Source organism: Balaenoptera borealis (assembly GCF_965194805.1).
Source record: "Balaenoptera borealis genome assembly, chromosome: 3".
Classification (NCBI taxonomy): domain Eukaryota; kingdom Metazoa; phylum Chordata; class Mammalia; order Artiodactyla; family Balaenopteridae; genus Balaenoptera; species Balaenoptera borealis.
In genome coordinates, this window is record NC_138866.1 from 5021460 (window position 1) to 5304985 (window position 283526).

Below are 283526 nucleotides of genomic sequence, written 5' to 3' on the forward strand. Positions count from 1 at the left end.
TGCCCTCCCTGTCTCGATGGGCAGCCCAGGTATTGGCTAATCCTTTCTCCCCAGGGCCCAGGCCACCCAGCTGCAGCAGGAGACTATGCTAGGCGTCATCTCATGAGCACTGTGGGGGGAGGGAGAGGTGAGCTGGTCATTGCTCAGCCATCCGGGGCAGCTGGACTGCCTGTGTGATGTGGATCACGGCCGGGCAAAGGGCCTAGGGCCAGAAGAGGCTTTTGTAAACATTTCACACCTACAGGAAATGATACAGCACAGAAGAAAGAACACCCAAGGACACACCACCAGACTTTACCCATGTTAATATTTGACCACAACTGCTGTAGGTGTCTTATGTCTTTTCTCAAAACACGAGGAACGCTGAACCACAGTGTGAGAGGCAATGTGGGTTAGTAATCCAGAGCGTGGCCTCTGCCACTTACTAACTGCGTGACTTTGGACAGGCCGCTTAACCCCTCTGTGCCTCAGTCTACTCATCTGTTAAATGGGCTGGTAGGTGAGCCTGTTAGAAGAGTACCTGGCACGTAGTATGTACTCAACACAGACCTAGTCGGCTCCCGCCCCCTGTGCCTCACATCAGCCTCATGGCCTTTTCCTCTGCTCCTGAGGGAAGGTTCTCCTGAAGGTGGGTGCATACAGGCACCACAAAGAATATAGAACATCGTCTAACATCTTCTTAAGCTTGGTACAACTGAGCTCGTGCTGTGTACTTTTCCTCCTGTGACTTGCTTCTTTCCCCTCACCCCGGCGTTGGAGATATATCCGCGGGAATCAGGGTGCTTGCTCATCGAGCTGCCGCCTAGGACCACAGCGGACTGTCAGGGCTCCCTTCTGCCTATCTCACAGGTCACCAAAAGGCAGCTCAGGCCGTCCCCGAAGACCTGCTCGCCTGCCAGTCCGCTGGTCTCTTTTCAAAAGATCTATTTTTAATTTTAAACTTGGAAGAAGAAAAAACCAGAAGACAGAAATAGCATTTATTGAAGACCTGCAGGGGTGGGTGATGGGGCTTTGTCCGTGCCACCTCGTGCAGGCCTCACACCAGCACGACTGCACACATGAGCTGTGTGCCACCAGGTCTCAGGTGCCAGCGGGGGCCACACGGACCCGCATGCCGCCTCCACCCCACCCCTGCGCCTGCAGGATCCCCGGGTCTCCCCAGTTGCTCCGAGTCTCTGGGGGTGTGGCATGAACTCAGGGGCAAGTTTGTTGATGTCTTGCAGCCCTCGGAGACCTCCCTCCCCTCCTGCCTGCACCAGCCCGTGTTGCCACTGAGGTCCCTGTCACATGCAGATGGAGACACTGAGGCACGGGGTGCTGATGACAAGGAATCACGATGGGGTCAGGAAACGGCGGGGCCGGGATTTGAACCCAGGGCTCAGTGTCAGGATGCTTCCCGGAGGCCCGGAGGGTGAAGGCAGCGGACTCTGTCACCTCAGCCTGCTTCCTCCCTCTGACTGGCTACCAGCTATGTGGCCTCATCGCTCCAGCCCTGTCTTGTTATCCTGCTGATAAATCAGGCGGAGAGGCAGCAACTGCTTGCTTATCACCCCTGTGGCTTTGGTGAAGCCGCCAGTTTAATGAACTGGCCCCAGCCACACTCCAGCCCTCTCCTAGGAAAGGGTGCTCTTGGCTGATTCTCAGGGCCCTGGCCCCCTCGGGCAGCACCTCCAGCCTGTGGCCTGGGTGCAGAGAGGCCGGCGGCTGGGGCGGGATATTAACTCCAGGCTGAACTCGGAGCCCCGACGCAGAGGTGGCCCCAGGAGCCGGTGCCAGAAAGGGGATGTGGAGAGGGTGGCCGTGCCGACAGGATCGGGCTCAGCCCTTGGATAGTGGGCTCCCTGCATCAAGGAATAAATAACCCTTTCTTTAATCGGAGGGGCCCAAGGACCAACCTGAAGGCCGAGGGGTGGGAGGCCGAGAGGAAAGTCACCTGGACACCATACAGTCCTGGGCTCAAATCTGCATTCTGTTTCTAAGTTGACCTTGGAGAAATCCCTCCCTGAGCCTCAATTTTCTCATTTGCACCACAGGAAGATGGCCCAGCTGTTCTGGGGGATTCAGATTTTAAATGTTCTCTTCTGACATTTCCCATGCTCTGTTCTGTAGAGTAAGGGTCCTGGGCGCTCTTATCAGGGGCTGGGCTGTGTAGGGTGCCACGGTCAGGTGAGTTTGGGAAACACCACATTCCAAGCCTCTCCTAGAGATTCAGGATGCACCTCTGCATGCTAAAGGCTCTGAGAAGTCCTGCAGCCAAAGCCTGGTTTATTCATTTGCTCAAATAAGACTTCAGGGCTTCCCTGGTGGCGCAGTGGTTGAGAATCTGCCTGCCAAAGCAGGGGACACGGGTTCAAGCCCTGGTCTGGGAAGATCCCACATGCCACGGAGCAACTAGGCCCGTGCGCCACAACTACTGAGCCTGCGCGTCTGGAGCCTGTGCTCCACAACAAGAGAGGCCGCGATAGTGAGAGGCCCGCGCACCGCGATGAAGAGTGGCCCCCGCTCACCACAACTAGAGAAAGCCCTCGCACAGAAACGAAGACCCAACACAGCCAAAAATAAATATAAAAATAAATAAATTAAAAAAAAAAAAAAGACTTCATAGGGATTTCCCCAGTGGTCCAGTGGTTAGGACACTACGCTTCCACTGCAGGGGGCATAGGTTCTATCCCTGGGTGGGGAACTAAGATTCCACATGCCGTGCAACTCAGCCCACACAAAAAAAGAAGAAAAAAAAAGTAAGGTTTTTTTTTTGGCCACACTCTGCAGCACGTGGGATCTTAGTTCCCCGAGCAGGGATCGAACCCATGCCCCCTGCACTGGGATTGCCAGTCTTAACCACTGGACTGCCAGGGAGGCTAAAACCAGGACCCAGAAGTAAGGCTTCTTATTTTTCCCAGCACACATGTTAACACTCTTCTAGTCTGTTGCCTTGATACATCTCTAAGTCAGAACCCTCACATCTCCACTTCCTCATCTGTAAAAACAAATCGCATTCTCGCCCTAGCCGGAGTGGAGAAGACTTAGATGGGAAATGCAATGGAAGGGCCCCCAGAGGGGGGCTGACAGATGCTGCCCCTGCCCCCCAGCATCTCTAGCGCACGGGCACCTCCTCTCCCAGTCCTAGATAGAGGCTCACCCACGCTCCTGCTCAGACGCCCTGGGGAAGATGTTCCCACATGCTGAGCGCACTTCCCCTAGGGGTCTGGGGCTGGGAGATTTTTCTGGAGCAGACTGTGAGAGCTTCTGCCTCCTGGTAAGCCTCCTTTCCTCACCCCGAGGTTCCATGAGGAATAAATGCCAGCTTTGCTCCTGTCCTGCCAGGCTCCCAGCAGTGGGAGCTGCAGCCTTGCTCTAGGACAGACCTTAACTCCTCTGGCCCACTGTGGGCTGTTCAATCCTGTCCTGGAAGTGCAAGGAAGGAAGGAACGGCAACCAAAAGACATCAGAGCACTTGTTTCAAAATCAAAGGTCTGGGGAAAATCCTAGCATGCGGATGTCAGCTGGAAACCGGGCTGTCGTTTTATAGACAGGAAGGCTGAGGCTACCTGCTCTCCTCTGCCTTCCCTCTGCTTCCTGGAAGGACAGTGGCCCCTAGAAAGAGTCCGTGAAGACAGCCTCCCTCACCTGATGACCCTGGACTTGGTAAGTGGGACAGTTAAAGCTGTCTTAGAACTTTTGCCAGGTGTCTCTTCTAAATCTGCCCCTCCTCTGCCCAGAACCCATCCACAGCGCCCGTATGGCACCCCCAGAACAGTCTGCACCCTAATGCTGGCCTCAGGGAGCCCCTGGCTGGACCCAGATCTGACTCATCCCTCCCAATCCTGCAGGTCTCAAGCCACAGGGGCCCACACTCCATTGGTTGTGACATGGCTCTGGGGTCCCCCGGGGTGGGATGCGTTGCAAATAGTTCTGCTTAGTTACTTTGGGGGGTCTGCCTGACAGCATAGATTCTCCCTGAGGTGTCCCCACAATGCCTGGCAGCTGATGCTCCCCTGAGGCTTCAGCTGAAGCAACAGAGGGCTTGATAGGTGCAGGTGTGCTGGGCTTGGGGCACCCACCCTCCCCCTCCAGGGTCGTGGGCTGCAGCATCTTATAGGGCTTCCCTGGAGCGGCTGCCTCCCCCAGTGTGCTCCTAGCCCCTCATGTGTGGCCCTCCTGCCCCTAGAAGGCTCCTCATCCATCCGGTCAGGCCCACCCATCACTTGGCTGGACACGGCCAGACTTGCCCAGGTGGGTCCAAGTCCCAGCCATGGATAGAGCTGAGACCCCAGATGGAAACCTCTCTCCACCCCTCTCCCCCTCATCAGTAGGTACATTCAAATATGTGTATATGTATATATATTCATATATATATATATATATATTCATAGTGTGGATTTGGAATAATGTAAATCCCGTGGCTCCATCCTATCCACTCACTGGCAGCAGCCTGGGTGGGGCAGACCCATCTCCTCCATCACCACCTCTGGCTCCTCTCACCCCACAGTGTGCATCAACCATCATCTTACTTGATACAGCACCCTTCTAGGGCGAGCATTATTATTAACCCATTTTACAGATGAGGAAACTGAGGCTCCGGGATGTTGATACTGAAGACCGATCAGAGGCACCGGCTCAGAACGTGGCAATGCAAGGGCATTTCTGTAGACACTGGACAGGAGGAAGTGGGGCAAGAGGATGCAACAAGAGGAATTTATGGGTACCGTGCGTGGATGGGGGAGCTGGGCAGCAGGGCCTTCTCCCCGTTGTTACAAACAGCTGCCTGCCCTGTGTGTGGTGGGCGAGTCCTGTGTTGGCTGGGGGCTTGTACCCAATGGCCTCAGAACCCCACCTGTTGCTGGGATTCCAGAAACTGGACTCTGAGTTTGTTGGAGGCTAAAACCAGGACCCATGGCTCCAGGGGGTACTCAGCCAGTACTAAACATCCTACTGATACCCAAAAAGTCATCCCAGGAGAGGGAGTTTAAACCAGGGAGTTATGTTTCTGTCCATAGAGAGAGGGTCTTTCCAGACTGGGAGTTGACCCATTAAGGAGTAAGCTTCCCATTGCTGGAGGCATGCAAGTCAGTGCTACTATAACAGGGGGAAAATCTGGTCACTTCCAAGTTCCTTTCTGTCCCTGAATCTGTGAGTCTATGAATGTTTAGATCTTTCATGTACTTTATATATTTATTTGTTTATTTATTTATTTTTTGGCTGGGTTGGGTTTTCGTTGCTGTGCACAGGCTTTCTCTAGTTGCGGTGAGCGGTGGCTACTCTTCGTTGTGGTGCGAGGGCTTCCTATTGTGGTGACTTCTCTTGTTGCAGAGCACGGGCTCTAGGTGCGCAGGCTTCAGTAGTTGTGGCACGCGGGCTTCAGTAGTTGTGGCTCGCGGGCTCTAGAGCACAGGCTCAGTAGTTGTGGCGCATGGGCTTAGTTGCTCCGTGGCATGTGGGATCTTCCCGGACCAGGGCTCAAACCCATGTCCCCCTGCATTGGCAGGCGGATTCTTAACCACTGCGCCACCAGGGAAGCCCCTTTTCATGTACTTTAAGTATAGGCAATATTTCTATAGAGTTCAAAAACCAGAAAGCACAAAACTAAACCGGTGAAAAGGGCTCCTTCCCACCTACGCCCAAGCCTCAGGTCCCCTTCTGGAAGCCATGGGCGATACCAGGTTCTGTGCCATCCTCCGGAGTCTGTGTGTGCCAGCACACTCGCTCTTAATTTTTCAAATAAATACATATTCATGTTATTTTTATTTGTGTTCTGTCTCTTGCTTGTTTCTCTGACAATGGATTTTTGGCGGCAGCCTAATGATTCAGGACAGTCCCCTCTAGGTGTCCACATGTATAAAGTCGGGGAAACCCCCACCTCATGGGGCTGTTGGGAGATGACCTTTCCCTGGTGACACCCAGCAAAGCACCTGGCACGCGTTCAGCTTCCTGAGAAAGGTCCTATGTCAGGGGGTGTCCGGGAGTGAGCCAGCCCTGGCCTGCGTGGCTGCAGGAATTCCTCAGGCCACCAGGGGGCCCCATGGAGCGGCCCGGTCCTGCTGGTGGCCACACCATGTCCCGAGGTGACCAACACAACACCGGAGGCTCCTTGGCAGGAGGGAGGCACCTGGGCTGGGACTCAGCATCTTGAATTTCCAAGAGCACTGCCTCTCCCTCCATCCTGCCACTGTCCTCCTTGTCCAGGAACGCAAGGGCAAGAAGCAGAGGTCACCTGTGACCCCACTTACCTCTCCTGAAAAGAGCAACAGTTTTTAAGCCATCTTTTTGGGTTTTTTCATTCAAAGACAGAGAGGAAGAGGTTGTCCCATGGACAGCCACAGCCCACCTGCCCCGTCCCGTCCTAACCCCTTAGCACCTGGGCCCTTGGCTGCTCCTGGACGCTGGGACCGCAGTCTGCCTTAGCAACACTCCCTGGGGACCTTGGCCCCTGTGGGAACTCATCACCTTCAAGCTGTCCATTTGCTGAAGGAAACTTGCAAATCCACCCTCTCCTCCTCTTTGCTCGTGCTGGTGCCTCCCCTCTGGGCGCCCCAGGGTTTCTCAACCCTGTGTCTGTGAGCTAGCCTCTGGGCAGCCTGCAGACCAGGCACCCGTCCTGCTGGGAGCCTGCAGGCCAGCTCTGGGCTGACATGGGCGCTGGCGCTGGGTTCCCCATTCGGAGGCCGCAGACTTGGTCTCTAAGCCCAGAGCTGGGGCAGCTGGGCGGGCTGTGTCCCAGAGACTGGAAATGGGTCTTCAGCAGTTTCTACCCCTTTCTCTTGGTCCCAGATGCAGGACGGACCAGAACAAGATGGAACTGGAATCCTGGCTGGAGCCGGGAAGCAGGGAACCTGTTAGGCAGGATCCACCGGGGCCTCTCAGCTCCATGGGAACCAGGGGGCCTGAGGGGCTCAAACACACGGGCCCGGACCCCCAGGGGCAGCAAGCCCTCTGGCTTCATCAGCCCAGAGCTGATTCCCCCTGGGGCCACAGGGCTGTCCCAGCCACACATGGAGACCACCACGCCACAGGGTCTATCACCATCAAGTCCCGTCTCGGTGAGCCCACCTCTTCTCCAGCATCAGGGCAGACAGCCCCTTCTTCAGCTGAGCCCACCTGGAGGGATAATGGTGCAAACGTTTATTGGACACCAGCACGGGCCAAGCACACTTCCAGCCCGTGGTCCTCACAGTGACCTTGAGCCTTGCCCTGTTGTGCAGATGGGGAAACAGAGCAGTAGCTGAAGTCACTTGTCCAGGGTCACACAGGGAACAAGCGGAAGCGCCAGGATTTGAGCCCAGGGACCATGTGCTTACCCAGCAGGACGCACTGCCTTTTGGAGCAGGGATACTTAGCTTGCCCGGGGGGTAGGTCTGGGGGGGACTCTGCTTTATCAAAACAGTGAGTGCCTCTGGTTGAATTTTCAGTGTTCCCATCCATGAATCTCTGCTGTATCCATCATCAAATGCTTCCAGGAGCAGATGGGCACTGAGTGGCTGCCTGAGTCCAGGATCTGCCAGAGGATGGGAGAGACCCTGTTTTGTTGACCCAGCCTGCAGACTCAGGCCGCATGATGGGGCCTCACATCTTCAGTGTAGTCCTGGGGCCAGATGGGACAGGACTCTGCCGAGCCCTGGACACCAAGCAGGCACCTGGTCCCAATGATGCAGCCACCCAGACCTGCCTGCCGAGGGCACTGCCCTCAATAATAATAATTACAACTATTATGAGTGTTCTATTGTGATGATGGTAATAACGTTGAAAGCAGTTTTGGCGCGGTGGCCAGGAGACCAGACTCTGTGTCAGGCAGACTGGCACACCTTGGCCGCAAGACTTTCTGCCAGTGACGTGACCTCCCTGGCTTCAGTTTCCTCCTCTGCAAAGTGGGATGAGGTTGTAGAGAGGCGTCAGTTCCCACGGGCTGCCCGGGGGTGGGGCTGCCCAGGGCAGAGTCCCGGCCAGCCTGGTGGGGACCGAGTTGCAGCCACAGGAAAGGAGGCCCCGAGATGCTGCCACGTGGTGGAGCCTGAGCCCACCAGCAGCCCAGGGAACCTACAATTCCAAGTTCCGTGGGCTGCAGCACCTGCCTGTCAGCAGACGCCCTCGACTGGTGGCTTCTGTACTTCACCCTCGAGGCAGTTTTCACTAGGTCAGGGACTAGTTTTTTCTCCAGACTCCTCTCTGTTAAGCAAATTTGAAATGGATGGGCTGCCCATTTTATTTATTTATTTTTATTTTTATTTTTTTGGCTGTGCCGCGAGGCGTGGGGGATCTTACTTCCCCGACCAGGCATTGAACCTGTGCCCCCTGCAGTGGAAGCGTGGAGTCTTAACCACTGGACAGCCAGGGAAGTCCCTGGGCTGCCCATTTTAGAGATACAGTGACTGAGGCACACGGGAGGCCGAGGGCTTGCTTCGGATCTTAGAGAGGGGCCCAAGGCCAGTAGTTCAAGCAGGGATTCCGAACTTGTCCTCCTCTGTGTAGTGAACTAGGCTCCTGGGGGAAAGAAAAAGGGACACAGATCACAGTTGCATGAACACGGGGGCGAAAAGGGAGTCGGGTGGCTTACAGAGGCCACCAGTGCCGTGAAAAAACTCACACTTACAGGCCAGCTGTTCCAGCTGCCACCAGCCTTCTCTCCTCAGATCCCAGGATGGGGACACGGGGGAGGAGAAGCCAGGTCCCACTTCTGCCACTACCAGGGTCAGAGAAGGGCCAGGGTGTCCCCATGTTGGGAGCTGGGGCTATAAATGCCTCATCCTGTGTAAGTTGATAAGGAGACCAGACTTGTCCTTTACTGAGCCCTTTTGCCCAGACACTGTGTCACCGGCTTTGCATGTCTCTGGTCGCCACCACAGCCCCTTGGCGTAGGCACTGTTGCTACCCTATCCACAGGTGAGGTGAAATCCAAGAGGTGAAGCGACTGTTTAGGCCACACAGCTGGTGGAGGGCAGGGCTGCCCTGGAACCCGGGTCGGGGAGCCCCCAGGACCCTTGCACTGTCTCATCTTACGCTCCAGGGAGCCCCCCTGCCAAGAAGAAAGAGGAACAGCTGGGTGTTGAGAACAGAGGGAGGTGGAGAGTTAGCTCTGGGCTCGAATTCCGGCTCTGCTAAGCCCTTGTCCTTCCGAGATCCCATCCCCTTGCGTGCAGGCATGGGTAACTCCCCCGCCTCGCCAGGCTGCCTCGTAGACTTGAAGGCAGTGCAGGGGTGCCCAGCTCGCGTAGTGGATGCTTGTTAACAGTAAGTTTCCATCTTCCTTTCCCTTGATAATAAAGCACTTAGTAGGTGCTCAATAAAAGTTAGTTTCCAACCTCCTCTCCCTCGGTAACAAAGCAAAGTGTTCCCTCCCCCAGACAAAATATTTACATTTTAGTAGAAGCCCTTGTCTTAAGAAGGAACGTGAGGGATGGTGGAATTCGAGGCGGCGGCATGCTGTGTCAGGCCAGGAGGCGGCTAGGAAAGGCTCTTCGTGAGTGGCCCCAGGGAGGCTGGTGCTGCCAGGGTCCTGCCCTCCTCCCCTGCCAGGCGGGGTTATCATCATCTCAAAAGCACCACTTCTAAAAATCCCCCAAATTCTCCTGAGCTGAGCTCATTTCACAATCTTGAGATAATAGAGAAGGATTTCCCTGGGCTCATACATACCTTTGGGAATCATGGTTCTCAGAGCCAGCCTCAAAGGGAAACAGACATTCAAAGAAATACAGAATAAGGCTGCTGCAACACCATTCATCCCTATTAAATCACACACACACACACACACACACACACACACACACACACACACACACACAGCCGTACATCATTAAAATGACAAAAGCCAGTGCTGGCAGCTCTGTAGGAAACAGCACACCCAGGAAGGCTAGAATGTTCTTCCCCAACTCTGCTGCCTACAGAAATGGGGAGCCCCCTTTCAGGCCCAGCACATGCATCTCCTCTACCGTGAAGCCTTCCTAGCTTCTCAGTGGAATCACTGCTCCTCCCAGCAGTTCCCATAGCACATTAGTCTCATTTAAGGCGTGACTCTCTGTCCCCTTCTCTAGCCCCAGCCAGACTGTGAACTTGATGACAGGGACGTGGCACCTGGCTCATTCAGCCGGTGAACACAGAGAGCCCGCCCCACGCTGAGCATTTTGCCCACATGATCTGTGACCCTCACTAGCCCTTGACCTGGAGAGCATCCTCATTGGACAAACGAGGAAACTGAGGCTCAGAGAGGTTCAACCATTTGCCTAAGCCCAGCTGGCCCCGAGCCTGGGCTCTTTCAACAGTACAGAGCTTCCTCTTCAGGGGCTGGGTCCTGCCTGGGCTTTGGGAACCCCGGGAACCCCAGGGTATAAGAGGGGGGCTGGGCAGACAGGGCCAGCACTGTGCATGGGGGCCATGACCAGGGAAGCCAGGGGCCTGTGGGAGCCTGATGGGTTGGGAGGGGGTTGTGGAGACGGACTTTACAAACCTGTGTCCTGGCGTGGGAGTCAGCCAGGTGAGGAAGAGGGACAGGGCATCAAAGGGAACACTGTGGCCCAAGGCACGGAGGTGTGACAGATAAGAGTGTGTCTAGGGGACAAGCTCTTTATGCTGTCCTTTTGGTGGAATGGAAAATGTAGGCTGGAGAGCAGAGCAGTTAGGGGGGAAGTCATAACTCCCTGGACAGAGTGACCCAGGGACAAAGTTCACCTTGTAAATCAGTGCAATCTAATATAAGAGGGTCTCTAAAGATGGGCCATAGGTCTCTGCCTTCAGCTCTGTTCACTTCCATCCAGCATCTGCATGGAGCCACGTGAGGCTTGCTTATCAGATGTGCAAATGACAACGCCCCATGAGAACACAGCATTTCCAGGAACCTCAGCAGGTGAAACAGGGGACTGAAACGAACAGAATGGCATTGAACGAGGAGAGCCAGAATAACCTGCCTTGAAGCACAAAAGGTTGAATGCACAGACTGACAAGGTATTGGTGAGGCTTCTTTCCCCCCAGATTGTCTTTAAAATGGGCACCTCCTGTGGCTAAGATGGGGAGACCTGTTTCCTGGGCCTGCCCACAGAAGGTTCTTTATAAACTTTCTGTGGTCTGTGGGCCCTGGAAGGATGTCCTGTACCATCAGGTGTCCTGGCCCTGGGAGAGTCCTTCAGAGGAGGCAGCCAGAGGTCTGGCTCCAGGAAAGGCATCCCCAGCGATGTCTGTAAGGCTCCCCTACCCCCTCACAACAGCTGGGGTTGGCCTAACCCACATAAGCCCCCAGTGCCACCCAGGAACAGCCATCCCCGCTGCCCTGAGACCAAAGAGGGCCACGGCCGGGTGAATGGAAGCTCTGGGGCAAGGCGACAGGAGTAACTCCCTTCCTGTGGGAGTGGATGGACGGTGGCTACCTGTGCCTGTGATGAAATACGGACAATGGCTGGGAAAACTGGTCAAGGGGAGACTCAGGAAGCAAGGTAGCCTGGCGCACAGCAGGTGCTCAGTAAACAGTGATGAGTCGTGAATGAGTCAGCCATCTTCAGATCACCAGGCAAGCCAATTTAGTCCCTGTGCCTCAGTTTGTGCAGCTGTAAAGTGGGTATAACATCCAGAGCAGAGTAAGTATTGGGCAAGCAGTGGCATAGGCTGGGCACTCAGCCCAGGAAGACCCTTCTGCCCAGCCAGTACAACCTCTAAGCCTCTGAGAGATGGTCATGCTGCCTTAGCTTGTCCACCTCCAGGGACAGAGAGCTCACTTCCTGGAGTCTGAGACAGAACAGGCACCAGCCTACCTTCAAAGAATTCATAGTGGGGGGGGTGGTAGAAGAGAGCACAGTAGTGCCAGGCTCTGTAGGACCATGGACACTGAGAGGCTGGCCTCATAGGGCCGACTCCCCCTGCTCCTATTAGAGGCGTTCCCAGTAGGGGTGGGCCAGAGTGTCCCATAGATGGGCCCTGGAGGCGTGGCCCCCACCTCAGGCAGGTCAGAAGGTCCAGGGGCCAGAAGCCCTTCGTTGTCTGAAAAGACAAGGAATGAGCAGCCCACTGGGTTTCCAGGCCTTTTTTCTGGCCTCTCCCAAAGCTGCTGACAGATCTGCCTCCCCAGGGAGGTGAGGGATGGTTTTCTCGCTTCCTGTGACCTCCACGGAGAAAATCCATCACCTGCTGGCGGAGAAATCCGGGCGGGCCCCAGAAAGATGGCATTGAGTCACCTGGGCCCTCGTTGCTCTGACAGCCGTGAACGCGTCAAGGCGGTAATTAGCTCTTACAGGAAAGGGCCAGATCTGTCATTTTCCTCCGGAAGTGCCAAGGGGGACTTGCCGGCTGCCCCTCCCTGAAGCCAGAGAAAGGCCGGATCCCCATCCCGGCGCTAGACTAGATTAGGGGTGTGGACTAGAGTGGGAAAACGTCCATCCTTCCGCTCAGGAACCCCACTTCTGGGAACTCACCCCAAGGAAACAATCCGACAGGAAAACCAAGCTGTGCACAAACACGCCCCCACGGGAGTTATTTGTAATAGTTCAGCCCCGGAAGTAAACCTCATGTCCAGCAGTGGGGGAGCAGCTGAGCACCTCTGCTGCTTAAATACCACACCCAACTGTGAAACTGGGTGAATTGGGGGGTGGTGCTTGGAGGTCCTGGATCAGTCACCCTGCGATTCCTGATGGCCCCATCCCCAGCCTGGCCCCATCAAACAGACCAACTCCAGGCTTTACCTGGAGGTGGTGGGTCAGAATCTCCAGGGAAGGGGTCTGGGTGGCAAGTGTCCCACGTGATTCTTATCACCAGGCAGGTGTGGGAAACCCTGCTCACAGCTAAAATTGCAACTTCAGCAGTGCATTTATTTAAACCTTGCTAAGTCCTAGTTTTTGCATCTGTGAAATGGGCCTAGCACCGGGCCTGCCCATGGGATGCTGGGAGGGTCAGTGAGATTATGGACACGATGGCCCCATTGGGATACGGGGCTCTGTGAGCTGCTGTCACCACTTATACAGGCTATGTGTCCCTCTTCCTCTCCCCAACCCCGTCCTATCACCATCAGGGGAATTTACAGCTGTGCATTGCACCCAGGCCACGCAGGCTGGTTTGAGGACATCCAGTGCCAAGAGGTGTGGGAAGGCTGGTGTGATGTTTCTGCGGGGGTCTTCTCCCTGCTCCCCACTGCCCGGCTGGGCTCAGTTCCAGTCAGCGGAGGGGAGGAGGGAGGCTCTCGTGAGAGCACAGCCAGCCCTGCGCACCAGGGTGTGTCAGGCTCCAGAAGGCGGAATGCTGCCACCTTTCCCGTTCCTTTCCTACCTGGGTCCCCAAGAGCCAGGGGAGTTCCTGGGGGTTTCTGAGCCCCTGCTCTGTACCCACGCTGGTCCAAGCATTGGGAGGGTCCCCGTGGAGAGGAGGCTCCTGAGGGAAGCAGCTGGGCTGAGTTCCCAAGAATCTTCCAGAGAGAAGGAAAGGCCAGGCAAAGGCCTGGGGCTGTTAGCTTTTCAGCTGAGGGAACAAGGCTAAGGGGACATTAGGGAGGTGGTTGTACATGCAGGTCTGGAGCTTCGGGTCCTAGTAGGTTTATTTTATATTTTTTTTAATTAAAAAAATTTTTGGCCACACTGTGCAGCATGCAGGATATTAGTTCCCCAACCAGGGATCGAACCAGCGCCCCCTGCATGGAAGATGGAGTCTTAACCACTGGGCCGCCAGGGAAGTCCCCCGAGTGGGTTTAAAAGGCATGAGGCTATAGAAGCAATTATAAAGCCGGCTGGGTGTGCCTCTCCAGGCAACCAGGAAGATCTAGGTGCAAAGTCCAGGGAGGTTGAGGGTGTCCCACTCCTTGGATGGATGAGTCTCTTTCTTCCGAATAACTCTCGGTATCTCTGTGTGTTCACTGGAGGGACTGGACCAGGTCGGTGGTCCTGAGCCACTGCGTATGCTCAAGGGGCATTTTTGTTTTGTTTTGGTTTTTGGTTTTTCTTTTTGGCCGTGCCATGCGCCATGCGGGATCTTAGTTCCCCGACCAGGGATGGAACCCATGCCCCCTGCAATGGAAGCGTGGAGTCTTAACCACTGGACCACCGGGGAAGTCCCCCCAGGGGCCTTTTTGAATCTTAAGAGTTTGGGGCTGCAAACCTAGATAGATTGGACAACAGCAAACTCGTCAGCAATAAGCATGACTCGGAGCCCATCTCAGGAGCACGGAGACCCCTGGAGCCACCCCTGCCCCCGTCGGCTGCACCTTCCGCGTGGAGGTGCCTGTCCACTGCCCTGCCCGGCTCTCTCACAGCCCCCAGGATGCCGCATCTAAGTGCAGTCCCAGCTGATGCCAGCCCTTCCTCTTTGGCAGCTGGTGGTACCCCCTCGACAGGACACCCCCCACCTGCTGGGCGAACACTGGGGGTGTTCGTGTGTGACTACATATTAGGGAAGATAAACTGTACAGTCCAGTGAAGGGTTTGCAGTCTCCCTGCTGAGCACCTCCAGGCCAGGAGGGGTGACTCCGGCCCTGAAATTCCAGCGAGGCTGCCTCTCCCTGGCTCTTCAATATGGGTCTTCCGCCGGCCTTTGTAGCAGGTGCACCTGCCATGGCAGGGACCTGTTACGGACCCCCAGATACACACCGAACCTCAGCTTCTGTGGGCACGAACGGGCGTAATAATTCCTGCTCACCTCGCAGGCTTGCTGGGAGGATGGGAGGAGGAAGCTGCCCAGAGAATGCTTTGTAAACTGGAAATGGCCGTGAAGAATGTCGGGGCGGATTAGGCTGGGCGGGCCGCCAAGGGGCGAGGCTGCGGGGCCTAGGCTGCAGCTGATGAGGGTCAGGTCTGGGGGCTTCTGTCAGGGAGCATCGCTGGTCCTCCTCTCGTTTTTTTCCTTTCTTTAACTTTTCACTTTATACTGGAGTATAGCTGATTAACAATGTTGTGTTAGTTTCAGGTGTACAGCAAAGTGATTCAGTTATACGTATACATGTATCTATTCTTTTTCAAATTCTTTTCCCATTTAGGTTGTTGCATAATATTGAGCAGAGTTCCCTGTGCGCTAGACAGTAGGTCCTTGCTGGTCCTCCTCTCTTGTTTAACACGCCCCGGCCCGGATGTAGGTTTTATTATTATTAGATTAATTATATTTATATTGCAAACAAAATAATGTATGAACTTAGGTTAAAAAAAATCAAATAACATGAAAAGGTTCAGAAGGAAATGAAATATTTCCCTGGCCCTTCCTCCCCCTTCCCCACTCCCCAGAACAACCTGTTTCCACATTTAGTTGTTCCTTCTGGTTTTGGTCTCCACGTTTCTCAGTAAGATGCTCCCGTGGCTATTTCTTGATTTTTCAATTCTAGACTTTTCTAGAATTCATTCCGGTCGTGACAGATGAGGCTTCAGCTCCCACTCCCTCAGCATCCCCTCAAAGGCTCTACCCAATTCTTAGTTGACCAGTGGTCCAGGGTTTTATTATTAGTCTGTAAATGTTACCTATGAAAGTACCTAGTAGGGTTTCCCTGGTGGCATAGTGGTTAAGAATCCTCCTGCCAATGCAGGGGACACGGGTTCGAGCCCTGGTCCGGGAAGATCCCACATGCCGCAGAGCAACTAAGCCAGGGCGCCACGACTACTGAGCCTGCGCTCTAGAGCCCGTGAGCCACAACTACTGAGCCCGTGAGCCACAACTACTGAAGCCCGTGCACCTAGAGCCCGTGCTCCGCAACAAGAGAAGCCACTGCAACGAGAAGCTCGCGCACTGCAATGAAGAGTAGCCCCCGCTCACCACAATTAGAGAAAGCCCACGCGCAGCAACGAAGACCCAACACAGCCAAAAATAAATAAATTTATTAAAAAAAAAAAAAAAAAAGAAAGTACCTAGTGGTTCCTTTTATGGTGAAGCTTTGTTTGTTTATGTCCTGGCGTTAATGCACTTTAAAAAAAAAAACAAACTTGGGAATTCCCTGGCAGTCCAGTGTTTAGGACTCCTCGCTTCCACAGCAGGGGGGCAGGGGTTCAATCCCTGGTTGGGGAACTAAGATCCCACAAGCCGTGTGGTGCAGCCAAAACAAACAACAAAAAAACTTGTAAGGTCTTTATGTGTCTCTTCTTACTTTTTCTATCTGCTCCACTCTAACCTAGTGGTAGGATGGTCAAATGCCCAGGCATTTGGTTATCTTATCTAGCCCCTCCGGGCCTGGGCTCTTCCAGGCTGAGCCGTCCCCCCCCCCTGCTCTGGGGCCTGGGCCTGCCCCTCCCCCTGCTCCCCCCAGGGAAGGACCTGCCCTCCTGGGGAGCCCTCCTGTGCCCTGGTCTACTCTCAGCATCTAGAGGAGCATGTGCTTCAAAAGCTTCCTGAGAGGTGCACAGCAGTTCATTTTTTTCCTTTTTTTGGCGACCTTGCATTTCTGAAAATGTTTATATTCCAGTCTCATTCTTGGCTGATGCTCTCTGTGGGCATAGAATCCAGGCAGGAAATCCTTTTCCCTCAGACTTTTAAGGCAACTGATTGCTCTGTGATCTTCTAGCTTCCAGGGTTTCTAATAAGAAGTCCAATGCCAAGCTTTTTAAAAATGTATTAATTTAAAAACACGTGCACAGGGGCTTCCCTGGTGGCACAGTGGTTAAGAATCCGCCTGCCAATGCAGGGGACACGGGTTCAAGCCCTGGTCCGGGAAGATCCCACATGACGTGGAGCAGCTGAGCCCGTGTGCCACAACTACTGAGCCCATGTGCCACAACTACTGAAGCCCACGTGCCTAGAGCCCATGCTCCACAATGAGAGAAGCCACCACAATCAGCAGCTCACGCATCGCAACAAAGAGTAGCCCCCGTTCGCCGCAACTAAAGAAAGCCCACGCGCAGCAACGAAGACCCAACACAGCCAAAAATAAAAACAAAAAAAACAAAACACATGCACAGAGTTTCAAAAATCAAATACAGTTATAAAACTTAAAAGAAAAAAAAAACAAAAAACAAAAAACAATCCCTTGCCTCATGGCTCTGCCCCTGATTCCTGCTTCCCAGAGGCAACTACTTTCGATTCTTCTGTGACTTTTCTCCACATTTGAAAACAACACACTTAGACTGCTCTTGACTCTCCAGTTTAGGTAGTACCACTGCCTTTCTCTTAGGGACCAGGAAGGTTAGTCTACTCATGCGCCCACACTCACACATGCCACCCCTTCCCCCACCCTCCTAGTACAACTGTATCGCAATTTTTTGGTTAAATCAACGTTGTTTACATATTATACTATTTAAACACTATGGTCAACAGAGCCACGATATGTCCTATGACTGTATTTCCTTCCTTGTAGGACTTCTGGGTTTCCCTGGCGATTATTAGTTGCCTCCTTGTTTTGACTTGCTTGGTTTTCTTTGTGCTTGTCACTAATTCACCACCAGACTCTCTGACAGAGCTCTAATATTCCTCTCAAGACAGCCAAGGCCCCAGCGACTCCATGAGTTGTGTTCTCTTTCTTGGCCAGCTCCTCCTGGTGCCCTCCTTCCCTGTTCCAATCTGCACTGACTGCTTCTGGCCCTGAAGCCCTCCCTGTCCCACTTCCCTATACCATCACTTTGGGATTCCCCATTTCCTGAATTTTGGGTCATCTTGTTTCTTTGTTTAATTCCTAAGTTTAGAGAAAGAATGTCTGAGAGATAATTTTTTTTTTTTGATCTGAACATGTCATACTCTACCCTCATACTTAATTGACCGGATACTGAAATAATTTTCCTTCAGAATCTCGAATGCATTGTTCCATAGTCTTCTAGTTTTTGGAGATACTGTAGAGAATGTCAGTGTTTTTCTGATTCTTGATCCTTTGTATGTGATCTCTCCCTTTCTCTCTGATTCTCTCTCCTTCTGGATGCTTTTCGGATCGCCTCAACCCTGGTGTTCTCAAATTTTACAATGATGTGCCCAGTATGATCATTTCTCCACTTCTATGCTGGCCCTTTGTGTCCATCAGCCCCAGATAATTTTTTTGTATTATATCGCTGATACTTTCCTTCCCTTCATTTTGTCCCATTAGACATGGGGCAAAAAACAGGGGCATTACGTGAACAGTACAGTGAACTCCAGAACCCCTAGCCCCCTTCCTTAACCTAGGCAGCCCATCTGAGGATCATTTGGGGAATTTGGAAAACCTAGAGAAACATCTCTAAATCCAGACACCTGGGGAGAGGTGTGCCCCCCAGAAAAGGGGGTGGCTCCTAGGGCAGCCTGCTGCCAATGAACAAGAGCTTCATCTAACCCAGTGCTTCTCAGCCCTGCCTGATGGACTCCCATCCTCCAGATATTCTGATGGAATGGATCTGGGGTGGGGTCTGAGCGTCTGCATTTTACCACCTTTTAGGCGATTCTAACCAGTGCCCAGAGCTGAGAACCACTGCGCTGACCCACTGGCCTTGTTCAGAGTCAGCCTGACTAGCTGCCTCCTTAGGACACTCACTTGTCTATGGGGGCTCTGAGCGCTTGGGATGCTAAGATGTGATTCTTTGTTGCAGAGCTGTGTCCTGGTATTGGGTCTTGGGGGTGCTGAGGCTGTTCTGGAAAGAAGGCTCAGCTCTTCTCTGAGGGTCTCAGAGCCTCAGGCTGGGCTCTGGGGCATTCCCAGGCCTTCCCCCAGCAGACCAGCACCCCACCTGCCTCACTGTGTGGCTTGTGGTTCGGGCCTACCTTTTCTTGTGCATTTGAGCATCTTTCTACCCCAGGAGGAGGCTTGGAATGATTCCATTTCCAGGTAAGATCCAGAGGCTCAGAGAGGGGCAGGACTCCCCAGGGCTACCCTGCTGGGAAATATCAAGTCAGAGACACAGATTCCAACTCCAGGGCCTTTCTACTTAACCCAGCTTCCTCCTGTAGCGTTCACTTATTCCACAAGCACTCACCGAGTCCCCAGGCTCTCTGCTGGGAGGGCACCCGGGAGCAGCGATGAACAAAACGGTGAACCTGATGGTCCAGTTGTTAAAGTTACTCATGTCACAGCTTCTCTGCCCAGCTGTGGGCTCAACTGGGGGCTGGGGGGACAACTTGACTTCAGCCCAGCCTCGCCCAGAGCAGCTCACAGGAGGAATTACTGTTACTGCTGTTGCTGTATCAAACAGGAGGGGCAGACAGAGAGGGCGGGGAAGGCTGGCCCTGCGGTTGGTCGGTCGGCAGCAGCCGCATTAACAATTAAGGTCTTCACCGACTTCGCTCCACCATCAGGGCATGAAATATTCAGGCACTGGAGGAGGCTGGTCTCCGGTGTCTGCAGAGGGCAGGGCCGGGAGGGGCAGCGTTGCTGGCTGAAGATACTGGGCCAAGAGCAGCCTCCAAGGCCTGGCGTGCAAGGCATCTGGAGGCTGTAGGGGCCGGATGGGCGTGGCCCGGGGGTGTCTCATGCATATGGCGCAGCTGCAGACACCCATGGAACACCACGGGGACCAGGCCCCTGAGGGCTCCGGAGAAGAGGGGGCTTTGTCCTCAAGGACAGTGCAGCTGCGGGGAGGCAGATGAAAACCACCCATCACAGGTGGGCCCGCCCGCCTGGGCTTCACGCTTCCCAGCACAGTGATGCCGGCAGTCACAGAGATACACAGCTGGCCTCAAAGACCATGTGTCTGGGGTCTGGAACTTATCACCTGGAGTAAACCCTGCATATCTGACAAGCAGCATAAGTCTTGTAGCGTTGTATTTGTGCATGCGTGAAAGCGTCAATTTGATAAAACAAACATTTCAAAGAAGTCATGGTAGGCAAGCCTGCTATACTGTTTCTTCTTCTTTTTCTCCCTTAATATACTGGGTGCCTTGAATATAAAATTTGACCTGGGTTTCTCCTGTGCTCTGAGAGCCATGAGGGTACAGACCCAAGGGAAGCTTGTGCTCGTGAGTATCAGGACCCATGTACAGGGATGTCCATGGCAGCACTGCTGGTTACAGCAAAAAAACTAGAAACAAATGTCCTTCAACAGGAGAAAAGTAAAGGTAATGTATTCATGCAATGGAAATTAGATGGCAGAGTTCTCAGCTGGGGAGATTTTGCCCCCAGGGGCCATTTGGCAAGGTCTGGAGACATTTTTGGTTTTGTTTATTAATTTTTATTTTATATTGGGGTATAGTTGATTTACAATGTTGTGTTAGTTTCAGGTGTACAGCAAAGAGATTCAGTTATACATATACATATATCCTTTCTTTTTCAGATTCTTTTCCCATTTAGGTCATTACAGAATATTGAGTATAGTTCCCTGTGCTATATGGTAGGTCCCTGTTGATTATCTATTTTATATATAGCAGTATGTAATCCCAAATTACATTTGTTAATCCCAAATTCCTAATTTATCCCTCCCCCTACTCCCACCTTTCCTCTTTGGTAACGGTAGATTTGTTTTCTAAGTCTGTGAGTCTGTTTCTATTTTGTAAATAAGTTCATTTGTATCATTTTTTAAGATTGGAGACATTTTTGGTTTTCACAACAATAGGGGCAGGGGTGCCACTTCCATCTAACTGGTGAAGGCTGGAGATGCTGGTAAACATTCCGCAGTGCCGAGGGACGGCCCCCGTCCGCCCCGACAATAAAGACTTCTCCAGTCCAAATTGTCAACATGCTGAGGCTGAGAAACCTCTTTATACAGCCAGCCGCACAAATAAATGAACCACAGTTACATATATCAACGTAATAATACATGACTTAAAAGCTTGTTGCCAAAGAACACATGAAGTATAATACCATTCAAATAAAGTCCAAAAGCATGCAAAATTAAGCAGTATATTAGAAGGGAGAAATACAGTATTGTGAAAGCACAGGAATAAGCAATGCAGCATTCAGAATCGTGCTTACCCTGGGGTCAGGTGGGCTGGCCAGGTGACCAGGAGGGGCTCCAGGGGCCGGCGAAAGTGGTGATTCCTTAAGCCGGGCAGTCGGGTTCCAGGCACCTGCTGCTCTGCAGTTTGTTGTGATAGGAAATTGTTCATAATAAGAACAGTGTTTTTAAGCGCACTGAGGTGGGAGCTGGTCCTGCAAAGAGCTCCCCTGACTCAGTTTCCCCGTGATCGAGCATCCCCCCCTGCCCTGCTCCTCGGGGCAATGGTCTGAGTGGATGTCAGCTGTTGAAAGGGGAGGAGGGTATTTCAGTGGCTCCAGCTGGGAAGGGAGAGACAGGGAGGAGGGATGCAGATGCTGATACCTGCCCCACACCACCCCCCCCCATTGGTCCCTAAAGGCACCTTTCTCCCACCTCTGCCCAGGCCTCTGGCTAGCCTGGCTTTGCAGCCTCCTGCCTGTCTCCTGGCCTCGGCGGACCCTCTCTGATCCATTCTTCCCCTCACACCTCCTGTCACCTGCTATCAAACAAAAGTCTGTCAGTTTTCTCTTTGCTCTATACTCTTCTGTGGTTCCCACTGCCCTCAGGTTAACCTTGAGGCTTTTGCCTGTGACATCAGCGGTTCCAGGCAACCATCTTGTGCGTCACTGACTTCCTGATCCCCAGAACACGGGTTGACCATTGGGTAATGGTGTGAGTGAATGAGCCCACCCTCCCCCAAGACCGCCCAGTGCTGCCCTCCAGGGGGTCGACATCCCCGCAAACTTGCCTACTGGTGGGCCCAGCATCAGTGCAGTTTCCCCACCTAAAAATGTCGGAGTTGAGACACTTCATCACTAAACCCCATATTCCATGCTGCACCCATCCCAAAAGGAAGTTGGTGGCAGCCCAGGGCCATAGCCGGCATCCTTCGTAGCCCCGTTTGCCAGGGGCAAGCACTAGGCTTCCTGGACAGCCCTTGTTTCAATGTACCTCAGGGTTTGCATCTGGAAAATGGGTGCAATTTCAATGTACATTATGGGAAGACTGTCCTGATCCAGAGGGTGGGGAGAACGCACAGGGAAGGGAGGCGCGCGCATCTCTTCAGAGCAGGGCAAGAGCCCTGCTAGTTGCTTGACACTGGCCCCTGTGGAGGAAGGCTCATATGAGAAAACTGTGGCTCAGTGAGGTTAAGAAACTGGCCTAGGGTCACCCAGCAAGTTGGTGAGAGAGGAGCTGTGAGATGGAGCTAACAACATGCAGTGATTGATCTGTCAGCAGGAAGAGCTGGAAAGCTCTTCCCAGTGGTCCATCCAGAGGCTCGGGGAGTCTCTCTGGCTTGGTGACAATGTGGAAGGCTGAAGTAGTTGGAAGCTGGGTGATGGACATGGTCTGGGCACAGTGCAGGCCTCCACATTGTAGAACCAGAGTCACGGTGAAAGGGATGTCACAGAGAAATTGCAGTACAGGAGGCTGTAGTCTATGGGGTAAGGTGCACTCTTGGGCCGAGATGGTCGTGGGTTTGAATCCCAGCTCGTTCGCTTGCTTGCTGTGTGACTTTGGACGAGTGACTTAATCTATGAGCCTCAGTTTGCCCCTTTGTAAAATGGGGATAGAGGCTCCTAAGTCACAGGACTGCAGTGAGGGCTCAGTGAGACAATCCCTGTAAAGCCTTAGCACAGTGCTGGGTAGATACATAAAAAGTGCTCAACTGCGAGTTCCCTGGTGGCCTAGTGGTTAGGATTCTGGGCTTTCACTGCTGTGGCCCTGGGGTTCAATCCCTGGTCGGGGAACTGAGAGCCCGCAAGTCACGTGGCAAAAAAAAAAAAAAAAGTGCTCAACCAACACTATCCTTTATTAATAATAATTACAGTTGCTTTTCCATGAGCCCTGATTTTTCATCATAGCCCCTCAGCTGTGCATGGTGACTTCCCCTGTTCAGGATCCTCCCTGAGGTGGGGTGCAGGGAAGAAGCCCCAGAGCCCAGCCCCAGACCTGGTCAGCTGCCACTGCCTTGCTGACCTGCAGAAACATTCAGCCGCCACACAAACCTCCACTGGCCACACCAGAGTCCTTGAGCATCCACCAGCCTCTGAACACTGCCCGTAAGTTCACACACAGTGATCTGAGCTTCGTGGAGACAAACAACCCAGCCAACAGGAATCCACGTTAAATCCTGAAGCGCTAAGGACACCATCATTCTGATCATCACGTGAGAGCTGGTTTAGAATCCCTGGCATCCACTGGGTGCTGGGTAAGTGGTAGGAGGTAGTAGTTATTATTTTTGCTGTTGTTGCTGCTGTTAACTATCAGAGCCCCAGGGAGGGGGCCACACATCCCCTGTGACTATTCCCCGCTGTTCTCTGCCTCTCCTGTATGTTCCGGCAATAAGGCATGGCTGTGTCCACACACACCCCTCACCATTGCCCACCTCTAGGCCTTGGCTTTGCTGTTCCCTCCACCTGGATGATCCCAACCCTCACCTTCCCCATCTACAATCTGATAAACTCCTACTCACTCTGCAAGATTCACTGGGGGGGTCACCTCCTCCAGGAAGCTGCTCCCAGTGCCTTCGGATGCTCCCACAATGATGTGTTCTGCCCCGCTCTTCTGTGATACTTACGACAACCCGTGTACAATGCATATGTGACTGCACATATACATACGCATATGCATAAATACTTAACCAATTATGCTTGTGTGTTCAGGAAATCAGTGAATGAAAGTGACCTTGGGCAAGTCATTTCCCTTCTGGGGCTCAGTTTCCTCATTTGCAAAATCAGGGGCTCAGACTCAATTGGTCACGTACTGAAGGGTCACACATTCACTCAGCAAACAGCAAATAATGGCTGCTCTGAGGTCTCTGTTCTGGGCCCCAGCCACAGAGGAGATAAGAAAGCGTCTTCCCCTCCCAGTGAGGAGACAGTCTGCTTACCGCCAGTGTGCTCTCACCATTTCCCAGGTTAACAGACACTGTGATTGGGAATTATTTTGTCTACTGTGTATTAGTGTACTGGCTCTCAAAAACATTTGTGTGGCTTTAAATGGACACACACAGCCCTGGAGATTCAGAAGAAAAAAAATTGGGGAGCGGTGGTACATCTTTATTTTTTAAAAGACCCACAGCTACTTTTACTGGGCATCTAGAGAATTACTGTATTAGAGATCCATGATTTGGTTTTACTGATTTCATGACAAAGCAGAGCTAAAAAAGTCAAGACACTTGACATTTCAGATCCTAGCTCGGGGTACAGGGTCTGTTGGATGGTGAGTGTTCTAGGGGGCTTGGCACCTCTTGCTGGAACCTTAGGGAGGGGGCTCTGGCTTGGATGGTTCCCCTTGCTTCAGGACCCTTTTTTAGCTCTGGACCCTCTCAGCCTGCTGCCATCTATCCTGCTCTGTCCCTGCCTGTCCAGCCATGCTGCGGAGAGCAAAGACTGTCCCTGGGACCACCCACCCAGTAGCCTCATCTCTAGCACCTTGTCTTTGCTGCACCAGGGGGATGTTAGGGATGCTCTCCTGATTCTTGGTGAGGGGGACCCATGCCCACAGTCTGTAGATGATGCAAGCAAGCCCCGTCCAGATGGAGGCTTTTTTTTTCTCTTGGAAAGTTCAGCTGAAGCTGCCAGCTCTGCAGGATGAGAGGACAGAGATGCAGGCCACGGGAACCACCTGGGGCCACACACCAAGTTGGGGTGGCGGTTCCCACAAGCAGTGTTAACCATCTCAGCAACTTCCCTAGTGAGCCCACGTGTCCTACGCTCACCCCTCACTCTCCCAGCTCAGGCTTTGTTCTGGGGAGAGCCTCCAGTGAGCTATTTAATCTGGTTGGCCTTTTGGGGGTAAGAAAGACCTGTACCCTTCCCAAGTGGGAGCTGGAACCCCTTCCCTCTTCAAACTCAAACTCAGATGCACAGTGGGCTGGGTCCTCGAAGCACAGTGCCCCAGTGGGGAGGGTGACCCACCGCAGGCTCACCTGCCTGGGGGAACCTCGGCTACCCTGGGGCTTGACCCTCAAAGCTATGCTCTGCCTGGCACATCCTCTCCCTGAACATCTATCTATATGGAGAGAGGGGGAGAAGAGTGGGGAATGAGGTCCTGAATCTGGACCTCTCTGCAACCCCCCCACCCCCATCCCTTCTCCACACATGGGCCAGAGTGAGTCTCTTAAAAGGCAAATCAGGTCATATTGCATCCTGCTAGCCCCCCACTGCTTTCCCAGCTGCCTTAGAATCATGGATGATCTGGTTCCTCTGACCTCATCTCTCACTCTTCTTCCTGAGCCCCCTCCCAGCCCCACTGGCCTTCTTTGAATAGGCCACTAACAGGCCAACCCTAGGGCCTCTGCACTAGCTGTTCCCTTCACCTGGAGTGCCCTTCCCCCTTATCTTTGTCCTTCTTGTCACTCAGATATCAGCTTAGACGCACCTCCTCAGAGGTCCTCCCTGACCACGGGATCTAAAGTAACTGATAATCACTTTCTGTGACAGCAGCTTGTCTTAATCCCCTGCACAGCACTTATTACAGACTCATAGCTATCTAGTTTGTTTATTATCTTCTCTCCCCTCCTCCCCGCAGGGTGCAAAGTCCCCCCAGAGGGCAGTGGCCTCCGCCGTTGTCCCCTACAGAATCCCCCAGTGGTCTAGAAGAGGCCTGGCTTACAGTAGGGGCTGTACACAGTTGCCCAATGAATGGTTGAGCAGCTGTAAATGGGGACATCAGCTGTTGCGCGGGCGCGCGCGCCAGGCCGTGGCGCTCACGGTCGAGTGCTCGGATTTTATCTCGCTGCGGGTCCCGGGGGAGGGACGCCCACCTTTGGCCGGCTGGCAGCAGACGCGCAGTAAATGCACTTCAGGGACGCGAGGATAAACGAGACGGACTCACACAGCCAGTGGGAAGACCCGGGTGCCGGGCCAGGCTGCGGTGGGGAAGGCTTTTCGCCGCCGACTCGGCGCCCCCAGAGTTAAGACCCCAGTGGGAGACCATCCTCCACCTTCCCCAGTGGTCTCCACGTCGTGAATCACAGATTCTCTCCCGAATTCCGGGACGAGCGGTCGGGTTGGCGGGGGAACGGTGCGTGTCCCCGGCGCCCTCGCCCCCTCCTGGCAAGGAAAAGGGTACGGACCGTGCTCCGGGACGGTTGGCGAGACCATGGCCTTCCCGGTGCGCAGCCCGGGGCTGGAGTGGAAACGCCGCAACCTCGGCGCGCTCCGGCAGGGGACGGGGGTGGAAATGGGGGCGGAGGAGCCGGCGGCAGGGAAGGGGACAAAGAGCCGCTCTGCCGCCGGGGAGAGCGACCCCCGTGTCAGAGTCCTATTGTCCGTCGTATCTCAGACTAAGCTGGACTCTGGTGCCCCCGGCAGGGAGAAGGGGAGCTGTCCTTCGGATCTTGGGTATTTGTTTATTTGGGGCGGGGGAGGCCGGGCGGGGCACGCGGGCCCAGGAAGGGGCTGGGCGCCCATTTCCGCGCGTCTCCTTTAAGGGAAGCCCTGCCCTACCTTTCCCACCTTCCCCCTCCTCGCAGCCGTACCTGCATTTTAAAAGCGCCCTGTAGCCCTGGGATTGGCCGAGGCCGCGTCCTCCCGGCGCAGAAACTTGAACCGCCGGTGGACTGTACCATCTCCGCGGCGTCCCCCGCTTGCGCCCCGCCCCTCCCGCACACCCCCGGAGAGGCCCAATCGGACGGGAGTGGGGGCGGGACCACGGCTCGAGCGCGCCTGTGGCAGGGCCCCGGGCGGGCGGGCGCACGGCGCGGGGGGACGTGGGGGCCGGCCGTGCCTCGCCCGCTCCCTTCCCCGGAGGCGGGGCCGGGCCGCGGCGCCCCGCCCCTCCCCGCCCGGAGTGGGCGGGGCGGCTGGGGCTCCGGAGCTGGGCCGGGGGCGGGCCTCCGCCTGCTTCGCTTAAGCCCGGAGAGCGCCCGGCACTGCAGCCGCCGACGCAGCAGCGGTCCCAGCTCGCCGAGCCTCGAGACACGCGGGTTCCCGGGCGGCCCGGGAGGGCGCTGCGTGAGGGCGCGCGAGGCGGCGCGGGGCAGGCCTCACGCGCCCCTGGTCGCCCCCCGCCCGCGGGCGGACCGGCCCAGCGCAGCCCCGGCACGGGGAGCGCCGGCCGGGCGAGGGCGCGGGCGATGCCGCGGTGACGGCCCCGCCATGGCGAAGCCCCCGGCGGCAGCGGCGGCGGCGGCGGCGTCGTCGGAGGAGCTGAGCCAGGTGCCGGACGAGGAGCTGCTGCGCTGGAGCAAGGAGGAGCTGGCGCGGCGGCTGCGGCGCGCAGAGGGCGAGAAGGTGGGCCTCATGCTGGAGCACGGCGGCCTGATGCGCGACGTGAACCGGCGGCTGCAGCAGCACCTGCTGGAGATCCGCGGCCTCAAGGACGTGAACCAGCGGCTGCAGGACGACAACCAGGAGCTGCGCGAGCTCTGCTGCTTCCTCGACGACGACCGGCAGAAGGGGCGCAAGCTAGCGCGCGAGTGGCAGCGCTTCGGGCGCCACGCGGCCGGCGCCGTGTGGCACGAGGTGGCCCGCTCGCAGCAGAAGCTGCGCGAGCTCGAGGCGCGCCAGGAGGCCCTGCTGCGTGAGAACCTGGAGCTCAAGGAGCTGGTGCTGCTGCTGGACGAGGAGCGCGCGGCGCTGGCGGGGGGCGCGGGCGGCGGCGGCGGCGGCGGCGGCGGCGGTGGCGCCGGCTCCCGTAGCTCCATCGACAGCCAGGCCAGCCTGAGCGGGCCGCTGGCGGGTGGCGCGGCCGGAGCGGGGACCCGCGACGTGGGCGACGGCAGCAGCACGTCGAGCGCCGGCAGCGGTGGCAGCCCCGACCACCACCACCACGTCCCGCCCCCGCTGCTGCCCCCCGGGCCGCACAAGGCTCCGGACAGCAAGGCTGTCGCAACGCGCAGGTCCCTGGACGACCTGTCGGCGCCACCGCACCACCGAAGCATCCCCAACGGCCTGCACGGTAAGGACGGCACCTGCCGGGCGGCGCGGGTCTCGGGCCCAGAGTCCCTTCCCCCGCGGGCAGCCGCCACTCTAGACCCCTCCTCCAGCTGGCATCCAGAGTGATCCGGAGCCCACCCGCAGTGGGGCTTTGGGTGGTGATTTTCTGGTTAAGTGGTGGAGGCGTGTCCCTGCCCCTCTGAATACGCAGCGGGCCGGGGACCGCCAGACCCCGGAAAAGTTTCTCTCCTGCGGAGTTTATCAGTATCAGAGTCTGGCGCTGTAGGGCTGGCTGGAGGCACCGCATCCCTGCCTGGAAACCGTTGTCCGGGAGCGGGAAGTTTTTAATGGAAAAGAAAGAAAGAAAAGCCCTTTGAGGGAAAGTGAAATTCCCTCTCTTATCTGGAGCAACAGGCAGCCCCAAACCTAAGCAGTGTTCACCTGTGTACTGGGGCTGGAATTCCACCTGACCTTCTCCCTGCTGCCTGCCCGCTGGGAAGGATCAGAGGCAGGTGGGCCAGAGTACCCGGGGCTAAGAGCCTTCCTCGTTTGCTGTTAGTCCTGCCTTTCTCAGGGCTCAGGGAGCTTTCTCAACCGAGGTTCTAAAACTTTCCAGAGGAATACGGGCTTGGAATGAATCCTGGCTTTTTGTCTCTGCAGGCCTCGGTTTCCTTATCTGTAGAATGGAGCCGATAATCCCTACCTCCTGGATTTGAGGTGGAGATAAAAGCCTCTGAAGGGTTTGTAAACTGTTGGTCACCTTACAGGAAGTGCCACAGTCGTCTGTGTTGGCCAGGGTGTGGGTGGGAGGACCTTTGGCCTCAGGAAAGCTCAGCTACTGTCGTCTTCCACGCCTGTGTGACTGTTGGGCCCAAGGCAGAGGGCTCTGTAGGAGTGGGGCAGCCGGCCCCCATCCCCAGCCCTCTGATCAGTGGTTCTTCCTGCTGCGTGTCTCCTCTCCCACCTCCCTGTCCTTCCACATTTTTAGTGGCTTGGCTGCTACTTCTGGTGGCAGTTGCTGCTGCCTGAACTATTTGCCTGAAGGTGGAGATTAAACAGCCCTTTCTGGTTCTCTTTAAAGGCTTTCCTAGTTCAGAGAAAGTGTATCTAGGCTTTAAGTGATTGTTCTTCCCCAGAGTGACAGCCTGGGGGTGGGGTGGGGACAGGGCGCTCTCTCTTTGGTTTGGTGGCCAAGTGGCCTCTGCAGGTGCCCGGGGTGGGGGGTGGGGCCTGGGGTGGGAACTGGACCCGGGGAGGTGGGGTGATAGCCCAGCACCGTTTTTCCTTCATTTACCTTCCCAGCCTGTGAGTTCAGGGCAGGACTAGGTTTAGAGGGATATTTTGTTACTGATTAGCAATCTAAGGCTACAACTTGGGTTTCTCTCGGTAACTCTGTATCCACTCCACCTCCCACCAGCAGTCTCCTTAAGGCCAGTGGGAGTAGCTCAGCGTTAGGCAGTTTAATATGTTACGGTTGCACTATCTGGGAAGTGAGGAGTCCCAGGCCCAGCCTCTCCAGCCTCGGCTTCTTGGGGGCCTTGGGAGGGTCAGATTTCTGGGCCTCGGTTTCCCCGAGTGCAGTACGAGGCGGGGGATTGCTGCAGTCCTGTCTGTGCCTAGGAAATGAAATGTTTCTGGTTTTCAGCTGCGTCATCAATGACACTTGGCGAGGGCGATTCTCAGCCGGGCACTGAAGCGCCGGAGTGTCAGAGCATATTTGCTGAGAAGTTCTGTCATGTTTTGGACGAGGAGACGCGGACCCTGTCTGGCTCAGGGTTTTGCTGCCTCAGTGAACGGAGCAGGAGTGGAGGACGGGACTCTACCTGAGGTTCCCACCCCACTGGGGGAGGCGGGGACGGGTGGAGCTGTAGGGTTTCCTGCAGAATCCATGCTCCCACCAGCCCCACGCGCACTCGGAACAGGGCTGCCACAGATTTTGTGGTGGCAAAGCTTTGTGTTGGGGTGACGTAAACATTCAGCATTATTATCGTGAATTTCAGTTATAGGTGGGATCGCTGTCGTTTAGTTTTGTCTCATAAAGTCACGCGTGGCCTTGAGATGTTCTCCCAACAGTATGAATAGGATGCCTGGACACAAGGAAAGGCCCATCTCTTAGAAACCACTTTTCTGTACTTGGACCTGTAGTTTTGAGCGGAGAGCGAGCCAGAGATGAGGCAGGTAACAGGCCTCAGTCTGGGTGATGGCGAAAGGCGTCAGATACCAGGCTTGTGCCTCGGGCCCTTATCCCCATTTTACAGCCAAGCAAGTGGAGGCTCAGAGAGGTTCTGAGCGTTTCCTGGGAAAGCAACTGAGATTCAAATGTCTCAGTCTCAGTTGCCTGGGTGGTGCCCTGGGGGTCCTCTACTGCCCAGGCTGTGGGCTGGCTTGCGTCTCCGGCAGCCCGCTGTCATTGTGGCCGATAATATTCATCAGCAGACACTGCTGACTCCCTATTCTTGGTTCCTGACCCACGTTTGCCCTCCATCTCCCATCCTGGGAAGTGTCACTTCCTTATCGGTGACCACTGAGCAGATGTCTGATAACCCCATTACCCAGAGGGCTCAGACTGTCTCGTGTTCAAATCTCCACTCTTCCCTCTTCTCTTTGGCCACTTACTTAACTGCCTGGAGCCCCTTTCTGCTCTTCTTCTGTAGAGTGGGGCAAAACCCAAAGTGCCCCCTTTAGCCCTACACACAGTGGGCCTCGACAGTTGTCAGAATCCTTGCCGTGCATACTTCTTCCAAGGCTCCTCATGAAAAAGAGGGACCTGTTGGGGGTTTGCCAGATAGACATCGGTGTTCTCTTTGAAACTCTGTTTGCTGTTTAGACAGACAGCTCGCTTGAATGTTTGCGACTGAGCTGGTGTCTGGTGGCACCTGCGGATGTGCTGGGGAGCAGTGGTCCTGTAGTCCTCTCTCGGAAGCTGCAGGGTACCTGCAGCCCTTCCGGATGCCATAAGGGCCCTAAGCAGCTGTGGTGGGTGGTGGCCCATCGGTATTCCAGGCCGTCCCTGGCTGGGGCTGGGCCTGGTGGGCCTGTGAATGGGGATGCAAATAGGCCTTTCTCTTGGTTGTTTTGTTTTGTTTTGTTTTGATAGAGGTCTGGGCTGGGCTGACTGAAGTCTGGACTGGGGCGCTCTTTACTCTAATCCGGTGGGGCAAACTGAGGCAGGCGAACCCCAAACATCAGAAGGTCAGGTTTGCCACTTTGAACTGATGCAATTTTCAAACAAAAGTATTTTCAACAATCCTCCCCTCCCCCTCCCCATCCTGGGTGTCCCACCTTCTTTCTCCCTTCCCCCCACGTCCCCATTCACAGCCGTCCCAGTCCCCCCAGCACACCACGGGGTCCACTCCCCTTTAGCTAACCCACAGAACCCGGGGCCTCCAGCAGCCTTTGTGTGGGCCCTGTTTACTTTTAAAAGTTTGGATGAAAAATTTGAGCTTCTCAAAATAAGATGGGTTTGTCCTCCTGCTTGTGTTTTCGTTGGTTTAAAGGGAGGATGGAGCAAGGGTGGTCTGGGCCTTTAAAAAAAGACAGAGCTTCTGGCCCTGAATAGGTCTTTTATGAGGGGCCTCCCAGCTCAGCAGCTCCTGGGCAGGATGCTAATAAGGCAGCTTTTCCTAAACCCAGCCAGGCCTGGGGGCAAAGGTCAGTGAAGACAATGGGGCAGGTTGAATAAGCTTTTCCCCCTTCCTCCGCATCCTGACCCTGACCATCCATCACTGGCCTTGGGGTACCGAGCCCCCAGGGCCACATACCAAAGGGGGGCTGGTGGTGAGGAGCTCACTGGCCTGTAACCCAGGGCAGGACCAGGGTGTGCCCAGCACTTCACAGTTTACCACAGAGGGTGTCCCAGTCCCAGCTCCATTCTGTTCAGAGCTCCCAAATGGTCCCATATCGCAGGTGGGGAAACTGAGGCATGGAGCGGTATGGTGACTTTCTCCCAGTCCCGTGGGCTGGCTGGGGGGCCTGGGATCATTCTGGGGAATCAGTCTTGGCCTCCGGTGTCAGTCTGGGCCTGCCGCCCTGTGCCTGCTGCCCTTCTGGACCGGGACAGCCTGAGACTCCCATGGGAGACCCCCACCAACAGTGGAAAGCTGCCCGGAGCTTGGTCCTGGGCCGGGCCCCCTGTAGATGGACCCAGGCAGGATGGGGCGGGAGCTCCAGGGGCTGGACCTGTGTAGCAAAGGTGTGGCACCTGTTCTCAGTCCAGACCCAGAGGCTCAGTCGTGCTGTCCTGCTTCCTTGCATGACGTTCACGGCTCCGGAGATCAGTGGGATGGGGAAAGCACAGGCTTCCCCGCACGGAGTCCCTCCTCACTTATATTTTTCATTCCCTCGCTTCCCTGCCAGGCTGGTTTCCCTCTGCTCTTGTGGCCCCAGCAGACCCCTTACCCATGGCCTGGCCTCTGAGTTCTTAGGACACAAACTTGGTTTCGTATCGTTCCTGGAGCAGCGCGATTAGCAAGGAAATCCTCTGCTGCTCATAATCTGTGTTTTGCACCCATGGGGATTTTCCGTGCCGTGTTTGTCCTTGTCATCAGCACAAGGAATTGGAAGCCTATGATCCTGCTCGAGTGCCAGGACCCCTGTGGACCTCTGTTTTCTCATCTGCAGAGTGGGAAGCTGTTGCCCGCCTTTGGGTTGAGGGAGAAGGGAGTGTGGTGATGTGTGTAAACTGTGCAGCGTGTGTGAGGTGGCAGCTTACTGCACCTCGAAGCCTCATCTGTGTCTCGAGGATGATACTACGCTGGTCCTAGAACTGAGCCTTAAAGGATGGGTTCAGTGACCCTCCACTGTCACCTGGACCCTGCAGACTTGCCTCCTCGGGGTGGGGATGGGGGACCCCCTGGCACATGCTCGTGAGAGGGGCCCTTGTGCCCACTCCGTGTCAGAGCCAAATGAGTCCTTGTCTAGTTGAACGGTGAGACACCAAATGGTGGCATTCCAGCAGCAGCAGCAGGTCTGCAGGTGGATCTGGACCGTGGGTGCCGAGAGCCCAGGGCCTGCGAGGTGTTCTCATGATGTGTGGGGGAGGCCCGGGGCCTGGAAGCCTCCTCATGGGAACAGAAAGAACCAGAACATTGAGCCGGGGGAAGAAAAGCTTTGGGGCTGGAGAGCTGCTGCTGGGCGGGGAGAGCTGTCAGCCCAGCGGGGTCAGTGCTGTGTGCAGCCCCCCAGGGTGGACCCCCAAAGTTCCAGCGATTCGGATTTCAGCCCTCACAGACAAGAGCGGTCCAGGGGGAGTAGGTTGCATCTGGAGGAGGGGAGCTCCCTGTCAGGAGAGGCATGCAAGCACAGGGCATTCCTGAACCCACTGTGATGGGACACCCAGAGAGCTGGGCATCTGGCTGTGTGAGTACAGAACAGCGAGTAGAGTATAGTCGGGGAGGTGGGCGGGCAGGGCTGGGTGGCTGAGAGAATTCACCCTTCAAGCAGGAAGGAAGATAAGAGCAGGCGTTTATTGAGTGGTTACTCAGTGTGAGTTCTGAGTGCCACTCGCGGTGATTCATGTAGCCGGGCTTGGGGAGCGGCGGTTCCGGAGCATTAACCTGGGGTCCGTCGTGGTGGCGGCCGGGCTGGGGACAGAGGGGAAGGAAGCTTGGGGCCTCCAGGGTGGCGATAGCTGTGACCGTGGTCATGGGAGAGAACCTTCTCTGAGGTTCTCAGATCAGGCGGGTCTGCCCCGAAGCCCTGCCCCCAGCCCCCGTCTGCCTCCTTGTGACTCCTGACCTGTGGGGTCAGGGGTCAGTCCTGAGCTGCTGGGGGGCTCGGGTAGAGCGGCACCTGTGGGCGACAAACTCTCTCTCTCTGCAGCCTCACTGTACCTGCCCACAGAAGAGTTACACCCACGGTTGCTCTGCCCACACCTGCAACCTGGGTGCCCGGGATCCAGGCAGGGAGTGCTCTGGGATTTCATCAGAGCTGGGGAGGAGGTGGCTCCCATCTCTCTGGAGCGAGACGACGAGGGGACCCCAGTGGCTCCCCCAAAGCCTGGCGACAGAGGAACAAACTTGTCTGCTAAAGGGACTTGATGCTCCTTTGATCATGACCAGGGAGGAATGGTGCCCCTCTTCCCGGGCACCCAGAGCTGGGCGTTGTCACACGTTACCCTCTTGCTGTCCTCTACTGCCACAGGCCAGCGGGGGCAGGTGGCTGGAGTGTTATAGGGCAGGTCTGGAGCTGGGTCAGTCCCCTGGCGATGAGTGCCTGCCTGCCCTTGAACGGGTCATTGTTGGTCTCTGCTCTCTGGGGAGCAGGGCAGAAAGATCAGGAGTTTTATCGATTTGTTTGTAAGTGTTCTTGGGATCACCCTGTGTATGATGTTTAAACAGAGGTGCGGAGCATCCTTTAACCAAAGCAGAAGCCGGGAGCCCTGGGACGTAGGTGAGGGTCTGTTTCCCTTTCCTCCTTCCTGCTTCCCCATTGGCCAGAGGCCTTCGTCATTTGTTATTTCCTGCATTCAAAGATGGGCTTTCCCCTCCTCTGTGGCAGTGCAGGGTGCATCTTAGAATCAGTGTGTGTGTTTACTGCATGGTCTTCCCCTCCCTTACTCTGGAAAACTGGGCATCTGTGACTGATGGTATCTTAGAGTGGAGGAAATGCCATGCCTGGGAAAGCCGGAAACCCTGGAGCAAACTGCCCGGAGCCCTAAAGGCACTCAGAGGAGACTTGGAAGGGAAGGGGGAACCGCCCCAGGCTTGGCCACAACGGTGCTGAGCTGCACTGGGGTCCCCGTTTCTGCTGAGGAAAAGGCTCAGGGCAGTGAGGCAAGTCACATCAGGTCATGTGGGGTGGGGAGGGGGCCGTCCAGCGTGAGGCTGGAGCCTGTGCCCACATGCGCCCCCCTCCTCCCCGTATGACTATTCATCAAGCCCCTTTCACTCTCAGAAGTGCCCTAGTTTGGCTCTCAACCCCTTCAGGTGTGCCGAGAGCGCAGCCGAGGGGGTGGCTGAAGTTGGGAGCTGAGATGGACCTGGGAGGTGGAGCAGGTCAGTACAAGCAGAGGAGAGCGGGGGAGAGGCCAGGTGTGGCAGGAGGAACAGCTGGGCAGCAGGCACATCTGGCTCTGAGGGCTGACGGGTGACTGGGCGATGCTGGGCAGGTGGGGTCTGTGGCACTCCTCCCACTGTACCTGCATTCCCCCCCGCACCCCCCGAAGTCCCTGGGCTGGGCTTCTCTAGCTGTGAGTGGTTCCAGCTGTGACCTTCTCTGAGAGTTTTTCCATAGTTACGTGTGAGGGGTGCACTCAGAAACCGGTACTTTTACATAGACCATCTCCTCCCTTTCCCCTGTGCCCCACTTACTACATACACGGGTGGCCTCATCAGCTGATATGGTCACCACATCTGGGGCTTTGGGGCCACGGCTGTGCCCTCCAGGGCTGTTCTGTGTGGGTTAGATGACACAGAACCAGCAGCTTGAGCCCGCTCGTGACCTGACCTAATGCAAGCCCCTTGTTTGCCCATCTGTAAAATGGGAAGCTTGGATGGGCCCCGCCCAGGGTCCCAGAGACCCTAGCATCCTCTACAACTGGCAGAGCCACAAGGAAAGGGCCACCTGCCCTGCCCATCCTGCCTCTGTCGTTACGTTTGTGGTTAGGTCTCTTGCCTGGTGGCTGGTCCTGAGCTTGGGGCAGGTCTGGGTGGTGGTGGTGCCGTGGTTGCCATGACACGCAGGCACTGCTCTGTCCAGCACTGGCTTAGACCGAGACCCCTGGCTGGCCAGCCTGTCCTCGTGAGGGGCTGCGGTGAGTGCCCCGGTGGAATTACCTGCCTCTGCCATCCGATCGCCTCCTGCAGGACTGGGTAGCAGGTTTGGTGCTAGAGGAGAATGCCTGGCTGTGGTTCCGTAGTGTGGGGTTGCCGGGACGAGGCCGCCTGTTCTGGACTTTTGCCATTTGCTGTCCTATCTCTCCCCAAGTCCATGACCTTCCCCAGGGCGGGGTCCAGTCTTCCTGGCACATGGTGGGTGCTCAGTAAATGTCGGGGTGAGGAATGGGCAGCCCGGAGGCACTGGACGAGGTCTCCCTCTTGTTTTAAACCCGACAGTGATCAAGCCACTTGGGCCACTTGCCTTTCTTTTTCTCATTTGTTCCATTTGGCACCAAATGGTCTTCAGCTAATTCAAAACAAACAAACAAACCAAGCTGCCCCCCACTCCCAGGATGGTAACTTGTACACCCCGCTGCCCCTCGTCTCCCCAACTTCCCTGTTTCCTTTTAACAGTTGCTAAAAAATACACGTTTGCTTTTGTTTGTTTGTTGTTTTTGGTTTATATTTATTGTTATTTGTTTAATTAGCTATCTATTTTATACATATTAGTGTATATATGTCAATCCCAATCTCCCAATTCATCCCCCCCTCACCCCGGCTTTCCCCCACCCTTGGTGTCCATACGTTTGTTCTCTACGTCTGCATCTCTATTTCTGCTTTGCAAACGGGTTCATCTGTACCATTTTTCTAGATTCCACATAATATGCATTAATATACGATAGTTGTTTTTCTCTTTCTGACTTACTTCACTCTGTATGACAGTCTCTAGGTCCATCCACGCCTCTACAAATGACCCAATTTCATTCCTTTTTATGGCTGAGTAATATTCCATTGTATATATGTACTGCACCTTCTTTATCCGTTCATCTGTCTATGGGCATTTAGGTTGCTTCCATGTCCTGGCTATTGTAAATAGTGCTGCGGTGAACATTGGGGTGCATGTGTTTTTTTGAATTATGGTTTTCTCTGGGTATATGCCCAGTAGTGGGATTGCTGGGTCATATGGTAGCTCTATGTTTAGTTTTTTAAGGAACCTCCATACTGTTCTCCATAGTGGCTGTATCAATTTACATTCCCACCAACAGTGCACGAGGGTTCTCTTTTCTCCACACCCTCTCCAGCATTTGTTGTTTGTAGATTTTCTGATGATGCCCATTCTAACTGGTGTGAGGTGATACCTCATTGTAGTTTTGATTTGCATTTCTCCAACAATTAGTGATGTTGAGCATCTTTTCATGTGCTTCTTGGCCATCTGTATGTCTTCTTTGGAGAAATGTCTATTTAGGTCTTCTGCCCATTTTTGGATTGGGTTGTTTGTTTTTTTTAAGATTGAGCTGCATGAGCTGTTTGTATATTTTGGAGATTAATCCTTTGTCTGTTGATTTGTTTGCAAATATTTTCTCCCATTCCGAGGGTTGTCTTTTCGTCTTGTTTATGGTTTCCTTTGCTATGTACACGGTTGCTTTTATCAGTGGTTCCCAACCTCGGCTGCATATTAGATATCACCTTGGGGAACTTTAAAAAATGCCAGTGCCTGGACCAGCCCCCAGAGATGGGCCCCAGTTGGTCCTGGAGGCTCCCGTGGTTGTAGAAGCTCCCGGAGGTTCTGCTGACTGCAGAGCCACTGTGGGGGAAGCTCTGGGAGAGAAGCTGCTGGGCCCACAGGGCTGCCCAAGCTGGAGATGGCCCATCAGCAGGTGAGCCGGAGGCAAGGACGCTGCCCCACACTGGGGCATCACGGAGCCTGGCCCGCAGGGCGGGGAGGCTGGTGTCAGCTCACGTTAGCCGTGAGGGTGAAACAGGCCCATTTGTCCTGTGCCTTGCTGACATTTGCCGTGTGGACGCCCCGGGAGCTGGCTTTGGTTCGCCCGGCGGGGCTGCCAGGCAGCAGTGGAAAGCTGGGTTTGAACCTGGCCTTGCATTTCCTGAGCGCCTACCCCAGCTCCGGACACAGCCCGCTTTGCTCCCCCAGCTCCCCGCCCTGGGAGCTAGAATAGACTGCCAGGCATCGGCACGGAGGCGCCGCCTTTTGCCACCCCTGTTGTGGGGTGCTGGGCCGCCCCAGACGGGGTGGGGGCCTTTTAAGGCTGCGGTCAAGGGGGCAGAGGCAGGCTGGGCCAGTGGCACCCAGACGGCAGCTTGGGAGAAGAGCCGACCCATTTCCAAAAATAGCCCATCCACTGTCAGGGGAAGCATCTCTTTGTCTTCCCAAATCTGTCTTTCCGTCGGCTCCCGGGTTGTAAGGCTAGAAGGAGGCACGCTCTTGTCTTGGAATCAGAGGCTCCGGGAGCCGCCCTCCCACCGCCCCCCACAAGGGCCCGATTGTCCGGCGGCCCTGAACGCGCCCGCCTGTCACGGAGCGCGCGGCACCGGCTCTTCTCCCTAATGAGCCCGCGCTGGGAGTGGCCCTTTGTGGCGGGTTCCGGCCACGCTGCCTGTGCCAGGGCTCTCGGAAGGCTCGATTTCCCGGCCGCTTCACATCTCTCGGAGCTGATGGGACAATGGGAGGCTCCCGCCGTGCCCTTTCTCCTTTTTTTCTGTGTTTTCTGGAACGTGCACACACCACTCTTATACGGGACAGAAAATTAAGCAGCAGGTTTCTCCCTCTCTCAGCACCCTCTGCCCTGGCGGGGAGGGCTCCCGGCTCTCCTCGCCTTTCCCAGCCCCTCCCGTGGGACCTCCCCCCACCATGGTCTCCCTCCTCTTGTTCCCGGGTCTCTCCGGGCTCCTTCCCCTGAAAACAGGCTCACGTTTCCTAGTCCAAAGCAATAAACAAAATCTTCTCCTTTCTGTTTTCCTGCCCCCGGCTCCCTTCCTTCCCCACCCAATCCTCCAAGGTGCACCAGAGGCCCAGCCCACCTTCCCGCCCGCAGCTGCTTGGCCGCTGGCAGTCCTGGACCCCCGGGAAAGGCAGCTCCGGCTTGGTCCAGTGGCCTGTTCTCATCCTGACCTCTTGGTGGTGTTTGATGCCCACTCTGGGCTTGTCTTCTAGAGCAGGGCAGTGTGGCTGGTCACCGCCGACCTCCCTGGCAGCAGCTTCTGGCTTTTCTCTAGCTGTCTCTTGCCCGTACTGGGAAGCATCGCTCCCGGGCTAAGCCCCCAGTCCTTCTCTACCTTTCGCTCCTGACCTGGAGACCCCGCGGTCCAGTGTCATCCTGGTCACCATCCTGTTGACTCTGTGCCCTCTGAGTTTGGGCCCCTTCGTCTCACCTACACTCCCGTCCCCTCTGCCTAACGGGTGGCGACCCCACTTCAGGGTCTCCTGGCTCTAGCCCTGAGCTGCCCACTAGTCACATGAGGCTGTTTCAATTCAATTGAATTAGGACTGAGTAACAGGAGCGTTTCAGTTTCTGAGCTGCGCTTAGCCCCCTTGCCAGTGCTTTGCACCTTGTCATTGCAGAAAAGGGACATCTCCGTCCTTCCAGAGAGTTCTGTTGGCAGCGCTGATCTGGACAACTCCTTGCTGCGCCGTGCACTGCACTTGTGCACAGAAGGGAGCTCCGTGTGTGAGCGTGGTGTCAGGGACTCTGTCCCTTCCTGCCACGCTCCACGCACGACCCCAGGGTCTGCTTGCCTTGCCGGTGCACAGCAGGCCCTTAGGGCTTCTGCTGGCAGGAATTGCCCTTTCCTCCCTCCTGCACCCACTGAGATCCCGCCCTTCCCTTGAGGCTTAGGTCTGCCCTTAGAGACGGGCAGTCACAGGATGTGTGACCCTCGTCCGCTCGGCGTCTGCAGGAGCCTCAAGCCAGGCTCTTGCCGTTTGCCCTGCAGCCATGGATGCCACTCCCGCTGGTGGCCTTGTGTGTGGGTTCACATGTATGTGTAGGACACCCAAGCCCAAGAGGCCACAGGGCTCCAGGAGGCTGCAGAGGTCTCCCCCGTAGAGCCCAGCCCCCCGCTCCCAGCCACCAGCTCCTTATCCTTGAAATGAGGCCAAGAGGCCTGCGGGATCCGAAAACAAAGAAATTGGCTTTTCAGACGGTGGGGTGAGGTGGGGTAGGTTGCAGGGGAATGGACACAGGCCCTCCCCTCCCTCTCCTCCCTCCCCTCCGTGTGCAGAGGAGGTTGCAGACCTGCTCCGGCCGGTCACCAGCTCTGAGCATGGTCCCCCTCCGACCCTCCATGCATGGCTGTGATGGGCAGCAGGCATTCTCACCATCTCGGGGTTAAATGAGCTGCCTGGGTCCAGCTGCGGGTCGTTACGCCAGCCGGTCCCTGGCGGGTGAAGCCATTACGCACCACACCTGGTGCTCTGGCCCCGGCCTTGACCCCACTGGTTACTGCCCTTCCTGTGCCCTTGAGCCCACTGTTGGGTGTGTGTGTGTGGCGGGCGGGAGCATCAGGGCAACCGGTGAGATCATAGCAGGATGGCTCCCCCAGGCCCCCTCCCCCCTTTGAAGGCCTGATGAGGCACTGGCTGGGCCCCGGGAAGAGGGGCTAATATTCGGGCTTCCCTGACCTTGGGGGCCAGGAGGGTCTGAGGAGAGCCCCATTCTAAGGCATCTTACTCTGGAAATGCAGTTGACGGTGGTGGGCTGGCGGGAGAGGGCGATCCTTGGTGTCAGCTCCCTGGAGGTCCCCAGCCCCCCGTACAGCCGCTGGGCCCCCGTTCCTCCTACTGTGTCCCCTCCTCTCCTGAGGGCATTTCCTGGCCTGGGGCCGAGGGTTTCCTGTGAGCCCTGCTCCACGCCCCCTTGCAGCCCCTTCAGCTCCCCGCCCCGCCTGTGGGAACTCCTGCTGACCCAGAGCAGCTCCTGAGTGTGGTCAGGAGGCCCCAGGGATGCGAGGTCCCCGCCCTGGAGGGTGGTCCCCAGCACGGTGCTGTTTCCATCTTGCCTCTCTCCCTGCAGAGTCCTTAATCCCTGTCCCCCGAGTTAAGGCCTCGTTCCCATGAGCTGGCCTGGTTGTGGGCAATGTGATCCGCTCCCAAGCGTGTGGGGCTGAAACATTGTGGGTAATGCTGGATGAAAAGACCCCTTGTTTGTGGTGCAACCCAAACTCATGAGCGGGAAAGTGGCAGGGGGGGAGGTTGGGGTGGTGGCCGGCCCCCCGAGTCTGCCCCCTTGCCCTCCAAAAATGCGGCACAGGTGGGAGTCACTGGAACCTCCTGGCCTGGGGCTTTATTTGGGGGGTTGTGACGGGAGGGAGACACCCGGGTCAGCTCAGCCTCCTCTGGTCCCTCCACAGTCCCTGCTGCTTCAAGGTCAGCTGTGTCCTGCTCTGTGCTGACCTTCAGTGGACACACGCTCAGTGGTCTTCTTAATCCAGGCGTGACAGGCTTCGGGGAGCCCTGGGCCCCCAACATGACTGTGCACTTATGCAGGTTCTCAGAGGTGGAGAGTGGTCTGTGGCCCAGGAAAGATCCAGAACCACAGTGGGAGGGGTAGTGAAATCCCTCCCTGAAGCCTTTAAAAAAATTAAAAAAAAAAATTTATCTATATATATACATTTTAACATTTTTGTTCAGTTTCTTTTTTAAAATTTTTACTGAAATATAGTTGATTTAGTTGGTTTGTGTTGTGTTAGTTTCAGGTGTACAGCAAAGTGATTCAGTTGTACGTATATATAACAATATACTTTTTTCTACATTCTCTTCCATCGTAGGTTATTACAAGATACTGAGTATAGTTCCCTGTGCTAAACTGTAGGTCCTTGTTGGTAATCTATTTTATATACAGTAGTGTGTATATTGCAATCCCAAACTCCTAGTTTATCCCTCCTCCCCCTTCCTCTTTGGTAACCGTAAGTTTGTTTTCTAAGTCTGTGAGTCTGTTTCTGTTGTGTAAATAAGTTCATTTGTATCATTTTTTTTTTAGATTCCACATATAAGTGATATTGTATCATAATTTTCTTTCTCCTTCTGGCTTACTTCACTTAGTATGATGATCTCTAGGTCCATCCATGTTGCTGCAAATGGCATTATTTCATTCTTTTTTATGGCCGAGTAATATTCCATTGTGTATATATACTGCATCTTTATCCATTCCTCTGTCAGTGGACATTTAGGTTGCTTCCCCTTGAAGCCTTTAAAAAGTAAAAATGAATGAGCTTAATGCACGCGCCTCCCAGGAGGCTCCGTGCAGGAGTCAGAAAGTGAAGTCTAAAGGCCGTCTTGGTTTGAGCCTGTGGTCTGGCGGGTGTGGATGTTGAGCTCTGGCTCACACCCACCCCATCCTCTGTTCTCAGAAGTCACACCTCTTGTTCCTCTTTCCTGAAGTTGTCTGTATTCACGTGAGGGTTTAGAGTTGGGTAGATGTTTCCACGTACATCTTTGCTTCCTGGACTTTTCTCTGCGTGTTGCTTCCTTTCTGCCTCATTTTCCCTGGGCCTCAGTTTACCCAGCTGGGAGGTGAGATAGTTGGACCAGGTCCATGGGGGCTCAGAGACCCTGGAGGAACTTGAGAAAGCTCTAGATGCAAGGTCCTCCCTGGGTATCAGCCTTGCCCTGGTGGCTGTCCCCTTCTCCCCATGCAGCCGAACCAGTGCCATTGGGCCTTTTTTTCTGTGTGACATTCCTGCCATGCTGGGGCTTTCAGCATCCACGGTGGCCCAGTTTCTAATCTCAGGCCCTCACCTTCCAAGTGCTTGCCCAGGTGGGGGACTGATCTGACCCAAAATCAGAAAGCAGTGGCCAGGAGGGATCGCTTGCTGCCCTCCTCCACCGCACCCACCGAGGCTTTGCTTTCCGAGCTCCGCCCCACCCCCCCAAAAGGCACACATGCCAACTCCCTGCGGCTGTGGGCACAGCAGCCATTGCCAGCAGCAGAATGAAAATGGGAGTCTTCTAATTTCCTTCTTTTGAATTGCAACCTTGATCCTTTCTCTCTCCTTCTACAGACCACGCCTCTGGTGACTTTTGAATAGGTCTGTGGGCTCCCTTTTCTCCGGCTGAAAATATAGGCAGTAGTGCCTCATTTGCCTTAATTAAAATGGCAGGCTTAGGGCCCTGGGGGGAGGGGGAGGCCTGGGGACGAGGAGAAGGTGGTTTGGAGATTGGACTGCTGGGCCAGCGCCCTGCCTATGACTTCGACTCTGAAAGGTGCTCATTCACTCATGTGCAAGGTGGTGTTTTCAGCCTCCTGGATGCCAATGGGGCAGGGCAGCTTTGGGGGGAGGGGGGAGTCCTGCATCCAGCCGAGGGGGCACGTCTCCCGGTGTCATCCCCACTGGCCCTTCCGTGGTTCGCTGATTAGTGCCTGGAAGAAGCGGAAAGGACGGTCACAAGGGGAGAATGGGGTCTAGGAGGCCTCAGGGGGTATGCGGGGGGCTTCAGGTAAGGGGTGGCCAAGGGGAGATGGAAGGGACGCTGGGCTGGGTTCTCCGGGTTCCCCACGAGGATGGGGAGGGCGACGTGGCTTTGATCCTCGCGTGGCAGACGTTTCTGAGACTGTCCGTGGTGTGGGCCTCCAGGCGTGAATGACTGCCTGCCTGCTGCTGTGTCCTATTTCCGCACCCGGGAATGAGCCTGCGGGAGGAGGGGTCAGCCCACCGTGGGGACAGGGAGGTGGGGAGGGGCAGGGAATCCTCAGGTGCACCTGCTCTGCCGTGACCACCTCCCCACGCGCGGTGCACTCGGGTGTCGACCACACCGGGCCCTCTGCTGGTCCAGTTTGGCCGGGGAGCCCCTCAGGCAGGGGAGCAGTGAGTGACAGTCTGACCTTGTTGAGACCCCTCCCCCATCCTCCCCTCCCCCATCCTCCCCTCCCCCATCCTCCCCTCCCCCATCCTCCCCTCCCCCATCCTCCCCTCCCCCATCCTCCCCTCCCCCTCCCAATCCTACAGCTCCACTTTGCCACCAGTGAAGCAGACCCTTGGGTTAGGGATCTCAAAGGGCCCCTTCATAGGGGGTTGGAATAAATCCACATACGCCATTCTCAATTTTTTTTCTTTCTAGCACATCAGAAAACCAACATACACAGCCTCCCTCACGGGTCTTGAACGAGACTTCGTTCTGACCATTACCTTTAGGCACCGAGGCGTTTTTGGTCACAATTCATAGAGGACGCGGAGGGAGAAGGTCTTGGAAGGGAGAGTGACCCGTGGCAGTGGGGCTGTCAGAGTCCAGGGAGTCCTGCTCTGAGCCACTGGGCACTGGGCCTCCCCCGAAGCAGGTGGCCGCCTCGGATAACGTGCCCTCACGTCCTTAATGCCGTCCTTAGGGTTTATCCTTTTAATACTCTGGGTGCGTGAGGTGTCCAGCAGGCCCGGGAGGGGAATTTGTGGGGAAGGGGAGGTCCCAGTGGGAGGCTGCCCTGCTGGGGGGAAGGTGAGGTGGCCTGGCCGGGATCTGGGCCCCTGCTCTGCCTGTACCTGTCCTGCTGGGACCATCCCTCCTACCACCCCCCCTCCCCTCGCCCACAGGAGCAAGCAGAGCCCTGGGTCAGGAAGGCAGGGACCCACCCTCGCCAACTCCGGAGGTTTGCCTGTGGCTGCAGGGCTTAGCTGTGGCACGCTGGCCCTGAGGCCGCCTGGTAGGATTTGGGGACCTGGACCGGCCGGCAGTGGCAGGGGTGGTGGAAGGGCCAGTGGGGCCGGGGCCGGGGGCTGCCTCGCTGGCACAGCACTTTTCCTCTCCACGTCCGAGAGGCTCAGACAAGGAGATGCTTGTGAGCCAGAGAGTTGTGAGTTGGCATGTGGAAATGATGCCTCGTTACAGAGCTTGCTCCCTACAAATGCGTGCATTTATCGTGAAGGGCCTTCAGGAGGAGTCCTCGGGGCTGCTGGGGCCCGGGTGCGGGAGGGGGAGCTGGCACGGCCCCACGGCGCAGATGAGGACACGCGCTCCGCAGGCCTATGGGATTTCACAGGTACCACCGCCCCATCCCTGTGCCTTAGTTTCCTGCCTGTCTCCCGGGGGCAGAGTGGGGCTTTTGGTGGTCTTCTCAGCTCCGTGCTGTGCTGTCTTAAGCAGAGTGCCTCCAGCTGTGAGGGGTGGTAATGGTGGATGGGGCCCGGCCCCTGGTGCCTGCTGACCACTGCGTCCCTCCCCGCAGGCTGCTGGCCCCTGCTCGGGAGACACTTAGGGTGTGGTGTGTCTCTGAGTTGCTTGTGTGTGTGTGTGTGTGTGTGTGTGTGTCTGTGTGTGTGTGTGTCTGTGTGTGTGTGTCTGTGTGTGTGTGTGTGCCTGTGTGTGTGTGTCTGTGTGGTGGGCAGTTTTCTGTAGGAGCCCTGGAGGAGGGTCAGGGGCCGGGTTCTGGCCTCAGCCTGTCCTGGACCCCCTCTGTGGGCCTCATCTGTAAGGGGCCCCTGAGGTCCCCCAGCCCTGCCCGTGTCTGGACCTTAGAGTCACGTTGGGTCATCATTACCGTTTGGTCTGAGCACTGCCCAAGGCAGGCAGGGGCCATCAGGAAAGAAAGACCTGCCCAGAATGGGACGGTCCTCCCTGCAGGGAGGAGGAAGGAGTTCCCCGGGCGGCTGGCCTGGCCCCTGTCCCCGTGCCCTGAGCGTGGCCACCTCTCAGCCTCCCGCCTGAGGTCCAGGGAAGAGGGGCTCTGGCATCTCACATGCCCCACTGCTGTGCTTGGCCAAGGCCAACTCACCCAGCGGGTCCCAGCTGAGGCTGTGATCCTGTTACCTGGCTGGCACCAGGTGCCACCTGATAGGGTCCAGATGGAGGGTCCTGAGCTCTGGTCGTGGGTCCACCTGTGTAAACCCAGGCAAGTCACACAAACCTGTGTGCCTCACCTTTCCGCCTCTGTTAGATGGAGTGACCCCATCCAGTTCATCTTAGGGCTCTTGAGGATGGACCAAGATGCTCGCATAGTAACAGCAATAGTAACAGTAGCAGGAGCAGTAATAACTCATGGGTGCTCAGTGCTGTCTACGTATCCACTCCTTTAACCCTCACAAAGCGCAGGCACCTCTGTTTTCCCTGTTGGACAGGAAGAGGAAGTGGAGGCCCAGAGAGGTTAAGCAGCCCAGGTCCGGGGAGAAAGGGGCAGAGCGGTGCCTGGCTCTGGGGCCCGCATCCCTAACCGCGGCCTTGCGCTGCCTCTCCGTGCACAAGCCGCATCGTTCCCATGGGTGCATTTTCTTCTCCTAAAACAACTGCCTGTTTATTATAGACAATTTAGAAAAATAATCACCTTGGGCCCCAGCACCCAGATGGCCTCTGTGTACCAGTGCAATGTGGCCAGCGGTGGTATTGTCGGTAATCCGTACATTTTCTCACTTCCCGTGGGAGGACTGGCCATTGAAATGGGTGAGTTAAGGAGACAATCAGGAACATTCTAGCTCTGAGTGCAATTTTTCTCCTCTCTGTGGGCAGTGGGGCAGTTAGTGGACTTGAAACTTGCGCATCGGTAGAACGCTTTTTCTGGAACCTCTTGGCTCCAAAGCCCCTTTTGCAGCATGATACACGTTATAGATATCTCCCAGTGCATCACACGCCCCAGTCTGGGGACACACAGCCCCCTCTTGCAAGCCTGAGCTCAGCCTTCCTAATTTATCCTGGGGTCCCCTGACAGGAGTTCCCAGGGGGCTAGAATGTCTGCTGATGCGTGAACCCCACTGGTGATGGGGAGCGAGGCAGCCTCTTCTTTGTCTGGACTCTGTGGGTGGGAGTGTGTGAGGACCTCCGGACTTCGTTCCAGACAAATGTCGTGTCCGGCTGGGGGTGGGGACACCCCTACAGTTGTTGTCTCACCTGGTCCTGTCTCACCTGGTCCTTTCAGGCTGCAGACTCCAACCCCCCGTGGTTTATCCTGGTGGAGATGCAGAGTATTGCCCACCCCTAAATAATCCTTTGCTTATTGTGTGCTCATAATGGGAGGCTTGGGAGGTACTGGAAGGTTCAACATGGAAATTTGAAAATCACTTATAATCCTGCCCTCTGCAGAGAACAGATATTAACATTTTCCTCCTTTCCTAAAGGAGGAAATGCTGGGTGGAAAAGGGAAGTCTGTATACACCTTCTGTTAATTTTTTTTTTTTTTAACAAGATATTGAATATAGTTCCCTGTGCTATACAGTAGGTCCTTGTTGTTTATCTATTTTATATATAGTAGTGTGTATCTGTTAATCCCAAATTCTTAGTTTATCCCCTCCACCCCCTTTCCCCTTTGGTAACCATGAGTTTGTTTTCTATGTCTTTGAGTCTGCAAATAATGCCATTTGCAGCAACATGGATGGACCTAGAGATGATCATACTAAGTGAAGTAAGTCAGACAGAGAAAGACAAATAGCATATGATATCACTTATATGTGAAACCTAAAAAGAATGATACAAATGAACTTATATACAAAACAGAAGTAAACTCACAGACCTAGAAAACAAACTCTGTTAACTTTTTATTTTGAAATAATTATAGACTCATAAGAAGTTGCAGTTGTAGCGTAGAGGGCTCTCGTGTGCCCTTCCCCCTGGCGGTGACATCCTCGTGAGAACGGGGCATTATCACTATTTTTTTTTGAATTTTATTTTATTTATTTTTTATACAGCAGGTTCTTATTAGTTATCCATTTTATACATATTAGTGTACATACGTCAATCCCCATCCCCCAATTCATCACACACACCCCCCACCCCCCGCCCGCAACTTTCCCCCCCTCGGTGTCTGTACGTTTGGAGAACGGGGCATTATTGAAACCAGGACAGTGACGTCGGCACCACAGTGACCACATCTCAGACCCTCCCTCCGACAGCGCCTGTCTTTCTGTGCTCTCACTCCTATGCGTGTGGAGAGTTTTATGAGCTCTTGCCACACGTGTAGAGTTGTTACACACACTTTTTAAAATAAATGTTGCTGTTTAGAACTGTTTTTAGATTTGCAGAATCATTGAGAAGATAGCAGAGTTCCCATAAACCCTGTGCCCGGTTCCCTTCTTGCTCACTTCCTCCACTGGTATTGGTGCATCTGTTACAATTCACGAGCTGATACTGATACACTGAGTGGGGTCCACACGCCACATTTCCTTAGCTTTTCCCTAACGCCCTTCTTCTGTTCAGGATCTAATCTAAGACATGCATTTTAAAAAGCAACTTTTGCCATGTTGTATTACAGTTTGTAATCCCTTTTTTTTCCCCCGGGAGCATCTTGAGAATATCTTTTTTTTTTTTTAATTTTATTGAAGTGTAGTTGATTTACAGGTTGTGTTGAGAGTACATTATCAAAGCATCACTGGCAGTTCTTACATGTCAGTTTGAGTGGCCCTCTGCTCGTCCCATCTTGTGGGCGTCCCCGCTGGGACCTTCAGAAGGGGTCTCGTGCTCCCTCTTGGCTTCTTTGGTCATGTCAGCACCCCGCCCGCCCCTCCCCCCCACGCCAGGGTGGTCCGAGGGGCAGGCCTGGCACCCCTTCCTTGTGAGGTGGGGCAGCTTTGGGGGAACACAGGCCTCTCTCAGGGCCCCACTGGGTCCCCAGACTGGATGAGGTCACGCAGGAGGGCAGAGCGTGGCAGCGGGGTGGATGCGGTGGAGGAGGAGGGTTGGCTCTGCCCGCCACGGTCCCATGATCCTGGGTGAGTCCCACGACCTGCGTACGACCTTGCAGCCCAACGATCGCTTGGCTTAGAGTAGCCACTCACATCCGGGGCCGGTTCCAAAGGGTCTTTGGCCCCCACCCGCTTTGTGGCCTTTCCAGGCAAGGCCAGGAGCGGCAGATCCCGCCGACAGGATGTTTCTCCACAAGCCCATTGAGAGATCCCTCTGGAAATCCTCCTTTGGCTCTGGTGCAGGCAGGCGAGAGAATTGAGGACAATGGGACCTCAAAACAAAAGGCAGTTGTTGGGCAGGGTCAGTGGATGCCCCAGGCCAGGGCAGGCCTACCATCAGGCGGGTCATTGGATTTCTGCCCATGACGGGGCTGGCCCCGAAGGAGGGGAGTCAGGCCCCAGGCCTGAGGCACCACACTGCGTGCTGTAGAGCTTGGAGTTTAACTTTGGGGCCCGTGTGCTTTGCAGGAGGTCCAGACACACAGTGGGTCTGCCCGGCTTGGTGTGGCGCGGTCCGTGGCCTACTCCCGCCTTGCCCAGGTCTTTGCTGCCCCGCCGAGCATGTGGTTTATGGTGAACCGGTGCCACCGTGAGTGTGGATCTGTGATGTCCAGGTGTGGGGCGCTCCTGCCCCGCTCCGTCGCTGCTGGTGCTGGGACTTCACCCCCCAGGCCCACCTCTGCTCCAGTTTCCTGGAGCCAGCCTCCCAGGTGGCCTCCCTGCCTCCAGGGTCTCCACCTCCAGCCCTCACTCTGCCCTTACAGAATGTTCTTCCGGAAATACAGCCCCCACCTTGCGCCTCACCCACAGGGACCCTCAGCCTCAACATCAAGCCCAGGCTCCTGAGAACAAAGTTGGAGGCTCTCTGTGATCTGACCCTGACTCCTTTTCCATGCCCCCTCCCATCTCTTCCAGAAGCTTCTGTGACTCCAGGCCAGTAGCAGTTCCCGAATTCTATCCAGGCATTTCCATACCTCCTTGCCTTTGCCCTGTCTCCTCCACCTCCAACCCCCTTCCTTTCCCCTCCCCTCCCCTCCCCTCCATTTCCATTTGGAAAATCCTGCTGGTCTGCAAGCTGTGGCTGAAATGCCACCCCCTCTTTTCACAGTTCCAGCCACCCTTTCCCCCCAATGCTTAGCGTGGGTCTCTCTGAGTCATGTCTCGCTCTGCCGGGGCTGCATGCGGCTGTTTCCGCATCAGCCTCTGCTGTGAATTCCCACAACGGCCCCACGTCTGAACCGTCGTTCGTCTGGCCCCCACTGCCCGCGTGGGGAGCGCCCTGTGGCCGCCTGGTGCCTCCCCTGCCCGACGCCGAGTGCCACACCGAGCTGCCCGTCCCCTGCTTCATCAGGGGCCCCGGTGGCCAGGCCTCCTGCTTCCCGTCCCAGTGGCTCCATCCACCTCGGTGACCGAGTTCCTGGAAGGCGTCTGCTCTCCAGCAGCGGCCCGGAAATGTGAGGCTTGGGTGAAGCGGCCAGCCTCGCCCTGGTGACTCGCTCCGGGGTGTGTGTGTTTTGCCACAGTGGCCGCTGCTGGGGTTACTCCATGTCCCACCCCCAGGCCGACGCCCAGAGCTGGGGGACGCAGCCAGATGGGGGTGGGCAGGGGTGTCTCAGGGCACCTGCGGGCGGACAGCCTGACACCTTCTGTGCCTTGGTGTCCTTGTTGGTAAGATGAGGACAGTGAGGGTCAGGAGAGGTGGCGGCGGGCAGGAGGTGGTGTGGGAGCCCCTCCCCCAGCGGCCCTGCCCTCGCGGCCTCTCAGCAGGCGGGGGTGGGCAGGGCCCTGAGAGTCACCAGGCAGCCGGCCGCCGTCCCATGTCCTCCTGGGTCACGAGGGCACCCCGCCTGCCCTCAGCAACCCTGAACCTGCTCCTTGCCTTCTGGGCTCTGCCCCGTCCATCTGTGTTTCTTGCCTGGACTCTTTGGGGCTGGGTTTCTGCAAGGCTCGGAGGAGGGTGGGCTGAGTCAGTCACTGGCCCTCCGGCTGCCAGGGGCATCTGGAGTGCCTGGGGCCCATCATGAGTGCCTGGGGGTCCTGAGGGGTCCTGTGGGGCGAGCTGGCAGGAAGCTGGGGTTGGGGGGGCCCCCTGCCTGCCCCTGAGCCCCGAGTCTCCTGACTGTGGAGTCAGCCACCAGCTTCTTGGATTAAACTCAGCTGCAGCGATGACCCAGGAAGCCGAGGAACTGTGGCTTCTCTTAGGGTCCCCTTGACCAGGCTCCCGAGAACAGGGCCCCCCTGAGCTGCCCTGGGCCCAGTGCCTGGCGTCGGGCAGGAGCCAGGAGAGGGGCCCTGGATTTGTAGGGGAGCCGAGGGGATTGGCTTGGGGAAGACGCGGGGCGGCCGGGATGGAAGGGGTGTGAGTGTGTGTGCATGTGAGAGAGTGTGCGTCTCTGTGAGTGTCTGAGTGTGAGTGAGACTGTGTGTGTGTGTCTGTGTGTGTCTACCTGAGTGTGTGTCTGTATGAGTGTGTGTGAGCGTGTGAGCCTCCAGCCTGCCCACACAGCCTGTCCCCGCTCCCCTCGGTCACGTGCAGTAGCCTGAAAGCATCCCTCCCCGCGGCTTCTATTTCTTGCTTTCAGTCTTTATTTAAGTTCTCACGACTGCGGGACCTTCCCTGCGGTGCTGAGCTCACCATGTGTAATCGGGAGAGAGGGCAATTTCATTGCTTTCAGCACCCATGCTGCCCTCCCCCAGCTCCTCCCCAGAATAGAGCTGACTCCTGCAAGCCTTTCCTGGGGTGAGGATTTAATGATCTGCCAGGTGGTATGACTGCACCCACGGAAGGTTCTAGGTGACAGGTGGGTGCTGTCTGTATCCGTGTTGGTGTTTACACCCTCACGGCACCCTCCCTCCATCCACAGCTCCTGTTGAATGCGTGGGAGGGTGGGCGGTGGCTGAGCCGTGCCCCCGTGGGAACACCGGCCCTTCCTCTTCGCTGCATCTGAAGCCTCAGTGCAGGTGAGGAAACCGAGGCCCGGAGCTCAGAGGGAGCTGCCTGCTCATGCAGCAGACACCCGGCAGTCCCAGGTGGCCCTGAGCCCTGAGGTGCCCCTGGGAGATGGTGCCCGAGAGACGCTGGACCAATGGGATGGAGAAGTGGAGGGGCTGGGCGCCCACCATAGGCAGTGTCCTTGCCATGGGGTCCCGGTGGCACACCCCGGAACCTGCAGACCAGTGGAGGAGGAGCCGCCCTGGGGGCGTGCCGGGCTGGGGGGTCCGGTGTGACTTGCCACCCACTCGCTGGGCAAGTTGCCCACCTCACCTGGACTTAGTCTCCTTGGCTGTTAAGTGGGCTCAGGGACACTCAGGTGGTTCTGTGCAGATCGGGGGCCCACACCCAGCACAGAGCAGGCTCTCAGTGGTAGAGATGCCTTTGTTCATCCAATATATGTTTATTAAGCACCCTGAGCACCAGAGACGAGCAAGATGCAGACTGGAAACCAGAGAGGAGACCGGCCAGGGGTATTGTTTCTGGGGTTGGAACCGGTCCAGCTTGGCACAGGTGCAGCCGCATCCCCTGCCGGTGTCTGTCTGCTGCGACGCTGAGGCCTCCGGCCGGCTGCAGAGCTGATCAGGAGTGGGAGCCCCTGGGGCGTATGGTGGCCCCCCTGTGAGCCCAGGCAGCCTGGCCCGGGTGGGACAGCTCGTCCGTGGGCGTGGGCAGGGGCTCTGACAGAGGCATCCAGGGTGCTGGGGTGGGTAGGGGGGTGTGGAAAGAGTTGCTGACTTGCTGTGTTACCTTGGGCATGTGTTCTTACCCTCTCTGAGCCCTGATTTTCTGCTGAGTGACTGAGAGTCTGTCCCTCTCCCCCCCGCCCCCCGAGTCCCCAGGGTGTTGTGGGGTAAGAGGGCTGTAAACCTGAAAGAGGCCTTGCAAATGTTTGCTGCTACCCAAGCGTCCCTCCTCAGGAAGCCTGTTCTCAGCAGGTCTGGTGGGAAAGGGCTCGGGGTGAGCGTGGGCCCTGGGGGAGCTGCAGGCGAGCTTTGTAGCCATGTGCACCCTGCATGCTCCCGGCACCCCTGTGTGGATGTGGGCCTCGGCCCCTTGCTGATTACTCCCTGGATCTCACAGGTTCTTGGGGGTGAGGCTGCCGTGCCGGAGAGGTAGGTGCCGCAGGAGAGGTTCGTGGCGTGTGAGTGGACGGCACCGTTCTGTCCTGGGGACGGTGCGTGACCAGGCGGAGGTGGGGGTGAGCCTCCCGGAGCCCCTTCTCCCAGGCCAGCCGGGTCCCGCGTGTCGGAACCGGACCGGACGCCATGCACTGTGTGGCCGGCTCACCGCATTGCAGGGACCCTCAGGACTGCGCTCGCTGTCTCGAGGCCTCCGGCCCTGGGTTCTAGGTGGGGTCAGCGGGGAAGGTTGGCAGCCACTCTCAAGCTTTTCTTTTACTAAGGCATCTAGAGATCCCCGCCACGTGTCACCGCTTGATTTGGTGATCTGTCGACCCCTTGGATGTGCCAAGGCATCTAGAGATCCCCGCCACGTGTCACTGCTTGATTGGTGATCTGTCGACCCATTGGATGTGCCCTTGGCCCCCTTTGTGGGATTGTGGTTTCTCTTTGGGGATGGGGGGAGATGTGACTGTCAGTCTAGCCATGCCCGTTAGAACTGCGTGGACAGGGGAGATTTGTGGGGTGGGCGGAGCACGCACACCCTGGTTTTCCCTAGGGTTTCCTGTCGCGACTTGAGTTCTGGACGGGAATGGAGGGGATCGCCGGCCCACAGGTATCTGATCTGGCCTGGGAGGTGATTTGGATTCCTGACTTCCACCCCGTGCCTCCGGCCAGCAGCCGTGAAACACAGGCCATCTGTGAGGGTCAGCCTGGGGGGAGCACGCCGACCTTCTGTCCTAGGCGTCCCGGAGTGGGAAGCTGCCTTCCCATTGGTTTTGTTTTCTCTCTGATGGCCTGTGACTGTCGCTGTGACTCAGGGCAGGGCTGGGAAGCCTGGAGTAGGTTAACCTCTGCTGCAAGGCCCGAAGCACGAATGTTCCCTGCACGGAGCACGGCTCGGAGATGGTCTGAAGCACGTAAGGGTGTGGAGGTCTGCCGCTTTGTGTAACGTTTGTGAATGATTTCCTCCAGTGTGGTCAGCGTGGGTTTTTGTAGAGCTTTGAGCTCCAGAGAGTTTCCTCCGTTTCTTGCTGGGTCCTCATGGCGGCCCTGCAAGGCCCATTACCGACAGAAGGGGACCAGCCTCACGGAGCGATTAGTGGGTGCTGGTGTCCTCCGAGCCCTGCAGGGTGAGCGGTGTGCCATGGGCCCAGGTGGCAGAGGGGGCCCAGCACCGCGTGTGTGAGCCGCGGGGCCTCTGCGTCTCCCGAGGTCCTTGCCAGTCCCCTGGTTTGGTCACATTAATGCCTGCTGAGTGTCCTAGTCCCCCGCGCTGGCCCGGGTTAGGAAGCGGGCCCCACCCCATGGCTCCTATGTCAGGGAACTCGGCCGGATCCTGGGGGTGGTGCCAGTAAAACAGGAAGGAGGAAGCACAGGCCGTCCCCGCGGAGGCCGGGACTGAGCCCCATTCCGGATGAGATCCTAAAGGCTGCCCTCTGGCTGCAGTCCCCACCTCCAGGAAGCCTTTCCTCCCTGTCGCTGGTCGAAGCCATTTGCTTGGTGACCTTGGCAGTCACTTGCTTCTCAGGGACTCCGGGCATAAAAGTGGGGTGCCCCGCGGGATGGCCAGCATCCCACTGAGCACTTTCCACAGCCCCTCCCTGGGGGAGGACCTGACCCATGGCCTCGTTAACCTCCAGAATGCCCTGTGGCGGGTCCTTCTTTGGTCCCTCCTTGCACATGTGGCAACACGTTTAGGAATGTGCCCGGGTCACAGAGCTGTGAGTGGCGGGGCTGCAGGCAGACCCCAGCCTGCCCGGCTGGTGTACCACTCAGGGCAAGTGTGAGGACCAACAGAATCATTTCACTTTTTGTTTTTTGGCTGCACTGTGTGGCATGCGGGATCTTAGCTCCCAGGGATCACACTCACACCCCCTGCACTGGAAGTGCGGAGTCTTAACTGCTGGACCGCCGGGGAAGTCCCAGAATCGTTTCACTTTGACGAAGCCCCTGGTCAGGGCTCGAACCCCAGCAGATGTGCCTTTAGCCCTGATTGCCTCTCTTCTTTTCTACCCTTATCTCTCTACATTCCCTAAATTCCAGGCCCTCCAGCCTCCCAGGTCCCCTTCATCTTTATCCCCTCCCCCACCCGCACTCCCCCGGATCTGGATTGAACTTGTTGGGTTCTCTGTGCCTCAGCCTGGGAGGGGCGGGGGGTAGTATGCTAGGCGTGTGCCAGGCCCTGGCTGCGGGGAGAGCCAGCTGCGGCTGGGGTACTGCACAGCCAGCATCTCTGCCTCCCTGATCCAGGAAAGATTTATGCTGAGATCTAACTGCTTCTACTGTGAACACACAGAAAACCCCCAGAGCAATTTTCAGTTCTGCATTGAGCTGCCTGCCCCCCCCCCCCCACCCCGGGTCCTCGGCTGCGAGGTGGTGGGAGGTCAGAGAGGAGAGAGCAGGTGTCGCAGAATTTAACCCCTGCCCAAAGCTGGCAGGTGAGCGTGCCCTCCATGAGCGAAGATGTCCGGCAGGGATCCCGGGTTCCAGGTGGCAGCTCCTGAATGCAGCCGTCCCCGTCTGTCCTTCTCATCCCAGAATAACAAGCAGCAGGATTCCAGCAAGGCAGGATCTGGAGGCTTCCTTGGACAGCCCCTCGCTTGTGTATGGGCTGTGGAGACCAGAGGCTTTCTGCAGGTTGGGGGGCAAGTGTGAACACGCCCAGAAATCTGAGGCTCAGAGATGTGGAGGGACCTGCTCAGGGTCACCCAGCAGCTGCCTGGGCCTGACCCAGGCTCGTCTTGTCTTCGCCACCCCCCACCACCCTTCCATGGGGAAGGTGCAGAGGGCATCGAGGGTCTAGGTGGGGTCGTGGTGAGGGGTGCGTTTGGCGACAGCGATTGTAAAAACCAAGTCCTTCTGGAAGGCTGACACCCCTCCTCCCCCACCAACCCCAGCAGCACACACCTGCCAGCGATTGTGGAGGACAGGGGACCGTGTGTAATGGGGGCATGGTGCTGCCTGGGGCTCTTTGGGGACAGGAGGTTGGAGCCAGGGCCGAATGCTGCTGCCCAGGGCCCCGACCCGGGCGGGAGTACAGCCTCCTGGGTACGCACTGCTGTTCGAGCCAGAGCAGCTGGGCTGCGGGGACCTCATCACTGACCAAGCAAGGCCCTGTTCAGCCCGCTCCTCTAAGGGGACATCAAGGCCCAGAGTGGGGGAGGGTGGTGGTGGTGACTGTGAAGCCTGTGGCCTCAGCCGGTGCCTGCAGTTTGGTGACAGCAGAGGGTCCTGTGCTTCTAAGTGAGAGCAAATGACCTTCAGTGATGTTAAAACAAACCTCCCCTGAGCAGTCAGGCAGTGCAGGGTCGGGGGTGGGGGGCGGCACCCCTTCCTAGTCCGTTCGGGCTGCTGTAACAGAATACCACTGCCTGGGGGGTTATGGAAACAGAAGTTGTTGCTTACACTTCTGGAGGTTGGACGTCCAAGATCGAGGTGCCAGCCTGGTCAGGTTCCTGGTTCACAGCTGGCACCTTCTCGCTGTGCCCTCACAGGGTGGCAGGGGCAAGGGAGCTCTCTGGACTGGAGCCCATGGTAAGGCACTCACCCCATTCATGGGGGGCCACCTTCATGGCTTAAGCCCCGCCCAAAGGCCCCGCCTCCAGCAGCATCACCTTTGGGGGTTAGGGTTTCAGTATGAATTTTGGAGGCGCACAGACATTCAGACCGTAACAACCCCCGCGCCAGGCAGAGCCAGCTCCCCGGGGGCTCCCATTAGAGTCTTGGCCACCCGCGGCTCCTTCCTCTGCCGGGAGCACCCAGGGGGCTGGCGTTCACTCTGGGTGGTCGGCCCAGCTGCGGGCGTGGTGAGTAGTGGCAGCAGCGGGGCCGGCAGGGACGCTGGGGCCTCCAGGAGACATTAAGTGGTGTGTGCGCGGTGGCCATCTCTGCCTGGTTTCTGAGCGCCCCCAGAAACGGTGGCAGCCTTACTTGTCCCCTTCGGCACCAGGCACGTGGCGTCGTCTCCCGTGGTCACCGTGGCGCTCTGAGGTTTTCATCATCCCATCTTGTACACAGGCAAGGTGGAGCTCAGAGGCCCAGGAGCCCGGTCAGAGTGGTCCCGATGCCCGTCACCCTCTGCGGTGCTCAGGGCGTGTGCTGTCGTCTGTTCATCGAGCGCCTGTTTCACGTCGGGGCCCCGTTTCCACGCTCTTGGGATATTCCCAGGAGAAAAATAGTCAGAGGTCTCACTGGGGAGACAAACTAGCAAACAGATCAATGGACAAGAGGGATTTGTGTACTGGTGAGTGCTGGGCATGGACCAGAGACGGTGGCAGGGGTGGCGTCTGGGAGGAGGGCCGCCTGGGCTGGGACTTGGATGAGCAGGGGCTGTCCCTGGAGGTCTTCCAGCCCAGGGAGGACGTGGAGGCGGGTGGGGATGAGCCCGGTGCTGTTCAGGACAGGACGGAGGCCACTGTGGCTGGAGTCTGGTAACCGAGGGGGCAGAGTGGGCGGAACTGTTGGAGTTGGGATTTTATCTAAGTTGGGCAGAGATGACACCATCTCATCCCACTTACACTTCTCGAGGTGTTCTGGTTTCCCGGTGGAGAATGGGCTCGGAGTGGGGGGTGGGTGCCTGCATTGGAGGACCCCTGCGGTGTCCTGGTGACAAAGGCCCCGTGCACAGCTTTCAGACCAGGGGGAGGAGATGGCACCCCAACATTCTGGCGTCGGAAATTATGTGTTATTTCTTAGAGAAAAATAATTCATTTTTTGAAAACAATTCATTTTGGGGGGCTTCCCTGGTGGCGCAGTGGTTTAGAATCCACCTGCCGATGCAGGGGACACGGGTTCGAGCCCTGGTCCAGGAAGGTCCCACGTGCCGCGGAGCAGCTAAGCCCGTGCGCCACAACTACTGAGCCTGCGCTCTAGAGCCCGCGAGCCACAACTACTGAACCCGTGTGCCACAACTACTGAAGCCCATGCGTACCTAGAGCCTGTGCTCTGCAACAAGAGAAGCCACCTCAATGAGAAGCCCGCGCACCGCAACGAACAGTAGCCCCCGCTCGCCGCAACTAGCAAAAGCCCAATGAAGACCCAACGCAGCCAAAAATAAATAAATAAATTTATAAAAACAAATAAATAAAAGAAATACATTTATAAAAATAAATAAATAACAGAAGTAAATCCAACACATGGCACATATTCTTTAAAAAAAAAAACCAAAAAAACCAGTTCATTTTTGAAGGGCGCGTGGCTGTCCCCCGGGGATGGAGGACTTATCAGCGAGGGCCACAGCTTGGCCTTTCACAAACATTGCTCCCCACCCCCTCCGCACCAAGGCTGGCTGTGTGGGCGAGGGTCACAGGAAGCCCACCCTCTTGGTTCCTCCAGGACCTACTGCCCTGTGAAGGTGAGCCCATGGACTTGGGAGAACGTGTAGAGAATCTCACCCCGCCCCTGACTTCCAGAGACTTCCAGAGCCTGGGGTAGGGTTCGGGTTATAGGACTCCGTGTGGGGAGCCTCTGGGCCTCATGAAGACACCCTGGTGGAGGTAGGAGGCCCACACTGAGCAGTTTCTAGCTCCTTTGCCCAAACCCCTCACCCCGTCCCTTCAGCCCCTCTCCCTGTGGCTCAGGGCCAAGATAAAGGGCGAGGAGGCTGGGCAGGTGTGATGGTCCCTGCTTCCCATGGGTCAGGAGGCAGGAGGGAAGGGGTGAGAGGGATTTGTTGTTCTAATCAGCCTGGTGGAGCCTGGCTCATGAAACCAGGGGCCTGGAACCTGGCATCTGCCTGCCCAAAATATGTACATCCGCCAGCCCCCTGGACAGGCCACAAATTACCCTGTGCCTGTGATTCAGGTTCCCACCCACCTTTCTCTCCAAGGAGTTCCTGGCATCCTAAATCTTGCTGCAAACAGAGGGGAAGAAAGGAGTCCGAGGTGGTTCGGAGCACTCTAGCATCCACGGACCGAGTTTGACCTTCCTGGTGGTGGAGGACCTGGCCGGCTCACATCCCTAGCGTCCCACCCAGGGACGCCCTATTACCTTGGCCTTGGGCCCTCCCTTCGCTTTTCGCTTCTCTGAACTGCTGCTCACCTGTCACATGGGGCTGGGGAGCAGCTTAGCACCACGCATGTACCACGGGCACTTGGTCATCATAGCAGTCAGAACTGGGTGTTTTTTTTTTTTTTTTAATAGAAGGGTTTTTGTTTTTATAAATTTATTTATTTATTTATTTATGGCTGTGTTGGGTCTCCGTTTCTGTGCGAGGGGTTTCTCTAGTTGCGGCAAGTGGGGGCCACTCTTCATCGCAGTGCGCGGGCCTCTCATTATCGTGGCCTCTCGTTGCGGAGCACAGGCTCCAGACGCGCAGGCTCAGTAACTGTGGCTCACGGGCCTAGCTGCTCCGCGGCATGTGGGATCTTCCCAGACCAGGGCTCGAACCCGTGTCCCCTCCATTGGCAGGCAGATTCTCAACCACTGCGCCACCAGGGAAGCCCGAGCTGGGTGTTTTTAATAAATTGTTGGCTGTTATTATTGCTGCTGTGGTAGCCCCGGCTGGCAGACCTCGGCGAGGTGAGAAGGCCTGGTGGCCCCGTGGCTGGGCTTCCTCTGACTCAGTCCTCCTTCCTGTGCGTTGCCCTCTCGCTGGGGTGGTTCGTTGGAGAGAGTGAGCCCCTGGCAAAGGTGGGGATGGCGGGGCTGGGGGGACAGTGAGTGGGTGGCGGTGGGGACCCTAAGGGCTGGCCTTGCTGCTTGGAGCTGGGGAGGTGGGAGGGAAGGAGTCCTCTTTCTGTCTCCTGGGACCCCACCCCCCCACCCCCGCCCCCGCCCAGACTGCTGCCAGCCCCAGCCCCAGCATGTGCCACCCTCTCCATTTTTGCTTTTGCCCTTCAATTTGTATCAGGGCCTGAGTCTTTCTGCTTCTCTCCGAAGCCACATATACCCATAAGGTTTGTGTTTTCTGAGGTCAGTGGCCAAGGAGGTCAACACCTGGATAAGGTGTACTTGGCTCCAGGAGGACCCCTCGTTCCCAGGGGCCCGCAGGGCATATCTTGAGGTCCAGGAACGCGTTTTCATTTCTCCTGTCTGGCCTGTCAGGTTGTAGCCCCGTGCTGCCCTCTGACCGTCCCCTGCTGGCCTGTCACCACCTTAGAAGCCTCTGCCTGGGCCACTTCTGGTCCCTGTTGTGGTTCCTCATCTATAGAGTGGGGTTGATAAGGGACCCACATCACAGGGTCTGTGTACAGTAAGGGGCCAGGCGTGCAGGCCACCCCCGCATTCCTGACCATCCTGAGCCCGGTGGGAGGAAGCTCTCTGTCCAGGGCCCCTATGAGGGTTCACAGAAAACCCCAGTGTTGGCTGCTGTGTGGCTTTGGGCTGGCCGGTTAACCTCTCTGTGCCTCTTTCCTCATGGGTCTTGTGGGGGACTGTTAGAACCTTCCTTACTGCAGGATGTGGCGAGCGCTGGATGGGATGAGGTGTGTAAGGTGCTCAGGTGTGTAAGGAGCGAGGCCATGATGTCTGCACGTGGATGTCACTCCCTGCGGAGGGTGGTTAGGTTTCAGGAAAGCATATTTCCAGCCCCACATCAAGGGTTCCTTCTCTGGAGCCATTCTCATTTGCACAGGCCCCGTCCTGCTCTCACTATAAGCTGCCCGGTTGAGGCTGGCCCTTAGCTCAGGATCTTTCCAGCCAGCTCAGCGTCAGCAAATGTCCTACATGAGCCTGCGTCTGGGACAGTAAATTTAATAGTGACGGTCCGCACCTCTGTGCGCAGGCGCCACGCTCAGCACCCCCCGTGTGGTACCTCAGAGGTGTGAGGTCGGAATGCAGGTCTCAGGCTCTAACGAGGACGCCTCGGGTGGTGTGGGATCCCAGTGTGAGGTCAGATGCCCCTGGTTTTCACGTGTTGGTTCTGGAGTGTCCTGGCTTTGTAGCCTCAGGCAGCTGGGTCCCTGTCTCTTGTCTTCTTAGGGCCTCTCTGGATAGGAGACGTTGACTTTTACGGCAGTGGGTTTTGCCTTGGCACCAGGGGCGCCCCTGTAACTGCCAAGAGCCCCGGGCAGTGGCGGTGTACTGCCCCCAGCCTCACGCACTGTTTCGGAATCCCGCCTGGTGCAGCTGAGCAAACACCCCGCTGGCCAGTGGCCTGTTTGCTGGGGGACATCAGCGCTTCAGAAACCGGAGCCCTGTGTCATGTGGTTTCCAGCTTCCTGGTTCCCGAGCTTAGCTTCCTTGCCGTGGGACGGCACTTGGGGGTTAGAATTTGGATCTTCCTTTGTGGATAAGGCGTGAGGTCACACGGGTCTTTTGTCAAAGTTGGCTGTTGTGCGGCCGGGTTTGGGGGCAGGGGCTGGACTGTCGGGCCGAGGCTTGGGATCTGACCTTCCCCCTCTGCCCCCTTTGTCCCTGTAGCAGCCGCCCCCTCGCGATCCCCGGGACCCTCGGTCAGCCCACCGAGGGGGCTGTTTCTGAGGCCCACGTTCCTGCCGCTGTACCAGGCACCGGCCTCCCCAGGAGAGGGCGCCCTGCCTGCCTTTCAGGACCATGTTCAAGGTGGAGCAGGGCAGGGGACCCTGGAGAAGCCGGATGGGAATGCTCCCACCCTCACGTCGTTTCCAGTTCTGTCTCTGACGAGGTAATCCTCTCCTTTGTTGACAGCCTGACTGAAGTCGCGTTTTATCTGCCCTTCTCTCTGAGCCTGTGTCTGGCTTTTGGCCAAACCACTAGTAATCACACAACTCGCAGTAATCCTTACAGTTGAGGGATGTGTGGCCCGGCCCTGCCCCCCAGCCCCAGAAAGGCCCAGCTTTTCCTCCTCTCCGAGGACCCTGCACCCCCGTCGGCTGGTCTGCGTCCCCCTCCGTGTTGGCACGGGGTTCGGCGGCGACTTCTCTCCTTGAGCGGTGTCCTCACGTCTGCTCACCTGCCAGCCCGTCAGGAGGGCGCTGTCTTCTGAGTGTTGGTGTGTGTCCAGGGGTCCACAGAGGAGACCCCTGGGGCTCTCCCGCACCCTGCAAGGCAGCTGGGGAGGTGGGATGTGCCTCGAGAGGCCTGGGACAGAGGTTCCAGGGCGAGGAGGGGCAGAGGAGGTTGGAGAAGGTTGGAGGGGGCCCAGGGGCCCTGGGATTATCCTCCTCCCCAGGCCCTCGGAAATGCACACACCCGGCTAGCAGCCCCCCACCTTGGGTCTGGAGGCCTGGCTTACACAGCAAAGAGGCCTTTCCCACTGCCGCTCTGTTGAACGGCTGTGGATGCCCCCAAATACACGAGGCTGGCCCTCCAGTCCCAGCAGAAAACGGGCACCAGAGTGGCAGGGGCAGGACTAAATGCTGGGACTCTGGGACCCTGGCCTTCCCTAGGCAGAGGCCGGAGGGCACAGAGGCTGGCCCAGTGTCCTGACTCCGGCCGGTCTGGGCCAGTGGCCCCTTGAGGGCTAGCCCTGGGTCAGTGAGGCCAGAGTCAGGGAGCAAATTCATGGGTAGCAGGGAAAGGTCACAGACACTGGCCCCTGAGGCCGCCCACACCATCATGAACAAGGGTGTCCCAGGCCGGGGGTCCCTTCTGCCGTGAGACCAAGGCTCTCATGGAGCTCTTTACAAAAAGTCCAGGGGCAGGAGTTCCCTGGTGGCCCAGTGGCTAGGGCTCCACGCTTTCACTGCTATGGCCTGGGTTCAATCCCTGGTTGGGGAACCGAGATCCCGCAAGCCGTGTGGCATGGCCAAAAAAAAAAAAAAAAAGTCCAGGGGCCCTAACGGGGCCTTAGCACAGGGGGTCGTCTGCCGGTCACCACCTTCCTCCTCCACCTGGAGAATTTCTGTCCCTGCCGTGCCTCCCCGGGGTGAACCGAGGCCCCCTGCTGCATTCCCGTGGGTCCGTGTGCTGTCCTGTCTCATCGGTCAACACGCCATGTGTCCTGGTGCCTGGGTCAGGGCGGCTTTTCCAGGGGCTCCTGGGACCACTCCTGCCATGTCATCCTCGTGTCAACCAGACCGGGGATGGGGGCCTGCCTTCCCTGTTCCTCAGTTGAGGGGCCCCAGTGGAGGCCCAGACACGGGCCGAGCTGGCAGCTCGGGGACTTGGGCAGCTCTCCGCGTGACTTGGGGAGGGCAGAGGGGTTTGGGATCTGCGGGCCTCGCCCTGCCTCGTGGCATCTGGGTGTGGCAGGCGTGGCAGCACAGCAGCACCCTGACCGTGGCTGGCCGTGGCCGTGGCGGGTTGTGCAGAAGTTCCAGCCTCCTCCTCAGCCGCCGCCGTTTTGGGGATCAGAGCCACTGAACCCCTTCCTTTCAGCGGAGGGTGAGGGACAGTGAAGTGGCCGAGAGCCCACTGCCACTTGCAGAAGGCAGGTGCCCAGCCGGGAGGGACACGTGGGGCGGTGGGCCATGCTGGACTCCGGTCTAAGGGGGTCGCTGGGCGTGGGGCGAGCGGCAGACGTGCTTGAGGCCTTTTCAAGGCAGCAGACAACCTGGCAGGAGGCGGGCGCCTGCCCAGACCCTGATACTGAGAATCTCGCCTGCTGTAAACGGGTGCAGGGTCCACAGGGTCAGGCGGGGAGCTGTAGGGCCTGGGCACCTTGCTCACTCTCCAGGAGGGGGTGAACAGGACACCTCCCCTCCCTGGATGGCTGGCGACGGGCGGGGGCGGGCGGGGAGCAGGGAGGCAGGAGACCGTAGGTTAGGGATGATTAGCCCAGCTCTGAGGGGGTCAGCCCTGGACTCAAGGTCTTAGATCCACCAGTTACCATTCTGGGTGATGTGGGCCCTTGACACCACCCCCCCGGAGCCTCAGTTTCCCCGTCTGGAAAATAGGGCGATGATGGCGCGTCCCTCGTAGGCCTGAGTAATTCATGTGATGTGTTTGGCAGAGTGCCTGGCACGTAGCAAGTGCCGAGCAGACTGGCAGGGGCCGTGACGGCTGTGAGTGAGCCTTCCCCGCAGTCGGTGCTCGGGAAAGACTAGCTTCCTTTTGCAGTAGCACCCAGTTTAAGCCGGGAGGATGCGGGGTCCCTTGCTGCGCCCCCTCCGATCTCCCGGGACCCTCTATACAGTTGCCCTGTTCTGGCCCACAGCTGCCTTCCCTTGCCTTGGGGTGGGGGGCTGCCAGCATGCCCCTCGTGCATCATGATGCCTCTTCTTTGGGGTCCCCCTGCCCTGCTGGAGGCCTGTTTGTGTTTGTGGCTGTTCCAGTGTCTGTTCTGCTCGGGTCCGGTTCTGTTAATAGAAGAGCAGACAGTGGTTATGAAGCAGCAGGGGCTGGCGAGTGGAGGGGGGCATGGGGGTGCCGCTGGTGTCCTGCTGGGCTCCCACGTCCGTCACACGGCAGGAGGAGGTGGCAACCTGCCCACTCCCAGCCTGGGCACGTACCGCCCTCTCTCCCAGGGCTACATAAATCATGGGGACACATTGCCCCTGGGTCAGTGCACGTGGAGCTCGTTACCTGTCTGATTTTTAGGCCTCCTTGTGCTGGTCCCAGGTTAGTGCCACTCAGGTTTTGGATCATGTCTGGTAGAGGGTCCTAGGAGGCCCGGCTTCTACGAGGGGGACTGAAGTTCCTCCCTCTCAGCGCAGTGCAGGGCATTGTGTGCCAGAGGGGTGCCCGGCCCGGCGCCCCCCCCCCCGGGGGTCAGCTCTCCTCCCCCCACATGCGTGCTCCACGTCCTGGGAGATCCTCTGAGAGCCTGAGTCCCGGGCTGTGGCCGCAGTGGAGGAGAGGACCACTGCAAGGAAGGGAACAGCGCGTCCAAGTGTCCTGGGCAGGAGCAGAGGCATTGCGCTGTTGGCAGGTGAGGGAGGGACTCATTGCTGCTCATGCCTCTTCCCCGGGGCTCCCGGAGGCCCGTGGCGCCTGGCGTGGCCCTTCCCGGCTGACTTTGCAAAACCATCCACTCACTGCCCGCCTCCCCGCAGGTCTGGGGAACGCCGAGGGAGTCCCGGCCCAGTCGTGTAGTGGGACTCCGCCACCCTGCCTCCTTCAGTTTCCTTCTCCCCTCCAGGCCCCTCTGTCTGCACGTTCAGGGACCTTGGCCCGGTAGCTGGCCTCTGGGGCTGGGGTTTTCTCGTGACCGCCGCTGGGCTTTAACTCCCGGGCTTTCAGTGGGACGGAGCGGTGTGCTGAAGCCGTGCTCTGCTGTGTTGTGCAGGCTTGTGGTGTGGCCCCCTCCCCCTTTTGCAGTCTTGCTTGCCTCGACTGGCAGGCAGGTGTCTGTACCATGTGAGATGCTCTCGGTGGGGCATGGAGCTGTGTCTGGGCCTGCAGGCAGACGATCTGGGCACACATCCTGCGCCCTCATTTGTGGAGTACACTTGGTCAGTGGTGGACTCTCTCTGAACCCCAGTTTCTTTGTTGGTTAGATGGGAGAACTTAATGTAAGCTGGTCCATGAGGCTGTCGTGAGGCTCAAACGAAGTGATGGGGCAAATGAGTTTTGTGTCTGTAAATAAACCTTCACAGGACGGACATCCCAGCTTCACGTAATCAGTGGGCACGTCTGCCGCCTGCCCTGAGATGGTGAGCTGCCAAGGGCAGGAACTACAGGTGCTGCATCCCCGAGTGAGGCCCAGGGTGGGGAGTGGTGCACCTCTGTCTTAGGACCCCCGTCCCCCTCTGCAGCCCCCCTTATCCCTGCCCACCCAGGCCCACCCCCATAGCTTGGGTGCGAGATGCAGGGAGGCCCCCATCAGCTGAGTGTCACGAGTCAGCTCTCCCTTGGTGACCTTGTATCTGACCTGTCAGGTCCTGTGACTACACAGCCTCTCAGCCCAGTAGCTGTGAGAGGACTGTGGACTGGCTGGGAGGAGGGGAGGGGTGGCAGGAGTTAACGCAGTGCATGGGGACCAGGGTCCCCAAGCGGCTGTGCTTTAGCCTGAGCTGGCTGTCACTGGTAAACCCAGCTGGGGGACAGTGCGATCAGTGGCCCGTGACTAAGCTCGGAGAGCAGCCGCTTGGCTGCGTGCTCAGAGGCCCGAGGCCACCTGGGGAGGGTCCGTTTCCCTTCTTCTTTGGGGCTGGTTGTCCGCGGTGGCCGCTGTTCCCGCCCATATTCCTGGCAGTTCCAGAGCATTCCATGGACAAGCACACGTTGCTCACAGACTGTTTTCTCCTGCGTCTGCCCCCACCTACTCCCCGCCCTCCATCCAGTCGCCCTGTAAACCAATGCAGTCTGTCCAGAAGGTCTCAGATTGGCCGGATGCCCATCCTTCTGTAAAGACAGTTTAATTTGGAGTGTCCCCGAGGGGGCTTGACAGGCGAGACATTGTTCCTGGTATCGGGAGATGAGCCTGGATGAGCCATCAGCCAGCTCCCCCTGCCTCAGCTTCCTGACAGCTTTCACCGGACACTTCCCACCATCAGGATCCATGCCAGGCACCGTCCAGGGAGATGCACACACATGACCTGAGAGATGCACACACATGTTGGCCGAGTCCCTGCCCTCAGGGAGCTCACAGTCAGATGGTGGAGGCTGATTCGGGGAAAGGTGATACAATGAGACAAGAATCAGAAAGAGCTTGAAGCTCTGGTGCAGGTAGCTGGAGAGCACGCGGCCCCAGCGGGGCAGTTCTAGAAGGCTCTGTGGAGGAGGGGGGGCCTCAGAAAAGTGGTGACTTGTTCCTGCTGAACTCGACGCTGGGATACACACATCTGCCCAGCTGCAGCGGGGTGTGTCCCGGGGTGAGCCGGGTCCTGCTCCCCCTTTCCAGCCGTGCCAGCCAGGGGTGCGGGGGGGCAGGGGGGGGCCAACACCGGCCAGAGGAGGCACTTCCCTGGTGAGAGGACCAGAAAGCAGCGAGCAGGCGGCATGCGGAGTTTAAAAGGCTTCCAGCCGGCTAACTCCTTCTCTTCAAAGAACAAAGGACAAGACAGAAAACTTTTCTCATATGTGCTAATGGGAGACAGAGGCTGTCATGCACGCTAATGGGAGTGTGAATGGGGCCAGCCCCTATGCAGGGCAGTTTGGGGACTTAGAAAATTGCAGAGGCATGTCCCCTTTGGCCCAGCAATCCCGCTGCCGGGAATTTATCCTACAGCGGACAGCACGCGTGCAGATGGGACACGCCCAGGCCCTCATGGCAGCGGTGCTTGTGATGGTTGAGACTGGAGACAGCCCAGGGGTCCACTGCCTAGGGCTGGCCTGCCATGCCCCCACCCCCTGCCCCGTGCGCCCTGGGAGCCATCCTCAGAGGGAAGGCGGGACGTGGTCAGCCCAGTCTGGCGTGTGCCCAGGAGTTGCACAGCCCACCTGCTCCCTCGTGTGCCATTCACAGGACCCCTTTCCCTTGGAGAAGCACGCCGGGGCTGCTGGCACATGGAGGCCAGGGCAGCCCACGGGAGGGGATGATTTATGCCTGCCTGCTGGGAAGCACTGCTCTGTGCCTTCTGCCAGCGCTGGGGGAGTGTGGTGCCTGGCGTCTCCCTGCCTGCTCTGTCGCCCTCCCCATTTCGTCCCGCTGTCTTGCAGATACAGAGTGACCACTTAATCACCCCGTGGTTCTGCCTACTCCCCTGGCGGCAATACACCTGCCTGAGGTCCTCTTGATGGCCCAGGTGTGCCCTAAGCCGCCTGTGCCTGAGGGCCAGGGACCAGGAGGCGGTTAGGGCAGGGGCGAGCGAGGCGTGGCTTGGGCCAGTTCCCAAGTGTCCTGCCCACAGCCCCTGCTGGGTCCCGACAGGATGAGCGATTGGCTTGAAGGGGCTGCTGGCCACGCCATGCCATCTGGCAGGGCTATTGTGGACCACACAAAGGATGGAGCATGGCAGGGCAGGGGCCAGCCGAGCAGTGGACAGAGGAGCGGGAGGGAGGACGCCAGCCTCCCAGTTCACACCCCGCCAGCGGGAGCCGGCCCGTTTGTTCCTGCCGTGGCCGCGGCTTCAGAGCAGAGACCTGGTTTATCACTTCCTGGGGCGCTGAGGGGTGATTTCTCACCATCCCCCCCCCCCCCCCCCCGCCAGTCTTCGGCTAGAATGCTTTAAACAACTCCGGTTCTGAGCTGATTTATTGCTCTGCTAAGATGCAAAGGCAGTTTTATGTACTAGGTAATTAAGTGGCATTATAGATGGCTCGAGAGTAAGTGGCTGCTGTTTTAATAATTAAAATAAATGACCCCTTGCCTGCTTCCCAGCTCAATACTTTTTCCTCAGTGCCGAGACCCTGGAGAGAGGCGGGGCACGTGTGTGGGTGCATGCCCGTGTGAATGTGGGTGCGTGGGTGTGTGTGCGTACGTGCACACGTGCGAGCTCACGTGTGTGAGTGTGAGGTGTGCAGGGGGAGGAGGAGGAGGCAGCTCCTTCGCAGTGTCTGGTTTCCTGCACAGCCCTCGGGGAGCACGTGTCACTCGGGCCAGGCGGTGCGCTGTCCTGGATAAACCTTTCTTCCGCTTGCGAGGCCAGGCTGACCCGGGCTGGGCGCTGGACCTCCCCCCACCCCTGTGAGGCAGCCCTGATTCAGACCCCAGCTCTGGTGCCCTCTGGCTGTGGTCAGGCTGCCCCCCTTGGAGGCTCAGTGTCAGCTCCTGTACGATGCCGTGACAGTCCCCATCTCTGTACCGGGTGCCGGGCACCCGGGGGCATGTTAGCTCTCCTCTGCGGATTGAGAGGCAGTGAGCTCCAGCTCTGTGGCACTGGGTGGGGGTGGCCACTGCCCTTGAGACCTGAGTGAGTAGTAGGCTTGCCAGAGGGGTGCAAGGTCATGGGCAGCAGAGACAAAATGGGGAGCAGGACTTCCGGCCGGGGAGGGACCTCGGCCCTGGCTGGCTGGATCGTCTGTCCCTCCGAACATCTGCTGCCTGCCGGGGGCTGCACAAGCCAGCCTGCTGGGGGATGTCATTGTCTTCTGCCCCAGACTGTGCTTTTGTTTTGTGGGAGGGTGGCCTTCCCCCAAAGACGTGGGCCATGGCGAAACACATAGGCACCTCCGTGGGGCTGACCCTTGGCTGGCTGCCCGCCGGGCATTTCTGAGGGAGGATGGCATTGAAGGAAGCAAGAGGCCCAGTGGGCAGCTCTGCACCGAGGTCATCACGTGCGTGGCCGGGGAGGGGAAGGAGGGGACGTACACATCGCTGGGGGTCAGGCCCGGTACTAGGCTCCCCACGTACTGTGTCCTGCAGAATTGAGTTTAATTGAATCTTACCAGCTCTGCAGCAAAGGTGCTTCTTTCACGGCTGGGAGAGTGGCAACTCAGGGGCCCAAGTCACAAGGCGGGGCAGGGCGTGAAGTCCCCTTCCTCCTGCCCTCCCTCCTGGCCCCCCATCCTCGGTCCGTCCTCCCACCGAAGTGTCCTAGGCCGCAGTGCGTGCAGGCACGGTGCTGGGAGCTCACGGGTGGAATGTGCCTGGGCCGAGCCGGGCCCCCAGGCAGAGGCGGCCCTGGCGCGGCCTGGCCCTCGGAGGGCGTGTGCTGCCCTGTCTGCGGGTGCCTCACTCTGGCCCCCTCCCCTGTGCTGCTGCGAGCTCCCAGGGCAAACCCTTGTCCTCAGAGTCTGCCTCCAGGGCCTGGCACGGTGGGGGGCACCCACTGAGCGTCATCTGGGCCTGGGTCTGCCCATCGGGGCACAGCTCTGTGGTTCGAAGCCCCTCTTCCTCTGGCCCTCTGACCCTGCCGCTCTGGGAGGCCCCAGCGGCCCCCCGGCACGTCTTCCCCAGGGCGCGAGTGTCTGTTCAAGCCGGGTAAATGGAGTGATGCCAGTGAGGTTTGGTTGCCAGAGGAGCTCGCCCAGGCTCAGGCGGTCCCAGCGCTCACATCCAGACACGTCTAGGCTTAGTGTTGCCTGTCGCAGCAGGGGCAGCCATGGGAAGGCCACCCTCGGGTGCTCTTGCTTCCTGAGGGACCCTGGAGCTGTGGGGGACATCGCTCCGGAGGGGCACAGTCTCCTGAGGCTGCCCCGTGAGCACCCCTCCCCACAGGGCCGCAGGCTGGGGTCCTGCATCTCGTGGGCAGAGGTGAGGCACCTACCTGTAGGCCCGGGAGGGAGAGCGTGGCATGGGGTGGACTCGGGCAGGGCCTGTCTGCGCCTGTCCCCACCCCTCCACCGCCCTGCCGCCTGTGTAATCCCTGAATTTTGGAGCCTGGGGCCTGAAGATGGTCCTGAAGATCCAGGAGCTTGCCCGGCACCAGGCAGGGCGTGTGAAATAAGCCTTGCTTCTTCCCCTCACTCCCCTCGGAGCCTGGGAGAAGGGCCGGTGCCGCCTGAGGCCTCTCTCCTGTGGTGGGATGGGCTCCGGCCCAGGCTGTGTTTGGGCCTCGGGGTAGGAGGAACTCGCGAGAAGCAGAGAACCGCGTCAGAGATGTTCTGGTCCAGCCCACCGTACAGGCTGGGACCAAACAGTGAGGGGTGGCAGGCCAGGGCTCCACCTGGCCCGGCGCAGAGAGGCCACTGATGCCCCCACATGGTGCCCTCCAGGGGCAGTGCCAGCTGATGGTGCCTGCACGTGAGGGAATTATCCTGGCTGGACGGAGGGCGCTGGCCTGTGGCTGCAGCCAGTCCCCCGGTGCCGCTGGAATCCCCCCAACGCTGTGGTGGGCAGTGGGCGGGCCCTAGCTTCTCATCCTGGCTCTGCGACTCCCCGAGAGGCTGGACCCCTGTCTGGATCTTGGTTCCCTGCAGAAGGGATTTCTCAGGCTCCCGTGGGCTCCGGCGTCGGGGCAGAGCTGGGCAGTGGCTGTTAATTAACCAAACTGCGCCCCTGGGGGTGTGTGACCAGCACAGGGGCTCTCTCAGCTGGGAGTTTGCTTGCATGTGTGACCTCTCTCCAGGCCGTGGACCCACCTGGGCGGAGGAGCATACTTTGGATAGCTGACCCCCTCCAGGGCCCTCTGAGAGGGAGTGTCTCCTTTGCACCCTTACTCAGTGGCATGGGAATGTCTGCGGGAAAAGGGCAGGACCCACTGGACATTACCGAGCCCCCTCCCTGCCTCTCCAAAGTGAGCCTGGTGCCGTGGCCTCGTGGGGCTGCTCTGAGAGTCAAGATGGGGCGTGCTGAGGACTTGTCTGGCGCCTGGCCTGCTGCAGTGGAGGGTTCTAGAATTGCTCCATGAGGGCTTTGTCATTCCCCTGCCTGCCCCTGTGCTTTTATTCAAGGCGATTTTGCCAGCACTGCTGCCTTCCGGTGATCGCACCACGTGTGTGATCATCACCGTTTCCCGGATGGGAAACTGAGACTCAGAGGGTTCATCCCAGGGTCTCCCAGTCCAGACCCTCCCGCCTGCCCCTGTGCTGGTCTGAAGACCCCTCTGTTGGCCGGGACAAGTGGGCAGCCTTGGGTGGCAACCACTCAGAGGCAGCTCTGGCCTGAGAGCTCCTGGGTCTCATCCCTTGTGTCCAGGGCACGTCTGCCCCGGGGAGGCGGCTGGTATAAGCCGGCTCTGACAAGGAGAGGAATTCCATGGCTGCGCAGGGCGGGGGATGAGGCCCAGGTGCAGATTGGATCGATTGTATTTCTAGGGGGATACCTACCTATTCATTAGCGAAGCAGGAAGATTTGGAAAGGTAGAAAGAAAATCGAAACATGTTTAGCCCAGTCCCCCCCGGGACCCTGCTCTGAAGCTCTCCCACTGCGATGGCAGTGTTTTATTTTCCCCACCCGGTGCAGGCGTGTGTTGGCTGCTGGTTATCTCACTGTGTATTTAGTGTGGAATCTGGCTTTTTTCACTCAACATTGCATCTGACGCGCTCTTCCTCTTGGTCTTCGTAAACCTTGTTAGTGTCTATACAACACCCCTTCAAGTGAGTTAACCAGAATTTACGTGACTGGCGCTCTGTTGCTGGAAAGCATAGGTTGTTTCCCGACGTGTTGGCAGCTACGTTTCCTGCACGCAGTGCTTTAGGTCAGCGGTCGGCCTCTTGCCTGGGAGGGGGGCTGTCGGTTTGGGGGCTGTGACGGGGACTCCAAGGCCCCTCCGTGGACGACAGTCTGGGGAGCACGGCAGGGTGGCGCCCGGGATGGCTTATGGCTCATGCTGGAGGTGATGTGTGTGGCTGCGATTTGCTTGGCATGTCCCGTTCTTGCCCTTAAACATCCCTCAGAGAGAGTGTGTTAGCTTCCTAGGGCTGTCTCATCCCTTGGTCATTCCTCCTCTGTAGGTGGGGCTGTTCTTCCCCTGAACCATTTGAGAGAAGTTGGGGTTAACACACCCCTTCAGCCTCAACACTCCGGTGTGCGTTTCCTAGGATCAAGGACTTTCACTTAGGTGGTGACAGTACGGTGACAGTGTCGAGAGATTGAAGCTGGCACTCTGCGCGTCCCAGCACGGTGCTTTAGAGCAGTTGCTTTCTGATCGGGGATCCAGCGCAGGATCACACACTCCCTTTAGCCTTCCTTCATTCGGAAAGTCTCCTCCATCCGCCTTTGACATGTCATCTACGTTTTGAAGACCACAGACCAGCCCCGCGTTTGGCTCACGGTTGGATGCAGGCTGTGTGTTTGGGGCAGGGACGGCCCCGAGGGGATGCCGTGCTGTCGGCCTGTCCTGCCAGGAGGCACCTGGTGTGGCCCATCTTGGGAGCAAACTTCCATCTGTTGGGTCAGGAGGTCTCCCCACTGTGAGGTTAGTACATATAACTTTGTAATTAATAAATAACCTGTGGGAGGTGCTTTGAGGTCACACAGGCGTCTTGATCCTCACCGGACGCTCGCAAGGCTTGCGTCCATTGGCACCGCTCTGGCGGTGGTAATGATGACTTTCTAACTTCTCTGTCCGTCTGCACTCAGCAGCTGGAATTCTGCTGTGAGGGGCCTTCCCCTTCTCCCTCATCGGGCTGCGTGTGTGGACGTGTTTTTTATCACTGTGGATTCTTATTTTATCCAACATGATTGTAATCACTGGCTCTCATTGTCATTGTCACCTTGCCCGGGACAAACAACTGGCTAGATGCCGGGGAGGAGAAGGGAGTTGGGATTTGACATGGGTCCCCTGTAGGGCCTGGGGGCCAGGATGGCCTGTGACCTCAGGCAAGTTGGTGAGTACCTCGGGGTCCCTAGTTACCCTGATGTTAGCAAGAGAGGTTGGACTGACCTTGAAGGCCCTTTTGCTCCCTTTGGGGTCCCCTTCCAGGCCTTGTGCTGTCCCCCTGCTGAGACTGGGAGTTGGCTGTGGGGCAGTTCCTGGTGGCCAGCTGTCACCTGTCGCCTGTGGGCGTGATGACGCAGAGGGAGGCTCCTTGGCCCCGCCCACCTCCCTCCCCCATGGCGCTTCTCCAGCAGGGCCCTTCCTCTGCAGGACCAAGGTCTGTTTATTCTCGTTAGTAACCAAACACTGACCTAATCCTGGCACCAGCTCTCCTGACCTTTGGGTCTGTTAGCGTTCATATCTTTCTTAAAGAAACACAGCTGCGTGGGCAGGCGTAGTGCTGCCGTGATGGCCCGTACCCACTGTGCCCACCACACCCACGTGTACCCACTGTGCCCACCACGCCCACCTGTACCCACCTGTGCTCACCAGGCCAGAAGGGCCCTTGGAGGCTTCCAACTCCCTCATTGTGCAGAGAGGTGTTCTGGGGCCCAGAGAAGGGAGGGGACCTGCCCAGGGTCACACAGCAAGTGATGGCGGGGCCCGGCCCCTGGTGCATAGAATCTACTCCCCTCACTGCTGGTGCCCACCCGCCCTTTACAATGCCAAGCCTCACCATCCCCTCTCAGAGCCCGGGCTGGGTGTTTGATGCCAGGGAGAGGGCTGATGGTTCCTGCTCTGTGTAGCGTACAGGAATGTGAGGGTCGCCAGCCTTCTCCGGCTGCTGTCTTGGTGTGTGACACAGCCCTGCAAGAACTTGCGAAGGGGCGTGAGGGGCGGGCACACTCCAGTAAGAAGCACCCTGCAGCCCAGGACCCAGCGCATCCCGGGGGAGAGCCTCACCTGCCAGCTCGGGCAGGGACTGGGGGTCTCCCCCCGCAGCCGAGGCTTGGCCAGAGGCGCCGTGGAAGAGCTGCTGTGTGGGGACAATCACAGTCACCTTCGGCTGAGGGTGAGGGAGTGAGGGCATGGGGGGAGGGGGAGCTCAGGCGGGAAAGCAGGGGGGCAGATCCGTGCGGCGAGCGGAGCAGGATGACTCCAGCAGTCACGGGTGGTGGGGAGGAGGGTCTGTCCACAGGGGCTCTGGGCGCAGTCACAGAGCAGCCCGGCGGGCCACCCTGGGAAGCAGGCCTGCCTCTGCAGGTGGCGAGGCCGAGGCCCCAGGGAAGTCCCTTGCTCAAGTGCCACACGGAGATGGTCACAGAGCAGCCTGGCGGGCCACCCTGGGAAGCAGGCCTGCCTCTGCAGGTGGCGAGGCTGAAGCCCCCGGGAAGTCCCTTGCTCAAGTGCTACACGGAGATGCGAACTCTGAACTTGTGCTTGTGGAGGCTCTGGAAGGGTCTGTGAGAAGATTGCCTCCACCCCCCCCCACACACCCCCCCGCCCCAATTCCAGGCTGCAGGGGCCTGGCCTGCAGAGTCCTCCCCGCAGCCCAGTGGGGAGGAGCATCGTTCCTCCCGTTATGAGGATGCAGAGGCTCAGAGATGTGTAGTCGCTAACGGGAGGTCGCAGGGCAGGCCCCTCTCCCGTGGAGGATCACACCCCCGGCACATCCTGAGCGGCCTGCGGTGACCGAGTGCGCGGCGAGTAGGGTGTTGAGCTCCAGGCTTGCCAGTCCTGTCGTGAGCCACCGACAGGTCACGGTGGGAAGTGGAGGGCTGTCCAAGCCCTGCCCAAGGTGAGCAGGTGACCTTTGAGTCCTGGAAGCTTGTGCACCCTCTCCCTTGTGCAGAAAAGCTGTGGGTCCAAAGGGCAATTTCAACTCCGTTTTCTGGGTGAAAGGCAGCCCGGGCCGGAGGGTCATTCAGAGAGCCGAGCCGATGAGCGCTGGCAGGACGGGAGTGCACCTGGGGTGACGCGTGAACCCCAAACACCCAGAGCCCCCCATCAGCACCAACACCGGCAACGCCGTGGCCCTTCTCTGGAAGGGTGTTGTGCAGGGAGCGGGCCCTTCCTTTTGGGAGGCTCAGGGAACCTGCTCTGACTTCTTGGTTCCCAGGGCACACTGAGGCTTGGGCGGGGGCGCCCCTGTCCAGCAAATGCAGCCGGCCCGGACCTGCCGACCCCACGCCCAGGCCCTCTCTGCTGCGTGGCGGGGATTGGGGCGGTGCCCGCCTCCTCGCCGCCAGCTGGGCCGGTCCACGCCTCCCTGGAGCCAGCCTCGAGAGGCCCCCACGATGACCTGGGGTGGACGCGCAGGTCTGTGAGCTCTCTCAGAGCGGTTGGGTCACACAGCAAGCTCACGGCACCCCCAGGCAGCAGCCCGGGTCCTGCCCACCCGCCCTGGATCCCGGAGGAGACCCCTCCATTCTCCCGGCGTGGGAGCCATCTGGGCACAGGCTTCTCTGGCCTGGGAGAGCTTTGTCCTTCCTCTCCGAGTCTCACACCTGGACCCCCAGCTTCGGGGTTTGCCCCATCATTGCAGTGTTCGAATCAGACCTCCAGGCGACCTGTGACCACAGATGTCCTCCCTGGTCTCCCTCAGCCTGGGCTTCTCATTACCATGTGGGCCTCGGGCCCGGTTAGTGCCGGCTTGGGCCATTTCTCCTCTTGCCACGTTCCTTTCCTCTTTGCTGGACCCACCTTTCTGCCTGGATTTGGCTCGGACTCTCTTGAGACCTGTTTCCCAGGGGGCTTTGAACTGGGGTGGGGGGCAGTTTGCTGGGAGGCAGGAGGCTGAACCTGGACTCACCTGCTCACTCATTCCCGCCCTCCCTCCCGGCCGCCTGCTGTGCCTCCATGAACACAGGGCTGGGCGCTGGCTGTGGGTCTGTCCAGCCCCAGTGGTCCAGGCACACGGGACCCTCACCCGCCCCAGGACTCTGTTTATGGTGGGGAGGTCTTCCCTGCGGTGTATGGAACCAGCCTCGGTTTGTTCCCCCGTCACAGCCAGCTCAGCGGTCCCTGTACTCCATGCTCTACGAAAATCTCAACTTAAAATAGAGAAGGGGGCATTTGCTTTCGAACAAACAATACCACCTTTGCTTCAGATAACCTCCGAGTGTGACATTCCTGAATTGGATTCATACCCCACTTTTAAAAGTTTGTGGTGATGCACCAGCCTTTGCTAGATTTGAAAGGGAGGCAAATGCAGGGGGCTCGGGTGGGCCAGGCCCCAGGTGGGCAGTCATGCAGTGGAGGTGAGTGTGGCCTGATTCCGCCGGCTCCATGGTGACCTGGTGCTGGTGTGCCCTCAGCTGGCAGCGTGGAAGCCTCGGCTCGCCGTTCTTTCCCATCAAGGTCATGCCACTGGCGTGTGGGCAGTGGAGAGGTTGGGGCTGGTTTTTATTGAGCATCTACTAAGGAAGTGCCAGGCACCATGCCAGGGGCTTTTAGAGCTGCTACCTTTCTTAGTCCTCACAGCAGCCTTCCAATGGAACTGAGGTTCAGAGTGGCTAGGCAAGTCACCTAAAGTCACACAGCCACAGCTTTTAGTTCCTCTGTTAGATTCCTATGGCTGCTGTCACAAATTACAACCTTGGTGGCTGGAACAACGCAAATGTATTATCTTGGAGCTCTGGAGGGCAGAAGTGCTAAAATCAAGGTGTCAGCAGGGCTGCGCTCTTTCTGGAGACCTGAGGGGGAATCCTTCTCCTGCCTTTTCCAGCTTCTAGATGCCACCCGCATTCCTTGGCTCGTGGCCCCATTCCTGTCTTCAGAGCCAGCAACAGGACGTTTCTCTGACCCTTCCTCAGTCACCTCTCCCTCTGACCACAGCCAGGAAAAGCTCTCCGTTTTTACACAGTCATGAAGTTAAATTGGGTCCACCTGGATCATCCAGGCTAATCCCCCCTCTTGACTGCCATAACCTTAATCGCATCTGCAAAGTCTCTTTGGCCGCGTGAGGTCACATACTCATAGATTCCAGGGGTTGAGCGTGGGCATCTTTGGGTGGACAGTAGTCTGCCAAGTACAGTTCATAAGTGCAGGTTGATATCTTTATTGCGATGTCATCTGGGGAGACTGAGGCCCGAGGGTGCTGCCGGAGCTGCAACCTTTCACCAGTTTTCTCCTCTTGCGACATGCCCTGGCCACAAAAGGAGTTGGTCCTTCACCGGCTGGAAGGACGTGCCCTCCCCAGGACCTCGGGGGATGCACCCTGAAGCCCGGCCTTGTCCATGATCTTTTGGTCAGCAATCACCTGCTGTGGGTTTTCTGTGAAGTGGGAAGGGCAGTTTGCTGTCCTCATGCCGAGTCTGTGTCATTTTAACGGGCGGGTCCTTGCTGCCCAGCCTATTTGCAGGGATGCTGCCTTGTAGGGGCTCTGAGTCGCATCTCTGTCCTGCCCTCTGACCCTCTGGGTCACCTGGGCCTCCTGCCCGCATCTCTCTGGGCCTGGGTAAGGGAAAGGGCTTGTTCAAGGTCACAGAGCAGTTGGGGCAGAGAGGGAACCTGCTCTTGCCCCCTAACTGTCTGCGGGAGGGTGGTTTCCCACTGCTGTCAGCCTCCCACCCCTGTGGCCCTTCCTCCCCATAGGCTCTTGACCTGCTGCCATTTGACTGCTCCCAAGGGGTGGGGGGCGGCACCAAAGGAGGCTCACTGCCAGGGATGTTGTGAGGTTTTCCAAAGGCAGCCTGGGAATTGGGACCGAGGGAGGGGGTGTTCCAACATCAAAAGCTTCCAGTATCTTTTCTGGAGCATCTGTTGCGCTGCCCCAACTTTCTTCCTTTTACTTAAAAAATGTTATTATTATTATTATTGTTAAGAAATATATAAAAAGAAACAAGCTTGGAGAATAATGAGACTATTTATTCCACTGCCCACCTTTATCAGATTGCCAACAATAAAGCATTTTAGCATCAGATCCTTTTAAGAAATAAAGTGTTACAGGTAGAGTTGAGGCATCTTGTGTGTCACCTCCCCACCCCCGCCTCCCCAGAGAGAGCCTCGCCAGGAATTCGGTGCTTATCATTCTCCTGCGCAGATGTTATTTCTCTTACAGGTTGTACGTCCATAAGCAAGGTACGATGATGCTTTGCAGGTTTTCAGACTTTATAAATGATGTCACATTTATATGTGTCCCTCAGTTCCGCCTCCTCGCCCCTCCCTGTATCGTGCTTTTGAGATGTATCCTTGTTGATGGTACCTGTAATCCCAATTCATTCGTTTCCAGTTCTGCATAGTATTTCATTGTTTGGTTAAACCACAATTTATCTGGTCTCCCAGGGAGGACTTTGAGGTGGTTTCCATTTTTTTCACTACTTTAGCCAGCGCTGGGACACGTTCTTGTACCTGTTTCTGCACACCTGGACCGCCGGGGGTCCTTGAAGGCAGGTGCATCTTCAGTGGTGGGAAGCCGTGCCGGGTGGCTGTCTGATCTGCTGTGCCAGGGCGCCCCATGTCCTGGTTCCTGGTTCTTAGGCTCTTGCCATCACATGAGTGACCGCTATTCACTTTCTGTCGGTCAAATGGCTGAAATTGTCTCATTGTCTTTGTTTGCAGGAGGCTGGTCTTCTGACTGTGCTCACAGATCTGTGGTCTGCTGTTGGGCAGGGTTTTTAATGTTCATACAGTTGAGTATAACAGGCCTTCCCTTTATGGTTTGTTCTTTTTGCTTCTTGATTAAGAAATCCTTTCCTACTTGAAAGCTGGAATTGCTCTTTTTATTTTTTAATTTTTTTTTGTTTTTCTTCTTCTTTTTCTTGTTTTTCCTCCCTCCCTCCCTCCCTTTTTGGAGTTGTTCTTTTTATTGAATTTGTTACAATATTGCTTCTGTTTTATGTTTTGGTTTTTTGGCCGCGAGGCATGTGGGATCTTAGTTCCCTGACCAGGGATTGAACCTGCACCCCCTGCATTGGAAGGCAAAGTCTTAACCACTGGACCGCCAGGGAAGTCCCGGAGTTGTTCTTTTTTAACAACAGCTGTACTGAGACAAAATTCACACAGTTAATATATATATGAAAGTATACAATTCAGTGCTTTTTACTACATTCACAGAGTTACCCAACCATCACTATCTAATTCTAGGTCATTTTTATCACCCCAGAAAGAGAGTCTGTACTCATCCGCAGTTACTCCCTGTTCTTCCTCCCCCTCGGCCCTTGGCAGCCACTAATCTATTTTCTGTCTCTGTGAATTCTCCTACTCTGGACATTTCATATAAATGGAATCATACAATATGTGGTGTTTTATGACTGGCTTCTTGCCTGTAGCGTAAGTTGTCACCCCCTTTGTATCAAACAAGCCCAAGTTTTTAGAGTTGTTTTTTCACATAGAACTCTCTCTCCTTCTTGGAACTGCTTTCTGTGTGTGGTGTGAGGTTGGGATTGAACTTTTACTCTCCGCACCCACCGCAGTCCCTTTCATGAAACACTTCAGCCTTCCCCCACCGGCACAGAATGCTACTGGGGATGTGTGCCAGGCGTGCAGAGCTTCTGCGGGCCCCCACCACCCCAGGAATCCCTCCGCCTTTCTTGTGATGACTTATTCTAGTTTTTACTGAATCAGCAAAACACTGTCCAGACATGGTGCTGCCGCCAGAGCTAACTGCTTGGAGCCCCCTCTTTCTCTTGCCTCCTATGCCTTGAGCCCCAGCTCTCCTGCTCACTCCCAGGGCGGGGTTCCTGCTGAGGTGTCAGATCTCGGGCTGTACTTCCAGCCACTCCCCTGTGTCCGATGACGCAGCCGCACCTAGATTTTCTGTTTCCTGAGCCTGCTCCGCCTGCCACAGCTCCCCTCACCTCACGGCCTCTGCAGGCGGCTGGAGTGTGCCCTGGTGTCCTGCCCCCTCCCTCCTGCCCCCTCTGCTGGACAGTTGGCCCCATTCTGGCGCCACCAGCTTTTCATGCTTGGTAGAGACATGCATGATGTCTAACAATGAAAGCAAACTCCCTTTCCCCCTGAAACCAGCAAGGTCTCCACTTCTGGCTACCAAGGGGGTTGGCACATACATTCAGGGGCTCCGTGAATGTTTACCCGCCTACCCGCTTCCCTCACCACCTTCAGACATCCGTCCCGCATGTCCTGGCCTCCTTGGAGTCCCTGTGGTACAGCTGTGTTTGCAGGGGTTGAGGCCCAGTGAGTAGTCAGGGCCAGGAGGCGTGGGGTCCCTCGGGAAAGGAGCCCAAGAGGGGGACAATTTGAACAGTCACTTCTCAGCATAGAGCAGGGGTCCCCAGCCCTGTGTGCACGTTAGAATCACCTGGAGGACGTTTAAAATGTACATGGACATCCAGGCCCCTTCGCTGGAGTCCAGTTTAGTTGGTTCCAGGGGAGAAGAGATCAAATGTTAAAATGTCCCCAGGGAGACCCAGGCCAGGTGTGACTCGCCTTCTATGTGGCTAGGTGGCCGTGCTGGGGCCTCTAGGTGGTCTGTTCAGCCTCTATCGATAATTCCCAATCATTCAGAATGAAATCAGGTTGGGGGGGGAGGGGACATGAACAGTGCTGACCCCTGAACTGTGTCACCTAAGCACACAGGTTAATTTCTGGGCCTGAAAATTGAAGGCACAGGAAAGGAATTCTTTTTTTCCTGTTTTCCCCTGGTTTTGAAACAATGACACAGTTTCAATTTGGGCTTGTCGGGCTTCCCAAGCGGTGGATGGAGAAATAAGTTTGAGTTTTCAGCTTGAGAGCACCAGCGGCTTGCAGGCGCATCCAGACCGGGGTGTATTCTAAATGAGCCGGCTTGGACTCGGCCTCCTGCTTGGCCGCCCCCTCGAGATTTCAGCGCAGGTTGAATTAAATGCCAGGTGGCCCCGGGTGGACAGAGCACCGATCCGTGGGATCCTGGATCTGTGTGTGTGGCACGCGGAGGGGCAGGTGGCAGCCAGGAGACAGCCATGCGCCTCGTCAGGAGAGGCCGAGCGGCCAGCGTGGGGAGATCCCAGTTCGCATCAATGCAGTTGTTCGTTTCTCTCTGTGCCCATTAATTTGCTTGCCTCTGCAGGCTCGGGATGGAGAGGGGGGGGTCACGGCTGTCCACTTGAGTTGGGGATGTGGGATTTGAGGTTTCCAGGATCCCACGTATCAGGGCATGGAGGGGGGAGCTTGGGAGGGGCTGGGGGCCAGCCTTTCGGACATTCGTGACCCCGTGAGGCCCAGAGTCTTGGGGCTTGCGGATGCCCTGGGGTGGGGGTCCTAGGGGCGGGGGGGGGGGCCAGGAGAACAGCGTCCAGGGTGGAGCTCCCTGGAGCCTGGGCCCAGCCTTAGAGGCTGAGAGTCTCCAGAACTGCCCCACGAAGAGAACTTTTGCTCAGGGAGGGGAGGGGAGCCATGAGTCTTCCCAAGCCCTGCCCTTCTCTGCCTCGGTGGGTGGCCTGGAGGAGCACTGGGTTGGGGATGGGGACACACACAGACACACGCACGCACGCACACATGCACACACACACGCACACACATGCATGGGCACACGCACGTCTTGACTTTCAGCCCTGCTTTTATGACTCTGTGACTGGACCAGTTACTGGGCCCCTCTGAACCTTGGTTTCTTTGTCTGGAGAATGGATGAAAGTTGCTTGTCTCCGTGGCGGAGTCAAGGCTCGGAATGAGCAGCACCAGCCACCATGGTGATGGTGTTCTGCGAGGCCCAGGGTGATCGTATGGGACCCCAGGGCCGCTGGGGAAACTTTGAGGCAGCGTGGAAAGAACCTTGGCTCTGGACAAACCTGGGTTCAAATCCCAGCCCTGCAGTGTTTTCACTGTATGAGTTTGGACTTGCTACTTAACCTCTCTGAGTCTCAGGCTCCTCTGCAGTAAACAGGGATAGCTCGGTGTGAGGATTACGGGGGCGTGCTGGGAGGGCTGGGGTTTTGCTTGGCGTCTGCTGGCACATAATAGGTGCTCAGAAACATTTGCGTGTGCGAATGGGAAAGAAGAGTCCCTTCTCAGTGTCCTGTGTGGACAAGGGAACTCTTATTCATGCCTGAGGCTCTGGTAGTCATCTCAGAGTTTGCAGCCGGCTGCCTTGGCCTGCCCACCGCGCAGACCTACTGGTGGGCAGCTCAGGTGGGCGGGCCCGCCTGGAGGAGGGGGGGGCAGCGGCAGCCCTCCCCGCTCAGCGCTGCCACTCCCAGGAGGTATCCTCGCAGGAACCTGATGTTCCTCTGATACGCCTCCTCAGCCTTTTCGCCTTCATCCATAAATAATATCTGTCTCACATTCAGCCCGCACCTCCTGGGGGCTGTATGCCAGGAGGCAGATGCTACTGGGTGCTGGCTCAGGTGCTCCTGAACCTGCCTGTCATGGCCCCACCTCCTTGCCTTTGCTTGCCCTGCGCCCTCAGCTGGGACTTGCCTTCCATCCTCCCCATCCCCACCCTGGCTTGTCTGCCTGTCAGAGTCCTGCTTGCTCTTAAGTGCTCAGCTCAGATGCCGCCTCCTTCAGGAAGGAGTCCCTGATTTCTCCCCATCAGCGCATCCTTGCTCTCGGCCCCCCTCATCCCTAGGCTGAGCCTCTTCACTCCACCCTTTGCCCTTCAGCAAACGTGGTTATTCTTGCAGCTCCTGCATTAGGCTGAGAGACCCTCGCAGTAGGGGACCATGCCCTTCCACAAGCATGCGTGATTGCTGGTCCTGCCGGTGCCTGGCTCTGCGACGTTGGGCGGACCCATTCACTCGCTGAGCGTGCTTTTTGTCCTCTATAGGATAGGCTTTCTGCCGCCCACCTGGCAGGGTCCCTGGGGGATCTGGAGGGTAGTAGAGTGAGTACATTGGCACTGGGGTCGGTGAACAGCTTCCCATGCCCTCCTCCCAGCTACGTGGGGAAACTTCAGGTTCCAGGGGCTTCCATCCCGCATTCAGCTTCTGCTTGCTTTCCGCTAGTGATGGGGAGCTCACAGCCCCCTGGTAGCCTGGACTGTCGTGAAAGAGGTAACTTGCCTTTCCAGTCCTGGATTTGGGGACCCACTGCTCTGCAAGAATTCAGTCCTTTGGTGACCTTTGGGATTGTCCAGGGTCTGGGGAGTAGGTGGGCCTGGGGTTGGAACATCCTCCAAGTCCTTTAAGAAGACGGGACTGTTCCCAGGCTCTGCTGGATCAGTGTCCCGGGCCTTGATGGAGATGCTCATTCATCAGCGGTGAGGGCAGCAGGAACATCAGCCCAAGACCTGCCGAGCCTGGTCTGTGGGCCGGGTGGGAGGGCAGCGGCCGCCCTGGGACTGAGTACCGGCCTGTTTCCCAGCAGGACTGGGTACTGCAGAAAGTGTGGCCTTTGCCTTGAGCCCAGGGCTGCACTGAGCCCGAGGTAGGGAGAGCAGGTTGCTCCGTCACTGCCTGGTCTGCGGCTGTCACTTCACTTCCCGGAGCCTCAGTTTCTTCACCTGTACACAGGGGTCGGTCACCTGCTCACAGTGAGAGACGATGAGGACGATTGCCTGTAAGTAAGGCACACCGTTGGTGGTCATTAAGTGTGCGTGGTTGCTGCTGCTGCTTGCTGGAATGACCTCGCCTTGCTCTGTGTCTGTCTTACTCTGTTCGAGCTGCTATAACAGAATACCACAGACTGGGTGGCTTATAAACAACAGGAATTTCCCTCTCTGTCTAGAGGCTGGAAGCCCAAGGTCAAGGTGCTGGCAGGCTGAGTGTCTGGAGAGGGCCACTTCCTGGTTCATAGACGGTTGTCTCCCTGCTGTGTCTTCGTTTGGCGGAAGAGGCAAGAGAGCTCTGTGGGGGGTCTCTTTGGTTAGGACACTAATCTCACTCACAAGGGCTCCACCCTCGTGACCTAATCACCTCCCAAAGGCCCTGCCTCCTAACACCATCACATTGGGCGTTAGGTTTCAACATATGGATTTTGGGGGACACCGACATCCAGACCATAGCACTGTCCCTGGTGCCCGGAGGTGGTCAGAGCTCCCTGGGGGTGGTTCTCCTGGTGGCCCTGCCTGTGTGACTTGGTGCATCGCTGCATCCTTGTTTCTGTGCCTGTGGGGGGATGGGGATACCTCCCCATGGGGGTGAAGCGTCTGAGGTTACCTGTGAGAGGCGACAGCTCCGCCACATCCTGGGCAGGTGGGAGGTACGGGTGGAGACTGAGGTGCAGAATGGGCCTGCCCTACTTGGTTTTGCTTTCCACGGCCCGCAGGTATGTGTGGCACTCACCTGCCCCCTTGGGGGCCAGTCCCGGGGCGGGGGAGAAAGGAGAGAAGCCCAGGAACGAGGCCCTTCCACCTCAGTGGAGCCACGGGCCCCGATGCCACAGCCGACCCCTCTTAATGAAGTGGAAGGAGAAGGGAATTGAATCAGCCGGGCTGCGTCGTGGAAATGCCAGCCATCTCACGGCAGAGCTGCTGGGTGTGAGCCCTCACGCAGGGGCCCAAGGTGTGGCGTCGCTCAGTCTCCTGCTGATGACCTGCCGCAAAGCCTGTCTGTCCCCGAGACCTTATAGGGACCCCGCTCAGGGAGAGGGGGCTGCAAGGGAGGCAGGGCTGGTGGGGACCCTGGAAGAGGCAGCAGCTGGAGAATCAGGCCCCGCGTGTGGCTGTGTGTCATGGTGCCACCCCCCAGCCCCCTGCCCCCAGCCTCCATCCACTTCCTCCTTTGCAGAGAGGGAAAGTCGTACTTTTTCCCAAGCTGTGGCAGACACTGTTGGCGCCCTGCCCAGATCCCCGTGGCACTTACCGCTTCTGTGCCCACCGCCCGCTTCACCTGTGGGCACCTGCAGCTCTGCCTGGGAGCTTGCCCTGTCCCCTCTCCAGGTGGGCACTCCTGGGGCATGAACACCACTCTCCTGCCAGGAGCGGCTCCCACCAGGGAGCCCTTGGGCAGGCGAGTAACTGTGAGGCCCCCAGCGGGTTCACACCCTTCTCGTCAGCTCCCATTCCCCGCCTCACCTCTCCACACCCTCACCTGGGCTTCCTGGGGTCACCACCCATGTAACCCGCTTGTATGCGAATCCTTGTCTCACCCAAATTAAGATGAAAGTTCCTGGTGAGGTTGGCACGAGACAACAGTGTAAATGCTGTGGGCTGAGGTCTGAGGGACAGTTGCCCTTGGCCGCTGGCATGCTGTGCCCTTTGTGGCCTTGGGGGTGCCAGGTCACTGTCACAGGCTGAGCGCTTCTTACTGTCATTGCAGCTGCTGCTGGTGGGAGCTCATAGGATTAAGAGTCAACTCCTTTGGGGAAACCTGTTCGACCCAGCCGGTAGGACGGATTCCTGTTAGGTCTTCAGGTTTTTCCAAGGGCCTACTGTGTGCTTAGCGGTGAGCTAGGTGGGGAGGGGGTGACAGGGGTGATTGGACATGGCCTCTGGCCCCCAAATTCTTGCAGTTTGGACCGATGGTGAGGCTGGGGTGACATTGCCTAGGCAGGCAGGGGGCCAGGCTGGGGGGTGGGGGAGATGTGACCTGGCAGCTTCCGGGAGGGCAGAGTGGCCTGATGGTCAACGCCAGCACCTGGCACAGGACCCCTCGGTGGAGCCGATCAGCGCCAGCGGGGAGGGGCTTGCAGACCGTCAGCTCCGTGACTCCCACCCACCCACGGGCTGCACTGGTCCTCCACGCACCTGCGAACAAGGACCTGTGAGGAGGGGCGTAGGGGGGGCTGCTGTTCAGGCTCCTGAGAGCGAGAGTGTTGCGGGGAGCTCTCCCTGTCCCTCCAGATGGAAGGTGGCTCGTGAGTCCCCCAGGATTGGACCAGTGGGCCCTGGGAGGGTCAGGGAATGTCCAGGGGGCACCTTGGCCAGCCTAGCTCGGGGTCCCTTTCGTAGTCACCTCCCTCATTTCCCCCCCCCGCCAGCAGTCAAGCCAGGAAATGGCGCTTCCCTCCCTGCGGGCTCTACTCCTTGTTACTGCAAACCTGGAATTAATTTAATTACACGCTTGTCTCCAAGAGGCCGGGGCTCGGAGGCGCCCCGTGGGATTGTGAGTTGCCCGAGGCTGCTGGGAAGGATCGTCCTCCCAGGGAGCCAGGCCCTTCCTGGCGTCCCCTGCCCTCCTGCTCTCCCCCCTCCCTCCAACCCCGACGGGAGGGTCCACCTAGCTCTCACTCTTCCCCACTGCAGGGCACCTGCTCTGACCCCCAGGTGACCAGATGTCCGGCCCCCTGGCTCCTGGCAGCGTGCAGGGCCTGGCTTGGGGAGCTGAGGGTGGGGGCAGTGGGGACGGGGTCCCGTGTGGCAGGGGAGGCTTATCTGGGACTTTGCGGAGGCGGCCTCATAGCCTGTTAAACTCTGCAGGATTGGGCAGGCTCGGGGCTGAGCCTGGGCCTCGGAAAAGGCCCCCAGAGCAGAGCTGGGGGCAGTGGGCAGAGGGTGGCCGATGGGGCCCACTTTCCACGCCGTCCTCTGGGCCACGCTTCTGTTTCCCTTGACAGAGGACTCTGCGATGTGAAGGTACAATCGTTTAGTCCCTTCTCCTTTTTTATGAAGAAAGATTTCTCCCTATTCTAAAAGGAGTTTATTTGAAAATTAACAAGAAACAGTGTGAATAAATAGTCACCCTTCTCCTCGTGAGCAACACCACGGTTGGTATTTCTGTGTGCTGCCTCGTTCCTGGATTTCTATTTCAATACATGGATATTTTTAAACATAACAGCAATTCTATGTGTAGTTTTGTGTCCAGTTCTTTTCACTGGCGTTTAAGTGTTTTTCTGTATCGTTGAGGAGAGAAACTCTCCTAAACGTCATCTGAGTGACGACAAGGGTATAAACTCTCTGCTGTTGTTGGACAAATAGTTGTTTCCAGTTTTGATCACTGTAACACCGTCTGCATTCTTCACGATTGGAATTAATTCCTTAGGATACGTTCCATTGGGAGCACTGGGTGATTTAAAGATATTTTAAGTTTCTCACATTGTTCTTTTGAAATTCAAAAGAAAAACCCGACAAACCTTGATGTCTGAAGTGTAGCTCGTCCTCTGCAGCCTCTTGGGGTTTGGGGCGAACCCAGACAGATGGGCTGAGCGGAGCGGTTCCTTGGTCTGGGGCCATGGACGCGGCCTGTGGTTTGTGGGATGAGCGATGGCCTGTGTCCCTTCTCGTGGCGCTGGCTCTGTCGCCGCCCCTTCTTCCTGACTGCCATCCTGGGAGGTGGGCGTGGGGCTGTGGCGCAGCGGTGTGCCCGGCCCGCCTGCTGCCCAGGGCGGGCGCTGAGCTGGTCGGCACGTCTGCTGACTCCCACCCAGGCCATGACTCCAGCGGCAGTCTGACAGAGAAGGGAAGGGCTGGGAGCTCCTGGCTCAGCCCATCGGAATGGCAGAGGGACACAAAATCGCCCCCATAGCCAGGAGGCCACGGGCGGGCGGTGTGCCCGCCTTCAGGATGGCTCTGTGACCGTACGGGGCAGCGTGAGAGTTAGTGACCTGACTCAGGTCGTTGGTCACACACAAGTGGCTGGTCCTTCTCCTGACGTCAGGGCTGTGCCTGGCAGCACATCCCCTGGTGGGGCGGCGGTGAGCAGGGGACCTGGCTTGCGGCCGTGCCCGAGGGTTGGGCAGTGGTGGGGCGTCCGGGGGAGATGCTTGACCGAGAGCCACGTCTCACTGGGGACCTCTGCCGGCTTCTCACAGTGGCGCGGTGCTGTCAGCTCCTCTCAGAGCGGCCGGGCGCTTGGGGTCCTGAGCACTGACCTATGGGGGTGGGCCTGGGCGGTGAGGAGAGGGTCTGGAAGTCTGGGCCCTGGGCCCCCCTGCTCACCCGCCAGCAAGTAGGGACACTGTTCCCTGTGGCCTCCTCGTCTGGAAAACGGGGACGATGCCTTTTGGCCCCTGCGAGCCTTCAAGGAGGCGCCAGGTGCAGGGGCTGCCATGCCTCCCACGGGGTGGATGGGGGGGACCTTCCCTCCCCCACCGACCCCACCCAGAGGGGGACCTCATGGGGGTCAGTGGTTGTTTGAACGTAAGGTTGAGGGAGCTGGGGGGGCCTTTGGAATTTCCCTTATCCGCTGTTTCCTGGGTGGTGTTCCCGGGAACCCTCCTGCCGGCAGCAGGTGGAGGGCACAGAGGATTGGGGAGCCCAGGCTGCACCCCATCTCCGTCCCCCTGCGCAGAGGGCCCAGCACCCCTGGAACACTGAGGCCCTTCCCGTCAGGCCTGTTCGTGAGGGTGGGTGCAGGTGCGGTGTGGGAACTGCTGGTCACTTTGGGCTGATTGACGACGGGTAAACCGAGGCCGGGGGCCAGCATGGGGCGTGAACCGTAGTGACTGAGGGACTGAGGGTCCCCTGCCCGGGCCCTGGGCACAGGGAAGCCTCTGGAGTCACCGCCCGGGGCCCAGTCCCCCCACCCTGCCCCGCCACTGCCCCGAGTGTGTATAAAGAAGCCATTGCACCTCTCAAGGTCACACAGCGGGGCTCCGAGCTGCCCTGTGGTTACCAGGGTCTCCCTGGGAGTGAGGGGGAGTGGGCTGGCCAGTGACCTTCTTCCTCTCCAGAAGGCTCCGCATTCCCGAGAGGTGACTGGCAGAGAGCAGCGGGGAGGAGTTGGTTATGTAATTGGGGCGGGATGGGCCGCCCCCCATTCCTGCCCAGGGCGGGGCTGAGGGCTCCTGGGCCTGGTCCAGGGCTGGGGAGACAAGGCTCCTGAGGGTATGCTTGGGGAACAGAGTGACCCACAGCGGGCAGGTCAAGGGGCACACGGGCACCTCCTGTAACTGGGGGCGCGTCAGAGGCAACAGCTGAGCACTGCTGATGGGCGGAAGCTCGTGAAGCTTGGGCCAGGCTCCAGCGCGGGGGGGCCGGGCCCTGGGGAGGGGCCACTGGCCGCCCCATCCTCACAGGGCGCCCGTGGGCTCCTCCTCTGCCAGCAGGCTCTGTAGGGGAGGGGCACGGCGTCCGCGTCATGCACCAGGACCCTGAGGGCCCAGGGCTCGTCCGTGGTCATGCTGGCCGTGCTGGCACGGTTGATGGCGGTTCCAGCTTGTCCTCTGGCTGCGCCTCAGCCCCCTTTGCCCACCTGGGAAGGTTAAAGGTCCCCCCGGGGGGGCAGTGGTGTGGGGCATTAGGGAGCTGGCTTTGGTCAAAGGTCTGGTGCCTTCTGCGATGAAGGGCTGGTGGTGTGATCCGGGAAGACCCTGAGTCCTGTTGGGGGTCGGGGCCGGTGGGTACAGCAGGAGCAGCAGACTGGCCCAGGGGTGGGCAGGGTCCAGGCTGGCGTCCGGGCTGTGTGGCCTCTGGCCGGGCGCTCGTGTGGGTGAGAGGCGCATAGCCGTCCCTTAGCAGGTGGCAGCAGACCTCCTGGGGGAGGTACCCCATGCTGTCACAGAGGTGCTCAGACCCACCTTTCCTCCCTCGGCACGGGCACCTGCTGTGACTCTTTGGTCCCCTTGCCTACCCTACCCTGTGTTAACCTTCCCTGTCCCGTGTTCTGCCTCCCTCCCCTTGCCCTCTCTGCCCCATGTCACCCTTGGCCTCCACCCAGGCAGGCTCCCTTGTCCTGGCCTGGAGTGAGTTAGTCCTTAGTTTTCTCCTCTGAGCTGATTTCCAGCCCAATGGGGAGGTAGGACCAGGGCTGTGGGTAGCTAGGGTGGCGGAATTTCTCCCGCTTCTTTTTTTTTAATAGAGCCAGGAGGCTTTAAGGTTGTTTTTTTTAAATTAAGTAATTAATTAGTTAGCTTATATTTTGGCTGCGTTGGGTCTTCGTTGCTGCGCGTGGGCTTTCTCTAGTTGCAGCGAGCAGAGGCTTCTCTTGTTGCGGAGCATGGGCTCTAGGTGCGTGGGCTTCAGTAGTTGTGGCACTCAGGCTCAGTAGTTGTGGCTCGTGGGCTCTAGAGCGCAGGCTCAGTATTTATGGCACAGGGGCTTAGTTGCTCCGTGGCATGTGGGATCTTCCTGGACCAGGGCTCGAACCCGTGTCCCCTGCCTTGGCAGGCGGATTCTTAACTGCCGCGCCACCGGGGAGGTCCCTCTCCCGCTTCTGATGTGATTGTGCAGCGGGGTCAGCGTGGCGAGGGAAGGTGGATTTCACCCCCTCCGCGTTCAGGAACTGGGGGCGTGTGGTTGGGGGTGTCTCACTGGCCCCTGACTGCAGGAGGGGTGGTGGGTTATCTGCATTATGCGGCCCCCCGAACAAGTCGCTTGTAGAAGTTCTGTGCGTCAGGCAGGATGGAGCGGAGGAAGCCCAGATGCTGACTTGGCATGCTCGGGGCCTCAGTTCCCCCCCCGAGCAGGGGAGGGCCTCCCTGGACCCTGGGCCATGGGGTGGGCTGCCCCTGGGTGAGGGTCCCATCAGGGGAGCGTTTGTGAGAACTCTTTTTGGACCTAAAGCATTGTGGAAGCTGAAGGAATCAGCCCAGGACAAGCTGGTGAGGGAACCCCTCATCCCCTTTCTGCAGGTCAGGGAAACCTGAGCTCAGAGACCCACCGGAGGGGGCCCAGGGGAGGGTGGGCCCTCCTGTTGGATACAGTCTGCTGACGGGTGACGTGCCCCCTTTGTGTCGTTACAGATCCCTCGTCCACCTACATCAGGCAGCTGGAGACCAAGGTGAAGCTGCTGGAGGGTGACAAGCTCCTGGCACAGGTAGGCCGGCTGTGGGCCAACCCCACCCTGAGGGCCAGCGCAGGCCCTGCTGCCACCCACCACTCCAGGGCCTAACCCTCGCCCCAGCACGCCTGGGGTTCCCTTCCCCCTTCCCACCCCTAACCTTCCACCTGCCCCCGACTCCTGCCCGGAGTCACCTCCTGGGACACCTGGCTGAGGACGGCCACCTGCCTTCCCTCCATCACAGCCTTTCCCTGTCTGTCCCCGCAGTGGTCTGCGAGCTCCTTGGGGGCTGGTGCTGGGCCCGTCCCAGAGATGGCGCGGAACACACACATAAGTGCTGAAGAAATGGACTGCTTTGCCCTTTGGTTGGGCGTATCAAGGCCTAAGAGGCGGGCTGGCCCGTCCCTGCTCAGACCCACATGGAAACTTCCCTGCCCCTGCCGTGCCAGTTTCTCTCTGGGCTGGGGTCTGCCCTCCTCCCTCCTGCCTGGCCTGAGTCCACAGACAGATGAGGCCAGGCCTCGTCCTCGGCCCGTCCCTGGCCTGTCCCCAGCACAGGGACGGCGGGTTAGAGATGGGTGATGGGGTCAGTGCGGGGAGGAGGTGGTGCAGGATGAGAGATGGCGGGTAGGCGTCTGGGCCCTTGCCGAGCGCGGCTGGAGCGTGGAGGGGGCGTGGCTGCCGGGACGAGGGGCCTTTCCTGCTGTTGGCAGGGTGGTGATGGGGGGCTGTGATCAGCCCGGTCGGTCGGGGTGTCTGGGGTCAGCTGGCTCGGCTGACCCTCCAGCCTCTTTCTCCCTTGTACTCATCCCTGACTTCATCTCAGTATTCCTCTCCCTTGCCACATCTGCTGGCCCATAAGTGGCCGGCCAGGACGCCCAGAGCGTTTCTCTGGGAACCAGCCCCAGGGAGGGCTCAGCTGCCTGGCCTCGTTGCTAGGCGACCAGTGGGCTTGGCGCCACTGCCCCGCTCAGACACCCTCTCTGCGCACTGGGCGGCGGCTGGGGTGCTCACAGCCCCAAGTGCAGCCTGACGACTGCCATCCCACCTCTCGCCTCGCGTGGGCTGCTGGAAATTCCCCCTAGCTCGGCAGGACTCTGCAGAGTATGTGGTTCACATTTGGGTCTTTGCTCCCCCACATCCCACATCCCATGGCCACCGCACTGTGTCAGGCACATAGCCGGGCACTGAACTGCAAGGCTTGTTTTCAAACAAGATGTGTCATTTGTAAGGTGCTGGAAGGTCCTGGCTACAAGATATGCTGGCTCTTTGGGGCTGGCAAGGGCAGGGAGGGGCTGGGGCCTCGCCTGGCTGTGGGCTAGGGCTCCTTAGACCTGAACACTCCATGTGGGCTTGTCCTGGTTGCTAAGGAGGGTGTGTGGGGCGGGCTGCAGGAGCTGTAGGCAGAGGTGATGGGGGGGGCAGCATCAGGACTTGGGGGCCTTTGCTCTGGAGCTGGTTCCCGTCCAGCAAGTAGGGGAGCAAGTCACTCACTTCAACCACTGTACAGCAGGATGAAGGCCAGGACCTCGCTCTGGCAGTGGGAGCCTCTGACCAGGGGGGTCAGCAGCCTTGTGAGTCTGCCCCAGTCCAGCTGTTCTTTGTGTCACTGCTTCTGGGGAGAAGCAGGTTGAGAGCTTGGACCCCAAATTTGGGATGCCATTTGCAGTGCTGTTCTGAGGTGCAGCCAGGGCATGGCTTGTGGTCCTGTTTCCAAGGACAAGGACAGAAGTGTCCCTGTGGCCCCTGCTCTCCTAGGCCACATTGTCCCACCGTGAACATGCACCCAGTTCCACGTGGTAGACTTGACCATGGACTTGTGCAAAAGCTGCACACGCTCAGGCCGCAGAGTGGCAGTCCTTCCTCTTCCTCCTCCCTCTGGGAGGCCCCTGGGCTCATAAGGGAGCCCCCCATCGCTGTGCCCACTTGCCCCGTGCCCACACGTGCAGAGGTGGAGGTTGACGGGGCCCTGTGTCTGGAGCATCAGGGGTGCGGCCACCACCTGGGCAGGGGGTTTCTCTGCCTGGTCCCTCCCCGCCAAGCCTGCTCTGACCTGCTCCCAGGGGTCGGACTGGGGACCTTGTCCTTGTCCCGGAGGCAGCAGCAGTGGGGTTCTGTCCCCGACCTGTACCCACGCCAGGCTCTCCGGAAACACACATCCATCAGATGGGGGCGCGACCTCTCGCCTGGGCCCAGGCTTGCTGGCTTCAGGCAGATTGGGCTTTAGGGACAAGAGCATGCTTTCGCCCGGCTCCTCGCTAGTACAGGAGAAGTGCTGGGAACTCAGAGACCATCCAGTGTGCCCGTGTTCCAAGTTTCTTGTTTCTTTAGGAGACTTTTCTTTCTCCCCAGATGAAGCCTTGTGAGGCTGAGCTGCTCTGGTGATAGCCGTGGGTGCTTGTGTGTGTCATGGGGGGGGCACCTGGGTCCTGTCCTCGTCTCTTCCTCACGAGGACGCTGCTGGCGAGTGGGGGTCTTGCCCAGGGTCTCCCAGCGAGTGGTGTCAGGGCCATACCCAGCATCCCGAGAAGGGGGCAGCCGTGTGGTGCTGGGGCCTTGGCCCCCCAGGGCACTGCATACCCACCTGCCCTGGTCCCCTTGCTTCAGCCGAGGGCCGACCCTCAACCTACAGTATGCAAAAGCACCCAGGGACCAGGGTGTGGGCAGGGCATCTCCAGGGTCATGGGCGGGGCTCCTGTTGCCCCTGCCACCTGCTGCCACCAGGGCTTGGCCTTGAGGGTGGGTAGGTGCCCTGGAGGAGGGCTTTGCTGAGAGAAGGGCCGCTTCTGGCCTGCTCAGGGCTTCCTGGCAGCAGTTGATACCTTGCCTGCCTTTGGGTTCCTAGGGTGGCTCAGGTGGCATCAGCTTTATGAGGACCCTTGAGCCACTTCCTCTCCCCTGGCCTCTGTTTGCTTACCTGTAAAATGGGCACTCACTCACTCACTCCATGTGTAACTGATCACCTGCTGTGTGCATGGCCCGGGGGGTACAGTGGTGTCCAGGCAGAGGCCTACCCCCAGGGGGCACTCTTGTGCTGCCTCCTTGTCCTGGCCAGCAGGCTCATGTATACAGGAGGGCTGTGGAGGTGGAGAGAACTCCCTGGGCAGGGCTCAGCCCACAAGTAGAGTACTGGTCTTATTTTGATGGGGTCCAGGGCAGATGGGGTTTCCTTAGCCTCCTTCCTCCTGGCCTCCTGCCAATAGCCTTCCCCAGCCACCCCCAGGTGGCCCGGCACTTGCTCTGGGCTCTCTCAGCCCCATAGGCTGCCCTCTCTTGCTGATGGGGTATTGGGGTCCTCCTTGTGAAGCCTGGCCCCGACCCCTGCTGGACTGTCAGGTATTCAGGGACTGGGCTGCTGGGTCTCAGTGGTCACACCTGTGTCTCAGTGCCCAGCTGGACTTGGTGGATGCATCTTGGGGAACGCTGGCTGCACCCACCTGCTCTCCCAGGCCAGGAGGGGAGGCTGGTTCTTGCCCAGAATAAGGAAGGTCTGCTTAACCCAGGGAGAGTGGCTTCATAAGGTAGTGAGTGTACCATCTTTGGAGGTAATCAAGTGTGGATGGATGGATGGGGGGGGATGGATGACCATGTTTGGGCATATTGAAGAAGGAGATTGCTGCCATGGGTGGGATTCTGGCCACGGTCTCATGGGCTCTAGCTTGTGAGATTTTATGATTCTGGCACCTATATCTTTTCAGTGAAATCAAATTGCACAGAAACCTCCAGCTCTGTGCAAAGTGGAAAATCTGCCTTTGGCGAAAAGCAGGGGAGAGCAATGTTATTCTTTTAACTATCTTCGGGTGACGTGGCTTTGGGGTTTGGGTGGGAGGGCAGAGAGCCTCTGTGGATTCCCGTTCCCCACTGCCCACCCTCTCCCTCCACGGCCTCTATTTAACTCCAAAACAGCTTTAATTAAAAATGTGCCAGTGTTCACAGGCTAAATTACTGTATTGCAGTTCATATTTTCTTTCTCATGTCGGCTTTAAAATTTCATCAACACAGCTGCTTCCTCTGCAGTGATTCATCTGGAGCCCAGTATGTGGTATGATTTTTCCCGTGGATTCTGTGCCTAGCCGGGCTGTAATTGACGCGGGGGCCTCCGCTCCGTGGTTCCCTCCATTCACTTCCCTGCTGGGCTGATCAATGAAGGCTCCACATGTGCCCAGAAGCCAGCTTCACAAAAGAGCAAGAAGCAGGTTGGGCAAGAGTGGGCGGCCATCCGGGGAAGAGGAGGCAGTGGTCCAGGCCCGCGGCTGTGACCGGCCCCAGCCGGCCCCCCTCCTCCTGGCCCCTGTGCCCGCTCTTCCCATCCTGCCATGCCACACAGGGTCACGGTACACTCAGGTTGGAAGTGACCCCAGGATTTACACCAAGCATGGATGGGGAAACTGAGGCCTGGGTGGAGGAGGATTTCCTGGGACAGGTGACTGTATTAGTTTGCTAGAGCTGCCGTAACAAAGAACCACGCACTTTGGCGGAGGGGGGTGCGTGGAGAAGGGGCTTAAGCAACTGAAATGTATTGAATGTGTTGTCTCACAGTTCTGGGGAGCATGGGGTCAACAGGTCAGCTTATGAATCTGACTGGGACACAATTCAACCTGTAGCAATGGTGTTGTTGGCCTGATGGTATAAGAAAGTGGGTTTGAGCCCCGGAGGAGTCTGGATTCAGATAATCCCTGCTCCACCACTCACCGGCTGTGTGGCTTTAGGTAAGATACCTTATGTCCCGGTGCCTGGTTTCCTCACCTGTAAGACAGGGATGGTGGTGACGCCTGCTACAGCACTGACTGGAAGCTGGGGGCGCCCGGGCAGTGCTTGCCCTTCTCTCCTTTTCCTGGTCTTGGGAGCCTGGGATTTTTCAAGGTCTGGCGGACCACGCCCATTCAGCCGGGCTTGGTCCCTGATGGACTGCTCCTTTTTGCCTTTTGTCTGAGTTTTGAACCATCCAGGCCTTGGGACTGAGGAACAGTCTGCTACTATCTGAGCCCGTTGCTGACACCTCAGTACTGTTTCCCGCATCCCCAAGGAGGGTTGTTTTGGTTGGTTGATCCCCTTGCCCAAGCCCTGCGGAGATGCTGGCCTCATGGTATGTCTGTGGTGGCAGTTCTGCTCGCTGGCATCTTCTGTGACGTGCTGCCTTTGTTGACAGGCTCTGGGCCATCCCTGCTTCGCCTGTTTGGTGTCCGGGGTTGGCTGTCATGTCCCCGCTCCTTCTGTCATGAGTGATGTGGTCTCCGGAGGGCTTCATCTGCTTCATTAGCAGAACCTTAGAACAGTCCAGCCTCTTCCTCAGCCAGGGAGGGAACCCCCTCTTTCCATCATCCAAGCAGATGGTCAGTCTAGCAACGTGGGCAGGAAGAGAGACTAGGAATTCTGCCTCTGTCCCCTATGCCCGAGGCTTAACCAGTGTCCACCGTGAGCCAGACACTGGGTGGTCAGCATGGTAAGAGGCCAACCCCAGAGCCAGAGGGCCTGGTTCCAATCCCCAAAGTGCCACTTACCAGCTGGGTGGCATTGGGCCAGTGTGTTAACCTCTCTGTGCCTCAGGTTTCCCAACTGTAAAATGGGGACACTAATGGTGTCTGCCCCAGGATTAAAGGGCAAATCACGGAAAGCACTGAGGGCCGGGGCCGGCTGGTGATAAGGGTCATGGGTCAGCCACTGTGACCTCGCCTGTGGGCCATCCAGCAGCTGAGTGTCCTTCTGGACCCCAATTGATATGCAGGCAAGCAGAGACCTGGAAGTTGGTGAGTTGCTCAGATCCACTCAGTTGTGATGGGATTTGGATTTTGCAACACTTGTACCCTCCAGAGTCCCCCACCTGCCTCCACGGAGGTTACATGGCCTGCCCCTCACTCACCTCATTGGAGCAAGTAATGGTCTTGCCAGGGGACCCGTGAGGGGATGACGGTCATTGTGGTTGAGACCTGGTCAGCGTGGTACCCATCAGTTACAGGCCACGTGGTTCTGGGCAGTACACACATCCGAGTTTGAAAAATGGTTTAGGACCTGAAGTTGCATGGGAGTAGGGGGCAGTGCCAGCTGTGGGTGAGAATATCAGCCACGTGTTAACCACACGTGGACGCCACGCTGCCTCGTCTGAACACTAATCGGAAGAACCCACTGGATCCCCGGCCACGCTGCAGCCCCTTTGATTCACAGCCTGCTAATGAGTTCTCGTAAAATTAAAGGGGAAAAAAAGAAGGTAAATCTGGTTGGTAGGACCCGTATGTTCTCGTGAGAGACCTTGCAGGCCACCTTCGCCCCGAGGACAGGCAGATATCTGGCCTTGCCCAGCTGGCTGGGATCTCGGGGTGCCTCTCAGAAGGGCAGCTGTGTTCCGGTGTGAGCCTCGGGGAGGGCTGTGAAGGGGTTGGGGCCCCAGTGCCTGGCGTGTGGCAGGCGCGCTGTCAGTCCTCGTGCAATCTGGAGTTTCTAAAAACATGGGGCTCCTGTGAGGCGCCTTGGGGACCCCGATCTTGGCCCTTGGCCTCCCTGCTCCAGCCCAGCCGAGGTCCTGGCGGCTTTGGGCTAATGGGTGTCCGGGGGGGGAGGGCAGAGGTGAGGGTCGTGGTTGGCATTGCTGGGTGACACTTGCTCTCTTCCCTTCCAGCTGCCCCGCCCCTATGGCCGCCCGAGAAGCTGGCTTCAGGTAGAGCTGCCCGGCAGGGCTTGTTTGCAGTGCTGTGTGGGGTGGGGGCTGCTTGGAGTGCTGTGTGCCCTGTCTGCTCTGGGTGCCCCCCGCAGCGCCCTCCCGTCTCTTCCTGGGAGCTGACCACCACCTGGGTGCCCTGGTCCTGCCTTTAGATTCATCGTGGGATCCGCCCTCTCTCTGAGCTGGCGTTACTGCCCAGCTTTACAAAACAACAGCAAAAGAGTTATGAGACAGTAGCCTCTTGGCGATGCTCCACCCAGGCCCCTCCTTTCCCACCTCTCACCGGATCTGCCCAGCTTGTGAGGTCAGAGGGCAGGTCGAGATCCCCACTTTGCAGGAGAACCTGCAGTGCCTGGTAGGGTGAGGGCTTGCCGAGGCCGCAGAAGTTAGTGCTGGCTCCCAGCTGGCCCAGGTCCCCGGGCGAGGTCTCCAGGGGTGCCTGGAGGTAGGAAGAACCCACCAGCGCCCAGTGCTGGGCTCCCACCCTCTCCGAGCGCTACAGCCTTGCCACCCCTGGGAGGCAGGCGTGACTGCCCTGTGTTAGGGTTTCGGAAAGCAGGGTTGGTGTCACTTGGGATCGGAGCCCTGTCCCCATGATGGAGACACCGACACCTCCCTGTGCCACGAGGGCTGGCAGGCTGAGGGATGGCTCCCACTGATGGGGTCCTGCCCCTGGTCACTGCCCACACATCGGCCCGTGGGCCCTGGGTCTGGGGATCTGAGCGGCCACCTGCGAGCAGATTGCCACGTGGGGACGCCTGGGCGCCCCCGTGTCGGCGCTCACCTTCCATCTCCGCAGTGGCAGGCCTCGCTTCACCTGTCAGGCACTGCCTCCCTGCCTGGGTGCACACAGTAGGACCATGTCCTGTGGTAGCCTGCGGCCCACCCGAGGGGCTGAGAGCCCTTTGGGACCAGGAAGGCAGGGCGAGTAGCTGCCTCTGAGGGAGCCCGGAAAGCGGCCCCCCAGGGAGGAGCCCTGAGTGGAGGGGCGGGGAGGTGGGCGCCTGGCCTTGTTTTCTCTGAGTTCTGCCCTTGGCCCGTTTCTGTTCAGCACCTCCTTTGACAGTGCTCCCCAGGAGGATCTGCAGGTGGCCTCGAGGGAGCCCCCGGCGTTGCAAGCAGGAGTCCCTGGGCAGGCGATCACTAGGTGCTCCTGCTGGGAGCCCCCTTGCAGCCCCACAGAGGCCCGCTCTGAGCTGGGTAGCGTTGCAGTGATGGCCCTGGACGGAGGTCCCGGTGCCCTTGACAGTGGGATGGGAGGCTCTGCAGCCTCCTGGGTCCCTCCCTCCCGGTCCAGAACTCCTGTGCTGCTTTTCCGTGGGGGCCAGGGCGGGGTGGAAGCGGCCGTTGCTGTAGCTGCCGCGCTGGGTCATTTCCTTCCCTTTTAAGGATCCGGGCAACCCTGTTCCAGCTCCTGCTCTGTGTGTCAGATCCGCTTCCCTGTGTCCCGAGGGACCCCGTTAGGGGGCCTGGGGGGGCAGGGCAATCCTCTCCTGGGGAGCAGTGGTGCGCCCGTGTCCTGCCCGCCCCGCCACCCCAGAAGGCCACTTCAGCTTCGCTCCACCTCAGTGGTGAAACCCTAGGGATTTCGTCTTCCAGGGCACCACGAGGAGAATAGCAGGATTTTTAATTTGGATTTAAGTGCAATTATGTTTCTTCATTTCGACGCGTCATTAGCCACGTTGCCCCAACATTCTCCCCGCCAGCTTTGTCGCTTGCTCATAAGTGCTGTGGGCTCGCAAATAGTTACGGACATCACCGGAGGCAGGGGTGGGAATTGCATGCTGCTAATTAAGAACTCCCCACCCTCTTGCACCCACACCTCCTCCCCAGGGAATTATCTGCGGGGGAGGGAGGAGACGCACAAACCTGTGTTTTCAGTAGCGGCACGTGGGCTGCTTCTGAACCCATTTGGTCCGGGATCAGAGGAGCTGTGGAGGAGGGGAGACTCAGCCCAGAGCAGAATCTAGACGGGGTGCGGGTAAGGACAGGGCAGCACCCGCCGTCCTGGTCCCAGGGGCCGACGGGAGAGAGCAGTGGCTCCAACGCCTGGCCCTGTGGTCAAATCCATGCCAGTGTGCGTGTGCGTGTGTTTGTGTGTGTGTGTGTGTGTGTGTGTGTGTGTGTGTGTGTGTGTTGGGCCAGCCGGGCCTTGCACCTGGTCCCTTGGCTTTCTCTCACCAGGCAGGTGGGGATGTGCCTGCAGAATTGTGTCGGGGCCCCAGTGAGAGGCCTGCGGCCCCAGGGGCGGACATTCAGCGTGTTGAGTTTAGAACGCGCTTTCCATTGGAGAAGATTGTGTAACTGTCACAGAGATCTGGCCAGGAAAATAATTGGTTTTGGGATTTTTGCCTATAAATGGAGCTGGGGGTGAGACCCCCAGGGAGGCAGGGGTGCCCTGAAGGGGGGATCCCCATGGGAGGGTGAATGAGTGCTGGGCGAGGGGCGGCGTCTCTTTCTTGTTGGTGCCTGGTGGCAGAGGCTCGGCTCAGATAGACCCCTGGCTGGGCCAGGAAGGGTCAGTATGCCTTGGGCTCTAACGCCTCAGGTTAACCCAGACAGGCCTTGGTCAATGCGTGACAGTCCCATTTTAAGATAGAGGACTGTGACCGAGGTCCCCCTGTAAGACCCTACTGCAACTCAGGGGACCCCACTTCTCTCCCCTCTGGGTCCCTTGGTGACCTTGGCCACACTCCGGTCCTCCCTAGGCCACGGGAACAGTCCTTAGCTAGGCGGCTGGTCTCTGCTTTCCGTGGGTGGGAGCCTGGGGTGGGGATGGGATGGGAGTGGGGTAATGAGGGGAGTGACTGCCTTTCTCACGTTCCCCCTGGCCGCCTCCACTCCTGTCCTGCAGGTACTTACAGGGCATTGCTGTGTGTGCCCAAGCCCTTGAGACCGGGGGGGTCTGACCTGGGTCTGATGGGGGCGGGAAAGCAGAGCCCAGGGCGCTGGTGAGGCTGGAGGTCCCGTGAGAGATGGGGGCCTGGGTCCAGCGGCCGGCGGGGGGAGCTGGGTGTGCGCAGGGGCCTCCGGGCAGAGCAGGGGAGTGCTGAGGAGCAGGAGGAGGGGCCCCCAGGCGCGGCCGCTGCCCCGTCTTGCTCCCCCCAGCCCTGGCCTCTTCCCCTCCAAGGGTTTGTTTGGGCAACTCAACGGCCTGCTGATTTATGGGACGTTCCGCTGCATTTTATCTGCCCAGAAGTGTTTCCGCAGTCCCTTTGAAGTAGAAGAGGGTGTTGGGGTCAGAAGCACCACCCCAGGGTTGTAGTGATGCAGAGGGTCCAGAGGCCAAGGTTTCTGCTCAGCGGGGCCGGGGGACCTCCACTGGATTGAGCGTGACCCCTGGGTCCTCCCCCTCTCTGGGTCCAGCCCCAGCTTCTGGAGGGCTCTGCTTTGCCCCGAGGGGAACCACCTAAGGCCAAATATGTGCTTGTTCATTCATTCAGTCACTCATTCATTCGTTCATTCACTCCTGCTTCCCCCCCTCCTTCTAAGCGTGCCCTGGGCATTCATTGGTCGTGACCCCGGCTGCGCTGGTACCTGTGGATACAGAGGCTGAGGCCCGGGGCTCACACTCACGGCGGAGGTCACGGGCAGCGTGTCAGGGCGCTGTGCACGCTCACCCCTCGGGCAGCCCCAGCCCCGTGGGGGCGGGAGGACTTCCCCGAGGATGTGGGCCCCAGGGGCTGCAGAGGCCGTTCCCCAGGCCATTCGGGACCCGAGTGCTGGATGCTGGAGCAGAGGAACGAGGGGGGCGGGGCGGGGCGAGCCACGCCCTCATTCACTCACCTGTTTATTCAGCCATTCAACAAACGTTTATAAAACACACAGCAGGGAGCGAAATGAAGCCCCTGGCCTCGTGGCTCTGACACCTGAACGGGGAGATGGATGTCAACGGCTACTGATGACAGTGGCCGTGAGGACAGATAAAATGGGGGGGGGGGCAGGGAGGGTGCACAGGCCGGGCCTCCAGGCAGGTGTGAGGAACAGAGCAGCGGGGGCCCGCGGAGGGAGCCCCGCCTGGACCCGGCAGACGTGTCTCGTCCAGCAGTCCAGTCCGAGGGCCTGACGGGAGCATCCTCGGCCCGCTCAGCCCAGCCCCTCGCCTCTGCCGTCTAACCCTCTCCCCTTCTCTCTCACGCAGCAGGCAGGCTCCGGAGAGTTCCGGACGCTGCGGAAAGGCTTCTCCCCGTACCACTCGGAGTCCCAGCTCTCCAGCCTGCCGCCCTCCTACCAGGATGTGCGGCAGAATGTAAGTGCCCCTCCCCCTCGAGCCCCACTGTTCCCACGTGGACCGCCCACCTCCGGAAGTGGAGGGGTGAGCCTCGGGCCGGCTGGTGACCCGCCCAGGGCACGAGGATGGTCCACGGCTGAGCTGGGATTGGGATTCTCAGCTTCTGCCCGAGCTGCTTCCGGGGCAAGGCTTGGGCTCAGGTCCAGAGTGGCCTTCGTCATTCCTCCGCCCTCCCGGGACGGCGCCTGGGCTCCCGACCCTCGACGCTCCACCCTCGACCCTTAGAACCTTGTAAGGGCCCGGCGTGGTGGTGAGAGGTGGAGGCCCAACTTGGGATCCCGTTGCCGGCAGCGCGGGCTGGGGCAGAGGCCACGAGGCCCAGCCGCCGTCTCTCTGTGCAACTCGTCCGCCTGTGTCACTCCTCGGACACAGCAGGGAGTTGCTGCCCTGCTGGCGCTGGAGCTTGGGGTGGGGCTGCCCTGTGTGCACGTGAGGGCGACTACCCCAGACTTTGTAACGGAGGTGGGGGAGGAGCTCAAGTTTATGGCTGTGGGCTTCCGTTGTCACCAGGGCGCCTCCAGGGTGATCCTGGCTTCTCGCCTGGGCTCTGACCTGCCCTGGGTGGGACAGGGAGGGCAGCGTGGGGCCAGCTCCCTGGGATGTGCATGCCCGGCTCAGGACTGCTCCCTGCAGGTGAATGTGCCCGTCATCCCTCTGTAACCGAGGGATGTATTCTTGTATTCAGAATACACAGAGCTACAGAAGCAGAAAGTACACTAGTGGTTGCCAGGGGCTGGCGGGAGGCGGGAGGTGGTGATGAAAATGTTCTGTTGGATGACTGCACAAATCTGTGAATGTGCAAAAACTACCTCCCAAGAAGCACGCGTTCGCGTGAGCTCTGTAGATGTTCATTGAGCATCTGCTACATGCAGGGCCGTGCTGGGTGCTCTCCACACACAGAAGCCCTGCAACAAGGCAGGGACTTGATGAGAAGTCCCCACGGAACAGATGAGAAACCGAGCTGGCCTGAGGTCACTGCAAGGTGGGCCTGGACTCTCCCCCAGGGTCCCAGCCCTGCTGTCTCCCTTCCATCCCGGCCAGTAAGGGCAGCCCCAGGGTTCCTCCCGGGGCCTCTGCGCTGGCAGGAGCAGGCTGATGCTGCCACTGGCTGCTGGCCGAGCGCTCTGCTGTTTCTCTTCTGAGGCCCTCGCACCTTCGCCAGGAATGTAGCTGCTGACGCTGTGCAGGCAGCAAAGCCTGCCGATGACAGATAATCCAAATATTTATCCAGGAGCCCCGTGGCTGAAAGAGGCCCCATGATGAAGGGCTCTGACGAGCCCAGCATTGCCCCCACAGGAGTGGCTCCCCCAGCCCTTCACACCCTCTGCCCTCTGTTCATTCTGATCGACTGTGGGAATCCTAACAGCTGACGGTACTGGGCACTGAAGTCTTCTTGGTGAGCTGCGAACTGTAAAGTGCCGTGCAAACCTGGCTGGCTCCTGGGATGTGCAGATGTGAGCAGAGGGAGCTCACTCCCCCAGGCTGAGCCCCTGAGGCCTTGGCAGTGCTGCTCAGTGCTAGCGGAGGGCATGAGTCTTCCGGAAGGCTTCCTGGAGGAGGCCTTGGGAGGGGCTCCCTGTGCCTTCTTAAGGCTGCCTGCGTGCCATGGGTTGTCACCCCCCCCTTTGGAGGGAAGGAAGCTGAGGCCCACCGGGGTGGGGTGGGATGGGATGGGACGGTTTGCCAGGGTCACATGGCTAGTGCGTGCCAGCACCAGGCCAAGCTGGGCTTGGAGGCCAGGGGCCAGCGTGCAGCACGAGGCTGGGGGCAGGTTCCTGGGGCAGACGGAGAGGGTGATGGTGTCTTGTGGGAGGGGCAACCACAAAGGCTGCTGAGGAGGCAGTAGAGGGGCTGGAGCTGAGGTGGAAGCTCAGAGGCCAGGCCTCTTGTGGTGTTTATAGGCCGCTGAGCCCTTGCTGGGCCCTGGAGGGCGCGTGGGTCCACAGGGAGAGGAGGTTTGTTGTGGGGGGGACCCCCTGTGCTCTGACACTGCCGGGGGCCTCGTCTCTTCCACAGCTAGGTGTGGGCACATCTTCTGTAAGGCTACCTGCTTGTCCACATGTCAGAGAATCCCGAGGTGAAGCAGGTGACCCTGTGGGGTGGGGACACCTCCTCCCTGCCCAGCTGGATGTCCCCACCCTCCTCACTTCTCCCACCCACTGCCTGTCAGTGGAGCGAGCAACGGAGCTTGTACCCATCAGCGTCTGAGAGGACGAGGCTTTCGACAGGTCCCTTGGGGAAACTGGTTTCCCTACTTTTTTTTGGTCAGTTGACTATTTTTAAGTGTCCATTTCAGTGGATTTTAGAATCTTCACAGATCTGTGCAGTCATTACAGCAGAACATTTTCATCACCCTGGAAAGAAACCCCGTGCTCCTTAGCAATCCCTCCCCGCAACCCCCCGCCCCCAGCCCCTTGGCAACCGCTAATCTACTTTCTGCCTCTCCACATTTGCCTTTTCTGGATATTTCATATAAACCGGAATCATAAAATATGTCATTCTCTGTGACTGGCTTCTTTCACTTAGCACCACGTTTCTGAGATTCATCCACATTGTAGCATGTGTCAGACCTTCATTGCTTTTTACTGTCAAATTTTATTGTCCACATAAATTTGGACAAAATTTTATGTCCAAAAATTGTGTGGGTACCCCACATTTTGTGTGTCGTTCATCAGTGGCTGTGAATGGGTTTGTTTCCATTTTTTGCCTATTGTGACTCGTGCTTCTCTGAACACCCCTGCACAGGCACTTGTGTGGACGCCTTGTGTTCAGTGCTCTTGGGTGTACACGCATCTCCCCGCTTTTGGCTCCAGCGCTGGAGTCCCACAGACCCGGGTTGGAGGCTCGGCCCCCTGGTTTACTAGCTCTGTGGCCTTGGCAAGTCGTGCAGCCTCCCCTTCCTCATCTGTAAAGTGGGAGCATAGAAAGACAGCGTCTGCGCCGAGGGTTGCAATCGGCACTCCGTGGGCTGCTCTGCTCCAAGTGGGCTCTTAGGAAGTCGGGGGGAGGCATCACCGGGCTCTCCAGGCTGTGGTCCTCCCGCCATGGCAGGCCTGCAGCGGTGAGCTGGGTTTGGGAAATGCTCTAAAGGTCGCAGTCCTGACCGCTGTCCGGTGGTGGCTTCAGTCGCAGGATGCCGCGGCTACGCTCTCATTAGCACCTGCCGTCCGCTCGGTGGGGTGGCCCAGGAAAGGGCTGGATTGCACGGCCTATCCCCGGGCACTCCTGGCCTTTGCTTCAGAATCGGCCCCCTTGCAGCGCAGGCGGTCAGGGAGCCCCAGGCGCAGACAGGACCTGAGGCCAGAGGAGCCGAGGGCCGGGCGCCTTCCTGGGCTGTACTTGTGTGCTGTCGCCCCCTGCTGGCCTTTAGCGGGGAGGGCAGCCTTCTGCCTCAGGGTGCGCACCTATGTGTGTGTGACCCGCCCCCAACCTGTCTCCCAGAAGCTGCTTTGGTTCCCCCGCATGACGCACCCGGCCGGGAACCAGAGACCGGGCAGCCTGGGCCAGAGTTAGGGAAACAGCATCCCAGGGCTCTCCATACACCCTGGGACACAGGGACCCTAGCTGTCGTCCAGACAAGGAAACCGAGGTGCAGAGTGGGTCGGGCCTGCCTGGAGAACCTTGCCCAAGCCCAGCTCTCCCGGACATCAAGGCTGTGGGGTCTGGCCTCTGCTTGGAGCCAAGAGCAGGGCGAGCCTGCGAGGCCCTGGGAGCAAGTCCGGGCCACGTGGGCAGGTGGGGAGAAGGCAGAGGGTGGCTGCTGGTGGTGGAAGATTCCAGGCCCCAAGGGTCCCCGCACAGCGTCCCAGGACCCCTGGGCAGGGTCCCAGGGTGATGGCCTCATCAGCCGAGCTCACTGAGTTGGCCTGGTCTCTGGAGGGGTCATCGGGGGCCACTGACGGAGAAGGAAACCAAGACTCAGAGACACGAAGGATGCCCAAGGATGCCAGGGTCTCCTCCCCATCACGCACTCCCTGGGGTGTTCTTGGTGTTTAATTTCTGCCTTCCGGCATCTGCCGGTTCCCCTCAGGTCCCCTCCCAGCATCTTCTGACCTCCCGGCTCCTGCCGCCCCGCAGTTCCATCGGTCTCCTTGTGTGTGGGCTCCTTCTGTGCGGCCCTGATCCCTTCTTGACCTTGCTCTGGGGCCGGGGTCCCCACTGCAGCCCCAGCCAAAAGCCCTGTCTTCTGCCCCATGGACACCTGGCCAGAAGGAGCTGGCCAGCCGGGGAGAAGCCGGGCAGACACTCGGCTTCCGACACGGGCGGGCAGAAGGCCAGGGAGTGGATCCCTTCCTCTCCCGGCCTGTGTCCCGGCCCCCCAGGCTGATGTGGGAGGTGGGCACATGGTTGCCAGTTAGGGTGTTGGCAGAATGAGGTGGCACTGTTCCTGGGTGGCCAGACAGAACTGGGAGGGTCAGGGCTGGAAGCCCCGGGAATGCCCTGGGGGGTGGAGGCCGGGGAGGGAGAGGGGCCTTAGGAGGCAGGCCACCTGGGGTTGGAGCCCAGGTCCTTCGCATCTTCCCGGGTGACCTGCAAAACAGACAGCAGGACCTTCCCTGTGGGCTGTTTAGAGGAGCCTGCGGGATGTGTGTGGGGAGTCGCGATGCTGCCCCCCTGCCCTGGCCCAGTCCCCACGCCCAGCCTCCTCTCCCCCGTCACCTCCACCCCCATTTCCTCCAGCCTGGGCCCTGGGCCCGCAGACGCGGTGCCCTCTCCCCGCTGCTGGTCACACCTGCGGCTGCCACCTGGGAGCCAGCCAGGGCGAGCTGAGACGCACTTCCTTCCCACAGGGCCCGGCCTGCACGGTTCCTGAGCTGTCCTCGGGCGGCTACAGCTCTGCGGGACAGAAGCCTGAGGCTGTCGTACACGCCATGAAGGTGAGGACCAGGCCCTGCCGGCTCCCGCTCCCTCGGGGGCCCCCAGATCCCTGCTGCACTTCAGGAGCCTGTGACCTTGGACCCCACGTTTGCCCTCTCTGAGCCTGGGGGCAGCTGAGCCGCAGGGCGGGGACTTTGGTCTCTGGGTGGCCGTGGCTGCCTGGAGCACCGCGGAGGGGGGATTCGGAGGCGCTGGGTAGCGGCCCGGGGAAGCTGAGGCCTGGGGGAGGTGGGGGGAGGGCTGGCACTCCCCAGGGTGGGGGATGGGGGTTGGGGGGCGAGGCTCAGGTCTCCCAGGCCCACTCTCCTCCTGCGCCCTGCTCAGGGCCTCCGGGTGCGCCCCGGGGTGCATCTCCCACCACGGCATCCCCGTCCCTTCACCTGTATGTGCGCTGCGGACGCAGCGCCCGGTCCCCCGGGTGTGAGGCCCGGCACGGCCGCACAGACACGGCACACTGGCGCCCGTGCGGGCGGTGACCAGGACACACCCCTGACGTGCGTGAGCTGGGCTGTCCGTCCTGAGGCCCAAGTGGGGGCCCGGGGTCGGAGTGAGTCAGTCCCCTTGTGTGACAGTGGCCCCCACCCCACCTGTCCTCTCTGCTCCCGCGTGACCGGTCTTCAGCTCTGCCCCCGGTGCTGACACGGGGTGCTGCTTCCCTCGTGCGGCGTCCTCGGTGACGCTGTACTGCGGGGAGAGGACGCGAAGGGGGGAAGGACGACCTGGCCCTTAGGCCTCTCCACGCCCCTGTTCCCTGCACACCACCCCTCCGTCCCGGGACCCCACGGCTCCCGTTTGCAGCCGGGGCTCAGGGCGACCTGCCTGAGGCCTGCCCGGTGGCGTCTGCCCCTGACCCTGGGACCTGTCCCCTGCAGGTGCTAGAGGTACATGAGAACCTGGAGCGACAGCTCCAGGACAGCTGTGAGGAGGACCTGAGTGAGAAGGAGAAGGCCATCGTCCGCGAGATGTGCAACGTGAGCCTCCTGGGCCCGGGCTGGGGGCGACCTGGGGGGCGGTCCCTGTGCCGCCCTTACTCCCCGCAGGAGGGGCCAGTGACCTGGGGGGCGGGGAGCAGGTGCTGGGGCTTCGGGAGCCCCGGCCTCTCTTTGTCCCCTTGACTTCCTCCCCCTTCCCCCCTCCCTTCCCCCTTCCCCTCCCCTCCTCCCCTCCCCCTTTCCTTTTCCTCCCCTCCCTCTCTCTCCTTACCCTTCCTTCTTTCCTGCCCCCTTCCCTCCCCAAGAACAGGGTCCCTGACCTCTGCTCTTGCTCGCCCCATTTATCCTGACCCCTGACCCCTGACCCCTGGCCCCTGTCCCCTGATGTCTGTCTGGCTCCCAGCCCCCCAGCATGCTGGTGCCCCTGCTGGCTGCCAGCGCACAGGTGGTGCTCCCGGGGGTGCGGGCGGGACGCTGCATTCTGCGGGACCCTCCACCCTGGAGCGAGCTGCCTTGGCTTTTGGAAGCTGGGCTTCTCTGGGTCTTTGGGGAGGCAGAGCGTCATCCCCCGACCCGCCTGGCCAATACGCATGGTCTCTTTGGACTCGTGAGGGAGCCAGCAGGGAAGGTGGATCACGGGGCTGCACCTGGGCCTCGCTTGGGGTGGGGTGTCCCGAATCCCCCTCCTCTGCCGCCTCCTGGGTCTGTAGGCCCCACTGGACAGCCGCGAGGCCAAGTCTGCCCCCAGACGTGACCTGCTCGGGGTGGGAGGTATGGTTGTGAGGGTGGACGTGCAAAGATGTACTCTGAGGGTCTCTGGGCCTCACGCGGCCTCCGTGTCCCCTCCCGGCCCCATGGCTCTCGGGACGCAGGTGATTCTGAAGAGCGATGGGGCAGTCTGTGCGCACAGGCCCCTGGGCAGGCTTGGGATGGGCCCTCCACTCACAGCTCGCCCCTCCCCACAGGTGGTCTGGAGAAAACTGGGAGATGCCGCCAGCTCCAAGCCCTCCATCCGGCAGCACCTGTCTGGAAACCAGTTCAAAGGGCCTTTGTAGGGCCGTTCCTCCGTGGACGTGGACTGGCCCTGCCTGGGGTCCCCAGACGTGGGCAGGCCCTCGCGCCGAGCCACCGTCTTCTTTTTCCGTGGTGAATTGTACATAGGACGCTGCCTGCTGTGGCCTGGCTTCCGGGGGTGCGACTCCACTCCCCAGCCCTCACACACCAGCAAAGCGGGAAGACTGCTCCCCGCGGCAGAGCGGCCTGGACAGCCTCGTTCCTGCTCTGGGGCCCGGGCTCTGCGCTCCACTGGCGAGGGGCTGAGGCTGCTCAGAAATGTCCGGCCCAGGAACCGTGCCAGGCTGTGCCCAGCCTTGGTGGAGCGGCGCCTCATCAAGCCCTCCATCCCCGGCTGCCACCTGTGCTGGACAGAGGCCGCTGGCAGCTGGACTGATGCACGGGGCACCGCTTCTGACCCGCCTGCTGTGGCCTGAACACTGGCTCCATAAGCACTGGGTCCCCAGAGTCGTGGACGAGGAAACTCACCCGCGGCCCTTCCTCTGGCCCCGGGGCCCGGCCTCCTTGCTGCTGGCTCTGCTTGTTTTTAGAGTTCACGCCCCCACCCCTGGCCACACACTCTGCAGTGTCCCCTCACCCTGTCCTAGGCTGTGCCCTATCTTTTTGGGTCCCTCCTGCCCAGGGCCCGAGGCGCCTCCATTTCTGTGCTTCGCATCATGGGCTGTGTAGAGTCTCTGGGCTGGGCCTCTCTCTCCGCATGGGTGGCACTGGGCCGTGGCTGGGCCTCTGCTCAGGAACGGTTGCCCCCGGAGCTTGGCCCCCTCTTGGATCACTGTGGACGGAGTCACGTGGCCGCAGGTGAAGGAGTTCTGCCCTCCTTGGGAGGAGCCCTGCTTGGCTCTGGTTTTCATTTTCCTGTGTGACCCTCAGCAAGTCACTCAGCCTCTCTGGGCCCCTGGTCGGGAAAGGAGGGCTCAGAGGTTCGAGGCCATCTGCTCTAGTCAGCCTGTGTCCTCACTCACAGCACGCGAGCCAACGGGGTCCTCCTGCTGGAGAGGCGGCTGGTGGGTGGGCTGGGTGGGGCGGAGGCCCCAGCTGAGTTCCGCTGCCTTGCTGCCTCCTCTCGGTGGGCAGTCACCTCCCTTCCTGAGCTCAGCGTCCTCCCCTGCAGAGTGGGCAGCCTAAGGCCCTCCTTGCAGGGCTCTGGGGATCCAATAAGACCTTCAGTGTAAAAGGATCATGTATAAACTGTAAAGCGAGACATGTAAATTTTAAAGTTTGTGTGCGAGGGCAGTGAGGCCCAGAGGGGGTAAGCGATCAGTGGCGTATCACAAACGAGATCCCAGAGCCTGGAGGGTGGGGACAGGCCACTGTTGTAACCAGCCCCGGTCCACCCACCATCTGCAGTTCCTCCCCCATCGCTGGACTCCAGCAGTAATTAGAGCTCTGCGCGCGGGCGAGCGAAGAGCCCGAGAGGCTGGCTTGGCATCGGGCAGGCCTCGTCCAAGGCTCACGCGAGGGATGGGGACCAGGTGAGGGGACGGACGAGGCTGCCCCGTCCCTCTCCCCGGCGGGGACTCTGAGCCGTCCCCACCGCCTGTCTGCCATCGGCACCCTTGGGTCGACACTCAGGGGAAAGGCCTGCGGCCCTCACTGTGCCCGAGGAGTGCGGAACGGGTGCCGGTGACAGCGTCGGGCATGGTCCTCTTGCCCTGGGTGTTATAGGAAGCTGTGGGCTCTCTGGGAGGAGCTGGTCCCTAGGTCACGTGGTGAGTTCCCTGTCACTAGGGGTGTGCACTTGGAGCTGGGTGAACATCCTTGGTCATGTTCTGGGTGACTCCTGCCTGGGTGGGCAGTCAGCTGGAGGGCAGAGGCCCCCTCCCGGGTCTTGGAGTCCAAAGAACCACGGAGCAGCTCGAGGGGGTCTGGGTCTCTTGGGTGGGAGCCACATCTGAGAACCCGTGTGCCATGTCTGGGTCAGGCTGGCTTGGCCACCACTGAAAATAAGCAATAAGTCAGGTATCCTGGTGACTGCAGGTCTCCTGCAAACTGACCCAGGGAAGAACAGCCTCCAAGGGACCTTTCCCTGCCGGAGGGAGGTGACCCTGTCCCCTAGTGCCGCGGTGGCGTCCAGGGAGTGGGTCAGGCATTCCCTCCAGAAGCAGCCTCCCGCCTGCCATGGAGGCAGCACCAGCTGGTGCCGACGTCCCCTTCCTGCCCCTGCCTGTGTCCCGGAGCCAGCACTGCATGGGAATGGCTTTCTAGGGCAGACCCATACCTGTGACAGCATCTCTTTTAACGTAAGCTGTTGAAAAGCCTGCAGCGCCTCTGCGCGCCCCACGCGGGAGCCCACGGCTGGGAGGAGGTCCTGGGGGCCAGCTCGGGGCGAGTCCCCGCTCTGCCACTAGCAGGGAGTGTGCAGAGGGTGACACCGGCGACCCTCCTCCCATCTGGAGCCTCAGCCCTGAGAGCTCGTGGTGGGGTGTTGCTGAACCTGGTGTCCTTTCATAAACACTCTGATTCTAGTGCCCGAAGCCCCGTGTGACACCTGAGCTGTTGGCTTCCTTTCCCACTGTGATGGACGTCACCCTTCCAGCCTCATCCCAGGTGGCCAAGCCCATCCTGGAATCGGAATCCACTGAGCACATTTTTATCCAAAAGTTATTAGCCACACATCAGTGTTTAAAGAGAAAAAAGTGACCTTTCATTTTTTTTTTTCCTTGAAAACTTGAGAGGAAACAATACATACTACTGACTTTTTTTTTTTTTTTAGAAACAAAGGAAACGCATGACTGCAGAGCGGTAGAGGTGTATATTATTTTTCATAACGTGGGGGAAGTATTTGTGCTGCTCTCTGGGAATGGGCGGACCGCCTGGCCCCTGTCCCCAGGCCGGCAGCCGCGCTCTATGTATCTATCTTCTGTCGGATGTGACCACCTGAGTACTGGGGGCCGCCCCCTCCCCGGCTCTGGGCAGAGCTGGGAGCCCTGGACCCCTGTGCCCGTTTCTACCTTCTATTGAACCACTTTGATTTGGGGAGAGAAAAAACATTAGAACTTTTTGATAGTGTGGTAAAAACATTGATTTGAACTATTTTAGTAAAAGGAGTAACAGAGAAGATTGTGATTGATAGTGTATACTTTGCGCTAGATAAATAAAGGCTCTTTGCAAGCCTCCGTGGTGGGTACGCAGTGCTCATTTGTTTTGGGTGATGGGGCCCCTCAGGGTGGATGGCCCTGCTCCATGGCCTCTATCTAGTCATAGGCCAGAAATGCGAAGCATTTCAAATCCAAACCCTGGTCTAACCCAGGAACCTGTCTACGGAGGGACACTGACAGTTCCAAACCAGCTTGAAACTCAACTGCTTCCTCCCAAGAAAGCCCATTCAGGTGCTGGATGTGGGAGGCTGCCCCATGAGGGTCCTGCCTGGGGAGGGGGTTGGGTCTGGCCAGTGGCCAGGCCTCTCCTGGGCAGCGTTCCTCCACTGCCTGCTCCTTGGCCCCCAGGGTCCAGAAGGAGAAGATCTGCTTCTGGGCTGCAAACCCAGGGGCTGCTAAGGCTTGGAGCCCCACCTCGTGCCCGTAACAAACAAAGGCGTCATTTCAGAACTGATTTTATTTGGGTAACTGACTGAAGGAGTCTCATTGGTAACCAAGATGGAATTCACAGTATGTTGTTACATTCACACTTAAAAAATATATCTCTATGTACAGGAATTTGCAAATTGATGTAAACATACATTACTTCCAAGTACATTTCTCCCCTTCTTCCTGGAGGAAAAAGAATAGAGCCATCCAGCAAGTCAACCCCTTCAAAATAACTTTAACGCAAAGGATGTAAGTATCTCTAAATCAAAAAAGTGGTTCAACTGACCTACAGGTGTCACGGGAGAGAACATCATGGAATGACGGCAATGACAACAGCTTGACTTCAGATGGAACCGGACTATTTAAAATGGAGTTTCCAGGAAAATAGGCACTGATTTCTAGAAGGAAATTCACTCCTTACTGAAGCGATTGAGCCAATATGGCTGGTTAACATTCTCACTAGTGTAAAGTAACCCAGCGCAGGACTCGCGGACGCCGCCGGCTGAAACCAACCGCACGGTCGAGTCACAAGGTCGGGTCACAACCGGCGCTGCCTGGGCTCCGCTGAGAGCTGCTGTCCCCACTCCCCAGGTGTGGAGGGCCACCCACCCCAATTTCATCTTGGGGGCCCGGTCCATTTCTTCCCATATGGCAACTGTCTAGCATTATACAAGGTACCCTGCCGCTTACCCACTTAAACTACTTTTCAAGTTAATTAGAAAAACTTTTCTTTAAAAAACAAAGGAAGAAAGAAGGGCGCCAGGTTACCTCATCCAGGCTGCCCGCCCCAGCCCCCCGACTGGAGGCATGCCAGGTGGCGGGATGGGCGGGGGCACAGGCGGCTGCCCTCCAGGGGGCACAGCTGGAGGCGGGTAGCTAGCCGGCGGCAGGCCCAGGCCTGGAGGAGGGTGAGGGGGGACTGCGTGGGTGGGTGGCAGGCGGGGGGGCGGTGGCGGAAAATTGGGGTTGTAGGTGGGCGGGGGGGGCGGGTAGCCAGGGGCGGGGGGAGGGATGGCGGGCGGCGGGAAGGAGGCCGGTGGCGGCGGCACGGGTGGTGGGGGCGGGTTCGGTGGGTAGACGTGGGGGTGATAGGGCAGGTGGGCCGGCGGGCCGTAGGCGGGGGGCAGCGCCCCGTAGGAGGGGCCCTCGGTCTTCATCATGGACTGGAGGCTCTGGTAGCCCTCTCCGGACATGTAGGAGCTGCTGGTAGACATGCCAGTGATGTAGCTGGAGGGCGGCGGGGGTGGGGGCCGGTGCGGCAGCGGCGGAGGCTGGTGCACGGGGGCCGGGTGGGCCGGAGGCGGGATCTGGACTTTGGGGAGATCGCCGGCTTCCACAGGGCCTGGCGGCTCAGCCTCGCCCAAGGCGGCTGCGAGGGGTGGCTTCCGGTCTGCAGAGGGGAGACAGGTCACTGCCAGCTCTGGGACGGCTCCAGGCAGGGCGCCCCCGGGGCTGCGCGTGTAGGGGGAGATCCACCGCCTCCCTCGGGGCAGGGAAGCACCCCCCCTCCCCCAAAGCTCACGGCCACCCCGGGGGTTCCTGGCCCTGTCACAGCAACGCGGGCCATCTTCCAGAGGAGCGACAAGCAACTGTCACCTCTGCGGCCAGATGGCACGGCCGCGCCCGTGTCCCGAAGCCAGCGGCTCACGTGCTGTCACGCAGGCCCTGCACCTCGCCTCCAGCCACTCTGGGTGTTCCCTCCCTGCTCCCCAGTGCACCAGGCACCGGGGTCCCGGCGGCGCACGGAGCCCCTCCCGCCCAGGCCCCCAGCCCTCTTTCTAGTACAAACGTGTGCGGGGCCCCTTCTTCTGCCCGTCTTGCCTCCCGAGGCTGCGAGCCCAGGGCCAGGGCCAGGACGCAGCACCGTCCGCGGGCGGCACTGGCGTTTGGCAGGACGCCTGAGAGGTGGTCACACGAGTGACGTGGCATTAAAAGCATGCCGGGCCAGCCTCTGACATCCCAAGAGCCCCACGCGAGCGGCATTCTGGCCCGTGCCCTGCGAGGCAGGGGCACCGCTCCCCACCCCGGCTCCCTGGCGGCCAGCAGCTGACCGGAGGAGCTGATGCCCCCAGAGGCTCCGAAGTCGCTGGAGTATCTCCCACCTTCTGGCACACACACCCTAACTCCCGCCTTCTCTAGTTGGACACTTCACCTTCCAAAGTGTTGCCACAGCTGAAGAATGAAAGTTCTTTACAACTTTTCTCCTCTATTTTTAATGACGCTGAGGAAGCGTCCCAGTTCACTGTGTGCCTGTGAAGGCCTTTTCACTCTTTATTCTCCACATGACTCCATGAACAACTGCTTACTCTCCAAAGGGTACTGAGAAGACGCCCTGCCAATGGGAAGCAGATGCGAGAGCCTGGCGTCTAAGGTCGACAGCGATCTGCCCGGATCTCGACGATGTTCCTAAGTTGGCAGGGCTTTGTTTTCCTAAAACTGATTCTAAAGTCATTTATCCTCCACCACTTCTGGATGCGAGAGGCCAGAGAATATTCAGATATACTTAGAATTCACATCCTCAAACTATCTGGTTGTAAAAAAACAATTTTTGGAAAAATCCTAGGTCATTAACGTCTCTCTAAATTTCTGAAATTCTTCTATAAATCCTCCCCAGGATTTCCCAAGTGTGCCCTTCAAAAAGGCAGAGAGAAAAGCTGGCCCTCCCAGCTGCCTGCAGGCAGCACTTACCCGGAGGTGGATGGGCTGGAGGCAATGGAGGGTGAGTGGGCTCAATTTTGGGAATTTTAGGTGGTGGTGGTTCTGAAAAGAAAAAGTAGATTAAAAAGCTACTCTTCATATAGAATAAGTATGTCAGAGAGAGTGAGAGAGGAGAAAAAGAAAAATGTACTGTTAAGGAATCTTCTGGGGGAAAAGGCAGATATGACCAAGGCTTTAAGGGAAGCTGAGGAAGGCACCACCTAAACCATCCTTTTAAAAGAACAAAACAAATGAAACAAATACATCCCCCCTCCAGCTCCCCGCCACCCCGCGCCTCTCGCCTCCTTCTGAAAGTAAAAACCCTCTCGCTTCTTACAGTCTGCCAGCCCATTTTCCACCTCTGCCCAACTTCCTCCTGACCACTTAAGACGAGCCCTCCAATGACACGAGAGCAGCAGAGTGCATCTCAGTTACCAAGTGGTACCCGTCGGGGCCCTCACTAACACACAGAGCACCGAGAAAGGCCCCAAGTGCTCCCAGGAGAAGCCGGCACCTTTTAACTCTTGTCTAGGCACACTTAAGTTTGTTTACTCTCTCACAAATGTTTACTCCTAGTTATAGCGGCACACCTGAACTGGCGTCGGTAGAGACCTGGAGGCTGGCGAATGGACAGAAAAGCAAGGTAGCTGGGACCGCTTGGGGCAGAGGACACAGCCCGCCCTTCAGGGTTGAGCGGCTGCATGTAACCAGCACGCTCAACAACAATCCTAAGTCGCCAAGACAGGCTACGCCACATCCAGCATCTTCCGTTTGTGACGGCAGAGCGTGTGTGCACCCAATCAAAAAAGAACGCCATCTTTCCGCTTGTATGGTTTGGCTCTTTCTTCCTGAAGCTCACTTCATTCTGGCTCGTGCGACGCTCTGCTCTGCTTCTGCTCTGGCACTGCCCAGAGTTCCTGGCTTCCTGTGTCCCAGACACAGGCTGAATTCAAGGTCCAGGGACATCCCTCTCTCTATTCTCTTCCTCAGAGACCAAATCCCCCCTCTCTAGGCAGAGGAGCTGCAGATCTACGCCTCTGCCTTCCACCTCTCCTCCCAAACCGCGGAGCAGGCTCCTGGGCCCCGTCCCGAGACCGAGCAGCCCACGCCTCTCACGCAGGCGCCCCCCCCCAGCCCCTCCCACAGCCGGCTGAGCTGAGGTCGTCTAGGTCAGTGCTGTCCGACAGAAATATAAGGAGAGCCACACAGGCAATTTTACATCTTCTAGTAGCCACGCGGAAAAGTACAAAGAGGTGAAATTAATTTTAATACGGTCTTTGATTCAACCTGGTATTATCAAAAATTCTATCATCTTAATGTGGAATCAATGTAGAATTTTATTAATGAGATTTTTAATGTTCTTTTCTCTAACTCTTAGAGATCGGTGTGTCTTCTGCGCTGAGGGCACGTGGTGTTTTTGGAGTAGGCCACATGTCAAGCGCTCACCAGTCCTCTGCAACCCAGAGCACGGTGGGGTCCTGCTTCCAGGCCCCGAGGCACCCCCGACACCAGGTCTCACCAGGTCTCACCCCCGGGCTCGCAGGCTCCTCCCCATCCCCCGCCCTCCGTGCCATTACTGCTGCCAGGGAACTCTCTCTAAACTGAACTCACACCGGGCCATTCTCCCGCTCAAACGCCTCCAGTGGCTCCCCTGCCCATGCAGAATCCACCCTCCACCAGGGGGGCGCTATCACCTGCTTCTAGCACATTTTCAGTCCTAGCAAAAGCTACTCCTTTTTAACCCTTCACAGTCCAGTAAGACTCCCCTCTCTGTTGTCTCCCGAATTCTCCACCCCACTGTTCACTCGGTTCCTCTGCCTGAAGGCTCCACCCTGTCAGCCCTAGTCGCTCAAGGCAAGTCCCCCTCCAAGGCCACCCGGGCTCGTTTCTGCCTCTTGCAGACACAGCGCCAGCTCAGCTGACCCAACATCCACGCGGCACGGAGTGCAGCCCCCTCTTCTGTGTCTCGCACTTACTGTTTGCCCATCTGGAGCTAAAAAAATCTCCCCTGTAATGAACTCATCATTCCCCCAAAGATCCTGAGAAAAAGGAGCTTTACTGTTAACTTGAAGATCTCACAATAGTTCAATAAATAATTCACTGGGTTCCTACCCTGGAACTAAGTGACAGAGAAACAGAAATGAGTAAACATGGTCTGTGCCAGCACAGGGTTCAGTACTACAGGGCTGGCTGACCTGGAGACAAAACACTTCTGGTTTTCTCCTCTGTGATCTTTCAGGTTTTGCTCACACTTTGTTAGTTTCCAATACAGAAACAAGTTAATCAACTCTGGGCTCCACAAATATGGGGAAAAGTACGTGTTTAAAAGAAGTCTGTCCCCCGTAAGCAGCAGGGCAGCACGCCTCCTGCGGCTCCCATCCTTTCTACCCATCGCTCTGCTGCTTGCTGCTTAGTCTGGGGGTGCCCGGGGCCCCATCCTTTCCACCCATCGCTCTGCTGCTTGCTGCTCAGTCTGGGGGTGCCCGGGGCCCTCCACTCTGTCGACTGTGGTGGGCTTAACTAACCTCCAAAAATAAATGTTGCTGCAGCAGTTCGCCTATTTTCCTAATTATATTTTGATATACAGTCGGCCCTTCGCATCCGCGGACAGGGAGGGCGGACTATGAAACCCAAGCATCTGCGAGTTCTGGCATCCAAGGCGGGTCCTAGAGCCAATCCCCCATGGATACCAAGGGATGACTTATGTTACCAAGCACATTTTCAATGCCACTAATTTTTTTTTTTTTTTTTGTATTGATACTGTTAAAGTACAATCCAAAAACATACAGTCAGGGAATACACAGAGAAGACAACGCAGCCAGCGTAAAGTTTTTGATGGGCTCTAACGTTAAATTTTAAGGCCAATCTAAATCTGAAAGGAAACAATTTTTGACTAAGAATTTAAAGTCTTGATAAACAACATATAAAACTAAAAAACGAAACACGAGAACATAAAATTACCTGCTGCTTTGTTCTCTTCTTTGGGAGAAACAACCTGTTACAAAAGAAAATACACAACTGTTAACCAAGACCCTAGATGCAGTGAGGAAAAACTGATTATTCAGGCACTGAACAGAATCATAGCCAGAACGTGGACTCAGACAAAAATTAATTTTGGCTTGAACTTGCAGAGCAAACCATGGCACCTAACAGATCATTTCTGCCTCCTTCCTCTTCCCCTTTCAAATCAGACAGCAGGCAGAATTACTAACTTTTCTGACTAGTGAGTTCTGAGCACTAAGCTTCACGCCCTCCATCGAGCTGTCTTAACCATGGGGTGAGGGTGCTTGCTGACTGCCCCTATCCCGTGGGGCTTCCTTGGGGTCTGTGTCACAACGTACGGCTTCCTCCACTGGCGGGGCTGCTACCACGGGGAGAAACTTTCACAAATACTCCCGTGTCGTTTAAAGACATGGGAGACACCTATTCCGGCAGTCAGTGTGCAGATGTGGAAACTACACCCGGGCACGTTTGGGGCCCTGACACAGGCGGCAGCGGCTGGAGGAGGACAGAGCTGTCCTGGCTCCAAAAGGTGCCTCTCCTCTGACCTCGCCAGCTGTCAGGCTGCCCGTGGCCATGCAGGCAGACGGGGAGGCGGATCGTGTCACTCCCCGCTTTTGCTGTTCCGTGTGATGCCTCAGAAAGGGGAACACACACAGGTGCAGTATTGCCGCGGGAAGCCGGCCGCACCCAGCGGCAACCTGGCGCACTCACCACGGCGCGCTTCACCTGCCGGGGAGGACTAGGCTGCGGGGATGGTTTCTTGGGCTGCTGGGCCGGTGGCGGCGGCTGCGGCTGGGCTGGCTGCTGCGGGTCCTTCTGCGGGGGCTGGGGCGGTTCGGGGCCTTGAGACGGCTGTGACTGTGGCACCTGCGGCACTTGCGGTGTGGGCTGGAGAGATGGGGGCTGCTGCAGCTGATGGGGCGTGTGATGAGGCATCTGTTGTTTCCCTTGTGAGTAAAGATCCAGGATTTGGTGGCAGATGTCTAAATGATAGGAAACAATTACATTTGCCACAAACTGATATTCTAAATAAAATTCTACCTAGAAAAGAACATACTCCCGTTTCCCTTGCAGGTGCGATTCCCCTACAAGGACCAATATGTGGCCGTCATATTTGTAATTCAACAATCCCTGGTGTGCACAGCACTGGTGTGCATTTTTAGTTCACCAAAACTATGTGTTTGGACAGAATGAACATTATATTAGAGAATTTAATTAAAGAGCAGTTTGCATGTACCTGTTCGGGAGAACCCACTCTCAGGACTCAAGGCTCACAGGGAAGAATGATCTAAATATGGAACACCGTGCAGAAAGCTCAGCACGCCCCGTACCTTCCAAAACATCCACGGGGACGTCTTGCACGAACTGCTCCCACCACCTCCGGTACATGGGTTTGGAGGTCCATTCCTGTATTTCAAATTTGCACAAACGTCCCGCAAGATACATCACTGCCACTGCTATGATCTCTGGTTCCCACTGTAGTGACAAGGTCGTGCAGAGACTAGTTCAACAAGAAAAAGAGGTGACTTGACTTGGATGGGCAAACATTTATGATTAACCCAATGCATGGAGATTAGATGCCATATCTAAATGTCAGTTTGCTTATTTTTCCCTATACATGATCAAATAAAGTATTATAAAGAAGCAAGTTTTTAATCTTCTAAACGTACCGAGATAAGTTACTTTAACTATAGCTACTAATTTGTTCCTTAAAAAATCAGAATTCCAGCACATTCAAAAATTGCTATGTCATGAAATACAGATGAAAATGCTTAAGTTCTTCAAACGGTTGGAACCCTAGCACTGAACCATCTCCTTACATGATGGCAACTCCACTCGTGGGCATTCTGTTCCCCACGCAGCACCTCCTTAGATCTTTAAGCTCCAAGAACATCAAGGCTCTAAACCATTAAAAGGAAGTATAAAGTTGCAAATATATAGTTTGCAATTTTGCAAAACGAAATGGATTTAAGTATATACTTGTCAAAATTCTCTGGTGTATCGTTTTGGACTTATGTTTCAAACCGGTGATAAGATTTCAGCATCCTATACCACCGTGATGTGGCAGGGTATCCCCTCTGCCGGGAAGCAGATGACCTGGACTTTAACCCCAAGTCTGCCGTTAACTGGCTCCTTAAGCTGGGGCAAGTCAGTTTCCTCACTACAAAATAAGGGGTTTGGATTAGATGACACATAAAGTCCCTACCTATTTTAAAACACCATAATTAAACCAACATTTGAACCCATGTACCTGTCATTTACGAATGTCCAAGCCATTTGAACCAACTTTTGAATTTTGTTTTTATCACCTAGAAACGGGGAAGAAAAGGCAAATTAGTAATAGAAAGAAAAAAAAAAAAAGAATGCATGAGAAGCAACAAGTACTTATTTAAAGCCTACTGTGTGCTTAGCACCACCCCCAATACACAGCAAAGAGCTTCTGCCTGGGAAACAAGGACAAATGAGCGGGCCCAAGTCCCACCTCTGTTCTCTTTCTGCATGACCTACACTGAACCACCATTTATGGGAAACCTGGCTCCAAGGCTGATTTTATTAGGCTATTTAAAAAATCCTGACTCATTTTCCTGCCTCATATCACTTGGCAACTAGATGACAGAATCTGTTTATACATAAAAGGAAACAGCGTTAACAGCTATAATATTGAATTGTCTGGCAAGCTATGGCCTAGGTACTTCTCACACTGAACTTTCTGCTGTCCTCTTTTGAGAAGCGTAATCTGAGTGTCATCAAATTATTATAAAGATCTGATTTCAGAATGAAAACGTTCTCTTAACTTTTTCTTCTTACCTTTGAGTTGTTTCGCATACTTGAGTAGGAATTGGTATGGATGTTCCACCTGTAAATCAAACTTTATGGTCTGCAGTAAGATTCTCTCCAGAACCATTACTTCTTCCTAAAAATGAAATAACAAATGTTGAGATAGTAATTTCAATCACAGGTCTGAAACAGCATTAAAAAAGTGAGCTTTCCTTTTATTCTCTCTTCAAGTTATATTTTAGCAACTATTTTTCATTCCTTTTCTCCTCTCTCCCACTCAGGCCTTTAACATGCTCAGAGACAATGATAAATTCTGAAAAGAACTAAAAGTAGGAAGACAAAACAATCAGAGTTAATTTTTAAAACCTACTTGAAACAAAGTAAACATTCTTAGAAATGTTATTACTTTCCATACAGATGAGCCCCCTTTACAAAATAGACCTTTACTTTACAGATACTTTAGTTTCCTTCCAGACCTCCATTAAAAAAATGCAATCTTCCAGGCATTTACATTGAAAATTTTAAGCAAGAAAGATTATGACAGTGGCAGCTTCATGCAAACCTGGACAGTGAAGTGTGTGTGTGTGTGTGAGAGAGAGAGAGAAAGAGAGAATGGGGGAACATCATTTTTGTGTTTTAATCTTTCATCTACCTGAAACAAGGTATCCCAATGTCATTTACTGAGTAAATTATCATTTTCTCTTTTATTACGCCACATCCTGAACTGTCTATACACACACACACACGTGCGCACACACACACAATCTTTTCTATTCACTGCTCTGTTTGTCTACTTTTGTACCAGGATCAGAGATTTAACATTTGGAAGGGACAGTTCAATGATTATTCCTCTTTTAAAAACCTTTCTTGTTTTAGCCATGTTCCCCCCACCGCCTGCATTTTAATATCATTTTATTTAGTATCATTCTAGGAAAAATGAAAGCTACTGATGTTCTGATTGGGAACTCACTGAATTTACAGAATAATTTAGGGAAATGGGCATTTTAAACTACACTGAATCTTCCTATCAAAAATTTATTTATGAAAATCTTCTTTTCAGTAGTTTTAAAGCCTCCCCGCCCCAACATGGTTTCCACAAATTTATTATAAGGTTTATTCCTGGATATATTATTTTATTGCTGCTACTGTAAATGGAATCTCTTCTTTTATTATACTTTCTAACTAATGTCCATAAACAACTTCTTGAATTCAACCTCTGTAGAGCCTGACTGTCTGAGCACTTACAATTTTACTTGATTGTAAAATACAATTAAGATGCTCTGTGTGGCAAGAACAATTACAATCACTTGTTTGAGTCGAAGGAGAAAGGGCCTTGGAGAGACTGACAATCTCATCATTAACAGCTGCATAAACCCATTAACTCTGGGAAGAGAAGCCATGTAGATAACTGGCTTTCAGGTTAAAGTATGGCATCACTTCACAGAATGTAGAGATGATTCTATCATGAGTGTTATTCCAAACGGCAGGGCAAGGTGAATGTCTTTCCACCCTTGTTTCCCAAGTGTTCTCTCAGGAAAGCTCTTTAAAATCTTAAGGCTTTCACACAGTATCAAAAAAAATCCCACTAACACTGTCCCCCCACCCCCCTTTTGTCACCACCTGTTTCCCAGAAGTTTCAACATATCCCTTAAATTTAGAAACAATCTTTTACCAAGTGTCCAGACTGTAGCCCATATAGTATTATGAGACAGCCCAAGGCCTGGCCTCCCTTTGTGTTTCAAATACTCAATTAATGGAATAATTATAGGTCTGTGTGCCAACATGATTCCTCAGGGAACTTTCCCTCAGCCCCATACTTCCTGTCTGGAGCACCTGTCTAGGTTCCCAGATCGAATGCCCTCACCGCACCTTTCAATAACTTTTATAGCATTTATCACAACTCATAATCAGATAGCTGGCTATCTGAATATTTGATTAAAATCTGTCCCACCACTCGACTGTAAAATCCATGAGAGCAAAAGCCAGGCCTGCTTTGCCACCTGTTAATGTCTAATGCCTAATGCAGAGCCTGGAACAAATATCTGTTGAACACACGAGAAATTCACGTAACAGGAAGAAACCACAGAGTTAGGGCAAAGCTAAGTAAGACAAAAAAGTTGCGCATGATTCAGGACCGTATTTTTTCTAATTGCTTATATTGCTGCCTTACCCCAAACTTCCCTCCTCTCCTCTCCGGGAGGAAAATGTCTTCCACAATGTCCTCACCGCTCCCAGATCCAGGGTTCCTTCCTTTGGCCCCGACACCCAGTCATGCCTGGGGAGACTGCACATGAGAGAGAGGAGGGCAGGCTGCAAAGCCCCTCCGCCCACCCGAGTCAGGCTGGCCTGGCTTGAAAGCCTGATGAGCACGGCTGTTGCCCTCTTCCTGACTTCTGGGCCCTGGAGCTGCAGAACTTCTGCCTCACTGTGCCTGGCCGGGATCTCGGTTTCCTGATGTGTTGGTACAGTGGGTAAAGTCTGGAAGTGGAAGGGGACGCCTCCAAAGGCGCCCGGACAGAACACGCAGCTGCTGCCAGGCGCCCTTCCCCGCAGTGCTTCCGGATCTTTGCGACTCCTTCTGGGTAACCGCAGCTCATCAGCCACAGGGTCCCCCTGCCCCTGTGACCAAGACCCGACTAAAGCACAACACATTCCTACACGTGTCTCCCTGCTGTGTGAAAATCAAAAACCTACAGGTGCTGGAAACATTATCTGATGCTATGTTACTTTTATAAAAGTACATTTTTGACCACTGTTAATTCCTCATAGGTTCACATTTTTATAAACAGGTGAATGGATTTATAAATAAGTTCAAGGGACAGAGTTATCCACACTGACAGTACTTACAAATCACAACCACAGTACGTGCAAAAGCATTCTGGGCCTGTTACCTCCTGGAAGGCACACACGCTGCAGACACACACACACAGATCCTGCTGGGCAGGGGGAGGCCGACTATTGCGGGAGGCAATGCCAGCTGACTGGGAGGAACAGGGCCGCGGACCTGATGAACGTCATCGTCTGGCTTAGTTTTGCTTTACCTGTGATTCTGAGTTTCTCCCCACATCCTTAGTTTGTCATTTATTCAACGAGTACCTGTTGAATGCCTACTCTGTCCAGCCACTGCACTAGGTACCAGGCAAAACAGACAGGGTCTTAGCCCTCACAGATCTACAATTGAGAAGAGGAATGTTCTTTGTGTGATTATCTGGTTAAAATCTAGCCAATTATGAGCTGTGACAAACGTTATGAAGGATAATCCGCAAGTGCTATAAGGGTTACAATGGGGGGACCTTGACAAGAACAGGGGAGGAGGAAAGCTGCCACCGACCCCTGAAAGTGGTCTTTTTAGAACATACTAAAATCACGTATACAATTATTTTACCGCCATTTCCTGACATGAGCAGGGGCTGTGGGGAAGGGGCAGGATGGATAGTATATCAATCTGGGTGTCTGCAAATGGTAATACCTTCCACCATTCGTGGGAGGCAAAAGACACACAGCACACGTAGACACACTTGTACGTCCAGCATCTGTACATTCTGTCTTCCCAGAAGCCAGCTGGAGATGAACCGAAGAAACCAGACTGCTTCTGGGCCTAGGACTGCTAAGGGCCATGAGAGGGCTTTGCTCACACATGTTCTATGTGCTACTGCCCCTAACGGGCTCACAACCCAGCACGGCACATTAGCAGATGCTACCTAAGTGTAGGCTACATTATCTTCCCTCCTTTCCCACAGAAGCAAGGAAGAATACCTTCTGCATAAGTCCTCTTAGAGACACAGGGGACTGGCCGATACAGGGCCACAGCCATTGTCAACACAAGGAACTCTGTCATAATGCTGTTGTGAGGACTCAAGGCCTGAAGGCAGGAAGTTATGACTCTTACCTTTGGGTCGTCTCCAAACTGGCCAAATTGTACATCATTTAATAAACTACGAGCTGTTTTGATGATATCTTTACATTTTTTTGGTGTTTCTTCTACTTTCCCAGCCAGAAAGAGACAACAAGCTCCTGTCACCTAAAAGGAAGACAAAAGCTCCTGAGATCCTGTTATCAAAGCGCACACAGAAACAGAAAAAGCATTTTGGGCCTTCACAACAAACTGGGCTCCCTCACTCTCCTACCGGCTTCTTTCTCATTTGCAAACACTCGGACGCTCTAAAATCTTGAAGGAAACGTCACATACAAATACTCCACCCGCCCTGCCATTTGACTTCGTAAATTATTTTAAATTTAGTTTTCTGAATAGAATGTCTGTAAACAAAGTAGCCACCAGAAGGGGAAAAAAGTCACAGAAACAAATTTTCTTTTCACATTGCAATCTTAAAGATACTGACTCCCTCACTGGTACACCCAAATGCATGTCCTCTGGAATTCACCTCTGTACCACTGCCCACGCTTTCTTTTTCCTTCCTCTCGCTGCCTGGCTCCTGGCCCAGTTCCTACGTCACTGCCATCTTCTCACTGCTCTATCTTCAGCTTTTCTTTGTCCGCTTGCTCCAGTCTCTCCTACATGCCCCTCCCTTCACAGAATCCTGACCACGTTAGACATCAGTGAGATCCTGTGCCGGAGTACAAAGCGGATCCTGACACGGTCTCCTTCCCCTAGAACGTCACAAATTAATGAGGAAGATGTGTACAAAACTAAGTAAAATCTTAGCAAAAGGAAGACCCCCCCCAGCAGACTAACTTCCTGTTACATCTAATTCTTCTTCTTCATGAAACCCTTCCATCACTTCAGTTTACCTACTGAAACCACAGTTCCCTAGTCTGGCATTCAAGGCCCACTATGGTCTGGTTCAGTCTACCTTACCACCCAGGGTCCCACCACGCCCTTCCTGCTGACAGGCCTCCTGGCTGCTATGCACGCCTCCGCCAGGCCTTGGCTCACGCTGCTTTCTGTAGGACTGCTGCTCTGTCCCAGCTCAGTACGGATAAGTCCGACTTACAGTCAAGACTTAACCCAGTGCTGGCACCTCCTCCCCAGCATTTTCCTCGATCCCTCTATGATGTAGTTAATCTCTCCCTTGAATGCTACAGCCTTCCTTCTGTACCTCTCCTATGGCCTCACTCTCTACAGTGTGTTTTGTACCTGTCATACCATCTACCCTGGACTGAAAGCTACTTGAGGCAGAATCTCCCACAGAGCTTAAGACAGTGCATGTCTTAAGGAGTAACTGAAGAATAACGGATATGGCATAAAGAACTACTATGCCGTCTTGGCCTTTGTTGGGTCTCAACTGTAAGGCCAATTTTATCTTGGGAAAAGTAACAAGGAAGCAAATTTTCACACTAAGTACAATATGATTATGGTTCATATTGGACTAAATAAAAAACTTAAAAATACTTTAATACAGTTAATTAGGAAAAAACAAAGTTTAAACGTTTTTTGTTTATATATGATTTTGTTTATATATAATATGTACCATACAAAAATAAATACTTTCTGGAAAATAAAATAAAAAGAGAGACTACAATCTGTCCACTAAACTGTGTGGAAATAATAACATGTGATAGAAAATTATAATAAAATTCAAACACTTACATATCTTGGGAATTGCTTGAAGGAATGAAACATATAGAAGCGATGAAAATAAATTATTCCAGTTGCCAGGGTATCATAGTGTCTGTTGTTCTGGTTAAGGGCTTTGGCCAAGAAGTTTTACAGGTTACGTCTTAGTTAAATGTGGAAAAAACAATAAAGGCAAACAATAACAACAACAGCAGTGGGAAAGCAAACACTATCAGTGGCAAAGCAGGTGAATGGGAATCTCCGGGTGTCGGAATTCCGGTACAAGCTGAAGTCTATGCTTTAATAAGGCAGGGCTTCACTATCCTTTAGAAACACTTCAACTGAGGTCACTGGGTGCTATTTTCCATCCTGGTGGTCACCTGCTCAAAGGCTAATTCTACACATTTAAATGATAAAAAGGAAACAGAAAATCCCTGAAGAGCCAAGCAAATCTGAAGTAACATTTACATAAGAAAGCTAATTAAGTAAGAGTTGCTTTAGTCAGGGACGTTACTCGACTTCTGTCCGTAGCATTTAATTTAATTTGTGCTGCTGGTGGGGAGCCTGCCTGTCATAGATCCCAGAATCAGGATACAGTCCCAAACGTGTGCCCACGTCAAAGATGAACCGAGCCCCTTCTCGGCGGTAGCGGGCCTCAGTGGCCGGATCGAGTCCTTCTAGTTGAGAGGGTGTATGAGCCAAGTCTTTTTTATCCCAGTACCAACATGGTTTTGTGTGGTCCAGGTTTGCTGAGGTTACTGAAGGGCTTGAATTTTCTTTATTCTCCTTCATTTATTGAAGTAGACTTGTTCTTTCCAACAGACTTTCTGAAAATGTTAGAATCCTAAAAGAAAGAGAAGAAGCAGTAATGTTGCAAAGGGATACCTCACGTTAAATAATCCCAATCATTATAAACAGTCTACGATCACGGATTTGTACTTGATAAAAATTTTTCAATAGAAGAAGCACTACTGATTGGTAGTTAGAAGCCCAGGCTCACCTCCAAACACAAATTTAACACTTAAGTGACCCACAGTATGATAAATCCCAAATTTCATAGCTTAAAAGGAGGAGCTTTTCTGTCTCATTTCCTTCTGCCTTTTTTCACTAGGCCCAGCTCCCTCATGCGGGTCTAGATTCTGTTCTTCAGTAAAACCCAGGTCGGTCCTAACCCCCCAAAAGATTTATGCTCCAAAATTATCCATTTCTTCCATCCAGCATCCAGTCAGATTTTTCCCTTTTTTAGTTTACTTGATTTCATTTAGGTACTTTCACTTAGAAAAGCAACCAGACTGGATGAATTCATATCTGCACAAGCCACTGAACTGAGCAATGTAGATCGGGTGTGGGTGCAGTGATCTGGGGAGAAAGGGTAGAGGGAGGTGGTCCACAAGGGAAGGAAGGAGTTCCTTTAAATTTTTCTTGCTTCCTCATCCTCTTCTCTTTCATTCAGAATGAAGAGATTCTCTAAAAGCTGTATGCTGAGAAAAGAAAACAAAAAATAAGGACTCTCACCTAGAGGCCGTTATAATATGGAAATTGTTTGTAAACTGGATCAGAGAATAGACATTTTCATACAGGGCAGCAAAAGGGTTCTAAAAGAGGTAGCTAGAACCAGGTTGGTCTGGTTCAGCAAGAAAACAGCAGTTGGGCAGCCAGGCTCTGGGCCAGGGCCACCAGTTAATCTGGAAGCCTAACTTCTCCTGTGTGCTGCCTCATTTCTGGTGGGAAAGGTGACATGGAGGGCTGACTGCTCTCCTCCTTGCACCTGGGAGCTCTAAAGAGAAACGTTCCCTCCAACAGGAAGAATTAAGTACTACCTGGAGAAAAGTAATCTTGAACTAATTTACACTCTGTGTGACTGAACTAGGCAACGGGTGGGGGCTGGGGGAGACCGGTTAACTAAAGCCTCAGTGTGTATGAAGAGTTCCCAATTAGATGCTCAGTAAATATGAAGAGCTGGGAGTTAGATGTCATACTAGATATATTTTCTCACCTATCAGATTGGCAAAAAGTCCAAAAATTTGACAATATACTCTGTTGGCAAGGCCAGGGAGAAGCAGGTAATCTCCTATGTCGCTGGTGGGAGTACAAAGTGGAACCACTCTCACAGAGGAGAATTTGGCAATATCTAACAAAATTACATACACATTTGCTCCTTGATTTAGCAATTCCACTTCTAAGTATTTACTCTGACAATAAGATCACAAATATGAAACAACAGGTGCACAAGATCATTCAAAGTATTGTTTATAACAGCAAAAACTGTGAACAACGTGAAAGTCCATTAGGGTACCGGCTGAATAACACGGTACATTAACACAAATGCGTACCATGTAGCTATTAGAAAAGACTGAGAAAGATCTTTAAGTACTTGTAGAGAGAAATTTCCAGGATCAGCAAGGTGCAGGATAGCATACATAGCTATGTTAGTATCTAAGTAAGGAAAGAGGGAAATACAAAGTAGAAATATCTATTCTTAAAAAACTAATTTAAAAATTGGTTATCAATAGGGAATGGGGAAGGACAGGATGAACTGGGATGGGAACAAGATTTCTCTGAGTACATCTTTTTATATAACTTTTACTTAAAAACAACAACAACAACCTTTCATTTTAAAATGACTTTAGATTTAGAGAAGAGTTGTAAAGATGGTACAGAGAACTTCTGTATACCCTACAGCCAGCTTCCCCTAATGTTAACACCTTATATTACCATGGTACATTTACCAAAACTAAAATATTAATTTCGGTTCATTATTTTTTTTAATAAATTTATTTATTTTATTTATTTTATTTTTGGCTGCGTTGGGTCTTCGTTGCTGCGCGCAGGCTTTCTCTAGTTGCGCTGAGCGGGGGCTACTCTTCGTTGCGGTGCGTGGGCTTCTCATTGCAGTGTCTTCTCTTGTTGTGGAGCACGGGATCTAGGCATGCGAGCTTCAGTAGTTGTGACACATGGGCTCAGCAGTTGTGGCATGTGGGCTCTAGAGCGCAGGCTCAGTAGTTGTGGCACACGGGGCTTAGTTGCTCCGCGGCCTGTGGGGTCTTCCTGGACCAGGGCTTGACCCCGTGTCCCCTGCACTGGCAGGCGGATTCTTAACCGCTGCTCCACCAGGGAAGCCCCAATTTCGGTACATTATTAATTAAACTACCGTCTTGACTCGGATGTTGAGTTTTTCCAAAAGTCATTCAGGGATCTAATCCAGGACGCTACACTGCACTCAGGGGTCACATTTCCTTAGTATCTTCTAATACGTAAGAGTTCCCCAGTTTCTCCTTGTTTATCATGACCTTACCAGTTCTGAAGAGTACTAGGCAGATTAAAACGACTGATTTAGGTGTGCCTGATATTTTCCCATTAACAGACTGGAGTTTTGAGGAAAAATGGCATAGAGGTAAAGTGCCCTTCTCATCACAGCACATTAGGGGGGCAGGTGATATCAGAATGACTTCTTACTGTAACTGTGAACATTTGGTTAAGATGGGGTCTGCCAGTTTCTCACTGTAAGTTACTATTTTTCCCTTTCGATTTTCTATTCCTTAAAAGTGAGTCACAAGGTCCAGTCCACACTCTAGGGTAAGGGAATTAAGCGCCACCTCCTGGAAGGAGATGTATCAAAGAATGTGTGGACCTATGTTAAAACTACCACAATAATTTGTAAACATTTGGGGGGAAATATTTTGTAATGCAAAATACTATGCAAAGTACCTGTTTCTCCTTAAAATTTCACCCATTAATTTTAGCATTCATCTGAGGATCTTGTCTGCAACCATTATTATTGTGGTGTTCTAGTGGTGATTTTCTATTTCCTTCCTTCCTTCAACATTATTTGGAATTCTTTTGTAAGAAAGATTTGTTCCTTCTCCCTCATTTAATTTATTCAATCATCTATTTACACAAGGATGGGCTCATCAATACTTACCTTATTCTTTGAGTTATAATCTCACACTACCATTATTTTGTTGCTCATACTGGTCCAGTTTATAGCCATTGGAAATAGCTCTTTCGGGTTGGCTCCTGAGTCCTTTTGTAACTTTGACTTTTGAATCATGTAAATATTTAACATATTCATGACCTTAACTAAAAAAGCAAACTCTAGAACTCAAAATAAACCCCATGTACAGCAAACAGGCAACATCACCACACAGAAAATCATCATAAGTAATTTCTGATCTAGTTCTGTATTCTAAAGACAAAAAGAACTGCAAAGGAATCTTAAACTTCGCTAATGCATTGCTAGTAGTAGCATTAATATTGTAACTGTCAAACCATTTTTTCTGGTATACTGTAGGATAAATCAAATATATAAAGGGAACAACTGAAATTTTCAGTGCGAAGGAAACATATATATGTGATATATACACATACACATATATATAAATGAGATAGAAGGTTAAGAAAAAACCTGTAATGTTACATTTTAACGGGAAAAAATCAAAATAAGTCATGGTTAAAAAAAAAAAAAAAAAAATATATATATATATATCTCAGTTCTGTTCATTTCCAGTACCTAGAAGCAACGACACTCCCAGAATCAGGAACACATCTAGTGCTCAAATCTTAGTTTTCAACACCATTACCCTCTAAAAGGAACCAGGTTTCCTTTCCAGTCTGGGGTAGGGGCCTGCCTGGGATGTGCTCAGAATAATGGAAGATTATCAGAAGACAGAAGAGCCATCATGGGCTCCCACTGGACAAATTCAAGGAATTTAAATATTATAAAGAAAAATGATTGACTATAAAAGAGTGACTAAACAATGCATGAGTCCATAGTAACATTAAAAAATGAGTGTGTGTGTGTGTGTGTGTGTATAAAATAAATCTGCTTTGCCAGCACTGGTAATAATTATTGTGAAAAAAGTCCTTTACCTTAACGAAAACAATCAAACTTGGCATCACTAACAGGGTGAAAACCTGCTAGTACGTGCCTAACATGACGCAACATGAAAATAAAATAAATATCAACCACCTATAAAGTATTCTTAACCCCCAAAAGCCTAACCTAAATCCAACCAAACCCTTAGAACTAAATTCCAGTTTACAGTAAATACTGGGGGTAGAAGACCACGTTAAATGGCACAATGATGATGCTATTGGTCACATCCAGAAAGTGTGACACTCTATAAGACAACTGACCGTGAAAAAACAAAAAGACGGGAGGAACTGCGCCAGGTTTAAAAAGACTATAGAGGCTTAACAATCAAAGAAATGTGTGACCCTTGACTAGATGAAAATTTGAACAATTAGAGAAATTTTAATACGGACTATATATTAGAGGCTATTAGGGAATTACTGTTAATTTTCTTAGGGGTAATAGTGATATGGTGATTAGAAAGGAGAATGACTTTATTTTTTAGGCTGAAGTATTTCGGGGTGAAGTGTCATGATGTCTGCAATTACTTTCAAATGGTTTTACTAAAACACACATTCAAATAGCAAAGGTGGCAAAAATGATAACATGTGCCCAGTCCAGGCCATAGGTAAACAATCAGCCACTGTACTCTTTTCTCACTTACTAAAAAGCTGGGGGAAAAAAATCAGATGAGACTGCTTAGGAGACCAGGACTCTTATCTCCTCTGATCTGACACAGAGAATCTCTCAGTAGTCAAGGAACAGGTGTTAATGTGTGGGTAGTGGTTTTATATTAAAATAATCTTTAAGTGCACTGTAGCATACAAAAAGAAAGTACACTAATTTTAAGTGTATAGCTTATTAATATTCATGACATGAATACACTTGTGTAGCACCATCCAGTTGATAAGCAGAATACTACCAAAATCCCAGGGGTTCTCATTCCTCTCCTAATCACTATCCCCCTAAAGATAACCAATATCTTGACCTCTATTTCCACCAATTAGTCTTTCCTGTTTCTAAAGGATGTGGAATGAGATAATATCACTCTTTTACAACTGGCTTCTTTTGCTCAGTATTATGTTTGTGGAGTTCATCCTTGTTGCATTCTCATTACTGCACAGCAGGGGTTTGCAAGCCGGGGTGAATCTGCCCCGCCAGGGGACATTTGGCAATGTTTTGGTTGTCATAATTGGTGGTGGTGGGGGGTGTTGCTGCTGGCATCCAGTGGGTAGAGGCCAGGAATGTTGGTGAACATTTTTTAATGCACAGAACAATCCCTCACAGCAAGGAATTAACTTCGTGCTGAAGTTGAGAAGCTCTGCTGCATGGTATTCTACTCTGTGAATATAACAATTTATCCATGCTACTGTGGATGAATAGTTGAGATGTCTCTGGTTTTTGATTATTAATAATAGTAATAAACATTCACGTACATTCTTGTAGAGCAGAAGGCAACTGGCCAGTTGGCTGAGGGAATCAATATCTCAGCATATCTGTAATTTATTCACAGTACACTTGTTGGGAATCTCTAAGATATATTAAACTAATGGTTCTCCATGTACTTATTCATTCAAATATTCTCTGAGCATTTACTATGAGCCAGGCCTCAACGACATAATGGGAAACAAGAGAGGCAAGGTCTCCGTCCCACCAGAAGCTTACATTCTAGTGGCAGAGACAAAGAGAAACAAATATGTCAATATCTGTCAGGGACTGGTAAGTGCTATGAAAAATAATAAAGCATGGTAAGGGGAGAGAGAGTAATGAGTTAGGGCTGTTTAGAGATTTGCAGAAGACGACCAGTTAGAAGACTACAGCAGCTGTTTAAATAATGCCTAATGAGGTCTTGTCCCCACAAATAGCAGTGGGAGAAAGAGGGGCATCACAACTGGCTGTGAGGCAAAGAATGGCAAGAGATGATTTCAAGTTTGCTTTACTGACAGAGAAGGGTGATACTAAAAAGAAAAATGGGGAAGAAAAAGAGGGTTTTTTTAATTGAAGTATAGTTGATTTATTATGTTTCAGGTGTGAAAAAAGAGTTGGTTTTGATGGGGGAGGAAAAGAATTTGGTTCTACAAATACTAGGTTTGAAGAACTTCTAAGATACTTGTGTGGAGATATCCACCAGACACATAAACAGGCCTGCTGAAATCTGGAACGAACACATCTACTTGGGATTCATCTATATAAAACTGACAGCTAAAGTCATGGTGATGGACAGAAGGATGGAGAGTGAAGATGGGGACACAACTCTGAAGAACTCGAGGAAGCAAGAAGGAGAGAATGGGAAGGAATGGTGAAAAGGTAGGGAAATTTGCACCCTTAATTGCATAAGAAACCAAGGGATACCAGCTTTAAGTCAGAGGCGGTAGTCAACAGTGACAAATGCTAAAGAAAAATTAAAGGATGGGAATTAAGGAAAGGTTATTGGATCGGTGATTAGTCATGAAACATTGAAAATTCACTGTAGTGGTGGTTGCACAACTCATTGACTTGTACACTTTAAATGGGTGATTTGTATGATATGTGAATTGTCTCAATAAAGCAGATATATACACATGTGTAAATAGAAGAAACTTTCGGAGGTGCAGTAGGGCAAAAGGAAGACTGCACAGGGTGTTAAAGAATGAACAGGCAATAAAACAGGTTAGTGTTTCTTCAGCATAAAGGAGAATGAAGGATGTCTGAAGCCAGAAGGAAAGGAGTCACTAGAGGAGGCTGAACAAACCACTGAGGGGTTAATGGGCCAAGAGATAATAAAAAGCATAGGGATAATAAAAAAGAGCTTTCTTAGGAAGGAAACTCTTTCTCTGAGACAGAAGGGAAGGGAAAAGTGTGAGGAAGATATTTAAAAAATCATTTAAGGGGGAGGAAATAAATCATAAAAGAGTATCTCCATTTTCTCTGGGGAGTGCCAAGACATCTGCTGAGAGGAGAAGGGCAGAGTGGGAAAAAGGGTTAGGAATAATCCAGTAGGGATGATATAGGGATGGAAAAGTATCCCAGTCCACAAGTGGATAAATCATAAATATATTCAAAGCTGTTTTACCTTGCTGTCACTGCCAAACCGCATGCTAATAATCTACCCTATATGCCATTAGACTCTGGGGCAGAATAAACAATACATGCAACATACCAGGGCAGAATAAACAATACATTCAACACAATGAAAATAAGTTACATAAATAGAACAGAAACAGTCCTCTAAATCATTCATCCCCTGCAAGTTCTTGTCTCAGTTCTAGAACCCTGTTCCCTATTACTCTTTATTTTTTCACAAGACCCTAAAGTTACAAATTTTCTCATTAGCAGCTTATAATTACTGTGAAAATGACTGAGAGATTTATGAGCTCCACAAAGTAAAAATCTCTCCATAAACAAGCAGCATGTCAAGGCATTTTAGCAACATCTTTTGGGAATGTGCTTTAGATATACCACTTTACCTGATGAAAGATTAAATGCATTTTCAACATTTAGAATTATGGATACTTACAAATTGGAAACAATAGTAAAGGTCACTACTCAACTTCCTCATCCAGTACAGAGACTGCCTATAAACAGTAATATTTGCTCATTCGCTTTCAATTGGCCACTTTCATTAACGTGACCTTAGTAGTTGACAAAGCAGCCTATGGCATTGCTGGGTATCAGTAATTGGTGTTCACATTAATTCTTGTATTAGTCTTATATTGATTTTTATCTATTCTATAGATAAAAAATCTCCTTGTATCTGGTACATGGATGGCACAGAATAATGAAGTAATGAAATCTACCTTTCAACAACTCTCTGTAGCTCCCACTTAGCTCCCTAAGCCTTGAAAATACCTTTCCCTTTTCCATTAATTGACTTTCAAACATGTGAAGACAATTTTTCCTTTCCCTTCTCTTCTGGGTAAACAAATATCCCCATTTTCTCAATGTGGCTTTTAGTGTCACAGATCCTCTCTAAACATCAGCAATCAGCATGGAAAATAATACTCTGCATATGATCTACATAGTACGTGGGTGAAGGGAGATTATTAATATTCAACAACATGCCCATTTTTTGTCCACTGAGTTGCAGCATGACTGCAAGTTGTTTTCTTACCCTCACAATTTATCACTGAGAAAATGGAGCCAAAGAGGCATGAAGCAACTTGTCTAATTCACACAGCCAGTAAATGGCAGAAACACAATTTGTCATTAGAGTGAAATACTGCCTTCCCCCAATCTGGGGAAAATGCTATACTTCGCTTCTATAAATAGAACATTACATCCTAGACCCATTTTTTTTTTTTTCCAAGTCAGGTCTTCCTCATCTCAAACACACACAACTGAGTTTTGATAAATTTAATAATTCCTGGTAAATTTATATCTTGTTAGTTTTGGTCTATAATTTCAGCCTTTAAGAACTCTTGAATCCTGAGTGTCGTCTAACATACTGGCTAACTATCACTACAGGTTTTGAGTGCATTTATTAATTTGAGAAGCATACCTCATATATTTAAAGTTGGTAATAAAAAAAAAAAGTGCTAACCAGAGTAAGGGCAAGGCCAGAGCCCTGCAACTTATCTCTAAAGACCTCTCTTCAGGTTGACATCAACCCATTAATCAACATTTGGGGTTTGGTAATTTGAATGGACATATATCCATCTAACCACACCTTACTCAGTGTATTTCTCTCTTGTGTCTTTTAGGATAGGAAGAGGGATTATGTTCAGTGTCCTAAGGAAATCTAAATGGACTCATGTCTAGCAATCCCCCATCCACCACCAGTCTAGTAAACTTATAACAAAAGAAAACATGATTTGTGTCACCTGGTTTTTTTAAATTGAAGCTCTGCTGGTTTGAGGGTATGAGCCTTCTTTCCCAAGTACTTAGAAGCTCTCTTTTTGCTGTCCCAACAAGACTCTAAAACAGATTACTAATAAGCTCTAGCATCCAAAGCCACCTAATTGCTCTCTGCAAAAACTGACACATTTATCAGACTCCAGTCTTCTATCATTAACTGCACTTTTAAGATTCCTCAAAACCTATGAACAATAATTCCACAATCTTATCTGCAAGTATTTTGGTATATCATTTATTTGACCCTGAAAATAGAATTAGATGTAATCCAATTAGATATTCTTTATAATCTCCTCAATTACCTTGAACTTAATCCTTCTTGATTTTGTCTTGACCTAGTTTTAGAGACAACAAAACATTTTTCCTTCTAGATACTTAGCAAACTCTCATTGCTTTCAAATATAATCTCCAGAAATGAACAATTTATTTTGTAGGCCAAAACTATGACCATTGTTTTTCTTTATGACGTTCAATTTTAGAAATGGCATTTAAGATTTAACGATCTCATTAGCAATTAAAATGTTTCTTTATTGCTTGTTGGTGTAAACTACGTTTTCAAAATGGAACAAATGTTTAACATGCTTTATGCAAGTATCAACTAATATTTCTCAACAAAGCATCACAAGATAATCAAAATGAGACAAAAGTAAAAAAAAAACAAACTAAAATTAGACACCAACGGTAGTCATTCTGAAAAAACAAAGCAATCCTGGTTAACTATTACATTCATAGTCAAGATTATTTAACAGGCAGGCATCGAAGAACACTAAGAATCTTAACCAAATGTCTACAACAACGCAACTATTACCATCATCCATCCATTCATTCAGCAATGAAGACAGTTTACTATCTGTCAGGCAGTGCTCTAGGTGCTGAGGATATAAAGCTCCTTCGTGGAGCTTTCATTCTAGCAACATCATTCATACAAACCTTAACCAGCGCCAGAATTGCAAGGCAGTGTGCTAGGTATCTTTAACGATACACAAGAGATACACAAGCATTATCAAGTTTACCTTAAATACATTAAAAAGGCCACCTTCAACTAAATGCTGTGAGAAGCCGTTCCTAACGTCAGAAGATTTAACGAAAGCTCCGTTTGACTGGCAAGCCAAATTTCGGGAGCGCTACCGACCATGCTTCGTGCGGGGAATAGTCTGAGAGCTTTTAGATATCCTCTTGCCTTACGCCTCAACCTTCTAAAGAACAATTCCTCTGGTAACAAACCAAACAACCCAGGAGAGGGTCGGTAAGCGCGATGTGTCGGCAAGAACGAAACTAACCGCGGAAGTGCCTTTTCCTCATTTCTAGTCCCACCCTTGTCACACGGGTCTTCAGATTCCGAAGTCAGAGTACCCCAGATGTGGAACGATACCCAAAGTCTCAGGCGTTACCAAGGTTGGGACCGACACACTGCGAAATAACCGGAAAGACGTGGGTAGTCTTCGGTTGTACCGCTGAGCGTGTGCGCGCATAAGACCCCTGCCCTTTCTCCCCACCTTCTAGAAAGTCCCCGAACCCTAACCGCCCCTCACTTCGAGCGTCACTACCTGCTCTACCGTCCACGCCGGCCTCCCTGACCCGCTCCTGCACCTCAGACCCTCTCCCGGAGCGCGTCTCGCAGTCCCGCCGTCGCCCGCTAACTTCGATCTGCACCCGGGGGGTAGCGCAGGGAGGCGGAATCCGGAGAGACTCCGCCAGCGGATGGAGGCAGGTGGCCATACCCTAATCCGACCTCCAGGTACGCGGGACTTGAGTGGCGCTGCCCGCGGTCCGTCGGTTACTCACCCCTCGCCTCAGGCAAGCCCCTTAGCAACGTCTCTCCTTGTTGACTGCGGCCATCTTTGACGTGGAATGTCGGGGAAGCTACGTCATCGCGCTGCGTCCGGGACTGGAAATAAGCGACCGGAGGGATGCCTGTCAACCAATGAGAAGAAAGTAGAGCTCTCAAACGTGGAACGAGCCGCCAGTCTTCTCCCGGCCCCTCCCCGCGGGTCAGCGGTCGCTGCGTGAGGGAGGAGGAGCCCACCAGAAGGCCCATCCCGTCGGAGAGAGGGAATTCGGAAGCAACCGAACCTGCTAACGGAACTTGGGCGCGAGAGGCGGGGCCCGCGATGCCGGTCCTCCAATTAACGCCCGGGCATGGGCTCAGCCCAGCAATTATGGCCCGGAAGCTGGCGGGGGCCGAGCACGCCGCTCTGGCACCGGAGCCCGCCGGCCCAATGGCTGGGCAGGAACCCGAGCGGAATGGTCGGGGAGCGGTGGGGCGGGGCCGCGCCCATGCGACTGAACCGCGGGCCAATGGGCGGCGGCGGCGGCGGCTCGGGGGCAGGGCCTGGGGCGGGCGGAACCGGGTTGGGCCGCGGCGGCGGGGCCGTCTCAGGCAGCTGTCCCGCCCCCTCCTGTCCGGCCGCCGCCGCCGCCGCCGCCGCCGCCTGGGGCTTGGTTGAGGTGGACTGCGAGTCCCGGCGGAGTGTGGCGCCGCCGCCGCTGCGCGAAGGGGCAAGCGGGCAGGTGAGTGCCGGCGGCGGCCCCTCCGCGCGCGCGCGCGCGCGCGGCCCGCCGGGCAGACTCGTGTCGCACCTCCCCCCCGCCCCGCCCGGAGTGCTGCGAGGCTGCCCCCAATCCCGGCCGGCGCCCCTCGGCCGTGGTCCGGCCCGCGCCCCGCCGGCCGCTCTGGGCCCAGGGTGCAGGGATCGGTGTGCGCCCTGGGGCCCGGCGGGCAGGGCTGGGTGCCGGGAGCCAGGCGAGGTCGGAGGGCGCCGCACGGCCTCTGCCCTCCGGCCCTCCTGGGGCGGGGGCGCGCTCACCGCTGCCCAGCGTCCCTTCCCGGCGGCCGAAGCTCCGTTCCCCGCTCTGCCCGCTCAGAGGTGGCAGCAGGTGCAGGGAGCGCCCGGCCCCTCGGCACCCACCGGGTGGGGCCGGGGTCGATCCCTCTCGCTCTCGTCGGCTCGGCTCTGCGTGGGGCCGGCTCGCGCACCCGTTTCCTTCCTCCCTCCCTCCCTCCCTCCCGTCGTCACTCTGCTGCTTAGGCGAGGACGGTGTGGCTTTCATGTTCCTCTCTCCAAACCTCAGGTGCCCTCGGGGGTGCTCGGGGACTAGCCCCTGCTTCTCTCCCTCACTTTCCAGTTATAAAAACAGTCGTTGAAAATAGGTCATGTTTCTTCCCACGCGCCCTGGCCATCTTCCCCACGCTCCGTGCCCTACTAGGGAGAAGAATTCAGTGCTTCGGAGTTTGTCATTCCAGCATCAAACTCTTCCTCCTCGTGGCTCCAGCCTGGCGATGCAACTGTGTAGCCTCTATCCCCAGTTTCTACTCGGGGTGGGGGTGGGGGTGGGCGGGGGAGGAGCCGATTAGCGTTGGGCGCCACTTGCTGCGGGGGAGGGGGGGCTTACCCCTGCCGTGTGTTGACTGGTGTAGGATCACTTGGGATCCTAAATGAAGGAGGTGATGTTTTGCATTTCCAAACGAAGGAGGTGATGTTTCGAAAGAAAAAATCCTTTTTAAAGTATGTTGACAGGTGAATTTTGCTTTTAAGAGCCTCCGAAGAGTTAACCCTTTAGTGACGGATCTGCACAGAGCTTGGTTGTGGTGTGGTTACAACAGCTGTATGCGTTCGGCAGAACTGGACACTGAAAAGTTTGAATTTTACCATGCGTCGATGATAACCTCTTCCTCCCCGATTTTCTTCTCCAAAATGACCCCACTGCTATTTCAAAACTGAAGGAACCAGAAATAATTTTGGAAAGGTTTTTCTTACCATTTTAAGTGAATGAATTTAACTTAAGAATGTAGCAAAATAAAAGCAGCTTTCCTCTGTACCCTTAAAATTTGGCAAGACTTATTTGAACCACGATATATTGTGTCCATACAGTCTACTATGTATGCAGTCTCATCTTAGCAAATTAGTTGCTGGGGCTGCTGTGATTGATAGTTTGGAAAAGCTCCAGCATTTAAAGGAGTTTTTCTCCGGCCTAGGAAAGTAATTTGAAAAGACGAGTTCTCAGAGAGCCGCAGAACAGCTTGTTATTGGGCCCCAACGGCCTGGGTTTTCCTTCTGCTACCCCCCTTCCTGTCTGCCCTCTTTTATATATATTCAAAATTGTAACTTAATGTCTGAAATGAAACTCTAGTCTGAACGAGTAACATGGTTGCTGCTTCTCATCTCTTCTCCAATGATCCCTGGAATAGGAATGGTGTTGGACTCGCAGATTAAAACATTTATGTCTACGTGTGCTGTAGAAATGAAAGTTTCTGTTTAGTTCTGTCGATAGGAGTGCAGTAAGATTGTCAGGAAGAAAGTAACACTTGCTGAACACTTTGGCCACGTTTTCAGTGACGACTAAACCTTTGCTTTAGAAGCCAGCCACTGGAAACTGAGAGAGCTGTGAAGGTTGTACTGAAATAGTTTTCCATTCTAAAGTTCAACCCCTGGAAAACTGTTTTGTTCTGAGAGCTCTGATAACTGGTCACAACCGTTTCCTTAAAACTTGCCGCTCTCCTGATCCAGAAGAGAATGGCAAAGGAGACGACAGCTGGAGGAGAGTATCTACAGTATGCTGGAGTCTGCTCGCAGTAAATATTTAGCAGATAATCACTGAATTCAATGGAAACCAGGTACCTACTTTGTGGCGTGTGGAATTTTAGTAAAAATATGAGTGAAAACCTTACCTCCTGGCTCAGGGTTTCTCTTTCTTTTTACTAGATGTCAGTTTAGTTTGAAGCTTTCCAAATCTCTCAAAATGTTTGAATTACATAGTCTCCTTTTTTCTTATCACTAATCTGCAGTAGCTTTTAGAAATGTAACTAATAATACTGTATCTTTTTTGGTGTAGTTTGATGAATATCTATCACTGGGAGGTTTTTTTTTATCTTTAGAAACTGGTTTGTCTTCTCTGGCTTCTGTGAGGAGTAGGGAGGAAGAGTTTCCAAGTGTGTTTTCTCTTCGTGTACGTCAGTCCTCGGAGTGGAACCTAGATTTTGTTCCCACACAAAGGAAATGGAGTCATTTATTACTATGGCATTAAACATTTTTAACAGAATACTGAAGAGTGAATATATCTTTATTCTTATGGTACTTTGGAAGTTGCTTGTGGCCAGTTAATTTGTTTTCTCAATGAACAAGAATTATATTTGGGCCCATTAATTTATCAGAAAGAATATTTTGATTTGCTCTGCATCCTTTTTTTCTTGCTACAGTTGAAGAAGTGATTATCTTGGGTATCAGTTCATTCTGAGTCATATTTAAGCACTAAAGGTTGTCAGATTAAGGATTCCTTGCTTTAAAATTTTTCTGGTTTTCACTTTTGTTGCATATACAAGTGTACCTTACTTGGCAAAATTGACTTCTGTACGTTGGATTTCCTTATGTCATCTCATTTTCCTACTCATAAAATTGGAGATTGTTAAATATTTTGATCTGCAAATATAATTTACATCATATTCTCAAAGTAAAAATAAATTTCTAACAAAATATTAATACACATTTTATATTTATTTTATTACAAAGGAGTTGAGACTTGTTTTTTTTTTTTAAGTCATTTTAATAGTCTTATGGGAAAAAAATTGATTAACAGAATCCTTTTTGTTGTTAAGTTCATTCAGTAACTCAAGCCAGAGATTAGCTGTGTAGACTCCATTTCCATTTGGGAGTTTCTTCTAGGTGTAGAAGTAAACAGATTGTAAAACCAGAGGTACAAACACAGCTATTGACAGTTTTCACCTGAAGTATATTTGAATGGAAGAAAAATGATTCCAAATGATTATAAAATTCAAATACCAAAGTTAAGACTTTGAAAATTTTTTTCTTATTCAGGTCCTTTCCAAGTAGAAGTTAATTAATAATCAAGATAAGTCCAAACACTCTTGACTGGCAGTGGAAGACAAGTCCAGCTCTGAAGTTAAGATTTTGAAAGGGAGCTGAGTGATACTGATTACCAAGCCAGAGTAAAATTTTAACCTCTTACATGCGTAGGCTGAATAATAGGGGTACAGAGGGATGGGGGGCCAGAGGGACAGGGCAGGAAAAAGTGCTTTCACTATTTTTTAGAAGGACTAAAAAATTGTCTAGAGAATTAGATAAGCAGGTGTCTACATAGAGCTCTTAATAAGTATGCAGTGTTTTAGCCTTATTACCTATCTACCATCCTGAATTTCACTTTCCACTTTGTTTACGATACAGTTCATTAGAACATAACAAGGTCTAAAAATTCTATGACCAAGTGGTTTAAAGGTTTCAATCTCAGAAAATAGGCCTGACTCTTCAGTATCAATAGTTTTCTGTTAAGCACAGTTAAGAGAAAGTAAGGGTTAGTGTTGAAAAATACTCATGAAAGTTGCCTTTATCATAAAATTTGGAAGTTTTGTTCATGTCCCAAATTTAAGCTGAGGCCACTCCTTTGTTTTTGGACAAGGCCAGCGTAATGACTCTATAGTTTTAAAAGGCCAGAGGGGTAAAAGCTTTACATGGTATGTTTTACAACTGCAAAGGAATACTGTTATTTTGAATTTCAGAGATAATGAACCTTCAGAGCCTCTCTAAGGGGGTTGGTTTTGCACTGAATCCATGAAATACTGTTGGGCATCAGTGACATTTGACATCGAGCTGTGCTGATGAGACTCTGCTACCAACTGTCTGTCATGCTGCATAAATTTATTAACCTCACTAAACTTCGGCTTTTTCATCTGTAAAGTGGGCATAATATCTTTCTTTGTCTAGTGTGTAAAATGCTTACCTCAGTTCCTGATATAGGAAATGCCTGGTGATGCAGTTATGATGAAGACGGTCATGTTGGGGCCCTGCCCCAGGGCACACACAGGTTCAACAGCCCAGAAACAAACAACGTGACAGCATGAATAATTGCATTTAGGTTCCAAAACTCAGTTGTTTAATGTAGCACATGTATCTGGCTGAAGGTCAGTTTACGTAACAAAGGGTGTAGTTGGTTACCACCTTATCCTCAAGACTTTGGGACCACGTCTCACTTATCGCTGCATTTCATATTAGATACTCAAGAAATGTGCACTGAATGCAAGCATGAATTCACTCATTCACTTGGCTGGTAGAAGAGTAAGGCAGTGTTAGCTATACTGATCTTCCTCGAGTTATGATGGGGTTACATCCTGACAGCATGTTGAAAATATCATTGTCGAAAATGCATTTAACATACCTAATGTACCAAACATCACAGCTTAGCCTAGCCGACCTTAAAAGCGCTCAGAACACTTAATTTGCCTACAGTTGCGCAAAATCATCTAACACAAAGCCTGTTTTATAATAAAGTGTTGAATATCTCATGTTATTTTTTGAACACTGTACTGAAAGTGAAAAACAGAATGGCTGTCTGTTCAGAAGGGTTGTAAGTGTGTTCGTTGTTTACCCTCATGCTCCGTGTAACCTGCGGGGAGCTGAGGCTTGTCGCCACTGGCCAGCGTCACCAGAGGGTATCGCACTGCATATCACTAGCCTGGGAAAAGATAAAAATTCAGGGTTTCTACTGAATGTGTATGCGCTTGCACCATCTGTATTTAAGTTGAAATATCCTAACGTGAACCACGGTAAGTTGGGGACTCATCTCCTTGGGTTGAATTTGGCAGTGGAGAGCAAAGCACTTTGATAACCATACCTGCAACATAACATTAGATATCTTTATTTTAAAGATGTTCAGGCTTGAGGATTAACACAGATAGCCCCAGAGGTCTCTTCCAAACCTGACGTTCCACAATTCTAGAATCTAGAATCCTTATGGGAGGAATGTGGGTGGTTTGAAAGTAATTTCTTGACAGATTATAGCTAGCTGTTCCTTCACCCTTAACATTTTTCTTTTAGAAAGCTATAATAGGAAATGGTTATTCATGATACTGAATGATTCTTTGCTTTATGAAGAGTTTTTTTTGCAACTTCCTTTAAATAGGAGCCTCATTTTAAGTGTATTTACAACTTAATTCAATAGCAGTTTAAAACTAAGACTATTACGTATTGAAAAGTCAATCAAAGATGGTTTAAGCATCTCTAAAATTATCATGTGTATTAGTGGAAATATATCAAAAACATTGTAGAAAGCAAGTTTAAATCTCAAGTTTGTGTATATCTATATCTATCTACATATCTATCTATATATGTATATATGACAGCTCAGATTTTCTGTATAAAGATTGAAATTGTAATTACATGCAGCTTATAGGTCTACATTCATCTTGGTATGTATGTAGCTACTGAGTTGAAATTAATTCCACCATCTTGCCTGTCTGCTTGCCCTGACTTCTTGGTACTTTTGAGCTGTGACACATCAGCGTCTCCTTTGATAGAGATTGGAATGATGGGTGCTAGTTAGCCACTTGAACCTGGATAAGTTAGTAAGGCTTGACCCTGTTACTAGATCCTGCTACTGTGCAAAGAGAGGTGTTTCCAGTATTTCAGTTAACATGGTACCAACGCAAGGACCATGTATGCTTCATCAGTTGTGTAGGAGAGAGAACTTAGTTAAATGCTTTTCAATTTGGGAGTGCTTTCATTTTCCTAGGCCATCATCCTGTAGTTTGTGTATTTAATTCAGAATGTAGTAATCTGATCCTAATGGTCTGCGAAGTATTTTAGTGAGATTCTTTTCTTCCTCCAAAAGATTAGGCAGGCTTCACACTCCCTTCAAGTCCATTTACAGCTGGGAGCCTGAGGTGGGAGGAAGCTCTAGGACCATTCTCTCCCTTAGTCAAACCAGCTGTAAGGTTGGGAAGATGCAGCATACATTGAAAAACAGATGCTGGGTTTGAGCTAAGGTTTTCTGGGTAAATTACCAAATAAGTATAATCAAAAATGTTTATTCTAGTTGTATTTAGTTGAAAGCAACTCAAGAATATCGCAAATATACATTCTTTCCGTTTAGAATTTTTGGGGGAAAGAAAAAAAAACCCACACAGCTGAATTCCATCTCGGTCTGTTCGGTAGGTGTGAAGTATACTTTGTAAAAATGGGTTAAGTGTCCCCCTCACCACGCCCACCACCCCATCAACCAAATTCCTTAAATGCACTGTGTTCTTATTTCTCCTCACCTAGGCAGATTATGTGTGAAAGAATCACTTCACTGGTCAGAAGTGGTTGTTGATTACAGATGACACTTGCATATTAGTCAGCAATTTAAATAATAATTGAATATGCTATCTATTTTACTGTTTTCTAAAGTTTGTTGTATCTCTTAGGTGGAGAGATTGTTGATGGACTTGCTAAAAAGTTTATGGTGTTACAAAGAGCCAGATTTTGAGGATTTTGTAGATTTTTAAAATATCTTGGTGAAGCAATGTAGATATGTGTGGAACTCTTAGCTTTGCTGTTTCTTTTTATAGATGCCCCTTCCTTTGAAGGACTGTCACTATAATTGTTTACTGTAGAATCCTTTTGCCTGTCAATCCTATTGCTTTTCTACGTATTATTTTCTTTTGTCTTAAGTATTGTTTAAGTCCTTTTTTTACTGTATATTTGTTTCCCCCAGATAATTCATTAAGAATTTGGAAATTATACCTGCTTTCGATCTAAACTTTGGGGGAAAAAAATCTTTCATTTAGCATTGTACCTTTGGCTAAAATTTGGAATTTAACTTTGTGTGTGCATACACATATCTAATTTAGCACATCTTTGTATTTTTCTAATATACATATTTGAAATAAATATTTAAGATAAATATTTGGTCTTTGTAGGAAGTTGATGAATTAAACTAATAGGTAGTGTTTTTCCACTGAGAGCACTAAGAATGTTCAGGAAACCTATTCGGCTCTTTCATTTGTTGAAACTTGGAATCTAGCCCCGGATTCAGCTGAACTCACAATGAAAATTATTCGTTGTATGTAACAAGTTTTTGAATCATAAGTGAACAGGGTAGGTAGTTATTTTAAATCCATGAAGTTGGGGAAATCTTTGTTAGCTAAAAAAGGCAGAAGGAGGTTGAGTTTAGGAAACCACTCAGCCTGGATTCTAACACTTTCTCAGACTGAATCTTAACATCTAGTCCTTCTTCTTTACCTGTACTTTATTCCTTACCCCTCTCTGTTTGGTTACTTTGCCCGCACATTTTAGGAGTTATCCAGGCTGAGTCCTGGGTCCTCACCTCCTCATCCTTGAGGCCCGCAGGGCTGGCTGTCCCTCATCTGGCTGTGGTCGTCTTCTGCAGCGGCTGGTGTGGTCCTGGCACGTGGATGCAGGAGACCTTGTTTAGTTGCGAATGTGCTGGACGTAACACAGGGTTTCAGGTTGAAGCCGTAGGTCTGCTGCTTGTTGGCTGTGGGCTCTTGGCCAAGTCATAGCCATGCCTGAGCCCCCTGCCATGCCAGTGGTCACCACTGGCCTCTGCAGGCTGTGGCGGAAACGTGTCTGGCCAGCGCAGAGAGCCGTACAGATGCTCGTGCCCCCAGTCACAAGTGCCCCCGGAGCTTGAAGTCGTGCTTGAGTCGCACTCTTCCATTTCTATTGGAAACGGACTTATTCCTGCTTGGTTGTTTTCTAAGAGACCAAAAACAATTTAAAAATTTAGTTTGTGTTTATTGGAGAGATTCTTTTATGAAATTTAATATCTTAAAGCTTTTCTAACAACAAACTACGGTTTCCCAAAGGAAACTATTTTTTAAATGTGAATTTTATATGTATAAATTTATGTTTTGACTTTTAAGAGTCATCCTAGTTCTTAGAAGTAGTAGTTAAGTATTAAGTAAATGTCTCATTTTGGCTACTGTTCTGTCACTGGTGGGAGAATATATCAAAATGGTTCCTTGCTGTATAATCTTACTATCGTGATGGGAAATAAATCTTTACCCGTAGGTAACACTAGTAAATTCAAATAAGATTTTCCTTCATTCAACAAATATTTGGCCCTCAACTGTGTCCGTGGCACCATACTAGACCCTACAGATAATTTAGAAATGGAAGCTTTGGGTTTTTTCTGCCACAAGACAGAAACGCACACCAGTGGGTGAGGTAGGCACGTAAATGATGTCACCTACAGCGCGTGAGGCCGTGGAAGCTCCAGGGCTGAGCTCTGCAGGGTGTGGAGTGGGGAGGGGGCCGTCGGTGAGCTGGGGTTTGAGTCAAGACTCAGACACCTTCACCAAGGGCTGAAGGCACGTAGGCCGCAGAGAAGAGGGAGCGTGGGATCAGGGGATGGCATGGGGCCGAGGGCTGAGGGAGCTGGCAAAGGGTGGCAGGAGGGCCTGATGCTTTGTGGGGTGAAAAGAAGTAAATGCGGGGCTACCGCCTTTGAGGTACTTTTAGGTAGGGTGTCACACAAGTACAAGAAGAATTGGTGCCAAACCATGTTGAATCCAGAGGCAAATGAATCTTATAGACATTGATGGCTGTAAAGTTCAGAAGAACGGCTGCTGGGCCATAGAACTGGGTACAGAGAACCCCTGTCCTCCAGAAGTGTTAGTTCTTCAAGTACACACTTAAGGCTTGAGGACATGCCTCTGATTCAGTGCGCTGGGGGCTGAGTAATTAGGAGCTCTGGGACAGAGTGGGTCCAGGTGACTGGAGGCTTTCCTGGGTGAGGTCACTGTCAACCCGGTTTCTGGTTAGAACAGATTAAGAGCTGGTCTGGACGTAGGATCCTGTACCCCAGGGAGGTACATCCCCTGGGGACAAGGACAGCCATCTCCCTACCCCTCAATTGAGAAGCGAGTTAATGCCTACTGGAAGATTCTTACTGTCTAACCTGGGCAAGCTGCTTTCTCTCTTTAGGGCTTATATCCCTGTGGGAGGGAAACAGTCCAAAGAGAATTCCAAAAGACTGATCTCAAGGTAAGCCAGCCTTTAGCATCTGTTAATCACCTTGAACTTGACCCGTTCTTACTGATTTGCATGGAAGTGAGGGCAGCATGGAGGAGCCCAGAATTTCCTCAAGGCCATGGGGGACTTTCTGACTGAGTATGTGAAAAATTTTGCAAGGAGGAGACAGGGGTAGCAGAGGGTAGCTTTATTTCAGAAAAAGGGGAGAACAAGAGCAAATCCTAGAGCTGTGTTGTGTAAGGGGTGATGGGAAGAATAAAGCCGGGCAAGGAACATGGGGTGAAGCAGTAAAGGGCCCTGAGGACTGTGCTGGGGAGGTTGGGTGTCACCTTAGAGCCGTGGAAAGACCTCGTGTTGAGCAAAAGAAGCCTGCATGTTGTATAATTTCATGTGTATGAGGTTCAAGAACAGCTGCTCTCCCAGGTGCTAATTTCCTGATGTGTTTTGAAGTTTCACCTGTATGGTATATCTGTACCTGTTACTCAGTGGGGGCAGATTTAAGTGGCAAGGGTGGGCTTGGGCAGGGAGAACGCGGGACACTTACAGTCTAAGCAAGAGGTGAATTCAAGACGAGCAGGTGGCCTGAGATCCTCAGGGGTGTTCCCGCTTGGCCGGATGTTGTTGGTGTCGGGTCTGGAAGACCTGTCCGCCCTCCTGCTCCCTGCAGAGCCCTGTGCTTTTGCTCTCCGTGTCACAGAAGCAGTGCGGCAGTGGCCGAGCACAGGCTTTAGAGGCAGGCAGACCTGAGTTCTAACTGCACCTCTAACCTTGGACAGAGATGGAGGGCTTCACCTTTTTTGAGACTGTCATCTAAAAGATGAGGCTAATACCTACTGATTAGAGTGTCCGGGAAGATCAAATGAAGAGATGATCTTAGCGCAGTGCTTGGCAGAGGTTAAGGACTGCACACAGGGTCACTACTGCTGCTGTTTTAATTAACGATTGTTACCTCAGGACAGGTATCTAGATGCCAGAGAGTGATGGGAGTTGGAGGGATTCCTGAGGGAAGACTTGGGGTGGGGAGGGGAAAGGGGCTGCAGGCAGAGTGAAGAAGCCTGTTTCGTAGCCCTCGGGTCCTCGCGCTGGGGGGACTGACGGGCGGGGGGGTGCGGCTGCCTTGGGTTCACTGTGCCCCAGGCTGCTAAGAGGTGGGAAGGGTCTTGGAGTTCCTATCGGAGTGATGTTTTTGAGTTGTTTGGCGCCTAACACACAGAAGGTCACGCTGGCAGGGAGAGGCCGGCAAGCCCATCTCTGACGGCGGGCTTCACAGTTCTTCCTGCCAAGCTATATTTGGAAGTGTGATTAAAGCCCTACTTTCCAGGCTTACTGGTAGTCTTAGTTGTTTTCAGGTCAAGTTCAGTGGTCCTCCGCAGAGATGCCGTTGGAAGGTGTGGAGAGGGCCCGGTGCAGAGAAGAGCGGCAGGTGCTCTGTCCAGGGCTCTCAGCCGTGAGCGAGTAAACACGGGAGCTTCCTTCTCGTTTAGTCCTTGAGTTTAAGGAAAGGTGCTTAAACCACTCCTCCGCCTGCTCCCCCCACCCCACACTTTTTTTTTTTTCCCCTTCTTCTTTTGATCTCAAAATAACTAATTCTCTTTGCTGCCGAAGTGTTAGGTATTGTTACCTGTTCGCTTTTGTTCCAGGGTGCCTGGCACTATATGTTCCACTCTTGTGTTTTAGAAGGCTTTTTAGATACGTAAGTTACAGAGTACACTTCATGCATCAGACGCGTCAGAGAAGCTACATAAGATAGCCCTTTAATAGAATGCTATTTTCTGTTGTTTTAGCATGGCCTGTATTTGCGTGGAGTCATTGCCGTGGAATCAGTGATCAGCTAGACTGTGGGAGAATATGCATTTTCAACCTTTTGTCCCATTACAGCTCTCCACACTGCAATAGTCATTTCTCTTTGTAAAAAACAAGTAGGTCAGGGTTTGCCTTTTGGTTCTCCCTTGAGATTAATTGTAGCTTGTTGGCGAGGGCTCCGTGGAGCGTCATCGTGGTGTGTGGTATTCATTAGTGTGTGGATGGCTCCAGTCGCTTCTCTGGGGGGATCTCTCTCCATCTTCCTGGGTTGTCATCCTCAAGCGCTTCTGTCTTAGGAGGAATGCTCAGATCAAAGTCCTCGGGCAACAGTTGCAGCCCGCCTGCAGCTGGGGGTCCTCTTTCCCACCGCTCCCCACAGAGACCTCTCCAGCTGGGGTGCTGTGCCCCCTGCCCTGCCATGTGCTTCCCTCATTCCTGCCCTGCCTTTGAGTTGCCCACCCTTTCTTCATACATCCCAGTCCCTTTCTTTCTTCAAGACACATCTCCTGACCCACTGCTATAAACTGTTTTCAGACAGATGTTATAACATCTCTGCCCAGTGTCCATCGGTGCATCCCCTGTCCCACTGTCTCGTCTGCTTGTGGCATATCCTGGCCATTTCTTCTTTGTTAGACCATTGAGGGCTCCAGCGTGGTTGAAGTGCCAGACTGGGAGGTAGTGGAGACCTCTTTCGAGGGTAGGGTCTGCCATCGACTTCCTGTGAAACCCTGGGCAAGGTACTTCGGATTTTCCTTGAAACGAGATTAAGGAATTGAATTAGCTCTCTGAAGTTTCTTTGATCTCTAAAATATCTTCAGCATTTGTCTAGAGAGTCTAATCTGTTGCTTATGATATAGTTACTCTTTTTTTTTTTAATTTATTTATTCATTTATTTAATTTTTTGGCTGCATTGGGTCTTCGCTGCTGCACGTGGGTTTTCTCTAGTTGCTGAGAGCGGGGGCTATTCTTTGTTGTGGTGCGCAGGCCTCTCATTGCAGTGGCTTCTCTTGTTGCAGAGCACAGGCTCTAGGAATGCGGGCTTCAGTAGTTGCAGCACGTGGGCTCAGTAGTTGCGGCTCACGGTCTTAGCTGCTCCACAGCATGTGGGATCTTCCTGGACCAGGGCTTGAACCCCTGTCCCCTGCGTTGGCAGGCGGATTCTTAACCACTGCGCCACCAGGGAAGTCCGACATAGTTACTCTTTATGGGAAATTATTCTTTTAAAGCAGAGGGAGGAGAGAATATATAGGTTTTTGTGGCCATGTGATAGTTTGTGATACATGAATGTAGATGTAACTTTTATCTCTGTAGTATCACAGAATACTAGGATATACAATGAAGTCTACGTAATTTGAAAAAAATTCTGGAGTAAAACTTGCTTCTACTATAGTTTTTGTAGGTGAAAAGGAACGAACTTTTCTTCCAGAGACTACAAAGCAGATTTTTTTTTTTCACATTTGAGTGCCTCCAAATACTAGTATTTGTTACACGTTGCTTTTTCTGGAAGGAAACTTCAGGATATGGCACCTGTGAGGTAAGATCTTAATGTCTCAAGGCTGAGCCACTGCTGTGCCACGTTTCATTACTCAGTTTTGTTCTTTGGAAATGTAATGCTTTTCTCTTTGTTTTTTCTTTTTCTTCTCCGTAGTCAGAAAATGGGTAAGAAGAGTCGAGTAAAAACGCAGAAATCAGGCACTGGTGCTACAGCAAGCGTGTCCCCGAAGGAAACCTTGAACCTAACTAGTGAGCTGTTGCAGAGTAAGTCTCGGCTCGGCCTTCCCGCCTCTGTGTGGGACACGTGTGTCTCTCTCCTCACACCCCTGCACCGCGTGGGGGTCCCTGGTCTGGGGAGCAGGAGGTGAAACAGGCTTGTGTTCAGATCCCAGCTTGTTTAGCCATGGGGCCTGGCACGTTACAGATCTTCCCCAACCTGCAGCTTCCCCGCCTGTAAAAATGGAGGTACAGTACCAACAGGTACCAACAGGTAACTTTTACCTAACAGGTACGGTACCAACTGTAACTATGGTTAAGGAGGCTTGGACGACAGAACGCATGAATGTAGAGCTGCTCTAGCATAACCACTGCCCGCCTGCACCGGTGGGCCAGGCCAAACGCCACTGCTTTTTAACAGTGTGGCCTCGGACCAGTTCCTTAACCCCGCTGAGTCGCAGTGTTTGCGTCAGTAAATAGAGTGTCTCGAGCCCCACGTGAGCTATGGCACGTGAAGGTTGAAGGTCATTGGGCCGTGAAGCCAGAGGTGAGCGCGGCGTGCCGCTCAGAGAGCAAACCGTAGGAACTGGGTTCCCTCCCCTTTGCTTTCAGTGATTCGTAATAGTTTTCCAGTTTCACACGTGGAGGTTATCCGTTCTTGGTTCTAGGAAATTAAATATCTGTTAAGTGCCGATACTTGCTTTAGCAAGTTAGTGTAAACTGGTAACTTCTTTTTTTAAATTGTGAATTTAAGTTAGTGCTCTGTATGTTTCAGATTTAGCCGTGGTCACTCGATTAACTCACTACGTTTGTCTCATTTTCTTGGCCCCTTATGTTTAGATTATGTGACAGGCTAACCCCCAAATAAAAACGTAGCTTTCTGTCCCTGACAGAGGCAGGCAGCAGCCGAGTCAGGGTCAGGTCCCCCGCCCCGAGGGCTCCCATCCTCCCCTGTGGGGTGCCCCCCGGAAGGTCAGGGGGGGCTCCCACAGAGCACGGCTGTGCCCGCTCCTCCCCCCCGTCTCTCCTGCTAGACTACAGGCGGCCTCAGGACAGGCTCCTGTATTCTGGGGCCTCAGTCAGTGTTTGCTGATGGAAGAGTGAAGTAAGACTGGTTAACCTAAGTTATGAGTCAATGCGTAACTAGTTATTGTTAATTATTATTAATTTTTTAATTAATTTTTATTGGAGTAGAGTTGCTTTACAATGTTGTGTTAGCTTCTACTGTACAGCAAAATGAATCAGCTATACGTATACATATATCCCCTCTTTTTGGATTTCCTTCCCATTTAGGTCACCACAGAGCACTGCGTAGACTTCCCTGTGCTCTACAGTAGGTTCTCATTAGTGGTTTATTTTATACATAGTATCACTGGTGGATATGTGTCAATCCCCATCTCCCAGTTCCTACCCCCCCAACCCCTGTTGATTATTTACCACATCTAGTCTTCTCTTTGGGGAACAAAGGGGGCCAGGAGGTTTATCAGGAATGTGGGTTGGGGTCTCTCTCTTTAAACTGATACTACTGTTTTAAAAGGTAAGGGCCGCTGACAGGCCGGGTGCCCGGGGTGCAGCCTTCCACTGCCATGGCTCCGGTCTTGGCAGTAGGTCTTTCGGTTTTGGCCCGACAGAATCTTAGCTTCTTTTTTAGCGGCAACTGTGCCATCTCTTGTTGTAACTCCCCCAGAGTGCTTATTATAGAGCCTTACACATGGATGTGAAATGTTTGTTGACTAATTGTCCTTATGTCCAATTTAACTGGTTCCCTTAGGGAGCCATTGTTAGGGAGTTTAACTAGAAAAAAATGTTGACTCTTAATATGCCTTCTTTTCACCATCCACAAGAGTTTTCAGGGAAATGTTTTGCATTTTAGCTTAGCTTTTTAGATTTTCCTGTTACGAGTATTCTGAGGAAAATTGATCAGAGCAGCAAGAATGAGGTAGATGCAAGTTAGGTGCTCACACCTGTGTCCTGTGGTCACAGTGTAATATGCGGCCTGGGTGGTTTCAGAGGGTTTACGTGCTTTAAAAAGTATACCTGGTTTATGGGCTTCCCTGGTGGCACAGTGGTGAAGAATCCGCCTGCCGATGCAGGGGACACGGATTCGAGACCTGGTCCGGGAAGATCCCACATGCCGCGGAGCAACTAAGCCCGTGAGCCACAACTACTGAGCCTGCGTGCTGCAACTACTGAAGCCTGTGTGCCTAGAGCCCGTGTTCCGCAACAAGAGAAGCCACCGCAATGAGAAGCCTGCGCACCGCAACGAAGAGTAGCCCCCGCTCGCCGTGACTAGAGAAAGCCCGCACGCAGCAACGAAGACCCAACACAGCCAAAAAATAAATATAAATTAATTAATTAATTAATTTTAAAAAAAGTATACCTGGTTTATACTTCTCACCTCTGTCATCACGGCTATAGTATCTTTGTCCTTTAAAAATAAACCAACAGCAACAACAAAACCCACATCCTCTTTCTTCTGAAGATTAACAGGTGAAGCTGAAAGAAATGTTTGCGTGCCATGGTTTTTGTGTTACAGAATGCAGTAGTCCTGCCCCTGGCCCAGGAAAAGAATGGGAAGAGTATGTGCAGATCCGGTCTCTAGTTGAGAAAATACGAAAAAAACAGAAAGGTAAATTTCCTCAAATGATCATCACATTTTAACAATATCCTGTGGAAACCTGGCATAAGCAGAGAGGCTTTGAGAACGAAGGACCTGGCATCAACCCTCAGGCCTCCGTGCCTGTCTGGATGGTGGTTGTAGAAGGGCTCCTAGATATTAGGAGGGAAACTGCGTTGGGAAACCATCAGGATTTTCCCCATTTCTGAGGTGCCGTTGCTGCTTTGGAAGGGGTAAAAATGTTGAGCTTCAGCGGGGCCAGTTTTTCTATCTGGGGACTAAGATGGTATAACTTTCATTTATTTTTATTTTATGAAATACATATTTAAATTTGTTTTTGCATCCTGTGTTTCCTTTAGGGTTTGAGGTCAGTACATGGTGTTGTGTGGTCAACACACAAATATATACGGATTGGTTAATGTCTTGTCAAGATGTACGATGAACTCAAATATGTCTTGATTTAATAAGAGATGTAGTTACATTTCTCAAGCTGTGTTTTTCCAGGGTGTATTCAGTAGGCATCTTAATGATTCTCAGTCAGGCTGGCAGTGGGGCCAAGTGTCAATTCAGAAAAGCGTATTCAATATACCTATTGTTTTTGTGCTGTAAAGCACAAAAAGTAGATTTGTATGCAGGCCACACGGAAGGTAGAAGGAGAAAACATAATAAGGAGCCTGCGTTTAGAAGGATGAGAGAACTTCTTTGACTCCCCTTTTATTTATTGCCATGAAAGTTAGTGGGAAGACGGTTTGTTTTGTATTTGCCGTCTTAGGGAGTCTTAGGGAGTAGTTTTACCGCTCTCCCATGCACATCTGCAAACATGCAGTCTTTAGGTTAGATAGTCTCAAACCCTCAATGGGGACGGGTTCTTTTATAATGTGTTAATTTGCATTAAATGGTAAACTGTGCTAATCCTGGCTCACCAAATTGGTTGCTGAAAAGTTTTTTTATATCCTGAGTTTCTCTGCTGAGTAGAGACCGTTTACTATAACTGGCACTGAAGTTAGAGCATTCACTAGTTCTCAATAAGGGAAGAGTAAATTCTGTTTTAGAGTGTCCCTAACAAAATCAGTTTTCTCCATTTAGCAGGTACCTTTGCAGACCTAGCCTGGCACGGCCCCAGGCCAGGCAGTCCCGCTTCACAGATCCAGTTAACCATGAATTGTATCTTGGGGACATGGCCACAGGCCCTGGGCTGGGTTCTGTGCCCAGCACCTCATGTGGTCGAAGTTCCTGTTCCTCTCTCTTTATTCCTCAAAAAAATAATGATTTTTCCTATGCATGGATTTTCATCCTTTTTGATATTTCAAACGTGCTGAAAAGTGCCGAAAATAACACCTAAGCAGCTACTATCTCAATTGGATACATGCCAGAGTCTTGTCGGTTCAAGTTCTTCTTTCCTTCCTTCTCACCTACTGGTCCGATCTCTTCCCCTCCCTCCGTGCTTTGATTGGTTCTTATATTTGTTTTTAAGAAATTAGGTGTTTCAGGCACAGCTGAAGCCCCACACTTCCATCCCACTCCCTCCCCTCCCCTCCCCCTCGGGGGGGGTTGTCTTTACAGTGAACGTGTTTCTGCTTCACGTATAACCCCATACAAATAGATGGTAGTAATTGGTATTTTAACAATTTACGTAAATGGTATCATACTACTGGACTTTCAGAAAAACAGTGTTAAGTTTTGTGTTTCACTTACATGATACATATAGGTCCTGCTCATTTAAGTTGCTGGACGAAATTCAGAGCTCTCCAGTTTTGTGCTCTTAGAATCAGGATCTAGGGCTCCTCCTTACACACATCTCCTTGTGCATGTATGTGAGCTACTGATTTTTGTTTTCGTGGGAGTTTTGTTAAAGAAAGTGTGCACATGAGAGATGGCAGGTTGCTCTAGAAACCTGCAGCGGTCATGAAGGCTTTCGCCATCCGTTATTTCACCTAATAGCACCTGACCGCCAATATTCACATCACCTGGGACCAGCAGCTACTGCTCTGTAACCAGCAGGGCGTTCAGGATTTTAACTCACCTTTCCTGTCACTAGTTAAGGTATGTACTGTGACATCTGGTGGTCAGTTTTGATTTTTTTTTTCAAGAGTGGAGTCTTACTACTATTTCTAGGTAGTTAGTTCCAGTGGTCTGTTTTTTATTTTCTGAGAGCAGCATGACTGATATATGTTCTAAAAGTAGCTCTTGTTTTCTAAAACATGGATTGATATAGGTCTGTCTGTTACTTTTGATGGAAAAAGAGAAGATTACTTTCCTGATCTAATGAAATGGGCCTCTGAAAATGGAGCCTCTGTTGAGGGTTTTGAAATGGTGAACTTCAAAGAAGAGGGCTTCGGTCTGAGAGCAACAAGAGATATCAAGGTGAGTTTGTAGGTGAGCTGCTGGTCCGGGAGCGGCTCTAAGAGCGTCTGGGTGGTGTGGCGTGGAGGGCCCAGGACCTGGAGACAGGCGTCTCGGGCTTGTCCTGAGCACACCGTGGGCGTGTCGGCAGCGTGCAGCCCTCGCTCCCGCTCCCTGACCCGCAGTCTCCCAGCTGGCCTCGTGGTCCTGAGGAGCCGCAGCCCAGGGCTCTAGACAGCCCCTCCCAGGTCGTCCTCCTTGGAACTGTGCTATTAACCAGTGAGTGGGGCAAGTCGGGTTACATCTCTGAACCTCTGTTAGGAGACCAGAGAACATGCCTCGCGGGCTTTTGAGATTTGAGTGAAGAGGAGGATGTGGGCTTGGGTGGTTGGGAGGGAGAGCACACAGGGCCCTGTGATGGATTGGATGTGGGGTGGGGGGGTGTGGAGAATGGGCAGTGTCAAGGATGCGGACCGGTTTCCCGGAGTGGGTAACTGAGTGGCTGGCGGTGCCACTTACAGAGACAGCAGCAGCAGAGGGGAGGGGAAAGAAGAAGAGAAATATCCATGCGCTAAGGGACAAATGCTCTTCTCCACACTCGGTCCATCCTTCCAGATGAAGGGAGCAGCAGCCCCCGGCGGGGCTCTCGGCCTCTCCCTGGCCCTCACTCATGCCGCTCCTAGAGAGGAGGTGTAACGATCTGATGGTTTTGGAAGAAGGATCTGGGCTTGGCCTTTTTCTCCGTGGGAGCTGGTTACCATATGTGTTCTCTCCCCTGCTCTCTCCACCCTGGGAGTTTTACAGGGCGGGCCACACGTGGGGAGGCCTGTCGGGGCTCCAGTCCTGTCTGTAACTAGGTGGGGAGTCTGTCTAATTCTGGGATTCCGTAGGTGATATTTTGTGTCACCATCTGTTGTATTCTTGTGTCTCTCTCAGTTGGTTCAGAACTTGGGTGGAGGACATGGATGTTATTTATTTGGGTCCCTTCAAACTTCCAGCAACATCTCTGGTCAAGTCATAGTTTACTTTTCAGTGATACCTTGATAAGCCATGCACTGGTTTATTAGATACCTGTTAAATATCTAGTGTGTGAATAGTACCTTGCTTGTTATTATACCATGCTTCCAAAAACACCAGCGTCTCTTCCTTCATGAGGCTTATAATATATAGTAAGGGACGAGACACACATAAAAATAAATAGTAGACCTTGGTAAAAGGCAAGAGTAAACCAGCTGTCACACATTTTTCTCATCTCTGATGAGAAGCATCATTAGTATGGATGCCACCCAGAATATCTTAGCGGTGGTCCGTCTTCACTATGTGCATGTTTTTTTAAGCTTTATTGAGGCATAATTGATATACAAAATCACACATATTTAACATACATGTTTTGATGAGCTGGGACATATGCATATACCCGTGACACCATCACCACACTCAAAGTACTACGTTGACGTGCATGCTTCAGGCAGTATAGACACACGTACAGGACTTCCTGAAAAGAAGCATCTCATGTTGCCAAAGTAGTGAGATAATGCCTTGGGAAAAAATTAGTAACCAAAATATGTCTTACGGGCTTGTGCTTTCGCTGGTATCTGTGTGCTTTAAGGTCAAGCATGTGGAGGAAGGAATGTTACTCTAGCTTCAGAAACTCAATAGCAATTCACACTGGCAGGTTAAGGTTTTTGTTGGAGGTAGAATTTTTTTTGTTTTGTTTTTAGAACTTAAGTACAGCAAAGAATAAGTAAACACCCTTGTGCTGTATTCCCAAATTGTTATATTTGCCTCGAATTATAGTTGGAAGTTGCTTTTTTGATTTTTTTTTCCCCAGTGTATATAGTTTTTCTTTGGAAACAGCATTCGAAACGATGCTTCTACTCATTTAACTGTAACATAAATGTTTACATTTAAGGGTGTATTTGATAATTAGAAATGAAATGCTTATAGGCAACCTTAAGTTGTATTTCATTGTGATTGGATTTCTGACCATAGATGTAGCTGGATTGACGATTGTAACATGTCTTGGTGATTCTACTATTATTTTTTTCCTCCTAGGCAGAAGAATTATTTTTATGGGTTCCACGAAAATTACTAATGACTGTTGAATCTGCTAAAAATTCAGTGCTGGGTGAGAATAATTTCTGTTTGTTCAAAGCAGAGCAAAAATGATAAAAATATATAAAATTTCATTTTGTGGCGCTAGGGACCGTATTTGGTCGTTTTCTCGACTAGTGAAATATTTCCCCAAATCCACATGAAGTGTTTTCCACACTTGTAATCTGACGTAGTAGAAGAATGTCAAAAGAAGAGGGCACCTTACCTTAAATGTTACATGACTATCAAGATATTCCTATAACTGTAATATATGTTTTGAATGAGCACTTTTTAAAGCAGTGTGTGGAACTGATGCTGTTACCTTCTGGGTTAATTCAGGGCCCTTGTATTCTCAAGACCGAATTCTTCAAGCCATGGGAAACATTACACTAGCCTTTCATCTGCTGTGTGAGCGAGCCGACCCTAACTCTTTCTGGCAACCCTACATTCAGACCCTCCCCAGCGAATACGACACCCCTCTCTACTTCGAAGAGGATGAGGTTCGCTACCTTCAGTCCACACAGGCCATACATGACGTCTTCAGCCAGTATAAGAACACAGCGCGGCAGTACGCCTACTTCTATAAGGTCATCCAGGTGAGCGGCTGGGAGCTGTTTAGAGGATGTGTCACAGGGTGGGGAAGGAGGGAAACTGATTGCTTAAATGTTCCACCTAAACATTTTGCTTTTTAAGGTAAAAGGCATCGAGTGCATTGTTTCTGTTTTTACAGAAATGTCACTGAAATGTGATTGGAATACATCTGACTTCCTCAGTGCCCAGTGTTAAAACAAGCAGCGGTTGCTCCTAAGTTATGAAAGTCACTCCATTTTTCTGAAAACGAAAGACAACCATGGACTTTTAGAAGCTCTACAGTCTATCTAGTACAAAAAGATATGCCCCATGTCTAAATTTTCCAAGAAAATGAAAGTCCATTTGTGGGTTCTTCATACGTATATTAGTAGTAAAATATTGACAATTGATTTCTTTATGTTTTGCAAAGTGTACTGTGTATTATATTAATTTTAATTAGTTCTAAGTAGAAGTGTCACATGGAAATCTCTATAAGGTCATGAACATTTGGATTACACCTGATTGCTCCTTGCTGTGTTTTGGCAGTTCAGCCAGCGTTCTTTTTCCTTTCCATTTGAACAGCATTCAGACGGCTGAGGGCCAGTGTCAGGGTTCCCTTGGGAGCTAAGAAAGGGCAAGTGTCTCTGCCTCCTGACTGGCCCCTTTCTCATATGCCCACGAATCAGCTCCTGGACTGCTGTACCTAATAGGTGGCAAGTGGGAAAGTGAGCTGCTCCCTTTCCCTTTTCTTTGGGTAATTCGATAACCTGGATTAGGCTTGATTTGGTTGTTCCTTAGCTGGTCTGTCTCTGCTGTGTTTTCATTGCTACAGGAAATAATGTTTTTGTGTTCATCATTTAACCTTACAGCATGCTTACTGCACAAGAATGTTACACTCAAAATTATATCCTCCCCTGTATCAAATACTTCAAATACATAAAAAACTATGACTCTTGTCTTCAAGTAGAAATCGCTGTTTTTCTAAACTTTAAACTTCAGGAAGCCTTTAAGAATTATCATATAATATGTATATAGCATTTATTTTGAGTGTGCTTGGTTTGAAAAATATTGATGGAGCCAGACCAAAACTCTGATTATTCGGTTAGTTTGCACTTACAATCCTGCAGTCTAAAGTGTGACGTGGCTCTTCGTGACCTGAAAGGGTTGTGCTTTTATTCCTAGTTCTTAATTGTGTTTCTTCAATGACTAATAAAAGCGAAGCTGACCCTAGCAGGTCTAAGCCTTTGTCATTTCCTATTGTTAGGCAACAAACTGGAAACCAGCTCTTTTCACGAATGTGTTTCTCAAATCGGGGCTGTGAGATGGCGAAGGCCGGCGGCGACCCCGAGAGGAACTGCCTCTGTGGTCAGGTCGAGGGTTCTGGAACGATGCCAAGTCTCCTGACAGCTGGCTTGGCGTGATCTTTGGATTTTCATTACACTCACCGGTGTGTTTATTTCAGTATTAACAAAGTAGTGCAGTTTTGCTTCAAGGTTCAATGAGATTTGAAATGACCGTGAGTCACTAAAATACTCTGTTCATTTTGATGGAACCACCTCATGCCAGGTCTCTTAATAACCCTCTGAAATAAACCCCTTTAGATGATGTTTAGGTGACCGAATTATACCACAGTCTGTGTAGTAAATAGTATTATTGTGAACATCTCAGGAACTAGAGAACATTCTAAAAATAAACTTTAATTCAGAAGTTTTTCTGAGAGTAATAAAATTCTCACATGACTAACAAGAACAATTTGGATAACTTATAATGAATCCAAATATCCTTTTTAAAAAAACAACCACAGTCTTAAAGCATTAATGAATCTATTCATTATTCCTTTTTAGTATTCCTTTATTTATTTATTCTTCCTTTTTATTGAAAACTTTAATTAATAAATGTGAAACAAGGTATATCCAAATGTGGAATTATCAGACAATCAAGTGTTGGCTTTTTTGCATAATTAAGCCAATCTTGAGTATTTGAAAATAATGGTCGTGATTTTAAAAATGGGTGAAGGGGGTCAAAAGGTAAGAAGAAAAAAAAATATATGCAGAATCATAAATTTTAAAAATGATTTCAAGATGCAGTCAAACTGTACTTTTCTTGACTGTCAAAAGCATCAAACCGAAGAGAAAGCAAGGTGTGTCTGTGACCACGTAATAGCTTCTTCTGTTTTACATCAGTGCATCTCAGCTGGGCGGTTGAGAGGGTATTTGCCCTTGAGAGAGTATTTGGTAACAGTTGGAGACAGTTTTGATTGTTAGGTTTGGGGAGGGGGGGAATGCCAGTGGCATCCAGGCTGGGGTTGCTGCTGAACTTCTCATGATGTGCAGGGCAGCCCCCGAACAAGGAATTGTCCGGCCCAAAATGTCAATAGTGCTAAGGCTGAGAAACCCTGCTTTGTATTTACATATAGAGGACAGAGCACCTCCAATACCTGTGTGATTCCAGAAATCACCATCAATCCCTTCTAGCGATTGGATGCCTGGGGCCCGCCTGCCATTGGTTGCCCGTCACTCTGCCCCCATGTGTCAGAAAGTCTTCATGGGCCAGTTCCAGACCCCCCCGGCTGTAGCTGCCTGCTGTAGCTAGGAGAATATATTGTAAAGTGCTTTTCTGCTGGCTGTCATTTAACAAACATTACTTCTTTTTAAAACCTTACAAATATAAGGCTAGGTTTGGAGATGTTTGACTTGTTAAGGATATAAGTACAGGGGAACAGAGATTGAAAAATCAAAGTGTAAAATTCAGATTACTCTTTACAAACACAGACTTGGACCAAGGAGTCGAGTCGAGATCCTTGAAATTGCGTTTTGAAAATGAACTTTGTGTGGTGGGCTATCATCAGTTCTCCACATAAGCTGGTGAGAGTTCAGTCAGGAAGGGGGCATTTAACTGATGGGAGGGGAAGGACCATGTGCCCCGAACGGGGCAGCCCTGACTGAGGGTGGTTTCAGGAAGGGTCGAAGCAGCAGTGGGATAATCTGCCCAAGAGAGAGAGGCCGCACAGAAGGAGCCTGAGCTTTGTAGTCAGACAAGCCTGAGTTGAAAGCCTAATAAATAGATTTATTATTAAATTAAATATAATTTGGCATTTGTTGCTTTACCCTACCCCTCTGTGTTTGTCTCCTGATCTGTTAGGTAGAAGTAGAAGACCCATTTTTCAGTGTAACTGTTGTCAGCCCAAGTTGGGCTCTTCATCAAAGCCCCCAGCACAGTGCCGGGCTGCAATGCCTGTGGCATGAGGAGACACCACGGAGGTCGCGGTTGAAGCCACCCCAGCCAGGGCGGCATGGTAGTGGAGAGGGTGGGCTCTGGAGCTGGCCTGCCAGGGTTCAAATCCCCACAGCATCGTTTTTGCCAGGTCTCTGTGCTTCTCTTTCCTTTTCTGCAAAATGAGATAATACAGCACCTGTCTCCCAGGGTTGCTGAGTGGACGAAATGAGTTGATCTACGTGAGGCCCTCAGTACAGCAGTACTTGTCATAGAAATGCTCCATTTCTGTTACTGTTTTGTGTTTTGATCCTTCAGGCCATGCCGTTTGGTTGTTTTGTGTTTTATTGTTTTAAGTTGCATCTCCCCTGTCCCTGCAGTACCTTATGGTAGTATTTCTTAACTTTCCTACTAAAAACTCCTGTTGGCCACGGATAATGAAGAGTATTCCTGCAAGACTAGGGCCTAGACCCAAGTGACTCTTCACAAACTCATATTGCTTCGATATCTCATGCTTTTGTTGTTACTATCATTGGTTTTATATCTCATGTTTTTAAATATTAAAAATTCGTGCGATTGTTTATGTTTGCTGTGGTTTAACAATCACGTGGAATGACTTACTATCAGGTCAGCCTGGCGCTGTAGGAAAACAGCCCAATTTCTCCCATGACCCTACCTGCCACTGTGCATCCCTGGAACCCACATTCCAGCGGGAGAAGCATGGCTTCATGTGGAGTAAATGCCGTGAGCCCCATGGTGTGGTCAGTCTAAGGGTGGTTCTTTTTCAGTAAAAGAAAATGTGACAGTCACTTAACGTTAGTAAAAATAGGCAGCAGAAGAGATGATTGCAAATTGAAAATACATCAGAATGAGCTTTGGCAGAAAATTTCTTAATCGATGATTTGATTTCTCTGCCTGTTGGAATAGGAACGCAAGGCAGCCCAGAATGAGACGTACTGCTGAGACAACCAGGGGGTCTAGGCTGTGGAGGAGAAGGTTTTTGCGTAAGAATTCACGACAAAGAAAAACAGATTTAAGCACGAGTTATCTTTTTAAAAATCATATTTTGAGTCTAGCTGTTCTTCTAGTTTCAGGATGTTCCCAGTGCTTATAGAAGTCTTCAATAACAATTGAGAGTAAACATTAGTGTTAACACGGTACTGCTGTTATTTTATGTGTCATGTTTTCTCACTTCAGTACCAAACCATACATCTTATGCTTTTCCAGGCTTGGGTGTTGGGCTTTTTCTCCCTTTTAGTAGACAGATCGCTTCAGCAATGCATTATCGCTCAGGGGAGAGTGAGTAGGATTACAGCAGTTCATGTTTAACATTTTCAGTACAGCGACCTGCCCTCAGTTTGATTTTTTTTTTTTTTTTTTTGGCATTGTAGTGCTTAACCTTTTTCAGGGTCTTGGGAACCCTCTTCCCAGAGACATGTGTATGTGTGCTATAATCACAAACCCTGGCATACCATTTGGGGGCTCAAATTCCAGAACCTGATTTGCAGTTTTTTGTTACGACTTCCAATTTAAAGTCATTTTTCTGGGGATGCAGACCAGACTCTAGTCTGAGCCGAAACTCATTCTTTTTCTCCTGAGCTGGCCGCTGGCCTGAAGGTCTGCCAGCCCCGGCCCGGCCACTGTCTCCTGGGGGCACCAGCAGTGTGACGCAAGCACGGCTGGTCCCTGTGTGGTGGCGATCCCAAGTCCCTGGGAGAGGAGCACAGAGACGTGTTCATAGTCATCTTGCTTCAGCCTTTAGGATGTTTATTCTAAAAGAAAACTGGCACTAATACTAACTTCTAGGAATTATAAATGCCTTTAGGTAAATTTCTCTGCATTGCATTCTTAATGTTTAGAGAAACCTCTCTCTCTCTCTCTCTCTCTCTGCTTGTTGTTGCCTAAGAACTAGGAAAATAATTTCCTCCCAGCATATTTTCTTGGTCAAAGGCTTTTGAGTGCGGCCGCTTGGTAGTTCAGGTTACTTTCTGTCTTTAGTTTGCTTCACAGAGTTGGTTTAAAAGTCTTTCCAGGCCTCTGCTCGTCCTCATCTGTGCAGTAGCGCTTGGGCTTCACGGTTCTTTAAGGTTTTTACATTGTATCTGCATTGTATTCTTCTTGAGATGTGCAGTATACAGTGTGTCCTTTAGGTATCTAACAGATGATAGTATGTAACCAGAAGCTTCAAACTCAGGGAATTTTTTGTGCATACCTGCAGTTAAGATCTCACACCTGCTGGTGAAACATTCTACTGCAGCTTCATGGTTGAAAAATGTCAACCCCCAAACTCAGGAAGCTGAATTTAGAAATTGTGGCTCAGCCAAATGCTGGAAAAGGCTTGTGGGGATTGAGAACCTGAGTGGTGGTAGAATTTCTTCCTGTCAGTTTGTGAAGGGGGGCGCCAGGGAAGAAGAGAGGATTAATAGTAGAGGCAGAACTTGGCCTTTAAAACTGCTGCAGAGCTTTAACCTATAAAAGTACACCTGACAGACCAGGACATTCCAAAGTTCCGCTCCAAGGTGGGACTTTTGCATGGAAATATATGACTAGTTTTGTGATAGAAATCAGTGGGGAAAAAAGTAGGATTTGGCTTAAACCCAACTTTGAAGTGGTGTGATTGTGAGAAAATGAAGAAAATCATATCTTGACTTAACGTAGAGGAATGATAGTCCAAATATTTCTCACCCATGTCAATGAAAAAGAAATGAACAGATCCTGTGAATGAGCTGTTTGTCTAGTTGATAATCCCATGTAGTGGGCTGGGCACTGCGATGTGGAGTTAAGAGCTCCCAAGGTTAAGAGCTCTCTTGGGATGCGCACATTTTCCTGTGCTGTTGAGCTTGAATGTGATGCTCTTTTAAGTAAATTCAAGTGTACGGGGTTTAACAGCATAGAGGCATATCTATAAAATTACTATTTTCCCATTGATCTCATTGTTTAAGTGATTTATCGCACCTTACTTGGGCCTCCGCTTTTTATGCTGATCGAATCTGAGCGGTGCAGGGGAAGGGCTGATGGAGAGACTCCTGTGTGTGTTAAGTGTTGTGAATTTTATTTCAAGGCTTCCGCCTTTCCTGCCTAATGCTGCAGGACAGGGGGAGGCTGTGTTAAGTTGGCCGTCCTCCCGGACCGGCAGCTTCTCCCACCTGGCCAGGCCCGTGGTGGCAGGAGACCCGCGCAGCCAGACTCACAGCTTGCTGCGAACAGGGCCTGCCCAGAGGCCAAGGAAGGTGCCACTTCTGGTTCTCGGCATCCCGTGGCAGTTGTGGCTGAACGTCAGTTGCTGTCCCATTTCTCGCTGTTCTCCTTGTCCCTGACGGAGCCACAGGAGACGAGCACAGACGTGAATTTTTGCTGGAGATAGGTTTACCTCTGTTTTCCTGAAGCTCATAGAGAAAAATCTGATCATGCATGTACATAGAGAAATCTGATCATGCATGAGGCCTGCAGGAATGAACATCAGATTTGAGTAGAGCCCCTGAGCCTCAGCATACTTTAAAGATCCAGCGCCTTGACACGTGCAGGCGATGTACGTGGGCGTCAAATGCTGTCCTAGACACGTGTGGGTGCGCGTACCCGAGAGCCCCGCAAGGGAGGGTGTGCACTTGCGTTCATGGAACTTGACTTCCGCTGGTGGCTGAGGTGGTGGCGGGCACCCCCGGTTTACGTGCAGGTTTCCTCCACGTCATCCCTGAGGCCGTGGGGAGCTTGGGGGGCTCTCCGTAGCCGGCTTCTCCCTCCGTTGGCCCTTCCCCTCTGCCTAGAAACCTGTGTAAGGGTCTTCCTTCCAGGTAAACCAACCCACCTTCTCCTCCTGACCTTGGATTCGCTCCCCTTTCTTTTTGTTTTTAGCCCATTGTATCCTCCTGATTGTTCATTCAGCTACTGTTTATTGAGGATCTCAAGCGTGAGGCACCACACCTGGGGACCGGGACTAATGTCCCTGGGGGTACCAAGAGGTGTTTTTGAACTTTTTATTTTGAAATAATTTTTTCGACTTAGGAAAAAGTTGTAAACATTGTACAGAGTTGAAAGCCTGCCCGTGGGCACCACCTCCTGGATACCCTGCTCCTGCCCTCGTTCCCACATAAGTTCCCTCCCAGAGGCACGTGTGTTCCGTATGTGATGCTCTCGTTCTCAGCCAAATTCCTGACAATGTCGCGACTCCTGACGCAGGGTGGGGGGTATGGGACACCGAGGAGGTGAGTCAGAGGCGATGGTGGGGATGAGAGAAGGTGCTTCAGTGGCTGGGGTATCGAGGTAAACGTGGCTTCTGTGGTGAGGGCACTGGTTGGAGATGCAGGATGTGATGGGGAGAGAATGATGCCCTCTGATTCCAAGCTGTGCCCGGAGTCCGAGGGGCCTCTTCCCATCCTGTGAGTCGTGTTCTGTGCCGGGTGCCCTGGAGCACTGGCCGGACCGGGAGGTGGGAGTGGCTCCTGAGCTTGTTGTTTGGACCCGTGGTCACTAACAGAAGATGCTTCGTGGGGACAGAGCTGCCCCATCGGGGTGACCCTCCCTGGGCTCTCTCCTCAGGGCTTTAGTCCTGACAGTCACCCTGTGAGGGAGGCAGTGTCCATCCTCCCTTTGCAAAGGAGCAGTGGGAGATGTGGGGTTCCCAGGCCCGGGTCAGAGCAGGCTGGCCGGACCCCAGCCCTCCCAAACCGGGGTCGGCGGCTCACAGTCTTTCTCTACGGCTCTTTCTGGTCTTACTTTTGGGACAAAGAAGTGGTCTAGTTTTTTTTTTTAAATAAATTTATTTATTTTTATTTATTTTATTTTTGGCTGCGTTGGGTCTTCGTTGCGGTGCGCGGCCTTCTCATTGTGGCGGCTCCTCTTGTTGCGGAGCAGGGGCTCTAGGCACATGGGCTTCAGTAGTTGTGGCGCACGGGCTCAGTAGTTGTGGCTTGCGGGCTCTAGAGCGCAGGCTCAGTAGTTGTGGCACACGGACTTAGTTGCTCCGTGGCACGTGGGATCTTCCCGGACCAGGGCTCGAACCCATGTCCCCTGAATTGACAGGCAGATTCCTAACCACTGTGCCACCAGGGAAGCCCAGAAGTGGTCTAGTTTTAAGGGCAGAGCAGTCTTGTTCAAAATCCCTCTTGGGCTCTTATTTTGCAGAAAGCTGTGCCGTCCCCTGGGCCTGCACAGGGCACCTGCTGGGGTTCCTTCCAGCTCCTGGAGGGACCCCCGTCCAGCCTCAGTCTCACTCTATGCAGAGGTGGGAGAGGGTCACACGCAGAGGAAGCCTCACCTGCAGAGGAAGCCGTAGGCTGCTGGCTTTCCCCCACGCTGGGATGAAGCTGGTGGTCCTCTCTCTCTCTCTCTCTCTCTCTCTCTCTCTTTCTTTCTTTCTTTCTTTTTTTGTATCCTTACCAACTTGACTTTTAATGTTATAAAAAAGTGGAAACACTGGAACTTAGGAAAATCACTCCAGGCTTGCATGTTCTCTGGAGAGTTTCCAGCGACTTTGTGATCTTTCTAGAGCCTCTGGCTGTCTTGCGGAGATGCACTGACCTGTGTCCTTGCTTTTTCCCGATAGCTGACCTTGAGCATTACTAATTTGTGTTAAATGTGTATGAGTGTTGTCCTTACCATGTCCTTATTTAAGGTTTCTGACTTTGTAGATTATTCATTCTAAACATGTATCTAATTTTCACCATTTTTATAAATACAGGCTGCAGATATGACATTTAAAAACATCTAATTTGTGTTTTTAACTGTTTGCTTGTTTTGTATAATGTTATAGCAATTCAAATAGATATAGACCTCACCTGCTGGGAATCTAGTGTTCTTTGTTTTTTCCAGTTTTTGTTTCAGCAGCCTTTGAGGGACTCAAGGAACGAAATGCTCTTTCTCTGTATTCCTGGTTCTAAATGGGGGAAGCCATACCTGCGTCCAGTCGGTGGTGCATATTCCTTCTTGGCAGTTATTAAGGAAGGTCCCCGTTTTGTGGTGTCTGTACAAGCGGGGAGGCTGGGCAGCCCCACGCTCTGTGTCCTCCTGTAGAAGTTTTCCAGGTAAGATTCCCAGATCTCCAGGCTGCCGCGGTTGCTAGGGCACTCCTGTCTCCTGCCCTTGGCTGGCCCGCTGGCTCTTCTGTCTGGCAGTCGTCCTGTGAACGACAGCCTTCCTCCCCTTACTCGGCTTGTCACCTGAGCCCGTTGAGAAAAACTTCCAACTTTGCTGATCAGAGTTGGGAACGGAAGTCCAACAAAGCCATTACAAGGGTAATCATTCATGGCAATGCCGGCTGTGTGTCCAGCACTGTGAGAGCTTTCTTGCCTTTTATTCCGGGAACTACTGCCTTCCCATGAGAATCTGGGACAGAATTAACCAAATTAGATTCAGCGGAAACCTCCAGTCCTAGGGCCCAAGTCTTTGGGGCATCACCCCGTTTTACAGGTGAGGAGATGGGCCGAGTGGCGAGTCAGGATTGAAGCCCAGATCCTCCCGACCCTAGAGGCTGTTTTTCCCACTTCCCTCGTCTCCACAGACCCATCCTCTTTACAATTCCTTCTCTCCCTTTCTAGCCCCCGCTTTACCAGTCCCGGGTCTTTCCCACAAGTCTGATCAGTAGAACTTTTTTGAAAATACAAGTTTAAAAACAAAAGCTTCAAAACTGTTTTTTCTTGAAACCCGCTTTTTTTTTTTCCAGCCCCCTAAGGTCTGTATCTGGTGATTACATTCCCTGTTCTCTGGGATAGGAATTTTGGTTTTATTTTTGTTTTGTTTTGGTTTGAGTGTGTGTGATAAGACGAGAGCCTGCTTCTATTTTTTGAGACCTCTGACAAGCGCCCTTACGAGAACACTCTCCCGAGTGAGCAGACACACTGGCAACCACTCATGCTGGTTGACGTTGACATGCAAATTCTGTTCCTTCCCTGCAGAGCTGTACTGCTTTCATAATTGCTTATGACCCAAGAAATTCTGGCTTAGGCTGCAACCATCCCATGGCCACCCTGCGTATCCTTCTCGCCTTCTCTCAGGGAGAAAAGCATTTACAGTAGAAGCATGAAAAGGAATTAGAGGCAGTAGAGGAACCTCCATAACATCAGGGATTATATTATTAATACATCCTTTTTACTCGAGTTGGGCCGGGACCTCTCGGCAGCTGGATGTGGAGGCACAGCTGGGACTGTCCACCCCCTCTGCATTTTAGTACCAAGCGGACGAGTGGATTGAGCTCACCCTCCGGTGAACTTGAGGGAACGTGTAGACCTGCATGGAGTGAGATGGTGAGGACGATCGCTTTAACAGAATCAGCAGGTTAGTGAGCGTTCACCGACAGGGAACAAAGGCGCCTGTGTTCTGTTGCCCTTATTCCATAAGGTGCTGTGGATTAGACACAACCGCAGTCCACTCCGCCTGACTTCCTTGGATTTGAGAGCCTGAACGTAGGTGGGGCTTTGCTGTTGGTATTCATCGGGCTGTGTGCTTCCTGCATTTGCATTGCATACTAACTCTACGTAGGATTGATGCGGGCAGGCGCTCTGATTTGAGTATTTAGTGCTTCATTCTAGCCCTGGTGGGTTAGATCAGGTGGACCACATCTTTTACCGTTATGGAAACTCATTTTAGCAGCATGTTTCTGCTGGGCAGATTATCCAAAAAATTGCCCTTGCAATATAATAATTTTTAAATAGTCTTGTTAATAGCAGCTTCTTCCGACTCTGCCTGGCCATCCATTCTGCACCCAGCTTGCCAGTTTTCAGAGGAGTCGGTGTCCTGTAGAAGAAAGAATAGTCCCTCCGCGTCTGAGCTTGTCACCCGCTAGGTAAACCTGGTCAGGTTAAGTTGGAGTCTGAGTTCCCTCATCTGTAGAAAGGCCAGGCTGTGTGGGAGTGAAGAAGAGGCATCTCTGCGGGCTCAGCGTACAGGTGCCAGCCCTGCAGACTCAGCGGGTCGGCCACACCCTCCCCAGGGCCGTCCTCTGGCCTCTGCTCGAGCGCGGTCCCTGCTCAGGGCCCGATCTGACAAGGCAGCCCTTCCCAGCGTGAGGACTACTTAGAGGACCGGTCCTTGTTTGGAGGCAAAACATGCCTCCCTGGAACGTTCATCTGAGTCGTTTCCTGACTTGAGAGCAAAAGAGTAGATTTCGTCTTCTGCCACGACTCCTTCCCTCCCCGTCTCCCCCCACCGGCTGAGGCATTCGTTCAGCAAACACCTCTCTGCAAGGTGCACCTGCTTGGAATCGGCGGTTTACAAAGTTAGTCAGAAGCTTGCTTGCTGGGCCTGTAAAATTAATTCAGTAAAAAGTGATATTTGAGGGCATAGATTGAAAGAGAAGGAAGAGTCCTTTCAGCTGAGAAGTTGAGGAGGACTTTTTTTGTTTTTTTGTCATTTTTAAATGGGAGCAGTGGTGGTTGGAGAAGGTGATCTCAGAGACGGGCCTCCGCTGCTCTCCGACCTCGCCTTGGGCCCATTTTTTCCTCAAAGCACATTAGTACCTGACAGCATATGTGTATTTCTTCATTCATTTGTCTGTCTTCCCAACCAGAATGTCAGCACACTGGGGGCAGGGGCTGTGTTTTATCCTCAGCTGGAAGGGGCCTAACACATAGCGAGGGCCCAGTCGCGGTTTGTTGGGTGAATAAAGCCACCAGCCAGTAGCCGAAACAGCAGCAAATAGCATTTAATAAAACTGGTCAGACACTGTGCCTTAGTTCGTTTCCTCCTGTCAGCATCCAGTGAGAGGTGCGATTCCCCTTTCCTACTGAAGAGCAGACCTGCCGGGCCTCACGGGTGGGCAGTAGCCAGGCTGGGTCTCAGGTTTGGCTCAGACCCCAGAGCCTCTGCAGGCTGCAATCCTCCCTGCCCCGCTGAGAGTCCCAGAACTCAGGCCACCTGTCACTCAATCGTCTGTTTTGTGGCTCTTCTAGAACCTGCAGGGGGTCAGGAGCAGACTTCTCTTCTGTGTTCCCTAGCTTAATTCTCTTCTGTCCTATGGGGATGTTTGCCTGTTTCCTGTGTTCAGATAGCTTTCTAATTTTTCGTGGTTTGTAGGAGATCACCAGCAATGACTGTGGTCACATATACAAGTTTTTTCAATAGTCAAGTCAGTTATTTTTGTTTGTTTGTTTTATTTTTGGTCTGGAGCAATTCTGACTTGTTTAAAATGGCTAGTGGCTTGCTTGCTTGTTTGTTTCCTTCCTTCCTTCCTTCCTTCCTTCCTTCCTTCCTTTCTTTCTTTCTTTCTTTCCTTCCTGGCTGTGTTGGGTCTTCGTTTCTGTGCGAGGGCTTTCTCTAGTTGCGGCAGGCGGGGGCCACTCTTCATCGTAATGTGCGGGCCTCTCACTATCGCGGCCTCTCTCGTTGCGGAGCACGGGCTCCAGACGCGCAGGCTCAGCAGTTGTGGCTCACGGGCCCAGTTGCTCCGCGGCATGTGGGATCTTCCCAGACTAGGGCTCGAACCCGTGTCCCCTGCATTGGCAGGCGGATTCTCAACCACTGCGCCACCAGGGAAGCCCGCTAGTGGCTTTCTTACTGTCGTTTCTCTTACTTTGGAATTCGTTTTCCTTCCAGTGATGATGGACACCCAGTCCAGGCCGCTGTCCTGCCTTCCAGAGGGTCTCTCCACTCTTAACCCTCCCGTCTGGGTCTGTGTGCAGAACTAGAGAGATCTTTTTGTAACATAAATTATATCATGCTGCTGGTTTACCATCACACTTGGAAAAACTCAGGGGGCAGGGCTGCTGAGACGGCCCCTCCTCGCACTTCAGGTGAATCCTCGGGTACCCCTCCCTCCCCGTCACTGCAGTCCGCGCCCCCTGGCTGTGATCAGTTCGCTGGTCTTGCCCAGCCTCTCTGGCCCCATCTGCTCCCTTTCTGCAGGGGCTTCCCCCAGTTCTGTGCATGGCTGCCTCCTTCTCAGTCTTCTGGTTTCAGCTAAAATGTTGCAGTTTGAGTGAGGCTTTCCCTTACCCTAAAGTAGATCTGCCTTATCCACTATGTTAGTGTGTTAGTCAGGACTCTTCTGAGAAACAGAACCAACAGGATGTGTTTATGTATATAGAAGGAGATTTATTTTAAGGAATTGGCTCACATGATTATGGAGGCTGGCAAATCCAAAATTTACAGGCCAGGCCAGCAGGCTGGAGACCCAGGAAAGAGCTGATGTTGTAGTTCAAGTCCGAAGGCCTTCTGCTGCAGACTTCCCTCTTGCTTGGGGGAGGTCAGGCCTTTGTTCTGTTCAGGCCTTCAGTTGACTGGATGAGGAGGAGAGCAATTAGGGAGGGCAATCTGCTTTACTCAGAGCCCACCGATTTAAATGTTAAGCTCATCCAAGAACAGCTTCACAGACACATCCAGAATAATGTTTCACCAAATATTTGGGCATGTGGCCCAGCCAAGTTGACAGATAAAATTCACCATCACAGTTAGCGTGCTTTTTTAAAATTTATGTGTTGACTTATTATCTGTGTCCTCCTCTGGAGTGACCCTGCTCTCCAGGCGCCACCGTGGCACTGTTGCCGGCACAGTGCCTGGCACACAGAGCTCGGGCAGAGCTCGTTCAGTGGGGAGCCGGTTGCCTGCCAGCTCTCCAAGTGAGTCTCGCATGGCCAGGGCCTCGTGGGAGGTGAATGGCCAAAGTCCAACCTATCCTCCGCTCCCTAAGCTGCGTCCCCTCAGAGCTGCATCCTTACAGGCAGGCGACTTCTTCCAATTTGTACAAAGGTCCTCTGATGTCCCTAAACCTGATGGGACATCAGAGGAGCCATGTAAATGAGGACTGTCGCAAGTCTAACAGAGCATGCCGTCACTCTGCCCAAAGCTCGGTGGCCCTGGACGCCTGTGTCCTAGCCTTTCTTCCTCTGTCTTCCCAGACGTGAAACTTACAGTGAGGGGAGGATTTATCAGATCCTCTGCTTTTAGCAGACTTAATCTAGTAGCTGTCCATAAAACTGGTTTATACTCTCTTGGGCTACTGTATTTTTCTCTGTAAAAAATAAAATACTGTCTATATTTTCCGAAAGATTAGGTGACGTGAAATGTACTTCACAACACTGTCGGCTTCTGTTGTTCTTTCCTTCTTAGCCGGTGTTCACGACCAGGCTCTTGCGCTCAGGTTCGGAGTCTTCTGCAGATGTGCTCTGGGCCATTTTTCTTCACTTCCCACCAGATGTCCTCCACTGCCGCGTTCCCTCCACTGACTCTGCTCTAGCCAGGGCTTGCGGGCTGTGCTGGGCCTGTTGTCCGCTCCTTACGTCGCTCCGGTGAACTGCTCCTCCTGTGTGTGTTGCTGTGTGGCCATCCGAGGCCCTGTGCGTTCCTTCTGACCCTCTCCCCGACCTTTTCCTCCTGGAAATTACTGGGTGTCTCCACCTCACATATGACTGTAGCAAAATGCCCTACAGTTATTGACAGTTGAAGCCTGAATTATATTTTTGGAGAGCTGTTACTTTTAGGCCCACCTGTGTTCTTTAGTCCTCGAGCTTTGTCATGTGTTACAATTTGGGTAATTTTTTCATTTCACAAATCAATTATATTCTTTTGGCATACAAGAAAAAGTGAGTTCTAAATATTAGTTATTGAAAACATATCATGGATACTGTGTTCATTTTTATTTACATTCAGCCTCATCAGGAAAAAATTATAATAGTATTCATTAAAAATTTTAAGTCAAATAACTACCTATTTAAAATATCTTCTAATAATAATGGTGTTTTGCTGAATGCTGGCTTCTCCTCCAGGTCAGTGGTAGGTGCTATAAGGAGATAGAGAAGTAATCCGAGTCCTTGCCTTGTAGAAATTTATAGTAGAGATGGGAGGAAAACAATTGGCAGGAGACGTTGAAGAGCAAAAATGGGAAACTGAGGCAGTGACTGCCGTCTGAGCTCCTGGGGGGCAGTCAGGTGGTACCTGAGTTGGGGCTCGAAAGGCAAAATTGTCTGGTAGAGGGAGGGAACTACTGTCAGCAAAGGTGTGGAGTTGGGGGGGGGCGGCAGGACACATTCCGAGGAGGGGAGACAGCCGAGGCCCAGCAGAGGCCGCAGCCCCTGGATTTGAGGGAGGTCATTTAGCGGTTGGCAGCAGGGACCAGCTCCCAGAAAGTTGGGTCCCTGCATCTCCCTGGGATGCCTGTAGCTTCTGTGGCTCAGGCCAGTGTGGGGTGAAATGGCTGTGGCCTCAGTAGTTGTATTTTATGACACCTGCCCAAGTGGCTCAAACTCTCTGATCCTCAGTTGCCACAATTACCTCCCACCCTGTCACACAGCTGAGCTATCAGGGAATAAAATGTGGTTTTAAAACATAACATTCTGTTAATGTAAATAACCAGAAGCTGGATTTGAGCACACGTCTGTGATGTCAAAACGGAAAGTTCCAGTACTGGATGTGAAAGGGAGGAGGATGAAACAGAAAGGCCCGTTCCCAGGAGCTGGGATGGAGGGTGCAGGAAGGAGGGAGGGTGGGAGGGCACGAGGGCCTTCAGCAGGCTTTGGGGTTTCTGCCCTGCATGTCATAGGGAGCCCTGGGCAGCAGAGTGATCAGGTTGGCCTGGGTTTGTTTGCTTGCTTAAAGATAACCTCGTGGCAGGGAGGCCAGAAGACCAGTTAGCCTGAGGAATTTGAGAAGTATCTGAAGGTTGGATTGACCGTATCTGGTGACAAACTGGATGAGAGGAGTTTGGGAGAGAGTTAGTTTAGGATGACCTTGAGGTTTCTGGAATAAACTGGTTTTAAGTTTACTATTCCCCCCTTATTCCTAAGCTGACTTTACCAGCCTTTCTCTATTTCTAACCTTTATGGTTTAGAAAGGAAACTTTTGATCCTAAATTTCTAGCTTATTCTAACTTGTTTGAATGCAAGACACCGAAAGTAATCTTTGTATCTGAGTTTTCAGACAGGTTTATTTTGTACTTTGGAATATATATTTCAAGCAGGAAATCTTTTGTATGCAAAAGTCAAGCCTGGAGCAAATCTTTATTGTGAAATTATAAGCTCGTGAAGGTGAAGGTTTTAATGGAAGTGCTCACCCAACCGTAACCGTAGTGACACGCGCACAATAGCACGTCTGAACGAAAAGCTGTCAGATGAGCAGCGTTCAATTTAAATATATCAGTGATTTCAAGACTGTCTCTAATGAGTTCTGAAATCTTTGTGTCAGTCTCATGTTTTTTCCTTAAATGCTGTGAAATCATTTAAAATTAAGAAGCCAGTTTTTATTTGGTGACGTTTACATCAGAACTGCTACCATCAGCTTGGAGGTCCTTGCTCTTGTGTGGTCTTCTCATCAGTCTAATGCGAGTTAGTGGCTGTGGTTTCTAGAACCAGAAGGACAGCAGCTTCCCGTTAACAGGTCAGTACGCTAACCAGAGGGACCTCCTAGATACAGCTGCTGGGTCTCAATGCTGGCACTTCGTCACCTGAACGTGGGCGGCGTAGTGACAAGGGCAGTGTTTCAGTTACTGCTAATGTGGATGTGAAATGGAGCTTCCTCGAGGGAGTGAAGTGTTGGACCAGGGTGTATGGAGGGCTTAGCAGTATTATTCCCAAACCGAGAAAGGTCTGTTGGGAAGGATCAGTTTCTGTCCGTGTCACACACAGACCTGCACGTCGCAGAATCACGCAGAAGTCCCGCTGCGCCTAGGCCTTTTCTCTCTGGCGGTCGGCCCCTGTTACCCAGCACCACTGATGTGGGAGGAGCGCTGGTAGGTGCTGGGGCTGCAGACGTGGCTTCTGGCCTCAAGGAGCTCTCCGTCTAGCGGAAAACCAAATCTCGTCCAGTGAGAGAAGAGCGAGGGGTAGGGGGCACTAGCCCAGAGGCGAGGGGAGAGCAGAGAGACTGGGGAGTGAGGAGAGGCTTCTCAGAGGCGGGTGAGGTAACTGACCCTGAGGAGGGTCCGGGGTTCACTGGGGGGCGTGGGCAAAGGGCACAGGCTGGCCGCTCAGTGCAGCTGGAGCGAGATGCGCACGGGGCAGAGGAAGTGAGGGTGGAGAGGCAGGCCGCAAGGGGGCAGGGGAGCAGGACCAGCACGGCGTTTGGTGCCCAGATACTCATTAAGCACACTGAATCCTCACAACCACCCTCCCGGGTCTGGCTGTGATTCCCATTTGACAAAACGGAGGCCTATTTGCTGGTCTGTCTGTTCCAGGACTTAAACTCATACGCAGTTACTGGTACCCAAGAACTTAGATTCCTACCTGAGTCTGATGTACCTTCCGGATCTCCAGTATCATGCTGACTTCACCCTGTAACCAAGGGAATTGGTCGCTCGCTCTGTAGGCATTTACGGGGTGCCCACGGCTCAGTAACTAATCTGGTTTGTATTTCAGCGTAAGCAGTTACAGTGCTTTAAGCGGTGGACATGTACTCACGAGTCCTGCTAAAGCGGAAGCACCACAGAGGCAGGGTTGGCCTGCGTGGATCGGGCAGCCAGCCCAGTGAGTGCTGGCGCGCAGCGAGAGCTTGGTAACCAGTTACTGGGTAAGAAATACAACTCCTGGGTGAGGCCGAGAGTAGGTGGTGACCGACCCACAGTGTCAACACTTTTGGACGCAATTCTGGTTTTTCTTTCGAGTGTGTGGGTAGCACTAGCTTCCTGGACAGGCTGCTCTAGGAATGAAGAGCACATAAGAACATAGCTGTGGACCAGATCAAGCCTGCATTAAGGAAAAATCTTTCCAAGCCAGCTTCACCTACTGTTTTTCTTTTTAATTTAAAGGAGCTGCTTAATTTCAGCAAGACACTCATCCTGGTGCCTTAGTAGAGGAACAGAGAGTGACTCTCAGTGTGGTCGGAGAGATGACGGGTGGTGTCAGGCTCTCTTCCTGGGCCTGTCCTGCCGAACACTTTTGTCGGGATAGTGAAAAGACCTAGGAGGCATGCTGGTCAAATTTCTGGGTGGTGAAAAACCAAGGAGACGCCCTCCGTAGGCTAAGCCTGTCTTGATTCACGAAGCTCTTGGCCGCGCTGGAAGGACGCAACCGAGCAGGAATCACTGGGAAGGCCGTGGGCACAGCAGGAGGACTGGTGACTGGACCTCAGAGCCCTGCGGCCCTGTCCTCTGGCAGTAGCTCATTTTGTGACCGTGGACCAGTCACTCACACTGTCTCAGCCTCACTTACTAAAAAAGGGAAACAAACCTGCCCTGTGTCCCCTACAGGAGGGTGGGGCAGGTGAGAAATGAAGGGAAGCTGTTTTTAGGTAATAGAGCATTTTACAAATGCATGTTTTTAAAAAAGAAGCTACCTGTCACTGCCCTTCGGGGGTCCTGAAGAGGCAAATCGTGGATGAGGTGTGAAGGGAGCTGACTGGCCAGCCATGGTTCCTCCCGGTTCAGAGAACCACGGTGTGGCTGCTACAGTCACGGCCCTGTGGGTGCAAAACTCAGCCCTGCTCTCTCCTCAGTCTAGTGGGGGAAAGCTAAATGGCAATAAAGCATGCAAGTAACAGTTTATGGCAATAAAGCATGCAAGTAACAGTTTATGGCAATAGAAGGCTCTTGCTTGTTGGTATAGGGTCAGTTACCAAAATTCTAGGGTAAAGCTGCTAAGAGAGCTTTAGAGGCAGGAAAGATACAAGTGATTTGAGTTTATCACATTAAAATAGAGCTACACTTTAAAGGCAGTAAAGGTCAATAATCGCTTCCAAACATCAAACATTTTAAACTGTTTTTTTAATAAGATTTATCTTCAGTCTCTCCACACATTATACATGGCAAGTAATGGAAAAAGGTAAAAATAGTATGTATCTATTGATGGATTATATCATATATAGCAAATAGGCCTTTGCTACGTCAGTTATTTAAAATGGTCAATATTAATGGAATAAATATATGATAGAAAAAAAAGGTAGGGCCATCTGGTAGCTCTCTGTAGTAGTACCTTCTGTGGCAAAGATGAACAGTTTGGGAAATGTTCTGTTGACTTTTTAAATGGAGATTTAATTTATACACTAAAGCACACATGCATTAAGTATAGATTAGTCTTTATACTAAGTAACTAAATCAAAGTCAAGATATGGAACATTTTTACCATCCCAGGAAGCTCCCCAGTCTCCTTTCCCAGGCTGTGTCCACCCACCCTTTTCCAGAGGTGACCACTATTCCGATTCTGTCACCATGGGTCAGGCTTGCCTGCTCACGAGCTTCCTGTCATTAGGGTTGTACAGCGTGCACTCGCTTGCATCCGCCTTCCTTTGCTCAGTGTGAGATCCATCCAGGTTGCTGGGTGTAGCGGTAGTTTACTCCCTTATTGTTGCTGCATAGTTTTCCAGTGTTTGAATATACCCCATTTATCCATTCTCTTATGGATGGACATTTTGGTTATTCCCACTTTTTGGCTGTTGTAAACAAAGCTGCTGTAAGTAATCCTGTATATGTCTTCTTGTGGACCTATGCATTCTTTTCTTCTGGGTGTTCTTGGAAGAAGACTTACTGGGGTATTGGGTGGTCATATATGTGACCACCCAACCTCAGTAGACATCGATGAACCATTTTCTGAGTGACTAAGCCCATTTGGTGGCGGGAGAAGTGCTCGAACATTCTGGTTGCTCAGCTCCCTCCCAGCCTGGGCCGCAGGGCCGTCCTGTGGGCATGCGTGTAGTCGCGACCTCCATTCCCCAGCGACTGATGGTGCTGGGTGTGTTTTCACCTGCTTATTAATTACTTGCGTATCTCCTTCAGGGCAGTGCCTGTTGGAATGTTTTACTCACTTAAAACAAAATTATAATAATATACTTTATTTAACCCAATATAGCCGAAAGATTATCCTTTAAAAATATAGTCAGTATAAAGTGATTTATGATATATTTCACTTTTTTTGTAGTAAATCTTTGAAGTCCAGTGTGTATTTCTGGGGAGAGTAGTATGTTATTAGGTTTTTAAATTGAGGCAAGATATAGGTAACATAAAATTTGCCATTTTGACCATTTTTAAGCGTACAATTCAGTGGCATTAATTACATTCATCATGTTATGCAACCATTACCTCTATCAAAACTTTTTCATCACCTTAAACAAACTCTGTAAATGTTAAGCAGTAGCTTACCCCCCCCCCCCCCCGCCCCGTTGCCTGTTTGTGATTTGCCATTTTCTTCTGATTACGTGCCCTTTATAAGACATGTTTTGACTATCTCCTCCCGGTCTGTGGCTTGCCTAGTCGCTTTCTTAATGTATCATTTGATGAACAGAAGTTCTTAATTTTAATGAAGTCTGATCTATCAGTCTTATTTTTTAAAGATGGTGGTTTTTTGTGTCCTTTTAATGAATTCTTTGCCTAACCCAGGGGCTCTCAACCAAGAGCTGTCTGCCCCTCGGAGGACAGAGACATTTTTGGCTCTCACAGCTGGGCCAGGGATGCCGCCAAGCCTGCAACGCCCAGGCCATTCCCCACAACAAAGAATCATCTGGCCCGAAATGTCAGGAGTGCTGAGGTGGGGAAAGCTTGGTCTGGCACAGGATCGTGAAGATGTTCTTGGCGTTTGCTTCTGGAAGTTCTGCCACTTCACCTTTCACATTTAAGTCTCTGAGCCGTCTCTCTTTAACTCATGTGTATGGAATGAGAAGAAATTGAGAAAAATCTTGATTCTTCCACATCTGTGCCCTTAGCCTTTTATTTAGAACAAAACTCAGTACATTAATTATCAGGAGCTTTATATGGAGCATTTTAACATCTAGAGCTAAAGTTTCAGTGTTTGGTGGTCTAAAGGCAGTGTTTGAAGCATGAAGTAAATGGCCTGGCATGTGCAGAAACTGAAGATTTTTTTCCCCTTCCAACCTGATTATTAAGGACTTGATTTAGAGTTTTTGTTCTTGTGGTTTTTTAACTTTCAGGTTACAACCATAATGAAAATGCCCACACAAAAGATGCAATTCATAAAATAAATTGACTCTGAAGTGTGCTGTTTTAATTAGACTGTAATCTGGTTCTTTGCATATAAGCGTCATGATTAGACATTTGCCAGAGAGAAGGGAATTTGTTAGTTTTTCCATTGTAGTTCAGTTGTATTTCTACTTGTCAGGTCTTCCACAAAACTGACCACTTAAATATTCAAATCCTACTAAAATAGGTTGTGATGTTTTAGGATCGGTAGGAGAAGGAGAAAATACCTTCAGAAGTGGCGCCATTAAACCATGTGGACAGCTGTTCTTCAAGAGGATGGCAAGGACAGAAGCGTTGTTATGAGAAATTTCCCCTGTGTTTAATGGTCATGTCCGGTACATTCATAGTATTCTTATATTAAAATCTAATTTTATATAAGAATTTATGGCTGTTGAGTGGTCAGATGGGGAAAATATCACCTTGTTCAGCATACGTTGTGGGATGGTAATTGTTCTGCTGTTGAAACTGACCCTGGCAAGGGGATCAGTGGTTCTAGGGTTAGATGCTTAGGTCTTGCTTTAAAATCCGTAAAAATACATGTTGCTATTTTAGGGCAACACTAGTTCCTCTTTTTCTGCATTTGTGTGAATGGTGTGTGCCAGAAAGGTGCTAATTTGGAATCAACAGCTGGGTTTGAGTCACAGCCCTGCCTCCAAATAACCTAGAGATGACACGGCAAGTCACCTACCCTCAGTTTCCACATCTGGCATTGGAGGCGCCAGTCACTGCCTCATGTTGGTCCTGGAGGACTGAATGAGAAGTGTAAGAGCATTTTGTGAAGTACAAATCTTCACAGAAATGTGGGGTGCCCACTTTGTGGGCCCACCCAATCTTTTTTTAAAATTTCTTACCATGATATGTGTTATATTTATACAGAGGCAGCACTTGAAGTTAGGTGGATGGATTTGGAAACTCCTCCACTTCCTAGCTGGGTGACCTGGGGCACGTTTCTTCTGGGGCTTAGTTTCTTTATCTGTAAAATGGGGGTGATGGTGGTACCTATCTCACAGGGTTCCTGCGAGGTTTAAATTGGTTAATACTATAAAATGTCTAGGACATTTTATGTGCGTGGCACACAGTAGGTACCCAATAAATGTTAATTATTATTTTATTGTTACTGTAGAGTTGCTTTGGATGATAATGACATTCAGCACCTGCCTCAGTCAGACCCTTTTCTGCACACAGTGACCAGTCCTCTGAAAACAGGGCTGATGAGTTCCTGACATAGAGATTGTGGTCCTCAGCACTAGGAAGTTAGGTAGGGGTGATGGGCACGGAGGTTCTGTCGTGGGGAGGAAAGTGATACGTGAGCCAGCGGCACCGCATTTACCTGCATCTTCACTGCTCAGCAGATTGAGAAGTTTAATTGTTCATTAATGAGTCACCTGCTTAATTTCACTAATTTCTATTTAATGGGGCCATTTTGAGCCCCTGAAGGGCTGAGAACAGACTTTCTTCAATTTTGTTTCCACAGCTCCTAGCCTGATGTTTGGCACATGATAAATATATGTTGAATAAATTTTAATTATCAGTTATTTGCAGGTCAGGTCCAAAACTGTGTTAGAGATCCTGAGAAACTAAGTAATATGGCTGGAGTTGGAGACCTTTAGATTACTTTAGAGGAAAAAGTAACGTGGCTGAGTCCTTGGCCTTGCTATCAGCGGCCTTTTTGACTTTTTTCTTTTTTTTTTAAGTGAAATTATTTTAAAATTAGAAACCATACATATGTACAATAGAAAATATTAGAAAATACAATAGCTTAAGGAGGAAAATTGAAATTTTATATATTCTATTTGGCAGAGTTTCAATGACCCGGAACCTCAAGTGGGCAGATCTGGACAAAGATGGGGCCAGAAACCCTAGTGTGAAATTTAGCTTCTCCCAGACTGCATTTTGCCACCATTCATCTGTGTGTGCATATGTACCTGCAAGGCATGGGGAGGGGTTTAATCAGATAGCAAAGATCTTCACTACCTCCTCCTTAGTGGCAGCTGGCAATATACCCAGTTCCTAGATTCAACTCAAGTGAGGATAAGTCACCTGCAGACTTGTTAAAAATGGCGCTTCCTGAGCTCCACTCTCGGGGTCCGTAGGTCTGGACTGAGGGCTGGGTGCAGGGCACGCAGACAGCAGCGTCCTGGACTGTAGGACTTGGGAAGAGCAGAGAGCTTGCTGTTGGAGCCTGTCCAGAATATCTTACAGTTCCCTTTATGCATCACAGTTTTCATCTGTTTCACAGAACAAAAACAGGTGTATGGAATTGGAGAGACCAAAATAAATCCATAAGCGTATGAGGTGGGCCTTATGGAGGGCTTCAGATTGCCTGATTTTCATAAGTAACTTTGGAAATTAAAGAGACTCAGGTGGGTTTCTATACTGGATTTGATCCTCTTTGAGACTGCCAGTGTAGAAGCAACTGTTCATCACATCTTAACTAGCCAGTGTCTTTGTTCAGAGTACATAGCATATGTTTCAAAGAACTTGGGTGTCTCCAAAAGCTGTAAATTTAGGATTGAAATAAAGTATTAGTTTTCAGGTGACTGAGTGAATGCTGAGCACGAGTGGGGCAAAGGGGACAAGACACTGTATCACCACGCTAGTGATGATCGTAAGGCAGACCAAATGCCCCTCATTCTAAGCACGATCTCCTGCCTCCAATAGGAAGGGAATTGAGGTGTTTTGTCCACCTTTAGTTTCCGTGGCTTTTCTCTGTCCTTCTCAGAATTTCCCCTTACCGTCACCATCCTCTTGTTTCTTCACCTTTCTCTCCTTGTCCAGGCCAACCCTTTTACCTGTGCTCGTGGTAACATAGTGCCCACGTGTCTTTGTTCTGTCACTTACTCCCCATCCTGTCCATCTTCTTCCTTTTTTTCCAGTAAATGTGTTCATTTCCCCTTTCCTAAAAGGCAGAAAGGTGCTAACATTTACTGAAGACACTTGTTATTACAGCAGCTCCTAGCCCATCCTGACCGATAAGGTATGTATGTGCTTGTGTGAACTTTCTTGAGAAGTACTCCCAGGCCCATGGTTGTCTGTTTTTTAGAGGCTTAAAACAATGCACCCTTATTCTCTCATGGGTGGTATAGGAATCCAGGCACAGCCTCGCCGGGTCCTGTGTTCCAGGGTGTTTCTCAGGCTGCAGTCAGTGTGTGCTCTCATCTGAGGGCTCGACTGGGGCAGGACCAGTGTCTGCACTCTGTCTCCTGACTGGTGGCAGGATTCTGCTCCTTGGGGACTCAGTTCTCACTGGTGGTTGACTGAGGTGGTCTTGCCACCTCAGACCCAATGTTTTTATCAGGTTCACCAGCCCCCTCCCCACACTCTCCACTTCCTCTGCTCTCTGTTTTTTTTTTTTTTTTTTTTTTTATGGCTGTGTTGGGTCTTCGTTTCTGTGCGAGGGCTTTCTCTAGTTGCGGCAAGCGGGGGCCACTCCTCATCGCAGTGTGCGGGCCTCTCACTATCGCGGCCTCTCTTGTTGCGGAGCACAGGCTCCAGACGCACAGGCTCAGTAGTTGTGGCTCACGGGCCCAGCTGCTCCGCGGCATGTGGGATCTTCCCAGACCAGGGCTTGAACCCGTGTCCCCTGCATTGGCAGGCAGATTCTCAACCACTGCGCCACCAGGGAAGCCCTGGTCTCTGTTTTGATCCATCCTTTGGTACATTACTTTCCCTAAAGAAGACCTTCTTCATCATTTCCATTAATTTACCAATGTCTACTGAATTTAATTCCCTTCCTCTGGAAGGATACTAACTAATTGATGCCTCTCAAGTGCCAGCAAACCTAGGGGGTGGGCACTGTCTTCCCTTTACACGTGAGGCAGCTGACCAATAGTCAGGGCCCCTCCAGAGCTGCTGCCCTGTGCACTGCACCCTCTTCTGCAGGGCCCTCACGTGCCCACCAGCCTTTCCCTGCTGCTTCCCTACTTGAGCTTTTCCACCCAGCACACCTCAGCCCCTCCTCCTCCTGCACCAATGTTCCTGGTACAGTCTGGGACACTATTCTACCTTCCCACCTGGAGACCTGACTCACGTGCCCCTCCTCCCTGAGTCACTGCCTGATCTCTCTGTTGCCAATAACGTCTGCAGCCCCTTCTCTGTGATTCCAGCACACGGCATGTGTTCTGGTGTGACACGTCGTGTTTGCCCACCTGGATGCCCTGCGATGGTGTCATTACTCTTGTGCACAGGGAACCCGTCTTACTCATCGTCCCCCACGGGGCCTGACCCATAGCAGGAACAGTGAACCAGAGTCCGTCTGTGTTCATCAGCTCCTTGCGTTTGACAGGTTCAGCGGGAGAGCCCAGGGCTCCCTCTGCCCGTCCCTTCTCCCTCCCCGGATCCACCTGCCACCTGCCCCCTGCCGGGCTGGATCACTTCCCCCTGCTCTGCCCTCTTCCCCTCAGCCGCCCTCGTCCCGACCATGACTGTGTCTAGTACCCGCCACCCAGCAGACAGGGAGCTCCGGGAGGAGGGCAGGGGCCTGAGCCATCGTGCTTACTTGTTCCCCATTCCCTGGCACAGCATTTCACTCGAGAGCGGGCACTCTGTAATATTTGTTGAATAAGGGATTGGGTAAATGAGTGAATGAATGAATGGATCAACTCAAGAGCAGTTTAATATGGTGTAAAGTCATGCACCAGCTGGTATTTTGCAGACTTCTGTGTTAGAAATGCAGAGGTCACTGGAGGTCATCTGAAGGTTTGAAGGAAGAGGGATATCAAACCATCTTAGGGTTGGCAGAGTGAATCAGTGGAAGGGAGGTAAATCTTTCTGATCTGGAAAGTAATATCAAATTATAGTTATGAAAACTGGGGGAAACTGTTTTCCACATCACGTTTTTTTCGGGGATATATAAGATTACTTCCAGGTTTTGCAACTTTTCTTTTTAGAAATTAGAAGATGACTAGAAAAAACAATGGCCATTTTACCGAGGATAGAGTCTTAATTGACAAAGCTAATGATCTAGAAAAACCTATGTTGGAAAATGTCACTTTATTATATGTGTCTGGAAGTGCAGATGGGCAAACAGGTTTTTTTTTTCTTTTTGCAGCAGATTCATTAAGTGTTTAGAAAGAGGTTCTCTCTGTACCGCCTTCCCCAGCCTGAGTAGCTTGAGACTAAATCTAAACTCTCTTCTCTCGTGTCTGTTATGAAGCAGGTGTCTGTGCTGCCCTTTATAGCAGAGCTGCAGCCTCCGCACCATTCTCTCTCAGCCTCTGCTCCCGGGCCCCGGAGCATCGGCCGGAGTGTCCAGGTGACAGTGAACTCCGAGCGGGGTCAGACCCTAGCCTGGCCGGAGAGATGCCTTATCACACCTCGCTGACTGTCTCATCCCCCGGCTGTTGTTTCAGAGTCTCTGCAGCCCTGAGCTGCCCCCAGGCTCACCCGTTCCCAGTTTACTAATAGAAAACTCAGACCAGATGACAGGAATTTCTTCTATTTCTTGTTGTCTCCATCTCAGTTTCTTTGTGTCTTTACCTCCCTCGGTCCCTCTGAGAAGGAGTCCTGGCCAGCAGCTAAGGTGAGCCTGGTGGCCCGTGCCCAGAGCTCTGTGACATTGCTCTGGGCGCCGTCTCTCCATCCCCATCTTTCTCATCCTTTCCTTCCTGCCCAGCTTTAGCCCTTGGGTTTACAGAACGTCCCTGTGCCTTTGAGATAACGTCCTGTCCCCTTCTGTCTTTAACCACAGCATTTACCAAGAATATTCCATGCTTGAGAGTTCTTCGAGCCCCTCTGGTCTAGGCCCTCCCACTGCCCCACTAATGACATGCCCCCTGATGGGTCCCTGGGCCACCAGTTCTCCGATCCCGTGGCCGTCCCACTGCCCTGTCTCCTCGACCTCCCTGACGTTCCTGCTGACCCTTCAAGCTCGCTCTTCCCCGGGCTTCTCTCACTGCCATTTGTGTCCCCCCTGAATAGAAGTGCTCCCCAACTTTTGGGACTCTGGGTTAGGAGTTAGACCTGGGTTTCACAACCCAGTTCTAAAATCTTCTCTCATCTATGACTGTAATCAAAAGTCATCTTATATCGAAAGGTGACTTAAGTTAATATATTGGATTTCTTGCTTTCGGTTCCAAGTGAACAATTTGATAATTGCCTGTTTTATAGGTAGCGCTTAAAAGCTATGCACTGACTAAACTGTTCTTTCACTGAAAATTTGTATGCAGATATTGACTGCTCCAGCAAAATGGTATTATTCTTAGAAAGTGAGACAGTATTTTCTCTGATAAAAACGAGAGTGAAATCCATCTCATAACTATTGATCAGTAAAGCATCTAATTAAGGAAATATAAGGCAAAGCATATTTTTTGTGGAAAAAGAAGTAGACTTGCATTGTCTCGCTTGTCCTGCTGGGCTCTCACTTGGGCTTGTCTGCAGAGATGGAAGCTGGGCGGAGCCTGGTACAGTCCTGCACGATTTGATCGGCCCTTTTCCTCTCCTTGATTTTATACCTGGTTCTGTTTCAAGGTAGACTCTAACTTTACAGAAGAATTTTTTTTATGACTTCTTTTCCCTAAGAAATTTTGATGCCAGTAGGGAAATAGCCTGCTTTTAAAATTTTTATTTTTTGGTAGAACAATGCTCGAAAGAGTTATGGTACCTTTTCTGGACTCAAAAGGAGAGAGGGAAATTTTTTTATCAACTGAAGCTGAATATAAAATAATTTTGCTTAATCACAAAGAAAGCTCTCAGCTACTTTACCCAAAGGCACGGACATTTTAAATTACATTTGGTTAGTCAAGTGAGTTGTCTTGACTTACTGTAATAACATTCCGTTGTGCCTCTAATGAATTATAGCCCTGTAATTCAGTTCATTGTAGTTTTAATGGGGGTATTTTTACCAAAAATGTTAAAAAAATTTTTTTATTTATCAAATCTCAGGGTGATAGGTTTGAAAGTTCCCTTTTCAGGGGGTACAAAAAAGGTTTTCTACACTTTTCTGAGCAATAGCTCTTTATCAGTGACTTTATATTGTTCATACCTCCCTCCCTCCCTCTGTCTCTCTCAGTCTTTCTGTCTGTCTCTCTCCTGGAGATACAGAGAGCTTTCCTGTGTACCCAGCCATGGAGCAAGAGAAGTGTGGTTACCTCTTGTTCAGTGGCCTCTGTACCTCTCCTCCTTGGTTGGAACATTTGTAATTTTGCTCTCCTGACGGGGACCCAGAGAAGTAGTGTTGGGGATTTTCTCTTTGGTACCTTTTAGCACAGTTTAAGCATCAGGAATACAGAAAAGGAAGGGGTATGAGTAGTCTGCGATGGTGGGGGCACCAGCGCCCTCACCACTGGTCTCATACATGCTCCCTGTGGACCCCAGCACCTGCAGGGGTCGCGAAGACACACTGAACCTTGGTGCTGTGATCTCAGCCACCCACCCTTACCCACCTCCCTTGTGACCAGCAGCTGGCTGTGTGCAGCAGGGACCTTTACCCTGGATTTTGTTATCCTTGGGATTTACCAAAGTAAACTCATAGCAGTGGTGACAAAGTAGCATATGTGATGTGTGGATCCATATGATGTGCCTGAGCATGTGAGGGTTTCAGAGGCTTGCTCAGTTGTGGGAACCCTCCTGAATCCTTAGGATTGATGTATTACGTCAGAATGTGGCCCGTCTTTATCAGAATCCCAAGTCTGAAATATGCGGGTTCTCAGGTTCCGTGGTGCACCCCTGGGTTCATAGCTTACTAGCTACTCGTGACTTCAACTTCCTTTAGGCTTAAAGGCAGGACATTTAAGGCGCCAAAGTTCATTTCTCTAACAACTTGACAACTAGGAGAGTTGCAAGTAGCCAAAGAGATGGTACCTGTGTAAGCACTTGGAGGTAATACTGGTTTAATGATTGATAAAGCTGTGGGGTGTCTTAGAGGCTGTTCAGAGTTATCATGAAAATGATAGGCGTTCCAGATAATGTAATATTGGAAGTTTTTGGGATACCAATGTGGCATAATTCTAATGAAGAAAATACCAGAAAGTGAATTCCAAATATGACCTCTATGTTTTAAAATGTATTAAAGGAAAAGAGTGTACCTATCTACATGTATTTGGTACATATGTGTTTTCTGGGACCAGGGTTCTTCATGTCCAGAATAACAGGGAAATTGGGCTAGATGATCTCTAAGTTACCACCTGGGTCTGAGATTTTATGACTATAGATAGCGACTTTAACTAAATATGGCATCCTTTCTGGTGGTTTGGAAATAACAGACATAAACATTCTTAGTTTTGGGAATATTGCCTGCCTCTAAGCTTTGTAATGTCCTTTAAAATATCTCTGTGCTGAATTTTAAATGAGACCAATATTTACCAAGCATTTTCCTAGAATTTCAACAGGAAAAAAACGTGTTTACCGTATCAGAACTTAACCTTAATTTATAAAAGCGGGACAACTAATTATCCTTTGCCTTTCAGTAAGCTCCAGAAAACTTTTGCCTGGTTATTATCCCAGCCCCATCATTTATTAACTGGGTAATAACCTTGGACATGATGTTAATTCCTCTGTCCCTCAGTTTTTGCAGCAACAGAATGGGTCTACTAATAGTGCCTATTTCACAGGAAGCAGGATGATTAAATTATGTAATACACGTAAAGTTCGCAAGAGTTCCTTGCACAGACTGCTTAGTAAATGGTGACTGTTAATCCCTCCCTTCCTCCTTCACTCTCAGTTTCTCAGTCTCTCTCTGTCTCTGTCTCTGTGTCTCTGTCTCCTAGAGATACAGAGAGCTTTCCTGTGTACCAAGCCACGGTAATTCCTTTTCTGGGACAAGGTTTGTATGCATCTCTGAATGTCAGTCTCCCTGTCAAGGAGATGGGCTTCATAATGGTGGTCAGAATCCTCTCCTCTTATGAATGACTGGTGCCCCTGATCATGCTAGCTTGATTGATTTAACCAGAGTCCAAAGTCTCTATCCTGAATTGTTGAAATCTAAAGTAGCCGAAATGAAAAATAAAATTCTATGAAGCTGATGATAAATAATTCTAGCCTGCTTTTCTGATGCAAATGCATCCTTCTAAAAATGAAAACTGCTTTTTACCATTTTGTTTATTTCTAGTTTCTTTGGTGATAAGTTGAGGAGTTGCAAGTATTACTCGCTTGCTGGAGTTATTATCTTTTTGCAGACCAGAGGAGAGATTCGATCATGGTTTGGAGTCCTCAAGTTAATCAGCAGATTGAGATATTTGGGGTGGGGGAGTGTCAAAGGCAAAGAAACAAAAGATGTAAGAGCTTAGAAAAAAGGTAGAGGCTGCTCTCTGACCCCCTTTTCAGATGAGGAGACGGAGGCTCGGGGTCAGGTGATCTGAGGTGACCAGGGAGTATGGGGCTGTCTCTGTTAAGGTGCACCGCTGCTGGGGTGAGTTGGAGTGTCACGGTGGAGGGACATTTGGGACAGGGAACTGCTGGGCTTGGTCCATTTTGCCCCTTATTGGATTCTTAGAGTAGAGTAGAGCTTTCTCAGATATGCTTGAAGATAGATTTGGGGGGAAAAAAGAAGATTCTTTGACCCTAGATGGTGGGAAAATACCCTATTCATGAGAGATGGCAGACAGAAGAAAAGGAAGCCCAGATCTGTTTCTCCGGGAGCCCGTGGGCAGTGCCTGTGTGCGCTGCGGCAGGGGAGGAGCGTGGCAAGCACGTGACCCTGGGGTGCGGTCTGGTCACCGCCAGATCGCCTCCGTGCTCTGGCGCTGCCTCTCGCTACCTTCGGAGTCGTCACTCCTCGGTCCCACCTGTCACTTTGGCCATGACGGGTCCACCGAGAGGAAATCTCCTAGCCCCCAGGTCGCGGCTCTCCCTTCGCTGCTGCCCAGGGCAGAGGGCACGGGGAGCGTTTCCCTCTCACTGTGGAGAGCGTTTGTTTCTCTGAATGAGGCATCGTGCGAGGCACTGGGGATTCCCTAGTGGTCAAAAAGGACGTGGTCCCTGCCTCGCTCACCTCCTCGGGCAGAGAAACGTGAACCGAATGTGCCTGTGTGCGTGTACACGCACACACATGCGCACACGCGCGCACACAGTGGGAAAGAAGGGCCTGGGGCTGGGAGGACACAGAGCAGAGGAACCTGGTGGTCGGAGAAGGAGGGTCTGGGCTGTAACCTCTGGCATCACCTTTCTTTTTTTTTTTTTTTTTTTAAATTAATTAATTAATTAATTAATTTATGGCTGTGTTGGGTCTTCGTCTCTGTGCTAGGGCTTTCTCCAGTTGCGGCGAGCGAGGGCCACTCTTCATCGCGGTGCGCGGGCCTCTCACTATCGCGGCCTCTCTTGTTGCGGAGCACAGTCTCCAGACGCACAGGCTCAGTAATTGTGGCTCACGGGCCTAGTTGCTCCGCGGCATGTGGGATCTTCCCAGACCAGGGCTCGAACCCGTGTCCCCTGCATTGGCAGGCGGATTCTCAACCACTGCACCACTAGGGAAGCCCCACCTTTCTTTTTAAAGTCACTTATCTGACTGCTGCCAGGCAGGACCCCCCTGAGGATGGTGACTGTGTCCTCCTGTCACACAGCACCTCGAAGAGCATTCAAGACAGTCAGTAAATGCAGTATTTGTTGAATTTCTAGTCCTAACCTATTCAGCTTTTTTTCTGAGTCAATGAATATTTGTTGAGTGAACAAATGATTGACAGTCAAAAATGTAGATTGATTATGACTAAATTTGATTCGTGGCTGATTGCCCCTCTTCAGGGAATACAAATGGTAACCAATAAAGTTTTTAAACAGGCATATCTTTTTCAGTGTTTCAGTAGATTTCAACTTAATCTAAACTGGATGTAGGTTATAGATTTCAGTGTTCCAATGAAAAAACCAATTCTTCCGTCTTAAAGTAATTTTATAAATTTATTGAACAGCGTTGATATTTCTCCACTAATCTCATTTTCTTAATTAAAATTTCTGTATTATAAGGTAATACCCATTTGCTATGAAAATTAAATATAAGTATAAGGGAAAAGCAGACAGTTTAAATTTAATGTGTATTGGTGTATTTATTTGATCGTATTGAGTGAATTCAAAGAACTTTATGATGAAAAATTCCCTGAAGAGTTGGGTGTAATCTGTGTTTAAAAATAAAAGTCTTAAAAATTGATTTTTTTCCCTCAAGAGCCAAACGCGTGAACCGCGCTTTGATTCTGATTTATGGTCATCAAAACTAAGTTCTAGATTCAAAAGATATTTTGCAATTTGTCATTCAGTTAAACTGTGTTATATCCACTTAGAAAATGAAATATGAGCAGGAGGGTTGAGGACCTACTAGAAATTGCTGACTGACATGCTGCTTCCAATTAGCCTATTTTTGGAGCAGGAGGGGGAACCTCAGTGTTCTAAGTGTAAATTTTCCTTCTGCCCCTCCCCTACCCCCTACCTTTTAATACATATGCCAAATACAATCTTTGACATGTTTTAGTTAGGAAGTTCAAATTGCATGCTACTATGGTTTTTTATCGGAACAAAATAGGTACAACTTCTAAATTATGTTTTGTCATTCCTGATACTATAGAGCCATTAATAGGTCACTGAACTACCATATATATTTTTCAAATTAACAATTGATTATATATTACAGCAGGTTATAAATTCTTTAAAATACAGTATTTAGGAGTCATTTTTATGAACTGAGCTACTTTCCTTTTAATATATTTAAATGCCTCATTGAAGGTGATTATTAAATGTATTCAACTCAGTTTCCATATAAAAACTGGTCAAGGTTAGAGCTGAGTGTTCTTTAGAAAAGTAAAGATCTGATTTTGAGAAGTGTTTGTGTCCTAGAGGCCGTTTATGTGTTTTAATCTTTTTTTGTTTAATTTCCTTAGAGGGTTTTGAATCTTTCTTTAGGTTAAATGTGTTTTTTTAAAGAATTGTTTTAGGAAATACCTCTCCATGTATTTATGAAAGTGCTTGTCTTTTTATTTTATTTTTTGAAATGTTTACTGTTAAATGTTAAAAACAAGAAACAACTTTAACTCAAATGTATTTTGTTCCTGTGCAGAGCTGTTTCAAAGCTGTTTCACATACTAGATGTTTCTGAATTAGGAATTCACATAATAATGAATTCTGCTTATTTTGCTTCTCCACAAAGATTTGTTGTGTGAGCTTAAAATAAGACTGCAGCTGATTCGTGTAGCACATATTAACTGTTTATTTAGTTTAAGTACATGTCTGTATCTTTCATTTCTGATCAACCCGAAAAATTTGCATGCTACACAGCAGTCATCTTCTTTATACTTTATTAAATATCTGTCAATTATAAATATCAAGGTTTTACATTAATGTCAAGATAGTACATCAAAAATTCATGGAATATGTGACTTTTTCCAAGGGTATTTAATACTTAATGCATTTGTGTCATTTTTCTTTCCCGAGATATTGACAGGTTTTATTAAGTGTTTGTTAGGGAGATTTCATTTTTATCAAGGGACTATAAAGAGAAGCTGCATGCTAAATCAATTTTTAAAAGCCAGAATATTGTTCATTTTTTCATCTTCAAACTCTTGTAATCCATAGGTTTTATTTAAATTTCTTCTCGGTTTATTTTTGTTCTATGTGAGTGATGGTTCAAGACAGAACTTTAATAAGGATCAAATATGCTGACTGTAGTGGTTTTTAATTTCCTTAAGCATAGCTACCAGACCCATGCAATATGGTAAATTCTTCAAAATGTCATACTTACATATTTAGCAATATTACTTCTTTTTATTGAAGCCAAACAAACGATTTTAGATATTAATCTTCCCCAAACGTAGTGATTATTTTGTACTAGGTACAATATTACTGTGTCTCATCTGGAACACCTCCTGTGGTAGAAGAGGGAATGGGAGAGAGCTTCCCTGGGTTGCCAGGCTTGACTTAAGGAAACAAGAATCCTCTTTTAAAAGTAAGCTCTGTAGGGCTTCAAGTCTGATTATGAGCTACAGGAACTGTTCATGTCTCCAACTTCAAATATTTATAATGCACAAGAAAGTGAAAATATCGATCACTTAAAAAATCTGGGCTTGTTTCCAAACCTGTATTTATGGGGTGGGTGGGGAGTGGGGAGGGAGTTAATGCTTGGTGGACCCTATGGCCTGCTCCGGTTGGGCCCTGGTACCTGAGAGACGCCATCACTGTCGTCTTTCTCTACTGCCAGACAGACCCTCACTCATCCCATGTGTAGCTAGATCTTGGAAACAGCTATCTCAACTAAAACTAATCAGCCACGATGAGTAAGTTTTCTGCTTTCATTTGCAGTTTTATTTTTAAAGTACAGGTTAGGAATGTCTTCTATTGGAGATAAACAAAACCCTTATAGGATTTTGCTCCATAAAGTGAGGAGTGTTCAGTTGTCCTCCCCATAAAGTATGAACTTAATGACTTTCATCTAAGAACATTTTTAGGAGCTTTCAAGTAACTTCAGGTTAATATTATAATTTTTGGAAAATGTATTTTTAAACCTTAAGCCTTGATGTGTTTAAAAAAAAAAAAAAAATTCTGTCCAGAGCTTAGTGTTTGGAATAGACATATTTCTTATTCTTGTTTATTTTTTCAGGGTATGTGAAAATACTTATTTTTAAAGTTAAATGCTTTTCACGTGCAAATCACTTCAATATTTGAATGTTTCAAGATCCTTGTAAAACTATTATATAATAATTTAAAGAGGTAGGTTTGTTTGTTTTTTTTGTTTTTTTGTTTTTTTTTAAGAAACGAAATTTCTCTTGAGTAAAGCTGAGCCAGTAGCCGTTCTTGATAAACCCAGTTTTGGTTTAGGATAAGTTGCTCTGGGGGCCTTGCCCTGGGAAATAATTAAAGAACTCTGCAGCTGTAACCGATTCCACCATGAGGCCAGTAGGTGGCGCTGGTGTCACAGCAGTGAGGGCCCCGTTGAAATGGAAGATACTTGCCTTTCTCTATAGCCTCAAATTCCACTTCAGTATAACTGTTAAGTGCATGTGTCTGTGGTAGAATAGATTTTTTTTAAACCAGAATTACGTACAGTGGGCACACCTTATTTTTTAAGCAGATAAGAACAACTATTTCTAACATTCTGCAAATATTACGTAACTCTGTAGCCAAAATAATCTTCAAAATTAACCTGAAGAAAGCATTTGCACATTTTTTCCCCTTGTGTTTTCTTTACGACTTCGTCAGGCCTGTGAACATAAACTTGTATTTTTGGTAAGAAAGGTATATAAATAGTAGGAAGGAAGACATTTTGGAGAGTTAATTTTCCATCTTTTTGGTCCTTGAGGAGGCTGCCCTTGTTTGAAGAGTTTTCTTCGTAGAGTCCAAAGATATTTAAAGATCTTTGAGTGTTTGGAACATTCTTCCACAAGTCATTTTGACATTCAGCATTCTAATTTTGAAAATTGTCATCTCTTCTCCTATTCAGTTAAGTCAAACTTTTCGAGGGGGAGGGGTCGAATTTTTAATACTCAGGGGGTTTAGCATTGGAATTTACCAGCTTTCAAAATACCACAGGGCATTCCACAGTTTAAGTGAATTTAAAACATTTTAAAATAACAAAAGCAACAATGCTTTCCCACCTCCTAGAGTTTGAGAAGAAATGGGATGTGCAACATTCCCAGTAGGTCAGACTATGTGAAGCTTCATTTTATAAGTGAAAGGAAATTTTAGCAATGGAATTTCTTTTCTTTAAAGTTCTGAAAAATTTCTATGGTACTTATCATCAAATTAGTTTTGGGTGGAGGGGCAGTTCTTATCTGCAGAATTTGTACTGTTATGAGGAAAAACCTGAGCACCCTTATGGTCAAGTTCCATAATTAAATGGAAAGCTTCTTTAGGACTCTTAGAACACAGGCTTGCATTTCATTCATTACAAAGAAGAGGCAATAAGAAGCTTCTCCTTGAATCTTTGCTATGCTTGACCATGGTATTGGGGTTGTTTTTTAAACCAGAGATAGTTTTTTCTAATCTTCCTAACTAGAATAATGCAGCTAGAGAATGCCCCTGAGCGATAGGTTGTTTTATATTTTGACCTAAATTATATCTTCTTTAATTTCATTTTTATTATCAGAACATTTACATATTGTGTGACTGTATTTCCATATGTTGACTTTTCTTCCAAAGGGTTAAAACTGGGTTTAGGATCAGAGGGGAGAAGCAGGCACTTTGGGAGCTAGCACCCAATTGGCAGCCTTTTGTAATATATAATTTGCCTAAAATTGCGCGCCGAGCACAAGCTTTTGTTTTCTAATTGATTTACGGTTCGAGCCACTTTTACCTCATCCCCTACTGTCCTGCATACGGTGCCAGCGAGTAAAGTGTAGTGAGCGATGATAAATTGCCATGCACTTGTGATGGTAACACGTCAAAAGTAAAAACTACATACTATACGGGGCTCCGTGCATTTACAGTGCTGCAGAGACAGCGCAGCCGAATCGCACTGGTATCTCAGAAATCACCATTTGTTCATTTGATCACTTACTGCAGTCTGTCTATCAGCCTGTAATGGAAACCGAAGATTAAAATTATACTGTTACAGCTTTGAATTTCTTAGTTGATAACACAGTTTTTTAAGTGCTCGAAAGGCCCAAGGTGGGGGGAGTATTGTGGAGAGAGAGGATGTGAGATGTGTACAATTTTCTCTAAAGTGTGAAGTTTTGGATATTTTTATCAAATGTTCTTTTGTCCAGAGACAAAAAAAAAAAAAAAAAAAGGAGTGAAATTTACATATGCCGATCTCGATTTTATCTTTATTACATTTGTTCGTAAAATTTAATTCATAATTTCACAAAACTGTGTTTTTCTTGATTTTCTGTATTTGAGCTGCATCTGCCATGTTGTATGATTCATTTGCACATAACAAGTTGATTTCCTTCCAAATGATTTTAAGTCAGAGATAAATGAAAGAAGTTTCAATTTATTAGAGTGCTTTTAATTGTTCCTTTTATTGATATAAGAAGAGATTTGGACTATTCGTGAGGGCTGTACAGCACATTATGGCAAGAGATGTAAAGGGAGGCCGGACAGACACCTGACTTGGAGGCTCCGGGTTTCCGTGTAGACGAGACACTCATGGTGTGCGTGTGCCTACCTTTTGTAAACTCAGTCCACCTTAAATTTTATTTCTGTGCCGTGTCTGTGGGTCCTGGTATCGAAATATGAAGCAGCAGATTTATGGCGGCTGCTGGGCACAACAAATTAAGTTGACAGTGATGTATGAGAGCATAATAGCACGATGATCCCTCAGTAGCGCGGCTGGATGCCTCCTGCTTCATTTGGCTCTTGTTAGGATCTGTTAGGCAGCTAAATAATGAAATTTTGCTGACTGATTTCTGTTTTCCCTTTTTCTCTTTTCACCTCTGCTTTCTAAAACTTCTAATTCCCAGACCCATCCTCATGCCCACAAACTGCCCTTGAAGGATTCTTTCACTTATGAGGACTACAGGTTGGTGTGAGGGGTGTGTGTGTGTGTGTGTGTGTTGGGGTGTGTGGGGGGTGTGGTGTACGTATGTGCGAGGCACGTGTTGGAGGGTGGTTTCTTAGTGAAACTGGGATCTCAGGAGTGCGAAGGGCTTGGGTAAGAAGTGACTTGCATGACCATTTAAAGCCTTAAAGAAGAGATTGTCTTTCCGGAATTTACACTGGACCCCCCGGGGCAGGGAGCAGCGTTTTAATAGCCACGTGGAAATTGCCATTAACCTGTATTGGTGGGGCTTAGCCAAGTGATGCTCAAGATTAACATTAGTGCGGAGTGAGGATTTTTTTTCTTTCAAACAGACTATTTTAGCGCTTTAAAGTAGGGACTTTTTTTTAACAAAAAGATTTAATGCAGTGCACAACATAGTAAAAAAAAAAAAAATAGCATTCCACATTTTGTAGAGTTCTTAGAGGATTTCCGATCAGAAAGGAGTTACAGTGTTTGCTTTTCACTGAGGCTCAAAATAGGTACAGAGTCAGCGTTTGGGTAAAAGAGGGGTGGGGTCTCTCCGCAGCAACGAGGACCGGGACCCGCTGAGACCTGGCTGGCTCCGTTCTAGGCCCTCCTTCCAGGCCGCTTTCTCCCGGGAGCGTCCTCCCTTCATCTCTCACTCCTAGATTTCCCCTGGCTCCCTTTTCCTTCCATATCCCCCCTCCTCCTCTCTTTACCCTAGACTTAATTTTAAATGATGATGAACATCACCTTTGTGACTTAGGAAAGGGTTTTGAAAATTCGTGAGAGGTCAGGCCCACCTCGGTTTTGGTTGAGTTGTGAGTGCCATGGGCTTTCAGATGTGCCGGCCATAATTCGCCTCTTTTCTGATTGTTACAGGTGGGCGGTCTCTTCCGTCATGACTCGACAAAACCAGATCCCCACGGAGGATGGTTCCCGGGTGACCCTGGCACTGATTCCTCTGTGGGACATGTGCAATCACACCAATGGCCTGGTAAGGACCTCCTCGGGTCGTGTTCATTAATCGGAGAAGTTCTGCCTACAAGTCACTGCCCCCTCCTGCCCCCTCCAAGAGGAGCAAGCAACGCCAAACCTCACCCGCCATGAGTAGAGGCTGGGGTTTTTTTCTCGCTGTGTTTACTTAATCCTGAAAACGTGAGTCTTACATCACTTTCAGAAGCCACAGTGAACTGCATTTCTTTGCTAAGCCACGATTCCAGCCTAGACATACATTTTCTGTTTTTTTTTTTACATTTTCTTATCTTATTGGACGACAGACTTAAACCAAAGTTTCTTTTTTCTTATTCTTTTTAAAATACCAATTCATTGAAAAAAAAATCCTTTCTCCTTCTGGTTTTTCCTTTTGTGTTGCTTGTTTTCTCTCTTTGCTGACTGTGTTATCAGTTACTTAAGTTTCTCTGATTCTTTCCTGCCCCCTCTCCCTTCACCTGCTGTGCGGACACATCCTTGGCCCCGTTGATTAAGCTGCTTTTGCTCAGGAGCGAGTCCTGGTGTCCCTGGCAGTGGGGCGGGAGGAGGTGCGCTTCGGCGTTTGGCTCTTGGCCTTGAATGCAGGAGTCAGTTGGCATCATCAGGCGTTGGGAAAATAGGGAGGTGCTGCGAGGATTGTTAATCAGGACGCACAGAGGAGGCTGCCTCTGTTTCTCAGCATTCTTCAGATTCTGAGCCTCAGAGCAGGTTGCTGTGCTCTCTGTGCTGAGAAAGATTTCCTGATATTGCTAGTTGGAAATATGATCAACTTCAGGACGTTTTGAATCTTTAAATATTATAATCGTATACTGGCTTGGTTAGTTTTTTGTTCATCTTTTCTCAGTGTCAGCTTTCTTTGTTATTATTAGCAGTATTATAAAAAGACTGGTGCTATAAATGAGTATTTCACATCTAATTCCACAAAATGGCCAGAACACATGCCACGTGTGCCAGACACTTAAGAGAGAAACCCTAGTGCTAACCTGGGAAGGTCTAGCCACAAGCACACTCTTAAATTGGAGAGAAAGAATAACTATACTTTTATAATTATATTTTTGCCTTAATTTAGATATGCTTAATTTAACTAGCCATTTTGAGGAGTATTAGCATATTTTATCATTTATTTTCATTAATGAATACAATTTTATGTTTTGTTCTTTTTGTTTTCTTTCAGGGCTATTTTAAATGATTATAACATTGAAGTTTTAAAATTTTTCAAATAGCTTTTAATATTTGACAACAACATTTTTCTTTTTCTTCTTTTGGATTAGGTCATTGGTTCCCAAACTTGATTGATCATCGGGGTTTATTTTTTTCTTTCTAAAATTTAACAAGTACATACTTTACTGTAAACAAAGAAAACCAGTTAAAGAAAACAGAAGCCTCTGCAGTGAAACTCAGAGGTCCCCTACCAGTCCCGGGCCCCAGCGGCCCCGTGGCTGGTCCACTCGACGCCTCCTGGGTAGCTGGTTACTGGCTTTCTGCACATCTCTCCCATTCTTTTGCTGTGCATTTGCACCTTCACATACTCACATACACACTGGTTTTGTGTGGCTTTCGTGTAAACTACTCACTCTTTTCCCCCCTAAAAGTAAAAAAAAAAAAAAGTTAGTTTATCTCAAAATAAAAATAACGACTTGATGACAACTACTAATGCTGTCTTTTTTCTCATACTGTTCATCAAGTCTCAGCCACGACAGTCCTGGCAGAAACATTGCTAACCTTGAGAAGGTTTATACAAGATGTTAGTGCTTTTTCTACAGTGGTTATCTTCTCTGCACACTTAACTCTACTACACCTTTGTTGGACAGTTTCCCATCGTAAAAATAACACTTGATGGGAAATTTTGTCTGGTAGGATTTCAGAATCTCTTTTAGCACTATGAAGTTGTATGTCATACATATTAACAGTTAATCTCTTTTAAAATAAGGTACTTGAAAGGGAGGCTCAGCTTTTCAGACAGTAGATTTCTTTTTTGTGTGTGTCTATGCTGACAGTCGTTGTCTGTCTGATCTGACTACCACTGAGGGAGTTGATAGAAATTTGTAACCCAGCAACGCTGCGTGCTTCTAACAGTGTCCCCAAACCTGGTTATGGGGGTAGAAATGGAGGAATCAAGTCTGTGACAGTGATTCCAAACCAGCAGCAGCAAGGAAAAGCACGAGAAATTAAGAGGCTGGAGGAATACCTAGGCCGGGCTGGAGACTCTGGCGAACGTAATCTATTTCCTAGCCACTTTGAGAAACAAACGTAGACAAGTTTATAAGGCGGCGTGTTGAACTGTGAGGCATAACGTATCTAAATTCTGCGTGACTTGTTCAGAACTAATGGGAGCAGGTCTGCTTTCCCTTTTTTGAGGTTGTTCAGTTCATACAGAGAAGGATACTTCTAAGTGGGCTTCGGCCGCTGTATTAGTTCCAACAGGTAAAGCGTGTTGGAATGATCAGCCCTTGTATTTGGATACGTGACTCTACCAACCAGGATGAAAGGGCTTTGGAAGATTCAAGCAGAATTGCAGGGGGCTCTTTTTCAAGGCCTTTCTGTTTGAGTGTTGAAGATCTGAAACATTTAAATGTGCATGAGGCTTCCAGTCTCAAGGTAAAAGCCCAGGTGTTTACAGTAGCAGACAGGGCCCCCTGCTCAACCTGTCCCCGCGACACCCCGGTCTGTCTGGGCCCTACACGCCCACCAAGGGCCTCTGCGCTGACTGTTCCCGCTGCTTCCCCAGGCGGGGCCATCCTGAGCCCCGTGCATCAGATGGCCACACCTCCCCGCCCACGGGCCTCCTTTCCTGTCCTCCACCGTCTGTCTCCTGTGCTTCCGCCTGCTCCTCTTATAGATTGTTGGCCCTCCCCCTTCCCTCCTGCTTCCCCTGACTTCCTTCTGCCTGTTCGTGCTCCTGTCAGGCCCCCTGGGTACTGCCTGCACCATGGAATGCCAGCCTTCAAGGGCTGGGAGGTCATGGGCAATCCCCACTCTGTACCTTATCATCAAGGTCATGTTTGGGGGTCAGAAAAGTGATTTTGATGTTGGGCAGGAACTTCATGGAGCTGATTTTTTTATCAAGTGTTTAAGCTGTTCTCTGAGTGAAAATGAGCCAGAACACCTGCCTTCATTTAGTCCTCGTTGCTTTCATATTTCTCATTGGTCTTGGTTCTGGGGATACTGGGTTTAAAGAGGAGTGTTATCTGGCCTTCCATCCCCAAATGCCATTCCCTGGACTCAAAAGTAATCTTTTGAGCTGTTGATACCTTGAATAGCAAAGTAGCACTTGTAGCCGTCTTGAATTTTGATTCTCCAGGATAAAATGAGGAGATCGAAGTAATTAATGAGCGTTTACAGACAATCTAAGAGATTGGGGGGCTGCTCTGAGGGACAGACTTCTGAGAAGGAGCTTTTAATATAAATTGGAGAGCCTATTCTTTTCCCTGCATCAAGCAGATATTCTCAAGGACACGGGCAGTGTCAGGTGTTGGGCCCGGTGAGCTAAGCTCCAGGCGCCGAGGTGGAAAGGGCTAGGCTGCAGGTCTGGCTGGTGGGGGGTACACAGATATAAATACCCTATTATTGGGTGGGAGAGGCTTTGGGGGACAGAGAGGGAGGGTGGGATGAGGGGAGGCAGCTCCAGAGAAGCCAGGGCTCAGGCAAAGCAGGAGCTGAAGGTGGTTGCAGGCACGAGGGAGCGGGGACAGCACCCAGAGTGGCAGGCGAGTGGCGTGTCCAGAGACCATAGGGAGGTGTGGGCCTCCTTGTAAATTGGCCTTGCTCAAAAATTTGGATTTTTTCCGCAAGGCAAAGTAGAGCACCACTGAAAAGTTTGAAACAGGAGGTCAAGCATGTGTGCCACACGGGACGCGGGAGGGACAGTCCTGGAATTTGAGACCAGTTGGAAGGGTTTTGCACGTGGTGAGCTGGGTGAGAAGAGCCAGGGGACGGCAGGACAAACAAAATGCAAAGGGTGACTCGGAAGGTAAAATGCTGACCAGTTGAGGCCCAGAGAATTTTGTAGTGACTTCAGTGCCGAGACCACGACATCGCCTGCCCCCCTCCCACACCCCTTGACAGGAGAGATTAGGAAGAGATCCGGATTTTCAGTGTAGTTAGTGGATTTGGGGGTTTAGAAACTCTCACAGTACAGCTTTCAGCATAAAGAGAGTGAATAGGATACAACTAAGTTGTTTTATTTTTCCTTTGCTTATCTGAGAGTTTTAATTTCTCTAGTTCCAGAGTAAAATAAGTACATAATTCGGAAACAGAGCTTTTCTTTCTCCCTGATTCTTTATCCAGTGGGAAACCCGCCTTGTGTTCTTAATGGCCAAATACTAAAGATGCTGTTTGCGAGTCAGTTGGAGTTCTCCAGAGATCCCGCTTCCCTCCTTGCGGGAGTGCAGGTCCTGTGGGTGGGTGGGTGGTTGGAGATGGGGGTGGGGGAGATGAGCTCAGAGCCTGTAACTTTGTAATGAATGATTCTGTTTGGTTGAGACCAGCAAGGGATAACCTCTACAATACATTTTCCAAAGAGTATGTCCCTCACTGCAGGTACGGGGTCTTCCATAAGGATTTCGGGTGTGAGTGGAATTAATTAAAATAACCAAGGCAGTTCTTTGCTCAGCTTGATGAAGCAAGCAGAGTGCACCCCTTTCAGTAGCTTTGCGTGTCTTTTATCCTCTAATTGCCGAAAAAAGGCCCTCCTGAGCGAGAGCACTTAGACGCTGTCCTGTCACCCTTCCTCCCGTGTGCAGATCACCACCGGCTACAACCTGGAGGACGACCGCTGTGAATGCGTAGCCCTGCAGGACTTCCGGGCCGGAGAGCAGGTGGGTTCCGCGCCGAGTCCCTCACCTCATCCTGTGTTGATCATTTTTAAAAAGTATTTAACTTGGGCAGAAAATTTTGAGATTTGTATTTAAGCCTTGTTTTCTGGAATAGATATTGAGACCCAAAGCCGTAAAAAACATGCCGTGCTTTGAATGGGGCCTTTGGGTCCACCAGGGAGAAAGATGTGAGCGCAGTTATTTGCACAACCGACCCTACTGTGTGTAACACCGTCAACTGAAAATAAATTCTGTGTTACGACAGTAGAACAGATTTTTCGACTGTACAAACTGCATTGTTTTCGTATCTTTTCCTGTTGATTAGAACCTTCTTTAAAGGAGGCAGTTTATTTAAGCGGCAAAACCATAAGGGAAAAAGGAACCACAAGAGCTGTCTTCTTGTACTTTCACTTTAATCTGTGAAGTTTGAAGTAATATTTGGGGTGGGGTTGAGCCTTTCAGTAAGTTTGAACATGTGCACGAATGGACACCTACACTCTGCCTGGCAGTCCTGCGACCAAGCAGGGAACAGAAAAAGACAGAGCTGACATAGACCACCGACATTCGAGCTGGGACAGAGTGAAAACCATTAGCCTAACAAAGTGCCTGGAGACAGTTCATAAACCCTCCTGCTACGTGCAGACTTGCCGCAGCATCTAGAAGTGGATTTCTGCCAGACACTGCCTTAAACCCTGGTTCCAGGAGACGCTCTTGTAGTTAAAGGAGAGGGAGAAGAGAACATGGTGAATTTTGAAGTGCAGTCGTGAAGCAGCAGTCTCACTGTTCCTGGGAGTGTGAGGGGGGATGAGAAAGGCTGGGACGGCGGGGTCCGGCTCCTCTGGGTGCCAGAGGTCTGCGTGTGCTCTACTCAGCCCGCCCGTCCCCGCCCGGCGGCACATGCTGTTCAGAACGGGGACATGGTCACCTCAGAGCTGTTTGTCTCCTTAGTGTGAAGTTGCATTAAATATATGAGAACTGATCCTTTGCCCTGCTCTGTACTGAGAATGGATGTTAAGTTTCTTTTATATCCCTTTATTTTTTCTTTACTGCATCTCAGATTTACATTTTTTATGGCACTCGGTCAAATGCAGAGTTTGTGATCCACAGTGGTTTTTTCTTTGACAATAATTCACACGACAGAGTGAAAATAAAGCTTGGAGTGAGTAAAAGTGACAGGCTGTACGCCATGAAGGCCGAGGTCCTGGCTCGCGCTGGCATCCCAACGTACGTAGAAAAAAATCTGTCAGCTCTTTACTGTGGTACTTGAAATATTTCCAGTCGCATAGTGTTTAACTGGTGTGTTAATAAAACTTCTCTACTGTAGTTTGTCTTAATCCCTTTATCCCTATTATACTGCAAATTTAAACCGTTGAGATGCATGGTGATTTACCAGCGTTTTCAGATCAACATAATTGTGTCGTTGGAAGCGTCCACAGCCAGTTCTAGGGGATGTGGCCTGAAATCCTCGTTCAGTTAATAAGTGCCTCCATGTCATTAATGCCTTTCACCTTGAAAAGGTTAATGACCTGGATCAGTTTGTTTCATTTAATTCTTTGCCACCATTAGTTTCTGTAATGAAGTCATGCTACTCAGTGATTTCAAGAATTTCTGGTTAAATCAAATCGTAAGATTTCCTTGCATTTGAGGTGCAAAATGATAAAGACAAGAATTATGATTTATTGGTTCTCCAGGGAATGGAGAGAACCATTCTTAATGAAAATGGATTATCTAGACCTTTTTTTATTGAACTTGTCAATATTTGATTAATGATTAAAATGTGAACTCAACATAAATTATTGTTAACCTTTTTTAGGAACCATGGGTATGCTTAATTCTCCTAATGTGTTGTATGTACCCGGGATGAAGGCTATCAGACTAAGAACTGCTGGCAGTGATGGTTACCGCCATCCTCCTCGGCCAGCCCAGGCCTTCTGCATTTCGCCGGGGCTGAACATTCTGTTTTTAGAGTTCTGGTGAAGAGGTGGGGTCCCTCATGCTGGCCCAGGCTCCCTGAGGGTGACCACACGGAGTGCAGATTCAGAGATTTCACTGTGGGGCAAGTAGGTCACTGCAGCAGGGACTGACCTCTCTTCTTCCTCTCGTCAGCTCCAGCGTCTTTGCATTGCATTTTACGGAGCCACCCATCTCTGCCCAACTTCTGGCTTTTCTCCGAGTCTTCTGCATGACCGAAGGTAAATCATTTCAGGAAGAAAAAAATGTTGAGTTTTTTCTTTTTTTAATTCATGAAGTGTGAGGCAGAGGGATTCAGATTAAAGATAAAATTGCTTAAAATTAAAGCACTTTGGGGGGAAGAGGTAAGGCGGTAATAGTGGAGAAAGAGGAAATTGATCTGTTTTATCCTGGAAGTATTTTATTAAATCCTCAGTGTGTTGTCAGTATACGCTTGTAATAAACAAGTAATTCTCTACTGCATTGGAAGAAAACTTAATACATCTTGGATTGTCTACCTATATCAAAATTCGACATTTGTAGATGGGAGTTTCTGATGTGCCTATTACCCAGGACGACAGAGCCTAAATGTTCTCACGGCGAATGGTCATTCGACACCGAAGTCAGGTGGTCGGCCATGACCCCTGTGGGCCAGAGGACTTCACTGGTTAACCAGCTCCGTAGTGTGAATCCGAAATTGCCAGCAGGCCTTTCAGTGCCAGGCATCCCGTTGGAGTAAATAACACTGCAAACAGAACCTGTGTAAACTGCAAAATAGTCCTGTCTACAGCCTCTTATTTCAGGCACGAAAAGAGTCAAATATATGCATTGAGCATTACTTTTATGTTTCCTGAAGACAAGCCATTTGGGATCTCTGGCACTGAGATGTGATCTATTGCGGTTGTGTTTTCACTGTTCATCTGAAAATATACTCCTCCAAATCCCCTGGTTGTGAGGTTCCATTTTTAATTGTGTGTGAGTTTGCTGTTGTTGTAAACTACCCTGGATCCTGTGCACAGCAGATTGGGTGGGAATGAGTGACTGAGTGAGTGCGTGCCACCTAATTGAACAGACAGACAAGTGTTCTTCTGAAGGAAGCCGTCCGAGCGCTAGAGCAAGGGCAGCCGGGGCCGGAGCAGAAATGACAGCCCGTGGAGGGAGTCCGCTGGGCTCTGCTGTCTGGCTCCCTCCCTTCATGTCTGCAGCCAGAGAAGTGCTGCCCAGGTCCTGGCTTGACATTGGAAGTAGAAGAAACTGAGTCCTGAAACACAGACAACCACCTGCAGAGCCCAGAGAGGTGTGAGGTGGTCCTTGCCCCTCGCTCGCAGCCGTACTGCTCTAGACTCCCTGTCACTCAAGCGAGAGCTTTTGGTGATTTTGTGCTTTGGCACTGGTTCCTCAATTCAATTTAGTGAACACGAGTCAAGGGTTAACCGTGGGCTTTTCTTGCGTGTAATATAGGGTTACAAAGTTGAATGTCACAGTTCATATCCTGATGAGAGATGACGACGATGATAATCCCTGTAATTTGGGAGCCCCGTCTCTGTGCCGGGCACGATGCTGAATGTGGTGCAGGCTTTGTTCATCCTCATCAGCCTTGCTGGAGGGAGCTGGGGCTTCCCACTTGACTGACGTAGAAGCTCCCATGCAAAGAGGAGAGTAACTTGGCCACTCAGCTGGCAGGCGATGACCCTGACTTGGGACCCAGCTCTGCCGCCTCAGAGCCTGTACCCCAGGCCCCCACGTGGCTCCTGCGGGTTTGCAAGTCCCATAGCCCACGGAAGAGATTCTAGCGCTGCAGAGTCTGCAGGGGCCAGGCTGCGGGCCACCAAACCACACTCTTGCGGTGGGCAGGGAATCCAGGAAATCCAGGAAGGGTTTGTCAGCGAGAGGGAAGAGGGGAAAGAAACCTGCTCCCGGAGCCTGCGGTTCATTTCCTGAGTGTTCCAGGCAGGTTGGTGGCCTTTCATAGGTTTTATTTCTCCAGGCGTGTGAAGCCAGTCCAGTATCACTGCTAAGAGCAACAGAGAGAAAACTCTGCTTCAGCCCCTCAGCTTCCCAGTGTTAATTAAAGGGTGAAACTCGGGTAGATTGAGGAAGAAAGCGAAAATAGTAACCTTAGTATTGGGGGCTTCTAAAAAGAAACTTCTTCCACTTAAAAAGAATTTTAAAAATCTTCATTACTTTATGCAAAGAATATAAACTGAAGGATCAAAAATCTAAAAATCCTGAATTTCATCATGACCTTTTGCTAACAAATGCAACTTAAGAAATTTCTTTTCTGAATATTAGATTAACTTCTATTTTCTTAAAATAAAAAAAAAAACCAGTAACCTGCTTTTGAATCATTTTAGGTCCGTTGATTCTCTTTAGTTTCTCTTTAGTCATAGACAATTTGTCTTGTCAAGACAATTGATGCATTCTTTGAATCACTCTCACTAATACTAATAAAAGTTTGGTTTGCTGGCAGCAGAAGTTCTTCCATTTGAATTGTAAATAGTGACAGCTGTAGGGCATTTTGCTCTGAAAGAGATACTGTCTCATAATTACATAAGAAGCACGGTTGTATTTCTTGAGCATGAATAGGATCGGCATGTTTTGGTCTTTTGAAGATAATGTGCCAGGAGATAAAATGCTCAGAGCAGTTGCTGAATTCTTTCCTCTTCTTACATATATTTGAAGGTAGTTAAGATGTGCACTTGTGTTTATTTGTAATTCCTTTTTAAATTCCTGACAAGTGAGGGATACAGACACATATTTCATTAACTAAGATTTTTCTAGTCCATTTTTGGGTTTCAGTTTGTGGTTTACTTGTTGTAAGATGAGACAAATAGCTTTTGTCAGGCCAACTACTGGAATTAGCATCCATCAGATTTCAGTCTAGAAGGATCACTGGGTTGTTGTGCTGTCGTTTGTTTTCACTGTTTACATTGCTCACCTACATGTCTTTTTGACCCAGTTGCTGTGACTGGGCTCAGAGTTTGCAAGAAGGGTGTTGTCAAAATAAGGGGTGTGTCGCTACAGATGGTCTTTAAGAAGTATCTTCTGAAACCATCTAAAGGCTCTCGGGATCCCTCTTAAAAACAATGAAAAATGCGGAGGGCTGGCCCAGCAAGGCTTGATCTGGATTCCAAATCAGGAAGACCTCCTCTCTTTTTTCCCTGAAACAGCTCTGGCTCTGCTCTGGAGAGTCTAGCCATGGCCTGGCTGATTGATCAGGGAGAACTGTTCACCACAGGAAGATGACGTTGTTGGGAAAGATGTTTTGTGAGGTGGGTTGCTGGTTAAAATGAGAAGTAGTGCTGTTTCCCCTAACAGATTGCTGTTTGTGTTCTTGTAGAAGAATTGAAAGAACATTTGCTGGGAGATAATGCCATTGACAGAATCTTCACCTTGGGGAACTCTGAGTATCCTGTTAGCTGGGACAATGAGGTCAAACTGTGGACATTTCTTGAAGATCGAGCCTCACTTCTTTTAAAAACATATAAAACAACCATTGAGGTAATTCTTTTGATTAAGGGAGGACTTGTGCATTGTCATGTTTTAAAAGACGTTTAACAAGAGATTCTTTCTTAAATGTAAATAACTATCATGCTTTAGCAAAATTATTGTGTATTTGACATTTTTCATTCAACTTATTAATATTTTTCTATTTTACATGTTTACCCCTACCAAAAGAGTCACACTGAGGCATTGTTGATTAGAATATAAATTTTTTACATTATTTAACATTTTTCCATAATTTCTAATTCATATGATACAGACAAACACAAGTTTTCATCCATGCTTTCAAAGTTTACTCTTGGGTCACTGACTTCAAATACCTGTCATTCAGCCATCGTTCAGCCAAGTGCCGAGCCCTGGGCTCCGTCAGGGCACAAGACAGAAGGGTTTTAGAAATAAGTGAAGTTCTGTCAGTGTCCACGCACCATTTGATTTAGGCTCTTCTTTTTTGTTTTATAATCATATACTTAGGTATAATTTACATAGAGTAAAATTCACACTTCTGAAGTGTACGCTTGGGTTTAAGTGTGCAGTCATGCAGCCACCTCCACAGTCAAGTTCCAGAACCTTCTGTCACCCCCCCCACCCCGCGCCCCCCCCCCCCCCCCCCAATTTCTCTCACGCCTTCGTCCCCGGCAGCAACTGATCTGCCTTCTGGCACTATCGTTTTGCTGGTTTAGACTTGCTGTAGTTAATTTTGCTCTGTTTCCTTTTCCAGGAAGATAAGTCCTTCTTGAAAAACCATGCCCTTTCCGTTCGTGCCACGATGGCCATCAAGTTGCGCTTAGGTGAGAAAGAGATTTTGGAAAAAGCGGTCAAGAGCGCGGCCGCGAACCGAGAGCACTGCCGCAGGCAGGTGGAGGGGCACGCCCCGCTCCCCAAGTACGAGGAGAGTAACCCGGGGCTGCTGGAGGGCGTGGCGGACTCGCGGCTGCCCCTGGTCCTCAGGGACCCCGAGGGGGAGGCCGGCGCACAGGAGGCCTTGACCCTCACTGAGGCTGTCCGCAGGGCAAAGGCTGCAGAGCACGGGCTGGTCAACGGCGAAAACTCTATACCCAACGGGACCAGGTCGGAAAAGGAAAGTTTAAATCAAGAGGAAAGTAAAAGAGCGACTGGAGACGCCAAAGAATCCTCTTCCGACAGCGCCGAGGAAGTTGGAAAGTAGCTCTGAGTCTGTCGGGGGACCCAGTTTAGCAGAAGTGTATGAATGGCCCCGTTTACATCGCTGTGTTTCCTTGTTCACGGTTTTCTTTCTGCAGAGAGGAAAATATGTTTTTGCTGCTTTATATAAAAATGATTTTTTTAAGTTATTTAAAAAATCTAGCTTCCCTTTCTGATTAAGATTGCCATCTTGCTTCTTGGCCAAACAAACAAGTTATCAAGCAGAGCACAGAGGGGGAAGAGGTGCCTCGGAAGATTTTGCAGACCCATTGCGGGCAAATGTATTTTCTTCCTGGGGAAGAATTCAGTTCCTCTGTCAGCTGTGCTTTTGTGGGCCTGTCATCTTGACAGCCAGAATCAAAGCCTGCCCTGCCTCCTGCCAACGGGGCTTGACAGTGGCGCTCTGGGGGTGCAGTGCGAAGGTGGGGCATTTGGCTGCACAGCGGAAAACAGGCTTGAGGTGAGGAAACTTGAGAGGCTGGGCAAAAAAAAAAAAAATTTTTTTCCTAAAAAAAATAACACCCCAGTACCAAAAGAAAAGGTAAGGTGGCAACCTTATTTTTAATAGTTTTAAATGTTGATGATAATCCTAATTATGTAAACACACCTACACACACAGACACACACACACACACACACATATCTAGTGATTTCTAAAGATTTGTTTACTTTTTGTGTTTTGTTTTACCGTATTGAGAACTTGTCCTTTCTCCTTGAATCCAAGTAGGACATGCATCCTCCTCCTAATTTTAAATGTTGGCTCTGGTTGTAAAGTGGTGCGTTTGCCCTCCAGCCCTGGCGCCGGAGAGCTTGCGAGGGCACCATGTTCAAGGCAAGGCCGCTCCTGGCTTCTCTGGTTGTCACAACAAGCTAGAGATTTTCAAAGCTACACTTTTGAGTAAAAAGCCTTATTAAAAGGAAAACGTAATTAATATTTTTGTCTATTCCTTTTCTTTGGAGTGCGACAGGCCCCTTGAATCGAGCTTTTATGCAGACCCTCCTGCTTATCCACGGGGCAGGTTTCGAACCTGACCCGTGCTGCGTGTTGCTCCCCGCTGGGGACTCAGAAATGGGTGAGAGGCGTGAGCTCAGCCCCCTCCCTAGCCTGCAGGGGGTGCTCGGGGGGGCCGGTGGCACCAGGAACACAGGAAGAGGAGTTCTTAGGAAGTAGAGGCTTGGGGTGGTGTCCTGGGGGTGAGGTGGGATCCATCCCCAGAAAGCCACCAGTCTTCAGGTTACGGATTGCCAGTCTTCCTTAACTGCAAATGTTCACATCGTCTCTGATGTCCTAACTGTTAAGGACATTGCTTATTTTGGAAAAGGCTGTGTGAATTATTCCCCCGACCGTCTCGGTAAACATGGCTGCACACAGGAAGTCTTCACGGTGCTCTCGGTGTTCCTCCTTGGAGAAGACACTGCTCTGCCGATAACTTGCTTTATTCTCTACCAAGGACACCCCATCTCCCAGGGCTCCGCATGTCACGTGTACCTGCTGCCCTTGGATGCTAGAGGCAGCTTTCATCTTTACGTGAGGTCGGCGCCTGTAACTTCCTATGTTGTTAATGTGAACACAATCTGAACTGCCTCAGAAGAGGATGCCGGTGACATCAGCTCTCCTATCAGCCCTGTACCTGAGATACTTTACCAAAGATATGAAGTAGTCTGGGAAACCTACGTACTAATTTCCAAAAGGCAGAAGCACGGTGGTACTCAAGGAGTTTTCTCTCTGGAACAGGAGCCCCAGAAGAGATGAAGAATGCTCATGACTGATTTGTCTGTAGATGAGTTTCTCATTGGATGACAGCTTTCAAGTCTAATGTTAAATATATGTCCTTTGAAATATATATATATACACACACACACACACACACACACACACACACAGTTCAGACGTAAAGTAGCTTCATGAGATAGAATAGTTTTCAAAATACTCCCTGGAGAAGATTCGAGTTCAGGTGGAGCTGGACGGGGGTCAGGACAAGCCCTGGTCCTCACGGCACCACTGGAGGGTGCGAGGACCCCACGCTCGGGCTTCAGTTCCCTCATTTACTTGGGAGGTGAGGGAATGGTACCTAATTATCAGTGGTCCCTGCCTAAAAATTCGGACACTGTTCTGTCCATGAATTCCCCATCCACAGGGTCTCTTTGTTAAGGTTATTGGACCAAAAAACGATTATATAGGTTACGCTCCAATCAAGGAGACTGTCTGTGACAAAGAGGGTGCTCATAGAACGCTTTCGATGTCGGAAGACAGAGCGTGTTGGACAACGTGATTTCCTAGGTCGGATAGAATCACCCTTGCAGGACTCCGGCGGGTCAGCGAGGCCACAGTGCATGTCATCAGCCCTCTGCGCCCATGAGCGATGCACCGCTGCTGCACAGACACTTGGATTCACGACTGAAGCATTTGAAAACTGAGGAAAAGTGATTAAATTGGCATTGAAGAACCCTCACTGCCATCTGTCATGAAAACAGACCTTTCTCTCAAATCATTTTAAAGTTTACTTTCTTCTGATGCTTTTGGATAAGAGGCTGTTCAGGCTAGTCGTTGGGAAAATGCCAGCTTCTGCTTCTGTTTCGTTAGCTCTGTGTGTTATTTGTGTAAACAGTTAGCAATTAGATATCACCAGCCTAGAAAAATCACCCCGTTTTTCCACTCAGGCTGGCAATTGATGGGTGATTTCCCCCAATAGTTTCTAGAATAGGCTCACTAGACGATGTATTTAATTTTTTTGAGAGGTGGAGTGAGACATTAAAACTATAATATACCCAGGTTCCCAATATGCAGGGTTATGCTAAATTAAACTTTCACTTAAAAATGAGGGAATTCGTTTTCTGTAAATCATCACTTACTATGTTTTTGATCGTTAAAGCATACATGTTGGAGTGAAAGAATTAAAAAAAAACAAAAACAAAACCCAGAGAAAGTACCTACAACTTGAGTTCAGAACTAAAATAGCACTGGCTATAAAGAAAATAGGGAATCATGGTTACTGGTGGTTGGTTTTGGGGGTGAGTTTCAGGAAGCCCAGATCATGAAGTGTTGGCTGTAACCATGGCTACGGTGAGAAGCTTTTTATGTGATATACCGTGCCATGTTCACATTATTACCGATCTGGCAAAATGAACATGTTTATTAATAGGATGTAGCGATAACCTGACCCAAGAATCTGGCTCACTTTTATTTAAATGTCAATTTCAGGTAAGTATACAGTAGAATCCAATAACCTCATTAGGGGTCACCCTACTATTTTAATCAGCAGCACCTTATATAGTGTATTCCTAAAATTCTGTGTGTAAATTGAATTTGAGTAACTCAAATTGTATTTAGATGCACTGGCGAATTTGTTATTTAAATGAAGCTGCAGTGCTGGCCCTGGGTATTTGAAGAACTGTCACGGGAAGGTGGGATGGGGCTCACTCTGTCTCTGCAGAAGGCACAGCCAGGGCCAGTGGGCCGGGAGGCAGATCCCCGCCGAGGGAGGGGCGCTTCCTAACAATGCAGGCTGCTCTGGACGTGGACATGGACATGAACAGACCGCCGGCCGTGGGAAGAGGGTATTCTAAGTGTCTGGGGCACTTTGATCTTATTTATCTTTATGCAGAGGATGGGGAGGCTCTCCACGGTGGCTGAGAGTGCAAGTTCCGGGCCACATGGCTCTGGGTTCCTGACCCAGCCCCGCTTCTCTCCTGGGACCTGGGGACAGTCCTTGGATGTGTTTGTACCCACCTTTAGTGCGTCTTGTGCTTCCTACCTCTAGAGGGTCCGGGAGGACCAGATGAGGTAACGGGTATAAAAGCTTCTGGCACCGTGTCTGCCGCGTGCTAAGCGTTCAGTAAATGTGAGTCATTACTCTTCTAAGTCTGAGCCACTCCTGGGAGGCAGGAAGTGTTAGTGGGACTGGGTGGGGGGGGCTGGGGGGCAGCAAAATCATCCCTGCTCTGCAGGCAGGCTGCTGGCATCTGTCCACGGAGACAGACCTGGACTGAGCACCAGTTGTGTTCCTGGTGTAATGCCAGGTTCTGTGTAATTCAGATTCCTAAGAAGCCCTTGCTGCCCCCGCAGGTGGTGAGGCCACCATCTGAACAAATAACCGTAACCCCGGGCAGAGCATGCCACGCTTCTGGACACGGAGTGCTCTGTGCACTCTGGAACTCGGGGAAAGAAGCGCTGGAGGAAGTGGCACCTCGGCTTTCAGGGGTTCGTCTGTGAGCAGTGGGGTGGGGACGGGGCAGTGCCAGGCTGGAGGTGGGGGGTAGGAAGTTGAGGTCCCCCTGAGGAATCCCGCAGGAGGCTCCTGAACTGGCCGGTGCCCAGGGACCCCAAGGAGAGCTCCTGCAGAGTTTCACCTACCTTGTAATGAATGAACTTCTTTAGATGGAAAAATGTGGCAATGGCCAGCTGCTTGAAAAGACCATTGGTATTTCCCGTAGAAACGAGATAAAACGGCAGAGAAACCTGTGTTCGTGGACGCCTTAGCCTGACTGTGGGGTTAGGAAAGTTAGCCCAGATTGTCACACTCTTTTCAGTGCCAACTCCTAGGTTTATTCATTCTCCTAACGTCCTCTTACGACTCAGGCATACCTGTGTGTGTGTCCATACATGTATTTTATATGTACACATTTACACAAATGTGTGTGTGTATATGTATACGCGTGCACATAAGATTTTCTCAAAACTCATATTCTTCAGTTTCAGGCAACAGAGAAGGTGCTCGGCATGGCTGAGGGCAGGCTTCACCCAGCTGGTGCGATGTGAGTGCTGGTGCCTTTGTGGCTCATCTTTCATTTCCTGGTGCCTCGTGCAGGACCTGGCGCCTCGTGCGTGCTCTGAAAAGGTTTCCTCACTGGTGGGGCACCTCTAGCAGTGTGCCGCCTCGGCGGCTGTGATTTATACGCTCCTCCGGAGAAGCTCCAGGCTGACCTCAAAATCCTGCTCCTCTGCCCCGGCTGGATCAAATCAGGGGCACAGGAATAACCCCCCTCCCCCCTCACATCCGTCCTCCCCCCTTAGGAAGCAGGTGCTATAACAGACACACGGACACCACCAGCTCTACCAGCAGCTGTACAAAGGTGGTGTTGTACAGAAAAGCCTTTACAGGGTTATTTTTGCCAGACTTGGGTGCTGAGGGTGCTGAGGTAGAGAGCAGGCTGGTTGTGTGCGTGTTTGCTGCCTGTTGAGATGCTCTGGGAGCTGGTGACTCATGCACTGACGACATTAACGAAAGCTACCGAGTGTTCCAGGCAACGGGCCGGGCCATTCCGCGTAGGTTAACTGGGTAGAGCCCTCAGGTAGCCCTTGGCCTTCTGCTCATCCTTTGCGGTGACAGGAGCGGCTGTCTCCTCCCCCAGGTCCTCAGCCCTGCGACGTGAGTGGACCAGCGGTCTAGCAAGGGTGAGCAAGGGCCCCCGCGGGACCCAGCAGTTTTCCAGGTCAGACTTCTTAGAGGCTCAGACAGCAAAGACTTCAGACCTCCAAGGTGTGGGTTCTTCCCCACAGGGACCCGAACAGCCTTGGTCTGCTGCTATCTCGCACTGCACCCCGGTGGCAGGGGCAGGTGGCAGAAGCCCTGTTTTCCAGATGACAAAACACAGGTCCAGGTGCCGTGTTGAGCTGCCGGGAAAGTGAGACATGGGTGGCCACAGGGTCTCATCCCAGTTCCTCTTCCTTAATAAGCTTTGATTCAGTGACACCCGTAGATTCACCCAACAGTTGTTGGAGTATCTGATCAGTGCTGGGGGTGCAAACAGTGTGGCCCCAGCCGCTCGGCCACAAGGAGCTCCAGGACCAGCAGACCTGGCACCCAGCCCATGTCTGGGGGCTGCAGGGGGCCTCCCGGGGAAGTTACACCCAAACTAGGTCTTGAGGCACATTCCTTTTTTTCTACCCCTAACAGAAAAGAGACTGTCCAGGGCTTTTAATTCCACAGTCTACAGAATGGTAGATTACCTGTAATTCTCTCTTAGACTAATTTTTACTCCTTATCACCCTCTCCCCAAAAGGTTCATTTCTATTACCAAATAGTACAGAATTTAAGTCTCTGATTTCTTTTCACAACTTAAGTGCTTTGAACACATGCCTCAGGGAACTAGAATCTTCTTCATGTTTACAGATATTACATTTCCAGATTTCCTAACATTCTGGGATCTTCCGAATGAGGGTGGAATGATAAGAGGGGACCCCAGCATCATAGCTTTGGGGTGACGCCAGATAAATGGCAGTGAAATCCCTGTTTCCTTTGCTGAAACAGAAACCTGTTATGAGACTGGTACATGAGAGCATGAATGGTGGGGATTAGCCCCATTTCCCCAAACTAGTCCCCAAACCCATCCCAGAATGATGACATTTAAAAAACCACCTGTTAATCCCGTGGGGTTTGACTAGGCCACACCTACTTCAGTCTATCTCAAACAGACAATTAACAAGGAAATGAGAGGATCCAGCCTCAGTGACACACCACATCTGGGCATAGAAGCTTGTCACCTGTTTCCCTGTCATTCCTGTGATAAGTTTTGTTGTTTACCGCCCAAGCTGCCTTTGGCCAAAGCGGCTAGGCTCTCTGTCCACGACATTTCAGTGTCTAGAAATCCAAACGAACAAATACTCTCCCCTGAAACAAATATAAAATGATGCCCGTAGGCATCAAATAATTCTGCAGGCTATCTCTAAGGAAGCCAGAATTTCCAGCAGCAATTAAATTGCATGACTGGATACAGGAAAAATGCTATAATTGCTCACAGGTAGCAATTTATTAGGATAGATGTTACTTATGACATGTGTCAAAAAGGTCAGAGTTTATATTTCCTTGGACATTAACCTAATCTTTGAAACTCTAAAAGTTACACTTTTTGGTCATTAATTTTTTTTTACAAGCAGAGATTTTGACAATTAACCCAGTTAATAAAGGTCAAATTTCAATTTTTTTTTCTCCAATTTCTGGAGCACTCAACTTATTCCTTTTTGAAAACGGGAAGATAGAGGATAAACAGTTAATAAATGAATACAAGGATGTAGTTCTGCTGTCAGGGTGATGATTATAAAACAGCTGTTACTGGAAGAATAGAATTGCTGTGTATGTGATGGGGAGGAAAGTAGATTACAAGCCGAGGAAATAGAAAAATTAAGCCCCAATAATGTGTGCAGTTAGTAGGATAATATGAGTATATGCGCTTGTTAAATCATCTCAGGATTCTAGTCATTCAATTATGTAGACTTCAGGCTTCAACTATTGAATCTGCACATTTTAAAATAAGTGCTTTCTGCAAACTCGCAACGAAGTGCAACGTGAGTTAAGAACGAAAGTGTCACCCTCCAGGTTGCATCCCTGAAATGACCCACAGGCAGACGGGCAGACAGAGAAATCAAGGCAGCTCAGCCGCCAGCGACCAGAGGCCAAGGGCGAAGCTGAGTAATGGGGAGCCTGCCGGCCCATTCCCTGCACCACCGCCGCTGGCAGCCCTCCCAGACCGGTGTCCACGAGGAAGGGAATTCTGTCATCTCTTCATGGCATGGGAAACAGCAGAGAAAGTCCACCAAGACCTCCTCTGCCACCAAAACAAGACAAGCCAAACCTCCCTTTTCACCCTCATCCAAACCAAACCCACGCCCCTCCCTCTGGCCCTGGGTCCCTCCTCCCCGCAGGCTTTATAGGAGCTCCTACCTGGGCAGTCTCCTTTCCCCTGCTCCGTTTGCGCCCCCTGGTGACAGTGCCAACTGGGACGGACCGCCCTCCGGGAAGCCGCCGGGGAAAACCAAGCCAAGTTCTAGCAGGTACCTTCCCAGACCGAGCTAAGAACTTGATCCGAGAGGTGGATTATTTTTTCGCATTACGTGTGTTTGGGGTTTGTTGGTGCTCCTGTTGTGTTGTATAAATAAACGCTTCTCAGTACAGATGTGCTCAACGTTTAGGAATATATAAGCCCCACAATTACATCTGTTTATCCAGCAAATACCAACGATGTGCACGGAGCCAGGACCCTGCCTTGTCTGCGGGTGCCCTCTGGCCCCGGACGTCTCCCCGCCGTCCAGCTTCTCCATCCTTAAGCTGTGGCTGAGGCCCTGCACGTCCGGCACACTGTGGCGCCCTCGCCACGAGATTTCACTTCACAATTGATACGCGAGGCCCCGTTCACAGCTCTTTGTGCCCGCGGTTCTTTGCACAGTGTAGGTGCCCAGAAGAGGCCCAAGAGAAAGGAAGTCCAAGGCAGTTGGCTCAGCAAGAGGGCTGGAAACTGTAAACAGCAAAAACTAGTCTTGGACAAAATATAATTTGGAAAATTGTTAGAATGGTGACTTTCACTATAATGCTTTATTCCCAACAATTCCACAACGTTATGCCTGCGGGCAGAGTGGACAGATGGATGGATAGGAACTCACAGGGTGATTGATCGCATACTCTTAAGAAGGACAGATCACTTTCCCAAAGAATGGTGGTCGGGAGGCAAAGACGAGGCTCGCTTTACAGAACTGGTAGCAGCCTGTCCTCGGGGACGCGTGCTGCGCGGGGAGTGCCACCTACCCGGGGACACCGACGGAAAGGAAAAGCAGGCGAACGGAGCAGCATCTGCCAATCCCGAAATAGCCCTGCAGGCTGCAAACCTGCGTTAAATCCGAGTGCACCTGATGCTCTGGGCCCTTCGTGGGGCTTGGTTAAAATAGGCCGTCGTGTCTTTGCCAGGAAACTGTAGGGAAGGTGACTCTGGCCTGCATTTTTTCCCTGTTGACCTCCTCCACTCACGAGTCACCTGCCCCACAGGCTGTACGATGCCCGCCTCGGGCCTCATCCTCTTGCCCACCTCTCCGCCCCGCATCCTGCCCCCTCATGTCCTGCCCTTCCTCCCTGCCCTTCCTCCCTCCCGTCTCCAATGCACTCTTGCTACCCCATGTCTCCTCTCCCTTTTCCACAATAGACTTTTCCAGAGATTTTACTGAATCTACGATTTGCCCAATACCTACAGGGGTGGGGGCAGACCCCCAGACTGGAAGGAATCAGGGCTGGGCTGGGTACATCAGAGCGACACAGGGGCGGCCTCCGGGGAGGTGGTGTGGGAGCCTGGCCCCAGCAGACAGCAGCGCTTTCCCCAGTGCACAGGGAGGCAGCTGATGCCTGGCTGGTCTGACGCTGGTGGGCTGGGGCCAGGGATGGGGCTGACGTGGAGGAGGAGGCCCCTTGGAAGGCTGAAGGCTGGTCCCAGAGCACCCGCACCCCCATGCCAGGCAAAAGAAACAGGGCTTTTCTCCTCTAGGGAGGGGCTCTCTGAGTTTTGGGGAGATCCCTGTGGGGCCCTACACAGTGCACTGGGGGGACCAGGCTGGAGTAGGAGCCGCTCAAGTGTCTGCAGCCGTGAACCCCAGGGAAGGTGAAGGGGTCCAGCCAGGAGGTGCAGGAGGAAAGCAGATCTGAGGGAGGTGCCTGCTGGGGAGAGGCGAGCCCAGCACTGCTTGGGCCATAGCCTGTGGGCTGGAGATGCCATTAACCAAAAACTGCTCTGGGGATGGGGAGCAGGTCTCCTGGGGGAGCAAAAAGCCCCCTCCCCACCTCTGCAAAGCCAGCAGGCTGCAGTGACAAGTGTGAGCCCTGGAGAAAGGTGGACTCAGGCCAGCCCTTCCACCACTTGACGGGGTTATTTAACTGAACTCCAGTTTCTCCACCTGGACAATGGGTCAGCAGTGAAAGAGTGTGGTAAAATGACAGCACTGAATCTACAAGCTCAGATGGTCCCCTTACCCACCCGCCCTCCATGTATGCTCGGAGGGGCACGGGACCCTGACATTGTACCTCACTGTGGAATAAATCCATGTCTTCATGAAGCATGGGTGGTCAGCTCAATTTTGGCAGATCTACCGGAATCTGAAGTGTTTGGGGAGCCACCTGTGTAAGTGAGTCCCTTTGTAATCCTTTCAAGCTCCACAGTAAACTGGCCTGTCTTCTATTTCCAGCAGACCCTTCCACCTTCCCCTGCCTGCTCCTGCCCCTGCCCCCCACCATCAACCCCCCCCTCCCCGCTTTAAAGGACTGCACTCAGGGGCAGGTAAAGACTCTCTAGCTTTCCCTCAAAACCCAGTGGCAACACAAGATGGATAGATTTGACTACATAATTGTTTTAAAAAATTTTATTGGATTATAGTTGAGTTACAAAGTTGTGTTAGTTTCAGGTATACAGCAAAGTGATTGTTATATATAGATACATATATTCATTCTTTTTCAGATTGTTTTCTCATGTAAGTTATCGCAGAATATTGAGTAGAGTTCCCTGTGCTGTACAGTAGGTCCTTGTTGGTTATCTACCTTATATATGGTAGCGTGTGTATGTTAATCCCAAGCTCCTGATTTATCCCTCCCCACAACGTGTCTCCTTTGGTCCCCATAAATTTGTTTTCGATACCTGTAAGTCTGTTTCTGTTTTGTAAATAAGTTCATTTGTATCATTTTTTTAAAAAATTAGATTCCACATATGAGTGATGTCATATGATATTTGTCTTTCTCTGTCTGACTTACTTCATTTAGTATGATAATCTCTAGGTCCATCCATGTTGCTGCAAATGGCATTATTTCATTCTCTTTTATGGCTGAGTAGTATTCTATTGTATATAGGTACCACATCTTCTTTATCCATTCCTCTGTTGATGGACATTTAGGTTGTTTCCATGTCCTGGCTATTGTAAATAGTGTTGCAGTGAACATGGGGGTGCAGGTATCTTTTCGAATTATGCCCAGGAGTGGGATTGCTGGATCCTATGGTAGTTCTATTTTTAGTTTTTTAAGGAACCTCCATACCGTTCTCCATAGTGGCTGTATCAATTTACATTCCCACCAACAGTGTAGGAAATTTCCCACAATTTTTAAAAACTGCATTAAAAAGCCCACCGTAAACAAAGTCAAAAGATGTTCTCTCCCAGTAAACTGGAAGAAAATATTTACAACATTTACCAAAGGACTAATATTTCTATTATATAAAGAACTTTTAAAAATTGAGAGAAAAATGGGAAAAAAGACATGAACAGACAATTCACACACAAAGTCCTCAAACACACAAAAAGTGTCCAAATTCATTCATCATGGGGAAATGCAATTTAAAGCAACACTGACATACCATTTCCCCCCTATTGGACTAACAAAAATTAAAATATGGCCACATATTCTGTTGGTGAGCCTGTGGGAAAACAGGTCCTCTCATGCACTTTTGCGTTTGCACTCCTGCAAATTAGTACAACACCTTTGAAGGGAAACTTGGCAAAACCAAGCAGAGCTACATACACACTTACCTGTCAGAGCAGCAATCCCACTTCTAGGAATCTGTCTTGAAGACACACCTGCAACATAACAAAAATAGACACACACAAGGTTGTGCACTGCAGTGTTGGTTGTTATCGCAAAATACTGGAAACTGCTCAAAAGTTCATAAACAGGAGAGGGGTTGAATCAACTCTGGGACCTCCACACAGTGGAGGAGGAAGATCTCCGTGAACTGACGTGGAGTGATTTCCAGGACATGCGGTGAAGTGAAGAAAGCAAAGTGCGAGAGAGTTTCTGAGGCATGTTATCCTTCATGTGGAAAAGAAGGAGGTCTAGGGAAATACACTCATTTGTGTAAAATAAATACAGGAAGAAAAACGGATACTAAAGAGATGGGTTACATGGAGTGGGTGAAAAGGAGTGGTGAATGGGACCAGATGGCAGGGAGGGGGCTCGGGTGGCCAGGCTCTGAGTCTTTCCTTTGGTCCAGCTCTGACTCAGGACCTTTGCAATGTTTCCCAGACCTTCATTTGTCCTTCACATTCCCCCCAGAATAAACCAAACAAACCTGGATATGAGGGTAACCCCAAATGAAATAAGCCCCCCAAAATGAACCAAGCCATATTACAAATGAATAGCACAACCACACTGAAGGGCGTGGGGAAGGAACTAATATAAGCAACTTTGGAAATCAGTGTCTTGACTGGTTACTATAAGGGCACAGGGCAAAGAGCTGCACACAAACCTAGTCAGTAAATGCATTTCTTGAAGGGGAACGGGTCAGCAATTCTGAAACTACCCTCTACAGCCATGAGAATTGGACAAATAATCATTATATTGTAGATAATAAAAGCTGGGTTTTTCCCTGTTGGAGAAGGAAGTTACAAAGAAGGAAAAGAGGAAAGCTAAAATAATCCCTGTGGTCAGTATGAACTCACGGTCTTTACTGCGTATAAGATAGGGAGACCCGGAATCATGGATGTGTGTGGGTGTGGTTTAGCGCATGTACAGCACATGTGTTTCCCAGCTGTGTCCACTGAGCAGGCCTGGAAGTAATGATGCCCCAGTAACAGTGAGCGCCCTTAGTGCCTCATCTTGGTTTCTAAGCACCATCCTCCAAGAAAGACTCCTGGGAGAAATGGTCTCAGGACTGGAGCAGGGAAAATACAAAATGAGCTCGTATTGGGCGTCTTGTGGTGTCAAGAAGTTAGGAGGTGATAAAAAATGATGGGGTCTTGTTGAGAGAACACAGGAGTCAAAATGAAGAGGCTCCCAATGGCTAAATTGGAACAATTTGTGCAATAAAATAAATAATGGTAGTATTGGATTATAACACATAGATTACAACAAATGCCCACGAGTCCATACTGATATAAACAATCAATTCAATAAATAAACGGAGAGAAGGGACAGTTCTTCCTTACAGTCAAATTCATATTTATTAATATAAAGAAAAGAAGAAAATAGAAAGTGACCTTTTGGCAAACATCACACTAATAATTATTGTGGATAAGATCCACCGATGGATGTTAAAATTAATGGGTGAACGTTTGAGAAGAAACAGAATTTGCATGGCCTCAAAGTACCTCCCTCAAGACATGTATTAATTAGAAAGGAAAGATAGGAACTTGACTGTGGAGAAGCCTGGCAGACACCACCTTAAAGAAGTGATCAAGGTCAACATCACCAATGAAGAGACACGGACACCATGAACCCCTGATATGAGGCACCGAGCAGGACACAGAATCACCTCTGTGGGATTCTTGCCAAAAATGCACAACCTCGGTCCAATCCTGGCAAAACATCACACAAACCCAAACTGAGGGTCATTCTACAAAATAACTGATCGGTGCACTTCAAAAGTGCCAGGATCATGAAAGACAAGGAAAGACTGAGGAACTGTTACAGACTGGAAGGGATGAGGGAGCCAGGACAATTAAGTGATGTGGGATCTTAGACGGGACACTGGAACGGGAAAGGACACTCGTGGGAAACCTGGTGACATCCGAGTAAGGTCTGAGGTTTAGTTAGTAGCTGTGTATGATGTTCATTGCCTGGGTTGGCTCACTGCTCTCTGGTCATGCAAGACGTGAACTTGAGGGGAAGCTGTCTGCACTGTTTTTACAGCTTTTCTGTAAGTCTAAAATTAGTTCAGAAATACAGAACAAAGCCCAGTGTCCTGGTTATGATTGCCTGGGCCTGAACCCCGCCCTGCCACTCCTCAGGGTCCCAGTCCCGCCCACACGGACAGGATCTCAATGAGAGAGCCCAAGGGAAGCTCTAAGGACTGTGCCCAGGGCCGGCCGCTGCATTCTCGGGGCTGCAGGAAAAATCAGCTGCGAGCCTGCACAGAGAGCGTAAAAAATTTTTTTTAATTTCTTTTTTGAAAGTACAGCAAGAACTGCAGACAAATCTGTAGCAGCGTGTAAGGGTCCAAGTGGTGCTTTTTTGTTTTTGAAATGAAATGCTGAGAGACACACAGAGGAAAAAGGACAGGGTTTTTCAGGCAATTAAGCTCAGCCAATAGCAGCCCACACTGGTGGTCGTCTCCAGGGGAAGGGGACCACATGCACAGAGCACTGATCTGTCTGCTGGGCTTTCCAGGTGCTAGCCCACCGTTGCCAGCCAGCCAGGGAGGGAGGGTCACCTCGCCACCTCACCGACGGCTTCCTCCGAGGCCCCGGCCCTGCCTCCCCCCGGCCTGGAACAACCTGGAATGCCCTTCCTGACACCATCTGCCTGAGAAACCCCTCCTTTTCTGGCTCTGCATGCCCGCTGCCCACCTGTGCCCTCCCCCACCTTGTGGACCTGAGCACTCGCCTGGGGCGCCAAGCCTGCCCCCCACTATCACCAGGACCTGGGTGTTGCACGGTTGCTGGATTATGGTCTCCCTCTGAGGCCGCCTGAGTACCGCCCCCCACCAGGGGTAGCTGGCAGAGACAGAAGGAAGAAATAATGGGATGGATCACCAAGGGCTGCCCATGCACTGTGTGCTTCCCATGTGCCAAACGACCCCCCCGCCGAGGTTCCAGGGCCACCTCGCTTGACAGCCTAGGAAGCTGAGGCCCAGCGAGGTTAGTGCACGCGTGTGCCTGCATGTGAGAGTGTGTGTGTGTGCATGTGTGTGAGTGTGTGTGCATGCACGTGTGACTGGGACCCGGGCAGGCTGGCTGCAGAGCCTGTGCCCTCGCACCCACATCGACACTACAGGCTGTGATTACCGCCTTTTTCCAGACAAGGAACTGGGCACAGAGAGAACTGTGACCCACCAAGGGCACAGCCAGGGAGAGGCCAAGTGGGGCTGCCCACTGAGCAGCCTGCCCTCGGCTCAAAGCCTCTGGCAGCTTAGGAGAGGCCCTTCCGACCTCAAATAGAAATATCCAAGAAGCAAGGGAGACCCTTTTCCTGCAGGACATAGCTTGGATGGCACCTCGCAAAATCGGGAGGTCCTTCCTGCTGCCTCTCCCCTTGGCCTTCTCAGCGGGACTTTAATGATTTGTTTCTATGTCCACCTCCACCACTAAACTGTGAGCGCCTCAAGGTCAAAGGCTCTTCAAATTCAGCTTTGAGACGTCCCTATTTCTAAACCCTGGGTCACACATACTCCAGTGCCAGCCCTGAGGACGCTCATTTCTTTACCCAGTGAGGTGTAAAGATATAATGGTGCTCCCATTGCCTCCCTGAATCCTTGAGACTTGAAAGCACTTCTTATTTCTCCACCAAATTGCCAGGATCCCTCCACCCCCGAGCCCTTGAAGGATGTTACTAAATCTCCACGCCCAGGAGGAAGGTGGATTTTTTTACCCCCATTTTCTGGAGGAGGAAAACTGAGGCCTCAGAGGCCAAACTCATTCCCTCCCACTTGATGGGAGAGGAAGATGCGACTTGAACTCGGCCTTTTGACTCTGGTCCCAGCCTCTTCCGACCACGCTGTCACCAGCCTGCAGAATTCCTTCCAGGGCTGTGCATTTCCTGTGTGGACCCCGGAGGTTCTACTGCAAGGATGAAACTTCTCACCTCTCTTTTCTCTTATTTAAAAACAAACCAAGCAGGACTTCCCTGGTGGTCCAGTGGTTAAGAATCCACCTTGCAATGCAGTGGATGCGGGTTTGATCTCTGGTTGGGGAATTAGGATCCCACATTCTGTGGGGCAACTGAGCCCGAGCGTGCCACAACTACAGAGAAGTCCGCATGCTGCAACTAAGGCCCGACGCAGCCAAAGATAGATTAAATAAATAAATATTTTTTAAAAACTAAGCTATTTTTTACCACCCACACGCTGTACCTAGCTATATTAAAACACTCCCTTCCTTGACTATATTCTGTTATGTGGTATTACTTTTCCACCAGCTATTTATCTTGCAAAAAGAAATCCGCAATTCAAAAGCAGCTTACTCTCCATCACAGTAAAAAGGCCCAGCATTTATCAGTCTGCGTCCACAGGACTGAAATGAATCGTGTACACAGGTAGCTTGGGGACCAGCGAAGCCCCTCCAACAATGGGACAGACGCACGAATGTTTCAAGAAATAAACAGGCCTATAGAGCGCGATGTGGGTGTCCACTGGGCACTTCTCGGCTTTCAATGAACCGCTCAGCCGGGGGCGAGCCGGGTGAGGCCTGTTCCCAGTGGGGAAACTTCACACCCTCTCATCCAGGGGTGACTTGCAATCCCATCTGACCTTCACCGTGGCCCCGAGAGAGGCGGGTGCAGGGGTTTGTCCATCTTGTGGATGAGGAAACCAGGTCAGAGAGATGAGCTGGGACAGGAATACAGGACTTAAGTCTCCGGCCAAGTTAAGTTCCCAGCTTTCGGGGCTCCTGGACCATGTGGGTCCCGCATCAGGGGAGGGAGGAGAGGGCCTGGGCCCTCGGGGGGCTCCCATTCTGGAGGGAGAATCCTACAACACTCCAGGACATGGCTGATTCCAGAGGCTGACAAGTACCTACAAGAAAGGAAAGCAGGTTGGTAGGTGGGCAGGTGGCTGAGGAGGGAAGGCTCTTTACTGGGAGGTCGGGGAAGGCCTCTCGGGAGGTGTGACCCACAAGGAGCTGCAGCAAGTTCCCTAGGGTGTGTGTGTGTGTGGTTTAAGGCACAGAAAGGCCATCATGGCCGGGGCAAGGGGAGCGAGTCGAGTGGGGTGACGAGATGTGGAATTGGCTGGGAGGGAAAGCAGGGAGGGGGGGTTGGTACCAGCCAAGCCACTGGGCGGGTGGGTGGAAGCCAATTACTGGGATGAGGAGGGCACAGAGCGGAGGGTCAGGAGTCTGATTTTTGCCAAAGTGCATTCGAGGTGCCTGCTGGCGACCCAGCCAGCTGGAGGGAGAGGGATGAGAGCACCCGGAGGTGGAGCTGCAGGGAGACGTGTGGAAGCGTGGGAAAGGCCTGAGACCGCTGGGTGACTGCCCTTGTCCTGGTTTTGCAGACTTGGGTCCAAATCGGTGCTTGGTCCAGGCTGCATCCGCCTGGAGAGGTGGGGTGACGGGCGGGGCGGGCTCGTGGCTGAGCATCCCGGCCCTGGGCCGCGGTCTCACGCGGGGGGGGGGGCCTGCAGGCCCCAGAGGGCTGCATGCAGGTGAGCGGAGGCTCCTGCGTCCCCGGGGCTCCAGCCAGGTTGGCTTCGCGGGCACAGGGCTCTTGCGCTTCCTGAATGGCCACTGGGACCTTCACTCTCTCAGAAAGTATCACCTGCGCCTGTGTACCGTCCTGGTGAGGGATCCTGGGGCCCAGAAGCTGGCGCCTTGGGCCCGGTCTACCCCGCAGTGCCCACAGGCAGAGAAGAGGGGCGTCCCAGGAAGAGCCGTCAGCCGTGGGGAACACCGGCAGCCCCTCTGCCAGGTGAGCGACCACTGGATCTGCCCATGGGGAGGCTCCGTGGTGGACGCGGGAGGCAGAGCGTGGGCACACCTGGGGGAGGAGGGGGAGGGGAGACGAAGGCAGTGATTACCCAGACAGACAGACTCTCTTTAGGGGTGCGGGGAGCAGGAGTGAGCATCTGGGGGAGGATGAGAAGGTGAGGAAAGGTAGTTCTGCGGGGGGCGGAGCCGGCCCACCAGGCACGGCTTCCAAGAGGACCCTCCGGCACAGAGGCATGCTTTTCTCGGGCCATCGCTGGCTGCTTTGGCGCGGGCATGAAGCATGAAGTCTAATCCATTTGGCAAAACCCCTGCTGCGGTTTGGGGTTCGGAGGCAAAGGGACAAGGCAGTGAGGTGCACGGTTGGGTGAGAAGACAGGTGGGCACCTGAGAGGTGAGGCTGATGAAGGGACGGGGTCTCCTGAGCCCCAGAGCTGCGGAGTGAGGGTGCAGAGGGGGGCGCTGGAGGGCAGGAGGGGGTGGCCAGAGGGGGCAAGCTGGGGCTGCTGTTTGGAGGGGTGACGAAGGTCAGGTTGTGGCCGTGGCTGGGGGACTGAGATGAGGTGGACGGCAAGACCACAGGAAGCAGGAGGTCACGTCGCTGGGCAGCTGAGAACTTGTCCCCCGGTAGCTGCAGGGGCCCCCGGGGAGCGGATGGGGGCAGAGAGCTGCATTCCAAGCAGGGTTCATTCTTTGTTCGCCAAGGACATCATTCGTGGCTTGGCCGAGGGTGAGGGACCCCCGGGAAGGAAGCCCCTTCTCTTATCAGGAGGCGGAACGCTGCAAACAGAGCTGGTCATCTCAGCTTTATTGAAAATACTCAGTAATTTCTGGTAATGACCAGCTGGAACTGAAGAACAAGCTCTCCTGAAAGGTCGTTTCTCCGAGAGAAGAAAATTACTCCTTTTCCAGGAGGCTGTCATCTTTCGCTTTAATTAATATGAAACGTGTGCACGCTTAGCAGTGGCTTCAAACGTTTGAGTGGACTTCCTGTGACATTTTTAACAAAAAAAAATGTAAGTCCTCCTGGGATAACCGAGGTGTTCATCAGAGCCTTCTTGGTTGCACGGATGCTGGCGCCGCCAGTGGCCCGGCGAGGACCGTCTCCCTCGAGGAGGACAGCATCAGCCCGGCGAGGACTTCCCTGGCACGTGTGCTGCTCTATGCGTCCGTTCGCTGGGAAATGATATGGAAGAACAGGATTGTCTGTTCACTTCATAGCTGCCTGGGCAAGTGAACTAACCCCCTGCCTCAACTTCTCCATCTATAAAATGGGGCAGTAGTGGCACCTATTTCATATGGCTGTTTTATGGATTACATCAAATACTTTATGTGGGCTGCTTAGCACAGAGCAGAGACTCTGTGACGGAGGCTGGAGTGACTTGTCACTTAGGCCCATCCCCACGCACCTGGCGCTGTGCTAGGCGCCAGGATGACCTGGATGGATGGGCCGAGTCTGGTGGTTTTGCTCTTCAAATCCAGGGTGGCTGTCGGTCTCTCGTTCTTCCCCAGGGGTCCCCAAGGCATGTGCCCCATTGTGTCATGGTTGTTTATGTGCCTGCCATACCCACCAGACTGAAGGCAGGCCCATGTCCAATTTATCCTGGTCCACAGGCATACAGCTCCGGGGCTGGCTGATCACAGGGCCCTGGGAAACAAGAGCCAGCATGGACCAGGGCTCTGAAGGGCAGGAAGGGTGTGGTCCAGGGGTCCAGTTTGGGGTGCCGGACTGCCTGACAGTCACTGGGACCTCAGATTCTCTCCACATACCTGCAACAGACTGTCCAGTCCAATTCCTTTATTACTATTTCCATTTTGCCAACAAGAAAATTGAAGCTGAGTTACAGGATTTTGGCCCAAATCACAAAGCCAACCTATTCTTTAAGGAATCAAGAGATGAACACAGTCCTAGGAGCAGCCCTTCTCCGATAAGCAGGTTGGCTTTGTGATTCCAAAACTCCCCCTTTAAAGACCACCTATAAAGTGCCTACTACGTGCCAGCACCTCACTGGTGATTGAGACAGACCCAGTCACCCCTTCTGGAGCTCACAGTGCAGTGAAGGCTCTTCCCTCAGCTACACCCACAAAGGCTCAGGTAGAGCAAGGGTAGCATAGAGAACTTTCTTTTCCTGAACACTATTTGAAGGTGCCCACACAATGCACTATCAACACCAGCCCCACTTCCTGCAAAACAGCAACAAATCAAAGCAAAAAACCTTAGCGTGTATTTCCTACAAACAAGGACATTCTCCACCTAATCACATTACAACCACCAAGGCAGGAAATTGACGCTGATGCATTACGACCATCCGATGCTCAGACCCCATCTAAGTTTCACCAGAGGTGCCAGAACGTCTTTTATAGTGAAAGGATCCCAGATCACGCCTCACGTTTAGTTGTCTCACCCCTTTAATTGTCTTCCTCTGGAGAGTTCCTTGACTTTCCCAACCTTGACTCTTCCGAGGACCCCAGGCCTGCTCTTTCCTAGAATGCCCCTCAGCTGGGGTTTGTCATGTGTAGATCCAGGTTCCACACCGTCTCAGGAACCCTACGGAAGTGATGCCGTGTTCTGCTCCCTGCATCCTAGGATGTGGGACAAGATTTCTGTTTGTCCCAGAGCCAACTAGGGTGACTTTGTTCATTTGATTGTGGTCGTTTCTGCCATCTTTATCAACTGTGGAGTTACTTTCTCAGTAATTAATTATCTCGTGTGTGTGTGTGTGGGGGGGGGTATTACATTTGTATGTGTGTGATATGTAAATAGCCCTTTGGTCTTCTATTACTGTCATTATTATCATTTATATTTTTTACCATTATTTATTTTGATATTGATCTTGGTCCTGATTTGGCCAGTGGGTTAGCCTTTCAAGCTGGCCCTGGTCCTCAACATTCTTTGAGCACTTCCTTACCTTCTGTCACAAGATATGCCAGACGTATCTTGTTCTTTCTCTGCCCCACCCCGGATCGATGGATCATGTCCTGTTTCTGTTGAGTCGAGTGTGGTGTTAGCATCCAAAATCTGGACAGGAGGTGTGCTCATTACTATCGGGGGTGTCGGTTGCCAGGCTCTCTCAGTGGACAGAGCTACACACACACGTTTACACACTCATTTACCTCTACATTTCTCTATCTCTTTATATAATTCATACCTCCAATTCCATTCCAACACCACAGAGTTCATCCTAGTTTTCTGCCTTCCATGTTTGTAGCTCCCTTCCCCAACAGTGAGACCCCAGGCTCCCATTATCCTCAAAATAATTGCTTATGGGATCAATCCTCCAGTAGGTGATCAATTTCCCATTGCCACCACCATCCCCCTTGGATGCCCCCTTACTCTGCCCGGGCTCCCACACCCCACCACCATCACCCTTGTGTACAGGGACCCTCCTTACCTTTCTCCCTGCTTTGGCTCTGATACCCTGTGCTCACCTGCCCCGACACCCTCTCATCCCTGTGGGGCCTTTGATGCCCCACATCACTGGCCCTCAACATGGCAAATCTTGCCCCCTTGGACCCATTCAGTCTCGACACCCATGCTGGGCTGCTACACCCTTCCTCCCTCTGGTGTGGACACCCACCCTGCCCAGCTTTGTCTAATGGCGTTTGGTCTGAATATTCAAGAAGAAAAGAAGGCAGGCAGGCTGCATATGAAATTTTAATAGATATTGCCATATTAGTCTCCAAAGTGACTTTATCCACTTGTAATATCACCAGCAGTGTGTGCGAGGACCTATCTCCCTACACTTGATGTTGACACATTTAAACGTTTGCCAAACTAATGGGAAAAAAATGTCAAATTAATTTGCATTTCCTTTTTTTACTAATAAGTTGAGCATCTTTTAACATGTGTCTTAACCCTTTATAATTTCTGTTCTGCATCTTATTCATTCATATCCTTTTCCTATTTTCTTGTTAAAGGAATTCTTTGTCTATTTTGAATACTAATCCTTAGTTTGTTATATATGTTGTAAATATTTTCTCCTTATCTGCCACTCCTCTTTTAACTTTACATTATCTTTCTTCATACAGACTTTTAAATTCCGTAGTGAAATTTATGAATCTTGCTTTTCTTTAAATCTTGTTTAAGGTTCCTCAAGGTCATAAATACATTTTATGTTTTTTTTCCTCTATTATTCTTGCAGGGTTTAAAAAATTATATCTTTATTCCATTAATTTTGGTTAATGGCATGAAGAGGAAATTTAATTTTAAATTGTTCCAATATTTATTGACTAATCCACCTTTTCCCCACTGATTTGAAATGCCACTTTTCTTCATATACTAAATTCCAGTATACACATGGGTCTGTTTTTTTGATCTTCTATTTTTGTTCCAAGGATCTATTTATCTATTCATGTGCTAATATCATATTATATTTATTAAAATTACTTTATAATATACTTTGACATCTTGTCAGGCAAAATTCCCCTCTTTGTTTTTTCTTTTTTCAAGCTATCTTGGCTATTCTTGAACATTTACTCTTCCATCTGAATATTAGAATCAGCTTGTCAAATCCCATTAAAATCTTGATCAGGTTTTGATTGGAATTGTGTTGAATTTATGGATTTATCGGGGGGATTAAAATGGAGCAAAAATATTAATTCTTAGTATTGTGATATGGCCCAGAGAATGTGCGGACTCATGAACGGCCTCTCTGGCCCACCGAGGCTAGCTCTGGCCCTGGGGTCCCAGTGCCTAGTGTGTGGCTTGGGTCATGCGGGGCCACCAGGGCCCCCTCCAGAGGGTCTGTGGGGACCTCCCTGGGATACAGAATTCTGGCCCAGAAGGACTGATCCCAACATCACTCACCATCATCAAATGCTCACTGAGCACCTGCCGGGGGTGTCCAGGTGCCAGGGGTGAGGGTGACCTGGGGGCCAGGCAACCAACTCCTGCCTGTGGAGTAGGGTGTGGGATCCAGAGGAGAGAGGCACCGGCTGCTGTCTGGAGAGGACAGCCTCTAAGGCCAGCTTTGCAGGATGGGTCGGTTTTCCCGCAGCACTGGGAATGGGGCGGTGCAGGGAGATGACAGTAGTGTGGACAGGAATTGGGGGGGAATGGAGTGGCCTGAGTTGAGGGGAAGGGCAGCTGGCGATGAGGCCCCTCAGCATGAGGTCGTGTCAAGGTCTGCTTGGGTGTACTGTGTGCCATACAGAGGGGTGCCCAGGGCAAGTGCCAGGTGGAAGACTGGGGCTGCAGGTAGGAGGCCTGGGGGTGTATCCTGTCCATGGGGAAGGGGACCAGGAGGAGACCATTTGGCTAGCCTGGGCGTAGCTGAGTTTGCATGTTTCAAGGGCCGATGGAATTTATTTCCATGTAGCTCTCAATGTTTATTAAAAGTAAGTAATAAAAATACTTTAAAAATCATTAAAACTCAACAGTAACTGCAGCCATTGTTTATGAGTCAGACCAGGAGAAGGTTTAATTTTCAGGGACGGTTATTTATCATTGACGCTGTATAGAATTGCAGGCACATGGTGATAATAAAACGCAGACCGACTTTCAGTCAGTTTTATTATGTTTTAAATTCTATACAAACAATGTACCTGGCGGACCATTCCTACCAACCCCACCCCGGGGACACCGCCACCCTGACCCCACGTGTCCCTCCAGCCACCTCCTCCTGTTTCTATTCCCTTTCACAGCAAACCCCTGGCTCCTCATAAACCACATTCTCTGTGAAATGTTTGCACAGTTCAATAGCGGGACTCACAAAAGAGCACTTGTGAAAATGCATGAGGTATAAAGAGTAACTACACAGGAACCCTGGGGTGCCCAGCACCCAGTTTAAGAAACAAGACTGTACATAGACTCTGAGGTCCTCTGTGCACTCTCCCAGGTCCCACCCCCTGCCCACCTTCCCTCAGAGCAATCACGTGCCTTAATTTCTATCCATTTATCATTCTCCTGTTGTGCTTTATTGTTTTATGTGTATGTGGCCCTAAACATGACACAGTTTAGTTTTGCATGTTTTTTTTTTAAGATTTGATGAAAGTTCATAATAATGCAGTCTGAAACATTTATATTAACATATTTCCATACAAATAACCCAATGAAAGTTTAGTATTAGTTGTTTCGTTTGTTTGTTTTTTTATACTGCAGGTTCTTATTAGGCATCAATTTTATACACATCAGTGTATACATGTCAATCCCAATCGCCCAATTCAGCACACCACCATCCCCACCCCACCGCAGTTTTCCCCCCTTGGTGTCCATATGTCCGTTCTCTACATCTGTGTATCAACTTCTGCCCTTTTGCATGTTTTTGATCTTCATGTAACTGAGTCATTTTGTGTGTATCTTTCTACCCTCTGCTTTTGTTCCGCCACATGACGGTACTGAGATTATATACACTGTGCGCACAGCAGTTTATTCTTTTTCGCCACTGTGTAGCATTCTGTCCTATGACTAGACCACAGTTTATGGATTCATTCTTCTGCTGATGAAATTTGGATGGTTTCCAGATTTTTGTTTTTGTTTTTGCTTTGTTTTGCTCTCATGACAGTGCTGCTTTTACAAGGCCAGTCTCATGGTGCTCATGGGCCAGAATTCTCTGAGGTATATACCCTGGGATAGAACTGCTGGGTCATGGGGTGTTCTTTTCTTCAACTTTATTGCATAATGTAAAAGTGGCTTTGGCAATTTTGACTCCCAACAGCAAAGTTCCCAATGTTCCAAATAGTGGTCAATAATTGATACCGTTATTGGCTAGAATGTAAAATCTTAAAAAATTTGGCACTTGTATATCAATGATATGAATGATCATGACCAGGTATAGAAGTCTGAGGTCACTGCCTTTTTTTTTCCCCTCAATAGACTCTCAAACATTTTCAGATCGAAAGGGCACACCAAGTTTCAGGCAGGATTAGTCTGCTGAAATTCCTAAATTCTAGGGGAAACTTTTTTAAAGCTTTCAAAATTCCAGGCAGAGGAAAACAGTTAAGTTACTAAGAGAATCTAGACCAAAATCAGAGTTCTCATTTCCCGTCCTGGAAATCAGAAGACAGAAGAATAATGAATCATTACAACAAGCACATAAAAGTCAGAACTGTTATTATCCCCACTTTATAGCTGAGGACACAGAGAGGTTGGGTAAGTTCTTTAAGGTTACAAATCTAGTAAGTAACTTATGATTCAGACCTACACTCTCTGACTCCAGAATACACACTTTTAACTACTACACTCTCCTAAGTAAGATGCAATATAAGAAAACTACTTAAACATGTAAAGGCCTTTTACCCAAACTGACAAGCAAACAGAAATTCTAAAGCCACTGTCATTAAACTTAGGACTAAGAGAGGATGCCTGTTACCACCAATATTATTCGACACTGTCCTAGCTAATGCACTGTTCTAGAAAATGAACAAAGATGATCTAAATATGTAAAAAGAAGTGATACAATTGTCTTTATTTTCAGGTTATAAATTATGTATATATAAAATTCAAGCAATTCAACAACAAAAAAAGGCTCAGGTGGCTGGATACTAGATAAATAAGCAACAACAAAGTAGCTTTTCTTTACACTAGCAATAAACAAAAATGGAAATGGAAAAACCATCACATTCACAATGGGAACAAAACTATTTTTTGAAATATCTGAAAAACATTAGGAATAGTCTATTTAGGATAGCATCAAAAGAATAAAATACCTAGGAATAAACTTAACAAAAGTAGCACAAAACTTACACTCTGAAACTACAAAACATTGTTGAAAGAATTTAAAGAAGGTCTAAATAAGTGGAAAAACATCCCATATTCATAGATTGTAAGACTTAGTATTGTTAAGATGGCTATACTCTCTAAATTATCTATAGATTAAATGCAATCCTTATCAGAATCCCAGTTGACTTCTTTGTAGAAATTACCAAGATGATTCTAAAATTCATATGCAATTGCAAGGGACCCAGAATGGCTAAAACAATTGTGCAAAAAGAGAAACAAAGTTGGAGGACTCACAGTTCTGATTTCAAAACTTAGTACAAAGCAAGTGCAATGAAGACTGTGTGGTATGGGCATAAGGACAGACATATAGATCAGTGGAATAGAATTGAGAATCGAGAAATAAATCCCTGTGTCTATGGTAAATTGATTAAAATTTTTTTTATTAAAGTACAGTTGATGTACAATACTATGTAATATACAGGTGTACAATACAGTGATTCACAATTTTTAAAGGTTACACTCCATTTATAGTTATTATAAAATATTGGCTATATTCCCCATGTTGTACAATATATCCTTGTAGCTTATTTGTACCTCGCACTCCCCCACCCCTATATTGCCCCTCTCTCCTTCCCTCTCCCCACTGCTACCCACTAGTTTGTTCTCTATGTTGTGAGTCTGCTTCATTTTTGTTATATTCACTAGTTGTATTTTTTAGATTCCACATATAAGTGATATCATACAGTATTTGTCTTTCTCTGTCTGACTTATTTCACTTAGCATAATGCCCTCCAAGTCCATCCATGTTGCCGCAAATGGCAAAATTTCATTCTTTTTTATGGCTGAGTAGTATTCCATTGTGTATATATATACTACATCTTCTTTATCCATGATGAACTGATTTTTTTTTTTTTTTTTACAGAAATGGTAAAAGACCAAAAATGGTGCCAAGACCATTCAATGGGGGAAAGAACAGTCTTTTCAACAAGTGGTGCTGGGACAACTAGACAGTCACATGCAAAAGCATAAGGTTGACCTTACACCATACAAAAAAATTAACTCAAAATGTCTCAATGAACTAAACTAACCCAAACCAAAGCTTATAAAACTCTTAGAAGAAAATACAAGGGTAAATCTTAATGATCTCAGCTTTATCAGTGGATTCTTAGATACGACAACAAAAGCATGACCAACAAAGGAAACAATAGTTCAACTGGACTTCCTCAAAATTGAAAATTTTTGTGCTTCAAAGAACATTATCAATAAAGTGAAAAGACAACCCACTACAGAATGGGAGAAAATATCTTCAAATCATTTACCTGAAAAGGATCTATATCTAGAATATATAAAGATCTCAGGGCTTCCCTGGTGGCGCAGTGGTTGAGAATCTGCCCGCCAATGCAGGGGACACGGGTTCGAGCCCTGGTCTGGGAAGATCCCACATGCCGCGGAGCAACTAAACCTGTGAGCCACAACTACTGAGCCTGCGCGTCTGGAGCCTGTGCTCCGCAACGAGAGAGGCCGCGATAGTGAGAGGCCCGCGCATCGTGATGAAGAGTGGCCCCCGCTTGCCGCAACTAGAGGAAGCCCCCGCACAGAAACGAAGACCCAACACAGCCAAAAATAAAAATAATAAATAAATAATAAATAAAAAAATTAAAAAAATAAATAAACAAATTTTAAAAAAAAGATCTCATATAACCCAAAAATAAAAGACAAATAATCCAATTTACAAATGGGCCAATCACTTGAATAGACATTTCTCCAAAGAAAATATGCAAATAGCCAATAAGCAGCTGAAAAGCTGCTCAACATCATTCATCATTGGGGAAAAGCAAATCAAACCACAATGAGGTACCATTTCACACCCACTAGGATGGCTAGATCAAAAAGTCAGATAATAGCAAGTGATGAAGATACAGAGAAATTGAAACCATCATACATAGCTGTTGGGAATGTAAAATGGTGTAGCCATGTTTGAAAACAGTCTGGCAGTTCTTTAAATGATTAAACATAGAGTTACCATATGATCCAGTGATGCTACTCCTAGATATATGCCCAAGAAGAATGAAAACATATGTCCATACAAAAACTTGCACAAAGATGTTTATCTACATGATGTTTATTGCATCCTTATTCATAATAGCCAAAAGGTGGAAACAACCCAAATGTCTATCAACTGTTGAATGGATAAAAAAAATGGTATGTCCACACAATGGAATATTACTTGGCCACAAAAAGGAATGAAGTACTGACAATTGCTATGACATGGATGAACCTTGAAAATATTATGCTAAGTAAAAGAAGCCAGTTACAAAAGATCATATAGTATATGATTCCATTTATATAAACTGCCCAGAATAGGAAAATCTGTAGAGACAAAAAGTAGGTTGCTTAGGGCTGGGAAGGATGGGGGAATAAAGGGGTGAATTGTAAGGGGGTGAACCATAGCTAAATGGTATGGGGTTTCCTTTTGAGGCGATGAAAATGTTCTAAAATTAACTGTGATGATGATTATGCATATCTGTGAATATACTAAAACCTGTTGAATTATATGCCTTAAATGGGTCAATTGTATGGTATGTCTCAATTGTATGTCTCAATAAAGCTGTGTTTTTGTGTGTGTGTTTTTTAAAGAATAAGTTGGAATGGGGACTTCCCTGGTGGTCCAGTGGTTAAGACTTCAACCTTCCAATGCAGGGGGTACAGGTTCGATCCCTGGCTGGGGAGCTAAGATCCTACATGCCTCGCAGCCAAAAGACTAAAACATAAAACAGAAGCAATATTGTAACAAATTCAATAAAGACTTAAAAAAATAGTTTAAAATTAAAAAAAAAAAGAGTAAGTTGGAACAATGACCTGGAAAGATTTTTATTAGTGCTTAAGTGAAAAAAGAAAGTTGCAGAGTGTTATGAATTGAACTGTGACCCTGCCCGCTGCCCCGTCCCCCCTCCCACCCCCCTCCACCTGCCATTCATACATTTAAGTCTTTTTTTTTTTTTTTTTTTTTTTAATATTTATTTATTTATTTATTTATTTATTTATGGCTGTGTTGGGTCTTCGTTTCTGTGCGAGGGCTTTCTCTAGTTGCGGCAAGCGGGGGCCACTCTTCATCGCGGTGCGCGGGCCTCTCACTATCGCGGCCTCTCTTGTTGCGGAGCACAGGCTCCAGACGCGCAGGCTCAGTAGTTGTGGCTCACGGGCCCAGTTGCTCCGTGGCATGTGGGATCCTCCCAGACCAGGGCTCGAACCCGTGTCCCCTGCATTGGCAGGCAGATTCTCAACCACTGCGCCACCAGGGAAGCCCCATACATTTAAGTCTTAACTTGGAGTACCTCAGAATGAGACCCTGTTTGGAAATAAGGTTGTTGCAGATGTAATCAGTTAAGATGTCATACTGGAGTAGGGTGGGCCCCTAATCCAATATGACTAGAATCCTTATAAAATAAAAAAGGGAACAACACCAAAAGTGAACTTCAATGTAAATCGTGGACTTTGAGTAAAAATGATGTGTCGATGTAAGTTCAATTGGTAACAAATGTCCCATTCTGCTGGGGGATGGTAATGTGGAGGAGGACGTGTATTTACAGAGTAGATGGGAAATCTCTGTACCTTCTGCCCAGTTTTGGTGTGAACCTAAAACTGCTCTAAAAAAATAAAGTCTAATGAAATTTAAAAAAAATAAAAAGGGGAAATTTGGACACAGACATGCACAGACAGGGAGAATACCAAGTGAAGGTTGGGGTTACGCTGTCACAAGCCAAGGAATTACCAGAGGATAAGAGAGAGGCCTGGAATGAATTTCCCTGGCACCTTGAGAGGGGGCGTGGCCCTGCAGATACCTCGATTTCAAATTTCTAGTGACATGAGATTGTTGTGAGATAATAATTTTCTGCTGTTTAAGCCACTCAGTTTGTGGTACTTTGTTATGGCAGCCCTAGGGAACCGATACATAGAGTAACAATGGAAACAGAGGTTAATTTGTATTAATTCATTCTGTTAACATTGGTTATCTTCTGGGATTGGACTGGAGTAGGAGAGGCTATTAGGCTTTTAAATATGCTTTTATTGTTTGAATTGTTATAAGGGACACATACTCTTTTTTTTTGCATTTTAAAAACAATTTTTTTTTTTTTGTTTTTACAAGAGAGCTGGGCTTCAGGGTTTGGAGGCTGTCTTCATTTTTTTAAATAATTAATTAATTAATTAACTTATCTTGGTTGCGTTGGGTCTTCGTTGCTGCGCGCGGGGCTTTCTCTAGTTGCAGTGAGCGGGGGCTACTCTTCGTTGTGGTGCGTGGCTTCTCATTGTGGTGGCTTCTCTTGTTGCAGAGCACCGGGCTCTAGGTGCACGGGCTTCAGCAGTTGTGGCTCGCGGGCTTTAGAGTGCAGGCTCAGTAGTTGTGGCGCACAGGCTTAGTTGCTCCGTGGCATGTGGGATCTTCCCAGACCGGGGCTCGAACCCCTGTCCCCTGCATTGGCAGGAGGATTCTTAACCACTGCGCCACCAGGGAAGTCCCTGTCTTCATTTTTTCTGTCACCTTCCGGGGTTAGACATTTTAACTGTCTTCTGTAGGGTCCTCCTTTCCAGCTCCCAAATTTCTTGGCCAAACACATTCTCCGAAGCAGTCAGGAAAATTCCGCAGCACACTGGGTATGGGGAAAGCAAGGCCGGAATGCAGCTCCTGCTGTCCTGGCTTGTGGGTGAAGACTGTCATAGGATGAGGGTGAGGATGACGGTGATGATGGTGGTGATGGAGGAGGTACAGGGTGGGGAGGATTAATGCACGTTGAAATCTCCAGTTTGCACTTTCCTCTTCCCCATGGAGCCTTATTTAATGCTCCAAGGCAATATCTCCCATTCACAGATTTGGAAACTGAGGCTAGCAAGGTCACGTGACTTGGGTGGGGGCCCACAGCTAGTAAGTCGTGGAGCCGGGATCTGAGACTGGATTAACCCAGCTCCACTCCCCTTCTCCTTCCAACTCACTGACACCTCAAACACCACAGAGGTTGGGAGTGGTACGGTGCCCCTCCGTGCCTCTGTCCCCGCCCCCGCCCCATGTGTCAGGCCTCATCCCTGGCTGCGCAAGGACCTCTTGTAGTTCAAAACAGCCACGGCCTGGAATAAAAAATCGGGACCCATCCCACCACCCTTTCTCTCTGCAGTTTTCTAGCAGCCCCAGTTAATTTGCTGCGGTGTGGCGGCCTGCATTATTCAAGCGCGTGGAATATTCAGGCTGTTGGACAGAGGCACTGAGCCTGTCGGGGCTGGCTGAGCGGCTGTCTCTCAAAAGGCCCCTGTGGGCTGGGGAAGCTGCCAGGCTCTGGGAGGTACCCTGCGCCTTGTTGTGGGGACAGATGTGGCTGTCGTCCCAGCCTGACCCAGGTGGAGGTGTGGGCTGCCTCTGTCACCTGACGGGTGTCCCCACTTGGGGCGAACGTATTACTGAGCACCTGGGCTCTTTCCAACCAGACTCCTGGACGAACCGGCTCAGCTGTGTCCCCGCTGGTGGGAGCCCCACAGAATCCACTCCCGGGGGAGCTGGCCCAGTGTGCCTGGGCTGTGCAGACCTTTCAGGGTCGTGGACACTCTTCCCTCAGTCCCTGCAGGGAGCTGACCTCCAGCAGGAAAACCTGGAACTCAGGACTCCCTGTGGTTTCAGCACCATGTCAGCCTCGCGACTGCAAACATGCCAAAGCACCAGGTTGAAAACCCTGTGTTTGTTCAGGCTGCCCAAGATGGCTGTGCTCTTGCTCGCTGTACATCCCCTGCTTGGCCAGTGCCTGCTTCCCCTACACCCTACTCACATGGCTGACCTTCCTATGTCCTTGCCTCCACCCCGGCTAGTGACTGTTCTAATCTTTAGATCAGAACATCTCCACCAGGATAGCTTATCAAAGGGGTGGTGAGGGGCGTGCCGCTCTGACAGTTTCCCTGATAACCAACGAGCCAACCTGCCATCAGATTCCCCTACAACTGGTAACCTTCTCCTCCCCCCAGGAGCCAAGACTGCCACCACGTCCCACCTGCAGTCTGCCACACATGGTGGGGTGTCGCCCCAGGACCTTGATTCAGATGTGTAAGATCCCCCATGCATGAAACCACTCATGTCCCTGTTGCTGACGGGCTTTTTCTTTGGTCTTGAGGCTGGGCAAGTACAGGCCTTGCAGGTCTGTGGGGTGCAGCCCAACACCCTGGTTCTCTGTCATGGCTGGGCTCCCATGAGGTCAGTGTGAATGGGGTCCCTAAGCAAGAGGTCGAGTACCAGAACCCATGCTTCCAGAATCAGGGCACACGTCTTCCTAAGCCTTTGCCCTCTTGAGTCCTTGACTGTAGATCTAGTGTCAAAATGCCACAGCATCCAGTTCCAGAATCCTAGAGTCCTGGCGGGCAGTCCTGGAACCTTGGGGGTGGTTTCCTGAACCCTGGGGGGTGGTTTTGCAATCTGAGCTCCCAGTCGCACTGTGCAGAGCTCACCAGCCCCTTCCTGAGTTGAGCCTTCGGGGTCCGACCCAGTCTCTGAAAACGTGGTTTATGGAGCACCTGGCAGGAGTGAAGGCAGGTGCCCTTAAAGATACAATTAAGGAAGAAATCCTGGAAAGTTCTTTGAACTTCTGACACAGCTTCTTGGCCTCAATTAGGGCTGCCACTGCTCGCACCTTCCTGGGCAGATTTACGTGGGTGGAGAGAGACCCTGGAGCCCCTTGCTCCCTCAGGTACTCAGGGAACCACACTTCCCCCAGGGGGGCCCCTGTAGTTCATGGCTCCCTCTGGGCACATTGTGGTTTTGGGGGCTTGGAAGGCTCTGACTCGGTGGAAGTCTGCCCATGTTGTGATCACCTTGTCCTCCCATTTTACAGATGAGGACTCTGAGGCTCTGAATGCTCTCATTGGTCTAGACCTGGGTTTCTCAACCTCAGCACCATCGACATTTTGGGTTGGATAATCCTTTTTGGGGGGTTCTGTCCTGTGCACTGGAGGGCATTGAGTGGCATCCCTGGTCTCAATCCGTTAGATGCCAGCATTCCTCCAGTGTGACAACCAAAAATGTCTCCAGACATTGCCACATGTCCTCTGGGGTAAAAAAAAATCTCCTCCAATTGTGAAGCTTTGGTCTACGGAATGGATTCCTGAGCCCTGTGTTGATTCTGAGGTGGGCCTCATAACTGTCCTGCCAACCCTGCCTGTTGCTTGACTGGCCCCTCTTCCCAACCTGAGATGCCCCATTAGGGGCAAGAGATGCCCCCAATAGATGCCCCAAGAGAATAATCCCATTATCCCCATTTTTCAGAGGAGGAAACAGTGGTACAGAGTTTTAAAAAGAGGTTTACACTGTTCAAGGTCACACAGCAAATCACCGGCAGAATCAGGATTCAAACTCATATCTGTCTCTTTCAAATCTACCACACCATCTCCCTGATTCCTGCTGAGATCCTGAGCTCACGCAGTCATTCAACAAATATTTTTTGAGTACATACCACAGACCAGGCCCTATTCTAGATTCTGAGTCAACAGCAGTCAACAAAACAAAGACTCCTGCCCTCATAGAGCTGATATTCTAGAGGGGTTGCAGGACGGGGGTAGGTTGGAAAATAAACAAATACCCAGCTTGGAATCAGGCTGGAAGGCAAATGAGAGGACTCCCAAGGCTGCTCAAATGCCCCCTCCTCAGCTGGGCTGTGACTCAGAGCTATAAAAGCCACCATCAATAATGAAATGGGTGGGTTCCCCCTTCACCCCCTGCCCCAGGAAACTGGGGCTCAGATAAATGCTAGTTCTAGGTCTTCTCTCCAGCCCCCAGGTACTCACATTCCTATACAGGGCTGAAGAGCCAGGCCAGGGCAGCAGCTCTGGGCAGGCCCGCTCCGGAAACTTTTCCCTTCTCCCACATCTGTCCAATTGTGAGCAAGCGGCGCCCAGCCCGGCTGCGCAGGCCCAGACCCCCATAAATTATGCACATCACTCCCATTTCTAGACAGAAGCATTGGAGAAATTACAACTCCCATTAACTCACACTGCACAGGGAGTCCAGCTGTTTCTCCGGCTCCGGTCCTCCTGGGCTGGAAGGGACGGGCTTGGCCGTGGGAGGGCCGGAAACGCTCAGCTACTCCGAGCGTTAATGCGCTGCGCCTGTAACTCCTTGGCAGAGAGGGGCCTTCCGTCCACAGCAGAAATGGTGCCGGTGCCTCGCTAGCTGGCCCGATGCTTGAAAAATCAGATGGAGAGGAAATGGTCGTGGAGGGGCCAGAATACGTGTCGCAGGTGCTGTCTGCGCGCTGTGTATATAAGGGGCAGGGGGCTTCAGGCCGCCTTCCAGGGGTCGCCTTCCCCTTCTCTCCCCTCCACTCGTGTCCTCGAGGTCCCCTGCATGTGGCAGCTGGACTGACCTCTCCCGGATGTGGCAGGAACTGGCCAGGAGCCAGTTCCTGTGTAAGGTAATACGAGCAGGGCCACTAGAGGACTTCACTGGACCCAATCTGCAGATGAGAGAGGAAGTGACTCGTCCAAGATGACCGTGTTATTAAGGGCTGCAACTGCCGAGGTGACCGAGTTCTCCTGGCTGCGGGTTCTTACAGCAGGCACCCCCTGCGCTCTGGAGGACAGCGCCAGCTACCGCCTGCGTAGCTGATTGGACCAGGGCTTGGGGGAGGAGCCAAAGACAAACTCAGGTGGGTGGTGGCAGGCGTGAACTCTGCCCAATAGGAACTCCCCATACAGGAGTGTGGCAACTGGAGCCAATCAGAGCCTCTCACGGGGGCGCTATAAATGCTCAGGGCTGGCCCACGCCCAGCTTCTGCCCTCTGTTTGCGTGTTCCTGCCGCGCGGTGGGTGGGCGCTGCTTCCCGCCTTCCCTCGCAGCTTGCGAGCCCTGCCAGTGCCCTGGAACTGAACTCCTAGGTGGTGCCAACGCCCCCAGGTGAGAACTAGGAGGTTCCCAGACCAGGCCTTCGGAGGTGACGAGAGGCCCGTGCGGTGGCAGCCGGCCGGGTACAGGTTTCAGTCATGTCACCACTAGTGAATTCCAGTGTCCACAGACAGACTGTTGAAGTTATTTATGGCAAGGCCCAGCGATATTGATCCGCATCAATATTTATAAAAGAGGCAGCTGTTTCTGTATTAAGGGTGCCTGTCTGCTGGCCCTTAAAGATATTAATTCTTAGGCCCAGGGATATCAGAGCTGAGGGCCTGGAAAACCCAAACAACCCAAGTGATGAGTGTCCCTTTGCAGGCTGGAAAGCCGGCCCAGGCAGGAGCAGAGCCCAGCCCTAGCCCAGTCTCGGGCTCACAGTTTTCTTTGCATCGGAATGACTTCTAGGGTCTCTTTCCATTTGCCTGATCTATGTACTGTGGGTGAAACGAATTAGAGCACATTTACTGTGCTGGACACCTTACATAAACTCTTCCTAAGCCCTCAATGGTAAGCTTTCTTGTCTTTATAAAGATGGGGAAACTGAAGACCGCAGGGTTAAATAATTTACCCAAGATCATATCTCTAGAAAATGGTGAGGCTGAAATCTGCAACTCAGCTTCTGATTCCAAAGCCCTGCTCTCTGCTGCCTGTCTGTCCCTTGGGTTGGGTCTTGAGGGATAAGGGTGGGAAACATTCATTTACTCACGAGTGTACTCATTCATTCAGCACGCTCATTTCACAGTTCTAGTGTTGTCCTTCTTAGGCTCTATAATGCCATTTTCTTGTTTATTCACTTGCTTTCTTGTTTGTCTGTGTCTCCCCCTAGTACGTGAGCTCCATGAAGGCAGCGCATGTGTGTATTTTATTCACTCCAGTATCCTCAGTACCAGGCACAGCGCTAGTTCTCAAGAAATGTTGGCTGAGTGTTGAAAGCATTGTAGGAAATTATATCAAGAAGTCGAGACTTATTTAGTTGTCGAATGAAATTGCAAGTGATCAAGGTTGGATGAATGCTCGAATGAATGAAAGGACTAGTCATGTCTGCTCTCTGAGGCTCAGTCTTCTCACCTGTGAAGTGAGGGTGGTAGCATTAATAGCTACTCTCTACCGACCTTGGAGAGGGTAAGTCACAATGTGTGGTAGTCATTAGGGCTGGTCACAGATTTTCCAGATCCTCCATGGGGTACGCATTAGGAATGCAGGTCCCTGCCTCTTTGAAGTCGGGTGACTTACTTTGGCTAATGAAATATGAGTACAAGTGATGAGCGTCCCTTACTTTGGCTTACTTACTTTGTGACTTACTTTGGCTAATGAAATATGAGTGTGATGAGTGCCACTTCCAGGTGAGGACTGTAAGAGCCAGTGAGAGATGGAAAGATTCACTGTATCCCCCACCTCCAGAACAACCTTGCAAGCGTGTAGCAAAGTGGACCCTCCAGATATATATATTGTGACTGAGATGTAAATTTTGTGTGTTAAGTCATTGAGAGTTTGGGTTGTTACTGCAGCAGGACCTAGCCTATCCTGACTAATGGAGTATGTGTATACAGTGTGTGATGCCAAGAGCAGAGTAGGGGTTCCACAAAAGGTGCAGGTGAGATTCTCCTGCTCATCATAGTTAAGCAGGCCGTCTCTTTCCTGGATGCCAGGGACACTGTCTAGGGACAATGGAGACATTTTTTTCTCCAGCTCTTTCCCAGTTGGCTCTGCCTCAGGAAAGCAGAGAAACCCAGACATGAAGTCACCGCTTGTTTTCACGAGAGAGCAAGAAAAAAGCCGTTGCAGTATTGTGTTTGCCTTATTAAGGCTCATTTTCTCATTACAATTTTCCCTCCTAATTGCTAATTTTTCCAGCTTCTCCAAGAGCCATTCTACTTCCGCCTTGTTCCTTCCCCCCTCCAAGAGTGCTTCGAGAAACTGCCACAGATGGGCAAAGGAGAAACACACATGCTTGTTTTTAATTTACTTGAAATCCTCTTCTCTTGGTGCTACTGGGACAGGCAGCTGCCAGGCTCTCCTGGCTGTGTGGCTGGGGACTCAGCCTTGAGGACTAACTCCCGCCCACAGAGGGAGGGGCTGGTCCAGGTCCAGTCCTTTCCCGAGGGCCTGACTTTTTGGCGTCAGGGTGGCCTCTCCTGGCCAGGACCTCTGAGTCCTTGGATCCGGTCCTTGGGCTACAGCACCCCCTGAGTACCAGTGCTGTGCCTGGAGCTGCTCCCCTGTGCCTGAGTGCATCCACTGTCCCTCATCAGGAGGGAGCAGGGGTCCCCCACTGTCAGATGGGGAGACAGACTCAGAGAACCAAGGAGCTTAGAGCAACAGAACAGTGGAAATTTCTCTTAGGACGGTCTGTCTGAATTCCAGGGGTTCCTTCCACATGGCTGGCCTGTCCAGATCGGCAAGGAGCTGGTCGCAAGTGACACCCTTTTTCCCATCCTCCCTGAGCTGGCTCTCAAACTGATGAACCGCTACTCACTGGTCATGGGACCTAGGTCAATCCCTTCCCTCCTCAGGGTCTGGGCCCCCACCTTCTGACTGAGGGGATGGGATCAGATGATGCCTGTAGGTCTGATATTTGGACTCCAGGCACGATATGCTCTCGGGTCTCCTGATCCCCGTGAGGCGGGGAGGATGGGGACTTTGACCCGACGTGAGAGGGAGAATCAAAGGACGGTTGTGCAGTAGAGTGGCTTGGACTTGCCGTGCTGGCCCTGCCACTGGTGGGCTTTGTGAGTTTGGGCAAGCTGCTTCACCTCTCTGAGCCCTTGGCTTCATTGCCTACAAAAGCAGGGTAATAATCGCTGCCTCACTGGTGGGAATGCAAGCATCAGTGCAAAGCTATTAGCCTAGCGTCTGGCAACAAGCAAACGTTCCCAGAACGGTAGTTGCTACAGCTGTTTATCATCCTCTTCCTTGTTGTTGTTGTTATACAGGTTTTTTTAATGAATTGGAAAAAGTCCCACCTGTTACATACCAAAAAGGTCGCTGGGTCCAACTTCTGTTTTTTTACAAATTGGGAAACCAAGTCAAGAGAAGGGAAATGCCATGCTGAACCTGGGATCAAAAGAGAGTTAGCAGAGCTCTGGTTTACCCTCTGCCTCCTCTTCCCCACAGACAGAAAAAGAAAAACAACCGCATTGATTTGTCAGACCCCCATGGGAGGGGACCCCTTGAGCACAATTCCTGCTGAGTCATGTATTGTCACCAGAATGGGAGAGCCCTGTGCCCCATCGAGTTACCCAAATGCTGGGCAGCAGCAGAGGCCTGAGGAGTTGGCACCAGTGGTCGCATCCGGGAGCTTTGGGGTTGGGCTAATGTCATGGGGCGGGAAAAGGCCCGGCCCAAGATGTCTACCTAGGACATCTGGACTGTTTATAAGTGGCTGTTCTCCAAGGAACACGAACCCACATCATTGCCACTTATGGACCAGACTGTCCTTATCCCTCGTTGCACTTGGCACAATCATAGCACGTGACTGAACTTCAGAGTCTGTTTCAAGCTGCACTGCAAGCTCACACCCAGCGCCCAGTATGTCACCGGGATTATTAGTTAGGGAGAAGGAAATGAACCATAGGTTGCGAGTGGCATCCTTTGCATTTCTTCACCAGTTTTTAGTTCATGAAGTTCCTTCCTATCCATTTATCGCATTTCATCCCTCACATCCCCTGAGAGGTAGGGAATCATAGACCCATCTTATAGATTGGAAAACAGAGGCTCAGAATTTGAAGCTGGGTTGCCCGTGTGGTAGCCGTATGTGGCTATTTAAGTGAAAACGCAGTAAAGTGTAAAATGTTCTGTTCCTCGGTTGTGTTAGCCACATTCCATGTGCTTAGTAAGCACGAGTGGCCAGGGACTAGCATACTGGACACTGCAGTATGGGGTATTTTTGACCTTGCGGAAGGTTCTATCAGATGTCACCATTGCAAGGCTACTTAGTCATTACTCAGCAGAGTGGGGACCAGGAACCCCGGTTTTCTGACGTCTAGCCCAGGGCTCTTTCCAGGGCCCCCTGAGAATGGAATTTGGAGTGTGCAGATGGGGGTGGGGAGAGCTCTCAAAAGTTCTCTGGATCTCAGGGGACCACAATATGGGGGCGGGGAGGCAGGAGCGAGATTCAGGAACGGTCTTTCATCTTTCTCTAATAAGAGCAATTTATTTCCTATTTTGCATAAAACTAGTAAGAGCTGCTCCACCAACTCCAAGGCAAACGTGGCTGTGTTGTGTCATTCTTCTGGTGAAACAAGATGGCATCAATGGGATGTCTGGGGCCTGCCCTTGGACTTCACTCTAGTTCTCCCAGAGTCCCCCAAGTCTGATACGCAGGCATCCTGAATGGGGTGCCAGTCTGTCCTCTTTCTCGGCCCAGTTGGACAGCATCTGGCTCTGAGCGCTGCGCTCTTTCCTGGGCTGGGCTGGGCTGTCCGGAACCATCCTGTCTACCTGCTGAGGATGCAGGGCCACTGCTGCCCAAGGGAGAAGACCTGAGCCCCGCTTCCCAGGCCAAGCATGGGCCACAGGATTTGGGGCTCAGCCCTTCAACCCACAGGCGGCCACGGTCCAGGGGACCCACAGCCCCTGGTGCTCCATCAGAATCAGGCTGGCTGGGGCTGTTCATGGGACCACATCCCTTTCTCAGCTGCCCTTCCCTCTTTCCTGCCCTGGGAACCCGGGAGTCCTGATTTATTCCTTTCTGCCCACCCTCGGGGGAGAAGGCTCAGGCACCTCGGCCTTCAGGACAGGGAGCTGTTCATAACCAAGGTGGCTCTGTCACCTCTCCCTAGATGAGCATGATTTTTAGTATACTTGTTGGCGGGGGGAGGTTGTGGAATTTGAGTAAAGGTTTCAACAGCCTAAAACAAACAGACTTGAAAGCCACTGGTCTTGTCCATTTCCCTTGTTTGATGGACAGCCATTGGAGATCTAAGAAAGGACAGGGTCTTGTCCAAAGCCAGTAGTGACTGGCTTGTCACTGCCCCTGCTAACACCAGACAGGACCAAGTCACCCCCTGGGGGCAGAGTAGTAGCCTCCCCATCAAGGGCAACACAGGTGGCAAATAGATTTTACCCTACGTGCCACCTCCCATCAGCCCGGAGCATTAATCCTTAAGAAGGATTCTGGGGCTTCCCTGGTGGCGTAGTGGTTAAGAATCCGCCTGCCAATGCAGGGGACACGGGTTCGAGCCCTGGTCCGGGAAGATCCCACATGCCACGGAGCAACTAAGCCCGTGCGCCACAACTACTGAGCCTGCACTCTAGAGCCCGCGAGCCACAACTACTGAGCCCGCGTGCCACAACTACTGAAGACCGTTCGCCTAGAGCCTGTGCTGTGCAACAAAGAGAAACCACAGCAATGAGAAGCCCGCGCACTGCAACGAAGACCCAACGCAGCCAAAAAAAAGAAGGATTCTGATGCCATGTCCCACATCAGTAAGGAGGAATGCTTGGATCAGTGAGAAGTGTCTGCCAGGGGCCTGAGAGGGAAGAGCAGCCTGTGTGGGGTATGTGTGTTCTCGCGATTCCTGACTGTAGACAAACGTTTATCCCTTAGAATGGCATTTAGGCCTTTTATGTTCTGACCCTGCGCAGTTCTCTAGCGTTATCTTCCCGCTGTTTGACAGCGGATGTGACACGTGCCTGTCTTTCCCACCCCTGTGCCCTTGCTCCCACTGCAGGGAAGCCCCCCTCCCCCTCTCCACATGTCCAGAGCTGCCCTGTTTCTCCCATCTCACTTCCAGTACCACCTCCTTCCAGAAAGCTTTCATACTCCCTGTCAGAATTGGTCTCTCTCTTCCAGGGTGCCCACCGCTTTTTATCTCACCCCTCCTACGACCCTTTGCGGGTTCTCCCTACTCTTATTGTCAGTCGTGCGTACTTTCTCCTCTACTGGTCTGGGAGGGACGAATAGGGCATTTTGGTTGCAGCGACAGCCACCAAGCCGGAGCCAGCTTAGGCAGAAAGAAGTCCACAGCCGAGGGGAACAGCTGAATTGTGGGAAGGGTGAGGATGCAGCAGAGATGCAGGAAAAGAGTGAGCCCAGGGAATGAAAGGCCCCTGGGGTTTTCTCCCCATCTCTCATCTCTGCCTGTCTTTGTGGACTAGCCTCATCCTCTCTCTCCAGACCGCCTTCTCCAAAGGTTCACAGCTTACCACCGGATACAAGATCAGCCCCTCTCTCTCATTACAGAAACCTCAGGGAAGGGCTCTGATTGGCCTGCCTGGGCCAGGTGCTCCCCGCTGGACCACTTGGCTGTGGCCAGTAGTTGGGCTGTGCAAGAACATAGCCGTAGGGAGGGCGATGGAGACGCCAGGGGCGGGGGATAGAGGGCTGCCCACTCCTCCTTCTCCTGTGTGTCGAGCGGCTGTGCCCACCATGGACCCAGAGCACGGGGTATGGGGAAGGGAGGCAGGAGGGGGGTTGAGTGGGTGGGTGAGGCCAGCCACGACTGGTGGTTTTGCGAGCCTGCCGGGGGACAAGGGTTGCTGGGGGCTTCTTTCCATATTTCCTCTTGGATTTAACCTTCATCATAATCCTTCCGTGTGAGGATTCTCTATTTTCTCAGGTCATGCAGGTGATGACAAGCCAAGAATTCTGAGCACTTAGGTACCTCCTGGGGAGGCATCGTCACTCCTCTCCTTTACAGGGGGGGAACAGGGGCGTGGAGCAGCCAAACGACTTCTCAAGGGCACAGGGGCTGGCGGCCGAGCCTGGCTTCACATTCGCACCATTTGACTCCCTGGCCCATGCCTCTTGGGACAGAGGAGCCAAGACTTTTTTTTTTTTTTTTTTAACCCTGCAGCTCTGTGGTCTTTCAAAAACCTTGGGGAAAGGGGGGTGGGGCTGTGGGAAGGTAGGATGGGACTTTTCTCCAAATCCGGGGGTCGCCCTGGGGCATTCGCCTTCTCATTCTCGTTTCTGCCGCCCTGGAGTTTTCTCTGCCTCCGTATGTTAAAAAGAAAGAAAACAATTTAATGACAACCACACAAAAAAACTTAGATCATTTTTAAAAAATACAAAAAAGTCTGACTTATGTGAAATTTAATTTAATTTATTTTTATACCAGCAGCTGTCAGTTCAAAGAACAACAACAAAGTAGCCATCTGTGCTTAATTTCATCAATCCGCTGCCGATGGTCACGTGAGTGTGGCTCTTGGACTGAGGCAGAGCACGTGGCCAGATCTCAGCCCCCCCCCCAGGCCCCCGCCCCCCACCCCAGGGCCCTGCGTCCAGGGAGGGGTCTGGTGGCTTCTGCAGGGAGCAGAGGGGCACGGCACCTGGGCACTCTGGCCGAACTTGTCACCAACGGGGCGAACCCAGCAGTCCCTCCCCTAGACACACTAGCCCCCCTGACTTTTTTTTTCAAATAACTTAATTAATTCATTCATTAATTTTTTGGCTGTGTTGGCTCTTCGTTTCTGTGTGAGGGCTTTCTCCAGTTGCGGCGAGCGGGGGCCACTCTTTATCGCGGTGCGCGGGCCTCTCACTGTCGCGGCCTCTCTTGTTGCGGAGCACAGGCTCCAGACGCGCAGGCTCAGTAGTTGTGGCTCACGGGCCCAGTTGCTCCGCGGCATGTGGGATCTTCCCAGACCAGGGCTCGAACCCGTGTCCCCTGCATTGGCAGGCAGATTCTCAACCACTGCGCCACCAGGGAAGCCCCCCCCGACTTTTCACATTATTTCTGCCAGTGGTGAGTGGGCTTTTCAGCCCTGCTGAACAGATAGGGAAACTGAGTCTCAGAGGGGTCTCTGGCCCAGGGTCACACAGCCGACAAACAGATCCAAACCCTGGTTTGTCACCCTCCCGAACCCATGTCCTCACTAGCTGGGTGGCCTCCTGAGCTTGAAGCTACTAGAAAACTCCGGAGGGGTTAGGGGATCAAAGAGAGCGGGGACCCGGGGAGAGGAGGGGCTCTCGCATCACAGACCTGAGCCGCCCCTGCCAGCCAGGCGGAGCGTGTTGCTAGTGGACCCAGCTGCCCTCCCCCGGTGCTTCCTTCTCCCGGGGGAGGCCGCACACGTTCCTCTGGGCTCTGAGAGGAGCGTGGGCGCTGTCACCCTTCCCCGGGCACAGCCCAGCGTGGAAGGCTCAGTCCCCACGTGGGCAACTTGCCTGAGGTCATATAAGGAGTGAGCAGTGAAAGCAAGAGCATGATGTTCGTCCAAACCACCAGAACATCTGTCCAGGAGGACCCCGACCTGCACCGCCGAATTGCAGGACCTCTGGGATCAACCGGACCTCCCTCCTACAGCCTGAGAACCCAAGGCCTGCGGGGGAGAAGGGCCCACCCAGGGTCGTGCAGGGTTGGCTGCAGAGCCCACCTGGGACTGTACAGCCTCAGACTTCATCCGCACGGCAAGGCCAGCTTGTCACCCGCTACGGTGGCCTGGCCTCTCTCAAGTGGGCTGGGTTGTGGGGGAGCTTTCCTGGGCCCCATTTCTTTCTGAAGGAAGGCCCCATCCTTCCTTCTGATTCAAGGAGCAAACCCTGGGATTGAACTTGGCCCCTTCCAGGGGCAGAGTCAGGAAGGGTGTAACCTGGTAAAACCCTCCTACTCCCCCCCAAAAGACCCAAACCCCTGAGGCAAAATCAGAAGAAACCCCAGTAGGGATTCCTGGGCAAATCACAGCTTTATTTACTGCTGAATTAAGAGAAGTAAGAGTGAGCGAGTCAGAATCATTAAAATATAGATCAAGAAAGTCACATTTCTCGATTTGCCATATTAAAGAGAAGCGGGGGAAACACGCCAATTGGCTTGTCATCTTCTCATTAAATAACAGATGGTGACTGAGTCACTGCTCCGGTAGTCAGGACGCCGCTGTCTGCTGCTCCCTCACTGGGGCCCAGCCGCTAGCTTGGGGCTAAGGGGGCCTGTGGGGGGCAGATGAGAAGGAAGCCCACCTCATTCTGCCTCCTCGTCCATCCAGCCCCATTCCGACCCCCTACCCCTCCAACTTCTGGAAAAGCCCCTCTGTTCCTTCTCAGTAATGGTGTGAACACATGGAGGGCCCAGCCTGGAGGGAGACAGAAAACAGGCAATGATGTGGTACCCTGAAGTCAGGGTTATGGGAGAGGATGCCCAGGGGCCTTGGGCGCCCAGGAAAGGAGGTGATGAGCCTGAAGGGAGGGGACCAGGCCCCACACAGAACTTGGCCAGGGGTTCTCCTCCCTGAAAATCACCGAGTCGGCCGCCCCCAGACTCTCCGCTGCCCAGAGGTCTGCGTCTCCCCACCTGGAATCTGCTCTTCCTACCAACGCCTTGCCCCTGGGGGCCTCCTTCCTCCCTCCTCGGAGTTCCTCCATCCTCCTCTTCCTCTGCCCCCCTCGCCCCTGCCACTGCCACGTATGCCTGCCAGACCCAGAGGTGGGCATGGAGGAGAAGTGACCCTTCCCTCCGGGGGAATTTCTGGCCCAGAGGTGGGCATGGAGGAGAAGTGACCCTTCCCTCCGGGGGAATTTCTGGCCCATAGATGGTCATTCCCAGGTCCCTTTCCCTGACAAGCTCTTAGGCTCTCGTCATTGTTGCTTTTGGGGACTCGAGTGCAGACCCCACTGGTGTTGGCATCTCCTCACCTGGGCAGTGTGATTCAGACCGTGTCCCCACAGAGCTCTTGATGGGCTGAGTAGACCAGTAGTGTCACTTGGAGGACAGGCGAGGGGGCTGTGATGGGCTGATGACTTTTAATGAGGTCCCCTTCAAAGAGCAATATGAAATTCCAGTTGGAATTTTGATAAGGATTGCACTGAATCCATAGATGGCTTTGGGCAGTATTGGACATTTTAACAATATTAATTCTTCCAATCCATGCACCTGGGATATCTTTCCACTTGTTTGTGCCTTCTTCACTTTCTTTCATCAGAGCCTTGTAGCTTTGTACAGATCTTTCATGTCTTTGGTTAAATCTACTCCTGAGTATTTTCTTGTTTTTGAAGCTGTAGTGAATGGGATAGTTTTAAAATTTCTTTTTCAGATGTTTTGTTGTTAGCGTATAGAAACGCAACTGATTTCTGTATGTTGATTTTACATCCTGCAACTTTACTGAATTTGTAGATTAGTTCTAACAGTTTTTTTGAGCCTAACAGTTGTTGAGGAGTCTTTAGGATTTTCTATATTTAAGACCACATCATCTGCAAATAATGACAGTTTTACTTCTTCCTTTCTGATTTAGATGCATTTTATTTCTTTTTCTTGCCTAATTGCTCTGGCTAGGACTTCCAGTGCCATGTTGAGTAGTAGCGGTTCGAGTGAGCACCCTTGTCTTATTCCTGATCTTAGGGGAAAAGCTTTCAAACTTTCACTGTTGAGTATGATGTTAGCTGTGCATTTGTCATTGATGGCCTTTATTATGCGTATGTATGTTTCTTCTCTACCCAGTTTGTTGAGGATTTTTATCATGAAAGGATATTGCTTTTTGTCAAATGCTTTTTCCTCATCTATTGAGATGATCACATAATTTTTATCTTTCATTCTATTAATGTGGTATGTCACATTGATTTGTGTATGTTGAACCATCCATGCGTCCTGGGGAAAATCCCACTTGGTCTTGGTGTAGGATTCTTCGGATGCGTCGCTGAGAATTTGGGCCACTGGGGATTCTCAGCTCACTCTCCTTGGTGTCTCCTCCTGCGTGTCACAGGCTCAGTTTGAATCCAGGCCCCACAAGCTGAGAGACCTTGTTTTTGCAGGACATGAGACTTTGCCGTGACTGATGCTAGAGGTCATAACTCTGGTTTGTATCTTATTCCGAAGGAAATGACGAGCAACGCTGCATGTGTAAAACACCCAGGTGCCTCTTATACACCGTCACATGTACCTAGGGAAACAGTCCAACTTAAAAGAAGGAACTTGGGTTTGGGAGTTCAAGTGGGTTTTAACTGACCAGACATTCATTCTTGAAACATTTTAGAAAAAGAATTCATTTGATTCTCAGTCCTAACTCCAAAGCTTGTGTGGAAATGTGCTGTGTTGGTTCCAGCAGTAGGAACTGGGCAAATTCCTTCCTTCTCCGCCCCTTGGGCACCCCCCCACCTCCCCCAACAAATGGCAGGAGCGAGCCCTACAGCCTGGGCGGTGGTGAGGACTCAACAACACGGATGGGCCTGGGCCCCGGAGGGGGACAATAGTGACACTGGGTTTTCAGGTCACAAGTGCGCCAGAGGAGGGGTATTCAGAATGCCCGGGTCATCCAGGCTCCCTCCAGGAGCCCAGCTTTGGGACACTTGGATGCAGACGTTGCAGCTTGTCCGTGGAGGCATCTTTGCCCTCAGTGCAGGTGTTTATGGAGGTGTGTGTCTGACACCACCTGGCATCCATTGGTGACGGGTGGTCACACTCACCTCCCCACCCCTGCCGAGAGTTCCCGGCCGACCAGCAGCTCTAGGCTGCCTGCCCTGACCTTAACAGGCTCTTCTTGTCTGGGGGATAAATTATGAAATTCTTTGCATTTTTTGTGCAGCAACATCTGGTCTCCTTGATCCGCAGCCCCTGATGAATGGGTGTCGAGGTCTTTTTCCTGTCTACCCTCGACGGCTTGCATTTTCCACCTGTTTGAAATCAATATTCTCCGGTGTAAGTCGTGACCCGTCCCCCGCACTGCACCCAGCCCGTCTCTCTCCAGACAGCTCCTCGGCACAAGTGTTGGCTGGTGGCCTCACGCCCTGCTGATTCGGTTTGTGAAATGATTTCCAGGATCTTGGCCGGCAGCCGGCTGGGCCCAGCATTCTCATCACCTGGACATCCCCCGACACTGACAATTCAGCACGTCCAAGAATCTCACCCCCTCCCCCCAGATCTGCTCCTCTTGGCTTTCTGATCTCTGCGAAGGCCCTACCACCCACCCACTCACCCAGCCAGGAAACCTGCCTACCTACAACCCCAGTCAGGAGTTTTGTGGAGTTACATCCTAAAATGACCTAGACGCTCCCTCTTGCTTCCTGCTCCTCGGTACTGCGGGAGAACTCCTTGATGCCCTGGCTTCCAATCACGCTTCTCTCTAAGCCGTCCTCTGCTGACCACAGGGATAACCTATGATCCACACCTAATAATCTCGCTCCCCTTCTGGTTCTCTGTTGTCTTAAAGATGAAGCCTGGGCTCTTCAGCATTGCCTGCGAAGCCCCCTTGCTCAGGGCCAGCCCTCCCCCCTGCCCCGTCCCCGCTTCACCCCTCTTCCTCCTGTTCTTAGTGAAGAACGAACACTCTTTTAACCCTCTGGTGGCTGAGTGACTTTGGTGACTCTTTTAAAACCTCAGTCCTTTCCAGACTTAATCAGCACCTCTGTGCCTTATAAATACGTCTGGTAATTTCCTTGTCACCTGTCTGCAGAGAAGGCCAGGTATTCACCAAACTCTGAGGTTCTGAATCAAAACTTAGAGGGGAGCTGCCCACGGACCAGAAATCAATGTATGGCAGCAGCTCACGTTACTCTAAACCATAGCCTGAGGGCTGAATCCAGCCCACTGCCTATTTTTATAAATAAAGTTTTATTGAAACACACACCCATTCGCTTTGGCCGCTGTCACGCTGTGCACAGCAGCAGAGTCGAGTAGTTGTGACAGAGACCGCATGACCCACAAAGCCCCAGATAGTTCCTCTCTGGCCATTTGCAGAAAAAGTTTGCCAACCTCTGCTTTAAAATAATGTACTCTTCTGAATTATTTATTGATGTGTTTGATTCCTTGTGAGTCTAATTCACCTACCTGAAACACCTAGCACGGTGTTGGTCAGAAGATGCCCGTTCAGTGCACGAACGGATGCCGCTCAGATGGCCGTTGTTAATTTCCGCTGGCGCGTTGTTGGTGAGCAACCTAGTGAAAATATCGACTTCCTTCACCCAGACTTTAGTCGTCACAGTAACAGGCAATGCAGATGAGGCCTGGGTCCACGAGCCTCCCCCCAGGAGAGAGTCCTTCTTCTGCCTCCATCCAGAACTCTCCGAGAAGCCTGGAGAATCTTGCATGCTCCTGGCCTTCAGGGTCCCAGCGGGGGGAGGGGGGGGGGGACCGTGGGGGGCAGTTAGCAGACAACGGTGCCCAGGAAATGTGGGGTGACCTGCAGGAGCAGTGGGTGTCTTTCTGGGGTGCTGATATCAGGCAGGGGGGATATATGTGGTGGAAGGGCTGGAACCAGAGGGGAAAGGTGGGTCCACCCCGTGACTGTCCCACAGCTACCGCTCTTGTGCATAAGGCTACCTAAGACCCTCCAGAGGGAGTCCCCCAAATACCTGAGCTGGTGTGTGTAGTGGGGAGACTTTGTGGGGGGCTGTGGGCTTTCATTAGAAGGTAGGAACAGGAAACAGTGGCACATGGGCCCCACGTTTGTTCATTAAACGAATGTGTTGGTGGAGCTCTCACCAAGCTTCCCCATCTTGAACGAGGCATCTGTGGCGGTGAGGAAGCTGGGACTCCTGCTCTCCTGACCCCAGGGTTCAGTAGGGGGTTAGGCCGCAGGCAAAGGCCAGTGGTTTCCTTTCGGCTTAACCTACCCCAACCATACCAGGAAACCCATGTTTTGGGAAAAAAATGTCTACTAAACACAATAAAATGTTAAGGTGATATTTGATTTGCTCTTGGGGTTTTTAACCAAAGATGCATAAAACTGCTAATGGGTGCTGATGTAGCCAGACTGATGGAGGTCCCCTAAAGAAAAGTCATGTGCTCTTTTAGTTTGTTGGTGAGGCTGGAAACATGGGTTCAACTGAGTTTCCATTCATACCTTTGGAATATGGAATAATGTTCTGGTCCCACGATTACTGTCATGGGGGTTTTGGTGATGCCCGCCAGCCTGGTACGTGAGGCCTCAGTGCACAGGGCTGAGTCCTGGGGCAGAAAGAGGCAGACGGAGGGGAGCGGGGGGCCCCTGAATCACAGTGGGGTTGGGAGTTGAAAGAATAAGAATAAAAGGATAGTATTAGGAGATTCCTGGTTCAGGGGTGTACTAGAACATGTCTTCCCTTTTATGAACTTCACCATCCAGATCCATGTACATTTTCTAAATGTCACTCCCTGTCGTGGTCTCTGATTACCTTTGGGGACTTCTGCCCAACTGTGCCCACCTGGAACGTGGGACCTGGCTTCTCTGGCCTGGCCTGTTAGAGCCCAAAGGCAGGACCTCTTTCTTCATTGTCTTCTAGAAAGCCTCTCATGCCTCCCCTTAGATCCTTCGCGTGGACTGAGTCTGCTCTTCCCTTGGGTATCTGGCCTGGGCTTGGCCAACTCTGAATCTTGGCATGCCGAGCCCTTTGCATCTACCACATTCTTAAACTTGATCTTCTTGGCTTTCCAACCCAGTTCCCGGCCCGTGGGATCTCTCCCCCAACTTGTGAAATGACCGGTGATCCTCCACCAGCCCTCCTGGAACTCCATCAGGATTTCTGGCACCCCCACAAACGTTACACAAAACATTGCCTAGAACCCCATCAAATACCAGGAGGCAGTTCCAAATGTTTGAAACCCTGGCAAAATTCCACAGTATTTTACAAAGTCTTTGTTTGCTCTATACCCCTAGAGGATAGCCCTCAGGGGTTGAAAAAAATACGCTGCCTGAATAGGGTGATGGAGTCAAGATGGGCAGACGGCATAGGATTCGCTCCTTTCCATCTACCTAAAATGGCTTGCAATTCAAGCAAGCCAAGATGGACACCTAAACGAACTAAAGCCAGGATACACAAGACGGATGTTTACTCGTCAGCGTGGCACTTAGAGACAAATAAAACACAAATGTAATAACGTAGTGGGCAGTGCTAAATACTGTAATACACGCCCGCCCTCTCCCACCGCCCCTGCAGGACTGGAGACGGGGAGAGGGCCACGTCAGGCCAGCACTATGCTCAGTGCAGGCTTTGGAGTCCGAGCGCGTCGGAGTCCAGCGCCAGCCCCATCTACCTCCGCAGGTGTTTGAGGCTCAGGTGAGACAATACCTGGTTCACAGAGGAGACGATACATGAGCGCAGGAGCCTTTGGGCTCTTCCAGTGGACCAGACTCTCACTGGAGCAATGAGGAACGGAGGCCAGAAAGAAGGGCCTCACCCAAGATCGCAAGACAGGCATCTCTTGATTCTCCATCTAATTAACTAAAAATACAAATTGAAAAATGCCCACCTGTGCATGGCGCTCTAGTGTCTGACAGCTGGCAAAGCATTATGCTTCTATCCTCACAATTATCCAGTGATGTAGAGGGCAGGGAGGAGAGAGGCACAGAGGAGTAATGGCTACTCGGAGACTGAAATTTAGGTTCAGACACACAGATGGCTGGATGCTTCCCTCCCGCCTCCGCATCCTTCCTTCCCCTGGTAGGCTTAGGTCTCTCTCCACCGACCTCCCTGCAGAGAGCAGAACTTGCAGAGCTGCGATGGGACTTGGAGATCAGTAAGTCCAGAGGCCCCGTGTCGTGGATGAGGGCACAGAGTCTCAGGGACATTGTAGGACCTGCCTAAGATTCCTCAGGTGTCCAGGGGCAGGTCCTTGGATGCCAGGGCAGTGTCCTTCCCATCAGTGCACATGTCTAGCTGCATGTCTGGCCCCTCAGGGCAGACATGGAGGACTTTGGGGCACCTGACTTGGCACTTTTGCAGCACTGATTGATTTGCCCCGTAGTCACATGTGGTCCCACTTGGTCACGCCCCTCTGCTTGGGAAGCTGGGTGGCCATGTTTGCATCTCTGCAGATTTTCCCATTTGCTGCTGAATTCTGAACTGGGCTCCAGGGGTTGGAGCAAGCCCCGTGGTGTGATGGTCACCAGAGAGTCCCTCGATGGGCCCCGCTTCCTTGGGGACTGGCTTATCTGTCTTCGGGAAGAATTACCTCCGCCACCTTCCAGGTCAAAAGGCAGTCAGTTAATTTCCCCACATTTGTGGCTTTTGGGCAGTCTTCTCATGGTTACCTCCCTCTTGGGTTACCTCCTGACAACGGATTCCATCCTGGGCCACCTTGGCCAAGTCTTTCCCTCTCTGGCTTTGTTCCTCATCTGAGAAGGAAGGCTGTGTGTGTGTGAGTGTGTGTGTGTGCACGTGACCTGTAAGTGCCCTTCTGGGCTCCGTACTTTACGGCACCGGCTCTCTGTTTGTCTAAGACAAAAGTGTGAGGCTATTGGAGTCACACACGAAATCTGTCCCAGTTACCCCCATCACACCCTCCTGCTTTTATACCTGAGGATTCCCCAGCAAAAAAGGAGCTCAGGTCCCATGAACACTGAGACCAAGTTCCACATTTCCAAGTACAACTGATGCTTTCTCATTTAGCACTTGGGATACAAAATTAACACACAGCTCTTCTACTACTCAAATTAATCAGACTCAGAGCTCATCATCCCTGTGGGTCCTGGAGTGAAAGGTCGTGCTTCCCTTCCTAAAGTCGCCTTTGGTCATGATCCAAATACTCCAGGCAGGGACTCAGCAAAGGCTTTGGTCCTTGTGTCGCAACTGAATCTGACTCAGACAATCCCCCTTGAGGCTGGGGGTCTTCATCACAGCCACTAGAGAACAATGGTCCCAATGTAGATTGGCTGGGACTCCCAGGTATGGCTTTTTAGATGCTCTTTTTTTGTGCCAGGCTGGCTGATCAGATCGTGTTCCAGCAACAAGCTCTGCAACCCCCCTACCCCCTCTCCCTCCCCCAAGAAACCCAAGTCACCTGGTAAGATCTCTTGTTCCTTACCATGCTTTCTCCTTTCAGGAGTCCCTGGAATCTTCTACTAGCTAACCTTACACGGGGCTATCTCAGTGCCTTGATTTTTACCTCACACATAGCTGTCCATCCCAAAGACTGTTTCCCAGCTTCCCTTGTAACTAAGTGAGTAATTTATGGCCAAGCGGAATATGAACAGTAGTGTCCTGTGGGACTTCCAGGAATTCATCTTAAAAAGTTAGGAGCATGCCCTTCTTTGATCCTTCCTTTGTCCTGCTGTCTGGAACATGGATGTGATAGCTGGAACTCTAGCAGCCATTTTAGATCACGAGGGTCACACTTTAGTGAAGGTGGAGCAGCGTGCTAGAAAGAACCAAGGTTCTTGATGGCCCTGTGTCCCTCATATCAGTTCTGTATTTCCTACTTCTGGATCTCTTTAATGTGAAAGAGAAATAAATTTCTCTTGTGTTCAAGTTGCTGTTATTTTGGATCTTCAGTCACACGTGGCTGAACACAATCCTTACTGATACACCAGGCAAGCTTGATTTCTAAACAGAGAGGAACTCTGAGGGTATTTGCAGACCTCACATGTTCCCTTCCCTGTGGCAGTGATAGAGCCTGTCTTCTGTAAGGGGACACACAGATCCTTGTGTACCTTGCTTAAGAACAGGAGACAATAGATACAATCTGTTAATCCCATCTGTTTCCCATAAGAGGGGAAAATGGTTACACGGTGATGATGGAAATTCTCAGGCCGGGTGGAGGGGATTTTCCGAGTGTTCCATAACAGGGACGTGGGGGACGGAGGGGACACAAAGAGGAGACACTCATGGAGCTGATCACAAGGGATTTATTATCTAGCACTGACAGAGTTTGTAATTTTCAAAGCCCATTTCATTCATTATAACCCCATTATCTCCTGTTCTTCTTTCTCCTACCAAGTACTCCCAATGACAACATTACTATCCTCACTTCCCAGATGGAAAACTTGAGGCTCAAAGGGTTGTGAATGGTTAAACAGGTCTGGCCCTATTTTGTTATATTTTGTCTTAGAGGAGGAAGAACAGTCTAGCAACCACCTATCCTAGACTTCCCATAAAATTTCCAAGCTCATTCAATGTTTTTTTTTTCCTACCAAAGAACATTTGTCCCAGAAAGATCACACACACCGAGTTTTGGTTTGGAAAGTATATTGAAAACAACTTTAAAAATCATCTTCCAAAGTAACAAGTATTTCTGGGAAGGATGGAGAAAGTGCTGGGAAGTTCAGAGGAAGTCAGGGAAGACTTTCTGGAGGAGGTGGTCTTTGGTCAAAGTATAGAAATAATGCTGAACTGGGATGGCAGAGGAATACTCTTTGGGGATAACTAGGACTCCGGAGAGGAAGGGATGGGGAGGAGATGGTTATGGAATGTAAGGACATTCTGGAAGATGGAAGAGCATGTGAAATGCAAAGACCCAGGGGCTCTGGTGAAGTATCAGGGAGCTGGGATTCGTGTGATACACCTGGAGTGAGCATGCGGGGAGCAAAGTGGTCCCTGTGAAAGATGGGGCAACCTCAACTAGGGCAGGGGCAGTAGGAAAGGAGAGGCGGAGACAGCAAAGAGGCCGACTGGGCAGGACAGGGCTTCCCACTGGTCAGACGTGGCGGGTGTGAGGGACGGGAGATGGGGGGGGTCCCCAGGTTTCCGCCTTCAGCCCCGAGTGGATGCTGGTGCCTCCACACGTAATGATGGTGAGGCATGTGATTAGCACATACAGGTTAGTAATTAATATGTGCCCCCATCCCCATTGGTATTCTTTAAATATTTGTTTAAAATTAAGTGTATGAGCTCAAGGAGAAAGTGATTTTCTGTTAATAAAAATGGCATTCAGAGAAGATTCACTTACTAATTCTCTTCCAAAGAGCTGAAAAATTTCAACCAAACATTTCTGATACTTTTTTATTTGTAGGTCTTGTTCTCAGTTGTGTGTATGTATGATTGTATTTTTTTGGCTGTGCTGTGCAGCTTGCAGGAGCTCAGTTCTCTAACCAGGAATCAAACCCGAGCCACAGCAGTGGAAGCCCAGAATCCTAACCACTAGGCCACCAGGGAACTCCCTGTATCTTATATAGGGGAAAAAAGATCAAAAAGACAAACACCGAAGTATTAACAATCTTACCTATGTTTGGTGTGATTATAGGCAATCAGTTTTTCTTTGTGTTTCCCAAATATTCTTTACTAAGCAGAGAGGTATTAAAAAAACAGGTTACCTACAAAGAAAGAACAAACAGGCTCATTCCAGATTTCTCCTCTGAATACTAAACACTAGAAGAAAATAAAGGCTCTCTTCAGGATTTTGAGGGGAAAAATTTGTGGACCAAAAGTTATGTCCCCAGCCAAGTGTTGTTCATGAGCGAAGGCTACAGGCAAATATCCTTGGATAGGCAGAGACTGGGAGAGATACAGCTCATGTTACCTTAAAAAATTATCCAACGGTGTATAGCCAACTGAGAGATGAGTCCAATTGAAGATCTCAAGAATGGAAACCAATAGTATAAAAGGGCTGGCAAGAACATGGAAACCAGGAACTTCCCTGGTGGTCCAGTGGCTAAGACTCTGCACTCCCAATGCAGGGGGCCCGGGTTCGATCCCTGGTCAGGGAACTACATCCCACATGCCGCAACTAAGACCCAGTGCAACCAAAAAAAAAAAAAAAAAAAAAAAGTGTGGGAACCAACTAAACATACAAGTGTATGTATAAATGTTGCTGTAAACTGGGCAACACAATAGAATGCAAAAAAAAAAAAAATCATGAAAAAAAGATTTATAAAATAAAAAAATGTTCTTTTAAAAAAAGCTGCATCTGTAACCCCCAATTGAAACAACAAAGACTTGGGGAAGGGCAGGGAGGAAGGAAAGCAGGATGAATTACTAAAAATACATAGTGATCTGTCAAGCTGTATTACATTGTTCTTACATTTGTTCTTGATATAAGCCTGAGTGTGCATTTGATTATCTTAAAGGAGATCACTAATAGCACTAAAAATTTGCACCAAAATATGTTAGATGAAAAAAAGCCATGGTAGAAGGGTTTTTCACATTTGTAAGAAAGAGGAAGGTCCATACACATGTAATGTTTGCACAAAGCTGGACCCCTGCCGGGGAGGGAGGCTGGGTCCATGGGTTGATCTCCAGTGAGTATTCAGATCTTTTGAAACAGTGTGGCAGGCATTTTTAAAAACGGCTTTATTAAGGTATAACAGACATAACTGCACATATTTCAGATGTACAATTTCATACATTTTGGCATAGGTGTGCAACAGTGTAGCCGTCACCTCACCTGAGATTGTGAGCAAATCACCACGCCTAAACATTTCCTCCGTTATCCTTCCCTCCTCCTTCTCCACAGGGACAGGTAAAAGTGAGCATCACTTATATAGATAGCAAGAAATAGAAAACATAGAATAATAAGGGAACTAAGAAACCGAAAGCATAAAATAAGATGACAGAAAGAAGGCTGTAAATGTTAAATATTTTAATAAAAGGCAAAGACTGTCCGAATGATAATGTCAATAAAGTGTCTACCTTTTCACACACAAGTAAAATCACACACAAGTAAAGAAATCACTTTATTTTCCAGCATCTGTGGGACATTGACCAGGGTCGAGCATATGCTAGGTCATAAAAATCTTACCCTGTTCCTCAAAACATAACTTTCACAGATCACATTTTCTGATCAAAACAAAATTAAACCATAAATAACTATTTTTTAAAGTATTTTTAATAACAATGGGAACATAGAGGGATAAAATGCATTTACAGAATATTTTGAAAGTAATGAAAATAAAAACTCTCTACCTAATAAGAATAAAGCTATTCTCCCAGGCAGAGTCATAGTTATTACATGAATTATTTATCCAAAAAGAGAGCTAAAATGTATGATTTAAGCATTCAATAAATTAGGAAAGGAGGGAAAAGCAACCCCAATAAAACAAAAAAGATGAAGTCAAACTTTTTTTTGAATTTTATTTTATTTATTTTTTTATACAGCAGGTTCTTATTAGTTATCCATTTTGTACATATTAGTGTATATACGTCAATCCAAACTTAATGCAGTAAAAAACAGAGCTGACCTATAAATGTGAGTCAATTTGAAAAAATAAACTTCAGTAATCTGGTGACTTTAAATAAAAAGGTACAAAATACAAACAATATGACAGAGGATAGAACTTCAGAGGGGTGGTTTACAAAAAGAATAATATATATAATTATATGAATACTTTGAAAATCTCAGTGAAAATAAGCAATTATCTGGAATACTGCAACTTACCAAAAATTTTGAGAAGATATCAAAAACTTCAAAAATGTTAATAATGATAGGTTGACATTGACGGTTTTATAAAAATACTTTCAAAAGAAGGTTGTGGGCTAGGTAGTTTTATATGTAAGTTGTTTAGGATATTTAAGGAACAGATGAGTAACTTTTCCAAAGCATAGAAAAGACCAAAATTGATATCCCTTATATGTGGAATCTAAAATATGACATAAATGAACTTTTATGAAACAGAAACAGACTCACAGACATAGAGAACAGACTTGTGGTTGCCAAGGGGGGTGTGTGAGAGTGATGGAGTGGGAATTTGGGGTTAGCAGATGCAAACTATTATATATAGCATGGATAAATGACAAAGTCCTACTATATAGCACAGGGAACTATATTCAATATTCTATGGTAAACCATAATGGAAAAGAATAAAAAAAAGAACATATATATATATATATATATATATATATATATATATATATATATATAACTGGATCATTTTGCTGTAGAGCATAAATTAACACAACACTGTAAATAAACTGTATTTCAATAAAAAGACCAAAATTTACCCAAATGATCTTGCAAAGTTAAAATAATCTTGTCACCAAAAATCTATCAAAGGTAACCTCAAAATAAAATGATCGACCAGTCTCACTTGTGAAAGCAGATGTGAAATTCTAAATAAAATCCTCACAAGTCAAATTCAACAGCATGTTAATTATTCATCCAAGTCCAGTAGACTTCGTTCTGGGAATGTAAGAATGGTTTAATGTTAAGGAAAATCTATTAGTATAAGAAGTTGTATCAATGGGTTATATAAGAAAAGATATATGATTATCTCAATAGATGTCTGAAAGGCATTTGACCCAAATGAACATTTTTCCTCATTCTCAGATAATAGATTTAACACAGAATAGTTTTTACTACGTGCAGTCCACCTTGCTGAGGACTTGAGGCGGTTTATATTATTAAATATCCATAGCAGCTCCCTGAGATGGGTCTGCTCTCCTACATAAGGCTGACCCCTCCACCTGTGCATCAAATCTTATCTCCTCCCCTGCTCAGGGACCTTATGCAATCAATTAATTACCCTTCTCCTATACTTTCACCTTGGCCCCTCCCCACATCTGGTTCCTTCCCATCAATATTTAAATAAGCTCAAGATCTTTTTAAAAAAAACTCTTGACTCTGCATGACCCTCCAATGAAGACTTCTTGCAAGAATTGTTATGTTCACTCTGTTTTCTCATGCTCCACCCACTGCCCCCTCCAGGCTGGTTTCTGCTCCTTTCACAGTTTCCCCAGGTGACCTACAGGCTGCCTAGCGCGCTGGTCCCTTGGCAATCACATTACAGGCGAAACTATGCTTAGAGGATGAAGCACCATCCGGTGAGGGTGAACAGCGAAGGAGCATGTGTGAGTCAGGGTGAGGGTTGAGCTGTGCTAACAAACGTGCCCCCCACCAAATCCAGTGGCTTCATGAAGATGGGAGGGGTCCCACCTCCATCAGATCTGAGCAAGCAGACTCCTTCAGTGGGCGGCTCTGCTCCTGGTGGTGACACAGGGATTCAGGTCCATCCTTCCATCCTGTTTGTCATTGAGGAAAATGATCATCCTTCACGTACAGATGGTTTTTTCCACTTTACAAAACGTGGACATTTTACAGAGCACAGGACCCCTGGAAGCTATTTATTATTATCCCAGTTTTGGAGGTATCGAGACTGAAGCTCAGAGCCCTTGTCAAGCAGACAAGCATCCCACAGCTAGAAAGAGGGGGGCCAGGACCAAAACTCAGGTCCTGCCCGCTGGCCCCTAAGTCCACTGATTCTGACAGGCAGTCACCTTTCACAGACTTACAACTCTGTCCACCTCGACCCCTTGGTCAGGGAGAGCCCGCCAGCAGGTGCTTTCCTTAGACTGGAGGCTCAGCAAGTCCCCATGGTGTATGGAACTCTCTTCTCTCCTGCTCTGGAGTTTTTCCAGGGGGCCCGGCAGCCCCCTCCCATAGGCATTCGGGGTTCTTCCAAGAGCCTTTCAAATGTTCCCCAAGAAAAGGCCAGACCCACTCCTTGGGCTCCACGGCTGGCCAGACACCACCCTCTTCTATGCCGCATGGAAATAAAACACGGAGGTGACAAGCAGCTTGGAGCAGTTGAAATGTCAGCGTGACACCCTGAAATCTCCTCCGAGCACGTAACTCGGAGATGGTAAAGGTTGCCCAGAAAGCAAACTGTTAGCTAGGAACCGGGGGAAGTTCCTCTTCTGGGTTCTGGGAGCCAGGAGCTCCAGAAGACTTGCTGCGCGTGTCAGGAGCCCACCCTGCGCTCAGGCAAGCTGACGACAAGTGCCAGCACCCGCTCCACCCCTTCAGGGCTCCAGCCCTGCCAAACCACTTGTAGCTCCTGTATGCTCTCCTGTCCCGTCCCCTCCAGCGTCCCCCTCCGGACTGCCTCTCCTGCCCCGGCTCCCGGCTCTGCTCTGCCAGGGCGGCCTCCCTCGCTCACGCTGATTCCAGGCCTCCAGCTTCTAGATGGCATCTTTCATTTCCATGCCCTGGGGGCCTGGCACAGAGGAGGGCTCCCTCAAGATTTGTCCACTGAACAAATGACACTTCCAGGAGAACAGCGTTTCGAGGGGACGGAGGTCACGCCCTGAAGTCCTTCCTATCACCAGGCTGGCAGCTAAGAGGAAGGGCCACCGTGTCTGGGCCCCAGAGGCCAGGACACTGGGTGTGGAAAGATGGCCAGCCTGGGGGCGTCTTTCCCAACCCTGGGCTTCAGTTTCTTTGTTGGCAGAATGATGGGGGTCAGTGCCCTCCAGGGCCCCCCCAGGACTGGCTCTGTGCCTGAGTGCAGGGCGTCTGAATTCCTCCTTCTCCTCTCGGGAGTGGCTGCCGAACAGCCGTGCCCTGGCCTGACGCCCAGCCTTGGCTTCTGCTGCTCCGCACGCCCACCCACCCTCCGCCGGTGCCAGACCCTCGAAGGACCCTGCAAGTGAGGAGCCCTGGAGCCTGAGCTCCGTCCCCTGCACAGAGCACCCGCCCTGAGGAGATGCTCACGTGGGCACATCTGGGTGCTGCGCACGCATCTTAGGTAACAGAGAAGGTGCGTGGGTGTGGGTGTCTTTGTGTGTCATCCCACAGATTCGCTTAGAGGCAGGTCGGAATCAGGAGGCGGAGGTCCGGGGGAACGGACATCACCCCGAGGAGGGAGGGGGTGTGTACACGCGCATGGGTGCAGGCGCCCAGGACACCTGTCATGTGTGTGGTTGGTGGACGTGCCTGTGGGTGGGAGAGGGCGTATGTGTGTGTTTGGCTATGTGGGGCTTTGTGGATGTTTGTGAGTTTGTGTGTTTACATGCGTTTCTTTGTGAACACGTGTGTGTGCATATTCAGCCGTGTGTGTGTGTGTGTGTGTGTGTGTGTGTGTGTGTGCATGTCCCACCTCAGACCTGTTCAGAACCAAGAGGACACGTTCTGGTGGGCAGGTGGGGGCCCTGGTGAGCAGACATCCTGCCGGCATCACCACTCACCTTTCCTTTTTTTTATCCGTTTTAAAGTCTTGGTCGTCATGTCTGAAAATGCTGGAACGGCAGCCAAGGTTCTCTGAGCCAAAGTGCCGTGTGTGAACTGTGAAAACTGTCTACCCCGTGTGGGAGGCAGAGACGGTTTCCTATTTTAATTCTCTCGGAGACTCCAAAGGTTAGCAGTTTCTGCAGGTCCCACAGCAGGGTCACGAGCACGAGCCCCTCATGAGCACCGCACTTGCTGGCTGCGGGCAGGTGGAGAGACCCTTTCCCGAGCGCGTAGTGCCCTGTGAAGGGACATTCACAGCGTGCTTTTCCTTTGGCATCATGACCTCAGAGCCATAAGGGAGCTTAGAGACTCAAATAGTTGAACCTTCCCATTGACAACGGGGGACAGCTGTTCAGTGAGCAAGTGACACATCCAAGGTCACAGGGGAACAGAAATGGAAACCCAGGTGCGTCCAGCCCCAAGGAGGGCATAGAACAAGCTTGGGACATGCTTGGGAGTGGCGGGACGGTGGGCAGCAGACTCAGGTAGGGGGAAGGCAGTGGGAGCCATCGATGGTTCTTGAGCAGGAGAGGCATTTGCTCTTTGACACATTTTAGGAAACTCAATCTGACCTCCATGGGGTGCAGAGTAGAGTGGGTGGGAAGGTGGGAGGCCCCCTGGGGCTCTGGGGGAGCCTGCACAGCCTCCAGGGGTGTTGAATGAATGAAGTAAGCGCGGGGCTTCCGCAGGGGGAGGAGGGCAGGAAGAGTGTCCTGGGCAGAAGAAACCGCAGGTGCAAAGGCTGTGGGGGAGGGGAGGTCCTAGGAGTGCTGGGGGCATCAGGCGCTCACGCGTGATTGGAGGGTCCTCATCAACGGTGGTGGCGGGTGGCGGAGACTGAGAACCAGGCAGGGGCTCTGGCCTCTCTCCCGAGGGCCTTGGGTAGTCACTGGAGGCGTGGGTGTGCACCCTACGAGACGCGTATTTCAGAAGGACACCCCGAAGCACTGGGGGATGGGCTCCTCTCCAGTGGGGCTTAAGGCTGGGACGGCAAGGCGCTGGAAGAGGTAGTGACCCCAGTGTGGGAAGCAGCGGGGTGGGGAGGTGGTCCAAGGTGGGCCTCTATGCTTGTCCATCCCCCCTTCCACCCTCCCAAGCTGTCTCTGGACATGCCAGGGGGCCAGGGAGATGGCCATCAGATGCAAAGTCCAGGGGTGAATGGGGGGAGGGGCAACGGGCACTTCGGTCCTCCAAAGGGGCCCGGGCACCAGGAATACCCAGCACGTCGGGGTCAGAGGGCACAGGGCCAAGCACTGGCAATGGGATGGAAGACCCTATCCCGTGGGTTTGCAAAGAGGCCTCCTGGAAACGAGACTCAGGGTGTGGGCAGCAGTGTCTGTGAAGAAGGCAGCCCTCCTGCCAGGTGTGACCACACCTCTGCAGGGGGCTGCTCTGCCCCTGCCCCACCCTGTCTGCTCCCCACTCTGTCCCTCTCAGGTGGCCCTGAGCACTCTCAGCCTCGTCTGAGAACTCTCTCGGTGCAGTGTCCTTGTCCTATCGACTCCCCAGGGAGGTCACCTCTGCAGGCTCGGTCCTGGGCACACCCCTCACCCAGCTCCTTCCCTCAGCACCTCCCCAGGAAGGTGTTGGTGGCTCTATTTTGTAGGTGGGGAGACTGAGGCCCAGAGAGGTGAGTCATTTGCTTAAATAGCACAGCTGATAAGAGTGGCTACCGACACACACCTGCCTGGCAAACAGGGGGCAAGCTGTTTAGGAACGGGGGCTCTGGAGCCAGAGAGCCTGGGTTCAGATCCCACCTGCCCCCAGCAGGCCAGCTTCTGACCTGTATCCTCATCTCAAAGTAGACGGCGTTTCCAGCGTCTGCCTTGCAGGGGCGGCCGAGGAAACACGGCAGGTGTTAGAGGATGTCTGCTGTGTAGACGGGTCACGCTTCTTCCTGGGAGGCAGGATGCCAGCGCCTGCCTCACTGCTGTCCACACTGATTCCCACCAAATTCCTATCAGAATCTGTAATCATTTGCCAAGGCTGCCATAACAAAGAACCACACACTGAGCAGCTTAAATAACAGAAATGTATCGTCCCACATTTCCTGAGGCCAGAGTCCAAGATCAAGGTGTCGGCTGGGCTGGTTCCCTCTGAGGCTGGGAGGGAGGATCTGTTCCAGGCCACACCTGGAGCTTCTGGTGGTCTTTGGCATTCCTTGGCTTGTAGACCCATCACTCTAATTTTTGCTTTCATCTTCACATGGCATCATCTGTGTGTGGTGTGCGTGTGCGTGTGTGTGTGTGTCCAAATTTTCCCTTTTTAAAGAACACAATTATATTGGATTAGGGTCCACTCTCATGACCTCATCTTAACTTGGTCATCAGCAAAGACCTTATTCTGTGTTAGTCTCTGCCCGTGAGTGTCACGGTCTGGTGAGGGGTTCAGACAGGTCAAAGGCAGGGGCATGATCGGGTGATGCGTGCCCTGAAAGAGTGGGCACAGGGTCTTGAGCACGGGGTGGGGTGGGGAAGCACAGCTACACAGTTCTGGGGCTCCCGTGGCCCCTGGCCCGGCACACAGTAGGTGCTCACTGCCTCTTAGTGGATGGATGAGTGAATGAAAACAGATTAAGAGAAGGCACAGCGCTGTGGTGTCCCAGAAGCACTGAAGCCTCTTGAAGAGGCAGGACGGAATTTCTTGCCCCAGGCTCCAGCTCCTTGGGTGTTGAAAGACCAAATTCCTGGAATTCATCTCTTCTGTCTCTTGGGCCGTCCCTTTATCAAGCACGGAGAGCTGGGGAAATGCCGGCAGGGCAGCGTGTTAGGGCTTGACGGCGGGGGTTAGCTGTGCTCCACGTGCAGCCTGGATTCCAGACGCCGCCGAAGCCATCTTGATGTATGTGTGGTCTCAGCATAGAATCTCTCCATTACCCAATTGTCTAAAAACTGGAGGCAGAGTCCCTTTGAAATTGATGTTGTTTTTTGGAGCCATAGGATTGATAATTACTGGCATGGACACTCCCACCATCCTGCAAATGTAAAAGCCCCCACGTGGCCCAAAGCAGGGGCAGATGGACAGGGCTTTTCCGACTGCTGAGATGCTGCCATTGTTTCTGCAGTGTTGAAGCTGGCGTCTTGGTGGTTTGGGGGGCAGGGGTCCTGTGATGGGGCCACAGAGTGCCTTTGAGATCTCTTCAGTTGGTTCAGTGACCAGAGTTGGGGGGGGGGGAGATCCTCTGTCAGCCACCCTTCCTGCCTGTGCAATACTGGCAAGTCACTTTCCCTCTCTGAGCCTCAGTTTCCCCGTCTATACAATGTGGACTAATATATTGGGTGTAGGATAACTTATTAGTTTGAAGTTTAATGGTTCTTTATGGCTTGAATGTCTTTTATTACTATGGTGGAGGGTCTGAAGATCTTCTAAGCTGTTCTTATGGGGAACCTGATAATAATCTGTCATTTGGGGGGAAGACTCGGCAGCAGCAAGATGATGTTGAACTTCACAGCAGGTGGGGGGAGTTGGTGGTTGACCCATTCACTGCCCGTCCAGCAAGGATTCACTTCGTGTCCTGTGTTGTACAGGCAGAGACAAGGGAGGACCAGACCATTCTCCATCACCATCCATCTCTCTGCCTTCGACCCTCTGCACCTCTGCCTCCATCCCTCATTCTTCTGTCTTCCCCTCTAAGCCCACTGCACATAAAATGGCAAAATGTGGGCTCCAGCCAATGTCAAGATCAACTAGCTCCTTTCAGTGTTAGCCAGACAGCCTTGGCCAATGTCTGATCTTGGAAGACCACACCATTCTTTCCAGTATTTTCACCGCTAAGTTGGCATCCCTGGAAGTCAGCATTTGTGAGCATTTCAAGCATGTGGGGAATAAGTTCCAAGCTCTATCAATGAGCAAACCTTCGCTGTTTGTTGAACAAATGGATGAGTGTTTATTCTGGGGCAGCTTGAAGGCTGGGTGAGCCTCTCTACCCCGCTCACCTTGCCACCAGCCAGCTTATGTGCTCTGCCTATAAAGAGAGTCACAGGATTTTGGGTAGAAGAACAAACTTTAGATTGACAAGCAGGACTCTGGCGATGAGGAATCAAGCTTGAAGGGTGAAGCGGATCGTTCAAGATCGCACAGTAACTTTGTGTAGAAGACAGGGTACAGCCCGGTTCTCCCACCTCGCAGGGCGGACACTCTTATGGGTGATCAGACCCAGGCTCAGCAAGCCTATCTGAAGGTGTCTGAGGTTTGTAGGTCTGTCCCCTAAGCAGAAGCATCTTGCCGGCTGCGTGGCCATGGTACGAGCATTTCTGTCTCAGGCTCTTCACACGTTGGGCTTAAGCATCTTCAGGCACCTCTGGGCCCACACAGACACCCTGGGTGGAGTGACTTGGAGCAACTCAGGTCTCTGGGAAACAGGAGCCACGAGCCTTGTGCTGTGGACATAGATGACATTGCTCAGTAAACGTGCTCTGATCCAAGAGTTGGCACCAAGTGATCGAAGAGAGAGAGAGAGAGTTCTTTGGCAGGACAGGGGATGTGGGAAGCCACACAAGGGTCCTGCACACACAGCAGGGTCACTCTGAGGGAGATTCGTGCAGAACACAGGGCAGGGCAGGGCGCCCGGCCCCAAACCTCGTCTCTCTGTTCATCTCCCAAACCTGAAGGAAGTAAGGGAATCAGAGTAAAGGAAAAACAATAGTAGGAAAATAAGATGAAGTTGTGTAAGTAGCGCCTGGGACATACTTACACTAAAACAATTGTTTCAAGTGTTCTGAAATTCACATTTAACTGGGCATGCTGCATTTTTATTCACTAAGTCTGGCAAAGTACACCCTGAGGAGATGGGGTGATGGGGCTGCCCGAATCCTCAAGGTGCCAACTCACCAGGAACCTTCCCAGCACCTTCCTATGTTGTCTTAAATTAGAGGAAAATGCCAAAGTGCAGTTCAGCAAAGCCTGGTCTAAGGGTCTAAGTAAGCAGGTTCTCTGGTGCTGAGGCCTCCTCTGGCTGGTTTTATGTGTTAATTTGCCTGGGCCATGGGGGTGCCCAAGACATTTGGTCAACATGACTCTGGGTATTCCTGTGAGGATGTTTTAGGGTGAGAGTAACATTCAAAAGCACGGATGTAGAAAACAAGCTTATGGGTACCAAAGGGGAAAGGTGGGGTGGGGAGGGCGAAATTGGGAATTTGGGATTGACATATACACACTACTATATCTAAAATAGATAACCAACAAGGACCTACTGTATAGCACAGGGAACTGTGCTCAATATTCTGTAATGACCTAAATGGGAAAAGAATTTGAAAAAGAATAGATATATGTATATGTATAACTAAATCACTTTGCTGTACACCTGAAACTAACACAACATTGTAAATCAACTACAGTCCAGTATAGAATAAACATTAAAAAAAAGACAGATCACTGCAAAAAAAGTAAAAGTAAAGCAGATTGCCCTTCCCAATGTGGGTGGGCCTCACCCAATCAGTTGAAGGACTGAATAGAACAAAAGTCTCATCCTCCCCCACGTAAGAGGAAACTCCTCCTGCCTGACTGCTCTTGAGCTGGGACATCAATTTTTTCCTGCCTGTGAATTCCAGCTGAAACGTCAGCTCTCCTTGGATCTCCAGCTTGCTGACAGCCAACTTGCCTGCCTCCATAATCATGAGAAACAATGCCTTATAATAAATCTCTTTATATAAATATGTACATCCTATTGGCTCTGCCTGGAGAGCCCTGACTGGTAGTGCGGCTATGGGGGCAGTGAGCTCAAAGCTCCCGTCACCATCACCCCTGGGGCTGCAGCTGCTCCCTGTGGACAGTGCCACATGCCTCTGTGCTGCCAGGCACAGGTGGCCTCTCTGCGGACTGCCAAGGCACTGGATGGACCCGGCACAGGCCGTCACAGCACATGCCTGTCACCTGCCTGTGTGATGTCTGAGAGGCTCTCGGAGCTGCTTCAAGGAGGAAACAGACTGATTTTTCACGCGGGAGATGTGCTCTTTGTTTCTTCTAAAATTTGCTGTAATGGCATAAATCTGCTTTTTAAAAGCAAGGGAAATGTCATCTTCCAGGAAGGAAGACGGGGAGGAGGCATTTATTAAGTGTCTCCTATGAGCCAGGCTTCCTACCGGCACCATGTCATTTCGTTTTAACCCTTGTGAGGACCTTGGGAACACAGGACCTAATCATTGTGGTCCTTGGTTTATGCCAGATACTTGTGACTGGCCCAGTGTGTTTTTATTTTAAGTATGTAAATAATAAACCCCAAGGACCCACCTCTCAACATGAGAACCAGAACATTTTTGATAACTTGCTTCCATCTGGGGTCTCTGTTCTCCCTGCCCAGGGGACCGCACTCCTAAATAGTTCAAAATTTAAAAAGAAAATTACATAGTTTTTCCCATATGAGGATTAGAAATGGTATGTTGTTTAGTTTTACTTTCCTAAAACTTCATAAAAAAACATTTCTTTTGATGAACTTCTCAGGAAACTGGTGGAGTCAGGCTTGCATGCCCATTTCACAGATGGTCACGCAGAGTCACGGCACAGGGAGTGGCGGAGCTGGTGTCTGAGCTCGAGCCTGTGGGGTTGACTCCAAGGCTGTGCTCCTTCAGTTCCTGGCAGCTGGCCCCCTGATGGACAGTCAGCTCCCACGGGCAGGGCTGGGGCTCTGCCTTGTTCAACATAGGATCACCAGGGTCCAGGGAGGGCAGGGCAATCAGTAAATACTTGTTGGGTAAACAGATGACACCCTTCTCTGTAGGTCTGTCTGGAGAAAGGGCATCATTGAGACATCCTTAGGAACACAGAGGGTGGGAGGTGGTTGCATTGTCCTCATGGGAGCTCACATTGAATTTCCCAATTCACCTTTTTTCCTCTAATAAAGAAAAACAAATGTTTCCCATTCCATAAAATCAGGGAGCACAGAGTTAGGATTTAGGAGTCAGACCGTATTTCCGTGATTCTGCTCTACCTGCTGTAGCAGGAAGTGAAGCCCCCCAGGAAGGTTCCTAGAAGTTTCCAGGAGTTCCCCCAGGTGCCTGCCATTCTGCTCCTCTCTGGCTCTGCCCCCTCCCCGCCAGGGAACCCTAAGACACTGCCTTGTGTGGTTGCCAGAGCCTGGGCCACCTGCACTGCTGGACCCCAGAGGCTGACTGTCCCCCCAACATCCCACAGGTGTGGGCAAGGCTCTGCACCTCTTGGGAGCAGCCATAGGTTCCCAGGGTGAGAGTGAGAGGGACCCATCATCCTGTGCTCACACTCACCTCTTCAGGGCCGGAGTTTGTTCCCAGGAGGCTTCTCTGTCCTTCAGGCAAATAGACTCCCGGGAACCAGCCCCCTAATCCTCCAGACTGAATAATAACAATAATAGTAATAATAGCTAGCATTCAGTCTCTGTTGTAGAGAGACTTTATGTACATCATTTCATCCTCACTATTATCCCTATTTTACAGATGGTGAATCTGAGGCTCAGAGAAGTTAGGTAACTTGCCCTGGGTCACACAGCTAATACACGAGGAGCTTGGACTCAAATTATGGTCTGGCCAGGCCTGTGTTCTGTGTCAGTCTTAGAGTGGGGAAGGTGCACAGCTGAGGTGGACAAATCGGAGCCCCCATTCATGGTGCCTCCCCAGCAGGGCCACTGCATTTCCAGGTCACTGTAAAAACTGCCTTGTCCCCAGGGCCCAGTCTTAACATCCGGGGAGCCAGAATGGGGAACTCTGATAATGAGGCGCTAGGCCCTTGAACCTGCCAGGTAGACACTCTGAATGATTTCGAAGTCCTCAATGACTCAAACCCAATCCACACACGGGCCTTTACAAGTTCCTGTTTGCTTCTGCAAGTTTGGGATCTTAAAAGCCAGCTACGAATTTGAAACTGTGGGACAAGGAAGAGGAATTCAAAATTGGTAGAAAACATTGTCATAAAAGAGCATAATAGCAAAATGTAGGGGAGGTATAGGGAAATATGATGTGTGTTCACACGTGATTTCTTGTGTACACGTGACCACAAAACAGCACATGTGTCCTGGAGAACACACCTGAATAGCCATGTGCACATGTGGCCATGCAAACATGCACGTGTGTGAACAGGAACGTTCCTGCATGTGTCCTGGAACACACAAGTGGTCAGCTCTTCCCCTCCCTGGGCTGAAAAGCCAGGGGGTAAACGAGATGCTGTCTAAGGACCCTTGGGGGACGACTCTCTCTTACTTTCCCTTCGGACTCTCCTGTTTGTAGGATGGGGCAGGCATCCCAGTTTGTGAGCCGAGTGTGGGTTTTGGAGTCAGACCAACTGGTGTCTGAATTCAGACTCTGCCACAGTCACCAGGTACTAGGGTCTGAATGTTTGTGTCCCACCACCCACCAGATTCATAGGTTGAAGCTCTAACCCCCAGTGTGGCTATGTTTGGAGATGGGGCCTCTAAGGAAGTAATTAAGGTTAAATGAGGTCGAAAGGGTGGGGCCCTGATCCAATGGGATTAGTATCCTTATAAGAAGAGACACCAAGAGAGCTTGCTCTCTTCCACACGCACTGAGGAAAGTAGCAAGAGAGCAGCCTCGTACAAGCCAAGAGAAGAGGCCTCAGAATGAAACCAACCTTGCCTGAACCTTATCTTGGACTTACAGCCTCCAGAACTGTGAGAAGTAAGTTTCTGTTGTTTAAGCCCCCAGTCAGTGGTATCTTATTATGGCAGCCTGAGCAGACTAAGACACCAGGAAAGCTTCTCCTCAATACTAATGTGTGTGTGTTCTTGTGTTTTAATATCTCTGAGATGCATCATTCCCATGGGTTTGCACTGACCAGAAGCTGTGGCCCCGAGCCCCGAGTAGCTGAGGTAGAGGGCCCGGCCTGTCCCCAGGCTCCTTCCCCACACGCTGGCCTCCCAGGATGCCCGCCAGCCCTTTGATTTCAGCCAGAAGCCAAGGCAGACTGGGCATGCAGGCTCTGGGGTCTCCATCTCCCAGACGGAGATGAGCCTGTGTCAGCCGAGCCTTCCTGCTGCCCTAGAATTGGTCACCTGGGCTCTTACGTCACCGGTGTGCATCTGAACCAAACTGTAGACACACTGGAGCCTGTCGTGGGGCTATGTCTACTGGCCACAGCCCCAGGAGGAATGCCCAAACTCACAGGAAGAGGCCCAGAGCGGGGACAGGCCTGTGGGCAGCCAGAATTGCCCGAGTCACCACAGATGGCCCAGGACAGGGAATCAAGGAGCTTATGACCAAATGGGGCTGACTCCCAGGAAGACAGGTGGAGGAGGAAGAGGCTTGTTTTCTAAGTTGCCATTTATGAAATACTTGCCCTGTGCCGGGGTAGCCAGTGAGCACTCATGTGTGTTCCTTCAGGAGTCCTCACCGCACTCTGGAAGGCGGCACCCATTTCATCCCCATTGTACAGATGGGGAAACTGAGGCTGAGAGAGGGGAAGTGATTTGCAGCTGAAAGGGAAAGAGTCAGGCCTCCCAAATCCCCTGAGGCCTGGGACACCCCTGACAACCCAGGCTGCATGCATTGCTTGGCATGTGGGTGAAACCCCTCCTTGCCTTCAGAGATGGGAAGGTAGGAAATGAATAGAGGGGAGGAGTATGAGGAGGATCAGGGAGTCTGATGGTTCTCAGGCTTGATGCTAGGTGGAGGGGCCTGAGGGGGGAGCCACCTCTGAGGCTGGGCAACAGGAGGGCTTCCTGGAGGAGGAGACACTGTAATGGAGAAGCAGGGGAAAGGACAGTCCAGGCTGGGCCTGGCCAGAGTTGGGGCACAGGTGTGCACAGGGCAACAGAGGCAGTGTTGTGGGAGGGATGGAAGCAGGTACACGTGCTCCACAGCCCTTGCTGGGTCTGAGCTACTGTCCCCACTTTGCAGATGAGAACACTGAGGCCCAGGTCCCACGGTGACCTAACAGGCCAACCTCAAATCTCAACGACTCAATTTGTGCCCTGCTCTCTTCACTCCAGCAGGGTGGTTTTGGAGGCCAGGGGCCAGGGTTAGGGCTACAGCAGGTGGAAGATTCTTGGCGGGTACAGACACAGCCACAGGACGAGGTCAGGAGTCAAGAGTCAGTGCCAGTGCCCGGGGAGGAGGGGGGCTGGGACGTCAGAGGACAAAGCCAGGGCTGGCAGTCCACTCGGAGGGAGCCAGCCTCCCAGGGAGAGGCCAGGGCAGGGGATCTTGGCTCGGGCCAGCTGGACCCTTTCCAGACCTTCCCGCCGGCAGGAAGCGGGGGTGCCTGGGAGGGAGAACCGCCTTGGGAAGGGGGAGCCCCCTTCACAGAGTCCCCAGGATCCAAACTTCGTTGGGCAGGAGGATGCTTCCTGAAGCTTTGGAAGGAACAGACAAACACGGAGTCCTGGGGTCGCTGCCAAACCCAAAGTTCGCTCCCTGGCGAATGCTGCAGGAGGGGAGAAGCACGCAACATATGGAAAGCCCAGCATCTTCCACGTTGCTGGGAGAGGCAGCCGCCCCTCCACAGCCTGCCATTCCCGTTTCCTTTCTGTTCCCTCCGGTGCCTTCCAGGGACTGGCGTCCCTACGGCCTGGCTCTGCGTGGCCTCCAGCAGTGGGCACCTGGGTCACCGTGGCCCCTGCCCTCAGGCAGTCACAGCACGTGGGGAGAGACACAGAGGCAGGAGGTGATAGAGGACAATGTGGCCATAGGGGAAAGTCACTGACTCTGCCTGGAATGTTCAAGGAGGGCTTCCAGGAGGAAGTGGCAGTTGAAGTTAGCTGGAATTAGGCTGGAGTAGGAGGGGTGATGGAGCTGTGTTTCCACCTGTGTATGTATTTGAGATGTTGAAACACACCCAAATGGAGGTTCACAGGTGTTAGGAGAGTTTTGCCTGGGGTTAACACGGGAAGCTATAGGTGGGTGAGGCCAGGGTTTGAACCCAGGCGACCAGCCCGAGGCCAGGGTCCGTGTCCAGGCACACGGAGCCACCTTGATTCCCGAAGAGGCTTCCCCAGTAGCCAGGCCAGGGCAACAGGGAGGCTGCTGGCAGAGAGGCGTGTCCTGCTCATGTTGGGACGTGAACTGAGTAGGGGGTCTCAGCACTGACTGAGGAAGGGCACACCCTCCCTTCTCAAGGGCTGGGCTGGGGGAGGGGAGAGGAGGGGGTGGGCAGGGGGGAGGGAAAGAAGGGGGGTTCCAGATACAACATGCAGCGGGCCCGGGAAATCTCCACTCTCCTTCCCTGAGGCTCTCAGTGTGCCTGGGGGATGGGGCGTTGTGAGTGTGTAACACAAGTATGAGTGTGTGTGTGCACATGCCCGCCAGCACGCTCAATAAACCGGTGGTGAGTAAGTGGATGCATGAAAGGCCGAGGTCCAGCAGACCAGCCCTGGTGGCACCCAGGGTGTGTCTGAGGGTGCAGATGCTCCCCGGGCAGCAGGCCGTGTGCCCAGGTCTTGGTGGCAGCTTGTGCCCTGCAATCTGCTGATGACCCGCCAGTGGGCAGCCGACACCTGTGGTTTGGTGGCAGTGCCACGTGGCTGCAGCTCCCACAGGGCTGAGGAGGGCCAGGTGTCTGCAGCTGTCTGACCCTCGGGTCCTCCGGCCTGTCTGCTGAGCAGAGGGGGCAGGACAGGAACAGCAGAGGCGGTGGGGGGCTGGGGTCTGGGCATCACCGTGGGAGATGCCCTGGGGAGAAGGAAGCCTCCTGGGCTGTACTCAGAATGCAGCCAGGACGGTGACCCCTTGTCGAGCTCTGTCTGGTCTGGGCGAGCTGTCCTCCCTGCTGGATGCCTTCCCACGGGCACAGACAGAGTGCCGGTCAGGGCCCGACAGCTGAGGACAGTCCAGAGAGGAAGGGGAAGCAGGGGGCACGTGGGTGGGCGGAGGTGAGAGCCCAGCCCAGGCTTAGCTCAGGGCGTTTTCTCACCCCCTCCACAAAGGCCCTGCCCGGCCGCCCAGCTGTGTGGTCAGCCAGCGGCCACAGGCTCTGACTCCGGAAGGTCAGCCCCCCGCACTGGGGGAGGGGTTTTCCTCTGACGAGGCTCGTGTGACAGCATCACAGCCCACACCTCAGAGCTGCCCGGGGGTCTCCTGGGTCACTGAGAAGCCACCTCACCTCTGGGACTGACCGTTCCTGGCCCATCTGTTCCCCGTCCCCCTTGAGCCCCTCCAGGTGGGCCTTCCACCCACCTCCGTGTCCTCGCACCACCTGCTGTCTCTCCGCACAGGGTGGCTGGTCCCCCGGAGCTCCAGGTCCGCAGACCTCCCTCCAGCCAGGGCTACATGGACCAGGGCACCTGGAGCAGGGTTTACCAGCTAAGGTCGTGCCCCGGACACAGTTTACAGCGCCCTCTGACCACCCCCCGATCACTGACATAAGATTTCTTGATGAGCTTTAAAATGGGTGTATGTGTGTGGGGGGGTGTTTCACCTTAATTCCCATTTTGTTCATTCACTGAGACTTCATTCACGCTGTTCCGTCGCGCTGCAGCAAATCCCTGCCAACTGACCTTCCATAAAATGCAGCTCTAGTTGTGATCTAGAAGCAGGTTTCTAGGCTTCAAAACTAGGCTTCCAGATCAAATGTAGTTTTGATCTTTTACTTAAAAATCACAGCCCCCAAATTATCTATATTAAAAAAGTAGAATAATTTCCCAGGGGTTCCCATCACCCCATGTCAGTCTTTATCCACAGAACTGGGGTAGCAAGATAAACAGGGCAGGTCTGTGCACTCAGAGGGCGCATGGCCCATCAGGGAGACAGAAGTTCACAGATGCTCCGTTTCCAAAGCCCTCTGGACACCGATGCCCTTAACCCTCAGTCTAAGAGCGTCATGTAGGTATTATGAGCCCCATTTTACAGATGAGGGAACTGAGGTTCAGGGTCACGCAGTGAGGGAGGCACTGGGGCTGTTATGAGAATTAAACGCGCTCATGGGTGTAGGACTCCCAGTCGGGTACCCACGTCTTCTGACTTTCAAGTTTAAACCCTTCTCGCCTCTAGGGGGTGCTCTCCCCGCTGTGCACTAGACCATGGTCGCAAGGCAGCGTGTCGTGTAGATCGCTCTGCTGTACCCGTGCACGAACAGCGCTGGTAATGACGTCTATTCCTCTAGTGCCACAGCATCGGCACAAGACAGGGAAGCAGTGACATGTGTCCGAAGGAGGGGGAAGAACACAGAGAGGAAGGAGGTGGGGGGGGCAGGCAGAGGGTGCCCAGTCATCGTTTTATTTCCAGCTTTACTAGTCAGGACAATTTCCTCTTAGGTTTTTCAAACCCTGTTCTGTAAACCTGGGGACCTGGCCTGATGTGGCTCTAATAGGTTTACAGACCAGTTCCAGCTGAGCTGGGCCCAAGCACAAAATGGCTTTGCTTTTCTCCACTCTCTGGCCCCGTCTGGACCGTGTCACATCGCCCTTGCCCTCTTTTAACCCCTTGGTCTCTTGGGCAAAATCCAGTGCAGCTGAGAACTCCAGTGTCACACCCAGAGCAGGGCTGCCCTCCCATCTGATGGGACACTTGATGTCCCCTGGGTGGCCAGCCCAGTCCAGACACTGGCTCTCATGGGGGAGGGGTGAGCGCAGGGTCCGCCCCCCGGTACAGCTTCCTGGCAGGGATGTTCACCTCGTCCTGCCCGCAGCCCAGCTCCAGGCAGCAGGTCCTCCCCTGCCTCTGGCTGACTGCCAGCATCCTCTGTCTCCCAGGTAGTTGTCTCAGGTAAGGAGGCAGCAAGAGCTCAGACCCCATCACTAGCTCAGTGGTCCTCTTGGCCTTTGGGAGACACGCACATGGTCCCCCACGCCAAACAGTCCTCCTCTGCTTCTTCTCTTTGCCACTGCCGGTCTTTCTCGCTCCCTCTCGTCTCCCCAGAGAGGCCCGGCCGGGGCAGGGCAGCCCACCTATTGCCCCCAAAGATGACCAGCCAGGAGAGGGAGCTCTGGCAGGCAGGTGGGGGAGGGAGGAGGTCACCTCCTGCGGTTGCCTGGGGTGATGGTCAAGGGCAACTTGGCTGCCGCCAGCCTGCCTGCCTGGCTGAGGGTGGGCTTTGGTCCTCATCCAGCAAGTTCCTGTGGGTAGTAGAATCCCATGCAGGGAGGGAAAGTAACTCTGGGATGTTTTACAGAGGTGTGAGCTGGGTTAAAGGAACCAAGAGGACATTGCTGCACCCAGGGGCCAACAGCAAGGGGAAGTGGGGAGCCCAGCTGGAGGCGCGGGTGGTGGCACCTGACAAAAGCGCCGGTCAAGCCAGTCACGCTAGGACAAATCTAAGAAAGCCAAGAAGCACCCCGGCCTCTCCCTCTGCCCGCCCTCCCATCCCCAATTGGGGTTTCCCATTGGCTGGACCCAACAGGAAGTGAGGGCACAGGGCAGGACTGAGGGGGAGAATGGGCTGTGGGATGGGAGGGTGCTGGCACCTGGGGACGCTCAGCAGTCAGTCACCTAAGCTCCGGGTGGCTCTGGGCCCTGGCTGCCGATGCCAGGGCACCAGGAGAAGCCCTGTTCCATATCCGTGACATTGCTGGTATTTCAGAAAGACCCTAGAAAGAGAGGGCCCCATGCCTGGGAGCCTCTGAGGTGGGGGTGAGGACCCTGCCATGCTGGGAGCAGCCCATGGGAAGCCAGGCCTCAGCCCTAGTGCAAATGCAGCGATGATGGATTCCAGAGTGCTGCGGGGGGTGGGGAGGTGTAGGTCAGTGGAGCCCCCTGAGACTGGAGGCCTGCGTGGCCCATTGTCTTGGGCCCCAGATAGAAGGCACATCTCATAGGCCTGTTGCATGGATTATGATGAGTTATAACAACATTCGCCACTTACCGTGCGTTTACGGCATGCTATGGTCGTTTCGGGTGCTGCTAAGTTACTCACAAAAACGCACAAAGCACCTGTCACAAACAGACATTTTTTCCTGTTGTGACCTTTGCCATCCAGCGATGCTTTACACTACAAAGCCTGACCCCTGACAGCCTGCACCATCTAAAGGGAATGAGCTCCTGGTGCCACCTGGACCATCACCTGTGCGGGGTCTGCCCTGACCTAAGACACAACACATTTCATTGGAAACATCAAGGGCCCTATTGCTCAACAGCCGTGGGCCCTGAGGCTCCCAGAGTGGGGATGCCTGGGCGAGGGTCTTCCAGCCCGAGGGCAGAGCTGAGCGGAGCCCCTGCGTCCTGGGCTTCCCTTTGCCCGATGGCTCGGTTCCCACAGTGTGACCAATGCAGCTGTCGTTTCGGAGGCCAGTGGTGGCCTCTGGATGATCATTTACAGAGCTGGAGGGGGAGATAAGGCTGGCATTTGTGCCAGTTTATGTGCCCTTTATAGGTCATAAAGAGATAGCACTGCCGGGGGCCACACTCCGGTGCCAACACCCCCCTCACTGTCTCTTTCTGCCTATTTTTTTATTGTCCACTCTTATCTTTCTCCCTCCCCATGCCCCACCCTGGTGCGGATCGCAAGACCATAACCTTCTTCAAACTGCTGCTGGCTTTTCCTGACCTTCTGCCCCCAGCACAGAAAGTAACTTTATTAGTGGGGCTGGTGAGGGCTTGGCTGGAGCCCCAGCCTGGGATGGCCAGAGAGGGGGGTAATTCTACCAGCACAGCAGGGACCCAGAGCTGCCCAGCTTTGTGGCCAAAAGGATTAAGGAATCCAATCCAGACAAATAACACTGTGCCTACCTCCTCAGCCCCTGCCTCTCAGAGGCAGGAATGGGGGTTGGATTCCATCCCTTTCTCCTTGTCTGACCCTTCCCTGCATAGTGACAACTGCTCTGATCAGAGAGCAAGGCCACTGATAGGGACAGGCACACCGGTGTCACCGGGGACCATTAGGGACTCCTGGGCCTCTGTCTTTGCACCTTGAAATGGATTCAGGCCCTGGGTCTATGTCCACACCTTCTCATGATGGTGACGAGAAGAGTTGCCCATGGATGTGGGCAGCCCTCCTCAGTCTGAGAGGAAGTAAGAGGACGTGGAATCAAATGACTCGGGCTTCAAGCAGAACCCACTCCCCCTTTACTCAGGGACTGAGCCTCAACATCTTCATCTGCCAAATGGAGCTAAGAGTCCTACCTTACAGCCACCAGGCATGGGATCACGTTCGCTGAGAGGGTACCCCACGTGCAGTTGAGTGGGAAGGGGACAGCTTTGGAATCATAGAGACTTGAGTTCAGATCTCGGTGTCGCCATTGGGCAAGTCTACCTCTCCGCACTCTGGTTTCCTGTTTGCAAAATGGGGACCGTGAAGGCCACTTCTTGAACTGTGAGAATTGAAATAAATTATGTCCTTGGTGGTGGCAAATGCTCAGCAAATGGCAGGAGATGGTGCTGATGCTGAGAGGAGATATTAGTGTCCCCATTTCACAGGCGAGGAAACTGAGGCTCCAAGAGGATGCTCAGATGAATGGTGGAGCTGGGTCAGTGTGGGCCTCCCCGATGCACACACATGCCGCTGCCCGCTGAGCCCCTTTCCCTCCTTGACTGACCCCAGCAGAAGTGTTTGCTCCTGGAGTGGGTCCAGCCATCCTCACATTTTGGTCACAGGTTGGGGGTGACCATGGCTAGTGTGACATTTGCTCTCCTTCCCTGCACCTGTGGTGACAAGCTAACAGCTCTTACCAAGGGTCCTGCTTCCCGCTGCCAGCAAGGGAGAGATGTTGATGGCATCCCAGTGGGTGGGCCTGGGGCATTTGTCCCCCAGCATCCAGCAAGGGTTGGGGGGACGAGCTGGTTTCCTCTAGCCTTAGATCACTTGAGTCACTCAGCTCTGGTGCCCAACCCATGTTTGTTTTGTCTTTCTGGGTTTCAGCCCTTTGGCCAGTGGGAGGTTAAAGATTACTGAGGCAGCTGACAATAAAAGTGCCCGGCACACTGGCCTTTGACCATCCATTAGAAGGCAGTGGGATCACATTCTACACAACCGTCAACGGCGAAAGTGGTGAGGGTGTGGGCGAGGAGCACACCCTACTTGTATTAATGGTAAGAGGACAGTCACTCTTGCCTGGGCAATCGGGCCAAGTTTCTCTTTTATCTGAAGCCAGGGCCACAATGTGGCATTGTTCTCTGTTTCAAAGGCCACCATGCGGCCCCAGAGTGGACCCAGATGGACCCCACCTGGCAGAGTAAACACCCACCCAGTGGTGGCCAGTGGCAAAGGGGAGAGAAGTTTTCTTCTCTTCCTGGAGGAAATACTTTCCTTCCAAGTGATTCTGGGAATCAGAGACCTCGCGATGCCACTAAACCCTTGGTCTTAGTTTCCTCATCTGGACCATGTGGCTAGCTTACACTCCACACCCCAGACAAGGTTCCTGATCTTTTCTGTGCTATGGAGCTAGGGAAGCAGAAGGACCACCTTCTCAGAACCCCGTTTTCTTAATGCATAATATAAAGCCAGGAGATTACAAAGGAAACTGATCATACTGAAATACAGTTGTCAAGATGTTTAAAAGCAGATGTGAGACACAGAAATACCTGTGCTTCTTTACGAGTGCATGTAAGTTACAAGATCTAGCCAACTAGTAGATCTACCAACTACTGTAATTTCAAAGTAGTGATGAGTGAAAGTTATATTGCAAGATATCTACAACAACAAGGTCATAGGCACCACCTGTACCTCTGCGGGTTTTTTTTTTTGGCCTATACATCTTTAAAAATTTTTTTTCATTTTGGAATAATTACTTACAAGAAATTGCAAAAATAGAAGAGTGGTCCCATTTACCCATCACCCAGCTTCCTCCCATGGTGAAATGTGACAAAATTCTGTCCATTATCAAAACCAGGAAATTGGTTGGCACAATGTGATGAACTACACTACAAACCTTCACTCAGATTGCACCACCTTTTGCCTGCACTGGTCTTTTGGGCTAGTTTTTGGGTGTAATTCTGTGACGTTTTATCTCACGCGTAGATTCATGCCGCCGCCCTCACAGTCAAGATCAGAACTCTTCCCTTGTGGCAAAGAAGCCCCCTCGGGCTGCCCCTTTATAGTCCTGCCTGCCCCACTTTCCTCAAGCACCTCCACCCCCAACCCATTAGTTCTCCATCTTGTAAAAATGGTGGTAGTTAACATGCACCAGGCACGGACCAAGCACATTCCCATGCTCTAAAAAGGTGAAAACTGAGGCTCAGAGAGGTGGCTAATTGCCTGAGATTACTCAGCAATAAGTATCTGAATGGGTGCTGCCTGCATCCAGGTCTTCCCCCTTCGTCTTCACCCACAAACTTCACAGTATCCAGCAGAAATGCCCTAGATGCGAGCTGGGAACCTTGGGCTCGGTTTCCAGCTCCATCTCCTGGGATCTGTGTGATTCTGGGCACGTTCTGAACCTCTCTGAGCCTCAGTGTCTTCACTTGGAAGAGGAGGGGAAGGTGTGACAGGCTCACCTTGCTGAGGATGCTTGCTGGATGAACTTGGAGAGGAGGGAGCTTGCACTTTGGTGGAGCCCTGGGCATCTCCTCAGGGTGAGCTGCCCC

General features: G+C 51.5%; 3 protein-coding genes and 1 long non-coding RNA gene across 15 annotated transcripts; 3 read left to right on the forward strand and 1 right to left on the reverse strand.

The window, feature by feature from the left end:
- Window positions 1-26842: 26842 nt before the first annotated feature.
- CCDC85C (coiled-coil domain containing 85C) lies at window positions 26843-110194 on the forward strand (the record flags this gene model as incomplete). Of its 4 annotated transcripts, none has more annotated exons than XM_082387743.1 (7): window positions 26843-27644; window positions 89211-89284; window positions 95862-95900; window positions 100045-100152; window positions 104985-105071; window positions 105945-106043; window positions 106970-110194. In XM_082387743.1, 7 exons carry the CDS (start codon window positions 26843-26845, stop codon window positions 107057-107059), a joined length of 1299 nt encoding a protein of 432 aa, XP_082243869.1. In that variant the 3' UTR covers window positions 107060-110194. The 4 variants fall into 4 exon arrangements, with proteins under 4 accessions (XP_082243869.1, XP_082243870.1, XP_082243871.1 ...); XM_082387744.1 differs by having other exon boundaries at window positions 100048-100152; XM_082387745.1 differs by lacking the exon at window positions 95862-95900.
- On the forward strand, window positions 69559-87699 carry LOC309626697. Its single transcript, XR_014243363.1, has 4 exons — window positions 69559-71432; window positions 82017-82208; window positions 83909-83975; window positions 85146-87699. It is a non-coding gene; the product is annotated as an uncharacterized lncRNA (long non-coding RNA).
- A 424-nt stretch (window positions 110195-110618) lies between the features above and the next one.
- On the reverse strand, window positions 110619-136506 carry CCNK (cyclin K). Of its 4 annotated transcripts, none has more exons than XM_082387728.1 (12): window positions 136354-136506; window positions 136002-136194; window positions 125194-125442; window positions 124632-124713; window positions 122973-123104; window positions 119114-119219; window positions 118557-118614; window positions 117637-117806; window positions 117017-117288; window positions 116264-116297; window positions 113294-113365; window positions 110619-111995 (listed from the first exon to the last, which is right to left on the reverse strand). In XM_082387728.1, the coding sequence occupies exons 3-12, from the start codon at window positions 125388-125390 to the stop codon at window positions 111370-111372; spliced, it is 1749 nt and encodes a 582-aa protein (XP_082243854.1). In that variant the 5' UTR covers window positions 125391-125442; window positions 136002-136194; window positions 136354-136506; the 3' UTR covers window positions 110619-111369. The 4 variants fall into 4 exon arrangements, with proteins under 4 accessions (XP_082243854.1, XP_082243852.1, XP_082243853.1 ...); XM_082387726.1 differs by having other exon boundaries at window positions 136066-136194; window positions 136354-136505; XM_082387727.1 differs by lacking the exon at window positions 136354-136506 and having other exon boundaries at window positions 136066-136292.
- Window positions 136507-136632: 126 nt separating this feature from the next.
- SETD3 (SET domain containing 3, actin N3(tau)-histidine methyltransferase) lies at window positions 136633-207924 on the forward strand. Of its 6 annotated transcripts, XM_082387724.1 has the most exons (15): window positions 136655-136791; window positions 149239-149382; window positions 149497-149606; window positions 152095-152187; window positions 154391-154539; window positions 156574-156646; window positions 156952-157208; window positions 194530-194588; window positions 195453-195567; window positions 200306-200380; window positions 201435-201601; window positions 202484-202569; window positions 205668-205828; window positions 206550-206619; window positions 206840-207924. In XM_082387724.1, exons 2-15 carry the CDS (start codon window positions 149369-149371, stop codon window positions 206917-206919), a joined length of 1509 nt encoding a protein of 502 aa, XP_082243850.1. In that variant the 5' UTR covers window positions 136655-136791; window positions 149239-149368; the 3' UTR covers window positions 206920-207924. The 6 variants fall into 6 exon arrangements, with proteins under 6 accessions (XP_082243848.1, XP_082243850.1, XP_082243851.1 ...); XM_082387720.1 differs by having other exon boundaries at window positions 136656-136791; window positions 206550-207924; XM_082387721.1 differs by lacking the exons at window positions 136655-136791; window positions 149239-149382 and adding exons at window positions 137488-137570; window positions 138789-138895 and having other exon boundaries at window positions 206550-207924.
- Window positions 207925-283526: the final 75602 nt, after the last annotated feature.

Bases quoted from the DNA above. Each gene is read 5' to 3' on its own strand.
- CCNK (XM_082387728.1), bottom strand. From the start codon at position 125,390: ATGAAGGAGAATAAAGAAAATTCAAGCCCTTCAGTAACCTCAGCAAAC. The intron at 118,615-119,113 runs GTAAGAAGAAAA...CCCCGTTTCTAG, and splicing joins GTATGCGAAACAACTCAAAG to GTGATAAAAACAAAATTCAA. The intron at 111,996-113,293 runs GTAAGTGCTGCC...TCCCCTCTGCAG, and splicing joins TCCAGCCCATCCACCTCCGG to ACCGGAAGCCACCCCTCGCA.
- SETD3 (XM_082387720.1), top strand. The intron at 154,540-156,573 runs GTGAGTTTGTAG...TTTTCCTCCTAG, and splicing joins GAGCAACAAGAGATATCAAG to GCAGAAGAATTATTTTTATG. The intron at 156,647-156,951 runs GTGAGAATAATT...GGGTTAATTCAG, and splicing joins TGCTAAAAATTCAGTGCTGG to GGCCCTTGTATTCTCAAGAC.